General features: G+C 40.0%; 3 protein-coding genes, 1 non-coding gene and 1 pseudogene across 11 annotated transcripts; 3 read left to right on the top strand and 2 right to left on the bottom strand.

Moving 5' to 3' along the window:
* Positions 1–992: 992 nt before the first annotated feature.
* On the bottom strand, positions 993–66,498 carry Impg2 (interphotoreceptor matrix proteoglycan 2). The gene is made up of 19 exons (XM_052157848.1): positions 66,414–66,498; positions 65,724–65,951; positions 56,701–56,867; positions 51,478–51,509; positions 51,361–51,384; positions 45,793–45,842; positions 44,090–44,157; positions 35,389–35,550; positions 30,505–30,563; positions 25,162–25,182; positions 18,551–18,795; positions 16,799–16,884; positions 11,686–12,016; positions 9,898–11,144; positions 8,788–9,007; positions 4,922–5,132; positions 2,752–2,940; positions 1,632–1,839; positions 993–1,076 (listed from the first exon to the last, which is right to left on the bottom strand). Exons 1-19 carry the CDS (start codon positions 66,496–66,498, stop codon positions 993–995), a joined length of 3,717 nt encoding a protein of 1,238 aa, XP_052013808.1.
* A 15,421-nt stretch (positions 66,499–81,919) lies between these two features.
* Positions 81,920–201,838, bottom strand: Senp7 (SUMO specific peptidase 7). Of its 8 annotated transcripts, XM_052157851.1 has the most exons (26): positions 201,770–201,838; positions 201,047–201,146; positions 200,833–200,934; positions 192,012–192,064; positions 180,577–180,675; positions 175,022–175,113; positions 161,905–162,102; positions 149,144–149,335; positions 135,727–135,842; positions 122,830–123,014; positions 120,541–120,871; positions 119,125–119,282; positions 112,639–112,785; positions 109,291–109,324; positions 106,501–106,680; positions 103,244–103,503; positions 101,439–101,572; positions 100,023–100,139; positions 97,464–97,586; positions 92,893–92,985; positions 92,348–92,472; positions 91,241–91,293; positions 87,666–87,709; positions 87,099–87,167; positions 85,714–85,864; positions 81,920–83,688 (listed from the first exon to the last, which is right to left on the bottom strand). In XM_052157851.1, the coding sequence occupies exons 3-26, from the start codon at positions 200,870–200,872 to the stop codon at positions 83,545–83,547; spliced, it is 3,138 nt and encodes a 1,045-aa protein (XP_052013811.1). In that variant the 5' UTR covers positions 200,873–200,934; positions 201,047–201,146; positions 201,770–201,838; the 3' UTR covers positions 81,920–83,544. The 8 variants fall into 8 exon arrangements, with proteins under 8 accessions (XP_052013811.1, XP_052013810.1, XP_052013815.1 ...); XM_052157850.1 differs by lacking the exons at positions 201,047–201,146; positions 201,770–201,838 and having other exon boundaries at positions 200,833–201,014; XM_052157855.1 differs by lacking the exons at positions 161,905–162,102; positions 201,047–201,146; positions 201,770–201,838 and having other exon boundaries at positions 200,833–201,014.
* Positions 175,608–176,272, top strand: LOC127665509 (39S ribosomal protein L45, mitochondrial-like; annotated as a pseudogene).
* A 15,632-nt stretch (positions 201,839–217,470) lies between the features above and the next one.
* On the top strand, positions 217,471–222,077 carry Trmt10c (tRNA methyltransferase 10C, mitochondrial RNase P subunit). Its single transcript, XM_052157859.1, has 2 exons — positions 217,471–217,770; positions 220,514–222,077. The coding sequence occupies exon 2, from the start codon at positions 220,535–220,537 to the stop codon at positions 221,774–221,776; it is 1,242 nt and encodes a 413-aa protein (XP_052013819.1). The 5' UTR covers positions 217,471–217,770; positions 220,514–220,534; the 3' UTR covers positions 221,777–222,077.
* Positions 219,930–220,064, top strand: LOC127666470 (small nucleolar RNA SNORA70). The gene has a single exon (XR_007973661.1). It is a non-coding gene; the product is annotated as a small nucleolar RNA SNORA70 (small nucleolar RNA).
* Positions 222,078–225,024: the final 2,947 nt, after the last annotated feature.

Below are 225,024 nucleotides of genomic sequence, written 5' to 3' on the forward strand. Positions count from 1 at the left end.
GGATGGAAGACTCCATGGAAACCGTCTATGAAGGATACTTTATAGCATCAGACTACTGGTGAGAACGATGGCAGGAAAAGAGCAATAATAACCCAGCCCAAGGCTCTAGGCCAATATCAATGTGTTAGATTTTAGTCTCTGCTGTGCACTGTCAATACCATCTCTTAAGCAAAAATCTTTTCTTCCAGGTTTCCCTTTTTCACACAAGAAACAAGTGTCTTCTTCTGAAAGATCCTGCTATACCACTCCTGGGCATATACCCAGAGGATTTCTTAGCATGTAATAAGGACACATGGCTCCACTATGTTCATAGCAGCCCTATTTATAATAGCCAGAAGCTGGAAAGAACCCAGGTATCCCTCAACAGAAGAGTGGATGCAAAAAATGTGGTATATCTACACAATGGAGTACTATTCAGCCATTAGACACAATGAATTCATGAAATTCTTAGGCAAATGGATGGAGCTGGAGAACATCATACTAAGTGAAGTAACCCAGTCTCAAAAGATGAATCATGGTATGCACTCACTAATAAGTGGATATTAGCTTAGAAAACTGGAATATGCAAAACATAATCCACACTTCAAATGAGGTACAAGAAGAACGGAGGAGTGGCCCCTAGTTCTGGAAAGACTCAGTGTAGCAGTATAAGACAAAACCAGAACAGGGAAGTGGGAAGGGATGGGTGGGAGAACAGAGGGAGGAAAGGGGGCTTATGTGACTTTCGGGGAGTGGGGGACCAGAAAAGGGGAAATCATTTGAAATGTAAATAAAAAATATATTGAATAAAAATTTAAAAAAAAAAGAGAGAGAGAGAAAGAAGCAAGACCTTTGAAGAAGCAAGTGGGAGAACCTCTGCACAAGCATAAACTCTGAAGAGTTTAATTAAGGTTAGTCATTAGCAAGACTCGGCACGTGGGCAGCCTGCTTATGCTGGCAGCATTACCTTTAAGGCAGGCAGCTAAAGCTCAGCATCGGGGGCTGTTTGATACTCACATTTGATGCTCTCTCACAAAAGCTGCAAACTCAGGATCGTTAGCATAGAGTTCTAAAATCCTCATTCTCTCTTGAATTTCCTTAAGCAAAGAAGAAAAGGAGGGCACGTGTTACATGAGAAAAACCTGAGCAGCCTTTTAAAATGAATGTAATTATTATAAGGAATGGTGAGCTTCCGAGCTACCCAACAAAGAGCTGTAAGAAGGAAACCTCCCTTCAGCAGAACAGAAGGCTCGACACGTACTGTTTTTAGGTACCGTATGTATGTTCTAGATACCATATGACACTTAGCATGCACAAGGCCTTGGGTTCAAGTCATAGCACCACCAAAAAGAAAAGACAACTATTTCTGCATAAATAATATGTAAACTGTTCTAACTATAACATATATGTTCCTAAGGGAAAAAAAAGTGAATAATAACAGAATTTTCCAATTGTGGAAAAAGAAGCTCCTGTGTAGGGAATAAGGATCAACTTGAAGTTCAATTTTTAATGCCCTCTGCATATTCTGGGAGATACCACCAGGTACTAACTAACCTAAATATTCTCCATCATCTCTCTAGAAACTCATGCATATGCACACATACATGCTCACATAGACCAAGAATGCAGCAACAGCAATCGAAGTCTCCTACCTCTTTGGAAAGGTCGCTGCTTTCATACATCTGTCTGATTTCTTCTCTGCTCAGACCACCAATCACCTCTTCACTAGCAGAGCTATAGAAGGGGTGTTGGCTATAGGGTTTCTCATACCGTTCACATCCAGTCAACTGGCTCTCATATGCAGGGTTGTACTTCATAGCATTCTCAACAGATGACAGGCTGTCAGGCTGCCTGCTGGAGTCGCAGGAAAGAAATGCATAATTGATTAAGGCTTTCCTCTGGATGCCCAACTATGTGAAACGCTATTTTTCTGGGACAGGGTTTCTGTTGGGGAAAAGGAAGTGGACAACAATGTGGGACCAGGAACTATGGGAAATGTCCAGAATAGTCTCAGGTGTCATCACTGCCCCCTGCTTCATTCGTCATAGTTATCCCCAGCACCTGACACTCAATAAATGCTGTTTGGAAATTATGTCTGCCAGTGAGTAGAATTTCATTAAATAAACACAGCTCCAACATTCCCAGAGTAACACCTGTGAAATAATCATGTGTAACCACATAGGAAATTTGACAGAAATTCGAATACTAGAGAACCAAAAGCCCTAGGCCTCAACTGAATTCAACTCAGGTCCATGATCTGAGCAGTGATTTTATGCCAGGACTTCTCTTAATGCTGATGATGCAAAGAATTTTCCAGCCTCTGCCCTAGATAAGATTGCAGTCTATTGAAAACATGGTGCAAATCTTAAGAATAATGTGTCTTGGTGCTCTCAGAAAGACCCCAGAAGGGATGTCTCCTAAGCCAGGTCAGAAGTGGGAGAGATTCTAACACTTTGCCAAGATAATCACATGGGTCTCCTTGGCTCAGATCATGTTTACTCCCTGTTTACAGAGACCCACCATCCCCTACAAATGGACATTCGTCAATTCGTCACTCCCACTCTATGATAATCACTAAACTTTTAAGACTCCCTGCCCCAGCCAAACCTAGTTCAATATTCATCCAAGCGTCTTAGCTTCCCATTTGTAGACTACTTAGATTTCTTTAATGTAGCATCAGTTTGAAGATGTCTTCATTCAACTTCACAGATTTTTGCTTTCACCCAGCTCTTTGCCACAGGCATTCAGTTCCACTAGGAAGCTCTTACTCACCTGGTGGGCCTCTGCCTTTCTCTCCTAACATTCTGGGCTTGAAGCATCTTCACAAGGAAGAAGACAACGGCAGAAGCGACGAGGAGAAGGCTAACCACAGAGGCTATAGTGATGCCTATGACGAAGGGCTCAGACACAAACTCCTCACAGTGTTGGCCTCGATACCACCAGTTTGAACCAACCCGGCACCTGTAAAAACAGGCACCAAACTCACGATCTGAATCACTTTGCTCAAAATGATAGCAAACAGAATCTTCAGTGGAGTGGGAAAGGTAGACATACAAATTCTGATCATGTAAATATGCATTAAGGACTTGAAGAGAGTACTGGGGCTGTAGGCTAGTAGTAGCATGCTTGCCTAGTACACATAAAACCCTGGGTTCCATTTCCAGCATAGCAGGGAAAGTAAAAAGAACTGTGACATACAAGTTAAATGAACATATAACAAAAGCCTGTGCAATGTTGACCAGTAAATCTTGAATGACTGTTGTTAAAAGGCTGATTAAAGTTCTAAAGGCTTTAAAAAAAATTACATTCAGCCTTTTCATCGACAGATAACAAAAATGCATGTCCAGGAAGGAAGGTAACTGTCACCCAGCCTCAGCTTCTAGAATGCAGATTTGACACCTTTGTCATCTCACAGCCCTAAAGAGAGCCTCAAAGTTCTGAGACCACAGACTTGTACAAAAAAAAAAGTCTTCAATCACCAGAATAGTATGCAAATCATTGCTTTGCAAAGTAATGTGAATTTCTCTGGACATCAAGAAACTATCTGCCATTAGTATTCTAGTTAAACCTTTATATATTAAATATATATTTTATTTATATATTTATAAATATACATTAAGCATATAAATATATGTTAAAGCTTTATTACATAAGAGCAGTTGGATCACCTCCAGCGGGTTTCTGTTTGGGGCATCTACAGCAATGCTTACATTCACATATTAACATCTCATTTACATTCATCCTGTTTATTCCCAGCATTCCCTCCCCTTTCCACCATGTATCTGTGCTGATGTGACTGAAAGACAGTATGTTTGGAGGGTGTTCTGTTTGTTTTTGTTTCTTTGAGTGTAGTGGTCAGAAAAGGGTGGTCAGTCTAACTGGTTCTGTGCATCTGTAGCTACCACAGTAGTTCTGATCTTATAAATAGAGCTTGGACTCACAAGAACATAGACTTGCCATCACTGTAAAAAACTTCATATTTGTGTCACTTTAGTTTGGAATAATATGATACAAGAGGCACAGAGTCATTAAGAGTACAGTCAAGAGGCTAGAAAGATGGCTTTTGAACAGATAAGAACTCTTGGTGCTCTAACAGAGAACCAGGATTTGGTTCCTAGAACATACATGTCAACCATCTGTAATTCCAGTCCCAAGGAATCTAACACCTTATGACCTCTGTGGGCACCAGGCACACACAAGATGTGTATATTTAAATGTGGGCAAACACTCAAACATAAAATAAATGTTAAAAGAATAAAATCTGCCAGGCAGTGGTAACCCACACCTTTAATCCTAGCACTTGGAAGGAAGAGACAGAGGCCGGTGGGTCTCAGTAAGTTCGAGGACAGCCCGATCTACAGCGCAAATTCCAGGATAGCCAGAAATACACAAAGAAATCCTGTCTCAAAAATGTGTGTGTGGTGTGTGTGTGTGTGTGTGTGTGTGTGTGAGAGAGAGAGAGAGAGAGAGAGAGAGAGAGAGAGAGAGAGAGAGAGAGAGAGGAGAGGGAGGGAGGGAGGGAGGGAGGGAGGGAGGGAGGGAGGGAGAGTGAGGGGGGGATGAGAATGATACAAGCCCCTTTCTTTGAACTTTTCCATGTGAAGTGCTGATCTTACAAATAAATCTTACATGAATAGTGATGATCTTACCATCACTGGAAGCAACACACAGAGATCTCCAGCTAATCCAAATGTTCTCAGTAGGACACATTCAGAAAAAAAAAAAAAGTTTGTAGCTTCCTGACAGCATAAAACAGCCCTAATGGCTATGTGATTCAGGCCTATCAAATGACCTAGTCTTCTCCTGAGAACTAGACAGCATCCATCTAATTGCCAAAATATAACAAACATTACTGTGATTGCCTTAAAATTATACAGTCAACCCATTTCTTCAGATGAAGTATATATAACCTTCAACGCCAAAATCCCTAACTGTGACGTACCTACAAATGGCTCCATGCCCAGGCATGATGTCACACTTCCCATCGTTCAAGCAGAAGTCAGACTGTAGATCACAGAGACTCTGACAAGGCCGATCATCCACGCTCAGGTACCCAGGGTAGCATTTGCACTTGGCTTCTCCACTCCATGGATTTACCAAACACTCAGAAAATTCATTACAGGCCTGAAACTTGCAAGGGTTGGCTTCATCACCTAAAGCATCAAACAAACCAAAGAATGATTCAAGGAAAGTCAAAGCCCAGGAACTGAGAGGCACGAAGAAAGCTCCTCCCTCAACGCACCATGGGAAAATCCCCATCCTGAATCCTAAAGACGCACCAACACCTGACTGGTACCACCAAAAGTTTTGACTCCTCATGAATTAGTCTGTATGTGTTAGATTTCTCTAAAACTTGAAGCCAAGTTATAAAACATTATGGCCTAGGCAAGCCTCTACATGTAGAAACTTTAAAGTCATTACCAGGTAACAAGAGATCCAAATTCAACAAAATTTTCAAGAGTTCTTCATTTCTTTGGATTTGGTTTTTCAAGACAGGGTTTCTCTATATAGCCCTGGCTGTCCTGGAGCTCACTCTGTAGACCAGGCTGGCCTCGAACTCAGAAATCTGCCTGCCTCTGCCTCCCAGAGTGCTGGGATTACAGGCGTGCGCCACCACCGCCCGGCTGAGTTCTTCATTTCTAACAAGCCATTCAGCTATAGGTCACCTCTACTCTACACACTGATGTGTTCCTGTCCCATGCTACTAACATGGGATGAGAGCCTAGGAAAAAATGATAATATCCTCTTGGGTGGGGATATCCTAGAGAACTCTTGGGAACAAACTAGATTTGTGGTAACTACTGATAGAAAATCATCCCTGTGCTTCCTGAGGCCACTCTGGACAACACTTTGTCTTCAGTAACCTACTCTTTCACTGACAGGGGAAGAAAAGAAGACAAAAATAATAATAGTTAGGACAATAACCAATCAAAAGTGATGTGAGGTATTAACTATAGTTGGGTTTACCACAGTCCCAGCGGGTGTTCTTCCATGGTGAATGGCCACAGGTGAACAGCAAATGGGAAAATGGTAGCAGAGGTGCTGAAAATTGAGCTTAATGACTGGGAATGATCAGGGACATCTAGATGAGAAAGTATGAGGTTTAGCTAGAAAGGATCAGGAATCAGTGGTCTCTTCATTTCCAGAGAAACTGTTTGTTAAATCAGTAAATAATTTTCATTGTTCTAGAGCTTAAAGACGATATACACAAGATCATGCCCTTGGGGTTCAGGGGACCTGGATCTCTCTCAGCTATGTGTGGGGAGTGACACAACATACTAAGTTACATTGGGTCCCCTCAGTATTTGTTCCCACTCTGAGACGCAGAATGTGACCTTTCATGGAAATAGAGAGTTTATAGATGTAATCATGTCAAGTCATAACTGGGTTGGGCTGGGCCATTCAGGAGTGCTATCCTTCTTAGATGAGGAAGGACTGGACTCAGAGACACAGTCAGGGAAGAAGGCCACATATAGTCAGAGGTAAATGCTGGACTAACAAGCCAAGGAATGCCAGAGATTTTCAGCAAATATAAGAAATACAAAAATGTAAGAAAGCCTCTTTCCTGGAGTTTTCAAAGGAAGCATGTCTCCACCAATGAGAGCAAAATTTTTGGAAACACGAAATGTAAATAAAGTTGGGTAAAATAGAAGCTGTGCTTGCCATAGTCAATGTTGGCATAAAGCAACAGTATTAATTTAAAATATACGTGTAGTAGAGAAACTCGATCTGAAAAAACTTTTCAAACTTTGTGGCTACTCCATGGGAGTGTGGGGAAGAAGATAATAGAATGTCTGTTCTATAGACTAGACACTATGAGGCAAATGTGTTAGCTATTGGAATCCTTTTTGAAAAGGAGTTGACTAGAAACTAAATATACAGCTCAGTGGATGAGCACCCGCCTAACGTGTGTGAGCCCCGGAACTTTGGAAATGGAAGGGACATGTCATGACAACGACAACAGTAAGTCATAACTGCTCACGCTTGTGGAGCTAGTGACAAGCTCCTGCATACATGTTTAGTCCTGAGACTCCACTTTATTAAATACACAGACTGGCTAATAGAATGCCCATGTAATATATGAGTGACTTAGAGATCAAATGGCTTGTCTAAACTCTTGCAAATGATAAATGAGAGAGTAAAGGCAAGAATCCTTGGCTGAACTGCTTCCTCCACACACTGCCTGGCACACTGCTTGACTGATGTGCAAGCAGCCTCAGAGAGCTCATATGACAGGAGAATTGGATATTGGGAGATTAGCTAAATCATTTTCCTCACTTGCAAAGAATGAATGATGATCCTTCAAGGATTTCAAAGGAAAGAATGTTTGCTTCTTCACCCTGCTTAAAAATATAATTGGTCTTATTTCCAAGCCAGTTTGAGAATTAAAGGACTACAGAAATATGACCCTAGACATTCTACCTGACTCCTACTCAAAACCATCATACCCTAATATATGTAAGGGAAAATAATATAAAATTTCAGGATCCTGTCATAGTCCCCTGTAATAGTCATAGTTTGTTCTTCCAAACAAAATCAGTGATACCTTTAGTAAATGCACAATATTCCTAAATACCTTCTCAGGTACTTTAAGTACCGTGCTAAGGTCTGACTAAGTGCTTACTACCACAGACATATTCTCAGTCCTTATGGAAAGTGCAAGTGGGAAATGGTAACTAAGCACTGCTTGGGGTTCAGGCCTTGTGGCTACTGAACCAAGCAACCATTGATATACAGACAGCAGCCAAGTAAAATCATTTAAAAGCTGATTTTCAAAGAGTGATAGGACTGCTGTCTGGAGAACAGGCAGGCGGAGGGGCCGAGCAGTGGGAAAGGCACTCCTTATGGGGCATGGTGCTCATTTGGATACACCAGTAACCATGGCAATAGAGATAAGAGCCAAGATTTGGGATATTTTAGAATTCAGTATTAATATAAGTTTGGTGACTAGTTGAAATTTAGGGTGATGGAAACTATAGAATTAAGACTGGCTTTCCAGATTCTCTAGGTTCCTGTCCTAAGCAGCTGAAGAGATAAATATTCCATTGGTTGAGAAGGAGAAGCATAGACTAAATGGAGAATGGAAAGATGCACAAAATACATTCAACGTATTACACACAGAATACATCAAATGCACTCAAGCAGGGATTGTCAAGCAATTAAATAATACATCTGGTGTTAAGAGAAGCTTCCTTAGTACAGAGAGATATGGAAAGTGAAGCACGCCCTGGTGGTCTGAGACTCAGGTCTGCTATCCCAACTACTTCAAAAGATGAGACAGGGGATTGCAAATGTACGACCTGCTTGTACTGCAGAGGGAGTTCAAAGACAGCCTGGACAACTTCCCGTCTCTACAGTAACAGATGGCTGAGGATATAGCTCAGTGATGGTTTGTCTGGTACGTGGGAGGCCCCGAGTTCAACAATCAGTACCACACGCCAAAAGGTAGAGCGATCTTTGTATAAAACTTTAAAGGGAATTGATTTAGGAATGTAAAGTGTTTGTCTATATATAGCCTCTATTGAAAAAAGAAAGAACACACCCAGGGTCATGACAACATAAAAATAATAATAAAGCAAACACAGATCCCATGGATAAGTAAAAGAGCAGGAAAGAATGTGTTCAAAGGGAAGAGGGGGGTGTCCCTGAAACATTTATTTTGCTAATTTTCAAGATTCAGGACTGTGTACGATACAATACTTTTTCTTCATACAACTGTCTGACTTACTTTGACTCAATGAAAAAGAAAACACACAGAATAGAACATAGATTCTACAAAGAAACCTCAGTAATAGGCACTATGCTTACCTGATTCCACATCCAAGGAGTACTTGTCAATATCCAAGTTCATGGTGTGGTAGGCAGTGGTGCAAAAGTCTTCCAGAATCATATACATGGCATTGTTGACATTAGGAGGGACAGACTCGGCAAACTTCACTCGGCTGTTCACCACGATGCTGCCATTTCTGAAGTTCAGGATTTCCAGGTTCTGGAACCCTGACAGGTTTGACTGGAGATAAGGAACCAGCTGCAAATGACAAAACAGTCACATTTACTGCCAAGTCTTATACATGCTAGAAAGATAATAAAACATACAAAGGCAAGTAAAAAGATGCTCATATGATTTTTTTTTCCTTTTTAGTATGTATTCAACAAAATGCAAAAACCTTCTGACCCTACAGGACAACAGGCAAAAGAAGTGGGGTGAAAGAAATAAAGTATCAATTTTTTTCATATATATAACTACATTTAACACATATATTATTATATACATACATATCATGAATGACTCTACTCCATAATATTTGTATATATAGATAAGACATAAATTTTGGGAAGATGAAATGGACTAGATGATGTGTGATGATAAACAGGAGCTTGGAATGTAGTACTTAACATGAGCAACATACAATGACATGTATGTATCCAGTGCCATTATTAGAACCTTTATTTCATACACCAACTAGAAAAATAAATGCCTAAATTAAGAATATTATGAAATTTTCATAGCGATATTTAGAAACCTTACGGAACTCATAAAGCATTTTAGAGGCTCAGAGTTTATTTCCTCTGTCTCACTGATGGGCTCCCACAGTGGAGATATGAACGTCCACAAAAGACGGGTCTCACAGTGAGTTTGCGATTTCCTTTCACAGTTCATTTCACTCTCAGAATTCCTGGCATACAATCTTTAGCATCTAACTTGTCATATGACCCTGATGTCACCGTTTCTGTCTCCAGTTCTGGAATTCACCTGTCTTACTATTCTCCTATCACCCCAAAGCCATGATGCTACCTAAGGATGATGGGAAATTTGCGCCCATGGGAAACCCCTCCTCTGGGATCAGACATGGTGTGCCGAGGGTGGGAGGGAGTCACATATAATCACTAATGTTCACATTTGTCATTCTTGCTCACCAGTTCTATGAATCTTTGCTCCAGGGCTTTATATTCCAAGGAGTTTTTGTTAAACAGGTCTTCTGAAAACAACATGTTTGTCACTCGGAGGCTGAAGAAAACCACCAATGCTCCTGCCGTCTGGGTGTGACTCAAGACACCTCCTCTTGTGGGCTGAGCCACAAAAGGCATCTCTCTGTAGTGAACATTGGTAGACATTTCCACATGGCTGTCAACCTTGCCATTTTGTTCTTGGGTTAGCTCAGGCTGATAGTAATCTGTGCCTACCTGATCTAGTTCTAATGAAATATCCTGGACGGCCATTATTACCTCATCCTCTAGCTGGATGGCGTGGGTGGTTAGAGGCAGGTCAGTGGGCTGTGTCATGGAAGCTTTCAACCAGGATCTGTCAGTGCTCTCTGGTGTACTTGCCAATGTGTCTCTAGACAATTTCCCTAAGGAAGAAGTTCTTGTCCAAACTATATCTGATTCTGGCAATATGGTCCACACAGGCTGCATATCTGGCCTTGCCACTGAAACCTCACTGTCCAGTCCTTTGTGACTGGATGATTCTGTTTGTACCATATCTTCCTTGAGGAGGGTATTCACCTCATCTGTTTTCTTGGTGGAAGCAGAGGTTGCTATAGTTGCCAGTAAGAAGGGTGCCTTGGTAACTGAGTAAGAATCAATGTCTGGTACCTCTGAAGTGTGCTTTGAAAAAATCAGAGATGTAGGTTGAGTTGCAGATTCTACAAAGATGGGTATAGTAGATCTAATATGGGATTCTTCCTCTGTAAAATGTGTGACCCTATCTCCATATCTATGTTCTGAAGATTCAATAATTTGTTCTGTGGAATCTTCTCTGCCATCTGTATGTAATTTCTCTAGACCCTCAGTTGGTGGTTTCGTGGTCTTCTCAAATGAAGTCTCACTCCATGGCCAATCAATCACATCTACATTTTTCCCAGACCCAGAACCCAAGCCACTTTCAAAAATGAAGTCTTTTTCCACAGAGGTGTCTGGAAACCATGGGCTCACTTCCAACTGTTCTGGGCCTTGGGAAGCCAAGGAGTCCAAGCCAGAAGGTGTTGTTATGTCTTTAGCAAGGTCTTCTATAACAGAAGAGGTCAGATGTGGTGAGGATGTCAAGAGAGTCATGTCAGAGTCTTCCATGGGTGGTACTGTTTCTTTTGGCACAGGTTGAATTAATGAGCTTGAAGGCAATTCATCAATAGAAGCATCTTCTGATTCTTCAGTGTTGGCTAATCCTAAAAAAAATAGTTTTCAATTATTTAATCTACAAATGAAAACCTAGTTCCCCATAAAACTAGCTATCTATTTTCTCCAGTTACCAGGGACAATGGCTGACCTTAATATCTATCTATACTATAGAAAGGTATGATTATAAATTCATAGTATGGAATAAGCATTACTGAATATAATTCCCATCTCTGAAATAAAGCTTTGACAATTGAAATAATCCTCAAGCACTTGACTGTTTTTCCAATGAAAATGAACAGATTGAACTAGAACACTAGAGATTTAGGGAGAATTTTTTTCTGGAAATTGTGTTTCTCTCTCTCTCTCTCTCTCTCTCTCTCTCTCTCTCTCTCTCTCTCTCTCTCTTCTGTAGTTATTATCTATCATTCTTCAGATTTCCCCCATGTTCAAAATTCTAGACCCAATATTTTTATCTTTATTCCCCTTCTCTTTCACACGCTGCCATGTTTTCCTCTTCACTGTGATCTCTTCAAAGCCCTCGCCCTCTGATTCAGTAAAGGATTATGGAAAGTGATTAACATTTCTCACCATCTTCTAATATGGAAGATCCAGAAGTCCTTTCCTCAGGAGCCACAGGCAGGTCAATCTGAAGCACTGCTGGGGTAACAGAATGAAGAGTCAAGCGGCTACCCCCTAAAACCTCTGGGGGAGAACTGAGGCCCACCTTCGAGGGAGAAGCTAACTTGGGTGTAGACACCACATCACCCAAAGTACTTTCTGACTGGAGTTCCCTGCCAGTGGCTGAGGGAGGACTGGAGCTGAAATCAAATGGTGAAATGGTGGTGGTGGTGGTGGTGGTGGTGGTGGTGGTGGTGGTGGATTCATCTGCTGAGAGCCATTCAGCTTGAAGGGTATTATCCTGGGGAGGGAGAGAAAGGCTAAATCATATCATAGAGAAAAGAGAGACGGAAATGTCATATGGTATGGGAGAAACACAAGGTCTCTTGAAGCAAATATTCTGGAATCAAACCCCACTTCAGCTAGTTAGTAGTCTGAAAATCAGCTGAAAACCTGTGTGGCCTCTCAAAGTTCACCTGTAAAAGGCTGGGTGAAATGCCGTATATTTAGAAAACTCTAAACAAAGTGAATCCATGAGAGAGAATACTGGTTCTTTGTCTTTAGATGTTTCATTTTCTTCTATCTTCTTTAGCTTAATTGACTTTTAAAACATAAAAGTTAGCTATATGCGCAACTCTCTGGCAAAGACCTTAGTGTACTACCCACAGTAGGAAGGAATAATTAACAGTTTTACCTATCATTTCAAAAAATTAGGGGCCTTTATTTTAATGAAAAATATCACCATGTCACAATTTGTGTGGTTGTTTCAAATAAGAAGCCTCACCTACGAAATTGTTACATCCCTCAAAATACTTTTCTCTTTGCCCCAACTTTCTATTAATATAGTGATAACCTTACTTCAACAGTTGGTTTCAGAAATCAAGAGTAGAAACACAACCCTTGAACATTCTATTATTAAATCTTATTTTAAAAGATACTATGTAAAGAAAATTAAACAATGATATTAATAGGTAAAAGTCATGGCATTTTGTTGGAGTTTACACATTTTAATCTATGCTGGGCATTTGCCTGAAAAACAATATCCCTCTTTTAAGATTTCTTTATTTTTAGTTTATATGTATGATTATTTTGCCTGCATATATGTAATGAATGCATGCCTGATGCCCACGCAAGCCAGGAGAAAGCACTGGATCTCCGTGGGATGGAATTAGGAACAGTTGTAAGCAGATATGTGGGTGCTGGGAATGGAACCCAGGTCCACTACAAAAGTACCAAGTGCTCTTAATTGTTAAACCATCTCTCCCACTCCGAGAGTCCCATATTCTAGTAAGCTAAGTTTGCTGGAGTAAAACGCACAGTATGAGATAAAATGCATGTGTATGGAGGAGGAAACCAAAGACCATCCTCAGACAGTAAGGTACAACAGCAAAGGAGGTGGAGAGGAAGAGAAAGATAGTGGGGGAACACCACCCTCTTGGGGAATCCCCGGTTAGTGTGAACCTGAAAAGAGTAGGAGTTCACGGATCAGGCCAGTAGACAGGATCTCGTCAGGGAAACAATTTTCAGCACTCATACAGCCAACCTTAGCAGCTTGGGAGCTGAGAACTATTGGAGGCACCGTTGTTAGCCTTAGGTAACTAACTAACTGCTCAGTGTAGGCCGCTTGCCATTGCTGACCCATGTGTAGAGCACCCCTGTGTAACTTAACACATTAATGCACAAAGCTGCCTTGGATTTTGCTTAAAATGTCCAAGTTATTCTGAATGGACTTGATGGAGAGAATAAAAAGTTCATTAACAAATAATAAGACAATAAATTGTAATGCTGTATGTGAAAGAAAAAAAAACACTAACTTGTTAAAGGCTTGGGGAATTTATCAACCCATTCTTCAGGAATGGGAGGAGAGGCAAGTATGTCATTGTAATCAAAGCATCTAATTTGTAACCTCAGAAGACTATAGAGAATCATGTAATCTAATCATGATATGCATATTAAAGGTACAGAAAACATATCTGTAGGAGCAAAACAGCCAAAACAATCCCAACAACAACCATGCCAGGACTCTGGTTTTCTCGATACTAAAGCTGAGATGGGCGGTTTCCCTAATTTTGTATCAATACATGTTTCTAGTAACAAACTCATCTCATGAATTCCTTTTAATTCAATATGTAATGGTATATTGGCCATTTCACTGGTGCTAATTTCCATGTGAAGAACTTTCTAGTTCTAAATAAAGCATAGTGAAAAACAAGTAGTTTTGTGAACTGGGATGCCAGAAACTTCCAAAATCAACATTCCTATCTCTAAAAGAAGTCTAAAATGTTAAATGTGGTTAACAAATGTCACTTCTCTAATAAAGTAAAATGTTACAGAAATGATGTGACTAAGAAATAATGGAGCATTTCAAATCACTCATCAACATTCCAATGTTTAACTCTCTCACATATATAAATAATATATATCATTTATATGAAGATATATATATAGTAAATAATAGAAGCTAAAAATCAACTGGATTTTATAGATGTGGTGAATATAAGAGTGGTACCAGTAAATGGGAACAGTAGGCAAAGCAAGAATAAAAAGACAGAGGTTTTGGTACAAAATTACAATTAGAAGGAAAAGATCAAATATTCTATAGCATAGCAGAGTGACTATAGTTAACAAACTGTGATCTAGTTCAAAATAGCTAAGGTGGACTATTATCAGCATATATAATCGTGGTAAACATTTGGTCATAGATCACCCTTATTTGATCATGTTGTATGCTAGCAAAAACTCACATTGTACTCCACAAATATACATGACTATTCTGTATTAATAAAAAAAAAAATTTACAGGCTCTAGTCTCCTTAAATTGTTGTCAATTTCCTGCAGTTGTCACTTCTCCTAAAGAGATTTTGTGGGGACTGGAGAGACGGCTCAGCAGTTAAGAACACTGGCTGCTCTTCAAGAGGACCCAAGTGCAATTCCCAGCATGCACAGGACAGCTCACAGCTGTCTCTAACTCCAGTTCCAGGAGATCCAACACGCTCATACAGACACACATGCAGGCAAAACACCAATGCATATAAAATAAAAATAAATTATTTTTGAAGGGGAAGATAAAGAGATAGAGAGAGGGAGAGAGGGGGGAAGGAAAGGAAGGATGGAGGAAGGGAGGGAAAATGGAACTTTTGCAATGTAACTGAATAATAATACCCATTAGTCAGTGTTTCCCATCCTTGACTGACAGCCATCAAATACTCTGGCTACTTCCTGACAGAAGATAACAGGAACTTCATGGTGTCAGATATTCCTAATTCTCAAAGGCAGCAAGAAATCTACATTTTCATGTAAAAAAATGAGTATTTAGATACTAACTTTTTAAAAATTGGTTTCAAAATACATGTCCCTTTCTCAATCCAGCTAGATGATCTCTAGTTAGCAACTTCTGGCTGATAAAGAAAATGTTGTCTTTTCATTGTGTGTGTGTGTGTGTGTGTGTGTGTGTGTGTGTGTGTGTGTGTTTGGGGTTGGGGATATGTACATGTGGAGGCCAGAAGCTGATGCTGCGTGTCTTTCTCTACCATTCTGTACCTCAGTTTTTGAGACAGGGTTTCTCACTGAACCCAGAGTTCACCGATTGGCTAGCCTAGCTCATCCGAGAGCTCTTCTGGGTTCCCTTATTGGTAGCCTAGGATCTGTGAGCCCTTCTGGTCTGAGATGAACTGGAGACCCTGTTGCACCCCTGTTCCACCCACTTTTTCCTGTGGATGCCGACAACATGGACAGAGGTCTTCATGTTTGAGTTGCAGGCACTTTGTGGACTGGACTTTATGGTGATCTCCAGATCTTTACATTGTGTTTTTAAAATGCATCACAAATATCTCGTGGTGGGGAAAGCCCCAGGATGGTGTGATAAGGAAAAGCAGAGCTGAGGGCGACCCTGCCTCCTCCTGCCTCTATACCATGGATGGACTTCCAGGAGATGAAGCATTGTAATGGGACAAGATAGTGCGGAGGTTTCTCGATCTTGTGTTCCAGGACCATTTCCAAGTGTAACTAGAATCTCCTCTCCTTGAGGGAGAATCCTATGGAAAACTACCCAACTCTATTTTAAGAATCAAAGGTCAGGATGCTCTAGCCAAAGTATCCTAGACTTTGTTTAAAACTGCGTGTTTGTGTAGAGCCTGCTCCAGCTAACCGTTCATCTTAGTTGCCTGTTTGTGCAGAACGCCATCCCCACTTCCAGCTGGCTAATCTTAGCTTCCATTAAAACAGCTTGCTTCAGATTGCTAACTCTGTAAAGCCCTCAGCAGTTGCCAAACAGGATGCCTGGACAGGGTCTCTGCCTTTAAAATCACCATGTCCTAAACTGTTCTGGACACTCAGGGCCACACCTGGGTCCCTGAATACTCGGGTGTGGTCCCAGCTGACTGAAATAAAGACTTAATTGGCTATACACTGTCTGAGTGGTCATCTCTGGTGAGCTCCCCATAACACTATGTCATCTTATTTGTTTAGAAATCTGTCTACTACCAGTCTGGAAACATCTCATAGAAAGGACCACACCTAATTCATTTTAGTTTCCCTGGTACTTGGCACATGAGAAGCATGAAATAAATATATTTCAATGGAGAGGTAAACAAACGCCCAATTAATGTGCCATCTATCCCAAACCATTCTTTCTCTCAAACGGTTCTCAGTGAAAAAGTCATTGGCAATGATTCCACATCTCAAACTTAAGTTGCTCAGTAAAACAGATGGCTATATAAATCAGTGGTCAAATAAGTTTATTTTCTAAATTTCCATTGTTGTCCTGAAAACGTATACGGACTTAAAAACAACTCAGTGAGCACTCACAGTTTCATTACCCCCAAACAATTACGAGCAACAAACAACTTTGCCCCACTTGTAGAGCTTAGCAATGCAGACTTCATTTAACAACTGTAGAAGGGTTAAGTTTTCGGAATCAATGCTTGGTCCCTGAGCTCAGCACTGTGAGTCATGATCCAGGGACGTGCAAAAAAATACTTGAAATGAGAGTAGTCTGGGAAACTCATAATACCAAAGTAAGCAGGAGGGTTTGCAAAGGAGAGAGGTTTCAGGGCTGGGGCTGGGGTAAGGCACTAAGGCTTACCAGAATAGAGGACGATGTCACCTGAAGACTTGAACTTTGGGTGTTCCAAACTATGTCTTCTGTTTGGGGGAGCAAAACTCCTCTCACTGAGAAAAGACAATGGAAAACATCAATTTTGAGTCACTGCTCTATTTGAGAGCCATGTACACACATACTACACGTACACACACTCAACTGCAGGAAGAGGCAAAGTAAAATGGCGGAAGTGAGCTGCTCAGAAAACTCAGTCCTTCCGACCCCGAGCCACAGCTGGATTGAATTACTGAACAACAAGCAAACAAAACATAGAAATCTGTATCACAGAAGAGACTGTTGGCCAATCAAAAACTGAGCTTCCATGAGACCATGTTCAAAAAAAGGGAGTGGTTCTCAACCTTCCTAATGTTAGAACCCTAAAGGGGTTCTTGTGTTCTGGTGACACCCCCTCCACACCACTATACAATTTTTTGTTGCTAATTCATACTGTAATTTTGTTACTGCTATGAATTGTAATATAAATATCTGTGCTATTTGATCGTCTTTGGTGACCCCAGTGAAAGGGTATTCGACCACTGAAGGGGTCATGACCTATGAGTTGAGAACCACTGAAAGAAGGCAAACGCTAGGCTTTAAATAACCAATCCCTCTCCATGCTTTACTACTGTTTCTTTTTTGTCACTTTCAGTTTTCTATCCACACACATCATCTCACCAGGCCACAGTTCTGGAGTGTGGCAGAACAAGTCTTGGGTCTCAGGGCTGCATAACTCATAAATCATTCTTTGGTCAATTGGAGTGGGACATTTCATTTATCTTATGAATTACTAAGGTCAGCAAGATGGCTTAGTGGGAAAGCCAGACAACCTGAGTTCAAGCCCCCCAGGATCCAGACAGCATAGGAAAGAATAGGCTCCCACGGGTTGTCCTCTGACCTCCACACCTCCACTGTAGACTGAACATGCCCAAAGAAAGAAAAGGAGAGGGGAGCAAGGGGAAGGGAGAAGAGGGGGGATAGAATGAAGGAGAGAGAGAGTAAGAGAAGGGGAGGGAAGGAGACACAGAGAGAGAGAGAGAGAGAGAGAGAGAGAGAGAGAGAGAGAGAGAGAGAGAAGTTTAAAGACATTATGTTTCTCATTTTCTACTTTATCAACTGGTATCTCTCCTATTTACTCACTTCAGTAAAATACATTGTGCAGGATGTTTTCAAGGTTAAAGGTTTAATTCTGTCTCTGACGAATTAAGATAATGCAGTAACTTGACTGTAAGCAAGCTTTGCCCTGGGATGACTGAGCTGAAGACCATTCTATCCACCAAACCCTCAGGGTCCCTCCCTCCTCCTGCGGCAGGACCGCAGCTCCACCTGCTCATGATGGCCCATGATGGGAAGCCCATGGCCACAGCATCCAGCTCTCTCAGCCAGCTTCCATTACTTCTGCTGACTTGTAAGCCTTAACCAAGTGGCCCCTTTCAACAGCTCACACTATGGTAGCCTTGCAGCACCACAGCCTGTTGTGATTCACATTTCCAGACTCCATTTTCCTTCTTCTCACACTTTGTTCCCATCCCTTTAAACTGTTTCTGACTGCCGTGCTGTTCTCCACTTGCCCTGCTCTGTAACCTTCTATGGAGGAAGCCCCTGACTAATCTATCCCAAATGGCTGTAGGGCTGAAGCTCCGTTTATCAGAATGGGTCCTGTCTTTCCTGTGCATCTTCATCACACTATATTGAAAGAAGAAAACCACAGGAGGACATTATAAGTGATTTTCAACTCACCATTGATAAGCTGGAGAGATTTGGGATCTGGATTCAAAGAGGAATTTCCCATCAAAAAGTTCTGGTGCAGTGTCTCGGCGATGTAATCTCTGAAGTTACTAATTGTATAGACAGCAGTGGGTTTATCATCCAGCTCCACAAGGCCGTGGTTCTCCACCTTGTTGGAGTGCAGACTTATGAGGTCCCAGGTGGTATTGCTGATGGCCTCACCATTGAAAGTAACCGCATAATGAACATCTATCCCACTACGAACAGGAAGATAAATTAAGTTCCGCTAAGAAAGCACACAGATAGGCACTCTGGGTGAATAGAGAGCATTAGGCCAATGGAGGCAGTGTGGTAATGGATTCCATCAACATTCTCTGCAGACTCTGAGAAGCCTCTGGCACTTCTCCCCCTCCTCCCCGCCCAGGGCATGGAAGGCCATGACTTTAATAGGACAAGAATTCTAAGGAAGCCAGAGTCAACCCTACCACATTATCAGATTCTTCATGTCCCACATTCTCAAGTTTCCCTCTTTTTCAAAGCTAAATCCTTTCTTTTCACTAATTCCCATCTTCCTTCTTTCCCTGTGTAAATAACTGTTCTTGGGGAAAGGACCTAAGTAGAGAGGCCATTAGGCTAATTAGAACTTTAATAGTGTGGAGAGGCTGGGATGGAACAAGTCCAGAGCCAAATTAATAGCATTTATTGCCCACCTGTGTGTGTGACCAGACCCCCTTTGTTACTATTAGATAAGTCCTTTGGAATGTACAAACAGACCCCCTAGTTCCCACCAACCCCAAAGCTAAGATAACAGAGATTTCCCCACTTAATCCTAACCCACCTACCTAATATGACCATCACTGTATTTAAATATATACATACATGTTGATTTATGACTTTCTTCATTCTGATAACATAAAAATTTCATGAAACTACTGTCACATTGGAACATGGAATTTGCTGTAACCCAAATCTATGTTCCCAGGACGTGCTCACTTATATTTGACTCCGGAATGAGCTATCTCTTATCCTCTTTGAAAGATGTTTCTTGCATCAAGACCTGTTACAGTTTGCACTTCCTGTTTAAAAAGAATACCCTAGTTCACTGAGATGGCTTAGCCAATGAAGGATCTTGCTACTAAGACTGATGACCTGATTTTAATTTCTGGACCCACATAGTGTGAAGGAAAGAACCAACTCCCACAAGTTGACTGTAACCTCTATATACATTCTATGGTATACACACACACACACACCTTCTAACTCCCCCCCCCCCAAAGCACACAGTACATAATGGAGTGTGTGCTTTCTCAGTTACAGTTGTCATGTATGTGTAAAAAGATTTTGTTATTGGAACTGCTTTCTTCTCTTAAGTTTGCACAATACCCAGCTTGGCACTGAGACTTACCCAGTGTCTATTATATAAGCAGAAATATGGACTGACAACAGTCACTCATATTTGACTCCTGAATAAACTCTCTTATCCTCCTAAAGGTGAGAGCTGTACTTTGTGTGAGCTATGTTTTTTGAGGTTTCTTTGAAGGTATCCCCATAGATTAAAGGCAAATATTGCTAACTACCCTGTTTTGATGATAACTGTCATCCAGATCTTCCAACCTCCTCTGAGGTCAAGCTTGCAAAAGAAACTTTTGATTATAACTCCTCATGGACTTTCCTATGGGAAAAGAAAGCATGAGCCAGCCAACAGGAAGATCACATTCGTGGTAGGTGTGGTTTCCAAGTTAAAAAGATCAATCTGAAAGAATTCTCTTTTGTGGTTTAAGAAGGGGACAGTGGCCTTAAGAAGTCCTGCTTTCCCATAAATGCTGGCAATTTGGCTAGTTTGGACCTGTCCTGATCTCCACAATGCAGATGACACTCTATAAGGGATTCTGTAAGCAACCAGACCTCTCTGACCTTTCTTCCCCCGTTAATATAGGTAAGCTCTAATTGATTACATTGAAAAAAAGAAACCCCAGATTATTTCATTATTGTTTTCCTCCCAGATCTGATAAACTGCCACTCTAAAGGGTGATTTATAGTTCTTAAAAGTGATAACAGATGCTCCTGCAAACATACCCGCAGATACATTCCAATCAAGAAAGATATCAAGGTAGAGGGGAGCTCTTTGAATAGAGAAAGGGGAGTAGTGGGAATAAGGTGGGAATAAGGGGGTAAATATGATTGAAAGCCATTATGACGTAGGAAAGTCCTCAATCCTCAAGCAACTAAAGCCTTTTAGGTTTTCACACTAAAATATTAATCTGTGAGTAAGTTTTAATCTTTCTTTCTAAGGAAACAAATTGGTGATGGTTCCAAGGCATAAAACAGCAAGAGAGATGCCTTCTGGTCAGAACTTAACACATCGCATACCCCATTGCTACTTGGGAAGCTCTGGTCTTTTGACATTCTGCCAAAGCACAGGTACCACATACTTTGCATGTTCACTTCCTGACATGCCTATTTCCTCTCAATTCACACATCCCCACGTACTCATGAACACACATGCACACAGCTCCTTCACCTGCCTACTTCTTCTTTGCTTCAGCTTACCTGCCCCCTCCTCGGGGAGTCTCTTTCTCACTGACAGCATGGATCATGTTCTATCTTCCCTGCCATCTGGACAGACAGAATTATTATTCCAAACTTCGGAATAATACACTCTAAGCATTTATAATAATGCCTACCTCATGGTACCTCAACAAATACTTTTGAAAGTAATGACAAGCTGATTAATGTTGTCACTAATATAAATAGATAAGACAACTAGAATCCTTACCATTTAAATGGAATTTAGTCTCTTAATCTGGAGTATTTTCTAACCCTAAATATGAAAGGAACAACTTTTCCCCTGAAGAGTGTCTATTTTCTTCATACGCTTGTATCTTAGTACTCATTTAAGACAGTTTCCAGGCCCTCCACTACTTGATGAAGATGCCATGCTTTCTACAAGCCTGGTGAATCACATCTGCATATCCAAAAGGTGGGCTCCTTCTCACGGTATTTCTATAACCTATTAAACTTTCCTATAGTGTTAGCATGAGTCTAAAGAGAGGAAACAATGGTCACAATAAAAGAGAAGGAGGAAAAGGAAAAAGAAGAGAAGTAGCGGAGAGAAGGGAAAGAAGAGGCTAGGCCAAACAGAACCAAAATGGCCACCTCATTGCACGAAAAGTTGAGCACGGACAGTGGAGCCTTCACTGGAAGCCTAGCCTTTGCCTTGCATGGCTTTTAAATGTTGAAAATAAAAGATCATGAGAAATGTTCCTGGATGAGAAATCTATGCAGGAAGTCTGTGTTTGATTACCAATCCTGTCCTTTGCAGACAAAGTATCATTTTGCTTCCCAGTGTTTGCCTTGGTCATCTAAAGATACTATGTCTTCCATAACATACATATCTAGTAAAGATAAATTCATTAAGAAAAATAGGAAGACTCTGAAAGATGCTATTAATTTATTAACATGTTTTTGTCTTGGATCAAGAACTCAAGGAAATAGTTGTAATACCAAGAAACCATGGATTCTTAAAGCCAAGAGCTTCACTGTGACCCAGGAAAGCTGCGTTCTGGCAAGCAATAAAACACAAAGACTGCTCAGCATGAGGGAAAAATTTTTAGAAATTCAAGAGGCCAAGAAAGTCCATAAAGGGGTAGACAGACATTTCTGATTAAAGAAAGCTGTGCTGGCCCCACAAGTAAAGTGAGTCAACCAATCAATGCCACACCAGTGTGTTTCAGCCTGAATCACCCAGGAATCCATCAGGTAGGTATCAATCATATGGATGGAAGGCTCAACCTTGTTCATTCACCCTAGATGCCCCATTGGCGATTTGGATGTGTCTATTTTTAAAATGGAGACTAGTGGTACTCCACATCATCACACAAACTAAATAAGAATATTTCAGAGGGCTAGAAAAACAGCTCAGGGTTAAGAGCACTGACTGCTCTTCCAGAGGTCCTGAGTTCAATTCCCAGCAACCACATGGTGGCTCACAACCATCTGTAATAGGATCTGATGCCCTCTTCAGGGCATTTGAAGACAACTACAGGTACTTGTATGCATAAAATAAATACATCTTTTTAAATACATTACTTTTTAATACAGTATTTCTCCTGTGATGTTTCTTCTAGGGAGCTGACATTAAGACATGTGTAAGTTAGACTGATATACTATCTGTTCTTTTCAAATTGATTCTACTAAGCTTGCATAATAAGTAAGGATTGCACACAGTAAAAAGCAAGTCAAAAATTTCACATATATCTAAATGCTGGTGGCAAAGGAGACCAGAATATGTATTCTTCATTTCTGTTCCACAGTCATTCATGCACGACTTGGTACATCAGTTTATCAAATTTACAAATATATTCAACCAATTAATTGATACTACCTGATAATACTGAAATTTTTTTGGAAGCTGTGCCTAGGCTTGCATTTTATCCAAAAATAGTGACTTTATATTCAATTGTTTTCTGTGTTATTGTGTGTGTTAACAGAACTGTTAGCTCTCAGCAAATGGTTACTATCTTTTTAGTACTAGGGGTAACCTAGAGATTTAGGGTTGTTTTAATTCTCTAATCTCTGTAAGAGGGGGTAACTTTTGAATGGGTGCAGACCTCAGCACTGTAGCACAGTGCAGAGTGTGTTACAATCACTAAAAGTACAGAAACACAGTGGGTCGAGATACCTGACGCCTTCTAGTGTCATAATTTCTGACAAGACTATGTCTCTCTAAAGCAAGATGTCCTAACTAGACAAGAGGTAAGAAGTACAAGCTCTCACCTCTCTTACCGCTCTTAATCTCTCCTCTCACTCTCAGCTTCTCTCTTGCTCCCTCTTGGACTCTCCTCCCCTCCCCGCTCTCTCCATCTGGTCATGGCTGGCCTCTGTTTCTCTACTCTCTCCTTCTCTCTGCCTTTCTCTGCCTCTACTACCCCCTTAACTCCCTTCCCCATGCCCTGAATAAGCTCTATTCTATACTATAAAAAGCAAAAAGAAATAAAGAAAAAAGAAATACAAATCCTCGTTTTACTACCCTACAAGGTACTAAGATAATAAAGATTTTAAAAACAGAAAGAACTACCACCTTATGCATTTCTAAAAGACCAAACCCAGGACTTACTCATTTCTCTATGCATGGGGTCTGCCCAGTAACAACACATTTCACAAATACTTGTTAAAATAATATGAAGAAGATCAGAATGTCCTTTTTAAGCTGAGATATTCTTGTCAGCCTTAAATGGTTTATGGAGGTTGGTTCCAGTGACCTCCCTCATTTCATTTGTGTTCATTCCATGGTGTCCACAGCCCTTGTTTACAGTGGATTGGTCACTACACACATTCTCCAGCTCACTTTAAATCAGTAGATCTCAACCTTCCTAATGCTGCAACCAACCCTTTAATATAATTCCTCATGTTGTGGTGATCCCCACACACCTTAAAATTATTTTATTGCTACTATGATTTTGCTAGTTATTAATCATAATGTAAATATATAATATGTAGGATTTCTGATAAATGGCTCCCCCCTAAGAGGTCACAACCCACAGATGGAAAATCACTACTTTAAACCATCTCTAGAATGCTACTCATCTAAATACTATATATACATATTTTTATTATCAGATGCATAATGATAATCAAGAAAGCCCATATATATTATATATTTTATTTATTTATATATATTCAGTCTTTATTGTCTTTGGTTTTGTTTTGTTTTGTTTTATAATGTTTTCATTATCAGTTGGCTGAATCCAAAGATATGGAAATCAAAGATGCCAAGCTGACTGTCCAATGAGGAAATGATATCATAATCTCTAAACACTTCTATAGTTAACCTATGAATTTGCTTCATAGACTCCATTTGTATTTACCAGGCTTCTAAGAGAGTCAAATTATAAGTAAAGTGTGAATCCATAGAGAAAACCAATAACTTTCATAAAAGGGGTATTAATTGTGTCTTTACAATGCCCTTCCTAAAAATTCAAGAACAGCTAGTTTTACAAGTGAACTATCATAAATTTCAGTGCTATCGCCTTCATCAAATGCACCTTAAAGAACATCATTATTTAATGGCACAAGAGGCTTAAAAGGATGTTTGCTAGTGGGTTTTACTTCTACTTTAATTTCTCAGTGTTTAAACTACCAGTCAGGTATGGACTACAGCCTAGAAGAGAACTTCAGCCTAATATCTATGGAATTCCTATTTCAATGTTCATAAAATGGGTTTTGTCTTAGCAAATTTCTGTATTTGGTTTGTCTGAACAGAGAACTTCACTACGAAACCTAGGCTGGCTTTGAACTTGAAATCATCCTGCCACCTTGGCCTCAAAAGGACTCAGGCTACAGGTGTCTACCACCATGCCTAGTGAATAAATAAAGCTTCACTGGAGAACAGCTGTGCTCTCTAGTGTACAGTGCAACATCTGTGTCTACTCTTGCCCAGGAGCACAGAGAAGTTTCAATATGGAGGCTGTGGCCTTCAAAGGCTACAGTATTTGTCATAACATTTTGTATGAGGAGGGTCACAATAAGACTGGGACAGACTGGAGAACTGAGCTGTGCTCTTCTGTACCCTAACACTAGATGCTGAAAATAGACAACACAGAGAGTAGTACAAAGAACTTTACCTGCCATTTTCCTCTGGGGACCTGAAAAATAATAAAAGTATCAATTAGAGCTCAATTGTCTTTCTAATTGTCACATAGTTCATCACTGTTCACATCACATTATTCAAAATGCCTTCTTAAGTGAAATATACCAAATCAGGTCTACTATGTGCTGGAAGTCAAAACAAAGAAGAAAGAATGAAACAAAGAATGAAAGAATGAAAGAATGAAAGAAAGAAAGGAAGGAAGGAAGGAAGGAAGGAAGGAAGGAAGGAAGGAAGGGAAAGAGAGAGAAAAGAAAAGAAAATGAGTTTGAGATCAAGCTGTAGTTCCAGGACTACCAAACCTACATAGAAAGACCCTGTCTAAAAATAATAATAAAATTTTAAAAAGATTTTAAAAGTGATAAAGGTTAAAAAAAGAAAAAAGAAAAAGAAAAGAAAGTCATTTAAAGCCAATGATTTTCAGTTATTTTATTTACCCTAAAAATACTTCATAAATATGTTACTTATCTCTTCGTTAAATAAACTTTTTGGTAGATCATTAGAAGACTTTAGTTGTTGGCACTAAAATTAGAAATGTCGGGCTGGAGAGATGGCTTAGTAGATAAGAGCCAGAGGACCTAAGTTCAGGTCTTAGCACCTCTGAGACAGTTCATAACCTAGCTCCTAGGGACCCAATGTCTCTGCCTTCTACAAATATTTCAACTCATGTGTGCAGAGCCAAACACAGATACACATGTAGACATGAATAAAAATAAATCTTTAAAAAAATAACATAACACCAATATTTAAAAAATTAGGACTATCCTTTGGGCAATGCAATGTAGAATCAAAGAAAAACAGATGTATAGATCCACTCAAAAATAAAGCAATGAACCAAATTTAAAAGAGAATGAAAGAAAGAAAGAAAGAAAGAAAGAAAGAAAGAAAGAAAGAAAGAACAAAAGAAAGAAAGATTGACCCTATAGCTCCTTAAGAGGGAAAGACAAATAAAAACAAACTTTTTTCTAGAATAACAAACAAAATATAACAATAATTGAAACATTAAAGGAGATTATTTTCCAATTAGAATCCCACTCCTAGTCAAACTATTATTGGCCCGAGATTGACCTAAGGAGACTGTTTTCAAGCACACTCACAAATGTCAAGGAATTCTCTCCCACATTGTGCTGTGCTCCACAAAACTAAAGAAGCCAATCAAGAAAAGAGCTCACATACAAGGGCTGGTCAGAGTCCCCCCCCACCTCAGCACATATGTAGCAGAGGATTGCCCTGTCTGGCCTCAGTGAGAGAGGATGTGCCTAATCCTATAGAGACTTGATGTCCCAGGGAGGGGAAATGTGGGGGTCACCCTCTCAGATGTAAAGGAGAGGGGAGATAGGGGATGAATGGGCAACCTTTGGAATGTAAATAAATAAATAAATAATAACATAGAGCTCACATCAGCCAAGTGAGAGTGCAACAGTGTCTCAGATTGCCTCATGAGACCCAGAAATAAGGGCAAATTGATTGTTTAACAAACTGGTCTCCCAAGTAAAGCAACTCAAAGAAGGCAGAAACCTAACTGGCTGTCATCAAAGTCCCATGTTCAGAAAGCCACTCAAGGGCTAGAATTCCTTTTGTCTTGGTCACTCATCCAGATTGTCATATTTCTCTGCATGTTCCAAGCTCAAGAGCATATCTGTGGTACAGCTTGTGGGAAAATTCTCAGCAGAAATTCAGAGAAAACAAGAAAGCACTGCTTCCACTCTTGCCCTCAGTGGTCAAACCACCGAGAAGACAAGAGATGAAGCTACACAATCGTGGGGCCAACGTGAATCATCTTACTACAAAGACAGACCCTACGATACCATTTCTGTGTAGAGAGCAGTCAGTTCAGATTGTGTCCTGTTCTGAAAACTTGTGAATGAGAGCATGTCGTTCCTACATCCAAGAGCATTCTTCCTTCAGAAGGATTCATAGGCTTAGTGGACACAGAAATCCACTATGACTTTACATGATGCTAAATGAAATAATATAAAACATATTCCTTACATAAATAGCGATGTGACAGCCTGAGTACTTCTCCCTCAAGCAACATCTTGGCAGGAGCCATGACTTTCACACACTCAATTCCAAAAAAACCTATGTGTATAGTCCCAAACAATAGAATTGTTGCTATATAAAAAACCGTTCGCGTTGGGCTGGAGAGATGGTTCAGCAGTTAAGAAGAGCACTGACTGCTCTTTTAGAGGTCCTGAGTTCAATTCCCAGCATCCATACGGTGGCTCACAACCATATATCATATATATATATATATATATATATATATATATATATATATATATATATGTATATATATATACATATATATATATACATATATACAGTGTACTCAATTATATATATAGATATATAATTAACATCTTTTAAGAAGAAAGTTAATGTTTTCATAGACTATCTTTATAAAAATATAGGAGGCTGCTAACAGGTTGCTTATCAAAAGGAAAACTGGCTATACTTTTTTGTTGCCCACCACTCTGTTTTCCTTTTGATTTGTATGTGTTATGTATTTAAATTCCATTCATGGAAATAATAAAATGCATTCCTAATTTTAAAAAAGTAAGTGCATACAAATCCTACCATCAATTCTGATTCTAGCAATGTATCATTAAGATTTACCACAATGACAAAATGGGGTGGAGCAAGAGGGAGAAAGGGGAAGGGGGGAGCACTGACTGCTCTTCCGAAGGTCATGAGTTCAAATCCCAGCAACCACATGGTAGCTCACTACCATCTATAAGAAGATCCAACACCCTCTCTGGTATGTATGAAGACAGCTACAGTGTACTTAGATTATAATAATAAATAAGTTTAAAAGAAAAAAGAAATCCAAATATTCAATTGTAAGAGAATGATGAGCTTAATCATGAATATATACACCCTATACACATCCTCAAAGAATAATACACAATGGAAACCAAGTAAGGTGGGAGGGAAGGGGGAATCTGTGGAGAATTGGGGGGGGGGGTAAATATGCTCAAAATGCCTGAAATTCTCAAAAAATAAAAATCATAATGCACATATAAAAATGGACCAAAACCAAAAATTCTAATTAGCAATATGTTTAAGTGATTAACTGCAATCTTTGGCTCTTAGTCTCAGAGCTTTGTTTCAAAAGAAAATTAAAATATTTTTTGAGGAAGAAAAAAGTAAATCCAAATGGCATGCATTAAAATTAAGTGACGTGAATGTGAGAAAGAAAAAGAAAGAAAGAAAGAAAGAAAGAAAGAAAGAAAGAAAGAAAGAAAGAAAGAAAGAAAGAAAGAAAGAAAGAAAGAAAGAAAGAAAGAAAGAAAGGAGAAAAAAGAGGGTCTGAAGAAGTGGCTCAGAGGTTAAGAGCACTGGCTGCTCTTCCAAGGCACCCAGGTTCAATTCTTAGCACCCACATGGCAGCTCACAACTGTCTTTAACTCCAGTTCCAGGGAATCCCACACCCTCACTTAGGCATGCGCGCAGGCAAAACACCAATGTACATGTAATAAAAAATAACTATTAAAAAGAAAGCCAAAAAAGATGACTTACATTACATAATGTATAATTTTGTAATTGTAATGACTTACAATTGCAAGTATTGGACATCTGTAAGGGTCAGACCAGCTGGCCTACAGTGCATGGCACAACTTTCGATGTGTGCTTATTTTACATGACAGTAATTGAACAGAACTTCTTAGTCTGGAGAGGGGCTCGGTTAAGAGCAGTGGCTGCTTTTCCAGAGGACCCTGATTGTATCCCCAGCACACACATCTTGGCTTACAACTGTCTGTAACTCTAGTCCCCAGAGATCTGACACCCTCTTCTAGTGTCTGGGGGACTGCACACGCATGGTGCACAGACACATAGGTAAAAGACCCATATATACAAAATAATAAACTTCTGTTAAAAACGGAAGTTCCCCTACTCCCGAAACTGTGCTAAGTATTTCTCGAAATTCATTCACTTACTCCTCACTAAGATTCATTAAGGACTGCCAATATCCACACTGCAAGGAAGGAGACTAAGGAAGAAAGACACTATTGGTTTACCCAAAATATCATGAAAAATAGCATTTTTAATAACTCGGGAGTCACAGGTAAATTTATTTTATACAGAGTAAAAGTTGAGATCTAGTAATCCACTAACAAGCATACAGTGCACAGGCAGTGTCCAGCCAGACAAGCTGGACAGGACAGCCCAACAGTCATGCTGTGCCATGTGCTACCAAATGAGTGAGATCTTCAAAGGCCCTCCTTCTGGTAATCATGGAGGAACCGATGTGAAAATGGTAGAGGGTCAACTGGAAGGGCTTCGGTGGTGTGAGGTCAGATAGATAGTTCAACAGGCAGAGCCTCTCTGTGCTAAGTAGACGTGTACCCTTGGGTCAATGATTTCTATTTTCTCTGTCGCACACAAGCACACATACACACAGTCAAATACATGTGCACACATACATACATACATACCCACATACAAACTCACACACACATACATACATACACATAAACACAGTCACACACTCATACACACACTCATAAACACTCAAACACACACACTCAAACATGCAAACACTCATGCACATGCACCATACATGTACATACATGTGTGTGCACATGTGTGCACACACAATACACACTGTACACACACACATGCTCACACACATGCACCACACACATACACACACACACATGCACACATATGTACACATACATTCACACACACAGGCACACTGTAAGGGCTACATAGACACTCACTATTATTGGTGCCACCTCACGCCCTGCTGAGAACATTCAGCACAGCCCAACCTGTCTCCCTGTATTCAATAACTGGGCAACAGCATAATGGAAGACTCATGCATGGAGGTTAAGACCAAGCACTAAAGTATACACTATTTCATTTCAAAATCTCTCCTCTACGCTCAAGTGAGAACTGCTTGTCCTCAGTAGACTGGGTCATTCCTTTAAACCTGTTCCTTCCTCTGGAAAGGGAGGGTTGGAAGTGAGGACTGACAGTCACCTCACTACAAGGTTGAGAAGCTTCAGAAAAGGCCTGAAGTCATTTTCAGTCAGGGTCCAACGCCAAAGGAGAGCTGTGTAACTTGTAACACAAAGCCTCCATTCCTACTGTGGTCTACCTACAGACGGAGCTACAGCTCCGTGATACATTGCTTCGCCTCTCATTAGCTCAGTTTCATCTGTATCAAACCAGTGTTTGAATACTAATTTACCACAAATGACACTACTAGAGCACTCCAATCACATGGTGCTAGAACCTGTGATGAACGCCAGGATTTTCCATTCAAAAAGCAGCACTGTACGCATGCGTTTTTTACATGATAGCTCTTTACCTGAATTCCAGAACACGGATGCCCTTGTAGCCGGGTAACCCTGTGAAGGCTCTTTCAACCTGTTAAGAAAACAAAAATAAAGATGGTAACTATGCAGAATGTGCAAATATATATTTCAGATGCTTTAAAGAGAAGAATAAAAAGTACACTTTTATCTTACAATTTCCAGAGCTTGCACACATATATAAAAAGTGACTGTGGTTACATTCATGATGGAAAATACTGTTTGCCAAAGACTGTCATAATTACTTTGTCCTTTCGTCTTTTATTATTTTAATGTGCTTTCATTTCATTTTTTAATTTATGAAAAGTCTATTTCTTATTAGTTAAAACAACATTTTCTTCCTTTTATGTGAAGTATTAAATTCATTTCAAAAGATACCATAATATTTGTATAACAGCATTTTTAAATGTCCCTGTCCCAGTTGGGAAGCTGGACTCAGCTAACACCCTGGCAGAGTTGAGTGTCTGTTTTCTGCAAGTGTGAATGTGTCTGAGAGTGTCTGCTTCCTGTCTCCACATCACAAGAGAACTAGGAACACATTCAGCATTCAAAAAAAAAGTCAATGTCTACAAGGCCCAAAGTTACGAAGCAGTGGCCAGATAACTCCACTGGTTAAAATATCAACTTATAAGCATCACATCCATGAGAGCTGGTTTTAATACCAAGCCTTTAAAATGCAACCACATCTTCCCATCATAGCTCAGTAACTGGAGAGAGAGAAAGAACGCCAGACCGGCGATCTAAAAATAATCTAATTATATAAAAATATGTATTTAAACAAAAGTTAATATTTAATCCATAATAATCCCAAGGGTGGCTCACCAGAAAAATGCCCTTGGGGCTGACACAAGAAAATGGAAATATTAGGAGACCATAGAGACGTCTCTTTTAACTGCATCCTCACAAAATCAGGGGAGTAGAACTTTTTAAAATCTTGGTTCACTGCAGATCTTCTTGGTTCAAAAATAAAGAATTCAAAAGGTTGTAAAAATGGCTCAGTCAATAATGCCCCCTACCATGCAAACATGAGTGTCTGAGTTTGAGTCCCAACACCCACATGGAAATTGCTGAAATTCCAGGGCAGGGAGGGAGAAACAGGAGGATCTCTGAAGCCTGCTGGCCATCCTGGATGGACTAGCACCTGGTTCAAAAACACATCCGGTCTCAAAATTTAGGGCGCTTCTAAGCAATTCCTCATAATGTCAAGGAGTAGAATTTGTAAAAGCTTGGTTCACTGAAGATCTTCCCATTTCAAGAATAAAGAATTCAAGGATGGCTGGCTCAGAAGCTACTTTCAAGTCAGTTATCTAACACTGCCCTCCATATTCTGCCCACTGAGCTACATTACCCTTTCCTGTAACTCCTGTGGTTCATTTGAAACTGAAACACTCATTATATTCTCTGAAGGAGTCTCTGAAAGGGACAAAAGAAGGACCACTTTGAAAATCAAATGGACAGCTAGAGAGACGACTTAATGGCTAAAATGTTTGCCATGCAAGTGTGAGGACCTGGATGCAGATCCCCAGAAACTGACATAAAGCCTGTGCTCTCAGGAGCATCTGTAATCCCAGTGGTCCAGGAATGAGGCAGAGACAGGAGAATGCCTGGGAGCTAGCAGGTCAGACAGCCTGAGAGACTCATCAGCGAACAAGAGAGACTGTCTCAACCAAGATATAAAGCAAGACCCAAAACGGAACCTGCCCTCTGACCTCCACATGCAGGTTGAATCACACACATGCCCCATTCACATGCACACACACACACACACACACACACACACAGGGAGAGGGAGAGAAAGGGGAAGGGGAGGAAAAGGAGAGGAGAGGGGGACAGGAGAGGGAGGGGAAGAGAAGGAAGAAAGGGGGAGGGAAGGGGAAAAGGGAGATGGAGAGGGGAGAGAAAGGAGAGGGGGAGGGGAGGGGAAAAGGGAGATGGGGAGGAGAGGGAAAGGAGGGGGAGGGGAAGGAGAGAGGAAGGGGGAAAGGGAGAGGGAGGGGAGGGGAGAGGGAGGGGGAGAAGAGGAGCGGGAGGGGGAGAGGGAGGGGGAGAAGAGAAGGAGAGGGAGGGGGAGAGGGAGGGGGAGAGGAGAAGGAGAGGGAGGGGGAGAGGAGGAGAGGGAGGGGGAGAGGAGAAGGAGAGGGAGGGGAGAGGGAGGGGGAGAAGGAGGGGGAGAGGGAGGGGGAAAGGGAGGGGAAGAGGGAGAGGGAGGGGGAGAGGAGAAGGAGAGGGAGGGGAGGGGAGAGGGAGGGGGAGAGAGAGATCCTTCCACACAAAGAAGTAGTTATTAGGTCACATGTCACTCCAGGTCAGAAGGTGAGGACAAAAGCCAGGAAAGGGGAAGGGGTGACTCATGCCCAGACCACTCCTCACCCTCAGATCCCCTCTTAGCAGCCACCAGTCTCATAAAGTCATTCCTGAGGGGACACCTTTCAGAGTATTTATCAGATTCCCTCTAACTCTCCAGTCATTCTGCAGCTGTTTATTGAAATGCTGATGCGGGTTAAAGGCTCCTTAATCCAGGCAGGAAAGCCAGAAGGCCAGTTCAAGACTGTATCTGATGCCAGGTGGCCACCGCCTGGCTGACATTTCTTCCACATACCATACGGCCCTGCAACTTGGCCACACAGTTAGGAAAACGGATTGTCTGGCCTACACTGCCCCCGTGTCTGATGGCCGTGGTGATGCTATTTGGCTGACAGACGCATATTTTTGTTTCCCATCTGGACACGATGACGGGGAAGGAAATTAAGCCAAGGTAATGGAATTAACAAACTTGGTGAAGGAGAAGTCAATCAAGTAGGAACTGAAAAGAAATAAACAGGAAAAACGGAGTGCCCAGTTATCACACACAAGAGGAGATGGCACTCAGTGCCACACCAGGGAAGAGCAAAGGCTCACAAGAAGGGTGCCAGGTGTGGACGATGTTTAAGGGAAAAATTCTGTGGTCAAACTCAATCCAGAATCCTTCCAGAAGGCAAGTAATGACATGGTTTAACATGTGGTCATTGAGGGAAAAAAATAAATAAAACTCCTTTTTTTATTATTAGATATTTTCTTTATTTACATTTCAAACATTATCCCCTTTTCTCGTTTCCTCTCCTAAAAATCCCTATCTCTTCCTCCTCCCCCTGCTCACCAACCCACCCACTCCCGCTTCCCTGACCTGGCATCGCCCTGTACTGGGGCATGGAGCCTTCTCAGGACCAAGGGCCTCTCCTCTCACTGATGTCTGACAAGGCCATCCTCTGCTACCTATGCGGCTGGAGCCATGGGTCCCTCCATGTGTACTCTTTGCTTGGTGGTTTAGTCCCTGGGAGTTCTGGGGGTACGGTTCACATTGTTGTTCTTCGTATAGGGCTGCAAACCCTTTCAGCTTCTTGGGTCCTTAGAAAAACCTCTTTTTTATAAGATTTATATATTTATTTTATGTATATGAGTACACTGTAGCTGTCCTCAGACACACCAGAAGACACACCATCCCATTACAGATGGTTGTGAGCCACCACGTGGTTGATGAGAATTGAACACAGCACCTCAGTGCTCTTAACCACTGAGCCATCTCTCCAGCCCCTAAAAAAAATTCTTTTTAAAAGCCTCTCACCAGAGGACAGAGACAAAGTGGATTTATTTCCGCATTCCTCTAGTATTCCCTAGCTTTGCATACTCATCACCTGTGAGTGACCTACTTAAAAGTGTCCAAACTAAGAAAATAGAGTTGACCCGGGTAGCAATGGCACATGCCTTTAATCTCAACACTCAGGAGGCAGAGACAGGCAGATCTCTGAGTTCAAAGCCAGCCTCTGTAGTGGAATTTTCCCCTAAGGAGGGGAGATTACATTGCCTGCTTTAGCGTGGGTTGTTTTTTAATAATTACATGCTACAAGCCTCTTCTCGAGAGTGAGTTCCAGGATAGCCATGGCTTCACAGAGAAACTCTGTCTCGAAAAACAAACTACAATCGCAGCCAACCATTGGATTGAGAGCAGGGTCTCTAACGGAGGAGTTGGAGAAGGGACTGAAGGAGCTGAGGGTCTTTGCAGCCCTATGGAGGGAGAAACAGTGTCAACAAGCCAGACCACCCAGAGCTCCCAGGGAGTGGACCACAAACCAAAGAGTACACATGGAGGGACCCAGGGCTTGGGCTGCCTATGTGGCAGAGGATGGCCTTGTTTGGACATCAGTGGGAGGAGAGGCCCTTGCTCCTGTGGGGGTTCAATGCTCCTGTGTACGGAAATGTCAGGCAGGGAAGACAGGAGTGGGTGGGTAGGGGAGCACCCGCATAGAGGCAGGGGGAGGAGGTATGGGATAGGGGATTTCCAGAGGGGAGACCTGGAAAGGGGATAACATTTGAAATGTAAATAAAGAAAATATCCAATAAAAGAAAAAAAGAAAGAAAACAAAAAGTGTTTTGCCAGGAAAAGAAAAGAAAAACAAACCACAGGGGGGGGGGGGGGGAAGAGAAGCGATAAGCAGCCCGTAGCTGTTCAGAGACCTGCATTTCTCCAAACATAGTCAAGCTGAAATTAAAGCATAAAATTCAGTTTTCTTCGGCTGTGGTGAATTACAAAGAACATTTCTTTGTTAGTGGGTAGAAAATATTGTTTCTAAAAGAGGGTTTATGTCTCCGAACTTTTCAGAAAGTTTTCTGATGAAATGACTAAGCTTCAACCGTAAGAAGCTAGTAGTAGATGGTCAGTTTGAATCCTTAACTTACCCATAAGCACTGCTGTCGTTATGAGAGACTTAATCCCCCAAACGACCATGTTATCTAATCAAATGAACCATCCACATGGGTGATTTTTGTTTCCTATAATGCACATGTTAGAAAGAAATTAAAGCTTCGTCTAAAAGCTTTTAAAATAAAAATAAAAAATCGCGCACCTCTGAAATAAACTCTTCCACGAGGAGCCGGTAGAGGGCGCTAGAGGGATCCCGCAGGTCTTCGCTGTATTGCTTGCCCAGAAGTTGGATGCTGAATTCTGCTATCTGCTCAGCAGCTGGTTGTATGGGCTCCTCTGTCACGTTCTCGATTTCATTGCTGATCTGAATTTCGAAAGAATAATGAATACCAGTATTTATTCGTTCAGTCAATAAATATTTCCTGACTCCCCTCAAAGTTTCGCATCTAAGGACGACTTTTTATGTAGGATTCAATTATACTATTAACTGAATAACTGTTAGCTTATAAATGAATGTAATAATCACTGTAGACCTGCATATATTCGTTCAGCACATATTCACAAGGAAGAGCAAAAACCTTTCCATAGAAAACTATCAAAGTGAGAAAAATAGCTGAATATTCTGTAATCAAAACATGGCTTAGAGAGATGGTTCTCAAACATGGACAAGAATCCCTTTAGACTCTTGAAAATAATTCAGCAACTCAAAAAAAGAGTTTTTGAGGTATATTACAACTACAAACATTTACCAACAAAATTTTCAAAAGATTAACTTGAAAAACATATACTAATCCATTTAAAACTAACAGAGTAGTGTGGTGTGGTGATGTATATGACTTTACTTCCAACACTAAAAGGCAGAGACAAGCAGATCTCTGTGAGTTCGAGGACAGCCTGTGTGGTAGTTTAATGAAAATTAGACCCCCCCCCCATAGGCTCATATGTTGGAGTAGACATAGCCTTGTCTGAGGAAATGTGTCACTGTGATTTTAGGCTTTGAGATTTCAGAAGCCCACGCCAGGCTCAGCCTCTCTCTCTCTCTCTCTCTCTCTCTCTCTCTCTCTCTCTCTCTCTCTCTCTCTCTCTCTCTCCTTTTTGTGGATCCATATACAGAACCATTTGCTACTTTTCCAGCACCATGTCTGCCTGCAGCCATCAAGTCTCACTCCATGATGATAATAAACCTCTGACCTCCTAAGACAGCCCCAATTAAATGGTTTCTTTTATAAACGCTGTCATGGTCATGATGTCTCTTCACAGCCAGTGAAAGCCTAACTAAGACAGCCTGGTCTGCATAGTGAGCTCCAGGCTAGCCAAAGCTACGTAGCAATACCCTGTCTCAAAAGCAAGAAGAAAATATAACAGAATAAGCAAATTTCATACAAAAGTCAACGGCAGATGCTGGGAAGCTGAAATAGTGGGAAGAGTAACATTGTTTACATTTTTACAAATTCTTGAACAGACTGTCTGGCTTCCTGCAAGATGGGTGAATTCTCATGTTTATTTCTGTATTCAGTTTATCACAATATGTTGTTTTAACGGACACAACACAAAAAAATCTGCCCACACAAATATGTACTCGGAAAGAAGGAATAAAGTAATACTCTTTTCAGATAACGTGGACTATTCTGTAATGAGCAGCTGCACCAGCTTTAAAAGGGGTCATTTCTTAAACAGTAGCTGCCATTGGTCAAAAGCACAACAAGTTTTTTGTTGTGCTCTATAATATTGAAACCTAAATCCAGGCTGCACTTGACTAGTATGTTCAAGGCCCTGCATTCAATCCTGGAAGCTAGACACACACACAGACACACACACACACTCACATACATACACACACACAAATATACACACTCACACATACACACTCACACCACATACATATACACACACATAAACACACTCACACATACATACACACATCACACACATATACACACACACAAACACACTCACACACACAAATATGCACACTCTCACACACACATACACTCATACTCACACACACACAAATATGCACACTCTCACACACACATACACTCATACTCACACACACACAAACACACACATACAAATATACACACTCTCACACACACACATACACATGCAAACATACAAACACACTCACACAAATATACACACTCTCACACACACATATACACACACACATACCACACACACATCACACACTCACACTCACACACACATACCCCATACACACTGACACACACATATATACACACACCACACACATACACACACAAATACACACACATTCACACACACACAGCTGAAGTTGCTGGAGAATAACCAAAAGTTTAAGAGTTCAGCCTGAGTTACATAGTGAATTAATTCCAAGACTGTAATGATCTATAAAGTGAAAGATCAAGATGCTGTCTAAAAAATTAAAAGAGAAAAAAAAATATTCCAGGTCTTCCAGTGGCCAAATCTGACATAACTTGGACAAGAAAACTAATATTAAGTTATAATCCAAATAACAAAATGTCCATAAATCCACTCATATGAATAAAAGACTGAATAAATGAGAGTATAAAAATAGATTCTTTCAGAAGATTACTTACTAAGTCTAGAAGGAATGAAGGAATTCTACCATTACTGCTAGAACACTACCATAATGGTTTCCGTGTACATCACATGTAAATGAGCACACTTAAGCCAAGTGCTTCCATTGTACATACAGAAACATAGGAAGGATGCACGGACAGCCTGAAGGTGCCGAGACGGCCAACGGCAGAATTGAGAATAGAACAACGGTGCCGTTCCTTCTCACCGTATCAGCTTATGGCTCATATAAGAGAAACCTACCAAGTGTCAGAATAAGAAATAAGCCTGGATACTACCCACCCCCACTCCCTCCTCCCCCACCCCTGTTCCTTCTGGTGCTGGAATTGTCTCTCAGATATCCCTGGCAAAAGGCTGCCACCTCAGCGAAAGAGCTGTCATAAGAAACAGACATGAACATAAAACACACACATATAAACACACATGCACCCAGGCCCCTATGCCTCCAAAAAGCCATCACAGTTGGGAAATCTTATCATAAAATCCAAATTGCCCCCTGTTCCATTTTTGATAAAAGTCATGTGCTCTGGTTCTCAAGAAAACTACAACCATGAGGACTCTTCACAGATCCCAGGAAGCTACAAAGTTTCCTCTGACTTTTGCTGGCTCCTCTCCTCCTGACACTTCTAATGATCTTAATTTTTACCTTAGAGGGTGGTTCCCATATATGAGTTCTAGTTAACGATATGGTAGGACTATTGCCTACGTAAAGTACACTCAGAAAGAACATTATGCCACTCAGTAATAATAATACTTCTACCAACAAAAACTGTAAGTTAAATGGAATTTTATACAAGGCTGCCTTTTTATTTATGACATTTCATCTTGGGGCCTTAGAAATGGATCAGCAGTTAGGAGCATTTGCTACCCTTGCAGAAGAGTGAGGCTGGTCCCCAGCCCCCATGGCGAGCAGCTCATGACCAGTTCTTTCTTTCTTTCTTTCTTTCTTTCTTTCTTTCTTTCTTTCTTTCTTTCTTTCTTTCTTTCTTTCTCTCTTTCTTTCCTTTTCTTTTTTTATGGTTTTTTTTTTTCCAAGACAGGGTTTCTCTGTGTAGCCCTGGCTGTCCTGGAACTCACTCTGTAGACCAGGCTGGCCTCAAACTTGGAAATCTGCCTGCCTCTGCCTCCCAAGTACTGGGATTACAGGCGTGCGCCACCACTGCCTGGCTCTCAACCATTTCTAAGTCCACTCCCAGGGACCACATGCCTTGTCTGGCTCCACAGACATCTTCACATTCATGAACATAAAACACACACATACAAACACACATGCACACATTGCCATTCTTATTGAGTGACTGGGAAGGGAGGGAGGCAAAATGAAATTCTGCTACCTGATTTCACATTAGTTATTAATGAAAGGGTAGAAAATAATACAGCCTAACTCTAATGACCCCAAGAAATCAGGAGTTTAAAATGCTATCTCGTTTTGTTAGAAACTAGGTAAAAGGTCACATTCCAGAGCCCGCCCTTTGTTTAGACCTAGCAGAAAGGCCTTGAATAGGTGATCCTGGCCCCATAGGGTAACTGGAAATGGGCTAAGCTTATCTTCTATAAACTTACGCCATTACCCCTAAGCAGGAGTTCACGCAGCTGTAGACATTATAGGAAACTAATTGGTCCACTGAGCGCGGGCTCCGATAATTTAAACTGATTGGCCTAAAAACTATGGAGTGGTACAAATCAATTGGCTCGCATTTTGCGGGCTCTCCATGCTAAGAAATGATTGGTTTGTGATTCGCGGGCTCAGTCTTAAACTTATAAAAGCTGTCGCAATTTGGCACTCGGGGTCCATAGTCCTCTAACCCTGCATTGGTGCATGGCTATGGAACCCAGAATTCTGGAAATAAAGAAATCCTCATGCTATTGCATCGAGACCGTTTCTCGAGAGTGATTTGGGTGTTGCCTTCCGGAGTGTGGGGTGCTGGGGCACCCTCGGTTTTTTGGGGTCTTACAATTGCCAAGGACAATAACTCAGCTTGGAGTGGAGTTCTGAGAGAAGGGGCGTTTGGGAATGGCAAAACAAATGACTCAAAGTCAAATTTTGGGTCCAAGCTGATGGCCTATGTTCTGCTTGAGACAGCTTTTCAGATCTCTCTCTCTCTCTCTCTCTCTCTCTCTCTCTCTCTTCTCGCTCTCGCTCTCACTTGCTCTTGCTCTCTCACTTTCTCCCCTCCGTGTGTGTGTGTGTGTGTGTGTGTGTGTGTGTGTGTGTGTGTGTGTGTTGTGCTCTAGATAGCGTTCTCTTGACATTCTAAAAACCTTCTGGATAGCTCATCTCTGGTAGAGCAAAGCCCAGTCTTTTATTTACATATTCCCTTTTGATTATCCTAAGAATCAGCATCCCGTGACCCCAGGCCCTTTTTCTTAGAAAGAGACAGCAAGCACAGACAAACAGATTGGGCCCCACCCTGAAATTACCCTCCCCTTCGTGCTTGGCCTAGACCTATACACTCTCTTTCCCAGGCTGACCTTGAACTCTGGAACCTGCCTGTCTTTGTAAGCAAAAACAAACAAACAAACAAGCTTAGCAGGTTGGATCTTCCCAGAGATCAACCCACCTAAATGCTTTTATCTCCTTCCTTAATGTCTTTCTAACAAACTGACTCACAGTGCAGCTACCTCTGTTCCTTTAGATGTTTGAAACTCCTTATACAATTCATATTGCATTCTTATATTTTGCATAGATGATAAATTATGTATATATTTGAACTCATGTTTTCAACACTTTCCCACAGCCTTAAGGGCTGTCCTGAAAGCCTCCGTGTTCTACCATTTTGCTAACGCATAAACACACCCTCGCCTCCCAGACATCTACATAAAATTACACACACACACACACACACACACATACATTGTATTGGCTGGTTTTGTGTGTCAGCCTGACACAGGCTGCAGTTATCACAGAGAAAGGAGCTTCAGTTGGGGAAGTGCCTCCATGAGATCCAGCGGTGGGGCATTTTCTCAATTAGTGATCAAGGGTAGGAAGACCCCTTGTGGGTGGTACCATCTCTAGCTGGTAGTCTTGGGTTCTATAAGAGAGCAGGCTGAGCAAGCCAGGGGAAGCAAGCCAGTAAGGAACATCCCTCCATGGCCTCTGCATTAGCTCCTGCTTGAGTTCCAGTCCTGACCCACTTTGGTGTTGAACAGCAATTTGGAAGTGTAAGCTGAATAAACCCTTTCCTCCCCAACTTGCTTCTTGGTTGTAATGTCTGAGCAGAAATAGAAACCCTGACTAAGACACATACACACACACACACATACACACACACACACACGTATATGTATATATGTGTAGAATAGATATAGATACACACACACACATACACAAACACACACACACACACACCCCTTATTCCCATAGCAACCATCAGTATCCCAGGAGGCCCACACCCTGCTGGCTCTTTTCCAGGCCTGGGCACCATGTTGCAACATCCCTGCCCTGGCTAAGCAGGTCACAGCAAGTTATAATGTCACGCTAAGAAAAGAGAATGCAAAGTGACCAAACCTCCCCTTTCTGAAGAATATCTTCATAGTTTACTTAATAAATCAGTCATGATACAGTGTGTCATTAATTGTTTTTAAGTTCAGAATTTAGAAAAAACTTGGGCACATGTGTAGGCTGTGTGTGTATGTGTGTGTGTGTGTGTGTGTGTGTGTGTGTGTAGGGCTCATATGTATGTGTACAAAGGTTTCTATGTACATGTGTAGGGAGATCAGAGCTTGATGACAAGTGTCTCCCTCGACTGTTTTCCACTTTTCTTACAGAAGCAGGTTTTTGACCACAGCCAGAACTCATGGATTCAGCTATTCTGGCTACCAGCTGTGCTGAGGAGCCAGGTGGGCTGTGAGATACAGGTGGGCTGTGAGATACGGGTGGGCTGCCTAGCTGCCTGTTTTTCTGTAATGGTGGTATGTGGGGGCTACTCTGCCTGCCTGGCATTCTATGGGAGTAATATATGCAGGCTGCAGGCTGCATGGCCATCTTTGTGGTCATAGTGAGAAACCAAGCCAATTCCATCTAGGGTTAGCCTGCACCTAGCACTAGTATCCAGGTCACTCCCTAAGAACCAGCAATCAAGAGGAAAGCAGAGGTTTCAGTTTTACCTAAAGATACTTACTTATGAAAGTTTATGGTTTGGCTCCCAGCACCAGCCAACTGTTTTAAAGGACAACAAATTCCCTAATGGCACCCCCCCCAGTCAGATGTGTGCCAAGCTAGACTCCTCCCCACCACCTACTCGAATGCTTGACTCTATAGACAGTTGCCAATAGCTTACTCTCTAAGATCAAGACAAATGGGACCTCATAAAGTTACAAAGTTTCTGTAAGGCAAAGGACACTGTCAAAAGGACAAAACTGCAACCAACAATTGTGAAAGGATCTTCACCAACCCTAAATCCAACAGAGGGCTAATATCCAATATATACAAAGAACTCAAGAAGTTAGACCCCAGAGAACCAAATAACCCTATTAAAAAATGGGATACAGAGCTAAACAAAGAATTTTCACCTGAAGAACTTCAGATGGCTGAGAAGCACCTTAAGAAATGTTCAACATCATTAATCATTAGGGAAATGCAAATCAAAACAACCCTGAGATTTCACCTCACACCAGTCAGAATGGCTAAGGTTAAAAACTCAGGATACAGTACGTGTTGGCGAGGATGTGGAGAAAGAGGAACACTCCTCCACTGCTGGTGGGATTGCAAGATGGTACAACCACTTTGGAAATCAGTCTGGTGGTTCTTCAAAAAACTGGACATGACACTTCCAGAAGACCCTGCAATACCACTTCTGGGCATATACCCAGAGGATTCCCCGGCATGCAATAAGGACACATGCTCCACTATGTTCATAGCAGCCTTATTTATAATAGCCAGAAGCTGGAAAGAATCCATATATCCCTCAATGGAGGAATGGATACAGAAAATGTGGTATATTTACACAATGGAATACTACTCAGCAATGAAAAACAATAAATTCATGAAACTCTTAGGCAAATGGTTGGAACTGGAAAATATCATCTTAAGTGAGGTAACCCAATCACAAAAGAATACACATGGAATGCAATCACTGATAAGTGGATATTAATTAGCCCAGAAGCTCTGAATTCTCAAGACACAATTAGCACATCAAATGATACCCAAGAAGAGGGAAGGAGAGGGCCCTGGTTCTGAAAAGACTTGATCCAGCGTTGTTGTAGGAGAGTACCAGGACAGAGAAATGGGAGGGGGGTGATTGGGAAATGGGTGGAGGGAAGAGGGCTTATGAGACCTATGGGGAGGAGGGAACCGGAAAAGGGGAAAGCATTTGGAATATAAACAAAGAATATAGAAAATTTAAAAAAAAAAAGAAAAAGAAAAAGAAAAACACTTGCATGAAACTGGGCTCAGGGCTCCACCCTCTTGTCCTGCTGTGTCCATGACAAGGGTATGGCCCAGGCTTGAGCTCGAACAGAGACCCTAGTGTGACTGTGTGGGAATCAGTTCCTTGGTGGTCTTTGGGGTGTTCAAAACAGTCACCACAATGGAGACAGGCTGGCAAACATTAGAGTGAGGGGTTCAGGTGGGATGCCAAGCTTATCTGGCTCTCTATGTGGGGGGGTCTGATTTGGACCCCGTTTCTTGCTTCTGAACCTCTAGTGTTCCCTCTACTGTGCCACCTCCCAGCCCACAATTTAGCATAACTTTTCAGAAAATGCTTCCATCTGCCTTGGCAAAGTACAGTTCTATACTTCCCCTGTCATTTTTTTGTAGTGCACCCTCATCTGTAGAATTTACTGCCATTTATTAGACAAGACCTGGTTAATCATTGTGTGCTTAAAAGATGTGATCGCTTTTTTTTAAATTTTAAACTTCATGGAGCTGGGCAGTGGTGGTGCATGTCTTTAATCCCAGCACTTGGGAAGCAGAGGCAGGCAGATTTCTGAGTTCGAGGCTAGCCTGGTCTACAGAGTAAGTTCCAGGATAGCCAGGGCTACACAGAGAAACCCTGTCTCAAAAACAAACAAAAAAATAAAATAAAAATAAACTTCATGGAATCCATTTCCTTTCTCTGTAAAGAAGTTAAGGCCCAGTATACTGGAGGTTAGAAGGTCACCGGTTCATCAACATGAGAGTTTTGTAGAAATCCTCTATCAATATGCAGGTCTATCAGTCTCTTCCAAAAGATATTAGAGTTTGGAATTACTGGATTTAGAATTCATAGTATTTTAAGAGCAATGCACCATGTGAAGTCCTGTGCAGTCTAGAAATGGAATGTAACCCTGCTAACTCCCATGCTCCGTGTTAGAAAGCAACAAAACAGAGTTGCTCTTACACTTTCCTGAGGTGATACCGTGCTGCTCTCTGAGGCCACCCCTGGATATGAAGCACTGGAGACAGCACCTAAGTAGAATACAAAATGCATGTGACATTAGTCCTCGAGTAAGTCAAAATTCATGTCAGGACCTAAAGACTAACTTCATTCAAAAACCATCCTTACAAGTCCTTTGCTTTTTTATTTTGAACTCATTTTTTTAGTTATAAACTCTAGAGATATTGGTAGAGGTATCCTAGAGTCTCAATAACTGTACAAGAGCTTTCTTTAGAGTGTGCCAGGCTCTAGTATAGATGCTAGGATACAAAAAGGAAGTTTCTATTCCTAAGGCGCTATCAGATAAAGTGAACGGACACTGAAGTGCACAACTATACTAGGCCTGTGCAATAGTAGCTTGGCCATTATTTAACAATCACTGAAATGAGCCCACTTCATGTTATTCTATTTTGTATATGCTCAAAATTTCTAACATAAAGAAAAGAAGTTTATACTTTTATTAAATATATTAAGGACTTGGGTGTCACCCTTGGTGGAGAACATCCCTAACATGGAAGATGCCTTTGGGTTCAATCCTTAGCAAAAGGAAAGAAGAGAGGAATGGAAAAAGAGAGAAGAGAAAGGAAGATAATGAGACTGACTAATTTACATGAAACACAGAACTTTGGACTTGAGAAATGGGCCAACAGTTACGAACACTTCCTGCTCTTCCAGAGGAACCCACTTAGGTTCCTAGCACCCATGACAGACAGCCTGTGACTCCCACCCCTGGGGATCTGACACTGTCTTTGGTATGATGTCCTCTTCTGGCCTCCCCAGGCACACATATATGGAGAGAGAGAAAAAGAGAGACAGACAGACAGACAGACAGACAGAGATAGAGACAGAGATAGAGATAGAGACAGAGATAGAGATAGAGACAGAGACAGAGAAGAGGCAAAATATTAAATTTTTTAAAATTAAAATCTTTTAAACTTAAAAAAAAAAAATCCAGTCAGGTGGTGGTGGTGCACACCTGTAATCCCAGCACTCTGGGAGGCAGAGGCAGGCGGATTTCTGAGTTCGAGGCCAGCCTGGTCTACAGAGTGAGTTCCAGGACAACCAGAACTATACAGAGAAACCCTGTCTCCAAAAAACCAAATCCAAAAAACAAAAAACAAACAAAAAAAAAATCCAGAGCTCAAGGAAACACGTTCTCCACCCCATGACGTGTCAGAGAATCCTTATCCTGGGAAAGTCCAAGTTATGAGGAACATACAGTGACAATGCAAAGGTTCTACCTCAGCTTAAGTGTCTGTCTTAATTCATATTGTCACAGTCCTGTTTTAAGCTATGCTCTGAATTTTAAAGTACACAGCATAATATCATGAATCAAGTGAAAAATAATTGTTGTTTCTTAAACAATATATAAATAGAAAAACTGATATTTTAAAAATATGAGCTGGCTGGGTGGTAGTGGCGCACGGCTTTAATCCCAGCACTTGGGAGGCAGAGGCAGGCAGATTTCTGAGTTCGAGACCAGCCTGGTCTACACAGTGAGTTCCAGGACAGCCAAGGCTACACAGAGAACCCCTGTCTTGAAAAACACACACACACAAAAAAAACAAAAACAAAAACAAAAACAAAAAATATGAGCTGAAAATTTATACTTGCTTGAAAATCTTCAGTGACTAAGAAATAAAAGTGAATAAAGAAAAACAGCTTACCTGCTGATGTTGAGGTCTCACCAACAGGAACTGGAGAGGACAGCTCAAACCTAAAGAAAAAAATGCACATATTAAAAAGTCCAGAAACCTGGGCAAATAAATATTATAAACTTTGGGGAACTTGGGTTCCCAAAGGAACTCTTTAGACCACCAAATAAAGGTTTCCAGGCCAACATGCCAAGTTGTAAAGTCAAAAAAATTTTATCTTCATAATGTACTTATTTTGTATTTATTGATGGCTCATTGGCATATCCGCCCTATATGAAGAACCTTCCTACACAGGGCTCATCGTTGTTTCAAATCATTATGTGAAACTACTTGACCTGCCTACTTTACCTGTCATTCCCTTAATCTTTTGACTTTACTGCCAGTACAGAAGCAGTGAACAGTCCAATATTTAAATGTATTGAAATTAAACAGCTGGGAATTCATTTCCTTATTCCTAGCAGCCATATTCCAGGTATCCCGAGCTCACATGTAGCTAATGGCCATCTCAGACTGGGCAAGATAATTAAGAGCATTTGTAGCATCACAGCAAGGTCTATTTGTTCACCAACAGAATCACATTAAGAATCTAAACTCCAGGCTGAACACATAGTTCACAGCCTATACCTAGCATGTCTACAGGCCCCAACCTTGATACTAATTTCTACACCTTGAGGGGAACATAATAATGGTGAACTCCATGAGATTAATGATTTTCCTGATACATCCCTCTCTATCTTCAATGTCTATGAACTTTAAAAAGACACTTTTGCTGAACTAGGGCTGTAGTTCAATTGGCAGAGGACTTGCCTAGCATGTACGGAGCCCTGAGCTCACTCTCCAGCATGGCATTAACTAGGTAGCGTGGTTCCTGCCTGCATCACGGCACTCAACGTAAGATTTAAAGGACTGTTAGGATTTACAGTGATAAGTGGGACATTTGTGGTTGAAGCTAGGCTAGAAAGGGAAGCAGAGGCATGTTCTCTACACCCCCCCCCCCGCCAGAGCCCACCAGGTGAATAGCTGTGAGTTCGAAGCCAGCCTGGTCTACAGAGTGAATTCAAGGACACCCAAGGCTACACAGAGAAACCCTGTCTCAAAAAACAATTAATCAATCAATCAATCGATCAATAAATGTCTATAACTGAGGTCCCTGGGATGAAATATCCTCTTATGATGTGCAGATATATACATGCAGACCTAAACCCATATACAGAAGTAAATCTTTTTAACAATTTAAAATGAGAGAGGGGGAAGACACAGAGGCAGAGACAAAGACAGAGACAGAGAGCTGAGTAAGGCACTCTGGGTCCACCACATTGTGGGTGTGGAGAAGATAGTTTCTCCAGCTCGCTCATTAGGACCAAAGTTTTACAAAAAGAGAACATTGCTAAAGATTTACACCCAAGAAAAAATGAAAGGTAAAAACATATATTGTGATACAGTATGTTATCAGAAGGATATGCGATAGTGGATAGGAAGCGATCAAAGGTATACTATTCTTGTTTCAAGACCATAGTCATAATGTGAAGTAATTTTTAAAAAGTCTTTCTTTTTTTCTTACATTTTTTTCTTTATTGATTTTTTTTATTTACATTTCAAATGATTTCCCCTTTTCTGGGTCCCCACTCCCCACCAGTCCCATAAGCCCTCTTCCCTCCCCCTATTCCTCCATCTACCCCTTCCCACTTCCCTGTTCTGGTATTCCCCTATACTCTTGCACTGAGTCTTTCCAGAACCAGGGGCCACTCCTCCATTCTTTTTGGACATCATTTAATATGTGGATTATGTCTTGGGTATTCAAAGTTTCTAGGCTAATATCTACTTATCAGTGAGTGCATACCATGATTGATCTTTTGAGACTGGGTTACCTCACTTAGGATGATGTTCTCCAGCTCCATCCATTTGTCTAAGAATTTCATGAATTCATTGTTTCTAATGGCTGAATAGTACTCCATTGTGTGAATATACCACATTTTTTGTATCCATTCCTCTGTTGAAGGACATCTGGGTTCTTTCCAGCTTCTGGCTACTACAAATAGGGCTGCTATGAACATAGTGGAACATGTGTCCTTATTGCATGCTGAAGAATCCTCTGAGTATATGCCCAGGAGTGGTATAACAGGGTCCTCAGGAAGTGACATGCCCAGTTTTCTGAGGAACCACCAGACTGATTTCCAAAGTGGTTGCACTATCTTGCAATCCCACCAGCAGTGGAGGAGTGTTCCTCTTTCTCCACTTCCTTGCCAACACCTGCTGTCTCCTGAGTTTTTGACCTTAGCCATTCTGACTGGTGTGAGGTGAAATCTCAGGGTTGTTTTGATTTGCATTTCCCTAATGATTAATGATGTTGAACATTTCTTAAGGTGTTTCTCAGCCATCCAAAGTTCTTCATGTGAAAATTCTTTGTTTAGCTCCATAGCCCACTTTTTAATGGGGTTATTTGGTTCTCTGGGTTCTACCTTCTTGAGTTCTTTGTATATATTAGATATTAGTCCTCTGTCGAATTTAGGGTTAGCGAAGATCCTTTCCCAATCTGTTGGTTGACATTTTGTCCTTTTGACAGTGTCCTTTGCCTTACAGAAACTTTGTAGTTTTATGAGGTCCCATTTGTCAATTCTTATCTTAGAGCATAAGCTATTGGTGTTCTATTCAGGAACTTTTCCCCTGTGCCCATGTCCTCAAGGGTCTTCCCCAGTTTCTTTTCTATTAGTTTCAGTGTGTCTGGTTTTATGTGGAGGTCCTTGATCCATTTGGAGTTGAGCTTGGTACAAGGAGATAAGAATGGATCGATGTGCATTCTTCTGCATGCTGACCTCCAATTGAACCAGCACCATTTGTTGAAAAGACTTTTTTCCACTGGATGCTTTCAGCTCCTTTGTCGAAGACCAAGTGACTATAAGTGTGTGGGTTCATTTCTGGGTCTTCAATCCTATTCCATTGATCTGCTTGCCTGACATTGTACCAATACCATGCAGTTTTTATCACTATTGCTCTGTAGTAAAGTTTGAGGTCTGGGATACTGAATCCCCCTGAAGTTCTTTTACTGTTGAGAATAGTTTTAGCTATCCTGTGTTTTTTGTTATTCCAGATGAATTTGAGAATTGCTCTTTCTAGCTCTATGAAGAACTGGGTTGGGATTTTTATGAGGATAGCATTGAATCTGTAGATTGCCTTTGGCAAGATGGCCATTTTAACTATATTAATCCTGCCAATCCACGAGCATGGAAGATTTTTCCATTTTCTGAGATCTTCTTCGATTTCCTTCTTCAGAGATCTGAAGTTCTTGTCATATAGGTCTTTCACTTGTTTGGTTAGAGTCACCCCAAGATACTTTATGCTCTTTGCGGCTATTGTGAAGGGTGTCATTTCCCTGAGTATATAAAGTCTACTGATTTGCTTGCATTGATTTTGTAGCCAGCCACTTTGCTGAAGTTGTTTATCAGCTGTAGGAGTTCTCTAGTAGAGTTTTTGGGGTCACTTAAGTATACTATCATATCATCTGCAGATAGTGATACTTTGACTTCTTCCTTTCCAATTTGTATCTCTTTGACCTCCTTATGTTGTCTAATTGCTCTAGCTAGGACTTCAAGAATTTTATTGAAAAGATATGGAGAGAGGGGGCAGCCTTGTCTAGTCCCTGATTTTAGTGGGATTGCTTCAAGTTTCTCTCCATTTAGTTTGATGTTGGCTACCAATTTGCTGTATATTGCTTTTACTATGTTTAGATATGGGCCTTGAATTCCTGTCCTTTCCAAGACTTTTAGCATGAAAGGGTGCTGAATTTTGTCAAATGCTTTTTCAGCATCTAATGAAATGATCATGTGGGTTTTTTCTTGGAGTTTGTTTATATAGTGGATAGCATTTATGGATTTCCTTATATTGAACCACCCCTGCATCCCTGGGATGAAGCCTACTTGAAAAAAATCAACAAGATAGATAAACCCTTAGCCAGACTAACCAACGGGCACAGAGAAAGTATCCAAATTAACAAAATTAGAAATGAAAAGGGAGATATTACAACAGAAACCGAGGAAATTCAAAAAATCATCAGATCCTACTACAAAAACCTGTACTTAACACACTGGAGAATCTGGAGGAAATGGACATTTTCTTAGACAAATACCAATTGCCAAAATTAAACCAGGGTCAAATAGACCATCTAAACAGACCCATAACCCTAAAGAAATAGAAGGGGTCATAGATAGCCTTCTGACCAAAAAAAAACACAGGACCAGATGGTTTCAGTATAGAATTCTATCAGACCTTCAAAGAAGACTTAACACCAATACTCTTCAAACTATTCCACCAAAAATGTCTTTCTATGCACTCAAAATCTCCTGTGTATTCACAGACCAAATGAAGCTCAAGAAGAAGGAAGACCAAAGCGTGGGTGCTTCAGTCCTTCTTAGAAAGGGGAACAAAATACAGGAGCAAATATGGAGACAAGGACAGGCCATCCAGAGACTGCCCCACCTGGGAATCCATCCCATACACAGTCACCAAAGCCAGACACTATTATGGATGCCAAGAAGTGCATGCTGACAGGAGCCTGACATAGCTGTCTCCCGAGAGGCTCTTCCAAAGTTTGACATATACAGAGGAGGATGCTCACAGCCAACCACTGGATTGAGCACAGGGTCCTCAATGGAGGAATTAGAGAAAGGACTGAAGGAGCTGAAGGGGTTCACAACCCCATAGGAAAAACAACAATATCAACCAACCAGAGCTCCAAGGGTCTAAAACACCAACCAAGGAGTACATGTGGCGGGACCCATGGATTCAGCCGCATATGTAGCAGAGGATGGCCTTGTCCAGCATCAATGAGTGGAAAGGCCCTTGGTCCTATGAAGGCTGGATGCCCCAGTGTAGGGGAATGCCAGGAGGTGAGAGTAGGTAGGTGAGCAGGAGGAAGGGAGATAGGATAGGGAGTTTCTGGAAGGGGGATTCAGGAAAGGAGATAACGTTTGAAATGTAAATAAATAAAATATCCAATAAAAAATAAGTTAAAAAAAAACAAGCTCCTGTGTATATTATTCCAGCCATGTCTTCTCTTGGTCATGGAAGTTGGATGTCTGGATACTGGCTTGTTTAGTTCGTTTTTGAATCTACTGGTGATGCCTTACATAATCTTCTACGTCTTATGTATACTACTGATATTCTGAGGGTAGGAAAAATTCAAACTTTAGTTACTATTCCACATGTTTTGCAATCTGCTTTATGTTACTATTGATTAGAAACCAGAAATCATCCTGTGCCTAATGGGTGGCCAAGGTGCTTACTGACAGTTTAATCGAGCTTGTAGTATACTTTTTTCAAGAGCTTTATCATAAATTTAAAAAAGCAATCCAAGCAATCATCCATCATTTAACAAACTGACCTCCTCTAAGACAAACCTCTGCTTATTGTTAGCCTTTGACCTCAGTAACAGTAGATCATTCTCAATAAGGCAGACATCCATTGAATTATCCAGGAGAGGAATGAGCCAGCCTTCTGGTACGGTCAGACAGTGAATAAGTACAATGGCCCTGGTGGTGTTCTGGGGACAGAGATGACCTCAGGGGACCAGCATTTTGGACTTACCCACAGGCCTGATCCTTGCAGGAGCTGAAAGGAATTAGAAAAGGGACACCAGGATAAGTGCTGGAAGTCTGTGTGGCACATCAACTCTGCTAAATTGAATTTGGAGGAAAGGCATACCTGCTCTCAGCTTCCTTTATGTAAGTCAGTTTCTAGGGAGAACAGAGAGATAATAACAGTGGTTACACAGTGAATACACTTACTCCACAGGAGTCACCGCCCCCCCCCCCCCCGCATGGTATAAGTTCTGCCACTATTCTCTAAGGATGAACAATTAATGAAAGCAGATATTAGCAATGCCGAGTTTGTTCTCCAACTATTCAAACACAGAAGCATTCTATGTCTGCCTATGTGCCCTGATGTTTTTCTGCACTCTTATTTCAAAAAACAGAGAGATACACAGAACACTAAGGTGGACTCAGAAGGTCTTGTTTCAAGTCCCCATTTCTCTTCCCTAGTTGTAAACACAAAGCCTACATCCTTTCTGGTCCCAGGGATCAGTTTTCTCATCTGCTGAATGGAAAGAAAATGATCTAAATCACCCTGAGCTATCATTAAATAATTTATTGTTAAATAATTTGCTACTCTTTTAATTCTACAGTCTCTCCAATCCCTATCAAACATTTCTATAACCCAGTCCACCCTCCTTCTCTTCATACCAAAATATTGAACAATTCACATTTCCCATAAGAAGTTTAAAATTCAAAAGTGAATTCACCCTTCTCTGCCCTCCACAAAAGTGCCATCACATCCCCCCCTCCCTTACTCACTTGCTCTCACTCTCACAATAAATAAATAATAAATAAATGGGCCATTTTCATCCCAAGCTTTTAAGCCAGGTCCTTTGTCTTATCCCCTTATAACCCTGAAACACTTCCGTCCTCCACAGAGCCAAAGCCAAGCCTCTTACTACTCTCCCCTTCTCCTGTCTCTCTAGCACACGGACCCAATGATTCACTCCAAACAACTCATCTTGCTCCCTCCGTCTGCCCTGCGCATCCTCTCCTTCTCACCCAAATCACATTTCGCACTTTAGGCTCAAGCCAGACAATGCACACTTATTTCCTAGACTTTCATGTTAAAACTAAAGTCCCACTTGTAAGAAACACATTTAACAGCAGGATTAATATAGTTAAAATGGCCATCTTGCCAAAAGCGATCTACAGATTCAACACAATTCCCATCAAAATCCCAACTCTGTTCTTCACAGAGTTAGAAAAAGCAATTATCAAACTCATCTGGAATAACAAAAAACCCAGGGTAGCTAAAACTATTCTCAACAACAAAAGAAATTCTGGGGGAATCAGTATCCCTGACTTCAAGCAATACTACAGAGCAATAGTGTTAAAAACTGCATGGTATTGGCACAATGACAGACAAGTGGACCAGTGGAATAGAACTGAAGATCCAGAAATGAATCCACACACCTATGGTCACTTGATCTTTGACAAAGGAGCCGAAAACATCCAGTGGAAAAAAGATAGCCTTTTCAACAAATGGTGCTGGTTCAACTGGAGGTCAGCATGCAGAAAAATGCAAATTGATCCATTCTTATCTCCATGTACTAAACTTCACTCCAAGTGGATCAAGGACCTCCATGTAAAACCAGACACACTGAAACTAATAGAAAAGAAACTGGGGAAGACCCTTGAGGACATGGGCACAGGGAAAAAGTTCCTGAACAGATCCAATAGCTTATGCTCTAAGATCAAGAATTGACAAATGGGACCTCATAAAATTACAAAGTTTCTGTAAGGCAAAGGACACTGTTAAAAAGACAAAACGGCAACCATCAAATTGGGAAAGGATATTCACCAACCCTACATCTAATAGAGGGCTAATATCCAATATATACAAAGAACTCAAGAAGTTAGACCCCAGGGAACCAAATAACCCTATTAAAAATGGGGTACAGATCTAAACAAAGAATTTTCACCTGAAGAAATTCAGATGGCTAAGAGGCACTTTAAGAAGTGCTCAACATCATTAGTCATTAGGGAAATGCAAATCAAAACAACCCTGAGATTTCACCTTACACCAGTCAGAATGGCTAAGGTCAAAAACTCAGGAGACAGCAGGTGTTGGCGAGGATGTGGAGAAAGAGGAACACTCCTCCACTGCAGGTGGGGCTCTAAGATGGTACAACCACTTTGGAAATCAGTCTGGCGGTTCCTCAAAAAACTGAACATGACACTTCTGGAAGACCGTGCTATACCTCTCCTGGGCATATACCCAAAGGATTCCCCGGCATGCAGTAAAGACACATGCTCCATTATGTTCATAGCAGCCTTATTCATAATAGCCAGAAGCTGGAAAGAACCCAGATGCCCCTCAAAGGAGGAATGGATACAGAAAATGTGGTATATTTACACAATGGAATACTACTCAGCAATTAGAAACAATGAATTCACAAAACTTTTAGGCAAATGGTTTGCTCTGGATCATCCTAAGTGAGGTAACCCAGTCACAAAAGAATACAAATGGAATGCAATCTCTGATAAGTGGATATTAATTAGCCCAGAAGCCCTGAATACCCAAGGCACAAATCATATAACAAATGACTCCCATGAAGAAGTATGGAGAGGGTCCTGATCCTGGAAAGGGTTGACCTAGCATTGGAGGGGAATATAAGGACAGAGAAAAAGGAGGGAGGTGATCGGAGAATGGATGGAGAGAAGAAGGTTTATGGGACATATGGGGAGGGGGGATCCGGGAAAGGGGAAATCATTTGGAATATAAACAAAGAATACAGAAAATAAAAATATTTTAAAAAAAGAAACACATTTAATGTAACATCACAAGACTGTTAATAACTCCTGTATATATATCTTGCTTTAATAATTGATTCAATATTCTGGACTCAATTTGAAATACACAATGCTAATATAAATGTGCTTACATGATTTTTTTTTTTTTTTTTTTTTTTGGTTTTTCAAGACAGGGTTTCTCTGTGTAGCCCTGGCCGTACTGGATCTCACTCTGTAGACCAGGCTGGCCTCCAACTCAGAAATCTGCCTGCCTCTGCCTCCCAGAGGCAGGGATTAAAGGCTTGAGCCACCACCACCCAGCTTCATGATTCTTTTCTTCATTGAAATTTTTAAAATCAATAATGACTGGAAATGAAAGCCCCAAACACAAGAGGAAAGCATGCTTCAAGAGTTTTGTTTTTGCATGGCTGCTGATCAAGAGATCTTCATGTCGAGCGCCTTGAACATGCTACTTAGCTCGGTACTGCTGGGCAGTACCCACAGTCAAGAATAAATTTTGGAAAAAGAGAACTGGTTATGGATTTTAAGATCCATCACAATTGATTTTAGGATAAGCAATTTATTGTCTTTATTTTCAAAATAGAGAATAAATAAATATCTATTTATTAGATACAAGATATGGTAAGTATAGATGATACAGTGCTTACTATAGTTGCTGAATGGAGCAGGGAAAGGATGACAGAGAAAGGCTGATGCAGTGTCTTGACTTGAACTCAAGTGACTTCAATTGTGACATGCATGATAATGAGGCGAGTTCGTGTTAAACACATAAAAAGTCTGAACATCAATGAGGGCTAATCCTGGCTGTCAACTTGGCTATGTCTGGAACTAACAGTCGTAGTCAGGGTTTCTATTCCTGCACAAACACCATGACCAAGAAGAAAGTTGGGGAGGAGAGGGTTTATTCAGCTTACAGTTCTGCATTGCTGTTCATCACAAAAGGAAGTCAGGACTGGAACTCAAGCAGGTCAGGAAGCAGGAGCTGATGCAGAAGCCATGGAGGGATGTTCCTTACTGGCTTGCTTCCCCTGGCTTGCTCAGCCCGCTCTCTTATAGAACCCAAGAATACCAGCCCAGGGATGGCACCACCCACAAGGGGCCCTCCTCCCTTGATCACTAATTGAAAAAATGCCCCACAGCTGGATCTCATGGAGGCACTTCCCCAACTGAAGCTCCTTTCTCTGTGATAACTCCAGCCTGTGTCAAGTTGACACACAAAACCAGCCAGTACACTAAATAAAACAAAAGCAAGTGAGCACATCTGTCTGTGATTTTTCTTGATTAGAAAACTTCAGGAGGGGCTGGAAAGATAGGTCAGCGGTTAAGAGCACTGTCTGCTCTTCCGGAAGGTCCAGAGTTCAAATCCCAGCAACCACATGGTAGCTCACAGCCACCTATAATGGGATCTGACACACTCTTCTGACGTGTCTGAAGACAGCTACAGTATACTTATATATAATGAATGAATAAATCTTAAAAAAAAAAGACTTGGTGGATACAGGAGTTATTATAACCATCATTAAAAAAGAAAAAGAAAAAGAAAACTTCAGGTGGGAAGATCGACCTTAAATCCAGATCATGTAAGATCAGAAAATGGACCCTAAATCTAGGCCACACCCACTGGTCGCAGCCCATATGGAAGGACAAGGAAGAAAAAGGATCTTGCTTTTTGCCTATTTGCCCTCACTCTTGCTGGCAAATTCATCTATCCTGCTGCTGAAGCATTCTTTCACTGCATTTAGAAACTACTTCTCTGAGATTCCAACGTAGAGACGAGCTGAGACATCCAGCCTCATGGGATGAACAACTGTGACATTCTTAGACTTTCTGATGAGAGACAACCACTGTGGGACCAGCCAGACCACGGTCTCTAAGCCACTCTAATAAATCCTCTTTTAATAGACAGATCCATTCTAGCAGTTCTGTTTCTCTGGCTGATATAGAACGCATGTTTAAAAAGCTGCATACAGTGGCATGCATCTCTAACCCCCACATTCCTAAGGCAGGATGGGAGACAGAAACAGGAGAATCAGCCAGAAGGTCACATGTTTTGTGCAAAAGCAAAGATTAAAAGAGACCTTGCCTCAAAAACAAAGTGAGAGGAAAAAACTGACTCCCAAGAAGTTATACTCTGCCAGCCACATGTATGCTGTGACACACATGTGCATGAGTACACATACACACACATAAATAGAAAAATAAAATCAAATCTTAAATTAAAATCACATTTATACTCCATTAAATGTGCTGAATGAACTATATCCTCTAACTTAGAATGTCTGGGATCCATTCTGAATGAATATATAAATGAATTTGGCAAGAATGTTCATCTCACACAGATCCTCATCTTTACATTTTTGCGTGTACATTTACATGTATAAACAAGGCTGATGCTCTTTTGGACTAGCAGTGTTCATTATCAAAGGCCAGAGCTAGGGATAGAAAACTAAGCTATTCCCCAGAGCAGCTCACTCAGAACCCTAATATCAACTCATCTTTGCCTCCTTTAACCATTACCTGTGCACAATCACACCTACAACAAGGCAACAGTTCCTTCTCTCCCTGTAACACTTACCTTCATGATTAAGTCTCTGTGTTCCACAGACTGACTAAAATGGGTGCCCATTTCAAATACCCCTGTGACTCCATCCTCACATAAACTCATCCAGTAAAGATATTCGTCACGCCCAGGAAGTCGATCCCAAAACGTCCTGAAGGCTTCCCAGATGGCTTCCTGGCACACTGGAAGGTAAAGAGAATGTGTTTAGGCAAAGAGAAGATGCTCTTTACCTGACGTGTTCCCATGATCACGGACGATTACGGAGCCATTCACTCCCACTCTCCTGCTGGAGAACATCATCCTAAGTGAGGTAACCCAGTCTCAAAAGATCAATCATGGTATGCACTCACTGATAAGTGGATATTAGCCTAGAAACTTTGAATACCCAAGACATAATCCACATATTAAATAATGTCCAAAAAGAATGGAGGAGTGGCCCCTGGTTCTGGAAAGACTCAGTGCAAGAGTATAGGGGAATTCCAGAGCAGGGAAGTGGGAAGAGGTAGATGGAGGAACAGGGGGAGGGAAGAGGGCTTATGGGACTGGCGGGGAGTGGGGACCCAGAAAAGGGGAAATCATTTGAAATGTAAATAAAAAATATATCAATAAAAAATTAAAAATAATAAAGACTTTTTCTAAATAAAAAAATAAATAAATAAAACGTCAGACTGTAACAGCATGCAGAAAGCCTGAACGAGCTCGAGGCAGACAAAACCCAGCATGGAGGAGGGAAAATGAGCACAAACTCTCACATCTCAATCCCTGCTGTGAGAGGGCACAGTTTTCTTCAACAGAGTGACATCTGGTGTCTCGGCCATATTCCTGAACAGACCTCCTGAACTTGAGGTGTAGTGAACTTGAGGTTTTTTGTTTTATTTTGTTTTGTTTTTTGATCATTAAGACAGAGAGAATTTGAATTGGGTAAGTAGAAAAAAATGGGGGATGATCTGGGGGTAGTTGAGGAGGAGGAGGAATAATATATATGGTCAACGTACATTTTATGGAGCTTTTAAGAAATAAATAAAAGGCCTTTTTAAAAAAATTAAAAAGAGCCAGGCAGTGGTGGCTCACACTTTTAATCACGGCACTTGGGAGGCAGAGGCAGGTAGATCTCTAAGTTTGTAGTCAGCCTGCTCTACAGAGAGTTTCAAGATAGCCAAAGAAACCCTGTCTCAGAAAATAGAAAAAAGAAAAGAAAAAGAAAGAAAATAAATAAAATGAGAGAATGATATTTTGAAAGAGCCTAGACTGAAATGCAGAAATGATTTACTCTTTGGCAAACTTATTAGACATCGAATTTTCAAAGGAGCATTTGGAACTTCTCAAGGCTTCTAAGTTGAAGGCACTCTGTAAACCAGGGGAGAGAATGTTCAGTTCGGTTGTCACTCTCCATCAACTACAGCTCACGCCTGAAAACAGAAGATAATGTCATTCATTGTTATACAGAAAAAGAAAACAAATTCCGTTCAGCTGTGCTCCGAGGCATCTACACAAACAAAGCAAGCAGTTACAATTATGTAAGAACTTGCACAAAAGTGTTTGAAATGGTTTTATATATACTTGCCAAAGCCTAGAGGTAGTAAAGATGACCTTTAATAAATAAATGGAAAATGAACTCTGGTAATCCACTCATTGGGATATTATCCAATTATTATCTCAAAATGAGCTTTCAAAGCATTATAACCGTGTGCTTGGGTGGAAAGGATGGGGCTGAATAGGTTGTATTGAATGATGCTATAATAGTTGGTAAATGTCATTATACATTCACCAAAGCCCAATGCACAGTGAATATATACCAAGGCAACTCCAATGCAAACTATGATTTTGTTAATAATACACCAATGTTGGCATATCAACTGTAGCAAATGCACTGTATTAATATGATGTTGGTGCCTGGGAGTTTAAGGAGCTTTGTGCTAACCTTATGAACATCCTGCTCAATTTCTCTCTGAACCTAAAACTGCTCTAAAAAATAAATTTTATTGATTTTAAAAACACATTTAAATCTATACATAAAAATTATATTCTGAAAACTAGAGACAGCTCAGCGCTAAGAGCACTAGGTGAACTTGCAGAGAAATGTAATTCAGTTCCCAGCACTCACTTGATACCCACAGTTCCAGGGGACTCAAAGCCTTCTTCTGCTCTCCAGGGGTAGAAGGCACACATGGTCTTTGTGCATAGATGCATAAAAACACTAATATATAGAGAATTAAAAGAAATAAACAAGTGATAAAAAGATCACTTGATACTACTCTTGTAGAAGATCTGAGTATTATTCCCAGAACCCACATCTGGCATCTCACAACTACCTGAAACTCCAGCTCTATAGGATCAAACACCCTCGTCTGGTCACTGCATGGACCCATACTCATAAAACACACACACACACACACACACAAATTTTTAAAACTTTAAATGATATTTGTAAGATTTTGCAGAAAATAAAAACTAAATGTACTTGCCAACCATCACAAGAAAGGTTGCTAAGCATGACATATCTGTTGCTTTTGCGTCCCTGGAAGCAGATTGACACGGGGTCAAGATGTGAGAGAGCTTCATCACATCATAGATGAAAGCATGGTGGTATGAACATAGACACAGAAGTCTTATTAAGCTCAATGCCTGTGCAGATTTATTCAAAATAATTTAAAATAAATTTCATTTTAAAAATGAAAACAATCCAAGTACTCACTGTTATAAAATGAAGGGGGGAAATAGTCATACAGTTAAGTCAAAAGGAGATTTGTTCTTTTAAGTTAATATTTTTATGTCTGTTTAAATCTATTTAATAAATGCAATACCCAGAATTTTGTGTGCAGCACCAGAAACCAAAAACCTACAGAAATTCACTCTTAATTCAAATGGGCTTTAAAAGTCACTTTAAAGACAATTGTTACATCACATCCTCTGGGAATGGTCCTGGAACCACACAACCAATGAAGACACATTTGCTCAAAAAAATCCAATGAAAATTGATGAGAAAGTTGAGTCAGCTGCTGTAGAGAACAAAAAAGGAAAGAGCATCCATCTAAACTGAAAAGAAGCAAAGTTTCTTTCATCTACAAGCAAGAGTTATATACAAAGTCCTACAAAAGCCACTTTAAGACATTCTGAACTGATAAGTAATTACAACTAGGCTTCAGAATACAAGATACATATATGAAATCAGTTGTGTGTCTATGTATTGAACATAGAACAGCTAAAACTACACATAAAACAATCCCATTCACCAAAAAACCAAAAATATAAAGACATAAAATAAATTGGAATGAATCTAACAAAGCAAGTGTCTAGCATGGTCTCTATTGCTGTGGTAAATAAACACCATGACCAAAAGCAAGTTGGAGTGGAGAGGGATTATTTGGCTTCCTGTCCCTATCACAACTCATCACTGAGGGAAGTCAGGGCAGGAACAGAGGCAGGAACCATGAAAGAATGAGGCTTTCTGGCTTCTTTGCTTTCAAGATTTAGCTTGTTTTCTTACACAACCCATGACCACCAAAAATCTCCAGGACTCATGCTTCTTCGTTTCACATGAAAATTGTATTGTTATCTGAGTTTATCACATAGGATGTACACAAGATCTATACACTAAACAAAATATTAGCAACATGCTCCTCTTATTCAGTCATCAATACTGTCATTTTCTTAGGATTGTCAATGGCCCTACAAGTAAACACTTAGTGTTTACTAAGACACTTAACCACGTTTTTTACTAAAATCAATCCCATTTCAATGGTAACACAATGGAAGTTTGCTGTGCTTAATGGCTTATGTCAGTAATCTTAGTACCTGGGAATAGGAAGGCAGGAGGGTTGTCACAAGTTTAAGGCCATCCTGAGGTACATGGTGAATTCAGATCTGCCTGTGATTAAAAAGATATCTAAGCTAATAGAAAAGAAACTGGAGAAGACCCTTGAGGACATCGGTACAGGGAGAAAGTTTCTGAACAGAACACCAATAGCGTATGCTCTAAGAGCAAGAATTGACAAATGGGACCTCATAAGGTTACAGAGTTTCTGTAAGGCAAAGGACACCATCAAGAGGACAAATTGGCAACCAACAAATTGGGAAAAGATCTTCACCAATCCTACATCAGATAGAGGGCTAATATCCAATATATATAAAGAACTCAAGAAGTTAGACTCCAGAAAACCAAACAACCCTATTAAAAAATGGGGTACAGAGTTAAACAAAGAATTCTCACCTGAAGAACTTCGGATGGCGGAGAAGCATCTTAAAAAATGCTCAACTTCATTAGTCATTAGGGAAATGCAAATCAAAACAACCCTAAGATTTCATCTTACACCAGTCAGAATGGCTAAGATTAAAAATTCAGGAGACAGCAGGTGTTGGCGAGAATGTGGAGAAAGAGGAACACTCCTCCACTGCTGGTGGGGTTGCAAATTGGTACAACCACTCTGGAAAGCAGTCTGGCAGTTCCTCCGAAAACTGGGCACCTCACTTCCAGAAGATCCTGCTATACCACTCCTGGGCATATACCCAGAAGACTCCCCACCATGTAATAAGGATACATGCTCTACTATGTTCATAGCAGCCCTATTTATAATTGCCAGATGCTGGAAAGAACCCAGGTATCCCTCAACAGAAGAGTGGATGCAAAAAATGTGGTATATCTACACAATGGAGTACTATTCAGCCATTAGAAACAATGAATTCATGAAATTCTTAGGCAAATGGATGGAGCTAGAGAACATCATACTAAGTGAGGTAACCCAGACTCAAAAGGTGAATCATGGTATGCACTCACTAATAAGTGGTTATTAACCTAGAAAACTGGAATACCCAAAACATAATCCACACATCAAATGAGGTACAAGAAGAAAGGAGGAGTGGCCCCTGGTTCTGGAAAGACTCAGTGAAACAGTATTCGGCAAAACCAGAACGGGGAAGTGGGAAGGGGTGGGTGGGAGGACGGGGGAGAGAAGGGGACTTATGGGACTTTCGGGGAGTGGGGGGGGCTAGAAAAGGGGAAATCATTTGAAATGTAAATAAATTATATCGAATAAAAAAATTTAAAAAAGTATAATTTTCTGGGGGCTGAAGGAATGGGCCAGTGATTAAGGGTATTTACTGACAAAGACCAAGTTTTGGTGTTTAGCACTTATACAGTGGCTCACAACTGTTTACAATTCCAGTGCCAGGATTCTGATGTCTTCCTTTGACCTCCACAGGCATTAGCCACATATGTGGTACATATAATTGCATGGAAGCAAAACACTCCAACCCTTAGTGTGTGTGTGTGTGTGTGTGTGTGTGTGTGTGTGTGTGTGTGTGTGTGCATGCACTTGCAAAAAGGAATGAATAACTTTCCTAGAGACATGGAGCCAGCAACTGTACAGATCAAATATTGTATGGTGCCTACTTAAAAAAAAAAAAATCTGTCGTTTAACTAAAGTTCAAGTTTTAGCTGACTGCCCTACATTTTACTCATTAAATCTGGAAGCCCTATCTATACTTCATGGCAGAGTTATAGATGGCCTCATCCTATCCCACATTACTCCTGAACATCAGCTTTAAACAAATAGAACTACACTCAGCTTTTGAGGTCCCATACCCTCTGGGATCACCAGAAAATGTCACCTTATTTTTCACATAGGCAGGGATGGCTTATCTACATATTTCCTACATATGTAACTCTCTGCTTAGAACCACCTTCACTATATCCCAGTGGTTCTGATAAGTTGTGCTTTCATTTCATTTACTTTACAGAGATATCCCTGCCTCTGCCTCCCAACTGCTGGGATTAAAGACATGTACTACTGAGCCTAGCTGAGTTATTTGAACTCTTGTTTAACGTTCTTTTTATATTTGGGATCTTCATCCTTTGTTATATATGTAAGTAGCAAATTCTTTTTTCTCATTCTGTAGCGTCTGTACTTAATCTCCTTGGCATTCTGAAGTCTCTTATTCTCTGTTTCTTGTCAGCCATGGGTCTCTGTGTTAATCAAATAAGTATGTGTAAATAGAAGCTTGCCGGATGTGGGATGAGAGATACACTAGTCTTTGAATATAGAGGTAAGTCATCAAGAGTTGGTTGAACACTATGCCTACTGACTAGCATAATAGGAGTAGGCTCTCCCTGGGGTCTTATAACCTGTCTGGTCATGGGTTCTTGGCTTGATGATGGTACCAGGTATGGGTTTCATCTTGTGGAGTGGGATTTAAATTCCATGAGAAAGCAGTTGGTTGTTCCCATGATGTCCGTGCCACTGTAGCACTAGTAGGCATGACTTGACAGACCAATATTTGTAGTTTGTAGCATTTACAGCTATGTAGGATTTATCAAAACGCTCCAGTGGCCACTACTGAGGAATTAAAGTCAAATTCGAGATTCAGCAGAACCAGAGGACTGATCTAGAGTGCCTTTCCTAGTACTCTGTGCAGCTTTTGTTCCAGAGGGCTCCAAGTTCAGAGCAGGAACAGAGAAACAGTGAAAACACACAGACTAGTTCTCGTCACCATCACCAGATGTGCTCAGATACAGAAGGTACCATGTCTAAATGGGTGCTATTTGCATGATGCCCTTGAACTTACTAAACTGCATGGATGAGGAGGGAACAGGGAACATCTTGCCTCTGCCTCTGCCTCTGCCTCTGCCTCTGCCTCTGCCTCTGCCTCTGCCTCTTCCTTGGACAGGCAGAGGCATTCCTCCAAGGATGTTGAACAAACAAAGTTCTATGGGTACAGAGTTCACACAGTAGGATAGTGTCATATGGTGGCTACTGAGATTGAAGATTCCTGTTTCTTCTGACAGTGTGCCTAGCACCATCCCACCATTCGGCACTGTAAAATCTGGCCAGTAAGGGATGAGGCTTCCAGGTCAGTAACAGGTATTCCCATCAAGTACTAGAGAATAACCCAGAGCAACAGCAATGCCTGTAATGAGTGCTTAACTTGAAGGAAATGTATGTATTATAATTCCCCAAGGCTTAGGGATCATTATAGAAGAGAGGACAGAAAGCCAGAGGTGGTAAAATGACACAAGGAGACTATCTTTTAGGCACATCAGGGAATCTGCACATACAAACTCACAGTGGTTATAACAACAGGCATAAAACCTGTGCAGGCCCAAACTAGATCAACTCCTAGTATGGATGTCTGTGTACCTCATGTATGCCTGGTGCCTATGAAGACCAGAAAAGGGCATCAGATGTCCTGGGAATGGAGTTACAGATGGTTGTGAGGCACTACATGCGTGCTAGAAATCAAAACATGGACCTTTGGAAGAGCAGTCTGTGCTCTTAACCACCAAGCCATTTCCCCCAAACTTTCCCCATTTTCAAAAGCATATCATTTGAAGTATTATTTTCCATCATGATCATAATAACTACTATATTATAATGGGTGTGTGAACCATTTACTTTTCTGAGGTTCCCATTCTTTCTAATGTTTTTAATTCTTTTATTTTTTGAAATTACAATATAATTACATCATTTCCCCTTCTTCCCTCCAAAACCTGCCACATACCCTTCCTTGCTCTTTCACAGCTTCTTTTTTTATTACACACACAGAGAGACATGTGTGTGTGTGTGTGTGTGTGTGTGTGTATTACCAAATATATAAGTACAGTCTGTTTAGAAAGTACAATGTTACTTGTATGTGTATTTTAAGGCTCCTTTTCAATAACCCACTTGCAGCACCTGTTGTTTTTTAATTATTTCAAAAACATTGGCTTCTTTTTAAGCAGTATCTCTTGAATTTATAAAGAAAAAAGGAAGAAAGCAACACAAAGCAGCAGCAGATTCCTTGCTGGCCGGCCCTTTCCTCTTCGCTGTGGCGTGGATAACTGAAGCAGCTGGACATCTGGAGCAGTTTGAAGTTAAAATCCAAGCAGTGTAAATTGTCTCATTAGATTTCGCTCTATCACTGCCCACTGTTGGTAGACCCTTCATGATCTTGGTCAATTCCCAATTTCACTTCCAACCTAAAGTCCTACGTACAAATTCTAGATCTGTGACTCCCTTTGTCAAGTAAAAGAACCTATTCCTATGTAGCATTTGATACTCCTCAAATATGATCAAGGCTGTAACATCCTTAAAAGAGCTACTCATACACCATGCCATGTTAGAGAGACTTAACACATTACATATAGAGAGTATGTTTTGCCTGATATTAAGTTCTTATTTTAAAACCTTTAGTGTAGAAGACAATGGCAGGGATCAGGGCATTCAGATAATGATGGAGCAGCGGAGAAGGGCAGTCAGACAACCGGGTGCCAGGGAAAAGCCTAAGTGCTCCGTTGAACAAATGGATGAATGTGAAACAGGACAGATCAGTTCATCACCAGTCTCTACACTGAGCTTACTAATATCACATGCATATCACGGCACGTTTTATCGGCTGTTGAACATACAAAAGGACAAAATTGTGAAAAACCTACAAATGTCATATACATATATAATATATATGATATATGATATATGATACATGATACACGATACATGATATATGACATATGATATATAATGTTATATATGTATATGATATATAATCTTATATATATATAATGTTCAATGAAGCAATGTAAGAGACATAGTGTACAATTACATATTGAATTGAACCCAAGGATGAAATTGCTTAATCGAAAATAAGACAAAGGTCATGTAAGGCCACTGAGAGGTCATCATGTGAGGTCATCACTTTTAACATTAAAAATTTTGTCTCCTAATCATACAACCATCTTCATCAATCTGTGGCATGTCCAAAGTACACAATAACAATAGTCATTATGTTTTCATCTATAAAATAAGAGAGAAAGCACATACGTCTGTTTGTAAATATGTCTTGTGAGTATAGGTAAGCAAGTTACCATAAAGAAAAATAAAAAATTATACTTGAATATATCCAGTCACAAAAGTGTTTTCAAGAACTTCAAAAACATCAAATATTTTTCTTTAATGTATACTTTTATCTTAATTTATATTAATATGATTAAGCCCTTTTCTCACTATTATTTGGTTCATTTCTATCTAAATTGTCATAAATGTGATAGTCTGAGTACACCTACTTACCTCGGGCTTTAAAATACTTCACATGGTTTGCCACAGCCTCTGCAACAGTTTCACTGGGGCAAATTTTTACTCCATTTGGGAACAGAATAGATCGCTGCCTTCTAAGCAGCCACCTCCTCCCAGGCTCTGAGGCATCCAAAGGCTGTCTCCTCCCGGTAGGCAGGGAAAGGTCTGTTGACTTCTCAGGTGAGAGGACAGAGACTGCATGCATGGGTTCTTGTATCTCTTCTGCAGAAAAGATGCTCTGTTAGTACAGAAAACAGACTGGGAGCACAGCCAGGGCTTCGGGGGAAATGGAGACCGCACACAAGTGACAAGTGACAGCAAATCCAGAAAAGTACTTGTTTGCACCACAGTGAAAATGTAAAGACAACTCATGCACGTATGCATATCAAAAGAAGTGTTCAATTTTTTTCCCATTTGGCTAGTGATCAAGCCAAATTTAATTTAATTCAAGGTTGTTCTGAAAACCAAACAGACACCAAACTTCAACACAAGAATGTAAAGTTTGAACCAGAAATTATTAATGAGGAAGGGAAACCCAAATTATGGGAAATATTTTAAGACTACTTAATGAAGCAATCATGAAGGTGAATAGTCATATTGTCTAACAGCAACCACACCAAATATTGCTATTTTAAGACTATATTAAGGTCCCTGGAAATCTGAGAAAAATCAGTTTTCAATTACCTGAGTCGGACACAAGGTTTCCTCCTGCCAGGAAAAGTATCAAAATGCCCAGAGAAATCCTCCCCAAAGGAGGAAACATAATCATCTGGGCCAAATCCAAAGGAAGGGGATGACAAAATCCTTAAGGGAACATATGGAGTTTTAAAATTCTCACTGACAAACTTTTCCCAAAAGAAGTCCTTGCAGATAAAAGTTTATGTCTGGGAGTGGGCAGCCACTCGAAAACCATTGTCAATTAGCGTAAACAAAAGGTCATCCTTTCCCAGTAGCTCTGGTTTCTTCTCTGACTTAATAGGGACACTATGGAAGCAGGGAGGTAAGCTAATTAGGTCAGATGGGCAGAGAGGATTCTATGCTAATCTAGACAGCTAAGCTCCTTACTGACCCACACCTCTCTTTAACAAGAGGTTCATTTACAAGTAGTGTGCTTCACGGGTGCCTACAGATGTTCTGACTCAGTGGGTCAAATGTGGTAGATTGACATGCTCTCTTTGTTTTCCTAGAACTAAGAGGCAGAAGCCTAAAAGTGCTCTGTTTCCTGGATAGAAGAAAATCCTTCCTTTTTAATTACTCAGTCTTCCTCCTGTGCTCAGTGAAGGAATAATAAGGCAAGCCCATGGTAGCACTGTTGTGAGAATTAACAACACATCAACTCATTTCATCCACATGGCATGGCTTAAAACAGTACCTGACAAATATTAAGTGTATAATATAAATCATGTTTTATAAAGATAACTGTGGTGCCAAGTTTTCTATATAATTTGGAGATCATGCCGTCTGAGATGATTAGTGACATTCCAGTGAAAGAATTCACCAGGGGACAAATTTGTTTTAGAAGCAGTATGGAAAAGCCACTCAAGATAGTAAAGAGAAAGTATCTACCAAGAAACCTTCTGCAAGCTGTTTTGATGGGGTTCTGTGAACAGCAGGGTAGTGTGTATGTCTTAGTGCCCTGGATTGTAGTCAAGTCCATTACAGTTGACTCCTTCTGTCTGAACAGTTCTTCTCTGACCTTGCTCTGAGCCCTTCCTGCCCTAAAGTAATAGCAGCATATTCTTGAGATAAAATGAATCCCAGAATGGCATTCACAGGGTATTTGTCTATTTGAACATGAGAAACTCTTTATCTAAAAGTGGTGTCCTACACCAAATGTGATCAGATAAAATTCTATACTGGTAAAGGTTTTCATCCACCTAACCAAGTAGAAAGCAACAAAGTTAGCCTCCCCCCCTAAAAAAAAGAAAACAACAACAACACCCAATGGAAACTAGAAAATACTATCAAATAATTTATAATTTTGTTTTATTTATTATGGTGAACTTCTTTTTAATTTCTTAAGATCTACAGCACATATTCCTTAGAATTCTTAACTAATTTTGTCATTGTCAATGATTTTACGTTGTAGAAAGAGCTTATCAGTTATATTTATGACAGCCACAAATAAACATTTACAGCCCTTCTAAAAGCTGTGTGTGCATAGAAGTATCTGTAAAATATTAGTAACATTATAAGAAACTTGAAAGCTTTAACATGAGTCAGAGTAGAAAAAACAAAAAAAAAAGTCTTACATACTTGTTGATGAATGCAAAAACAGAGAGATTTTTTTAAAGATTTATTCATTATTATATGTAAGTACACTGTAGCAGTCTTCAGACACACCAGAAGAGGGCATCTGATATCATTACCGATGGTTGTGAGCCACCATGTGGTTGCTGGGATTTGAACTCAGGACCTTCTAAAGAACAGTCAGTGATCTTAACTGATGAGCCATTTCTCCAGCCCCGTCAGAGAAAATTTTAATTAACAAACACTGGTGGGAACTAAACTTTTTATTGGCCTACACTAAAAAATGAAACGCTTCTGACAATCAAGGCAGTTTGGAAACATTGCTGGGCTTATACCAAGAAAACCTTTGTAATGCAAATATTTCCTCTATTGTATGGCCTTGGAACCCACATATCAAAGCATGTGTATATGAAATAAAAATGTTAAGCTTTTATATAAATTTCTATGAAGGAACAGAAGAATAAATTATTCTGTATGATTATTCTTTGAACAAAGGGTATTTTAGAAAAATGAATAGCAATGTACAGTGTTATCTGGAAATGAATATTCACCAAAATACTAGCGCAAATGTGGAAGACCCCCTAAGATCACCCCTTGATTAAAGAGGGTTAGGAGTTGAGGCTGCTGCAGGAGAGTCCTCTCCTTTGGGGACATGTCCCAATGGATGGCCCCCACATCTGTGCTCATATGGGCAGCACTAGTGATACTAGGGAGTTAGTAATAAACAACAACGTAAAGAGAGGACACAGATGGTTGAAAGGTAGAGATACTGGGGGTGGTAGAGGGAGGTAATTATGGATAGATATGGTCAAATTACCTAAATTTTTTAAAAAAATAAACTAAAAATATTATTTCTTTTTTTTAAAAGATTTTACACACACACACACACACACACACACACACACTGTAGATGTTTGCAGACACATCAGAACAGGGCATTGGATCCCATAGATGGTTGTAAGCCACCATGTGGTTGCTGGGAATTGAACTCAGGTCCTCTGGAAGAGCAGTCAGTGCTCTTAACTGCTGAGCCATCTTTCTAGCCCTAAAACTATTATTTAAAAAAAAAAGAAGAAGAAGAAGCATTTGCTTTTAAAAGAGGAAAGAGTTCCGTTTTGTTTGATTGTTTTTGTTTTGCTTTTGTACTCGTCTAATAAAAGGCTGACTAACAGTTTTACATAAAGTATTACTTATCCAACTGCTTGGAGTTACAAGTGCTGCCATTATAAATTACATCTAATATCAACTTAAAATAAACATAATAGAAAGATTAACCTTTTTAGAAACAAAACCATCTTCAGGCTAAATCCCAGCTATGATATGGATTTAAAGTGGTATTACATGGTCCCATGTATACCTTGTTGAAAGATATTATTACCATAGTTATTCTGAATATATCTTCATCTGAGTTCTTAAGGCTTTGATTTCTCCAGTCCTCACAAAAGTACAGTTTTACAGATGAGATCATTCGGGTAAGCACAAGCCACAGCAGCCGGAGGTCTCACATACAAAGAATGCTCTCTTCCGACACATAATAAGGAAAGTTTACAAATTTCCACAGTAATATGCCTAGTTAACAGAGCAGAAGTAGAGCAGTCTGGATATCTTCTCACATCCTACAGTCTGCCTGCCTCCCAGGAGGTCCACAGTAACCAGGGACTGCTCTAACCAGACAGGCCGCCGGAGGCCTAATTTAACCAAACACAGCTCTACCTGCCTCCAAGGAAGCCAGCTCCAGTCAGAGACACCCAGACCAGTTAACACCAGAGATAACCAGATGACCAGAGGCAAGTGCAAAGTCAGGAGTGACAGAACCCAGTGCAATTCGGCACCATCAGAACCTAGTTCTCCCACCACAGCAAGCCCTGGATACCCTAACATGCCTGAAAAGCAAGATAATGACCTAAAAATCCCATCTCATGAAGATGATTGAGGCCTTTTAGTAGGATATAAATAACTGCCTAAAAGAAATGCAGGAAAACACAGGCATACAGGTAGAAACCCTTAAAGAGGAAACAAATAAATCCTTTAAAATACTGTAAAATACAATCAAGCAGGTGAAGGAATTGAACAAAATGATGCAAGAACTAAAAATGAAAATAGAAACAATAAAGAAAACACAAATGGGGGCAATCTTAGAGATGCACAACTTAGAAAGGAGATCAGGAGCTACAGATGCAAGCATCACCAACAGAATACAAGATATAGAAGAATCTCAGATGTGGAAGACACCATAGAAAACATTGACACAACAGTCAAAGAAAACGCAAAAAGCAAAAAGCTCCTAACCCAAAACATCCAGAAAATCCAGGACACAATGAGAAGACCAAACCTAAGGATTGTAGGTATAGAAGCGAGTAAAGATTCCAAACTTAAAGGGCCAGTAAATATCTTCAACAAAGTTATAGAAGAAAACTTCCCTAACCCAGACAGAGAGAGATGGGTGGCCACAAAGGTGCGAGTAGCCTTCAGAACACCAAACTGGACCAGACCAGAAAAATTCTCTTTCCACATAATAATCAAAACACTAAAAGCACAAAACAAAGAAAGAATATTAAAAGCTGTAAAGGAGAAAAGGCAAAGTAATATGTAAAGGTAGACCATCAGAATTATAACACACTTCTCAACAGAGACTCTAAAAGCCAGAAGATCCTAGACAGATGTCAGCCAGACCTTAAAAAGAACGCAAATACCAGCCCAGGATACCCAGCCAAACGCTCAATAACCATAGATGGAGAAACAAAGATATTCCATAACAAAACCAAATTTAGACACTTTCTTTCTACTAATCCAGCCCTACAGAGGGTACTAAAAGGAAATCTGCAACACAAGGAGGGCAACCACACCAAAGAAAACACAAGAAATTAAACATTTCACAACTCAAAAGAAGAGAATCACACACATGTAATACCACCTCCAGCAACAAAAATAACAGGAACTAGTAATCACTTGTCTTTAATATCTCTCTACATCAATAGACTCAATTCCTCAATAAAAAGACACAGGTTAACAGATGGAATACAAAAACAGGATCCAACATTTTGCTACATACAAGAAGCATACGTCACTGACAAAGATAGTTACTACCTCAGAATAAAAGGCTAGAAAAAAGATTTCCAAGCAAGTGGTCCCAAGAAACAAGCTGAAGTTGCCATTCTAATATTTGATTAAATAGACTTTGAGTCTATTTAATAGTCTATCAAATGGTGCACAGTCCACCAAGAGAGAGTGATCTCTCAGCAGCGTTTTCACTTCTGAGCACAGAGATGAGATCTCTACCTACTCTCTGGAGGGGACCAGCTAGGAGCACACAGGGTCTAAGTTCAGGGGAGCAGCTGTGACGGAAGTCTTCTAAGCACCAGGGAGCCTGGAAACTCCACAGCCTGCTGTGCATTGCACTACAGGAGAGAGAGATCTCCCAGCACTGCTTTTACTTTTGAGCTCAGAGAAGTAAGGACACAGGCTTATTCCCACAGGAGGAACAAACTCCAGCTAGAGACAACAATACCAACTAGCACCAGAGATAACCAGATGGCGAAAGGCAAGTACAAGAACCCTACCAACAGAAACCAAGGCCACATGGCAACATCAGAACCCAGTTCTCCCACCACAGCAAGTCCTAGATACCCCAACACATTGGAAAAGCAAAAACTGAATTTAAAATCGTATCTCATAATGCTGATAGAGGGCTTCAAGAAAGGCTTACATAACACCCTTAAAGAAATACATGAGAACATCGGTCAACAGGTAAAAACCTTTAAAGAGGAAACATAAAAATCCCTTAAAGAAATACAGGAGATCATGGGTCAACAGGCAGAAGCCCTTAAAGAAGAAACATAAAAATCCCTTAAAGAATTACAGGAAAGCACAATCGAGTGAAGGAACTGAACAAAACCATCCAGGATCTAAAAGTGGATGAGAAATTATTTCTTTATTAGAAATAATAAAGAAATCACAAAGCAAGACATCTCTGGAGACAGAAAACCTTGCAAAGAATTCAGGAGTCATAGATCAACAACAGAATACAAGAGATAGAAGAAAGAACCTCAGGTGCTAAAGATACCATAGAAAACATTGACTCAACAGTCAAAGAAAATGGAAAATTTATAAGATTGGAAACCCAAAACATCCAGGACCTCCAGGACACAATGAGAAGACCAAACCTAAGGATTATAGGTATAGACAAGATTTACATCTTAAAGGTCCAGTAAATATCTTCAACAAAATTGTAGAAGAAAACTTCCCTAACCTAGAGAAAGAGATGCCCATGAACATACAAGAAGCCTTCAGAACTCCAAACAGATGGGACCAGAACAGAAAGTCCTCCCAGCACATAATAATCAAAACACCAAATTCACTAAACAAAGAAAGAATATTAAAAGCAGTAAGGGAAAAGGGGCAAGTAACTTATAAAGGCAGACCCATCAGAATCACGCCAGACTTCTCACCAGAGATGATGAAAGCTAGAAGACCTGGGAAGACCTCATATAGACCCTAAGAGAACACAAATGCCAGTCTAGCAAAACTCTCAATCATCATAGATGGAGAAACCAAGATATTCCATAATAAAACGAAATTTACACAATATCTGTCCACAAATCCAGCCCTACAAAGGATAATTGATGGAAAATGCCAACACAAGGAGGGAAACTATACCCTGGAAAAAGCAAGAAAGTAATCTTCTAACAAACCCAAAAGAAGATACCCACACAAACATAAAAATAACATCAAAAATAACAGAAAGCAACAATCACTATTCCTTAATATTTCTTAACAACAATGGACTCAACTCCCCAATAAAAAGACACAGATTAACAAAATATTTCCCATTTAAATCTTCAATTTTATCAGAAAATGTTTGTAATCCCCCTTTTAATTAATTTAGTAATGTTTTTATATCTACCATTTTATCTGCATTATTTTTCGTGATAATCTTCAATTTTAATGTCTTTCTATATACTTCCTCTATTTTATCAGAAATGTTTTCAATGTAAACCTTTGATTTTATCACAAATGTTTCTAATTCCACCTTCAATTAATTTAGAGTTTTTATATCTACCATTTTTTATGTAAAATTTTTCATGAAATAATCAATTTTAATGTATTTGTCTATTTCTTGAATTTTACCAGAAATATTTTCCATGTAAATCTTCAATGTTATCTGAAAATGTTTGTAATTCCACCTTCAATCAACTTACAATTATCTTTATACCTATCATTTTATCTATATAATTTCTCTGATAATCTTTCATTTTAACATGTTTTTCTATATATTTCCACAAATTTTATCAGAAATATTTTCCATGTAAATATTCAAGTTTATCAGAAAATGTTTTTAATTCCACTTTCAATCAACTTTTAAGCCTACCATTATTATATTTATATAAAATTTTCCATGATAATCTTCAACTCTAACATGTTTTTCTTCATTTTCCTACAATTTTGTCAGAAATATTTTCCACGTAAATCTTCATTTCTATCATAAAATGTTTCTATCCCATATTTCAATTAATTTAGCAATGTTTTACATGTCTACCACTTTACTCTTTAATTTTCCGTGAAAATTGTCAATTTTAATGTGTATTTTCCATGTAAATCTTTAATTTTTATCATAAAGCATTTTTACTTCCCTTTAAAAAAAAAAAAAAAAGATTTTGAAAACTACATTTTAGCATGGGCCTTTAAATTCTGTTGAAAGGCCATGTTTAAGATTTAATTTACCAAAATACTGTCTTGCTAATATTCTTTCAATAATGAATTTGGGCAATATAACTAATGTTTTAAAAATGTTTAAAATGTGTAGGTTGAAGCATTTGGGTGTTAAAATGTTCTAGTGAATTACCCCTTTTCCTGAAGTTTGGAGGACCAAAAAATAATAATAATAAGGTATATTGCGTCTTAGCAGAGTTTTTTGTTTTTTTTTTAATCCAGTCTTGTTTCCAAAAAAATATGTCTGCCAGGGTCTTAAAAGCCATCGTTGTAAAGTACCAATAAAGTATAACATATACAAAGATGACAAAATCACTTCCACAGTGAGGATACTCCAACCATATGGATATTATTCAGAGGAACTAGAAGCTTTATGGTACTTTTTTTAAGTTTCTTTAATCTAGGTAGTCTACACTTAAATATCAACCATTTTCCTTTATTTTTTGCTTCTTCCCTTAAAATTTATATGTATCCAATACATTTAATTGAGAAATGTATGTTTTTTATTATGCTATATTTTCTTTTTATTTTTTAATTCTTGTTTATATTTTCAGCAGAATTATAAAAACAAAGTACATTAAAAAAAAAAAAGTTATCAGGCTGGTGAGATGGCTCAGCGGTTAAGAGCACTGACTGCTCTTCCAAAGGTCCCGAGTTCAAATCCCAGCAACCACATGGTGGTTCACAACCATTCTAACAAGATCTGATGTCCAGAAGAGTGTACTTACATATAACAATAAATAAAATAAGTAAATCTTTAAAAAAAAAAAAGTTATCATACAAGATGGGGAAGGACACTTTAAGTTCATCAAAGGAAAAAATCCTCCAAGAGGAAACCTCAATTATGAACATCTAGGCCCCAAATACAAGGACACCCATATTCATAAAAGGAACTTTACTAAAGCTCAAAATGCATATAGAATCTCATTAATTCAGGAGATTCAATTAATTAATAATTAATTAATAGCAGGAGACTTCAACACCCCACTCTCACCAATAGACAGATCATTGAAACAGAAACTAAACAAAGAAACAATGAAACTAACAGAATTTATGAACCAAATGGATATCTACAGAACATTTCACCCCAAAGCCAGAGAAAATACCTTCTTCTCAGCACCTCATGGAAGCTTCTCCAAAACTGACCATATAATTGAACACAAAACAAGCCTCAACCAATACAAGATTAAAATAATTCCATACATTCTATCAGATCACCACGAACTAGGGCTGTTCTTCAGAAACAACAGAAAGCCCACATACTCATGGAAACTGAACAACTCTCTACTCAGTGATAACTTGGTCAGGAAAGAAATAAAGAAAAAATCAAAAATATTATAGAATTCAATGAAAATGATGACACAACATACCCAAACTTATGGGACACAATGAAAGCAGTGCTAAGAGGAAAATTCATAGCACTAAGTGTCTTCATAAAGAAATTGGAGAGATCCCATATAAGCAACTTAACAGCATACTGTAGAACTGAAAAAAGTAAATGCCCCCAGAGGAGTAGACAGCAGGAAATAGTTAAAACCATGGCTAAAACCAACCAGTTAGAAACAAAGAGAATGATACAAAGAATCAACAAAACCAAGAGCTTGTTCTTTGAGAAAATCAACAAGATAGATGAATCCATAGCCAAACTGACTGAAAGACACAGAAACAGTATCCAAATTAACAAAATCAGAAATTAAAAGGGAAATATAGAAATTGAGGAAATTTAAAAAATCATCAGATCCTGCTACAAAGGCTATGTTCACCAAAACTAGAAAAATCTAGATGAATTGGATGATTTTCTAAACAAATACCAGGTACGAAAGTTAAATCAGGATCTGATAAACCATATAAACAGTCCCATAACCCCTAAAAAACAGAAAGAGTAATTAAAAACCTCCCAGCCAAAAAAAAAAAAAAAAAAAAAAAGCCCAGGGCCAGATGATTTTAGTGCAGAATTCTACCAGACCTTCAAAAAAAACCTAATACCAATGTTCTTCAAATTATTCCACAAATTAGAAACAGAAGAAATACTACCTAATTCAGTCTATGAAACCACAGTTACTTTGATAACTAAACCACACAAAGACTTGACAAAGAAAGAGAACTTCAGAACAATTAATGAATATTGATACAAAAATACTCAATAAAATTCTTGCAAACTGAATCCAAGAACACATCAAAACCATCATTCACCATGATCAAGTAGGCTTCATCCCAGGAATACAGGGATGGTTCAATACATGAAAATCCATCAACATAATATAATATATAAACAAGCTCAAGGAAAAAAGTCACATGATTGTCTCATTAGATGCTGAAAAAGACTTACACAAAATACAACACCCCTTCACGTTAAAAGTTTTGGAGAAATCAGGAATTCATGGCACATACCTAATACATACATAATTGACCCGTCCAGCAGGTCCCGAAGGGGCACTACCTGAGGGTCAAAAATGGGGGGGAGAGAAAAGGGAAGCCAAGCACGCTAACAAAATCAGAGTCAGTCTAGGTTGTGTCAAGGCTTCATTTAATGTCGGGGAGGTAAGTGGGTTTAAAGGCTTACAGAGAAGGAATTGACCTTCACACAAGAACAAAGGAGGAAAGGGCAGAGACACCCCTAGCGATGGAAGCAGGAAGCTCTGATCTCAGCAGGCGACCTGCTGAGGCTGGAGCCAGCAAGTTCTCGGACCTCTCCTTGAAGTCTGGGAGGAGGGGTTTCTTCCTAAGCTATACATTGACTAATATTTATTAAGGTTTTAGTCTTGATCAGCACGATGTTGACTTGACTCATTTCTCTTTTCGCCATTTCTCCATCTATCCCTAAGTTTCTCTTCCAGAAACCAGTTTGCATAGCTGCAGCTACAGAATACAACAAAAAGCTGGTGAAAGATACTGTCATTAGGACAAATTGGCAACCTACAGATTGGGGAAAAAAAATCTTCACTAACCCTACATCCAATAGAGGGCTAATATACAAAATATATAAAGAACTCAAGAAGTTAAATTCCAAAACACCAAGTAGTCCAATTTTAAAATGGGATACAACACTAAACAGAAGAATCTTGAATGGCCAAGAAGCACTTGAAGAATTGTTCAAAGTTCTTAGTCATCAGAGAAATGCAAATCAAAACAACCCTGAGACCTTATACCACTCATAATGGCTAACCAACAACTCAAGTGACAGATGTTGGTAAGGATATAGAGAAAGAGGAACATTCCTCCATTGCTAGTATTACAAACTAGCATAACCACTCTATAAATCAATCTGGCAGTTCCTCAGAAAATTGGAAATAGTTCTTCCCAAAGACCCAGCTCTTGGGAATATACCCAAAAGATACCCCACCATGCCACAGGGGCATGAGTTCCACTATGTTCATAACAGCCTTTTTTTTTTTTTTTTTTTTTTTTTTTTGTTATAGCCAGAAGCTGCAAAGAACCCAGATGTCCACAAGGAAGAATGAATACATAAAATGTGATTCATTTGCACAATGGAATACTATTCAGCTATTAAAAATAAGAACTTCATGAATTTTGCAGGCAAATGTATGGAAGTAGAAAATATCATCCTGAGTGAGGTCACCCAGACCCAAAAGAAGATGTATGTACTCACTGAAAAGTGGGTATTAGTCAAAAATTACAGACTACTTAGGATATAACCCACAGACTATAAGAAGTGTAACAAACAGAAAGGCCCAAGTAAAGATGTTATGTCCAGTTCTCAGGAACCCCAGAACACCACCAGGAATTGCAAGCCTAATGTAAAAACAAAGAGTCTATTACACAAGTCACACTCAGATCACAAGCCTTCCCCACTGCGAAAGTTAGGAATGTGATGCTTGTGTTTAGGGGCCTGGAGTATATATGTGCATATGCATTAAGCTGGGATCCTGGAACTTTGGGGTAATGTGACTGGGGAGGTGATAATGAGAGTGCCATCCTTCAACCCTGATAAAGTTTGTTCAGACAACAAGGCAGAACTGTGCAGCTGGAGAGGAACCTTCCTGCCGTAGGAAAGGTAACACATTGCATTATCAGAAGCTAGTGTATTTTTACAAGCTGGTCACAGCTTTCTGGGAACACTTAATTGCCCGTCTCCCACAGTCTAAGAGTGGGCTTTCTATTATTTCAAGGATATTGGTCTCTGCTTCCTTCAAGGGCAGGAGTCATGTGCACCAGGGAAATACTGGTTATCAATCAAAGGGAGTATTGGCCTCTGCAATGCGGAGGCTCTGGTGTGGTGCTTTCTGTCTGTTCCCAAGGCTGCCATCTGCCCTCCCAGGGGAAGGGGAGGTAGTGGTCAGGGGGAAGGAAGCACTACCATGAAAGGGGAAAGGGGGAATTGCAATAGTCTGGTGACAGGCTGGGCCTTCTCCAAAGGCCAGAGGCACCTATGAAGCAGGGAGGAAAGGAATGTTGACCTCTGTAGCACCTCTTGGCAGGGAAGTACAGAGGCAAGGCTCCCTGTGTCTCTTCAAAGATGCTTCAATCACACTTAAAAGGGGGAAGAGAATAATCATGGGAGGCAGAGGGAGGAGGGACCTCGGTGGGAGAGGGGAGGAGGAGGAAAGGGGAACAGGATCAGGTATGGTGGGGGTGTGGGGAACAGGAGAGAAGCCCAAAGGGCCAGAATGATTGGAAATCTGAAGCCAGGGAGCAGGAGGAACCCTCCAGAAAGTCCCAGAGACCTAGGAGGTGCGAGGCTCTCAGGACTCTGTGGGGGTGGCCGTAGCCAAAATGCCCAACAGTTGGCAGAGGGAACTCAGAGTCCACCTCCAATAGATAGACAGGGCCTCAAGTGGAGGAACAGGATTACTAACCCACAGTCAAAATCCATTACCCAGACTGCAGGGACAAAAATGGAGAAAAGACTGAAGGAAAGGCAGTCCAAGAACTGGCTTAACTTGGGATCCATCTACCGGAGAGGCATCAAAACCTGACATTAGTGGTGCGCTTACAGATGGGAGCTTGGCATGGCTGTCCTGAGTGGCCCTACTAGCAACTGACACAAACACCTACATCCCTGAAGCCAGGGACCCCTATGGAAAGAATTAAAGAAGCAGAAGGGGAGGGCAGCCCCAAGGAAGACCAGCAGCCTCAACTAACCTAGACCCCAGGGAGCTCCCAGAGACTGAGTTACCAACCAGGCAGCGTACAGGAGATGGCCCCAGGCCCGAGGCCCCAGACACAGCAGAGGACTGCCTGGTCAGACCTCAGCAGGAGAAGATGTGCTTAATCCGAGGTTCCAGAGAAGGGAGAGGCCTGGTGGGGGAGGGAGAAGCAAGCTCTTGGAGGCAAGGGGTGGAAGGAACTGGGATGAGGAACTGTGGAAGGGGGAACTGGAAAGGGGACCACAATGGCCGGAATAAATAAATAAAATTTTAAAAGAAATATTCTACAAATATGTCGGCTTCCCTATGGTGACATTCAGGAAAATGGAAAAAGGGGAAATGCATCACAAAAATGGACAAAAACATTTTGGAATCATGAATGATTCACTATAATTATAAAATATTTTATGAAAAAGTTCTTTAGACATTTTTAAGTACACAAACCCACAAGTATACCAGTAACCCTACAATCTGCATCCTTTCTCTATGAATTTGCCTAAATGGCCATTTCCTATAAATGGGATCATATATTAGATGGCCTTGTGTGTCTGGTTTCCTTTCCTTAGCACACATTTTCATGGTTTTTCATATTACACTGTGTATAGCTTCATCTCCTTCTACCTAAATAAGTAAGTAGGCACTGCTTTTGGATGCCACCAATTTATCTGTCCACCCATGGATGTCTAATTGTTCCCACTTTCTACCTGTTCGGAAATCCATTGTTCTAAACACTTGTATGCCATGTATGAATTTCCAACCTTACAAAATTATGTGTTTGGAATGTGCAATTGTTGCACGTTGACTCTGTCTCCACAGGCTTCAAGACTGATTTACATTGTGACAAGTGTTACACATTATGACAGTCTCTTAATCACTCACTAAATGCTAATGTTACACAAGCTAATGTTACACTTTTTTTAACTGAAGTGATATCATTAATAAAATCATAAGAATGAAACAATGGAGAGATCAGACTCAGAATCCATACTATGTAGGGAATAGATACAAATCCGAAGTATTTGTTGATGATATCACCCGTCTTGCAGAAACTGGACTGCCATCCTTGCCAGCATCACAGTCCTTATTTGTAACAAAGAAGCAAATATGTTGGTTCCTTGTCATCAAAGTTTAAACCTGATGAAAGGTCACTGTGTCCAACTGCACTGGACATCACACAGAAGGGGCAGGCAAACCGAGCAACACATCCAATGGCTGTCACCACCGAAGCTGTTCTGATTCTCACCTATGAAAGCTATTTGAGGTTTGATTTTGTATATTTTCATCAGTGTCTTTCTTTTGTACGTTCACATTACAAGTATTCACAAATAAAAATAAAACCATCCCCCCCAACATTCAGAAACTAATGTAAAACATTTAACAACAAAAAGCTAAGAAAAACAAGGATTCATTCACTGTGAAACTTAATTATAAAAATAAGAAACACATAGGTTCCTATAGATGCTTGTACTGTGAAGCTTTTTTCATTTCATCTCAGCCAACTGAAAAATTTATAACCCACAAAATAAAATGAATATGTAATTATGTAAAATTTCACTTGTAAGTTAAGATATAATTACATAAAAAAAACTTCATATTTTGTTTTAACAAGAGAGCAGAATGAAAGTGTTAGTAATTCTGTACAGCTAAGGAAGCAGAACGCAAGGATGAGGACAAACAGGATGGAACAAGATAGGATGGCTCTATGACTTCATTTTTTAAAAAGTTTAAAACTTTCATAGGCGCCATCTGATTTAAAAAGTTTAAAGCAAAACAACAACAACAAAAAAAATTGCTTTTTTGCAATAGCAAATGTCTTAAGTTAAAAATCAATGTCTTCTGGGGCTGGAGAGATGGCTCAGCGGTTAAGAGCACTGACTTCTCTTCCAGAGGTCCTGAGTTCATTTCCCAGCAACCACGTGTGGCTCTCACCCATTTGTAATGAGATCCGATGCCTTCTTCTGGTGTGTCTGAAGAGAGTGATAGTGTGCTCACACACATAAAATAAATAAGTAAAACTCTTTTTTAAAAAAAATGTGTCTTCTTGGGCTGGTGGTTCTAAGGTTCAGGTTCTAAGCTTAAGCAAACATTTATATAGGGACAATTTTAATAAAATGAATGTTACAAATACAAAAAAAAAAAAAAAAAAGAGTACTGACTGTTCTTCTGAAGGTCCTGAGTTCAAAACTCAGCAACCACATGGTGGCTCACAACCATCCATAATGAAATCTGAGGCCCTCTTCTGGTGTGTTTGAAGACAGCTACATACAGTGCACTTACATATAATAAATAAATATTTTTTTAAAAAAGTGTCTTCTCTACAAATAATCTCTGGCCACTAGCAAGCTTTCATTGTCTGTTGTCTTTCACTAGGATCCTGTCCTAACAAGCTTAGGTTGATCCACAGGGATCAAGTCAGTAAACAGTGTTCTTCCATAGTTTCCGCTTCAAGTTCCCATCCTGACCTCCTTCAAGGATTTTGACCTGGAAGGATAAGATGAAATAAACTCTTTCATGCAAATTGGTTTGATCATAATGTTTATCACAGCAAAGAAAAGCAGACCAGGACACTAGGCTTGTACCACAAAGGCTCTTGTGATGACCACGGAGTTCATTTTCTTGTGTTGTACTATGAGCTAACAGGAGACTGGAGATGGGTATCACTTCCGTGAAATACCTAGAAGCAGAAGAGTTTTATGTTTTGAATCTTAAAATATTTTGCAAATGCATGAGTATATTTTGGGAAAGGGCCCGAATTTACACGTGGCATTTATTTATGTCTCATATATACTCTTCATACATATTCTGAGGTGATGTTACACAACACTCAGTGTTCTGACTGTCAGCCGGCACATGCGTTCAGGTATGACATTCTCCACTTGTGGTAACACGCTGGCGTGCAGGACCTTCCACACTTAGCAGCATTTTGGGTTATGGATTTGGGGAACTCTTTTCTTATCTAATCAAGCTGCTCAACTTGAAGTAACAATATTTCCCTTTTAACAAAAAGATATGCAAATTAACTGTATACATGTTTAAATGTGAAGAAAAATTAATTTGAACATCCAATTATGTGGTATATGCAAGACACAATACAACTGAAAATACACTGCTAGCAGTCCTTCATATTTAAGGAAAAATTACAATTTAATGAATTGAAAACATGTTTAATACAAAATGCTGATATCCTCAAATCATTTCTACTTGAATTTAGGAAAACAAATTTTAAACAGTCTTCAAAACATGATGAAGGAACATGGTATCTTTGAAAAACACACAAACAAAAATGTTCAGTAATTACAAGATGTCTCACATACTTGCTTTCCAAAATTAGATATACAACACAATTAATAGTCACTTTTAAAAAACTCTCCCCAATACACACAAATTGGGAATTAACTATGCAACTAATAACCATTTTCATGTGAGATCTCCAAAAGCCACATACCTCGGAACAATGAAAAGAGACAAGATCTACAGAGACCGAGGACACAGAGGCTGACTGACAATCCCAAGTCACTTGATTGGAAATGAAACTTTCAGACTTCTTAGTTTTATCTTAAATTACCTTTGCTTCAAGTGCTTTGCACACAGTTATAACTGTGAATCCAAGAGATGTTTAAAATAATATTCTAAAATCCATTATTTGAGAACACAGTATGATTATATCTCCCTCAAAATATTTGATAGCATAAGATTCTAAAATGTCTGTTAGATAATATCATCATCATCATCACATAAATTCAGTAGAATTGTTACCTGAACATTTAATAAAATATTAAGTGCTATATATGTGAGATCCACGGAGGATCGTACAGCTTTAAAAACCATAACTTAAAAATATAAAAGCAATGAGAAATCTGGCTTTGCACATGAGTAGTGGGTAAACGGAACTATAAAATCACATATTTGGTTCTAAATAATAAATAGAAGTTTAAAGGTATTCTCTTTGTTAAAATTATGAGGATACCAATTTTATCTTTTATAGAAACTGTATACACACATTTTGGGGTAATGTAGGAATGAATATTTATATAGCTATACCTTAAATAAACAAAGCTTAGCTACATAGTATTTTAAAACTTATTTGGTATTAAAATTTGTTTCACATTTTACATGACTAAGTGAACTCATTTCTCAGATTCCTATATGACATTGAAATAAGTGGAGGAGGGAATTAGAGCAAAGGAGTTGCATTTAGCAATTGAGAATAAGCTGCACTTTGAAAGGGTAAATTTTTTATGATTATTTTTTCCCCACACTATACAGAAGAGATGCCGTGAATGGCATTTTTCTGAAGCCTTGATACTAAGTTCTTTTTTTAAAAAAAATACACAGTATTCATACTGCATGCTTGAGCTGCAAAGAATAGAATTACAATATGGTGTGACTTGTCAACGAACCTGACAAGCACTGGGCTGGCACCAGGGAGAGCCCACCTCCCATCAACACCCAGTCATGTGGAAGTACAGATCACATGGGTTTATTACTTAGGAAAACATTCCCACATTACATATGCTATTGCATAATCCAAGCATATTTAGTCATAAAAATATCATAGTTTTGACATTTTAATTTCTATCTTATAAGTGTTTTTTTCATCGCCCTCAGCTGTGAGAGCCCAAGGATACCACACATTTCAACAATTACGATGTGCTGTGAGTTATGTTCTTCTCCACGAGCTGACACAAATGCTGGTAAGCGGCTTTCCGGGAAGCTTAGGGAGCGTGTGCCATGTGTGCACAGATTAACTAGCTGCTGCTGCTGCTGCCCTTCTGCTGCTGTAAGTGAAGTTTCAAAATGAGCTCTCGAATATCTTCCCGTTTGGTCTTTATTACATGGCGAGGAAACCATTTCTCCAAGTGGATTGGAAGTTCGAAGTTAACAATGGGATCCTAATAAGAGGAAAGGAAAGCTCAGTGGGACATCAGGATTTCAAATGCTTTAAGTCTCACCTCTATAGGAAACAACACAAATGCTCTTTTAAGAAGCAACAGTTTGCTGCACACCACACCACACCACACCTCTCCACTCACCCAAGAACACAGTAAGTGTTCAGTTTCTCATTCAGGTAACCACAGTTGCCATCTATTTTAGAACATTTTCATTCGATTGCTAACTTGCAAACATTAAAATTAAATAGTCTACCTTGTTATAATACATGTTTGAGCGATTGTGATTGGTAAAAAAAAAAAAATGATTCAGTGAAACTCGGAATTCACATTACTTGGAACACATGTAAATATTGCTAAACTATTATGGAGAAAGCCCTGGTAAGAAAGGAGTCCAGAGTTGGAAGCCTGAGAAGTCCCAGTAAAGGTTGTCCGGTAGGGGTAAACAGCTTCCGCCACGTTTCCATAAGGTTAATTTAATGGCAGAGTTGTGCTACGACTACAACGTCATTTCTCCTTGTTTAACTTGTGTTTAACTATTTTGGTTGCTATAGAAGGCTACCTTAGATTGTGCTGTGTGAAAGGCTAGCACAAGGATAGAAGGACAGGCTGCTGTGGAACATCAGGATGGACTCACTGACGGTGACCCTAGGGGCCAATGCCTGCTGTCTGACTGTCTGCTACTTTTATTAGAATTTGTATTGTGTTCATTATGGAAATCCAGTGGTTCCTCAAGCCTATGTTTTAAGCTGGTCACTGCTACATTAGTACACAAATGCACAAGGTGTGGGTTTAGAACTTTGAGCCTTCTTCTCCTAGGAATTTTATATGGTGATCCTGTACTTAAAGTGTATTCTATTGACTGTGGCTACCTTAAATTGGAATTATATAACAAAGTCAGAATATGTCACTAACAAGGCCCACTGGATACTGTATATTTCAAATCAAAATCTACTAGAAAACAACACAAGAGGGTCGAAACTGTCACAGTTAAAGAAGTTCCAGTGTAGAAGAGAAAGGGGTAATGTAACAATTACACAATGGCTTCTCTAACGTGACTTTTACTATGCAGTGTCACCCCTAGCCCCACACCCACACCCCAATATTAAAGTCCCAAGTGCAGACCAGAATTCTAGACTTCTGGTCAAATACCTGTCTGCATAAGAGACAGTGCTAGTGACAGAACTAAATGGGCTGCTGTGAGAGGCCTTGGCTCCCTGCCATGTAAAGGTCTGTCTTCAATGTTGCTGTGCTCCAATGTCCAGTGTCTGTGGCCTAGAAAATAATGGCCATGCTTCTAACTATGCTTCCTCAGCTATGGTGGTCTGAGCGACTTAAGTAAATTGTTCTTTGTGCAGCTGGATATTTTTTTTTCCATATTTTATCTGCACCACTTGCTCCTTCACTAGGCCTCTAGGACTCCAATTATATCAAAATGAGTCCTCAGTCTCCTTCAAATTCTCTGATTCTGTCTTCTGCTGTATCTAATGTGCTACCAGGTGTGTCTCAGGTGCAGCCCTGAGGTCACGTGAATCCTAGGATATCAATGAATAAGACTGTATCAATGTCAAATGGCTGACCATCCCCACAATCCACCTAAAATTGAAGGTTTTATCCTTTTAAGTGAGAGTTTTTCTGTTTTCTCATCATCTTGTCTCAGCTGCCTAATCACACAGGCATACACATGTATGTATTACTACATTAAAAACTCCAAGTAAGTTCTTCACAGATTTGTGTATGTTTTCACCTTAAAAATGTTCATTTGATATCTTCTGTATTTCATGTTTTCATCCATTTTGTTCATTTATGGATTTCTTGGATTTAACACAATAATCAAATCATTTTAACCTTTCCAATCCCCCTGTCTAGGTCACTGTGGTCTCCATGTCTTTTCTCTAATTCCCCTATCTAGGTCACTGTGACCTGTGTCTTCTCCCGTGTCCTTGCCTACTTACCCTGCTCTCTGCTTGGCAGAAATCTGCAAGCGCACATCAGTAACTGTGACGTAAGCTCTGCGTCAGCACATACCTGGAAGAAGCTTTCCACATACTGCAGGAGGTAGACGCCACAGTCGCTGCTGTTGTCCTGCTTAGGGACTTTAGGACATAGGTCCACCATGTTTGTTTTACTAAATTCACGGTGCGTTTTTCGTTTAACTTCCCACTCTACCTCCAAATACCTGAAATAATCAACAAGGAAAGTGACTTGAGGAGAAACCTTCATCAGTCAGCAACACTTTCTACAAAGGAAGAGAACATCTCCTTTGCAATATCCATTGCTTCAAATTAAACTTCCAAAGACAGATTTTCAACAATACAACTGTAATTTAGGAACCTTCATAAATGCCACTGTGAAGAAAGTGATGTGATTTTCAAATAAAAGGTAGAGTTCTCAACAACTTAATGTTCACAATTCAGAAAACAAAGTTATTTATATTATGAAGTAGGCTAACACATGGCTTTTAATTTTAATTGGTTTTTCCTAGCACCTATATTAAATTACAGAATTCTTCTCTAGTGCCGACTGGCAAAGCACTTCCTATCAAAGGTTCTGGCTGTGACGCCTCAGGATCTGGATTAGGCCCCCAGAACCCACAGAGTGGAAGGAGACAACCAACTGTCAGAAGTTGTTTTCTGTCCTCCACACCAAGGTCCAGACCCAAACATGCCACAGACATCCCCTACACACATACACACAAATAGGAATTTACAAGTTTCTACTTTCTTTTCAGGTTTTACTTTGGATACTCACCAATATCTGTAATACTGATGCATAAAATTATGGTTTTATTCGATTATAAATACAATTTTTGAATTTATCTTTGACAAATCTAAATCTTTCACTATTAATACATAATAAAGGACATTGTTGGCAATCATATATGCAGGTTCATATTACATGTTAAAAATACAATTATTATGCCCAGTAGTGATGGCATACACCTTTAATCCTAGTACTGAGAAGGCAGAAACAAGCATATCTCTGACTTCAAGGCTAGCCTGTTCCACAGACTAAGTTCCAGGACAGTCTGGACAGGCTACAAAGAAATACCATCTTGAAAAACCATATAAATATGTAATACATATATATATGTATGTGTGTGTAAATATGTATATATATATATATATGTATATATATAATCATAATGTTATCATAGCAATCTCTTTTTTATTGTAACCAGGATCTATTATAGTCCAAGGCCCTTCAAAGCTGACCTTGAATTCATAGTCCTCTTGCCTGTCAGGCTGCAACACTGCCTCTGAGTGTTGGATTATAAGATGATTTTGCCACCCACCTCCCATCTCCAGGACTTAGTAATATTAAAGGTATTTAGTGTTGAGTATACAGAAGGTAGTTTCAAAAGTGCTGAGATTTTACATAACAGGCTGAATGTAAAAGGTGTCGTTACTTACTCTCGTAAGTTCTGAACTGTGTTTTGTATAGAAGCAGCTTTCAGGGAGTCTAGTATGAGAATACATGGCCTTTAAAACACAAAGGAAGAAATCAATATAGAGAGACTCATAAAGATGATTACCAAAGTACAAACAAACATAGAAAACATCCAGGATGGTGGGAGAGTTTAGCACTTCGACATTGGGTAGAAGGAAAGAACAGATTCCAAAAAGCTGCCCTAAAACCTTCACATATGTGGCTGTGTCATGGAATTCACAACCCCCCCAACATACACACACACACATTTCTTAAAATGGATGGATGTATAAATAGAAAGATATTGTGGCTTTAGTTCAGAGTACTTGCTCTTGCAGAAGATAGGGGCTTGGTACCCAGCATCCACATTGTAACTCACAATTATCTGTAACTCCAGTTCCAAGGGATCCAGCACCCTCTTCGACTCCTGAAGTGATGCCCAGCACACATGTGGAACACATATGCACATGCAGGCAAAACACTTATACACATAAACAAATTTTTAAAAACCATATAATTTTCAAACGTTGATGATTGGAACATGTACTTACCGCTTACACATTTTCTTTGGTACTGATATATTCATCTCGGTACTCTGAAATAACATGAATTTTTTCTTACAATTTAAGCTAGCTTAAATACATTAATAGCTGCTCATTCTTTAAAGTGTTTCAAATAGTGAAATTAAATTTACAAATGAGAATTCTTTCCTCCACAGATGACTCTGAAATAAATCAGGCTCACTCCATTCCCCAAAGCTCACTGATGAAGCACGTCCACACTGACCTCGGGCACGCTCTCTGCCCTGGTCTAAGCCACAACGTAAAAGTTTCTTTTTATTCATTTATTATCTTAAAGACAAATAAGATAACTTGTGTCTACACACATTCTGTTACTTAACTGTCTTAGTTAGGGTTTCCATTGCTATGAAGAGACATCCTGACCAAGGCAACTCTTTTAAGGACAACATTTAATTAGGGCTAGCTTATAGGTTCAGAGGTTTAGTCCATTATCATCAAGACAGGAAGCATGGCAGCATGCAAGTAAGCATGGCATTGGAGAACGAGCTGAGAGTTCTACATCTTGTTCCAAAGGCAAACAGAAAAAGATTGGCTTCCAGAAAGCTAGGAGAAAGGCCTCTCACATCCCATCCCCACAGTGACACACTTCTTTCAACACGGCCACACTTCCTGCTACTACCTGGGCCAAGCATATTCAAACTACCACATTACACTCCCTGACCTCCATAGGCTGATTCAAACACATGGTCTCAAACACATGAGTCTATGGGGGGAACCATACTTAGTCATAGCATAATGCAAAATACATTTTGTCCATCTTCAAAAATCCCAGAGTCTAATAGTCTCTAAATCGTTAAAAGTCCAAAGTTCAAAGTCTCTTCTGAGATTCATGCAATCTCTATGAAATTTCCATTAAGAAATCAAAAAGCAGATTACATACCTCCAACATCCTAAAGAATATACATTACCTTTCCAAAATGTTATGGTAAGGAAATACTGGACCAAAGCAAGACCAAAAGCCAGCTGGGCAAACTCCAAACTCAGCATCTCCATGTCTGATTTCAAAGCACTCTTCAGATCTCCAACTCCTTTATCTTTGTTGACTGTAACATGCTTCTTTCTCTTGGGCTGGTTCTACTCCCTGTTAGCAGCTTTCCTCAGCAGATAGCCCACAGCTCTGACATCTCTAACATCTTGGGGTATCCAATAATACTTCAACTTCACAGCTTCTTTTTCCAGTGTCTAGGAACCACACACGATCTTCTGGGCTTCTCAAAAGGGCTTGGGTCATTTCTCCAACTGCCCTCTGTAGCACTGTAAGCACTGGTGCTGCTGTTCTTAGAGATCATCACACGGTACTGGCATCTCCAATACTACACTGGGGTCTTCCACTGCAACTAGGCTTCACCAATGGCCTCTCATAGGCTCTCTTCACATTACCAAGCCTCAACTTCTCTGCATGACCCCTTCAGTCCTCGGCCTGCAATTGCAACTGAGGCTGCACCTTCACCATTGGCCTTCCATGACCTCTCACAGTGCCAAGCCCCAGCAGCTCTCCATGACCCCTTCGTGATGTCAAAACCAGTACCACCTGGGCGACTCTTACAAATTAACAAGTCCAGTGTACCATGGCTACCTCTAGAACACAGGTTCTTTGTGCTTTCAGAAAAATACCTCCCAGATGATTTCATCTCAGCGATGCTGGTCTCTTCTTAATTAACACAAATTTCTTAGCTCCAGCTAACAGGAATCAATTAATCCAGTAGTCTCCTCTCCTCTTGACTCAAAAGCCAGAGATAGATGGCCAAAGCTGCTAAGTTCTGCTGCTTGCTGGAGCTGGAACATGGCCCCCTTGTTCTATTTCATTATCACCAGCTTTCTGTTTTCCAACTCCTTCGCTGCCTAAGCTTGGCTGTCCTGACACTTGCTCTGTAGATTGACCTTAAACTCAGAGATCTGCATGCCTATCTCCTGAGTTCAGGGATTAAAGGTGTGCACCACCACATCTGGACCTAAGCTTTTCTCTACTTTGAACTTGTTCTGTCCCAGGCTGGCCTTGAACTCAGAGATCTGCTTGTGTCTGTCTCCTAGAAATAAAGGTATGTGCCACCATGTTTTCATGGCCACCATTCATAAGATCTGGATCAAAAGCCTGTGTCTTCCAACCTCAAGATCTGGATCACAGTTGAGCTCTCCATTTCTGGGCTGTAGTTCATTTCAGATTAAAAATCCCAAATCAAAACAATAACCAAGTCCCTTGTTTAACTGGAAAAGCCTAAATTTAGCTGGGTGGGATCTTGCCCCAAGGCCAGCACTCCATATTCTATTTAGTATCCTTGAACACAGGATTCCACTTCATTACACATCCTGGTGCTCCTTTCCTCTTTCTTCACCCATACATTTTGTAATTTTTTTCTTTCTATGCTTGCTACTTTTCATTAAAATGCTCTACATAAGAGTGAACTTTAGTAACCACACAACAGAATGTATACCAGGCTCTTTTGAGAATTCCTTTTTCAAAGCAATTAATCTTAGTCTCTTCATCTTTTAGTCTCAGGTAGTCTCTTTGGACAAAGGCAAAAAGCAGCCACATTCTTTTATCAAAATACTACAAGAAGAATCTCTAGGTCAAATATTAAATTTTCTCTCCTCTGAAACATTTAGAGCCAGGACCCTACAGTTCAAATCACCCACAGCAACAATATCTTCCATACTCCTTCTAGGATGTCTCCATTAAGTCCCAGTTAAAGCATTTTATTGCTTTCTAATCCACATTCCTCCAAACAAAACATGGTCAGGCCTATCACAGCAAAACCCAAGTCCTTGGCACCAACTTCTGTCTTAGTTAAGGTTTCCACTGCTGTGAAGAGACACCATGACCAAGGCAACTCTTATAAAGGACAACATTTAACTGGGGCTGGCTTACAGGCTCAGAGGTTCAGTCCATTATCATCAAGGTGGGAAGCATGGCAGTATGCTGCCACAAGTATGGTGCTGGAGAATGAGCTGAGAGATCTACATCTTGTTCCAAAGGCAGACAGAAAAATACTACTTTCCAGGCAGCTAGGAAGAAGCTCTCTCAAATCACAGTCCCACAGTGACACACTTCCTCCAACAAGGCCACACCTCCTAGTAGTCCCACTCCCTGGGCCAAGCATATTCAAACCTGATTAAGCCTGTAGAGTCACATTTCTTCCCTTAGAAGCAAAAAAAAAAAAAAAAAAAAAAAATGGAGTTTTGATCTACATTTGATCTGAGCCAAAGGCTAAGAAGGAATCAGTGTATTTACCTAGGGTAAGTGTAAGCAATTGTGGGCTTTGCTGACAATGATTTTGTTTAGAAGTTCCTGAATGATCATCTTAGTGCCATTATTTTTCTAAAGGACAAAATGAATTTCCAAGGAAGGAAGTAGACACAAACTAAACAAATCAATAAGAACTTCATTTTCTTTCCCAAAACTTGTTTAGATAATCAAAAAGGACCATAATTTAATTATGAGCCACTAATACCCATTTCAATCCGTTAGGTAGGACCCCATTTTATAATGAACTTTGTAATTTTTATGAGTGTTTTTCTTTCTTCATATCTGGATAGAACATACTCACTTGAGAATCCTCTGCACTCGTAGACACAGTTGAAGTGGTGTGTGGATCATTATCTAACAATAAATAAGTCACTATGAGTTTTATTGTGTGTTAACACAGATAATATAGATAATCTAAACTTTAAGATGCATCCAGAATATTAATTAGAGAAAAAATATTTTTTATAGTCAGTATTATGGGAAAACTTGGTCAATGAATAAAATTGGTAAGAGCTAGTTGTTATCACATAGAAACCTCAGAGCTGAAACCTAAAATAAAAATTGGCCGGGCCCCTTTCCTCTGAAAAGACTACCTTCAAACACAGCGAACTAATAAAATTGTGTGCTGTGATGTGGAGGGTACCTGACTAGTCATGTTCTTCTACCTTTCAAAGCTCAAAAGGACAAGAAAAAATGGAAAATAAACAGGTGTCCCCACAGTGTTTCTTCCTCCGCTCTACAGGTTATGGATAGTATTAGTAAAAAAAATAATAAAAATAAAAACTGCTACCAATTTTGCTTGCTATTTAGGTTATATCTACAAAACAACACCTGATTTTTTTATTTTTTTCAAAGAAATGAGGTTCATTTGCTTACTTAAAAATTAGATGTCATAAAAAAATGATAGAAGAAACATGGGTGTCTATGTTGTCTCTGAATTATTAGTACATAAGAAGTATAATAAATGAGAGATTTAAGCTATGCCTCAAGAGTCACTCCATGAATTCAGAGTCATGCTAGGAAGCTATTTTCTTAAAATGCTATTTTAGAACTTAGCATCAAGCCGGGCAGTGGTGGCACACGCCTGTAATCCCAGCACTCTGGGAGGCAGAGGCAGGTGAATTTCTGAGTTCGAGGCCAGCCTGGTCTACAGTGAGATTCAGGACAGCCCCGGCTACACAGAGAAACCCTGTCTCGAAAAAACAAATCCAAAAAAGAACTTAGCATCAACAGTATAATTTTAGAATTACATTTTGTATAATACTAGGTATTGTAAAAATTTCCAACATTTTTATTCTTCTAATATGTTTAATAATAAATTGGTAGACTGTTTACTTCATATTATTTCACTTAATCTGCTTATTACTGTGATTATTATTAAAAACAGTGTATTAACACTGAATGTCACCTATCATTTTGTTGCCATGTTGAGACTGCTGATCCTGGAACTGTTGGGACACAGTTTGAGGGAAATCTTCATACACAGCTTCTTCTAGCCATGGGAAACAAATGACTGCAAGATACCAGTGAGACCTGCAGAAAAGAACTGCAATCTTAATGGCAATGTAGAAGAATCTTCTAGAACTACGTCCGCGACAGGAGATATGATAACCTTTTTACTTATTGTGAAAACATCCACTACAGCAACTCCTGTAAGACCCACATGAACAGCCACAAGTACCAGGGCTGTAAGTCAAACTGCAAGCTTTATTACCCACATACATTCAGTATTTTCTTTTCAAAATCTCTATTAGTAAAAGAGACCCATAACATCACTTTTTGCATTAGAATTTAATTCTAATACAATTAACTCAATTTCCTTATTTATTACATTGGAGACATTTGTTATTTTTTTCTACTAAAAACTGAATTTGTATAGCCTTTTTATTGATTATACCTCAAATATCTTTTCTTAACCCTTAACTGGTTTTTCAAATAATCAAAAATACTTACGATTCATTTACAGGTACAAAGATGTAGTCTTTATTAAAAATGTTTATATGACGAGTCCATGTTCTCACTCTTCTGTGTCTCCTCTGAGCCATTCTAGGAAAATGGAAAGACATAGATTTATTTTTAAATTGTAATTTAAGCCATACAACTGAAAGGTAAAAGTCTTACACTTAAGTTATGGAATTAAAAGCTACCTTTTACACTTAAAATGCTAGATTTATTAAGCCACCACCTTTAAAATATGTACTTTAACATATCAGAAATATATTTCATTGTTCTTATATCTGATGACCATAAACAGTGATGGAATGAACAGAGTAAAGGCAACACATTGCTACATGCTTTTCAGACCCCAGAAGGTGCTCAGCAAGGAGCACAAGCACATTCAACCCTAATGCTTTCTGCTGTGCTTCACTTAAACAATGCAGAGAATCACCAGAGCTTTGCAAAAGTATCCACCTGCTCTGTGGTGCATGTTAAAACCTAGTGGAGCCAGGTGGTGGTGGTGGCGCATGCCTGTAATCCAGCTCTCTGAGAGGTAGAGGCAGGCGGATTTCTGAGTTCGAGGCCAGTCTGGTCTACAGAGTAAGTTCCAGGACAGCCAGAGCTACACAGAGAAACCCTGTCTCGAAAAAACCGAAAAAAGAAAAAGAAAAAAAAAGAAAGAAAAAAAACCTAGCGGAGGCGGTGAAATGAGGGTCCTGTCTTTAATTTTAAACATAAGCTTCATCTCCCTTCGATCACACATGAGGAAATGACAGGACGAACTTAAGCGTACGCTGACCCTCATCCACTCTCCTTCCAGTCCTTCGTCAGGTTTCTTATTACTTCCCTAAGAACAAGTAATAAAAAGGACCTGAACTGTCCAAAATGAAGTCATAATTTAAGGAAGGTGAAAGAAAACACACAAAAATGATTAAAGATGTGCACTACCACTGCCCAGTTTTTTATTCAGTTCCTAATTGTAAAATATCTAATGGTTCTAATAATCAATTCCCAATTAAATATCTAGCAGTTCTCCCTATTTGGTAATAGGCATTATTATTATCTTCTGTTTTTATTTCCTACTATTTTCTAGTCACTGTGCAAGGCGCTGGAGAGACAGTGTGGAAACTAGAAAGACTCTGACCTCACAGAAAGCTCGGATGACCAACAAATAGGAAACAACATGACCATGAATCTGACTGTGAAATACAAGTGCTAGAAAAGATTTCAGAAGAAAATATGAAAGGGTTGAACATACTTGAAAACTTCAGACTACAGCAAGATGAGCAAGTGTTGGGAGATGAGAAAAGCCAAGTCTCTGCAGGAATGAGGGTGTAGGTAACCGTATTCTACAGGTTGGATAACACTAGTAATCTGGGCCTGTGTTATGCATTGGTACTAAAGTGGTCCTCTCTCGCTGCACTGCTTCTACATTATGTCTCTTTAAAACTAGTTTGAGGGCATTCTTTGTGAGTACTAATTATTAAGACACAAATATCAAACTAAGCATCAACAGGGGATGTGTGTATTTATGTGCACACACATGTGCATGTACATACATTCACACATGTGAATCTCATCTTTCCTACACTATATTGTTCATGTAACAGGGTTTTTTTTTTTATTTTTCTGTGTAATCAAGTACATATAAGCTAATTTTTTTCAAACCTAGTATCTAAGTTAGGGTTTTTATTGCTGTGAAGAGACACCATGACCAAGGCAACTCTTATTAAGGACAACATTTAATTGGGGCTGGCTTAGGTTCTGAGTCCAGTCCATTATCATTATGGTAGGAAGCATGGCAGTATCCAGGTGGGTACAGTGCTGGAGTTGCTAAGAGTTCTACATCTTGTTCTGAAGGCAAACAGGAGAAGACTATTTTCCAGGCAGCTAGGAAGAAGATCCCACACAGTGGGACCCCCACTTCTACCCCCACAGTGACACACTTCCTCTAACAAGGCCACACCTCCTAATAGTGCCACTCTCTTGGCCAAGCATATTCAAACCACCATACCTATTAATAAGCAGAATCTACCTACTTTTACATCTTCACACGAAGGTATGCCAATTTATCATTTCTACATTGTAATCTTATAAGGTGGGATTACTTGTATGATCTCAATAATGTGGGATTACTTGTATGATAATTTCTGTATACACAAAATAGAACTGTACATCAGAAGTTATAAATAACAAATTAATCAGTAGCATTTTCCTTTAGAATGTCTTCTCCTAAACCTGCTTATCAAAACTATTTTCAAAGTGGATTTTTCCTTTGGCTCTAACAGGCCTTGTCCATAATACAGAAACTAAACCAACAAAGCCACTTCAAGTCGGCCATAATCCCAGTATGTCTAAGACAACCTTAGTATATATTAGTTAATCAGTATAAACTAGTAAAAGAACCTTCTGTTATTCTCACAAATGTCCCAATTTATACCATAAGTTATATGTTACAACACTACAAACACCAGAAAGAAGTGAACTTGGGAACTTGAAAACTACATTCAAAAATTTAAAACTAACTTAATTTCTTTTTGTTTCTATTAATAAAAATAATAATTATAAATAATCATTTATTACATATTATTATAAATTATTATTTCTCCTTCAAAAATACAGCAGTTAAATGAAGCTGTTACCATTTGACTTGAAAGCAGGCAGTCAATGACCATCCATTCTCTATATTCCTATTCTTTTTATCAAAATATACAGCAAATTTAAAAGGTATATTCATTTAACCATCTTATGACGGTTATTACCAATGGTTATAAGGATTACGATTGTCCTTAGTGCTTACTTTTTAAGTTTTTATTACACTTCTTTATGTGTGTGCATTAGCAAGCACACACGTGGTGCGCATGCCGCGGCACCTGTGTGGAAGAGCTGCAGAAGCAGTTCTGTCCTTCCACCATGGGCAGAATCAGGCTTCGCAGTGAGCACCTTTACCTGCAGAGCTATATGCCAAGCCCAGAATCACTATTTTTAAAACAATAAAATCCTTATTAAAAATATGGATTTAGCCAGGTGGTGGTAGTACATGCCTTTAATCCTAGCACTTGGGAGGCAAAGGCAGGCGGATTTCTGAGTTCAAGGCCAGCCTGGTCTACAGAGTGAGTTCCAGGACAGGCAGGGCTACACAGAGAAACCCTGTCTCAAAAAACATAAATAAATAAATAAATAAATAAATAAATAAATAAATAAATAAATAATAAATGAATAAATGAATGAATGGATGAATAAATAAATAAATAAATAAATAAATAAATAAATAAATAAGAATTTAAGTCCAGGCCTACTAATGTCTAGCTATTTGTCCTTTCTAAATATTCAATCCTAATTAATCCATTTTTTTTCATCTAAAGAATTAAAATAGGGTCTAGAGACACGGTTCAGTGGTTAAGAGCACTGATTGCTCTTCCAGAAGACCTGGAATCCCAGCACTGTATGGCAGCTCGCAACTGTCTGTCACAACAGTTCCAAGGATCTGATGCCCTCCTCTGATCTCCATGGATACTGGTATGTACAGACATACATGTAGACAAAGAACTGCGATATATTTTATAGTCCTATGTACCTAAAAGCACTGTAATATGAGGAGAAAAAGAAATAAATATAAAAATCACCCATAAAACTTATAAAGCTGAAGACAGATGTCTAGTGACTTTAAAAAATAAAAGGCCCCAGGATTGAGTTCTAATACAAATTGTTGCCCAAGGAGCAAGGGTTTGTAAACAAGTCTATGCTATAATAACTACCTGAGTTTCTATTATCATAATAAATAATAACCATTACTTCATTCTTCATTTTTGTAGTCCTACCTACTGCTCAATAGCATTAATACTTAATAATGTAAAAAACTAGAGAAATTTAGCAAAACTGTGCAAATAAGAATGCTATTTCAAAAGTTACACAAATTAATGAAATAGTATGTCAGCAAGACATACTAACCAGGGGAAAAACAGCTCTACATTTGTCTAGCAGAAGTAGGCATTTTAAACAGGCCAGTGAGGCCATGGGGAGGAGCACTGCGGAGCTGCTCCAGCCCTGGGGAGGAGAGAGGAGAGCAGCAGCGCCCCCAAGTGGAAGGTAAAGGTCCAGTAGCACGTCCAGTAAGACAGATCCACATGGGAAAGAGGACCTCTGATAAAATCAGTCCAAAGCAAGAAGGGGAGGGAAGGTTGCCTGATTTGTTCACACCTTGTTCTAGGACCCACACTGGTCACGTGACTAGATATGTGGCCTACAAAAACCAACCTCCCTCTTACTGAGCGAACAGCAAAAGGTAAGAACTGGTTCTCACAGCAGGCAAACCTGTGACTGGCAAAATGCTTCCTCTGGGTATTTTAACAATGATGTTATTTCACTAGGAGCATGAAAATAGCAGCCTCGTTATCGTAAAGCCTAAGAGTCAGAGAGCAGGCTCAGCTGGTTAGGGCATCTGCTGCCGAGCCTGGTGAGCTAGTTCAATCCCCTGCACCCACACGGTGGGAGAGTGGACTCCCTCAACTGTCCCATAACCCTCACGTGCAAGCTGTGCCCATACACACACGAGTCTTTTAAAACCTCAAGTTAGACTGACTTACGAAAGATCTGGATTATCTTCTGTTAAATTATTTTCCTTTCTTGTCAAGCATTTATAGAAAAAGCTACTAAAAATGTGACTTCGCTCAACAAGTTCATCTGATGCCTTCTCCAATAGAAGATACCTGTAAAAACATAACAAGCCCACAAGGAAATTGTGTTTAGAATTCACATGGTTTTCTTCAATTACCTTTTATTAACTGTAAATTACTGTTACATCCAGTTAAATTCAAAGAAATTTAGCATTTTCCTACAATTTGGGCTTTTACCTTCTTCTTTAGTTATCTTTTGCCTTTCAAAATAATCGCTTAAAGTAGAAATTGCCCACTTATTTAATAAATATTTATCAAGTTGCTAACATGTTATTAAGTACTACATTTACACTGAAGACTAAAACCCTGGGCTAGGAAGGCAGTATCTAAAACAACTCACAATCTACAGAAGTCAAAATTCAAGGGAATGTTGACCAAATAATCACATGATAACTGTAAGACTGTGGTGTGCATAAATCTAGAAATCACGTAGTAAGTGGAGTATTTCCAGCTTAAATTCTTAATCTACTTCCATATTAAAGTAACTCTTCAGAGCCACTTTATTACTCGCTTAGTGATTATAGGTTTCATAATCAAAAAATTGCTATTATTGATAGTCTACTCAGCTTTAATAGCTTAATAATTTTAGACAGCTAAGTAGCTTTAGTATTCGGATCAGAGTACTGGGAAGGAAAAAGCACAGAGACAGAGAGCCCAGCACAGCTTGCAGCTCCTCAAGCTGTGTGTCTGCATGTGGGGGAGGGGAGGGAAGTATCAAGTTAGAGAAAAATCATCCATTATGATAACAGGGAATGGCAGACAGAATTCACCCAGATCTGAGACAACAGAGACGGTACTTGACAGAGTCCTTCCTTGGTAATAGGAATCAACTTGTTACTCTCATTTTAGCAAAAGGCAAACATAACTGTATCTTTAAAACAAAACTCTTGAAACTACCATACAACTTCCAGATAATGTAATTATGTCTCAGAAAACTGAAACACTTAAAGAAACTAAACAATACTCAATGTTCCTTAAAAAATATCAAACATGCAAAGCACAAAACATGACTGACTCATAAAGAAGAAAAAACAGCACCTAATGCCAACCCATAATTTACACAGACCAGTGTGTGTGTGTGTGTGTGTGTGTGAGAGAGAGAGAGACAGACAGACAGAGAAAGAGAGAGAGAGAGAGAGAGAGAGAGAGAGAGAGAGAGAGAGAGAGAGAGAGAGAGAGATTAGAATTGTATTCCCATGTGGAAGATAAAAAAGACTAAACTGAATTTCCAGAGACTTTAATGTCTACGTCTATAAATTTGTGATAATGTGAGATCCTGAGCCTTTGGGACCAGAATAAAATAAAATAGTGAATAAAAATGGTAGTCTAAATGATAGTAAATTTTATTTGAGAAGAATCTTTAAGACATAGATCTTTCAATCAGGAGCTAGAATTTTTTTAGTCTAGAGATACAGTATAAAATAAAAAATAAAAACAAATTTCCTTTGCATGAAAAGGCTTTAGGAATTATTATTGCTCTTGGTTTTTTGTTTTTTGTTTTGGCTGGTTGGTTAGCTGGCTGGCTGGCTAGATGGCTGGCTGGTTGGTTGGCTGGCTGGCTGGCTGGCTGGCTGGCTGGCTGGCTGGCTGGTTGGTTGGTTGGCTGACTGGCTGGCTGGCTGGCTGGTTGCTTGCTTGGTTGCTTGGCTGGCTGGCTGGTTGCTTGGTTGCTTGGTTGCTTGGTTGGCTGGCTGGCTGGTTGCTTGGTTGCTTGGTTGCTTGGCTGGCTGGCTGGCTGGCTGACTGACTGGCTGGCTGGCTGGCTGGTTGGTTGGTTAGTTGGTTGGTTGCTTGGCTGGCTGGCTGGCTGGTTGGTTGCTTGGTTGCTTGGCTGGCTGGCTGGCTGGCTATTGTTTGGTTGGCTGGTTGGTTGTTGTGTAAGCTGAAACCCATGAGAGTTCCTTTACTCTAACCCTACCTTACCCCTCAGAGTACAGACTGTCCATGGGTCTGAATGAAGCTGAAGCTGCAGGAGACTGCGGCCTGCCTCTTCTACCAGCCCCATGGTCTCAGGTCTCCAGGCTCTTGAGCACTGACAGACAGTGACTAAGTAGCTGTTTCTTTTCCATTCCCAAAGTGTACTGAATTTTTTAAATATCTCCTTCACCATAGTACACAATGTTCAAGAAGTAGAGCAAAAATCCAGCACATAAAATCTAAGTCAAAACAGCAAGTGCTAACTCTTCTGCAGTATGTAGTGTCTGTAGACGGTGAGAGGATACAACTGAATTAGTCAGCTTCCGCAAAGTCTCTCTGAATCTGAACTTTTGCCAGGTTACTTCTGACTAAAATTGAAAATAATTCAGATAAAGACACTTATTTTCAAGAGGGGCTACAGCTAAATGGCAGAGTGGTTTCCTAATATGCACAAGGCTCTAGGTTCAATCCCAAGCACAATTGAAAAAAGATACTTAATCAGTTTCACAGTAAAGCTTATAAAGAAATCAGAGAGATAATCATTACACATACTTAAGGTAGAAGTCGATGATCACATCGTTAAGAAACTCTCCTTCTTCCAAACACTCCAGATCTTCACTGGTTACTCCCAGGCCACCCTTAGTAGGTGGGGGAGGGTAAACGATCAACCTTTAAAAAATAAAAGTAAAGTTAAAATATAAATTATTGTGTTATATATAAACATTTACTTATATAGAATATGCAAAGTTTTATATAACTTATAATAATATATTATTAATTAGATTTCTCATTTGAAACAGCTAGAAGGTGATAATATTCTATAGCTAAACTCTATACAGTAGAGTATCTGCTAAGATGTAACTGACTATAGTTTCCTACGTTTTCATAAATCTCTACAATTCAAAATTTCCTATATTATACAAATCTTTTGTGTAATTTTTAACTTTCAACAAGTGCTATAATAAAGCAGAAATTTCCCAATGCTCCAATATGCAGTTCTATATTTAAATCTAAAGTTAATTCTTTTGCATTCAGAAACGTTCAGTCTTACTGGAGGCCAGGAGATAGACAATAAAAAAGTAACGAGGCAGCTTTCCCCTAAGAACGTGCTTTCAATGTATATGTGACAGAAGGTAGAGAAAACCATCAGACCCACAACCAAAGAGTGGCGGATGACAAATGACAGCTCAGAGGCATTCTCCTGGCACATCCTCTTAAAAGTTAGAGACATGACCATGGGTGGAGTCCAGGCTATAATCTCAGAATCATCAGGGCATCGTTTGAGAGGCAGATACAGTAATTAAATAAAGCTATAACTGTACCAGAAAAATGTCATGAAACCCAGTATCATCCACAATTGATTTCATCTTGGTACCAAAGCACTTAAATGAGAAAACTGAACATTTAAATGTTATTTGATCGTTTCTATGTAACTAGTTACTGCCTTTTCCTATGCTTTCAACTGCTTTAAATAGGGAGAAAAAAGTTACCCAAAGGTTTAAAAGTAAATCTCAATGTACAGAATATTCTGCCTTACCACCAACAGAAAACATATGAAAGATAATCTATCAAGAAGCACCTTTAAAAAGAGAACTTAAATAAACACCAAATACCTAAACTGAGAAATACTTTAATAAGCAAATTTACTTCCTTATTATATATTCACATATAAGATGTATAATTTCTAAAAGCATACATTGCTACTCCAGATTTTCAATAAGCTCTTGAATGTTTCCAAATTGTGCTGAGTCATTTTTTCATACAGACACAAAATTAAATGAAATGACACCTATTATTTTCATGATAATTTGCATGTCCTTCATCAACAATACTATTTCCATCACTAGCCAGGAGCATAATAGTGAAGCTCAAACATTCCAACGGGGAAACTACTTAAAAGCAGCAGCAGCATTAATGAAAGCTACTAACACGAACACTACAACCTACAAGACATGACACAGTTCATACTTCTGAACGGGTCCCGTGTTCCTGACTTCCCGCCACTCTTCGTCTGGATTTGAAGTGATAGAGAGCGAGTAGCAGCCACTGCTCTGTTTATGGAGGAAGGTGTAAGTAGGCCTAATGGTGTCTGAATCCGAGGGCTGGAGAACAAAGATTCTTGTAAGTCCATGAAAACAAATATCAATTCAGAAAAACACATGAGGTAAAATCTAGATTTGTAACAAAAAAAAAAAAAAACTAAAATAAATGTAACAACTACACTTTTAACAACAAATCAAAAAGTAACAACTACACTTTTAAAATTCCTATGCATATATAAGCAAATGAAAAATACTTTTGATCAAAAGATTTCATATATAATAGAATGGCTGAAGTTTAACCTAAAGTCCTACTTCCAGGCATGAGTTCCACAATTAAAGAAAAATCCACTTTGTGTCTCAAAACAATCAAAACAGTTAGGTAATGCTGTGACAAACTAAATTTTAAATTAAGAGACTGAGCTCATATCATAAATTGACATTCCATTATTAAATGGTAACATATAAAGTTGATATGCAATATAGTAATATCTTCCGATTTATCTAGCACTGTGAATAGGCTTCAGAGTAAAGGAGCCTACGGGCACACTTTTGTACATACATATGTACGTGTGCGCCACATCTGTACATACATATATACATACATGCGTGTGCACCACAGCTACTTAGGAAGCACATCCTCCTGGACGTAAATGGCAATTACAGAAGCTATATTATCAATCTATAAAAAGGCAAAGTTTTTTTTTTTGATCTACCATTAACATTGTCCATGGATGGGTGTTTACGGTCCACATGTATGGATATGCATGTGCCACAACCTGTGCATGGAAGTCAGTTCTCTCCTTCCAGCTTTCTGTAGGCCCCAGAAACTTGCACAACAAGCACTTTACCCAAAAATCCCTCTAAAAGTTCCCTAGATATAACATCTCTAATGACTATTCCTTGACATAATGTTAGACTTACAGAATGTTGAAATAAAGAAGATCCTGTCTATATTCTCTTCGTCGTCACAGCGTAAGGCAGTAAACTCTGACTATTAGAATATTAGCTGAGGCCTGCAGCCTGCTCACACTACCTTTCCCACAACACCCTTTGGCTAACCTTTTCTTGTCCTTCAGAACCTTAGGAGTAAGATAATAATGGCCACTTCTTTTAGCCACTAGTCCCCAGTGGGTCTGCCTCCTCCTTCACTGACATCAGAGCTGTACTGCACATTATTGAGTACACATTATAAGACTCCGTGTGGCGGGGTGTGCCTTACTGCAGATGGTGCTACCTGTGCTCACCTGTTTATGGGGCCATCTGCCAGGTCTCTCCACTACAGAGCACTACTGTCATCTTCCACTTTAATGAATGTTTGGGGTAAGGGACTTGAGGTTGTACACATATGCTAGTTCTCCAGAGTTTTCAACCATCAAATCCAGAATGCATTCAAGACTGGCCAGCAACAACCGTAAGTACAATGTTATGATGAGTGGACAGAGTTTTAGTTATGACTTTGTATTTTATTTTTTACAGTTACTGAATTCTACTCTAAGAACTGTCCCCCACTTGTTACTTCATTCAAGCCTTCAGCCCCATCTGCATCAGTACAGACCCGAGACGTGTTATGATGTCCTTTGGTTATAATCTCATCCCCACTACTGATTTTGTTGAAGCAACTTTCCAACTGCTTTATGTTGGTTCCTGTATGTTTGTTTTTACCAAACAGCAGTTTAAACAGCAAAGCAACTTTCCCCTCTCTACCATCAGTTATGTTAACCATATGCTAACCTGAGACACTGGCTTCTTCAAGTCTGCACCAGTAGCAGCAGGGGAAGAGGAGGCTGAAGCAGAGTAATAGTGAAGAAAGGAGATTTCCTGTGGAGAGAGATCCTGAAACAAAGGAATCGCCTGAACCCACGGCAATGGACAAGACAGGTATAATTCTCCATTGGTCGTACTGATTTCCATCATAATATCTTTCAATTTCAATTCTTCTCTTTGTGAAATGGAACTGGTTAACTCAAGGAAAATAAATTCATTGGCTTTTGCTATAAAAGAAAGAAGAAACCAATTTTTATTTTAAAGGCAATTATAACTATTCTAACAGTGAATAATAGCAGTAAGGGTTTTATGTAAAACCCAACCAAGTATTTTCTCTGTGAGGTAGTAATAGACAAGTTTAAACTCCAAAACAGACAGCTAGTAATCAAAACCCCAAATCACAATTTCTAGTCTCCTATTCTACGTCACCGGAATAAAATTTTTAAACAGTACCTATGTCTGTCTGCTGTGCCTGACAAAGTGCTAAAGAGTGTATAAACGAATGATTGATACTTATGCCATTCATTATCTAACTCTACTCTAGCCTCCATGATGGATCCACCTACCAATTAAAAAAGCATTGATTAACCACCCCCTGCCTTTTTAACCAACCATTTCAATAATGGTCACAAAACAAACAAACAAACAAACAAAAAACTATCAACCAACCCATGAGATTGCAAATGGCTCTTTATAATTCCCTAATTTCTTGTTCTCTAATTATGAATGGTCCTATTGTATATAATTAGAACAGGAAATTATTAATTTTAGGGGTATAAAATATAACTCACTACAACATCTAGCATAAATTTAAAAAGTAGATGGTATGATGAGATCAGAGAGGTTAGTACTAATTTTATAAGGATAGTACTAATTATATTTACCTAATCCTAAACAAGATACCAGTGAGAGTTGAAAAATAAACAAAGTTGGATTTTCAAGATACATATATGTAGCCATGTGTGTGTTATTGGACCACACAGAAAAGCACTGAACTCAAGTCTGATTTGTACATAAGCTGAATTTATTTATCAGAAACTAAGAAAACATAGAACATAAAGATATCTATATTTTACTTAACCTGACTATTGTGTCACAGTTTATAATGAAATAACAGGCAGAAAAAAACTCTTTAAAAAAGTAACCCAGGATAACATAACTTTCTCCAAAATCACACACTAGCCCATAAAATAAGATGTAATAAATACAAAAGAAACAAAACAATTTTTACATCAGTTCAGATTATAAAATGAATATAATCTGGAACAAGAGAGAAACTAAAATACTTGAAGACTAAACACTCTTTGGAGGACAACCATTGGGTCATTGAAAAAATCAGGCAGAAATGAAAATCTAAAATTGCTAGAATCCAATGAAATGAAAGCACAACTCATCAGAACCATTGGGACAGAGCAAAGGCTGCTCAAGAGGAGAGTTTATAGCGATGAGTTCTTACATCAAAGCAAAAAAAATCAGAGAACTCTCAAGTAAGATAATGGTGCACTTCAAAGCCTTGGGAAACAAGAATAAGCCAAACCAAAAGAGAGTAGATGAAAAGAAGGAAGATCAGGACAGCCTCGATTAAACACACAGAAAATGTACAATACAAAAAAAAAAAAAATCAAGGAAGGCTTGGTGCTTAGACAGAATAAAGACTGGTACTGGTGGGATGTTAGAGACATTGCTCATCAGTTAAAAGCACTTTCTGTCCTTGTAAAGAACTTGAAATTGATTCCCAATACCAAATTCAGTAGCTGACAACCACCTGGAACTTAAGTCCAGGGGATCTGACACACTCTGCTGGCTTCCTTGCACTTCTGCACAAACAAGGCATATAGACACACAGGTGCTGGCATGCATGCTTGCACACACGGCACTCTCATCAAACGAGCAGCATAAAAACACCAAGATGTGAAAATCAGTAACTTTCCTACATCAACTCTGTACTTGCCATGTAGACATGACATAAAAGCAGAATCTGGTGGGGCAGGGCCCAGAAGGAGAGGAAAGGAAGAATGGGAAATGAGGTGCAAATGAAGACACTGTATTAAAACTGAAAGTGCCATAACAAAACAATTGTTTCACACACTTCTTAGGGATATTTGAACCTGTTTCTGGTTAGGGTGTCAGCCCTTAGCACACAACACACCTTTAATCCCTCTAGCTAGAATTCAGACACACCCTTAGTACACACCTTTAATCCCAAACAATAAATGTAAAGTTAGTTTGTAGAAGGAAGCACCCATGTTTGAAAGAGATGTCTAATTGAGTGACACAAAAAGTGGTGTAGCAGAGAAAGATTTGACAGAACAGGATGTGCCCAACTCTCAGAAAAGGAGGAGGAAAGGGAAGCTACTTAAGGAAGAGACAGGCAGTTCAGGAGGAAGAGAGTGGAGTACAGGAATACAGTAGAGTTCATGGAGAGCCGGACAGTAGAGTTGAGAGGGAGAGTAAATCAGCACAGAGAGAGGGGAGGAGGCAGCTTTACCGGGAGAGTTTTATAGAAGCAGATTGAAAAGAACAAGCTAGACACAGGTAAAGACTGAACAAGGCAGAGAATGAAAAGGAGTCAGATTAGAAAACATTGCAGGGGTTAGTTTGAGGCCACGCAGAGCAATTCAGAGGCTGAGAGAAAAAGCCAGATTGAATAAATCAGCCTGGAGAGGAGTTTGAGCCAGAACAGCTGAGTTGAACCAGCCAGCCAGAGCTCAGAAAGAACTAGAAAGGGATGTGCTTATCCAGTAGTAAGTCTCACAGGCTGAAACATTCTAGGCCTCGATTAGATTGTATAGAGACTGGAAGCTTCCAGGACTAGGCCTAGGTTAGCTGACAGAGACAGTAAGTCCTGGAGATGATAATTAACACAGGAGAATAAAAAATACTTTCCACATTCTAAGTTAAAAAAAAATTGATCAAGAAAAGGAGTATTACCAGACATAACGGACTAAGATATAGTTTTTAAGGGTACATAAATATTTAAGACTTTTAGGGCATTTTTTTCATTTTAGGAGATAATTTTCCATAACTGAATAAATTACCAGGCAAAATCACATGAATATTCAAAATGATTTATCTAATATTACTGGAAAACATTATTTTAATGTAATACAATTAATTTCAATCCAATGAAATAAAGATAGCCTATTAAACTATTTTTGAAAAAAATTACTTCACATCTAGCTTTGGGGATTCTCCTGAAATTTAGGAAGGATCTTTATACTCACACTGCTGGCTTAGCAAAGGGTTTTCTAACTGGGTCTGAATGTCGTGAAGGTAGCTTGAGGAAACCCAGAGGAAAAGGATAGCGTGGCTCCTCTCACTGCAGTTGTCATCCTTGCTTTCCCACAGCCCGAACCTCTTTAAACGGGCGGTGTCCACTGTCAGTGAAATCTCATTCGCAGACACTGAAATAAATAAAGCAAAGATACTTTCTTGATACACTGTATGTCTTAGTAAGGATTTCTGTTGCTGTGATGACCATGTCCAAAGCAGTGTGGGGAGGAACATGTGTGAAATTGTCAAAGAACAAATGTAATTACAATGTCATCTAAGGAATGATGAGAGTGGGAGAAACAGTCTTCCCCAGGGAAGAGCACACCAACTGGCTATCCAATACCAAAGGCTCACATACAAGTAACACTGCAGGGACTAAATAAGTTGTACTGATACATATAAAAGAAAAAGAGACAATGAATTTAAACAGGAGCAAGCGGGGTACATGAGAGGGGCTGAAGGAAGGCAGGGAAGGAGAAATTTCCCATGGTGAAAGGACTTGACATCCTCCTCCAGACACCTGCCCGGCCAGGTTCACTGCTGCTTTATTCAGAACTGCTAGGAAATAAAAACAACCAAAAAATGAATAATGAAAATGTGGTACATATACACTACAGAATAGTATTTAGCTGTTAAAAATAAATAAAATTATAAACTTTGCAGGTAAATGGATAGAATTAAAAAAGATCGTTATTGAGTGAAATAACCCAGACTCAGACTGTCAGAGAGGCAAAGGTTGCACATTGTCTCTTACTGGCGGCTCCAAGCCTCAAACCTTTAGATGTGAGTAGATTAGCCCTGAGTAACTGTAGAAGCAGGAAAGTAAAAAAGGGACCACTGTAGAGGAGCAATCGGGAGGAGGATGAGTAGAAGAGAAACTGGGGTCTCTAATGAGGGAAGGAGAGGGAGATAAATACAGGACGGAAAGGATAAAATAAGAGGACACCTGAAAAAGTCATATTATTAACTACCAACTTAAAAATATCTATAATACATAGTAAGTCTATATATAAATATACATGTATATTTTAATGAAAATTTCTATTCTGAGATTCCCTTCAAAGAACCAAAGACCATCTAGCAAAAACTCCAACACTAGAGATGAGAAACCCTCTTCAGAGCCGCTGGTCAGAGTCATCCAAGGGACTCCTTAAGCACTGCAGACTATTGCCCGTGGCTGCCCAAGAGGTGGACGGTTAAGTCTATACTGCTGAAGACAGCATGTGTTTCACACACTGCACCCAAAGGCCCCTGAGCTGAACTGCCCTGAAGGCCTCTACCCTGAGGACTAGCTTTCATGGTACCAAAAGGCACCATGCAGGCTTCCAGTGGAGGGAAGCACCAGCAGTCCAACCCAGCTATGGTGCATGTGACCTGCAGGAACTAGCAGCATGGCACAACAGTCTGAAGGGTGAAGCAGTGGCAGTATCCTTGGGGATAACCAACAGCTCTCATGGGACTTAAGACCTGCCACCAAGAGGTAAATCATGCTTGGTTCTAGAAACCTAGCCAACTACCCAGAGCCAGGAAAGTCATGGATCTTGGGAGGAGAATCTACAACCACCACATTACTAAACCAGCATAATCCCTAACTACATTTTAAATACTTGTCTTTATACTCACAGATAAGTATATCTCCTACTCCTCATCAAGGAAACTTCTCTTTGCAACAGACAAAAGCCATTACAGAAAACCCACAACTGATCAAAACACAGACATGTGGATCCAAGTCCCAACAGATATATCTACAACACAAAACCTGCCCCTGAGGCTCAGGGACTATTGAAAGAGGGAACAGAAAAATTGAAAGAGCCAGAGATCAGGGGGTTTGCTGTGACATTGTGTCTCCTAAGGATGTCAGAAGCCACATGCAGAAGTCTCACCAATATGTCTACCTGATAGCTGATCAAGGACATAAGCTGTTCAAAGACAATACTACATTAAGGATTAGTTCATAAACACATTAGTGACAAGGTCTACTAAATTATTGTGTCTAGATGGTCTCAGTACTTAAACGGTAACCCAACTGTTCCATTTACTGCCATATCAGGGTTATCAATTCTGCACATGCAGTAGCTGAGGAACTGAAGCTGCTTCGATTGCATATTTCATTGCTGTAATGATGCTTCCTTTACCTGAAGGAAAGGAATATCTGATGTCATGCACACACATTTTTCTTCCTTATTCTTTTTATAATTCACTCTCTAAATTTTTCATCACTAATTATTGTGAAATGTTTTGTTTGAAAAGAATGAGAAACAGTCTGCATCTCTTTAAGCGAGGGGGTACATTTCCATTCTACTATACTGCAGAGAATAAAAACTCTGTCTTTGCAGATATATACTATATTCTTATGTGCTTTTCTCTTTAGTTCTTATCCTAATCATATTCATGTATAGCAAAATATTTGTCTGTCAAACTTTTATTTTTGCTAACCCTAAAAATCATTAAGAGTACTTTATATTTGATTTATAATCATTAAAACAATAATATATTCTTTTGGTACTATAAAACATTTTAAGATTTTTTTGGAACTGCTAAAAATGTTAACATGAAACGTCTCCATTCTGACTGAGGCCCTTGCTCTTTCTCATCCCTCTACATTAAATGGTCTTCACTTTATTTATTTTCTATACTAAAGACTGATGGAAAATTTGTGACATAATTTCAGAACTTTTCTAATCAATTACTTTATCCTCAAAATTACAGTGAAGAAACAGTATTAATAGAAGATGGCTTACCTTGAAATGGGATTTTAATATACTTCTTTGTGAACTAAAGAAAAATATGAAACAAAATATGAGTTACTACTCCAAATGCATTTCTATATTTCTATTCAATTTTCTTAGTATTCAAGTACAGAGTAAAAGTACTAAAAAATAAAAATAAAAAAAGCAAAGACCTATATCAATGCAAAGACTTATTTTTATGGTTAAGAGTCCTTAACAGTGCAAGTAAATTTATCAAAATACTTATTTATAAAAGTTATTAAAACTTCTGGCTGGTGGTAACACACATCTTTAATCACAGTACTCAGAGGAGGCAGAGGCAGGCAGAACTCTGTAAGTTTGAGGCCAGCTTGGTCTACATATTTGAGTTCCAGGACAGCCAAAACTACAGAGAAACCCTATCTTGAAAAGCAAAGACAAAACAACAACAAAGGGTAAAACCTTACTTCTTGCAAGTATGTTCTGAAATTTTAAGGCAAAAGACAACACACAAGGCAACTGCCTCCAAAAACAGATGATTATTCTCTTAAGGATTACCAAAACTCATAAGTGACTACTGATCAAACAAAAGCACTAATTAACTAGTACTTTATAATAAAACATTAACATTGTCATCACCCACTGCGAACCTTCTGCCTTTGGAGACTAGCCAGAACTGAACTCTGAAGATTGTTTTTACTACACACAAACAAAATAAAAACAACAAAACTCAGCTGCTTAATCAAGAATGGCTACAAACGTCTCATCAATCAGTCCTTTGCACCTGCCAAAGGACTCAAGCAGCAGCCCAGCCTCTTTTGTCTTGGTCAGTCACTTCTCAGAAACTCCATTCTGACTGAGGTCCTTGCTCTTTCTGATCCCTCTACATCATTAATCTATTTCCTCTGCTTATCTTCTGTGTGTCTGACCAGACTAAGTGTTACACCTACAACTCTCAAGATAAAATCTCACATGTTTTTTGACAATTGCTTTTCCTTTAGTAACAAACAAATCTGCCTACAGTTGATTGGGTCTCTGACCAGGACATTTATGAAGCTGTTGACTACATCAGAGACAGAACTTGCATACACAAGATAAAATTGAAATAGACAGCAAATGAGTTCTAGGCAAGTAACAGTGTCCAATGTCAACACAGGTTTAACTGTAATTCAGTGGTTTTCTTAATTTAAAAATGACTTCATACCATAATTTTGAAAATACAAAACCTATGTCCCACAGGGTAAGCCAGTCAGTGAAGCCTAATGCGAGGCAATGAGGTAAATCAGGCAGGTGCTGCACTTACTATTCAAATGCTGCTTCTGCTGTCTGTGCCACTGCAGTGGCGGAGGTGACTGTCAGTCACCAAGCCTTTCACAGAGGCACTGAAGAAGGCCCCAATCGAAGGCTGTTATCACAAAAGTCTGTATCTAATTAATCTAATCTCATTTAATGTGATCAAATATACCTTGTTGGTTTTATATAACTATTTAACATATATACATATTATGGTATGCATCTCCCCTTCCCAAATTCTGACATGTTTTACTGAGTACTTAATCTCAAAAAGTGCATCTCAGAAATATGAAGTACTACTTCTAGAAAATGAATATAAAGTTAGTTTCTTTTTCAGAATTTATACAGACATTACTTCAAAATTACAGAGTAATATGTGCAATGATGTCTCTAGTGTCAGCCTGCTTACACTTTTGCATTTTCTCTTCCTTTACACACCATCAAATATTCTAGTTCTACTAAAGCCTTCCTTCTTCTTGGCAAGAATCTGATGCTGACCTACATCTCCGAATGATTACAGCCTACGATCTACTTGCAGCTAAGCCGGGATAAGAAAGCGATACTGAAGGAAACCCAGCTCTCTGATATACCATATCCTTCAGCTGTCAGGACAGCTCTCTGAACATTGTTTGTGCCTTAGAAGTCTTTTCTTACTGCCACAAGTGTTAACGTAATTTTCAAAAAGGAACTGTATTTACTGCTGCACTCAGTAACAAAACAAATGACCAACTGGAGAAAGCTGCTTTAATTTACATAACTTCCTATCATTAGTTTCCTAATCCAGTTGAACTGTTTAACTATCATAATAGTGAGAAATTTACCTTAATCACAATAATATCTAATATAATAGGAACTCTGATGTTCGAAGGACTAAGTTTAATTATCTAATATATTTACCCACCCCAAAAAACAGCTCTTTTATTCATTACAAAGAATCATGAACACTGAAAAAGAATACATACAAAACATCTTTTGAAGACTCAGAAACTTAGGACTTTTACCCTTTTCCCTTCTTATATAATCATAATTTTCAAAACTACTTACATGTTCTTCCATCATAATTCTAAATATTATAGAGTTTCTCTCAGCCATTCTTCATGTACATAAATGATTTATTAAACTTTGATTTATTAAACTGCTTCCCTGAAATCAGGGATAAATTTGTCTGTTTTGAGATGGTTTCAAGCTCTTGGACTCAAGGATGCTCTCTCCTCAGCTCCCAGGGGATACCACAGTGGACACTACTGCAGACAACTTAAACTCGGTGATATTTACAGCAAAACAGGAGGACAACTGAAGTGAAGACCAAATGGAAATCATAAAAGATACCCACCTCGAAATGGAGAGGGAAGTAAATTAGCATAGCCAATTGCAAAATAGTGCATAATACTATTTATGTACATATGTACACCCTCTCTCTCTCTGTGTGTGTGTGTGTGTGTGTGTAAGGATATATGCATGAGGATTATGTAACTGGATATATTCCAAATTAGCAGCAGCTGTGTTGGCATGCAAAATTGTTTGTGATCTTTACATTCTTCCTTTAACTTGTTTGTAGATTTGTTTTGGTTTGGTTGGTTCTAGTTTTTAACTAAAACTATACATGGTTCTTAAGGTGAAAAATAGTAACTAATATTTTTTAAAGTTTTTTCTTTTATATTAAAAGCAAAATATAATTGCATCATTTCCCTCCTTTCTTTCCTCCCTCCAAGGCCTCTGACATATCGATCCCTGCGCTCTTTCAAATTCATAGCCTCTTTGTTCACTGCTCTTTACATGAGTATCTGTATACATGGACACACACATACCTCTAGATATAGCCCGCTCAGTCTGTATAGGTTACTTGTATGTATATTTTCTGGGCTCACCGTTTGGTATTAGGTAACTAAATGGTGGGCTCCTCCCCGGAAGGACTTTTTCTTCCACTCTCAGCTCTGGCTGCCTGTGGTTCTCTGTGAGGGCTGAGCGCTGGGGGCCTTCCCTGCCCACTGTGCCATGTCTATGTTGTCCCTTTTCAGCTCATCTCTGGCAACCATGTGGTGAAATATTACTGAGATTTTTATATAAAATGTTATAGGATTTACTTACCGTGACACAACCTTTTGAAGTTCCTTTTATTTTACCAATATACACACAAGTAAATATGAAATCCAATTTTAGATCCATTTCACTATTAGGTTTAATACAGGAAATGTTTTCTATGTCAGAATTGTATGGAGATAATTCAGATGATACCTAAAAATATAAATTATAAATGCAACATTTTTAAGAATTATAGAAAAGCTGAAAATTATGTTCAAAGATAAAATTCTTCCTTAAATGATGGCTAAAGAATTTTATACTATTCTTAATAAGAAGAAAAATAGTCAATAAAATTTTTTTATAAAATGCAGATTTTAAATTTAATATTCAATTTTTTTTCATTCTTTTTTTTATTCGATATAATTTATTTACATTTCAAATGATTTCCCCTTTTCTAGCCCCCCCCACTCCCCGAAAGTCCCGTAAGCCCCCTTCTCTTCCCCTGTCCTCCCTCCCACCCCTTCCCAGTTCCCCGTTCTGGTTTTGCCAAATACTGTTTCACTGAGTCTTTCCAGAACCAGGGACCACTCCTGCTTTCTTCTTGTATCTCATTTGATGTGTGGATTATGTTTTGGGTATTCCAGTTTTCTAGGTTAATAACCACTTATTAGTGAGTGCATACCATGATTCACCTTTTGAGTCTGGGTTACCTCACTTAGTATGATGTTCTCTAGCTCCATCCATTTGCCTAAGAATTTCATGAATTCATTGTTTCTAATGGCTGAATAGTACTCCATTGTGTAGATATACCACATTTTTTGTATCCACTCTTCTGTTGAGGGATACCTGGGTTCTTTCCAGCATCTGGCAATTATAAATAGGGCTGCTATGAACATAGTAGAGCATGTATCCTTATTACATGGTGGGGAATCCTCTGGGTATATGCCCAGGAGTGGTATAGCAGGATCTTCTGGAAGTGAGGTGCCCAGTTTTCGGAGGAACCGCCAGACTGCTTTCCAGAGTGGTTGTACCAATTTGCAACCCCACCAGCAGTGGAGGAGTGTTCCTCTTTCTCCGCACCCTCTCCAACACCTGCTGTCTCCTGAATTTTTAATCTTAGCCATTCTGACTGGTGTAAGATGAAATCTTAGGGTTGTTTTGATTTGCATTTCCCTAATGACTAATGAAGTTGAGCATTTTTTAAGATGCTTCTCTGCCATCCGAAGTTCTTCAGGTGAGAATTCTTTGTTTAACTCTGTACCCCATTTTTTAATAGGGTTGTTCGTTTTTCTGGAGTCTAACTTCTTGAGTTCTTTATATAATATTCAATTTTGAATCTTAGACATTTCTAGATTTTTGTTCATGCATATGTACAAATAAAACCAAAACTGAGATAAATTTTTATGGGATATTTGGGTGTGTTTAAAGACATGATACCTTAGGGAAATGCAAATCAAAACAACCCTGAGATTTCACCTTACACCAGTCAGAATGGCTACGGTCAAAAACTCAGGAGACAGCAGGTGTTGGCAAGGATGTGGAGAAAGAGGAACACTCCTCCAGTGTTGGTGGGGCTGTAAGATGGTACAACCACTTTGGAAATCAGTCTGGTGGTTCCTCAGAAAACTGGACATGACACTTCCGGAGGACCCTGCTATACCTCTCCTGGGCATATACCCAAAGGATTCCCTGGCATGCAATAAAGACACATGCTCCATTATGTTCATAGCAGCCTTATTTATAATAGCCAGAAGCTGGAAAGAACCCAGATGTCCCTCAATGGAGGAATGGATACAGAAAATGTGGTATATTTATACAATGGAATACTACTCAGCAATTAGAAACAATGAATTCACAAAATTTTTAGGCAAATGGTTTGATCTGGAAAATATCATCCTAAGTGAGGTAACCCAGTCACAAAAGAATACACATGGAGTGCAATCTCTGATAAGTGGATATTAATTAGCCCAGAAGCCCTGAATACCCAAGGTACAAATCGCATAACAAATGACTCCCATGAAGAAGTATGGAGAGGGTCCTGATCCTGGAAAGGATTGATCTAGCATTGGAGGGGAATATAAGGTCAGAGAAAAAGGAGGGAGGTGATTGGAGAATGGATGGAGAGAAGGTTTATGGGACATATGGGGAGGGGGGATCTGGGAAAGGGGAAATCATTTGGAATGTAAACAAAGAATATAGAAAATAAAAATATTAAAAAAAAAAAAGAAATGTCAAGGCTAAATTTTTAGAAAGTGTCATAACAATAATTCCACAAGTATTCCACATTGTACATGGGAATTCTTGCCAAGATGCCTTTTCCAGATGAACATCTCTGTGATTTACCCTCCATAGTTTCATTTATTTTAATCTTAAGGTTTATTTTTCTTTTGCTTATGAATCTGTGTGTGTGTATGTGTGTGTGTGTGTGTGTGGTGTGTGTAGACCAGAAAAGGGTGTTGATCCTCGTGGTGAAACAGCAAACACATTACTGACACCCTCTATATTCTATACTTCAAACTTCTTAATATGACATCCTAGTTCCTTTACTAAAGATCTCTGGTTCCATTTTCTGTCATTTACCTCTATTATTTCTATGATCCCATCTGTAATATTGAACATTATTATCTAACATTTCTACTTATTTTCTATGTACATTTTTTATGCTGTTGTTTTTTTTTAAAAAACACCATTTGCCTCACAACAAATAACTCTTTCAAGTTGCTCATCTACGATATTCTGCTTTCTTTATGGTTTTTGTAGATTTGTTTTACTAATAAAAACTTAGTATCACATTTATAAAAAAAAAAAGACATGGTACCTATTTTGAATGGTATCCTTAATTTCTTACTTTAAGACCACTCTCATACCCGACTATTGGGTTCAGGGAGTGGGGAAGAGAAGAGCCAGTGACTTTGGGTAAAGAAAACCAAAGAAGACTGCTACCAGATGCATGTATGACATATTAACAGGCATTAGATAGAATTATATATTATAATACTACACACTGTTTGAAAATTTCATAAATACACACAATATATTTTGACCATAACTACCCAAACTTCTATCCCTAATTCCTCCCAGATCTAACTCCAAACTCCTTGGTACTGTAGTTTTTTTTTTTTTTTGATTCTTTTTTTTTTAAGGGAAATAAAAACACTTTATGATAAAATTAAAGATCTTCATGGAAAATATTTCCATGCATATAGAAAGACATATAATATAAACATGTTAGAATTGACAATTTTCATGGAAAATTAAAGAGGAAAGTGGTAGACATGTTAAACATTGCTAAATTAATTGAAATATGGGATTAAAACATTTTATAATAGAATTGAATATTTACATGGAAAATATTTTTGATAAAATTGTAGAAAAATGTAGAAAAACATGTTAGAATTGAAGATTATCATGGAAAATTTTATATAGATATAATAATGGTAGGTATCAAAGTATTCCTAAGTTGATTGAAAGTAGAATTATGAGCATTTTCTGATAAACTTGAAGATTTACATGGAAAATATTTCTGGTAAAATTCTAGAAATAGACAAACACATTAAAATTGACTATTTCATGGAAAATTTTACATAAAAAATGGTAAATATAAAACTCTTTCTAAATTAATTGAAGGTGGAATTAGAAACATTTGTGATAAAATCAAAGATTTACATTGAAAACATTTCTGATAAAATAGAGGAAGTATATAGAAAGACATTAAAATTGAAGATTATCACGAAAAATAATGAAGATAAAATAGTAGACATAGGGCTGGAGAGATGGCTCAGCGGTTAAGAGCACTGACTGCTCTTCCAGAGATTCTGAGTTCAAATCCCAGCAATCACATGGTGGCTCACAGCCATCTGTTATGAGATCTGACGCCCTCTTCTGGTGTATCTGATGACAACTACAGTGTACTTACATATAACAATAAATAAATCTTTTTAAAAAAATGGTAGACATAAAAAACATTACTAAATTAACTAAAAGGGGAATTATAAACATTTTCTGATAAAATTGAAGATTTACATGAGGAATATTTCATTAGTCTATGTCTTTTTATTGGGAAGATGAGTCCATTGTTGTTAAAGAGATATTGGGGAATAGTGATTATTGCTTCTGGTTATTTTTGATGTTATTTTTATGTTTGTGTGGGTATCTTCTTTTGGGTTTGTTGGAAGATTACTTTCTTGCTTTATCTAGGGTGTAGTTTCCCTCCTTGTATTGGAATTTTCCATCTATTATCCTTTGTAGGGCTGGATTTGTGGACAGATATTATGTAAATTTGGTTTTATCATGGACTATCTTGGTTTCTCCATCTATGATGATTGAGAGTCTTGCTGGGTATAGTAGCCTGGGCTGGCATTTGTGTTCTCTTAGGGTCTATATGAGGTCTGCCCAGGATTTTCTAGCTTTCATCGTCTCTGGTGAGAAGTCTGCTATGATTCTGATAGGTCTGCCTTTATAAGTTACTTGCCCTTTTTCCCTTACTGCTTTTAATATTCTTTCTTTGTTTAGCGAATTTGGTGTTTTGATTATGTGCCGGGAGGATTTTCTGTTCTGGTCCAGTCTGTTTGGAGTTCTGAAGGCTTCTTATATGTTCATGGGCATCTCTTTCTCTAGGTTAAGGAAGTTTTCTTCTACAATTTTGTTGAAGATATTTTCTGGGCCTTTAAGATGTAAATCCTTAGGTTTGGTCTTTTTATTGTGTCCTGGAGTTCCTGGATATTTTGGGTTACCAGCTTTATGCATTTTGCATTTTCTTTGACTGTTGAGTCAATATTTTCTATGGTATCTTCAGCACCTGAGGTTCTTTCTTCTATCTCTTGTATTCTGTTGTTGATGCTTGCATCTATGACTCCTAAATTCTTACCAAGGTTTTCTACGTCCAGAGATGTCTCACTTTGTGATTTCTTTATTATTTCTATTTCGACTTTTAGATCCTGGATGGTTTTGTTCAGTTCCTTCACTTGATTATTTGCGTTTTCCTATAGTTCTTTAAGGGATTTTTGTGTTTCTTCTTTAAGAGCTTCTGCCTATTGACCCATGATCTCCTTTATTTCTTTAATGGATTTTTGTGTTTCCTCTTTAAGGGCTTTTACTTGTTGACCAATGTTCTCCTGTATTTCTTTAAGGGAGTTATTTAAGTCTTGAAGCTCTCTATCAGCATCATGAGATACGATTTTAAATCCAACTCTTGCTTTCCCAGTGTGTTGGAGTATCTGGGACTTGCTGTGGTGGGAGAACTGGGTTCTGATGTTCCCATGTGGCCTTGGTTTCTGTTGGTAGGGTTCTTGTGCTTGCCTTTCACCATCTAGTTATCTTTGGTGTTAGTTGGTATTGTTGTCTCTGGCTGGAGTTTGTTTTTCCTGTGGGCCTGTAAGCCTGTGTCCTTAGTCCTCTGAGCTCAAAATTGAAAGCACTGCTGGGAGATCTCTCTCTCTCTCTCTCTCCTGGCAGGCTATGCACAGAAGACTGTGGAGTTTCCCAGCTCCCTGGTGCAAATGGCAGCAGGAAGACTTCCGTCCCAGCTGTTCCACTGATCTTAGTCCCTGTGTGCTCCTAGCTGGTCCCCTCCAGAGAAAAAGTGGAGATCTCACCTCTGTGCTCAGAAGTGAAAGTGCTGCTGGGAGATCACTCTCTCCTGGCAGGCTATGCACAGGAGGTTGTGGAATCTCCTGGCTCCCTGGTGCAAATGGCGGCAGGAAGATTTCCATCCCAGCTGTTCCACTGATCACAGAAGGCTGTGGAGTCTCCCTGCTCCCAGGTGCAAATGCGCTACTGAGTTTTTAATTAGCAATTAAGAGCTGTAAGTGGACAGCCAGGCAAGATGACTCAGCAAATGCTTGCCTTCAAACCTGATGACCTAAGTTACATTTGGTCCCTGGAATCTACATTGTGGAAGGAAAGGTCAATTCCCAAAAGTTGTTTTCAGATCTCCACGTAAGTGCCATACACACACAAAATAAATAATTTTTTAGAGAGAGTTGTAAGTGCTTAAAAACTCTGTTACATCAAATCTATATACTTTATTATAAATTGTATATTTGAAAACAGATCATTATGTGAGGACAAGACATAATCCAAAGTAGACATATTACTCCAAGAATAGACAAAGAGCAAAGTTATAGTTCAATGAGAGCAATAGAAAAGAAAATCTTCAAGTCACAGAATATCTAAACTAAAAAAAGATGTCACTAAAACAAATAGCAAAGTTGTTGTGAAACTCATACCCAGGAACTACATAATCTTTTATGATAATATTCTGTTTACTAAATCAATTAAATCTATTAACCAATAAGAACATTTTCCTGGGGACTGGAAACATGGCTCAGCAGGTAAGGGTACCTTCCACCAAGACTAACAAGAGAGCTCAATCTCTGGAACAGGTGGCTTGTCCTCTGCCTCTGCGACAGTGCCACGGCCTTCACATCCCAATGCAATACACACAGATATGTAAATAAATGTGATAATAATTGCTTTACGCTTTGATAATGAGACAAAACAAACGTTTTTAAAATATTTCCCCGTTCCCTATGAAAAGGCAGAGATAATTACCTGTACAGATTCACATGCACCTAGTGTGAGTTCTGACAACTGTGGATCACAAGTACTCTGGTTTTCACTCATAATCTCATAATCTTGATGATGCTGTAATTTTAGAATTACTGAATTCTTGTGTTCAACCGGTCCTTCTTCATCACTGGAAACTACAACTAAAGAGGAATATGTATTTTAAATGTGTCACAATAATGACTTAAAAATAAAACAACTTTCTAACTAATTATCTTTAATAATCGCATTAAATTTACATATGTGTACACACACACACACACACACACACATATTCAACTTAAATCTAGCCTATTTTTCGTGACCTATTTAGTAGCAATTACAGACAGATGCTGTTATTATAGACTAGCTTCCTACGTCTTACCTTCTAAAGAATAAAGGTATGTCACGAGGATGAAGGCTGTGAGGAAGCAGTACACCCGGGATATGGAGTGTCCTCAGAGGCGTGTCTGGGCCTGCAGGTGTGACTGCTGAGAGGGAGTGGAGCTAAACATCCTGAGGTCACCGGTTCAGCTATGAACTGAAATCAATCTAGTATTCTTTCTCCTTTTCCTTTTTCTTTCTTTTGTGCAGGAGATTGAATCCGGGATCTTAAAAATGCCAACCAAGCACTATGCCACTGAGCCATATTCCAGCCCAGTCTTTTTTAAAAAGTAATTATAGCAGTTTAAGTCCTTGATAAAGTGTTAGAACTAACAGAGGGGTTTACAAATTCTAGTTCTAACTAAGTACTGTGACATCACTCTGAATTGTACCCCAAGCCACATGAGTTCCTTGAGGAAAGGGAATAAATGGCTAGAAGATAAAGATACAATCATAGTGTACCCTGTAGACTTCTGGATTTTTGCAGCACATGACTATGATTAGAATTAACTAAATCAAAATTAATGACAATAATCAAACTGCATTAAAATTCCACTTCAACATCACAATAGTAACTGTCTTCTGAGACACATTTTTGTAATTACTGTGTTACTTCATGATAAATACTTTCTAAATCTTACTCTTAGTACTAGAGTGAGAGTTCATTGATTAGAACCATTTGCTATTATTCTTACAAAGGACCTGAGTTCAGTTCCCAGCAATGACTGAGAACCAGGAACTCCAGTTCCAGGAAATCTGATGACTTCATCTGGTGTCTGAGGGCATACATGTGGTAAACATACATGCAGGCAAGCAAAACACCCATATACATAAAAGACCTTACAGTTTCCAGATTCCATCTGTCTGCCCAAATCAGTATTATGAGGTTTAAAGTAAACTATTGAGGATGTTTGCCCTAAAGTTAATATTACATTTACCAGAGGCCCAAGCAGCACACACCCTTAGCAAGATCTGAGAGGAACAGGAGCTCTGAGTAGAGCCTTGACAACAAGAGTCTGGGCAGTTGCTTTTCCTTACTTGGCTCGGCAGAGAGCAACAACTGGTTCTCTTCACTGTTTCCACCTGGAGGACATGCTTCTCTTATAGTCAACCCCTCATCCTTCGCAGACACGGAAGACTTCCCCGCCGCTTCACTAGAAACACAGCTCTCCAGGTTTCTATTGGGTGAAGAGGCCCTTCCAGAGGCAGTACTAAGATCTGGCTCCTGAACTGTGAATGAGCACGGGCTGGTGGCCTCGCTCTCTAAAGAGTCGGGTGTGAGTTCTTCGGGTGGTGCTGGGTCCTGGTGAGAGTCTTCACTCGACTCTTCAAGCTTACTGGAGACTGAAGGGTCATTTTCCTCTTCTTTCTGAACAATTTTTTTTAAAGTAAAGAAATTACATTTTTCCAATAGGTTTTCCTATGGCTTAAACTCATAAGAAATAACACAAAAACGTATTGTTTTTATAAGTACATAGATGGAAGCTACATACTTGGCAGTGCCACCCAAGTATGATACCGAATTTGACCTATTAAATCTAAATAACTTTTAAAGGTCAAGTAAAAAAAATTCCACAGGGAATGGTGGTGCATGCCTTTATCACAACACTTAGGAGGGAGAGGCAAAAGTATCTCTGGAGTTGAAGGCCAGCCAGGACTACACAGGAAAGAAAAAGAAAAGAAAGAAAGAAAGGAAGGAAGGGAGGGAAAGAGGGAGGGAGGGAGGGAGGGAGGGAGGGAGGGAGGGAGGGAGGGAGGGAGGGAGGGAGGGAGAAAAGAAGAAAGAAAGAAACCATATACTACAGTTAAGTAAACTTAGAATGAGGTTTTTTTAATATTTTTATTTCCAAAAATAACAAAAAAATTGCTTTTGGTAAAAAGGAAAAAAACTAAGAATGAACATAAAAAAATTATGAAAAGCATTGCTTTCAACATCATTATTACTTCATTACAACTCTACATAACCCAGAGACACTACAGGATCCTGAATGACTTATGATTCAAAGGAATCAGAGAACTTTCCTGAAAGACTGTAACTTCTTTTTCCTAAAAGACTGTAACACATTTTTTTTGCAAGCATCTACTGAAGAAGCTTCAATTTTCTTCATTTGACAAAAAAAAAAAAAAAAAAAAAAAAAAACCTCATGAACTAGAATATTACTAGGTGGATACTGTAGAAAAAAATCTAAAGTATTGACTACATGAGTTCAGAAAACACAGCTCTACAAATATGTGACAGCTCAGGGATATTCAGTGGATCCTTCCAACAGAAAAGGATGCATATAAGACAGTCATACACAGAAAATAAAAATAAATAAATGATTTATATTTTTTCTTTGATACTCTTTTATAGTTATATGTATAATAAGATTCTATAAGCAGATCTTTAGAAATAGGAGGTATAGCAGGGTGCATGCCTTTAATCCCAGCACTTGGGAGGCAGAGGCAGAGGCAGACTGAGCTCTGTGAATTCAGCCTGGTCTACAGAGCAAGTTCCAGGACAGCCAGGGCCACACAAAGAAACCCTTTCTCAAAGAACTAAAATCAAAGAAGAAAAGCAGAAAGGAAGGAAGGAAGGAAGTGAGGGAGGGAAGAAAGGGAGAGAGAAAGGAAGAAAGAGAAGCATTATACCAAAAATTAATACTTTTAATAAGTTCACTTTAAACATATTATAAATAGTAAATATGTGCTAATGATAAAAAAGTCTGAAAGTAATTTCACAGAGCAAGTGAATTGGGTTCATTTAAAATGGGAAAAAATAGTGTTTGGTAAAAACAGCAGTACTTTTTAAATAATATACAATTCTTTGGATTTGCTCCAATAATTCTGCATTCTGAAAATAAGTTTTAGTATTTTTAAATAAAATTTGATAGGCTGACAAGATGGCTAAGCAGGTATAGGTGAATGCCACCAAGCTTAACAACCTGATCTGGTACACACAGAGTAAAAGAAAGAAACCAAGGCCCAAAGATTGTGCGCGCGCGTGTACACACACACACAGAGAGAAAGAGAGAGAGAGACAGAGAGAGAGAGAGAGAGACAGAGAGACAGAGAGAGACAGAGAGAGACAGAGAGACAGAGACAGAGAGAGACAGAGAAAGAGAGAGACAGAGACAAAGACAAAGAGAGACAGAGACGGAGACAGACACAGAGAATAAATGTAATACATTTAAAATTTTAAAAATAAAAGTTTGCACAGAACTAGAAAAAACAATGAAAGAAATCCAGTAAATCAGAGAGTTCAAAGAACATTTATTTGACTACAGCTAACTCATTTTAATCACAACACAAAATCATTTCCTATGACATTTAAATATGTCTACTTACTATATATTCTGTTGGCTTATCCAAAGAAGACTTAGAATTATGAGAATCATGAAAATTACTTCTACCCCTTTTCTTTCTCTTCCTGGAAACTGGAGTATGGTCCATTTCTGAATAAGAATGTGAAGTATTCTTGTTGCTGGTCCCCTCTTCAAGATAATCACAACCTTTATTTCCACTATTAAAGTCTTTAAAAAATAAAAAAGCACAATTATTACTAAAAAAGTACACAAAATTTCCTTTTACATGAAATTCCTTTTCCTTTATAGTAGTAGTGAAGTTACTATACTTCTCATTAAACAAAACACTATAGTGACACTGAGTGAAAATATAAAAGGTATATCCTATACAAATGAGCTGGCTTTGTTCTTTAGACAACAGATGTGAAAGACATGTTACAAATTTTATGGGAAGAAACTATCTTTTCATTAAGTAATCAAAATAAAACAACTCAATTAGACAACAAAAGGAAGCCAAAGGGATACAAATTGGAAAGGAAGAAGTCAAAGTATCACTATTTGCAGATGATATGATAGTATACTTAAGTGATCCCAAAAATTCCACCAGAGAACTCCTAAACCTGATAAACAACTTCAGCGAAGTGGCTGGATATAAAATTAACTCAAACAAAACAGTAACCTAATTATAATCAAAGGATAAAGAGACTGAGAAGGAAATTAAGGAAACGACACCCTTCACAATAGTCACAAATAATATAAAATACCTTAGTATGACTCTAACCAAGCAAGTGAAAGATCTGTATAACAAGAACTTAAAGGCTCTGAAGAAAGAAATTGAAGAAGCTCTCAGAAGATGGAAAGATCACCCATGCTCATGGATTGACAGGGTTAATATAGTAAAATGGCCATCTTGCCTAAAGCAATCTACAGATTCAATGTAATCCTTATCAAAATTCTAACTCAATTCTTCATAGAGTTAGAAAGAGCAATTTCCAAATTTATCTGCAATAACAAAAAACCCAGGATAGCTAAAATTATTCTCAACAATAAAAGAACTTCTGGCGGAATCACCATCCCTGACCTCAAGCTATACTACAGAGCAACAGTGATGAAAACTGCATGGTATTGTTACAGTGACAGGCAGGTAGATCAATGGAATAGAACTGAAGACCAGGAATGAACCCACACACCTATGGTTCCTTGATCTTTGACAAAGGAGCTAAAACCATCCAGTGAAAAACAGACAGCATTTTCAACAAATGGTGCTGGGTCAATTGGCAGTCAACATGTGCATCCTTCAAAAGAAGGATGCAAATTGATCCATTCTTATCTCCCTGTACCAAGGTCAAGTCCAAGTGGATCAAGGACCTCCACATAAATCCAGATACACTCAATCTAGTAGAAGAAAAAGTGGGGAAGAACCTGGAACACATGGGCACAGGGGGAAATCTCCTGAACAGAACACCAATAGATCAAGAACTGACAAATGGGACCTCATAAAATTGCAAAGGACACTATCAATAAGACAAAACAGCAACCAACACATTGGGAAAAGATCTTTACTAATCCTACATCCAATAGAGGACTAATATCCAAGATACACAAAGAACTCAAGAAGTTCTGAGGAATACTGGATGGCTGAGAAACACCTTAAGAAATATTCAACATCCTTAATCATCAGGGAAATGTAAATCAAAACAACCCTGAGATTCCACCTCACACCAGTCAGAAGGGCTAAGATCAAAAACTCAGATGCTGGAGAGAATTTGGAGAAAGAGGAATAATCCTCCATTGCTGGTTGGACTGCAAGCTGGTAAAACCACTCTGGAAATCAGTCTAGCGGTTCCTCAGAAAATTGGACATAGTACTACTACCTGAGGACCCAGCTATACCACTCCTGGACATATACCCAGAAGATGCCTCAACATGTAATAAAGGACACCATCAAAAGGGCAAATCGGCAACCAACAAATTGGGAAAAGATCTTCACCAACTCTACATCAGATAGAGGGCTAATATCCAATATATATAAAGAACTCAAGAAGTTAGACTCCAGAAAACCAAATAACCCTATTAAAAAATGGAGTACAGAGTTAAACAAAGAATTTTCACCTGAAGAACTTCGGATGGCGGAGAAGCATCTTAAAAAATGCTCAACTTCATTAGCCATTAGGGAAATGCAAATCAAAACAACCCTGAGATTTCACCTTACACCAGTCAGAATGGCTAAGATTAAAAATTCAGGAGACAGCAGATGTTGGCGAGGATGTGGAGAAAAAGGAACACTCATCCACTGCTGGTGGGGTTGCAAATTGGTACAACCACTCTGGAAATCAGTCTGGCGGTTCCTCAGAAAACTGGGTACCTCACTTCCAGAAGATCCTGCTATACCACTCCTGAGCATATACCCAGAGGATTCCCCAGGATGTAATAAGGATACATGTTCCATTATGTTCATAGCAGCCCTATTTATAATTGCCAGAAGCTGGAAAGAACCCAGGTATCCCTCAACAGAAGAGTGGATGCAAAAAATGTTGTATATATACACAATGGAGTACTATTCAGCCATTAGAAACAATGAATTCATGAAATTCTTAGGCAAATGGATGGAGCTAGAGAATATCATACTAAGTGAGGTAACCCAGACTCAAAAGATGAATCATGGTATGCACTCACTGATAAGTGGATATTAACCTAGAAAACTGGAATACCAAAAACATAATCCACACATCAAATGAGGTACAAGAAGAACGGAGGAGTGGCCCCTTGTTCTAGAAAGACTCAGTGAAGCAGTATAGGGCAAAACCAGAACAGGGAAGTGGGAAGGGTTGGGTGGGAGGACAGGGGGAGAGAAGGGGGCTTACAGGACTTTCGGGGAGTGGGGGTCTAGAAAAGGGGAAATCATTTGAAATGTAAATAAAAAATATATCGAATTAAAAAAATTTAAAAAAAAAGTCCATTGAACTTCTGATTCCCCTTTCAGCATCTGGTGCGAGAAATTGCTCAGGACTTCAGAACACATTTCAACAGTTCAACTTTATAACAATTATGAATAAACCTGTTAAAATTTTCTGGACAATGCCAGCATTTGGATTTTTATAAAATAAGTAAATTTCTTATTGATGGCAACTAAATGGCATTTGTAGCATTTTTATCACACAGTAGACTCCATCCACTCACTATACCTTTCTGAGTCGTCCTACATGCAAGCATATGTTTTTAATGTTGTCTGTCTTCTGTGCTGTTTTTTGTAAGTTTGCTATTAAAATATATTAACTAAAAAAAAAAATGTCTGTGTAATTCACCACTATTTTAAAAACTAGTCACAATATATTTAACTTAAAGTAAAGACACTAAAATTTAAGAGTAAAATTATGATTGTTGTTCTTTGAAAAGAAGCCAGACTGTCTTTCCTCACCAACTGTCTCTGGAATGTGATTATTTACAAGAATATAAATATACTGGATAGTTTGTTTCTTCTTTTAATAATCCAAACTTTCACAGTCTAAGTACCCAATAAACCTACCATCCTGCAGTGAAGAACTTCCTTTTTAAGTAAAAACCATCATTTTGGAAGCCTATGACAATCATCACTAAAATGTTTTGTATTTCAGTTTAACAATATTATGTTGCACAAAAATATCTTCCAATATGTTTTAATGAAGAGTTTAGAGTATTTTATTTTCTAAATTATTATCATGAGAACAACTCTAATTTTATATAACCAAATCAGAAAGCAAGCAACATTTAGTCACAACTTATATTCATTTAAAAATTACTGGCTTCAACTTTCCAATTTAAAAAAATAAAAAACTGAAAAATATCCTACTCCTTCTCCCAAGAAAATGAGCCAATTATCAACACAATACTTTTTAAAACATAATAAATTTTATTTGTATTACAAATCATTAAAAAGTCAGGAATAGGAGTATGTGGGCAGTACGACTTGAAGTCAATGCACAGTTTATAAAAATGAAACATGAGGGCTGAAGAAACAGGTCAGGGGTAAAGCCGTATGTTCTGATCCCTGAGTTCAATTCCCAGCAACCACCCAGTGGCTCATGACCATCAACAATGAGATCTGGTGCCCTCTTGTGGCCTGAAGGCATATATGCAGGCAGAACACTGTATACACAATAAGTATATAAATAAAGCTTTTTTTAAAAAATGAGGCATGGACAACAGGGGACATTAGAAGAGGTGAATCTGGGAGAAGCTGGGAGGAGTGGGACTACATGTTCAAAGCACATTGCATGAAGTTCTAAAGCCCTGAGTGCCTCCAAAAAGAAAATGGAGAGAGCATACATTACCAGCTTAATGACACACCTGAAAGCCCTGGAACAAAAAGAAGCTATTTCACCCAGGAGGAGTAGAAGGCAGGAAATCAAACTCAGGGCCGAAATCAATCAAGTAGAAACAAAGAGAACCATACAAAGAATCAACAAAACCAGGAGCTGGTTCTTTGAGAAAATCAACAAGATAGATAAACCCTTAGCCAGACTGACCAAAGGGCACAGAGAAAGTATCCAAATTAACAAACTTAGAAATGAAAAGGGAGATATAACAACGGAAACTGAGGAAATCCAAAAAATCATCAGATCCTACTACAAGAGTCTGTACTCAACACAACTGGAGAATCTGGAGGAAATGGACAATTTCCTTGACAGATACCAAATACCAAAATTAAATCAGGACCAAATAGATCATCTAAACAGTCCCATAATGCCTAAAGAAATAGAAGGAGTCATATACAGCAAACCGGTAGCCAGCATCAAACTAAATGGGAGAGAAACTTGAAGCAATCCCACTAAAATCAGGGACTAGAAAGGGCTGCCCCCTTTCTCCTTATCTTTTCAATATTGTACTCGAGGTACTAGCTCAGGCAATTCGACAACATAAGGAGGTCGAAGGGATACAAATTGGAAAGGAAGAAGTCAAACTATCATTATTTGCAGATGACATGATAGTCTACCTAAGTGACCCAAAAAATTCCACTAGAGAACTCCTACAGCTGATAAACAACTGCAGCAAAGTGGCAGGTTATAAAATCAACTCAAGCAAATCAGTGGCCTTCCTATACTCAAAGGATAAGCAGGCTGAGAAAGAAATTAGGGAAATGACCCCCTTCACAATAGCCACAAACAGTATAAAGTATCTTGGGGTGACTCTTACCAAACATGTGAAAGATCTGTATGACAAGAACTTCAAGACTCTGAAGAAGGAAATGGAAGAAGACCTCAAAAAATGGGAAAACCTCCCATGCTCATGGATCGGTAGAATCAATATAGTTAAAATGGCCATTTTGCCAAAAGCAATATACAGATTCAATGCAATACCCATCAAAATCCCAACTCAATTCTTCACAGAGTTAGAAAGAGCAATTATCAAATTCATCTGGAATAACAAAAAACCCAGGATAGCTAAAACTATTCTCAGCAACAAAAGAAAGTCTGGGGAATCAGTATCCCTGACCTCAAGCAATACTACAGAGCAATAGTGTTAAAAACTGCATGGTATTGGTACAGTGACAGGCAGGAGGAACAGGATTGAAGATCCAGAAATGAACCCACACACCTATGGCCACTTGATCCTTGACAAAGAGGCTGACAACATCCAATGAAAATTATAATTTCTAAAGAAAAGGTTTTATAATAAAAGACTTAGAAGAGCCAGGTGTAAGTGGGCCCAGCTTTGATCCGAGTGCTGGGGCGGGGGGTGGGGGGGGGGGGTTGCGGGCAGGCTGACTGCTGTGAGCTAGCTCAAGGCCAACCTGGGGCCAACTCAAAAACAAACAAGTGAAAAGGGCTAATGAAGGAAACGGGGACTTGAGAAAGCTAAAAACTGTACTTTATAGGATCCTACATTCAAATAATTTACTACTTACACAGGAGTCAAGCAAAAACAGGAATGAACTTATTATATACAGCTGGGCATTGTAAAACTAAGGTTCTACTAATATATTATACACAATTTAAGGTGGAAAATATTCCTAGCAAATAAAATTCAAGAAGTCACAAAACTCTGTGAATTCTTATTTCTCTACAAAAGGAATACTACACTTGTAAAGTATGCCTGTAAGGTATATAGACCTTTAAAATGTCTTTTGTGGAAAAGCTTTGAACAACTGGTATCAGAAAAAATATATATCTTTTTTTTTTCTAAGACAGGGTCTCTCTGTGTAGCCCTAGCTGTCCTGAAACTCAACTCTGTAGACCAGGCTGGCCTCAAACTCAGAAATCCCCTTGCCTCTGCCTCCCAAGTGCTAGAATTAAAGGCTTGCGCCACCAATGCCCAGCTATATCTTTTGCTTTAATTATTCATTATTATTTTGTATTTTTTATTTAGCATATATAGTAATGTGTTTCATAATGAAAGTTTTATTCATATTTTTGTTTCTATTCATCAAGCCTTCTCCATAATTCTTCTCCCCTGTAACCAACCTACTTTCTAGTTTCTAACCTATATTCATAGATACTCCCACATAATTATACACAGTATCAAAATTAGAACCCAGGAGACTTTTACACCTCATTTAAAATAGTATCGACAGCTAACCATTTTCTGGCAAATTTATGATATAATCTTTCTTTACAGCTACCTGGGTATATTTCTGGGTCTTTGATTATGTTTCACTGGTCTATGCGTCTGTTTTGTGGGAGCATCCTGTTGTACCATAGTGTTTATCACTATGAGTCTGTAGTATAATCTGAAATCAGATATTATGTCACCTCCTGGCAGTGTTCTGCCTACTGACATTGGTTTAGCCATCTTTTGAATTTCCATATTAACACTTAAGGTTTTTTTTCCTAATATTGTGAAGGTTACTGGAATTTCAGTGGGATTATACTGAATATGTGTATTACTTTTGGCAATTTGGTCATTTTATAGTATGGTGTTAATTACTCTGATCCAGAATCTGGTGGTCTGAGTAGGTCCATAGATTCATCTGTTTGAATGCTTGGTCCATAGAGAATGGCACTATTTGGAGGTGTGGTCTTATTGGAGGAGGTATGGCCCTGTTAGAAGAAGTTTGTCACTATGGACACAGGGCATTGAAGTCTTAAAACCCAGTGTGAAATCAAGTCCAGTTTCCTCCTGGCTTCCTGAGGATCAAGCTATAGAACTCCTCTAGCACCATGCCTGCCTGGGCACTGCCATGCTTCCCACCTTGATGATAATGGACTAACCTCTGAACCTATAATCCAGCCCCAATTAAATGCCCTTTATAAGAGTTGCCTTGGTCATGGTGTCTCTTTAGAGCAATGAAACTCTAACTAAGACACAACAGAAAATTTAAAGAATCTTAAAATAAAGTAAAAAATGATAGTATAACTAGAGTTTCTGAGATAGAGCCAAGGCAGTCCTAAGATGAAAGTTTATAGTAGAATAAAAGCCAAGTCTGTGTGACGATGAGAGTGAGTGGAAGAAGTTGAAACAAAAAGCAAACAAAAGATAAACAAGAGAAAGCGCTCCAGAAAACAGAAAGATGACTATTCGGAACTGGAGAGAATCCCTAACCACACCAAATTATCACAAAATTTCAAATTTACAAAATGAAACTCAGCCAGTTTCAGTTACAAATATTTTTTTACTAAAGTCAATATGTTTTATTCAGTCTTCAAGCTTCAACAATCAACCTTAAAGCTAAGCATATAAATAATACTATACTGGCTTTTGGAAGGGGAACAGTGAGAGGATAGGATGTAGCCTGGGATGTGTCTCCTGGTTTAGATGGCGAATCTGCTAGGATTCACCACCGGAGGATTTAGACTCAATATGGCTTACAAGATTAGGATTCTAGTAGTTGTGCCCAGCGACTGAGTTACCATTGTTTCTGAACTTAGTTTGTGTGGTTTTCCTTCACACGGCAGCTCGACTGGGTTCCAGAGAGAAAGGTATTGTGGCAAAGGGTAGGTTTGCAAAAGTGCACCCCAAAAGGATGTGGGAGTTTTGAAGCATGGAATGGCATGGTAGTGACCCATCAGTGGGAACTTAGAGAGCTGGGTGTAGAAATTTCTGAGTCAGAGAGTCTCCATGAGATGAGGACAGGTGGCCATTACCCATCAGTGCCTGGCTGGACAACCCGTTGATGCCTTGGTGGCAATAGTGTGGATTCTTTTTTATTATTTCCCACAACAGGTGGCAAACCAATGTGTTGGGCACGAATCCACTAGAAATTTAAGATTATTCTCCTGAGAGTCAGAGTTTTATTTTCTAAGTGAGAAAAGGCAGCGCTGGGATGAGACACAGGGACTCAAGCGTGGGAACCATGAAACAAAGAGGACTCTGAGGTCCCTCCTGTAGGAAGAGACAAGATGGCTGCTCTGAGTCAGAGAGCCAGAGTGTAGAAGCTGCCTACATCTTGGGGCAGATATTGATTTAACTGAGCATTTATAATATTGGGATTATTTGCTTTTAGGATAGATTTATATACAGATTTTGTCTGAATCACGTGGAGAATTTCACCCACAATTTGGAACTAAGATAGAGAAAATTAGTCACTAACTCCAAGTAGAGAGGGCAGTGATTAATTACCTGCTATGAACAGGTATTAATTAATAAATGTCTGGACTCCAGGTAGAGAGCCAACAGATAGCTAGTATAACAGGATGGCTGCTCTAGGCAGAGAGCTTAACAAGTAAAAACCACCTGCTTCCTATAGACAGATGTTAGTGAGAGTTTGAGTTAATCGCTTTAAAGATGGTATCATGATACATTGCTCTAATAAGTCTTACAGGATACTCAAATTCTATCAAACAGGGGCTCCACAGGAATTCTGGGTTTAAATCCTGGTTTGACAAGCTGCCTGCTTATAAGCAGGTATAGATAGAAGTGTGAATTAATTGTTTTAAAGATGGTATAGTAAAGTCTGCAGGAGACTCATTATCTCTTACATGGACTCCTCAGGAATCTTGGGTTTTTATCCTGCATGGCAAAACACAAAAGGCCTAAGAATAGGCACAGACAGTATTCTAGTTTACTTCATTTGTAAATTGTAAATTGTAAATTGTTTTAATTTTCAAAATAGGTATGATTTTGAGTTTTGTGGTTATATTATTCCTCTGGGAGAGAGGTCAAAATAAAGATTTTTCTGGTTAATGGCTCAAGAATATGCTGATTTGGGAGAAAGGTTTTGTCTTTGTGTTTTTAGAGAAGGTGATTAGTGTCTTTACACCTTCCAGAGTAATATGGACAAAGGGAGATATGACAAAGGGAGAACCCCTAAAGAAGTAGATTCTAGAGAATCAAACAAAAGTCAAACAAAAACAGTTATCTTGATGATACTAAAATTTGGTTTTGAGATTTATATATTACAGAATATAAAGCCTTGGTGAGTCTCATCGTCAGACATGCTGAACTGACCTGCTTAAACTCCTGATGTCTTGGACTTTCATCTGGATCCAGTCAAGACACAATTGTTGGTGTGGCGTTCTTAAGGCCAACGAACTCCCCCATCTTCCCTACCCTTCCCCCTTCAACGATATCTCCAGGTCCATATTCAGCTTGAAGACTGATGTTCCAACTTCCCGGCTTACTTAGGTAGGCAGCTGTCTCTGCACTTTGTCTCAGTTCTGGAAGCTGTGTTAGGCTTCCTATATGTCAGATACCATTGGTCGTCACTCTTGGATTTCCGACAGGGTTGAAAGACTACTTATAGTCTCAGAGCCAACCCAGGCTATTTAACGTTGAGAGAACATATTTGAGAAGATAGTTTTCAGATAGTATACAAGCTAAACCAGGGCATAAGTCAAGTGTAGAATTATAAGTCTTTTAAGTTTAAGTTAGATGACAGAATGTTCTATTTAACTGAAAAAAATGATGGACTGGTTCTTAGGTCTATCCATACTTTATAAATTACAAACTGGTAATAGTTGTGCTCAATTTATATCTGAGATAAAAGAGTCTTTTAAGAGGACAGAAAGGGGATGTGCTGTGGATGGCCCTGGTGCTGTTTGTATTTTGATGTTAATTCTGCTTTCTTGGGAGAAGCTGTCTGGTTCTAGGAATGAGTCACCTACTCAGGTGACTTCTTGTGAACCCTCCCCTAATGAATAAAGAGTACGGGGAGTTCTGGATTGGAGAGAGGAAGAGAAGAGGTAGGAGAGAGATAGGGGCTTTGGAAGGGGACAGCCGGAGGACGAGGTGTAGCCACTAGTGTCTCCCAGTTTAGATGGTGAATCTGGCAGATTCACCACCAGAGGATCTAGATTTATTATGGCTTACAAGATTAGGATGCTAGTTGTTGTGCCCAGCGATTAAGTTACCATTGTTTCTGAAAATAAATAAATAAAAATAAATAAATAATACTATACTAATTAGTTCCATATAGATCATAAGAAATAAATGATTCATTATATAATAACAATCTCAGTGATTATGTGGAAACTTGCCTCTATAAAACAGCAGTGCTTTCTCTAGTAAGTGTCCTCAAAAGCATTTCAGCTGGCTTTAGTACACAAAAGTTACATCTAGTTTCCTTTGTTCCTAGGAGGTCTACTAAGGAACTATTTATTACACGGGTTGAAGAGAAAATTAAATGGTCATGACAACTTGCTACCCAGCTATGAGTACATGAGTTCAATCCCAGAACCCACTTAAAGATTAGGAATGGACTTGCATGCTTCCCCAGCTCAGAGGGTAGAGAAAGGAGGCTCGGTAGGGCTTACTGACTGCCAGTGCAGCCACATGCCAGCTCTGTGTTTAGGAGAAAAGCACCTCCCCCCCTGTCAAAGGACTAAGACAGAAAATAATAAATGAGTTGTGTGAATACTCACAGAGAGATAGAGACAGACAGACAATGACAATCTTTTAATAGTTATATTTGAAATGAGATACATACATTTTCACGAAGTATGATTAATGAACATTTTCTTGTGAATAATTTAAAAAATTACTCAGAAAACAAAACACTCAGCCTGCTTTAACCTATCAACAATCCAAGAGACCTCAAAGGTGTTAATTTCACGGGTGCAGAGCCCTCAGGACACAGGAACCAAGCTACAGTCAGGGACAGGATCCTTCTGGATTCCATCTGTGCCCTGGAGCTGACCCTGTGCCACACACTCCATACCCAAAGTCTGCTTGGAGAGAACTGGTCTCCCAGGAGTGCTGACACACAGGCTCACAGGAGGGACAAGCCACAGTCAGAGACAGCAAGACCAGCTAGCACCACAGATAACCAGATGGTGAGAGAGAAGTGCAAGAAGAGAAGCAACAGAAACCATGGCTACTTGGCATCATCAGAACACAGTTCTCCACCACAGCAAATCCTGGTTACCCCATCACACCAGAAAAGCAAGACTCTGATTTAAAATCACATCTTATGATGATGATAGAGGACTTTAAGAAGGACATAAATAACTCCCTTAAAGAAATACAGAAGAGCAAAGATAAACAGCTAGAAGCCCTTAAAGAGGAAACACACCAACTCCTTAAAGAACTACAGGAAAGGGCTGGAAAGATGGCTCAGCGGTTAAGAGAACTGACTGTGCTCTTCCAAAGGTCTTGAGTTCAATTCCCAGCAACTACATGGAGGCTCACACCCATATGTAATGGGATCCCATACCTTCTTCTGGTATGTCTGAATATGTGAATATATGAATACAATGTATTCATATAGATAAAATAAATAGATAATATATAGATAAAATAAATAACTTTAAAAAAATAATTAGAGGAAAAAACAACCAAACATAGAAAGGAATTGAACAAAACCATCGGAATCTAAAAATGGAAATAGAAACAATAAAGAAATCACAAAGGGAGACAACCCTGCAGATAGAAAACCTAGGAGAGATCAGGAGTCATAGGACACTGTTGATAGGACAAAATGGCAACCAACAGATTGGGAAAAGATCTTTACTAATCCTACATCTCACAGAGGACTTAATTTCAATATATACAAAGAACTCAAGAAGTTAGACTCCAGAGAACCAAATAACTCTACTTTAAAAAATGGGGAACAGAGCTAAACATAGAATTCTCAACTGAGGAAACTGGCCAAGAAGCACCTAAAGAAATGTTCAACATCCTTAGTCATCAGGGAAATGCAAATCAAAACAACCCTGAGATTCCACTTTACATCAATCAGAATGGCTAAGATCAAAAACTCAGGGGACAGCAGGTGCTGGAGAAGATTTGGAGAAAGAGTATAACACTCCTCCATTCCTGGTGGGATTGAAAGGTGGTAAAACCACTCTGGAAATCAGTATGGCAGTTCCCCAGAAAATTGAAAATCGTACTACCTGAGGACCCAGCTATACCACTCCTGGGCATATATCCAAAAGATGCTCCAACATGTAATAAGGACACATGCTCCACTATGTTCACAGCAGCCATATTTATAACAGCCAGAATCTGGAACCCAGATGTCCCTCAACAGAGGAACAGATTCAGAAAAGGTGGTACATGTATACAATGGAGTACTACTCAGCTATTAAAAACAGTGAGTTCAAGAAATTCACAGGCAACTGGATAGATCTAGAAATACATCCTGAGTGAGGTAAGTCAGTCACAAAAGAACACACATGGTACACACTCACTGATTAGTGGATATTAGGCAAAGAGCATGGAATACCCAAGACACAGCTCATGGAGCACATGAAGCTCAAGAGGAAGATGCATCAGTCCTACTTAGAAGGGGGAACAAAATAAGGGAAGTGGGGGGGAGGGAGGACGGCCAAACCAACTTAACGTCACGGACTCCTTCACTCTATACACACACAAAAAACACTGCTCAAACTTAACTTTTGGGATCAGCAAATAAAGAAAGAGATACATACTTAGTTATCTAAATAGATATTTATGCAATTTGATTTGTATTAAATAACTCCCATCTACTTTTATATATCCTTTCAATGTTAATATGAAATATTCATAATAGAAATCATTGTAAATACAATCAGGAAGATCTGGACTTCAGTTTCTAGCAATTACAAACCTTTACGCTGAGGAGCAGCCATCTCGGGAGCGCCTCCTCCATCATCACCTTGCTTCTGTTTCCCATATGCAGTCTCCTTTGCAGGAGCGTCACCTGTCCTACTTGGCTTGGGGTCCCTGCAAAACAGAAATGGCATTATATTCATTTCTCTTTTTTCTTTAACTGTCTTTTTTTAAAGATTTATTTACTTACTTATTTATTTGCTTATTTGTTTGTTTGTTTGTTTTATGTATGTGAGTACAGTGTTACTGTCTTCAGACACACACTAGAAGATATCCAATCCCATTACGTTGTGAGCTACTATGTGGTTACTCACAACCATAATGGGATTGGGACTCAGGACCCCTGGAAGAGCAGTTAGTGCTCTTAGCTACTGAGCCATCTCTCCAGCCCTTATATTTATTTCTAATAAGACTCAAATGAATTTAGAGAACACATGGCACATATTAAATTAAAATCCAATAGGCTAAAAAATATATTCTCACATGTAATCCTATATGATATAGGCACTTGAAAAAAAATACTGAACTCTGATTTGAAAAGTAAGCTTCCTTCTCCAAAGAACTTTGGAGGAAAAAGAGAATTTCAACAGTTTCTGCAATATAAGAAAAAGAATAATCTTGCATAAATTAGATAAGTCAAAGCATTAAAGGTAAAATGATAATGAACCAGTGTACAATAAAGCAAGCATAAACCAAAGCTACTTGTTAATATATTTCAAAAATGGCTCAAAAACCAAAGAAAATAAAGACTATGGTGGGTTAACCAATTTATCTATATAAAATAACTTATAATCTAAGGTTCAGGAAAAATAATTAAAATAAAATATTGTGGGAGAAACATTTTTTAGTGTCAGTGTGGCAGTACACTCCTCTGATCCCAGACTCTGGAGGATCTCTGTGAGTTCAAAGCCAGCCTAGTCTACACAATGAGCTCCAGGACTGTGGCCAGCCTAGTCTACACAATGAGCTCCAGGACTGTGGCCAGCCTGGTCTACACAATGAGCTCCAGGACAGTGAGGGCTGTACTGAAAAACCTTCTCCAAAAAAGAAAAGAACAAAAGAGAAAAAATCTCCATGATAATAAAACTTTTAACATTTCTAAAATATAAAATAAAATACATATAAAAGAAAATAAAACTTTGGCCTAGAAGAATTCAAACCTATTTGAGCCATAGATTACTTAAAAGTCAGAGTATAAAAAATACCATCTTGACTTTCCAGACTTCCTTTTAAAACATGAGCAAATCTGATACACACACACACCACTCACACACACACACACAGGGAATATACTAGTTAAATCTCAGTGAGTATAATGTAATACTATTCTCTATACCTGAAGGCATATTTTGAGCAGCTACAATGTTAAAATGCAAGGGATTCACAACTGAGGTGACTCAGATAAGTGACAGTGACACCAAAGATGAGTAACAATAATCTAGAACTAATGATCAGAATATAAGAAATAAATTGTAAACTTAAAAGCTATAGTAACCAAATATTAACAATGTGTCATAGTAAATGGATCAGTCACTGCTATGATTAAATTACTGAGCCCTTTAATTTACTTTAATATAATGTGTCTTCTTAGAAATAAAATCTCAAATACTCAAAATAAGAGACAATTTCACTTACAAAAAACTTTTGAGCCGGGCAGTGGTGGTGCACACCTGTAATCCCAGCACTCTGGGAGGCAGAGGCAGGTGGATTTCTGAGTTCGAGGCCAGCCTGGTCTACAGAGTGAGTTCCAGGAGAGCCAGGTCTACACAGAGAAACCCTGTCTTGGAAAAAAAAAGAAATCCATAAAACCAAAAAAAAAAAAAAAAAAAAAAAAAACAACTTTTGACTAAGTCAGTTTATTCTAGTCAGCTTTCAAGTTTCAGCCATGAATTTTAAGGCTAAAACCATGTAAGAAACACTATATGGTGTTTTGTTGGATTTTTTTTTTTTGTTAAGTTCTCAGCAAAATGCCACTAGACACTATAAACAAAACTTTAAAATTTGAAATGAAATAAAAAAGTAATGAAACAGAAAACAAATATTGCAGCAGAAATTTAAAGCATGAACTTGAGTTTTAAATGCAAATAATCCCTGCTTTCTGTAGCCAATCTGTCCTAAGGCAGTAGATGTGAAAGAGGGGTTGGAGACCCATGGTTGGAGGGTGTGTGGCACAGCAGGAGGACCTGAGTGCAGGCCCCGCACACACAGAACATTAGTGCTACACTTGTCACAAAAGCTGGAATTAGGAACACGCCTGAAACTACAGTAGTGGAATAGTACATGAAGAGAATGTTACGAATAAACAGAATTTTAGTCATCTGTGAAAAATAATAAAAATTCTAACATTGCAGGAAAGTGTTAAGTGATATAAGCCGGACACAGAGAGAGGAAGAGTGCACGCTTTCTCTCAGATGAAGAACCTGGACTCAACTTTAGATGCAGACAGTGGGTGCAGTATGGCGGGGGTATGTGGTGGAATGACAGTGTAAGAAATACATGTGACCCAAGAGCAATAGAGAAATCTGAGGGGGAAAAGGGAGCCGGCAAAAGAGGAGAGACCAGGGTGGGCAGGAGCAAAAATGACCAAAGCATGATTATTTCCATGTATGAAATGTCACAGGAAAGCCAGACAAGTGGCTCAGTGGTTAAAAGAACACACTTGCTCTTGCAGAGGATCCAAGTTCACTTCCTCCAGAGCACCAGAGTGAAGTGGAGTCAGGCAGCTCACAACCACCTACAACTCCAGCACACATCTGGCTTCCATTGGCACCAGCACTCACTTGTACACAGGTACACACACACACACACACACACACACTTTAAATTAATCTTTAAAAACATGTCAAAACAAAGATGGTTATTTTATATGCTAGTAGTTAACAATTTTTAAAACTCACTAAGTAATGACTTAATGTTATGCCTTTATAGTGAAAAGAGAGAATAATTACAACAAAGAGAACTGTAAAGATTTCAACAGACACATAATCTAGGAAAGCAGTGCAAAAGATGAACAAAATTAAAAGTTGGTTATTTGAAAAGGTAATAGACAAGTTTTTAAGTACCCTTAGAAGAACTAAAGACATTGAAAATTAGAAAAATGAAGATATTATAACAGATAACTCTAAAATGAAAAGAATCATGAGAATATTACAAATTATATGCCCCAAACGAGAAAACTCTGGGGAAAAAAATTATAAATTCCTAAACATATACAAACTCCCAAGACTCAGTCGTGAAGAATTAAACTTGTTTAGACTAATAATGAACAATGAAATCTGATTAGTTATAATTTAAAAAAAAAAAAAAAAAACCTTTTCTATCAAAGAAAAGTCTAAAAGGTGATAGTGTCACCATAAAATTCCATCCCCAAGAACACAGGCTGTACAAAGCCAGCTGTGTCAGAACCCATCAGACTCCCAAAACAATATAAGCTATTATCACCTGCCCTTGGTGGCCTTCCAGAACTTGAAGGTACAACCCTACTGCTGAAGATGCCAAACACTTGAGACACACGACTTGGAGAAATCCATCTGGATATGACGTGGAAGCCTCCTCCCTAAAAACCAGTTCTCATAGTATCTGAAGGTGCTATGCAAACTGCCCAAGGAGAAAAGCCATAGTCCTGCCCAGATGTAACACCTGAGAACCACAACAATGACCATCGTGGCATGATTTCCCAAGGGTGCAATCGTGGCACTTATGAGAGTAAATGACAGCCACCTCACTGGACTTAAGACTTATCCAAAAAGAGGGAATTCACACCTACTACTATAAACCTAAAAAATTACCCATGGCCGGGGAGGTCAGAGAATCTGCTGTAACCACTTTCCTAAACCAGAATAAATGTTAACGTCATTCCAAGAATTTATCCTAATACCCACATATAAATGTAGTACTCATTTCTCATCAAAAATCTTTTTGCAGCAGATAAGAGTCCATTACAGAAAGACAAAACTGTTGGAGATAAAAGAGAACAGAGCATGGAGCAATGCATCTACATCACAACCCCTACATCTAAGGCTCAAGGAACATCACCAGAGAACAGAGAAAGGCTGCGTAAGCGGCACCCATGAAATCTCAACAATATGGCTACCTAAACTAGAGCTGAACAGTGGCACCACCAGCACACATGCTAAGGTGGATAGGGGAAGCTCACAAGGTCCTTTCCCAGATGAAGAGCTACAACCAATGGCTGTGGAGAAAAAGAGATTTAGCATTTTCCAGGGATGAGCTCCAATCAGTTAGGCAATCCCACATCACCAGCCCTAAACATATAACATAAAAGAAATACTAATGGACTCAGAAAGTTGCATTTATATATACATGTATATACATATATATTTATACTTATATATGAGTTGCATTTATATATACATGTATACATGTATACACAAGTTGCATTTCCATACATGTATATAAATGAAAATATAATAATTAAAAAGAAAGGTCATGAATTTGAGAGGGAATTGGGAAAAATAGGTGGGAGATGGGCAGAGAATTATGGGAAATACAGTGCTCATATATAAAATTCTCAAAAAATTAAAACAATTAAAAAGGAAAGAACAATGAGCATCTAGAATAGGCCTTAGTTTAAAATTATTTCATGATTAATTTAAATATAATAATTAGGATTTATATGTTAAATAATGAAAATTGCCAAGTTGAATAAGTAAATATTCTACCTGAATTAGGTAATTTAAATCTTCTATCAATTCTTGGTTTTTGATGTAAATGAAACCTTTCTTTTCAAAACAGTTCTATTCTGTACAGCTCTTGGCAGAATAAGGCTAACGCAGAGCTTTTAATCTTCACATAACATTTGCTCAAATGCATCGTCAAGTGCACAAGTGTGAAGTTTGCAGAAGAAACATCAGTTTCTATGGCTACAGCTTGCATTAATCTATCACAGAGTTTTTACTTGGTGTTATATATAATAAGGGTTGGCATATTAGCATATTCTTTAAAATAACAATAACTAACGGACAGCCTGTCTCTGAGAAGTTCTAATAATGTCTACATACCCATTCTGCTTTTGAGAAGAAGTAAGGGTGGTTTCAGCAGCTGTCAATCTAGTCTGTGTTCATCTTATATTTCAGTTATATTGGGACGTATCTACTAAAGTGATGGTATAGCTATGAGGCTACATCTCTCCACTAACTATTCTAAATTCTCCTTTCATAATGACCCGTTTTAAGAAAAGAGAGAATTACAGTTTCATCAGGGGAACTTGGAACTCCTTAAACAAATGGTGAGGCTGATCAAGCTCTGACAAATGCTTTGGCCACAGTGCTGTTGGCAACAGTGGTCTCAGATCACTCTGGCATTTCCAGGACAGAAGCCTTCCAAAGCATCAACTACAGCAATAACTTTTAATAGAATTTGTTTTATTATCAATAAGAAATTAAAATAATGTTACTACTTATTATCAAGCACTGGATTATAGATTTGACTCAAATCTAAATATCAATCCAAATAGACATACATTCTTATCCCTGTTTTAAAGATACAGTGAACTTGCCGGGTAACTCAGTGTGTCACAAACACAGATAAAAGCTGAATTCAAATCTAGCTATGTTTATGCTTATCCCAATGTAAGAACTAAAGACATTTGACAACAAAAGAACTGATTTTTCAGAGGGAACTTCAAAGCTACTCAGAAACTTCAAAGCAACTTTTAAGGAACTTGAAGAGTGAGAGTTTTCACTAAATAGATCCTGGAAACAAACAAATTTCATATTTATCATTCATCTTTGGCATAAGGCCTGAAAAGCACAGATTATAATAGTTTCCTAAGCCTCTCACCAGAACTATTTTTCTTACTATATAAATGTATTCTGACGTAATTTATATTCTATAGAAAAATCATAAATTTTAACAAAAAGTACATAAATTATAACACTTGTTTATGGTACATATTCTTTAATTTATCTATTTATTTAAATGTAGGAGTGCTCTGTCTGCATGTACACCTAGATGCCAGAAGAGGGCATCAGATCCCCTTATAAATGGTTGTGAGCCATCATGTAGTTGTTGGAAACTGAATATAGGAGATTAGCCAGTAATAGATTGATTCCTAGGATCCGCATAGCAGCTCACTACCAACTGTTACTCCAGTTCCAGGGAATCTACCACTCTCCTCATCTCTGTGGGCACCACACATGGGGTACAAACATATATGCAGGCAAAAGTTCCACGTATATAAAGATAAAATGGAAATTTTAAATGATAATACAAAAAGTAATATGTGCAGCCAAAATTAATTCTCCTTTCACAGTTCAGAAAACTTAAACTCAAGGTTCAATGTCATAGATATTAGTCTAGATGTATAAAATTCAGTATAAAGATAAATATGGCACAGCATCTCTCCTTAAGTAAAATGCTTTCAATCTACTAGAGAAAAACAAACACATAAAATAATATAATAAATGTATTTCTTAAATCACTAATTATATATTCAATCTATTGTCTGGATAATAATACTGAAATTCTTTTAATTAATTTTTAGCTATATTTATTTTATCTTATGTGTCTGAACATTCTGCCTGCATGCATGTATGTGTGCCAGTTGAGTGCGTGGTGTTCATAATGGTCAGAAGAGGTTATCTGGTCCCTGGACACTGGAGCTGTGGATCGCTATGAGCCATCACGTGGGAGTTGGGACCCGAACCAAGTCCTCTAGAAGAGCAGCTACTGCTCTAAACACTGAACCTCCTCTCAAGCCCATCACTAGCATTTTTTTGAAGAAGGGAAATTTTTAAAAGACTGTGATAGCTAGCTTTAACTGTCAACCAGATAGAAGCTAGAATCACACAGGAACGCTGTCTCAGTGAAGAACTGTTTACTCTGGGTTAGCCTGTAAGCATACTATGGCTGACGGTCTTAACTGTATCTACTGCTTTAGGCAGTTACACACAGGCAGGAAATCCTGAGCTGGGCATGAATACGCTTCTGTTTGCGAACACAAGAAAGCACACAGGAACACACATGCACAGACTTCTTTCAGGTCTTGGCTGTGGATATGGTGTAACAAGCTGCTCCAAACTCCTGTCATTGTGACTTACCCACCATGATAGACTACAACCTGGAATTATGAACTAAGACATTTTCCCGTAAGCAGCTTTTTGCCAGAATATTGTCACAAAAACAGAAAGGAGTAGAACAGAAACCTAATTACATAAATTACCGTTGAATACTTCATGAATCAGGACATAGATATGAAAATTTCAAAAGTTTGTAAGAAATAAAAAGTTTTAAAAGATACTACATGTTGGAAGTGTTAAGAAATTTGTTACAAACCTTTAAAAGGGGAACTGTCAGTATAAGATTTACAATGAAAATACAAACTTGAAGAAGACAGGGAGCTGTGGACGTTAAAACCAGAACAAATTTTCACTGAAATAAAAGCTCTAAATTCTAGCCGGGTGGTAGTGGTGCACGCCTGTAATCCCAGTACTCTGGGAGGCAGAAGCAGGCAGATTTCTGAGTTCAAGGCCAGTCTGGTCTACAGAGTGAGCTCCAGGACAGCCAGGGCTAAACAGAGAAACTCTGTCTCAAAAAAAACCAAAATCCAAAAAAAAAAAAAAAAAAAAAAAAGCTCTAAATTCTATAGACTGAAAGCAGAAAATACATTTGACTAGTATTTAGCAAATGAATGTTTAAAAATCTAGAAGTCAGCCCACCTGAATCCCACTGGCCTGGGCAGCCCAAAGAGAGCCGCTCAAGTGCCCACCCTGGTCCCTATGGTCTGGCAAAGCTGGAAGAAATTCACCCAAATGACCAGCCTGGAGCAGCCAGAAGAAAGACACCCAAGAGCCTGCTCCAGGTGCCACGTAACTATGGGCAAATACATGATGGGAAACTTGGAAAAGCTGGTATACACAGTGGAGAGATGGGAGAGAATGTGAAGCAGAGAAGTTCATATACTATAGATAAAGGTGGAACTCGAGACTCGATGGTGGTAAGGAACAGGAAGATATGAGGAGGCCATGGTGAGGTCCTGCCCAAGGACCATGTCTCAGTCCATGTTCCTGCTTCATGAGAGGTCTGTGTTGAAACCTGTGGCTGGCATTACCACCAAAGGCCAAACACATGTCTGTGGTCTGGGCTGCCATAGGAGACATGTGGATGTCTGAGGGCCATGCTGAGTGGCCTGCAATGCCACCTGAGGCCAATGGGACAACTGGGTCCATGCTGTTGCCAAGGGCCATGGCTGGGTCCATGGTCCTATCACAGCCAGGGTCTGTGTTGATGTCCCAGGCCCATGTTACCACCAAAGGCCATGCAGAAGAGAGCCACCTCCGAGCAACCTTCTCCTGGCTGCTTTTGGATCAAGATGTAGAATCACGGACTGCTTCTCCAGCACCTTGTGTGCCTGCAGGCTGCCATGCTTCCCGCCATGATGATAATGGACTGGCACTGCAAGCCAGCCCCAATTAAATCTTTGTCTTTATAAGAGTTACCTTGGTCATGCTGTCTCTTCACACCAATTAAACCCTAAGACACCAGACCTGAGGGCATGGAATAGAGAGCTGACCCTGCCCCATGCCAGCTGTAGCACTGGGTGAGCTACCTGGGGCAGTGCTGGAGAGCTCCCCCTGGTGGTGCTGTGCAGGAGAGCTGGCAGGCTCAGCTCCTCCTAAGCCCAGACCCAGGGTGAGTTGGTCCACCTAACATCTACCCCATCCGAGAACTACTGGATACATGAAAGGGCTAGACCTACACATCCAAAACTGCAGGATCTCCATGACACAGGGTAAAAACAAGATGTCCAAGAGTCCTGGTGAGGATCTATCATTGATAGTGTAGCAGAAGCCAGAGGCCTCGGACCAGACAATGACTCATGGCAGTGAACATTTGCAAGGAAAGATGGGTGGACAAATGTGTACTGTGACACACTACAGCTTCTATGATGATATTTTTTGTTTGCTTCTTGGGGGGTTATTGTTTCCTTTTTCTTTTCTTTTGGGGAAGGTTGCTAGGGCAGAGGGTGGATATGCAGGAACAGGGTTAAAGATGGGTTAAACAGGATTGGGGTTCTTGGTGTGGAATTCACAAAGAATCAATAAAAAGTTTTTAAAAATCTGGAAGTCAAACTTGGTGGTAATACACTCAAAAAAAGCACAACACTTGTAAGAAGTCAAAGGATCACAAGTTTAAGACTACACAGCTGGGCTACGGAGCAAAAATGCTCTCAACAAAATTCAGTAGAATTTATTAACTGAGCACCTAGATTTTTTTCACAAATTATTTCTTAGTCCTAGACCCTCCACTTAGTGCCTGAAATCAAATGACTTAAGATCTATTTTTAAATAGTACAGTAAGCTACATTTGTTTACAAACCATTCTTGTCAGCAGTATATCTAGCCATTTGTTCAATAAATATTTACTAAAGTGCTAAATGCCAGGTTCAGTTTTCCTACTATAAACACAATGGGTAAAAATAGATGGATGGTGGATGGATGAATGATGGATGGATGGATGGTGGATGGATGGATGACGGATGGTGGATAGATGATGGATAGATGGCAGGTATGTGAATGGATGGATGGTGGATGGATGATGGATGGATGATAGGTAGGTGGGTGGGTGGGTGGATGATGGATGGATAATGGATGGATGATGGATGGATGGATGGTGGGTGGATAGATGATGGATGGTGGATAGATGATGGATAGATAGTAGCTATGTGAATAGATGGACGGTGGATGGATGATGTATGGATGGTAGGTGGGTAGGTGGGTGGGTAGGTGGGTGGATGATGGATGGATGGTGGATGGATGATGGAAAAGAAAAGGGAGGAATGGAATAATTTCAATTATTCCAAATAAATAGGTATGAATACTAAAACAGGTAACTAAAGTCTCATTCAGTCTTTGTGTGGTCCCCGCATTTCACCCAGTTGCTGGGGTGTGAGAATACCACTTCAGCAGGCAAAATGCAGAGATTCTAGACTCCATTTACCCTATGCTGCGCTGGGTGATGGGCTTGAGGGACGTGTCACACACCACTCAGGGGTGGGAAAATGCAGCCTAAGATGTGGGAGGCCGAAGTTGTACTTCCTGACTCCCAGGCATCCAGTCGCCGCTGGAACTCATGCAGAGGGTTGGGGTCCACGGACCTACAATGAGGAGCCCAGGGCTGGGGGCTCCTAAACTCCTGGACATCCAGATGACGCTGGGTCATGGGGAGTTGGGAACAGAGGCCTGCAGGTTGAGGATGAGGGTGGGGCAGTATGCTGGGGAATTGTCCTTAGCGGTGATTGTCTGAGAGTGTGGACAGGCCTTCTGCAGAAGATTTAGATGGTGAAGCTCTGTAGACGAAGGCTTCCTCCATACTCCTCCATGCAGTTCTTGATGAAAGAGACAGTCCTTGGTTCCAAACTGTTTATTGATTGTCCATTGTGGAAAATAGGTGCATACCACCTCCTCAGGGTGGACCAGAGATTAAAGACCTTTTGCAAGAAGAAATGAATGAAGGCTTATTGGCTAAATCCTCAAGGTTTCTAGATATCTCATCAGCATGAAGAACTCTGATCTGATCTATGTGACCACAGGTCATGTTCCTATGTAGGAAGTATGGTCACGTGACAGGGACCTGGTCAGAAGAAGGTGAAACTCCTGAGTCCTCTCAGAGGTTCTGGGTCTTCCAAACTGCTCAACCTTACCAAGTTTCCTGGCACAGTCCACTGCCTCAAAACTCTTCCTTTTCTTTTTATAAAGGAAAGATATCATTTGAGTGACTGTTATGTTATTTGTAGTGAAAATCTGGGTGGGGTGGGCGCAAGTATAAAAACAAAACACAACATAAGCCAGAAGGGCAGCGAAGGGTGGGGCTATCGAGACAAGGGGTCACTGAACCAACCAGTGTGCAGTGGATTGAAAGTGAGAGTGAGTTTGTACAGAGTCTGTGAGGACATTAACATCAGTTTTTAAAAAAACATTTGATTTAGCTACATAAACATAACATTTCCTTACTATCACGTAAATTTCCCCAAGTTCAGTAGCCTTTTGGCTTTAGCAAGAGAGTTTATCTGTTGCTTTAAGGCCCCAAGGCTGTCAGAGTCTGCTTGTCTTGGAAGTCTTTAGTCAGAGGACAACACGTCTGGACAAAGGCAGCTTTACTGCCCCAGGAAGGTCCTGCAGGTCCGAGGAGGTGGCTGGTCAGTCTCTATGTGGCCCGTGGTGGCTGGCGACTCTTTTTCCCTTTTGCAGAGCTATGCCTGTAAAATAATCACAAGAGGGGCGCAAGCCCCAGCAGGGGGAGGTCTGCACAGGGTCGGTAATGCTATGTATGGTTTGCTTGCAAGCACATCCTAGTCTGCTTTATGGTCCTAGAAAAAAGCAAGGGTATTTGAGGAATTCAGTCCTAGAAGTCACCCTGTACGTGGGGAATTACCTGTGCTGTAGAAAGGAAACCAGTGGGAAGAGTTGAAAATTCATCTCATTTAGATGGCTGAGGAAGAAAATATCATGTTAATTATGTATCTGGGATACGCAGTAACAGCTTGTCTATAAAAGGAAATTGGTTGTTAATTAAGGATTAAATAATGGTTATTAATGTAGTTGGTTTGACCTGTAAGAGTATATTAAATATGATTTTTAAAGTTTAAAAGAAATTGTGGGACAATTTTAGTTTAGAAGGCACGAACATTATTTCAGGTGTTCCTATTATGGAGAAAAATAAAATTTAAATAAAGCAGCATAAACATTTTGGATTAAAAGCCAGTACATTGTTTTAGGTGCTCCTGCTAGGGAAAGAACACACATTTAAACAAAAAAGCAGGAAAAGTTTGGGTTAAGGGTTTTAGGTGTGGTTTTGGTTGGTTGGTTGGTTGGTTTTGGTTTTTTCCAAATTCTCAGCAGGAAGATCTTATCTATTGCCCTTGCTTGGCGGGCTCTGTGCCTGGGGATGTGGGGGGTGGGGCGCCTGCTGTGTCAGGCCGGCTCTAGCAGGCAGGCCCTTCTTCTCCCCATGTGTCTTTCCTTGGCTGGTATTGCTAGAAGGCAGGTGGAGGAGGGGTGTTTCTGTACACCCTAAAAGTAGAGCGGAAAGAACAGAAGCATAGAAATTTAGTGACACCGTATCAGCAGGGTCTGAGGCAGTAGGGGGCAGAGGGGGCCGATGGGAGTTTTTGTTACTGGTCCATTGGACTGTCTGGATTTAGACGGAGGTCAGTGCAGTAGCTATGCCTGAAAACAAAAGTGGGGCGAAGACAGTGTCTGTCTTTAGAGTGGGAAGGCCTGGGTCTTTGCTTAATCTGGAGTTCCGATGTGGGTCTGCATGGGTTACCAGTTGGGATATGCATCAGCTGGGTATGTCCCACACTGTAGGTGCCAGATGTGGTTTTGCATTTCACTGCTGGGCAGACAAATGTAGTGATGCTATCTTGCATTTACCCTATGCCTGCTCTCGGATGCTGGACTTGAGGAAAGCGCCAATTCAAGGCTCAGGAGGTTGGAAAACACAGCTTAAGATGCAGGAGGTCAAAGATGAAGTTCCCTGAATCCCGGGCGTCTAGTCACAACTGGAAATCCCGCAGAGTTGGAACAGAGGGTCAAGGGTCCATGGGCCTGCAAAGAGGCACCTGGGCCTGGGGGCTCCCAAACTCCCGGACACCCAGATGCCACTGGGTTCCGAGCAGTTGAGAGTGACGGGCGCCAAGGGCTGAGGACAAGCCCAGGGGTGGGGGTGGGGTAGATGTGGGGGTGGGGTGGGGGTGGGGGTAGAGGCGAGGAATAGAGAACTCCGGCTTAGCTCAGCAGTGGCAAGTCCGGGAGCTCAGACAGGCCTCTGCAGAAGACTTTAGACATGCAGCTCTGTAGATAAGGCTTCATCCATGCTCCTCCATGCGGTTCTTGATGAAAGAGATAATCCTTGGTTCCAAACTGTTTACTGATTGTTTATTGAGGAAAATGACTGAGTCAGGGTGGACCAGAAATTAAATACCTTTTGTAAGAAGAGATGAATGAAGGCTTATTGGCTAAATTCTCAAGGCCTCTAGATACCTCATCAGCATGGAGAACTCTGATCTGATCTATGTGACCACAGGTCATGTTCCTATGTAGGGAGCGTGGTCATGTGACAGGGGACTGGTCAGGAGCAGGTGAGGCTCCTACCATCCTCTCAGAGGTTCCCTCTCAGAGGTCCTGGGGCTTCCAAAATGCTCAACCTTACCGAGTTTGAGTACAGCCCACTGCCCACATGTTTGCATCAATTTTTCAAAAATAAAGTAGACTTTGATTCTGATTACAAGTCATAAACTGCTGCTTCCAAAAGACATCCTATGGGTGAAAGTCACACTAGCCATTAAAGCACATTTGTTTTATATGTACAATAACACAATAACGTATCTGGAAGGAAAGCTCAGGTACATGAGAATAAATATATATTTTTAGTAAAGTTACCACTAGACATACCTTTCAGATAAAAAGCTCTTGTGATGATTTACATTCTGACAAAACTCTAAGCTGCTGTCAGATGATGAAGAAAGTTGTTCTGATTTCAGGTTGGCTGTATCATTCAAATTGGCCTCAGATACAGATGGGATCTTTAAGTATTTTCTTCCTAATTCTGTTTGCCGGATATCCGTCAATATAACTCTGGGTATCCTGCCACATAAAATAACAAACACTGTACTGTTTTCATGTAGGGGAGGAGAAAAAGAAAAGGAAAAAATGTACCCCATAAAGTTGAATTTTCAAATACTGTCACTTCAGTGCAAGTAAGCTCTATCAGAATTGTAACATTCAGGAAATCAATGCATGAATACTCAAAACTTTGGATAAATACAATCTTGTTACTAAAAGTACTTGTTTGTTACAAATTACATGACAGATTATTAGCATGAGATTATAATATCTTTAACCTTACTAAAGATGCTATAGCAGTACTTAAAATTTAACTAATTTTTCTCAAAAAAATGCCCCTTTCTCTTCCGGTATTAAAAACTGTGATTACATATCACCACAAACAAATCCAAAAATTTATTTTTTTATTCAGGAGAAAGATCCTTGATATGTAACTAAACATTCATTAAATGACAAATGCTTCATCCAAGAAGAAAGACAACATTCAGATTACATCCATGATAATTCTAGAGCCCACAAGTGAAACAGCACATATACTGATGGTAATGCCTCTGTTCATAAAATAATAGCATTGGGTGAGTGAGCCAATAGGTTAAAGGTTTAGAAATTTATAGTGTATTTTTAAATATTTAAACTTTCTAAACTAGTGGACTCTCTATCAGATATACTATTATACGTCATGTATCTTTATAATCAAAAAAATGGTAGCGTAATCTGCTTGGTTACTCATCTTCTATTCTGAACAATGATACACTGCCGCACTACAGAGATATCTTTAAAGCTACTTTTTGTCTTGCATGTCCCGGGTCCAGGGTTTGGCTCCAGCATGGTAGCAGAAGGAGGAATAACATTTGACCCTACTGACTTGTTCAAGCAAACTGTTTTCATTTGCAGGAAGGGGTGAGGGAAGGTGGGGTGTCTTTTTTAAGTTTGGCTACTATATTTTTAAAATATTTATTTAGTAATTTTACTTGTGAATGTGTAGAGAGCTAGAAAAGGGTGTCAGCTGCCCTAAAACTGGAGTTATAAATGGCTGTAAGATACCTGGTACCAGGTACTAACCCTGGTCCTCTGCAAGAGCACTGGGTGTTCTTTCTTGCTAAGCCTTCACTCAAAGCTCAACTACTCCTTTGTTTTGTTTTGTTTTGTTTTGTTTTGTTTTGTTTTGAGACAGGTTCTCACTAGACTGTACAAGCTGGCCCAAAATTTGAGATGAGTCAATTATGCTTTAGCCTGACCAGGTGCTGGGCATAGAGTACAGGCATGTGCTACCAAGCTTGGATAGTTATTGTCATTCTTTAGAGTGTTCTTGTTCCTCCTGTGTTAGATGCCCCGCTGCTGCTTGCCCTTGGTGTTGGAGGTGAGGTGGTGTGGAGTCAATGACACAGACTGCGCGAGCAGGAGAGAAATACTGCAAAGCTCATGTGAGGCTGCAGCGAGCTCCTGTAATACCCTCCACCTGAGCCCCACTGATCGTTTAAGCAGCAGTTCCCAATTGGCTGGCATTGTCTGCGTTAGCAATCCTTGGCCTCTCTGGCAGTCTTCAATTAAGTCCTCCTGAAGGAGATGCCTTTGCAGCTGTGTGGCCCCTGGTGTATATGTAGAGGTGGCCACGTCACTCCTCCTACACCCCACATCCCCTTATCTATTACAGATATGTAGCTAACACACTCTGCTGATATGTTGTGAAAACAAAGGACATATTTAGAAAAGCCTTAAGTAGCAGGGTGGTGGGGGCGCACGCCTGTAATCCCAGCACTGGGAGGCAGAGGCAGGTGGATTTCTGAGTTCAAGGCCAGCCTGGTCTACAGAGTGAGTTCCAGGACAGCCAGGGCTACACAGAGAAACCCTGTCTCGAAAAAGCCAAAAAAAAAAAAAAAAAAAAAAAAAAAAAGCCTTAGCCTTAAGTAGTTCTGCTTAAATAAAATGTCCACTACATTTTAATAAATATGCAGAAGTACTCTTTATTTCCATTTTTAAAGACACTGTGTTATATTCACTAGATCCCACATAAAACGTGGGGCCTCAAAAGAACTTTAGGATTAATGTGATGGCCTGACGACCTGAGGTCAACCCTTAGATCTCACATGAAGGTGGAAGGAGAGGATCAGCTCCCAAAAGTTGCCCTCTGATCTCAGCAGGTACGCTGTATTATGTGCATACTTTCACATAACATACATGCATGCCCATTAATAACAACAAGTAAATTAGCTACAGATGGTAACGCTAAATTAGTTCTCTATTTTCAACACTGAGTATCATTCCAAAGTCTTGAAAGATATGACTGAGTCTTCTAAGTAGCTCCTCCCTGACGGCCTGTCTTTGGACATTCTGCTTCTTTCATTCTAACAATGCATTATGGGTAACTAAGTAGTTCTACAAATAGGTACTTCAAGAAATCCTTGAATATCCATTTCTATTATAACCATCATAAAAACTTCTACAATGATTAAATAGCATCTATGATCTACAAGCAGAGGTGATGGTAAGTAGAGTTCCCTTGGATGACCTCCACCCAGTACACTCCAGTTTGGAGACAGCAGAGATATTTTTCATTAATGTTGCGCCATTTATAACTACTTAATACTGCTTTGTACACTTGATGCCTGAATTATGCTTTGAAGCACAAGGCTGAAAAGAAATGCCTGACGTGAAGTGGTGTGGGCAGTGAAGAACCAAAAAGGATTCTAAAGGTTTCCTCTGTCTAATCTCAGACCATGTACTGCTCTAAAATAAAATTCAACTAAGACTCTAACACTTCATGAAAAATAGTCATCTGGGCATGGTGGCACATGCCTGTAATTCCAACACTTGGGAAGCAAAGAGATCTCTGGGAGTTCTAGAATATACAGTCTACACAGTGAGACCTGTCTGAGGAAAAATAAATAAGAGAAAGAAAAAGTAGGAAGACAGAAATACGCTTAAGTTATCACCAGATTTTTTCCAAGGAAATACGTTACTGCACATAGAATTTTATTTACTTAAAAAAAAAAGAAAAAGAAACTGATAACTCAATTTGAGAATCAGTATTGCCCATTATACAAAAAGTGAATTCAAAAGTTTTAAGATATAGAAAGAAGTTTGGGGACACATAGGAGATATATCAAAGAAAGCAATGCCAATTGTTCCTTAGTTTAAATGGCTGACAACGGCATAATCTACAGGTGACTTCAAGTGTTCAGTTCCTAAAGTAAACACTGTTTCTGAAATAAAGGGGTGTGTACAAAAAATTCCAGTCCTAAAGGATTCTGGAAAGGACAGACTGACCCAAACAATCAGCAAAGAAAGGGTGCATTGCTCAGAATTTTCTTTTGAATCATGCATGCCTGCCCAATTGTCTTGAGCTTGTCCAGAGGCCCCAGCAGGGGAGCACTGCTACTCACACCCTGGGCTGCTCCTGTCACTTCAGCAGTTCACTGCTGGGGGAGAGCAAGCCGGCAGCTTCAGGATGGACCCACACAGTGTGAGGGAGGAAGAGGGCAGCTACCTAGCCAGCCAGACCCACCAGATCCACCCTGGGTCGGATGGGACGCCCGAGGCTGGAGCCAGACAGCCCTCCATTCCATTCCCATGTTAGCATTTACACAGGTAGAGTTTGAAGAAAGAAAAAAAATCAAAAAGGAGAACTGAAAACTTGAGAAGATAAATAAATGTAAGCTGAATACGAAATGTAAGTCAAATAAACTTCTTACCTAAAACAGAAAAAACAAAATTCAAACAAAAATTATTTGCAAAAGATTAGACACCAAGCTATAGCAGAAGCTGCATTCCTCAAGATGGCACAGACCTTGAGGGTCTCCAGCACTGTCAGATGGCTCGAGCATATACCAATGTGTCCCTAATACTTCACTTTTCAACTAGGAAAGTGGGAAATGACACAGAACAAAATAAAGAATAAGCTAATTAATGTATAAAATAACACAGTAAAGTCCAATTCCTATTTTACTGCAGGAGAAAAAAAAAATTAGGGTTCAGGAGGATGAAAAGGTAAAGAGAGGCACACAGCACAGGATTACGAGCACGGGCTTGGACGCTCACTACGAAGAATCTGACTCCACCATCAAATAGCACCTGTTTTAGGAGAGTGAGTTACCAGAATTTCTGAGCACTGATCACCTTAGCTCTACTATGGGAAGAATACCTACCTTCCACAATGAGAATTAAACAACAATAAACAAACAAACAGATTTAAAGCATTAGCACAATTGCTAGCAAGTACTATATCCAAAGTAAACATGAGCTCTTGAATTTTCATATTACAGGAGTCTTGCTCAATGCTAATTTTGGTAACTATTAGACTCTGCAATCTTGCTAAAAATCCAGTCCAAGTGTAACTTCACACCCTGCAATGACTATGGTCTTATACTCAGTCTTCAGAATTCATAGTCATTGTCTAATACCTTCCATCAAGTACAGATAAAAATCCACTGTGGATACCTTGAGAGAAAAGCTTTGTGTGATATCCTTACAGAATACAGATCTATAAGTAAACTAACTCCATAGAGGCTAAATTGTCTTTGGAACGACAAGTCTGTACTTAAAAGTATTAGGAGTATCAGTATTGTGCTGTTATCCAGAGCTACCTTGTATTTTGGGAAGTTCTCAAGTTTTACAATCTATCTCAATCCAGAATCCAGAAATGAAAGTTAACATGTAATATACTATATCCAATTTGTTTTCCTAAATATGTGAATGTTATTGGTAAATAATATGAAATAACTATAAAATCACATTTCAGAATATTAAAAAAAAAAAAAACAAAGCAGAAATGAATCCTGAAAAACAAGACAGCAAGAGTATGTCTTGGAAAAGCTGTGCCTTTTTTTTTTTTTTTTTTTTTTGGTTTTCAAGACAGGGTTTCTCTGTGTAGCCCTGGCTGTCCTGGAACTCACTCCATAGACCAGCCTGGCCTCAAACTCAGAAATCTGCCTGCCTCTGCCTCCCAAGTGCTGGGATTAAAGGCGTGCACCACCAATGCCTGGTAGCTGTGCCTTTTCTGATGACTCCATTGTAGGCTTATCATCTCAGAATATCTGTTACAATTTGGCTTAAGTATGGCAAGGTAAAGGCTGGAGAGATGGCTCAGCAGTTAAGAGCACTGACTTCTCTTTCAGAGGTCCTGAGTTCAATTCCCAGCAACCACATGGTAGCTCACAACCATCTGTAATAGGATCTGATGTCCTCTTCTGGAGTATATGAAGACAGCTACAGTGTACTCATATATATTAAATAAATAAATAAATTTTAGGAAAAATAAATAGGAAAAAAGTACAGCAAGATAAGAATAAGGTACAAATATAGAGAGACATTGAAAAACCAATGACATTAATATGCAAGACATCTCAAGAGCCATTTCTAATAAAGTATATGAAAACTTGTAATTATACCTCTTAATATAGCTGCGATATAGGAAGTTACAATACTAATCCACTTTCATTTTTGTGAAATTCACATTAATTTCATCCTAAAATATAGCATGTTGCACTTTTAACAAGGATATCATAAATCCACTCATCTCCCAGATGACATAATTCAAACTATACCTTGTAAATCAACATCTTAAAACATGAAAGAATTGTTTGTTTTTATTTTTTATTTTCTTTCAAAATATTTATTTATTATTATATACATGTCTGTATATACCAAAGCAGAGGTATGGAGGTCAGATGCCAACCTTCAGAAGTTAGTTCCCGTCTTCCATTGTGAATTACAGGGATTAAACTCAGGATGTCAAGTTTGAACACAAAGTGCTTTTACCCCTTGCCACCTTAACAGCCCATAACTTTAAGAGATCCGCAGATTTCCTTTTTGCTCTTTGTGTGTGTGTGTGTACAGGTATGTATGTGTGTGTGCAGAAATATGTATGTGTTCATTTGTAGATGGATGCATGTCGGGGGAGAATGTGTACACACGTGTGTGTATATGTGTGCATGCGGAGGACAGAGGACAATCATAGTGTTGTCCCTCCAGAGCTGCACATTATTTTTTTTACAAAGAACCCCACTTGGGGCCTAGGGCCTGCCAATTAAGCCAGGCCGGCTAGTCAGTGAGCCCCAGTGTTCCTCCTATTTGCACACCCCAGCACTGGGACTGCTAACCCACCCCACTTCATCCTGCTTTTCACATGGGTGCTGGGATCTCATTACATGGGATTCAAATCAGGTTCTCATGCTCTCCCAGCATTTGCTAACTAAGTCATGTCCCTGGTCCTAAAATTCACAGGTTTCTTTTTCCTTTTATAAAACTAAAACTGAAATGAACAAATTATCACTCAACTAGAATAATACTGGTCTAAAGAAATCATAAAATAAGCACAGTATTTGGAATACATTGTATTTTTTTGTTTCAAATGTATAATTTAAGAAAATAATTTAGGTACGTTCTGAGTATAAATTCATTAGAAGAATATGAATGTATTGTATTCTGTACTTCACTGATCATTACTGCTGCCAATAAAGGAAATCGGAGTAAGTTTATCCTCCATGTGTATCCCATTCAGCTCCTGCTGATCAAGGCTTATAAACGTCTAGAAATTTTCAACCAGGAAACTAAATGTGAACAGCATGTAGAAATAAGCTCTACCATAAAAAGACATGCACTAACATGTCCTTTAGAAAGAATCACACATGCTGGGTGGTGGTGCTGGTGCATGCCTATATTCCCAGCACTAGAGAGGCAGACATAGGGGGATCTATCTCTGTGACTTTTAGGCCAGCCTGGTCAATAGATTGAGTTTCAGGATAGCCAACACTACACAGAGAAACTGTCTCAAAAAAAAAAAAAAAAAAAAAAAAAGGAGGCAGTGGAGAAAAGAGTGAATCAAACAATTAAGGAATCAAATTTAAAACAAACCCCACTTGTTTCGTTTTTTAAATACCTGCTAGTTTGGTATTTCTAAAATTCCAGACTCTTTAATATTATTACATTATATAGTTGATTTGACCCATGTATTTTTTATTTGTCCTGTTAGTCTTATCCAGGAATCAATGGGATAAACTATCCTTGCAAAAAAAGCAAGGTAGTTAGTTCATTGCTCTTAGACACCAGAATGAAAAGTAAAATTTCTAATAAAATGTCATTTTGGTACTCAAATAAGTAATTTTGTTTACTTAAAAAGTAAACTTAAGGACAAAATTTAAAGGCAAAAGTAAATTTGTATCTGCTGGGTAAAAGTGAAAATTAGGCAAAAGGCCTCATGTCAAACTTCAGGAAGACTGAAGGAGACACAAACCGCCTGATGAAAATAGCAAGTCTCGGCACCCATTCATCCAAAGCCATACCCAAACGAATTCTCCCATTTCCTTATTTGATGCTTGGAATCTCTTTTCTAGGATGTCATTGAATTTACAGAGCTGAAAATTCATTCTAATAGAGGAAGATACGGATCAATAAAAGTCTGAAGATGTTCCTCCAGTAGGAACTATTTCTTCCATTCAGCAAATATTTATCATTTAATATATGCCTAATACTGTACTAGGAAAAGGGAATAAAATGTAACACAGTCCATGTTCTCATAAGGTTTACTGCCAAGGACACATACAAAGAAGCTAAAGGTAGCAAAATGTGTGTGATGACGATCCTGTCGAACAGGATGAAGGAAGGGTTCAAGTGAGAGGAGTCAAAGGTGAATGAATGAGCTCAGTATGTAGAACCAGCAGAAATCAGTAAAGGGGGAAGAGGAGATGGCTTACAAGATAAAAGAATGGAGAAACAAAACAGCACATGGCTTTCAGTGAGAGATAAACAGTTTCCCAAGAACAATATAAATATAGAGGGACAAACAGACACAGATGAGACAGTCAGTGGGTCAGTTATTTGGCATTTGTGTGCCAAACTTGAAGGTTACAAGGATCCAGACAGATATAAACTAGTGAGTAACAAGTTTCATGTGACTTTTACATGTAAAGAAGGCTTGATAAGGAAAAGCTCATTCGCAGAAAGCCTGAACAAGTCACATCATCATCACAAAGACACTGTCATCGGGGCTTAGACTGTGGTGCTGGCAATAAAGATGAATCATTATTTCAATACAGATTTAATTTGAAGTCAAAATGATAAAATGTAAGGAATGAAAATAAAAGGAAGTTACAGTCATTCCCAAGTCCTAATTACAGAGCTTAGTGTACGAGTGAGCCCGTTACTCAGCCAGCAAAGGGCACACAAACAAAGAGTGAGCTGAGAATGAAGATCGTTTGTGCTCTGAAACAAGGCTGAGTTTAGTCAACCTAGACCTAGTGCCAGGAACTAGGGAGGGAGGGGGAGAGAGGGAGGGCCGGAGAGAGGACTAGAACATCTTTTAAGACTTATTTGTTTATGTAATTTATACATGTGAGTGCTGTATTTGCATGTGTGCTTACATGACAAAAGACATTAGATCCTGTTCCAGACGGCTGTGGTGCTAGGATTGGCAAGCAGATCTTTGTGAGTTCAAGGTCAGCCTGGAGTCCATGGAGCATTCCAGGTCAAGGGTTACAAAGTGGGTAAATAATAAGGATCTGTCTCAGAAAGCAAGAGAGGGAAAAGGAAGGGAGGGAGGGAGGGAGAGAAGGAGGGAGGGAAGAAGGAGGGAGGAAAGGAGGGAGGGAGGGGAGGGATTCCTAATTATAGGCTGTAATATCAAAGAACTACCATGATAAGGGGAAAGTTATTCTGATTCTAAGCAATTTACCAACCCTAAAAAAAAAAAAAAAAAAAAAAATTAAGAGCTAAAACTATAAATGAAATATATATATATATATATATATATATATAGCATTATTATATTAAAGATTACAAATTCCTACAACTAATTCCTTCTTTTTAGCACCAAACCTCACATTCAGATTTTAAAAATAGGAGGCTGGAGATACAGCTCAGTTGTTAAGAGCCCTTGCTGCTCTTGTAGATGACTAAAATTTTGTTTCCAGCACCCACATGGTAGATCACATTATCTGCAACTCCAATTCTAGGAGAGCCAACACTTTCTTCTGGTGTCTGTGGGCATATGCACATATATGTAAATAAAAACAGAGCCTGGCGGTGGTAGCGCACGCCTATAATCAATCCCAGCACTCTGGGAGGCAGAAGCAGGCAGATTTCTGAGTTCGAGGCCAGTCTGGTCTACAGAGTGAGTTCCAGGACAGCCCGGGCTACACAGAGAAATCCTGTCTCCAAAAACAAAAACAACAACAACAACAAAAAAAAACAAAAACAAAAAAAAGAGCTCTTCCAAAGAACCTGAGTTCAATTTCCAGCCTGGACATGGCACCGTGTCTGTGCCCTTAACAACTGTCTGTAATTCCAGTTCCAGGGGATCTGACACCCTTACATAGACATACATGCACGCAAAACACCAATGCACATAAAAAATTTTAAAAATATTTTAAAAAGGAATCATTTAAAAAAAAAGATTTATTTTTTCTTTAGATTTATTTATTTATTTTATGTATATAAGTACAGTATAGCTGTCTTCAGACACACCAGAAGAGGGCACCGAATCCAATTGCAGATGGGTGTGAGCCACCATGTGGTTGCTGGGAATTGAACTCAGGACCTCTAGTAGAGTAGTCAATGCTCTTAACCGCTGAGCCATCTCTCTAGGACTTGTCTTCTTATTTTTAAAAATTAAAATAAATATTTACTATTTAAAATGTGAAAGCAATATTTTAATAATATTAAAATCAATGTCTATATTGAATCAATATATAAAAACTATGAGAACACTCTCAAAGCCAAAAGCAGTGAGGATCCAGACTCAATTATGTTTAAAATATATGCTAAGATTTAAAAAACAAGAAAGGAAAGAGGGCCCGCAGGGGTGGAGCTCTAGAGACAGGAGTGGTAGAATACAGGTGCTAGGAAAGGGGAAAGGGGAAACACTGGAGACCTTTCTCTGGTGGAGGGGATAGCAATACCGAAGAAAAGGCAGGAGAAAGACACTATGAGTACTTTTAAAAGTCATAGGGAATCACATTGTTTTATGTTTACTCAAAATTATATATATGTAAGTATATGTATATGTGTAGTTACATATCATATAGTTTTATGTTTATGCAAAAAGATATATACATAAGTATACATATATAATTACATATGTGTGTGAATATATACTATATATAATGCATTAATATATAACTACTATATGAAGTGAAAATTTAAGGATTCTTGGAAAGTCAATTGGATGGTGTTTTGCTGGGGCAAGCACATGTTAAAGTGGACACAGGTGTGAAAGGCTAAGGTCAACTCATGAAGGAATATTTTGCTGAAGCAGACACAGGAGAGAGGATTTGTTTTGTTCTACTAAGGCAAGTACGTGAAAGGACATGCAATAAAGGATTCTTTGCTAATGACACACTTGTATTGGTCCACCCTCCATTGCAGAGTTAAGCCTCATTTGTCAGGACTCCATAGAGAAAAACCACACCAAAAACCTCCTGGTGGTGTGCTGTAGCTTCTTGCCGCTTCCAAGGCTGATTGGCTGCATGTGCTGAGGCAAGACCCATGCTGAGGCAAGGCACGTGGACACGTGATGTGTGGAGGGGCTAAATAGGACTCCACGGAGTGACGGAGAGAGAGCTTGGCTTGCTGTGAAGCAAGCTGTGCAACGCATGTCTTCACCGATCTTCACTTCCCTGAGAGAGGCGCAGCAGAGAACTTCTCCTGGTGTTCCCGTTGGACCCTCCTGCTGACTGGAGCAGAGGCTGAGACCCAGCTGTCTCTGCTAGGTCGTGTCACCACTGTTACTAACGGACTCTACTAAATTGGACTGCTGGTGTATCAATGAGGTGTTGGTGAGTGGATCAAGCTGCCGCTGCCTGATAACCTGTGAACTAAACTGCTGATGTCCAGACAACACAGATGGGAGGTGCTTCAAAGAATCGTTCTAAACAGGTCCACTTCCCCCACATCCTTTCTTTTCCACTACCTCTGGTGGATGGTGGGTTTCAAGGAAGTTTAAAGCATTTAAGAACCATCATTAAACATAGGATTTGAAGAAATTAAAGTTACAACTATATATGTAATAATTAAAATTATACTACTTGGGGGAGATAATGTCCCCCCCCAAGAACCATAGACTATCTAACAAAACCTCCAGTACCAGGTATGGGAAACTGCCTTCAAGCTGTTGGTCAGGAGAGTCTAAGAGACTCCCAAAACAATATAAGCTATTATCAACTGCCCTTGGTGGCCTTCCAGAACTTGAAGGTACAACCCTATTGCTGAAGATGCCAAACATTTGAGACACACGACTTGGAGAAATCCATCTGGATATGACGTGGAAGCCTCCTCCCTGAAAACCAGTTCTCATAGTATCTGAAGGTGCTATGCAAACTGCCCAAGGAGAAAAGCCATAGTCCTGCCCAGATGTAACACCTGAGAACCACAACAACGACCATCGTGGCATGATTTCCCAAGGGTGCAATCGTGGCACTTACATCTTGAGAGTAAATGACAGCAACCTCACTGGACTTCAGACTTATCCAAAAAGAGGGAATTCACACCTACTACTATAAACCTAGGCAACCACCTATGGCTGGTTAAGTCATGAACTTACTACTGCCACTTGCCCAAACTATTATAACCTCTGACTGCACCCTTAATACTTGTCTTTATATCCTTACAGGTAAGCGCGGTTTTCATCGCTCATCACAAAAGACAGGAAACCTAAAGTGGTCAAGACACAGAGAACAACTGACCATCAAGTACTCAGCTCCAGCTGATACACAATCCCTACTCCTAAGGCTCAAGGGCCATCACAGAAGAGGAAGCTGAAAAGCTATAAGAGCCAGAGACTCAGAACTTCTGCTATAAGACAGCACCTTCTATATATGACAGGGAAGCCTCAGTGATACAATCTCAGCAACACAGGTTCCTAAGCCTAAGTAATCTGAACAATGACACACATAAGTGACATGCCAACATGGAGGAGAGCTCGCTCCTAGGTAATGAATGACTGCTGAGAGAGGGAGACTCAGACTTCATCAGGACTCTCTAGTTGTCTATCCGATACAAAGTGGTCAGCCCTGAAAACATATCCATGCAAGCACACTAAAAGGACTCACATGTTGTATTTATATATGTATCCATAAATATATACATGTATTCATGTGTATACATGTATATATGCACATATATGTATATATATATGTATATTTGCAGAAATAATGATTAAAGAAAAGAAGCCATGAATTTACGAGGAGAAGGTAGAACCTGAGAGTGTTTGGAGGGAGTAAAAGGAAAGGGGAGAAATGATGTAAACATGGTGCATATGTAAAATTTTTAAAAAATTAAGTAAAAGGTAAAAATAAAAAACAAACATTAATATGCACATATATTCAAATATGCATACATATTATGTTTTGTATCATTAATTTCTAAAATATATACATTAATCAATCATAAAGTGAATAACAAGCATTTCAATCCCTGTCGGAGCCATCATCTAACTGGAAGCCAGATGGAAACTCTAAGGTTTGGCTAGAGTGGAACACACTTGTATGCACTCATCTTTGCTATCGTCTCCAACAATTTCTTTCTAAGAATATTGGATTTATTATTTCATACATAATAAAACCAAAAGTATGGAACAAAATCAATACTAAATAACGTACCTTTCAGATAAATTAAGGCTTTGGTGAAGAGGATCTAATCTCTGACATGTCTCTATGCTGTCAACAGAGGTCGAAGGCAGTGAGTCTGATTGCACCTTGCTGGTATCACATAAATTAGCATCATTTCTAGGCAGGGTCTTTCTCAATTCTCGTCCTAAGTCCGTCCACAGAACATTCGTCAACATAACTCTGAGATGCCTGTTACATATACAAATAATTAATACATATGGTTCTAAATGTTATATAATACATGCATTTTTTAACAAACCTTAACAAGTATCTCCTAAAAGTATGAATTTCACTACTTTCAGAAAATAATTATAAATAGTATAAGTAAAAAACAAATGTCTAGCCATTCTCAATGACACATTAAAAAGCAAAGCCTACTTCACTTACATTGGTATTTTCTTCAAAATTATGTCATCATCAAACCATCCTCAAAAATATGTAGTTGTTGGAATCCTAGCAACTCACACTTTCCCATAGTTAGTCGGAAGTGCGTATACATCTGTAGTTCTCATCACAGAAGCAACTGCTTTCTGTGTTACAGATGTGGTTTTGCTTTAGCATGCAGGAATTTTAAAAATATATTAAAACTAAGAGAAAATGACACTCTTATTTTACCTTATTTCTAATATGGATAAATCAACATTTGTATTTAATGGTAACAACTGTGGGGCACTCTGCAAACACAAGGGCTGGCAGAGGAAGAAAATCATGAACCAAGAGGAAATCTGGTTCAATACAACTTATCAGTGCTAGTTAATACTCCTAGACTCTGGCTCCAAGTAGTTTATTTTAGCCATATTTAAGCCTAGCACAAGCTCGGAAAAAAACATCCTAATGATAATTAATCCACTCCAATGAATACAACAAAACTTAAGGCTTGCTTACAGTGAAACTCTTCCATAAAGCCGGGTTTTGTTGACTCAGAACAATGTTCAAGATAAGGGTCTATGGACAGAGACTACCAAATGTAAGTCTGGAGGATTCAGGTGAAGCCTGGCCCCACAAACAGAAAAAGACCACCAGGTTATAAACTACCATTCCCACTTTCTGGGTGGAAAACAGGTAAACATCTCCTTCCTCTGAAGAGACAAGCCTGTGTGTTTATCCCTAGTACCTAGCTGTGAGTACAAGAACATCATGCCCTCAGCGAACAACAGAAAGCCTAAGAAATTCAAGCAGTTTTGCTTCATCATATCTGTGCATTTATATATATTTTTAAATAAATAAATAAATAATATAAATAAAAATATATAAATAAATAAAAATAATATAAATTAAATGTATTTTTTTCTTTGCTGACATTATCTGAAAACTATTTTCAGTCCTCATGCCACTGAATACAGTTTTTTCAGGGGTATAATGGGTTGCCACACAGACTTTAAACAATGTCAAATAAGAAATAGCTAAAATGTTAATCACAAGTGTTTAATCAGAAGAGTCTATTTTATGACATAGGATACACTTTTAGACATCTTTTCATTATTAAACAAATACAACAATATTAAGAAACAGAAAACAAAATATTCACGTATTTTCAAAATAAAGCAGGAAATTTCTCAATGATTTTTTTAAAAAAAAAATCTCTTTGTAGCAGCTCCTTGATGACAGAATACTAGACAGTCTAAAGGAAAAATGGTACAATTCCTATGGAAACATGTTAAATCGATAAAAAAAAATTTTAAGGTATACAGAATACAGAAATGAGTTAAAACCTCTTTAAGTCAGTAATAGTATGTTCAACAAATATTTGCTGAAAATCTTCTAACAAAACAACTATACTAGTAGGATCTAGAGAAAGGCATATCAGCAAACGGTAAATGATCCTTGCCTTAAAGGAACTTATATTCCAGAAAAGAATTCAAACCATCATTTAAGCTTCTGTGATGAGAGATAACAGGAAGGAGAACAGATATTGTCATTTCCTCTGAAACAAGGAGGGCTTTACTATGATGTATAGCTCTCAGCCACTTTTCCAGCAACAGAACACTATAATACCTTTTTTAAGTCATGAGCCAAAATAAACCCTTCCTTCCTCAAGTTGCTTCCTATCAGGTAATTGGTTATATCAAGAGAATAGTAACAAATATAATCTTAAAATTCACATGAAAAAAAACTGAATAGGCAAAGAAGTCTTAAGTAAAAAGAACAAAACTTAAGATATCACAATGCCTGATTTCAAGATATACAAGCCCAGGCGGTGGTGGCGCACGCCTGTAATCCCAGCACTCTGGGAGGCAGAGGCAAGCGGATTTCTGAGTTCGAGGCCAGCCTGGTCTACAGAGTAAGCTCCAGGACAGCCAGAGTTATACAGAGAAACCCCGTCTCAAAAAAACCAAATCCAAAACAAAAACAAAAACAAAAACAAAAAAAATTCAAGATATAGAAGATGTGCAAAGCCACAGTAACCAAAATAACTCAGATTATTATCTGTATTATCTTAAAAACAGATAAATCAATGGAACAGAATACAGTCTGTAATGAAACACATCCATTTACAGGAAACTGATTTTCAACAAAGGCATTAAAAACTAACATTAGGGAAAGGACATCCTCTTCAATAAATTGTCCTGAGAAAACTGAATATATAGACGTTGAAAATTTCAAGTTGACTACAATATTACTTCCTAATATTAATTACAAATTAGCGCTTAATTAGCACTAATTAGTAACTCATGTTAGTAATCCCCACTTGATTATTCTCATACAACACATCACACAGTACACTATAGATAGATATGTCTATACAGACATGTACATATGTGGTTTACACAACGAATAAAACTTAAAGAGGCTGCAGCAGAGTTCAAAGGCTTGAGAAAGGAACTGAGAGAGGAGACTATATTAACAGAGTAAGGAATCAAAATCAGTACCAAGAAGGGGTTGCTACTGGAGAGCACAGTAACAGAGTCCAGCTATGACATCAAAGGCCACACAGGGATCCAAGTGCAACGAACAGAGGATTCAGACCAGGCAAAATGGTGGGCGGGTGGACAGGCAAACAGACCAAGTCAACTGCAGACACCCCAGGAACAGTCCAGAGTCCTCTACTTGTTAGCCTTTGATAGGCATCAAGACACATCAGATGTCACATTATAGGTCGCTACAGGACCATACTACTCCAGGCTTAGGTATCCATATGTCTTAGTTAGGGTTCATTGCTTTACTTCTTCAGATGAGAAGATGACATGAGAGCCATTCGCAAGCTTTTCTAGCTCCTTCTGAACTCTGCCTGGCTGTTTTAACTCAGCTGTTCTGGCCTAAACTCCTCTCCAAGCTGACTGATTCAAACTCACTTCTCTTGGCTTCTGACTGAATTTTTCTGCCTTGTCTCATACTAATTCTGACAATATGTTTTATAATCCTTTGACTCCTCATTCTATGGTTGTTTTGTCTTCACCTGTGTCTAACTTATTCTCTCTGCAACCTGTCTCTGTAAAACTGGTTCAATAAGAAACTCCTGGTTAAAAACAAAACAAAAATGAAACAAACCTCTCCTTTTCTCTTAAAAGTTGGTCATATGCCTTCTCTGACTCATGCTGGCAAATCTTTCTCTGATTCCTCACTTGGTCTGCCCCTCAATTAGCTGTCACTTTCAAACACGCCTGTTTCCTTCCATAAACTAACCTTACCTTCACTGTTTGGGATTAAAGGTGTGTACTAAGAGCATGTCTGTATTACAGCCACATCATACTGTAATTCAGAGTATGTCTGCACTCCAGCTGGATCACATAGACCTAGAAGGCCTTTGGATGTGACCCTTTGTCAGAGGAGCCATGCTGCTAAACTAAAATTCCCCTATAAAGAGACCCATGACCATGGCTACCCTTATAACAGAAAACATTTAATTGGGCTGTCTTACAGCTCCATTATCATCATGGCAAGAAGCATAGCAGCATGCTGACAGACATGGTGCTTGCTGAATGAACCAAGAGTTTACATCTTGATCCTCAGGCACAAGAAAGAGACTGTGTTCAACCCTGGACAGAGCTTGAGTCTATATGACCTCAAAGCCCTGACTCCACAGTGACACACTTGCTCTAAACAGACCATGCCTCTTCAAATAATGCCATACATCCTATTACTACCACTCCCTCTGGCCAAGTATTCAAACATTTGAATCTATAGGGGCTAGGAATATTATACCCAGAAACCCTGTCTAGAAAAAACCAAAAACTTTTCATATTATGTCTGGGCTGGTAACTATTTCCAGAGTTTGGGCTCATCATCCCCTCCACAACTGGAGACAGCAGCCAATGTCATCAAGAAACAATATGTAATTTTTTGAGAGTTTCAAAATGTGTCTTGATCATAAGGTTCCCAACCCACTCAACTTTATCTCTCTCTCTTTTTTAAATCTTCAATACCAGTTTGTGCTGCCCAAATATTCTTGAATATGTGGTCTTCTAAATACATTCTTAGAGAAACTCAATCTCCCTCTTCCAGCAACTAACAATTGCCAATAAAGCAATGACTGAAACAAGAAAAAACGTATGAGCAATTACAAAATGGAGTCCTGCTGTAACAACAGTGTGCTTTCTTTCATACCTGCTTTAGGAAACAACTATATTTCTTCCTCTCTTTCTCCTCCTTCCCTCTCTCCTCTCTCTGTCCTTCTCTATGTCTGTCTCTGTATCTCTCTCTCCCTCTCCCTCCCTTTCTCTTTCTCCCTCTCCCTCCCTTTCTCTCTCTCTTTCTCTCACTCACTCACTCTCTTCCTTTCTTTGTTTTTTTGAGTTAGGGTCTTACACTGTAGCTCGGGCTGTCCTGGAACTCACTATGTAGACCAGGCTATCTTTGACCTCATAGAGATCTGCCTGCCTCTGCCTCCTGAGTGCTGGAATTAAAGGCATGCACCAGCATACCCAGAAATATAGAAACTATATTTCTTTCAAAAAATATGCTTTGTCAAAAATAAAGGTGTGTGTATGTGTGTGTGTATGTGTGTTTCTTAAAGCAGATATGAAAGAAAGCACAACTGTTGTTACAGCAGGACTAGTTTTATAACTGCTCATCTATTTTTCTTTATTCAATCTTTGTTTCTTGATGTCTTTGGCTAAAATAGAATACTCAGGGCTTCTAGGTGAGATGCCGGTCTAGAAGCACCTTCAATTTAGTCAGTAAAGGAAAGAGTAAGAAATAAAACAACAGACTCCAGCTGGTAAGATGGCTGTTGTTCCTGAGGTCCTGAGTTCAATTCCCAGCAACCACATAATCGCTCACAACCATCTGTAATGGGATCCAATGCCTGCTTGTGACGTGTCTGAAGACAGTAACAGTGTGTTCATATAAAATAAATAAATATTTTTTAGAAGAAGAAAAATAAAGAAGGAAAGAAAGAAGTAACAAACTATATTCCAAACACAGAAAGAGAAGAGCATCAAAAATCCAGAAAAGAAATGAAAGACTATCAGAAAGGTACAGAAAAAAGATGACCACAAATGGATGAGAAGTAAGGTAAACAGGGCGTCATCTGAGAAGCTCCCTAGCAGGGGAGCAGGGAAGCAAAAATCATTTCCAAAAAGTAAGCTATCTGAGATATGGGCAACCCTACTCTAAAGCACATAGTCCTTACAAGGCTCAAACCCAATGACTCATTTTGGTTGAGACTGGGCACATCCCACTTTTCTACTCTACGGCTTGATGACTGCTGCTAGAAGGCATCCTGGGAGAGAGACTAGTGTTACAAACTGTCCTACCGCTGGGCCTAACAAAGGGAACCACCTACCATACAGATGGCCCAGGGGGCAGTTACAGAAGCAGCGGGCCAGGGTTTATCTTATCAACTGGGGTTAATCTTGGAACTTAAAAGTCATGAGGCTGAGGCCAAAAAAGTGTTAAACTCTAGAGCTAACTACTGTTCACTGTTATAGAATCCAAGAACTCTGACTTACAGGGATGTACCTAATACATCTACAACACTTCAACTAGGTAAATAGGAGATTCTCAAAGCAAACTTCTTACTGGTTAATTTTAGAAAAACTTGACTCAAGCTAGAGTCACTGGAAAAGAGGAATACAATTGAGAAATGCTTCCATAAGACTGGGCATAAGCCTGTAGGGCATTTTCTTAGTGACTAATATGGGAAGCCACAGCCCATTGTGGGTGGTGCCACCCCTGGGCAGGCGGTCCTGGGTTCTATGAGAAAGCAGGCTGGGCAAGCCATGCAGAACAAGCTATTAAGCAGCACTCCTCCATGGCCTCTGCATCAGCTCCTGCCTCCAGTTTCCTTCCGTTTGAGTTTCTATCCTGACTTCTTTTGATAGTGAACAACAATATGGAAGCATAAACCAAATAAGCCCTTTCCTCCCCAAGTTGTTTTGGTCGTGGTGTTCCACCATAGCAGCCTCTAATGTAACTTAGTAACCCTAAGACACAATGATTGGTTCTGTACCTATAATGAGCTCAGTGCTGTGATTGCTTCCTATGTTCCTGAAACACTAGGAAGACACCCTCCAACCAATCACTATGAGCTAGAGTATTCCCAGACTGTGAAAAGTCTGCCTAGACCACAGACTGCAAAGCATTAACAAGCGTGCATAAGGGGCTGGAGAGATGGCTCAGCGGGTAAGAGCACCAACTGCTTCTTCTAAAGGTCATGAGTTCAAATCCCAGCATCCACATGGTGGCTCACAACCATCCGTAAGAGATCTGACACCCTATTCTGGTGTCTGAAGACAGCTACAGTGTACTTACATATAATAAATAAATAAATATTTAAAAAAAAAAAAAAAACAAGCGTGCATAATAGAGAACCATGGTAATAAAAGAAGTGAAGATATTTTTGGAAGGCATCACATACTTGTCCAATACAGGTTCAGCAATAGCATAAACTGCAAGAAGGATAAGATTCAGAGTCCAACTGATCCTATCTACCCTATCTGAAGTTTCTAGGACCTAAAAAGCAAGCACTCTAACATCTCACCGTTTTCTTCTTTTTGACCCTTGGGATTCCCCTTCTTTCTTTGTACTATACTTCCCAGCAGTGGTTTTACATTATGTTATGTTTTCCAAAACTTTTTGGTTTTGCTATTCCCATTTACACACACATCTAACTTAAGTTTTCACACTGCACAGTATTTTGTCTTTTCCTAATTTCTTGTCTTTCTTGTCCTCTGTGTTTTCCTCTCAATCCTCCATTCTTAGAACTATTTTAAATTTACATTTTATATACTTTTCTGTTTTATCTTTTATTCTCCTTCTTATATTTATCTCACTGTTTTAACTTTTTCCTTGTGTTTTTTTAAGATGTATTTATTCAATGTATGTGAGTACAGAGTTGCTCTCTTCAGACACACCAGAAGAGGGCATCAGATCCCATTACAGATGGTTGTAAGCCACCATGTGGGAATTGAATTCAGGACCTCTAGAAAAATAGTTAGTTCTCTTAACCACTGAGCCACCACTCCAACCCCCAACTTTTTCCTTGTTAAGAAACCCTTGCCTTTTTATTTTTGCTAATTTTGCTTTTTTTCTTGCCCTCAAATGTTCTTCTCGACTTCTTGTTCCTTTCCTTCACCCTGTTCCTCTGTTTTTCCATCTCTGCCTCCTCTGATCTCACGCAAGTGTTTGCCTGCCTTAAGTAATTCCTAACTTCATAGTATATCTACTATAGCTCTTCCATTTTCAGTTTACAGTTCCTGATGATAGAGCAGACGGCTTTCATGGATTTTAAGTATATTTTCTCTATCTTCTGTAAGGCTTAATGTTGTTGTTGTTAGAACTGTATGTTTTCTCTTCACAGTTATACAGGAAATTGAGATTTCAAAAGTAGACTGCTCAATAAGATCCCCAAATAAAATTGAAAGAGATACCCATATAGAAACAAAAGAAACAAGAAAAGCCAATGGACTCAAAACTTCTTAACAAGCATTCTTTGGGTACACGTGCACCCATATTCTCAGACATCGTCTATCTTTTTCTGAGACAAAGTCCCTCACTAGCTTAGAACTTGACAAGTAAAGTAAACTGGCTATCCAGTGAGCCCCAAAGACGGGTCTGTCTCTATTTAAACAGTGCTAGGATTACAAGTACAACACACTTTACCCATTTCTGGGTTCTGGGATTGATATCAGGTCCCCTTGAAAGTACTCTGCCAACTGAGTTAGTACTGCAGTTCCTAGCAATAGAAATTCTAAGGATCTGAATAAAAGGCTATATCCAGGATACCAGCAATAGATGCCAGGAAAACCTCCCCTTCTCGGTACTTGGCACTCAGTGATCAGCACTCACTACTTGCAATGAGATGCTATTTCACAGAAGACTGCTTGAGTGGTCTCAGTAGTCTAAGGCCATCCACAACACACTCTCAGGACATACAGAACAAGTGTTGCTGACTATAGGCAGAAACCTGGCCAGAAGATTACTGCTAGACTGAGGTGAACAAACCTTGAGTCACAACTGTAGTATTTCAAGAACTGAAAACCTGGTAGGAGCCAAATTCTGAATGAAAAGTTTCCCACAGGTTCTCAGTAGTGTTCTGGACAGTAAAAAGGTTCACACAGGAGCAGCGCCAGCATTTGCAACCAGTCCTGAAGGACCACCCAGAAGTACTAAGCCTCCCCCTGTGCAACTCTGCCCATACATAATCTATCTCAAAGGAAAATTTAAGAGGTGAGAACTGAAGGACTCCTTGGGGTGAGACAGGATTCTGAGAGCCAGGCAAACATTCAGAAACTGCAGTCTGAGTCGAGCTTGTAGTTTTCAGATCATTTCTGTGTACCCACCTTTCTCCTCTCCATGTTTCCTTACTGTTTAAATGACCACAATCAATCTAGCGCCAGGCTGGCCCTGCTCGGTTCTTATTCTACATCACTGGTTTGGTTTTTGTTTGTTTGTTGTTTGTCCTGTTTATACTTTCTGTATCATTTTCCTCTCCCAAAGAACATGGACTGACCTGGGTTTCTGTCTCAGCCTCCTAAAGGTAGGACTACTGTATAATACCTAACTGCACACTTTTTTACCTTTCTCATTTCAGGATACCCTTAGAAGATTGCTCCTGCATCTTCCCTTCCCCATTTTGGGTTCCTACTTCCTAGTATTTCCTATTTGTGATTTCTTCCTACACTTTTACCAACCCAAACCCCTGGTTTTGTTTTTTTCTTTCCTTTCTACTCATACAGTAACTAATACATTTGAAAAAGGAACTATCAGTGTCCCTGTACTTCCTACAATGACTGGCACTAAGGAGTGACTATATTTTTAGTTTACTATTATTGTATTCTCATAGTGGATCTATACCCCCCTGGGTAGTAACTATGGTAACTACTTTTATAGACTATATTCAATTCACTAGGGACTGAGGCTGGTGTTTTCAACAGCAGTCTCCAATTAAGAATAGGAATATTTACCCTGCCCTAATGCATCTTAGAAGTGTGTCACTTGGTTTAACCGGAGTTTGTCTTGACTCTCAGAAGAAACTTTGAATTCAGACTTTTGAACAATGCTGAAGCTTTTACTGCTGTGGGAAATCAAAGAGACAGACATGAGCCATTGGTAGCAGTGCCAGAATGTTATGATTTAAAGAGATGTTGTTAGGCATCAAATTGCCAAGGAATGGACTTGCAATGGTTAATTCCAACTGTCATGTGGATTAGGTTGAAAGGAGCCTAGGATAATTAATAAGGCAAACTTAGGTGTACGTGGGAGGGCTTTCCAGTGACAATCATGAGAACTCTAGCCTAGTGAACAGTTTGTTCACTGATGGATTGGAATTCTAAATAAACTGCTCTGTGGTGGGAGAACTGTAGGAGGAAGCAGGCACTGAGGGTCTGCCCTTGTCTTGGCCCTTACTGCTGCCGCTCTTCTCCGCCACATACTCACATCACTGTGATTGTCTGCCTTACCACGGGTGCAGTCAACGGGCCGGTCTCAGTTAAGGCTTCCATTGCTGAGAAAACATCATGACCAAGGCAACTCTTATAACGGACATTTAATTGGGGCTGGCTTACAGTTCAGAGGTCCAGTCCATTATCACCAGTGAGGCAGGGAGCATGGCAGCGTCCAGGCAGACACAGCGCTGGAGAAGGACCTTGAAGACTGCCAAGAGGTCTACATTTTGATTTGAAGGCAGTCAGGAGAGGACTGGCATCCTCAGGCTGCAGGAAGAAGCCGTCTTTGCCCACCCCTAGTGACACACTTCCTCCAACAAGGCCACACCTCCTTATAGTGCCACCCCTGGCCCAAGCATATTCATAAATCACCACAGGAATCAAGTTGAAATTCTTGAAACTGTGAACCAAAATAAGTAATTCCTCCCTTTAAACTGTTTCTTTTATAAGCATTTGTTCACAGGTATACAAAAGAAACTACAATCAAGCGTTCTATCTACCTTCAGTGTAATGTAAGATTTAGAAAAATGTTAAAAATCAAAAGCTCAAGAATCTTCAGTAAAAGTAAAAGTAAAAAAAGAAAAAAAAAGGAAATCTAGCTTAAAGTACAAACATGGTGATCCTTCCCAGCTCACTCAGATATAGACAACCTATGTCCCCTAAAATGACAAGTAGGTACATTTTATGAAAAGTTTAATTTTGTGAATTTAAAGATGATATAGATATTAAAAAATAAAGTCTACTTCAGGTACAAAATTTGAAGTAATACAAAGTCCTCTAGATTTTAGAATTTGGTCAGCTTATATTATCCCAAAGGTGGCTGGTTGAACAGAATGTAAGCTGCTTATCATTCTGTCTACGTCACCTTACCAATCATATGAACAATTCACTGTTGAAGATCTAATTTAGGCACTAAAAAATATAGTATTTTCATAACTGTGATGTTATCTTGATTTTGATTGGTGTTGAATTTTAATGTACTTTGATCATTTAACACTATTATGAAGAGAGTATAAAGTGACCTTTATAATGCAAATACTGATAACATACCTCAGTATCATTAGTCAGATGTCATAAACTCAAAGCCCAATGTTTTACTCAAGATAATGAGTTAGCAGAAACAAAATGAGAAATATTACAGATGATGGCAAGAAAACAAAATGGGGTATTAAAGTCATAAAGTGTCACAACAGTTCTCACTGATCTCAAAGGACCTTTGCTCACAACATCAGAAGCAACGTTTCAGTGCCAGGAGCCATTCTCACAGAGATCTCAAAACCCCCTCCTCTCAGCCATTTCCAGCCTGTTTTCTCTAGGCTGCCTTTAGAAGGAAATGTACTAGTTTAAAGATTAGCCAAGTAAGCTAGATGGTCAGTACATACAGAGCTCACCCGAGTGGGCTCGAACAAACGAAGCTCACCTGTGGTTAGGTTACCATAGCAACTCCTCTCCACTTCACCTCCTCATGATCGAAATATGATACCAAGTTTCTACTGCATTTGCCAAATCTTCCCTGAGATCCTGAGAGACAATTCTGAGAAACTGTTCCTGAAGAATGATGCTAGCCCCCTGGAGAGTGTATCCCCGAATACAATGATTTTCCCCCTTCACCCCTCCCCACACCTGCTTGCTTGCCTGTGGTTTGGAACATTTCAGGAAGATGACACTTGAACTATGTAACGTTCCTAGTGTCTTGCTACATAAAATGACAAGTCTTATAATGCAAACCTTTCAGTAAGTCTGGATTGTCTTTTTTAACCAAATAAATGATTCCTCAAATATAATTTTCTATGATCTTACTGATCTTTGAGATGCCAAGTCCACAGAGTTTGTGACTGTTCCAAAGATTGGCATCATATTGTGTCTATCAGGCCCTCATCTCCCACCACCCTCTGGTACTAGAAAATGAGCACAGGGCCTCACACGAGCTAGGCTAGTGCTCACCACTGTGCTATGTCACCAATGCATTCTTTACCTTTTGAGGAGAGCATTATTGGGGTGCCGTGCTGCCTAGCAGGAACTTGACATTGGCCAACCAGGACAAGGGCTTCAAGCAGGAATCTGACATTAGGGCATGATAGGGAAGTAGTTAAGGTAGGAATTTTAATCTTAGGGTAGAATGAAAGAAGCAGGCTTCAGGCAAGATTTGGGGCTTGGACAAGGAAGGAGGCTCAGGTATTTTGGTCATTCTGACAAGCCCTTGGAAACATCTGTCACAGGAAGTTACTTATTGCCTCGACAATTTTGTGTTTACTGTCTTGCTTGTTCCTCATTGTACTATTGATCTTAATACCTCCATGTAATCAAATTGGTATAAAAGTGGATTGGAAATTATTAAACCTGCCTTCAGTCTTGAATTGACTGGGGTCAGACTGCAGTTTTGTCTAATTGTCTCTTTCTTTTTAATCCTCACTCCTGCACTGGAGAACCTGTTGAGTGATTGAGTGGGCTTGTGAGACAGAATCTAAGTTGTCCACGCTGGCCTTGAACCCATGCTCTCAACCAGGCAGGCTGCACACTTGCATCCTCGTGCCTCAACCTCCCCAAGCATGGCTGCATGACACAGTCTGGTTTATACTGGCTTTTTTATTTGCAATTTATCTATACTATGGAAGACTATCAACAGGTTCATAAACTGCTATTATGACATACACACACACACACACACACACACATATATATATATATATATATATATATATATATATATATATATATCTCCTACAGCTTCCTACATCAGCTTACAAATTTAGTCTTCTGAGTGTGTATGATCTAATAATTAAAATTTTTACTTCATTGTTACTGTTCTTCATTCATCCTGCTTAAAGAAGAAATACTAAACTCTTTATTAAAATAATAACTTTCTAACCATAGACTGATGTCCAACCCTGGTATATCCTAAATTCCTTCTGAAAATAATTGTTTGAATCTCTAGATACTGAGTTTACTATATCCATAATTTGTGAATACTATGATTATATCGAGTAAGAGTTGCTGAATAATGTACCTTTTAAGGCACTGATGACAAATATGAATCAAGAAGTATTATCTGCCTATAATTCTTACATTGTCTTATCAAGATGTACCAAATGCATAAAAACAATTAGTAAAGACAATCTATAATCACAAAAAGTTAAAGCTTAGAAGGAATCTTAGAGGACACTGAGTTCAAACCCTTCGATTTTAAACATGTTAAGTGAGACCCAACAAGCATCAAATAATCACTCCTGGTCAACACTGCTTAAGCATTATATAAACCCATTCTATGGCACATAGCTTACCTTTTTGGTAATGCCTTAGGAGGACACCCATGAGCAGCTTTTGTGTTTTTGTGGTCTAGACAGATGACTTTATTTCTTAGGCTTCTTGTCCACTAAGGAAAAAAAAAATTGATAATAAATACAACGATATGACTAAAGACACTTGTATTTTTACTTAGATATCCAAGACAACCAGCCAAAGTCTCTTTTCTTTATTAATTTATATCTTACGTGTAGAGTGTTTTGTCTACATATATGCCTGAGAGTCACATGAGTGCCCAGTTACATGGGGGCTGTGTTTTGAAACATTGTTCTTAAACAAGGAAGGAGATTTTGAAACATGCCATAATATGAGCAAGTCTTGGCATTATTCCAAGTGAAATAAAGCAGCAGCAATAAAAAGACAAGTACTGAACAGCTCCATCTGAACCCTGGAGCCACCAATCTTATAGGCAGTGGGGTGAGGCTAGGGTAAGGAAACAATAGGGAAGTATTAGTCAGTGGGTACAATATTTCACTTTTTAGGATGGGAGGTCTTGATAGCTACATAACAACAAAAATGTATGAAATGTCATTAAACTCTTACATTATTAAGGGGTCATGAACAATGGCAGCCCCCATGACTTTGGGGTTATCCTGCTTATCTAGGACTTTAAGATAGTGATCTCGGCAGCCAGTTCTGGTGACTCAGTCCACAGCTGTGGTTCCAACAGGAACCAGAAAATGTTTTACAACATCTACCAAAATACAAAACAGAAAAGCTGTTTTTGGGATGACCGAGCAAAGCAGGATTGGTACTTCCTCAGGAACACATGAACGACACACCTTATACATCTGGCCTACACAGCTGGTACATTTGGTTCCCATGCTCCCTCTAAAGGTATTGCTCAAATGTCATCTCTTTCAAAGAAAAGACTAACACAGAGAACCAAGCAATTAAAGAAGAATATGGCATCAAATTGCCAATCTGAAAATTAAAGAATTTGGTGCCAATTTTAAAACAAAGGGTTTCTCTGAAGAGCCTAAGGATATCTTCACCAAGGCTCTCAACAACTGAGACAATGGCCAGCTCCACACATTGGTAATGGAACACTGTTTTCAGCATGGTCTGGAACTTCAAGTACAAAACTCTCCACTAGAGCTGTGTAGCATGTTCAGGGATATCATGCAGACATTGCCGATTCGGACATGATACCTTCTGTATCTGAGCACATCTGGTGACAGTGATGGGAACTAGTCTGTGTGTTTTCACTGTTTCTCTGTTCCTGCTCTGAACGTTGAGCTTTTTGGAATGACAGCTACAGAGTGCTATTGCATTCTGGACCAGCAGCACCTGGAATGCTAAATCTTGATTTTTTTTTTTTTTCCTGAGACAGGGTTCTCTGTGTAACAGCCCTGGCTGTACTGAAACTCATTTTCTAAATCAGGCTGCCCTCAAACTTTGAGATCCACTTGCCTCTGCATCCTGACTACTGGGATTAAAGGCCCATGCCACCATATCTGGCCTCTGATGAATCTTGAATTGGACTTTAATTCCTTATCAGTGGTCACTGGAGGGTAGCAATAAATCTTACATCGCTATGAACCCTACAAGCTACAATGATTTGGGCTGGCAAGACATGAACCCTGGTGTAATAGTGGCAAGAACATTTTGGGAGCAACCAACCACTTTCTAATGGAATTTAAATCCCACTTCACAAGATGAAATCCATACTTGGTACCATTATCAGGCCAAGAACCTATGACTAGAGAGGTCATAGGTTCCCAAGGAGAACCTACTATTATGCTATTCAATGTGAATAGTATTAAACCAACTCCTAAAGACTTATCATGATACCCAACTGTCAAGCTTCTATTTACAGCATGTGGTGATTACACAGAGGCTCACAACTAACAAGGGACATAGAATAAGAACTTCATAATGCCAAGGAGATTTTTATTCAAGAAAATACTCTCCAAAATGAGAGAAACATCTTTGCTAGCTGTAAATGTAAAACAGGATATTTCAGATCTAAAATACACAAGGAACTCAAAACATTAAACAAGAAACTCAGCTGGGCAGAGTGGTACATGTCTTTAATCCTAGCAGTCAAGAGGGAGAGGCAGGTAGCTCTCCGTAATTTTGAGGCCAACCTGATCCACATATCAAGTTCTAGACCATTCAAGGCTACACAATGAGATCCCATCTTTTAGAGAGGAAAAAAAAAAAAAAAACACCAAAAACCAAAAAAACAAATTGGGCTGGAGAGATGGCTCAGCTGTTAAGAGCACTGACTGGTCTTCCAGAGGTCCTGAGTTCAATTCCCAGCAACCACATGTGGCTCACAACCATATGTAGTAGGATCTGATGCCCTCTTCTGGTATGTTTGAGGACAGCAACTGTGTACTTGGATAAAATAAATCTTTAAAAAAAAAAATCAAATTAACTCCATCAATAAATGAGATGAAGTTAAAATTTTCTCTAAAGATGAAATACAAATGGCCAATAGTCACATGAAAAAAATGTTCAACACTAGTTATTGATTCAAATCAAAACTCATTGAGATTTTAGCCTAATCAGAACGGTAGTAATTAGGCAAAAAGAGCAACAACTGCAACAAAGATGTAAACATAGGAGAACCTCTGGTGGTGCGTAGCAGCCAAAGGACCCAAAGTCAGCATAGCTCAGAAATACTTACACAGCAGCATTTACTGCACCACTATTCCCAACAGCTAAATTATGGAACCAATCTCAGTGGCCAACAACAGAGAAATAGCTAAGGAAAATGTGTGTATATGTGTGAGTGTGTGTGTGTGTGTGTGTGTATACATATACATGTATATGTGTATGTGTGTGTGTGTGTGTATATATATATAATATATATATATACATATAAAACATTTTGCTTAGACATAGTCAGTGACGTTATATCATTTGCAGCAAAATGGATACAACTGGAGATATTCATAAGGAAATTAAGTCAATTTTAGAAAAAAAAATAGTTCATTTTTATCCATATGATTTTACTCCATGATTTTTACATAGATACACAAAATCATGCATGTGAAAGTTTAACTGTGTAGGGGAACAAAAAGACTAAAGGAAGAGTGGGAGGGAGAAAGAAACATAAGGGGAAAATATACTCAATATAAAATATGTCCCTAAATTAAATATGTCCTTGTATAAAATGCTAAATCAATCAAGGAGCTATATAAGCTTACAAGGCAATTTTTTTCCTATACAATTTTGTAATTGTATAGGAAAGGTCTACATTCCATACTATGGAAGACAAAGGTATCAGATTCCCTGGAACTGCAGTGACAGGGGTTGTAATCCACCTGATGTTGGGTGGTAGGAACTGAACTCAGGTCCTGCCAGACCAGTGCACACTTTTAAATGCTGAGCCATCCAGATCTTCCCTATGCCATTTTAATGGCAGAAATGTGACTTTATATAGTTAAACTAAGTGACACACATCTATAATCTAGGTAATTATTCAGGAGTCTGAAGCAAGATGATTACTATGAGTTCCAGGCCAGCATGGGCTACATGGTGAGTTCTAAACTACCCTGAGCTACAATGAGAGGCCTTGTTTTGAAAAATAAAGAAATGACTGAACTGAAGGCGAGCAGGCTCTGTGAATGCAGCACTGGCCACACCCACCTGGCATCCTCCGTTCGATCCCAGAACCCTCACTAAAGTGGAAGAAAAGAACAGGCGCCCACAACGCTGTCCTCTGACCTCTACCCACACACACACTAGGCACTTGCATGCTCCACCACAGAAGGACACACACAGCGGAAAAAGAATCCTTTTATTATTGAGAGTAGGGTTGAGTGATAACTCATCTTGGAAAAGCACACCCATAATCCTTTCTTTCCAAATTGAGCCAAACAAATGGCTCCCACAAAGGAATGGAATGAGAGGGCTTTTCGGCCATGATCGGAGGGTAAACTGAAAATGGCGAGTGGACTTGAGAGAAAGTGGTAGGTAGAGCCTGCTTTGCAAACACTAGGACCCGAGTTCAATCTCAGAACCCACTTTGTAACAGAGAGGGGTGGGGTATATATTTGTAATTCTGGTGCCGGGGATCCCTAGGGGTCCCTAGGCAGCCAGCCTAACCTTGGTGAGCTCCAGACCAGTGAGTGACCCTGTCTTTTAAAAGGAAAAAGGATATGCAGGGAGGAGTCAGAGTCTGAGGTGGATGGTTTGGGGAGCACCCTCTCAGAGGCAAAAGGGAGAGGAGATGGAGTGAGGAACTCTAGGAGGGGACGCGGGGAAGGGGCAACATTCAGAATATAAACAAATAAAATAATTTATTTTAAAAAACGCACACAAAAAAGAAAAAGACAACACCTGAGGAAGAACTAATGAAGCTGTCCATCTGTCCACTGCATACATATGTATCCATATCCATACATACATTAACACAGGGAACATAGACACACACCAAAAAAAGAGTACGATAGCAGTATTTGCAAAACAGGAAGCTTAAGAATTTAAAACCTGCCTGGGCTAGTTTGTGAGGCTGTCTCAAAAATGAAAGAAGTGCTGAGCCAGGTGCAGTAGTACACGCCTGCAGTCCCAGATACTAAGGATGCTAAGAGAGGAGGATTCCCTTTAGCTCAAGACCAGTCTATGCAACATAGCCAGACCTCTCTCAAACAGCAAAAGTAACAAAACGATACTACTGGTAACTCTCGTTAAGGGGAGTTGTCAGAACCCTACACTAAGTATCTAATTGTGATAATACTAAAGTCTAGGTGCATAACCATAATCTTTTTAAAAAGCATTCTCTACGTTTCATATATGAATATATCAAAATATCCATATATAAGTACTTGATATGTGTATATGTGTATATGTATCTGGATACTATATATACACATTCATATATATACATGTATATAGGGTATTTTGTGTGTGCATATAAACATACATATGCATACACATTTATGTATATATATATGGGTATTTTATTTCATGTATGTCTTTATGCCATGTACATGCCTGATGCTTGCAGAGGTAAGAAGAGGGTGTTGGATCCCCTGGAACTGTAGTTAGAAGCAGTTGTAAGCCATCATGTGGGTGCTGGGAACTAACCCCAAGTCCTCTAGAAGAATAACTAGTGCTTTCAGCCACTGAGCCAGTCCCCAGAGTACATTTTGAGCCACCATGTGGTTGCTGGGATTTGAACTCGGTTCCTCTGGAAGAGCAGTCAGTGCTCTTAACCTCTGAGCCATCTCTCCAACCCCACCCCAGAGTACATTTTGAAATGCAGCTATAGTACCAATTAAAAGATAATGATTTCTTTAAAAATAAGGAAAGAATAACTTTACTAAAACTAAAATTTTAGTGACCTTAAAATTATTTATTTTATAACGAGATTTAAATTTCATAAGTCAACCATGTATAAGGTATTTTAAAGACCCAAGATCCTAATCTCCAAGTTTTATTTTAACATGTATTAGAAATAAGTTATTATTTAAATCTTTTAATTCATAGAAAATTTAAAAGGACACATAAGAAAATAAAAATTTACATACTAAAATATTTTAACCAAATCAAATACAATATATTTTAAAAGTTAATTTACCCCCTCCAAAGGAAAATCCCAGCATTCTGAGTCTCTGAGTTTGGACAATGGTGACTGAGCAGGAACATCCTCTGACTTTACAGTTAACAACTTTGTTATCTGAAACCAGGACAAGAAAATAATTAGTTTATCTGAAATATATATATATATAAATGAATCAACTAACAGAGGCATTGTCTACTACTCTACATAAATATTCTAATAGTTTTTAAAGATTTAAATTAAATGCTTAATTTATAAGAAATTAAATACAGCTGTACTATCTTCTGATGATCATAAAATAGGTAAACAAAGAATCACATTAGCTTCCAAAATACTATTCTCTAGCCTGGTCTTTTCACCTTCTAATCTTTCTAATTCAAGCTACAGTTATACAAAACACAAAGCTTTTTATAACTATAATATACAAAATACTATACATGACACTGTCACTTATAAGTAAAACTCCATACATTCAGGGCTGGCTCATATCGCCCACAGATTAAAACTCTGCAACTCAACTTTATGGAATTGATAAACTTTCTTCAGACATGTTGCATTATTTTATATAGATATTTTATATATCATATATATATAATCTAAACATGCTTATATACTATATATGTGTGTATTTATATATAAACTACGAATGTTTACATACTATTTCTTCAACATAGATTTCTCTTCTCTGCATTTATTTTTATGAAATACTCCAGATGTGTCTCAATAATATCTGGCTTATTTGAAGGCATTCCTATCTTGTGTGTTATGCCTAGTATATTTATTTTAAATTATTTATATTACTCAAACCATATCATAGTTATTTGTCTATACAGCTGTCTTCTTCAAACTGCATAGTCCTTCTAAACTGAGGGTCCTGGTCATTTATTTTCTTTCCTTTTTTGTCCTTTTTTCTTTAGAAAAGGTCCTTCTGTGTTGCCCAGCTATCCTAGAACTTACAAAGTATACCAGGCTTGCCTCAAACTTGTGGCAATCCTCCTGTCTCTGCCTCCCATGATTACAGGCTTCTGTCCACTACACCCGGCACTTAATGACTTTTGTATCTCTGATAAATTACCTAAATTTTAAAATGACCTAAATTTTAAAAATGAATTCATGAAATATAACAAGTTAGAAATCATTTAAAACTTAAATAATCCGCTGGGCAGTGGTGGCGCACGCCTGTAATCCCAGCACTCTGCGAGGCAGAGGCAGGCAGATTTCTGAGTTCGAGGCCAGCCTGGTCTACAGAGTGAGTTCCAGGACAGCCAGGGCTATACAGAGAAACCCTGTCTCAAAAAAAAAAAAAAAAAAAAAAAAAAAAAAAAAAAAAACCTAAATAATACAAAACGTACACATAAGTATTAAATAGCATACACTAATCATTTCGAAGGGAGCCTCAGCTCAGTAGCAGAGCACCTGCTTAGCATGAAACATAGCCCCAGCCTCAATGACCAACCAGCTCCTCCTCAAAGGCACTAATATCAACTATAACCTTAATCTACAAGCGTTCTATAAGAAAGCCTGAGTCAGGAGGACAGGATGAATTTGAAGAAAGTATACCTCAACTCTTACATCACTAGCTTCTCTAAGAAGTAGCAAATTTTCCTGAGTACCAGCAACTTCCTATTTATTGCTTTTCTTTATTAAAAAAGTATTTCTTTGTAACTTTTCACTTGAAAGAAAAAAGAATCTTTAAATCATTTACTTCAATTTTTGTATATTGTTGGGGACCCAAACCCAGGGCCTCCTGCATGAGATGCAATTACTCTACTACTAAGCCATATCTCTACTCCTTTTGTTAATTTATTAATTTGAAGGAAGAGCGCTGACTGCTCTTTCAGAGGTCCTGAGTTCTAATTCCAGCAACTACAGAGTGGCTCACAACCACCTGTAATGAGATCTGATGCCCTCTTCCTGGTGTGTCTGAAAACAGTTACAGTGTGTGTGTGTGTGTGTGTGTACATATACAATATATATATACAACAAATAAATAAATCTCTTAAAAAAATTTGGCCAGGCAGTGGTGGTGCACGCCTTTAATCCCAGCACTCTGGGAGGCAGAAGCAGGTGGATTTCTGAGTTTGAGTCCAGCCTGGTCTAGAGTGAGTTCCAGGACAGTCAGGGCTACACAGAATAACCCGTCTCAAAAAAAAACTAAGTAAATAAATAAAAATAAATAAATAAATAAAAATTTGAGCTGGGCGGTGGTGGCACACGCCTGTAATCCCAGCACTCTGGGAGGCAGAGGCAGGCGGATTTCTGAGTTCGAGGCCAGCCTGGTCTACAGAGTGAGTTCCAGGACAGCCAGGGCTATACAGAGAAATCCTGTCCCGAAAAAAAAAAAAAATATTTGAAGGAAGGTCTTACCAAGTGTCTTAGTCAGGGTTTCTATTCCTGCACAAATATCATGACCAAGAAGCAAGTTGGGGAGGAAAGGGCTTATTCAGCTTACACTTCTGCATTGCTATTCATCACAAAAGGAAGTCAGGACTGGAACTCAAGCAGGTCAGGAAGCAGGAGCTGATGCAGAGGCCATGGAGAGATGTTCCTTACTGGCTTGCTTCCCCTGGCTTGCTCAGCCTGCTCTCTTATAGAACCCAAGAATATCCGCCCAGAGATGGGACCACCCACAAGGGGCCCTCCCCTCTTGATCACTAATTGAGAAAATGCCCCACAGCTGGATCTCATGGAGGCACTTCCCCAACTGAAGCTCCTTTCTCTGTGATAACTCCAGCCTGTGTCAAGTTGACACCAAAACCAGCCAGTACACCAAGTTACTTAGGTAGAAACTGAACTCACTCTAGCACAGGCAGGTGTTACATTCTCTCTGTTTCCGCCTCAGCTTCCTGAGGAGCTGGGATTACAGGCTGGCTCTACCAAGCCCAGCACTTCATATTTTCAATTAGGAAATGAGAGAAGTAAGACAAAGGCTTCAGGCTGTGCAATCCATGGACCCTCTAGCACACAGGTTATACATATTGTATTTTTTAAGAATAGGCCTATTTTGAACTCAATATCAACACTGCACACACCACATGGTCACCTTATATTGTGATACCAACAGCCCTAAAACAGCAAAATCATATCCCTTCCCTTTAAATATGGGCAGGCCTACAACTTCATACAATTCTCAAAGATTTAATAAATACTTTAAAAAGAAAATGTAGCATTGCTAGTAGACAAGAATATTAAAAGTGAGAACAAGCCGGGTGGTAGTGGCGCACGCCTGTAATCCCAGCACTCTGGGAGGCAGAGGCAGGCAGATTTCTCAGTTCGAGGCCAGCCTGGTCTACAGAGTGAGTTCCAAGACAGCCAGGGCTACACAGAGAAACCCTGTCTTGAAAAAACCAAATCCAAACAAACAAAAAAAAAAAAAAAAAAAAAAGTGAGAACACTTATTCTAGACCAGCAGTATTGGTTGGACTGGAATCTGAATTCTCGATAGTAGACTTGTTTTTTTTAATATTTGTACAGACAGAAAGATAGGGAGTTTAAGTTCAAGTGTGTATGTATTCTCTAGTTCCTCGGAAGGGAAGCAGCTCTGGGGCACGCCTCTGAAGCACGCAGTTCTGGCCACGGACCACTTCTTTGCCCTCTAGGCACCCTGCTTACCTTGAAGTGAACAACTTTCTCCACCATGCCCTTCCCCTATGTTTCTGCCATGTCATGGCCTAAAACCAATGTCTAAAATCTCGGAGGCAAAATAAAATTTCCTTCCTTTAAACTGTTCCTCTAGTAAGTATTCACAACAACAGGCTAACTAACAAAATTAACATCCTGCAGTGCCAAAAACATATCTTACAATGCTAAAAAAAAAGCACTCAAAAAAAAATAGTACTATATCAAAAGGCTACAGGAAAATAGACTATTTAGTATACTACTACTGTTTTTAAAAGTGCAGAAACCTGAATTCAATCCCAAGAATTCACACTAAACATATATGTATGAGTAAATGTATATGAGTAAATATAAATGAGTGTGTGTGTGTGTGTGTGTGTGTGTGTGAGAGAGAGAGAGAGAGAGACTTAAGGCTGCCCTCCACGTGCATGCCTACACATGCCCTTGGCATGTGTACTCACATACAAATGAATACACATACAAACACATAAACATAGACACACAGGAGCCAGTCTGAAAGATACCCTATTGCCAAAACTGGAAAACTTTAACCAACAAAATCATCAACAGTCGATTATAATAAACAGAATGAAATAAGCATCTGAGAGCAATTTGATACAAATAAATGAAAGAAGGACAGCTCTCCTTCACAGAAAAACTCCCATTCAGAAATGAAGAAGGGGGTTGGGGGGCTGGAGAGATGGCTCAGTGTTTAAGAGCACCGACTGCTCTTCCAAAGGTCCTGAGTTCAAATCCCAGCAACCACATGGTAGCTTACAACCATTCGAAATGAGATCCAGTACCCTCTTCTGGTGTGTCTGAAGACAGCTACAGTGTACTTACATATAATAATAAATAAATAAATCTTTAAAAAAAAAAAAGATGAAGAAGGGGAGAGGAAGAGGGAACAGAGGAAAAGGAGCTGTCTTTTTGGACTGTGGGGACAAGGCAGAAACAACGTAGGTCGGTCGGAGGCTGCTAGTTGGGGTGGCGGATCCGCAAGGACCTGCCACCGGAAGATTTCTAACTTAGAATAGTTGGTGAAATTAGGATGCTAGGTTCTGCACACAAGATTGTGTTATCTGTTGATTCTAAACTAAGATTGTCTGGTGCTTTCCTTCTCAGAGACTCAACCAGGCGCCAGGGAAAGGTGACCATAGCAGAGATGGGTTTCCGAGAAGTGCACTCCCACTACCCGTGGAAATCTGGAAGTGTTGTCCGAGTCTGGGGACAACCAGCCATGGAGAGGGGAGAGCTGTTTGGGGCTCTGAAGAGGCAAAGCCAACTTTGGTGGGAAGGGTTTTGGTAAAAGGGAAAAATGCGGTCTGGGCCCATCTGCCGGGCTGGGAACAGACCAAGACTGCTGGCCAGTGCCTAGCCAGCCATAGTCATGGATTGATGTTTTAATATTTCACGCAACAGGTGACGATCCAACGTGTTATGTAAGAATCCACTAGAAATTTAAGATTCTCAGCCTGTGAGCTAGAGATTTTGGTCTTGGCGAGCAGAGAGATGAGCCACAGGATACCTTAAGCGCTGGGGGGGGGGGGGGGGGGGAGGGAGAAGCTTAAAACAAAGAAAACTCACAGGCTCTGAGGTCCTCTGCTGTGAAGAGAGAGGGATGGCGGCTCTGAGTCAGAGTCAGAGAGGAAGCGCTGCCTGTAAGAGCTTCCTTAGGCAGATATTAACACAAGTGTGATTTGATTTTAAGGTTTGGCCTATTTGCTTTTAGGATAGATTAAAATAGAGATTTTGCCCAAGTCACGTGGGGAATTTTGCCCATGGTTCAGAACTAGTACAGGGGAAAAAATACTCACTGGCTCCAAGCAGAGAGAGCGGTGATAATTGCCTGCTAATAAACAGGGACTGATAAAAGCCTGTAGCTCCAGGCAGAGAGCCTAACAGACAGAGGGTATAATTTAGTCTATAGGATATTCATATTCTCTCTACTGGGCTCCACAGGAACTCTGGGTTAATATCCTGACATTACAAACTAGAAAAGGCCTAAGAACTGGCTCACACAGTATTGATTCATTTGTTTTGATTTTTTTTTAATCGAAATCGGTGTAATTTTGAGTTTTGTGGTTGTTTTATTGTTCCTCTGGGAGAGAGGTCAAGATACAAGGTTTCCTAGTTGCTGGCCGAAGGGCACACTGATTTGGGAGAAAGGCTGTGTCCTTATGATTTTAGAAAGGTGATTACTGTCTATACATCTTCCAGAGTTAAATGGATCAGAATTTTAGAGGCAGACCCCCTGAAGAACTAGATTCAAGAGAATCAAACAAAAAGAGAAAGGCTCTCTGTGCCATCACACCTGCCTCACACGGTACGAATGAAGACTTATGACTGGAGCAGAATTTCATCCTAACTAGTCTGTACACCCTACACAGACTAATACAATCCATACAGACGTCTTGATGATACTTAGATTTTTGTTTTGACATTTCTATATCGCAGAATGTACTGCTTTAGCGAGTTTCCTCGTCAGACATGTTGAACTGACGTGGTTGAACTCCTGATCTCCTGGTCTTTCAGCAGATCCAGTGAGGACACAGACATGAGGGACTATAACAATTGTTGGTGTGGCCTTCTTAAGGCCTAACCAACTCCCACATTTTCCCTACCCACCCCCCACCTTCAAGATATCTCAATGGCCATATTCAGCAGGAAGAAGTTATGAAAAGTCATAGTCCCAGTTCTCTAGGTTTGGAGGCTGGAGATGGTTATTCTAAGGCTGTCTTTCTAGGGGACTTAGAAATGATCAAAATTTAATAGGGAGGATACAGCTAGAAATGATTGTGTAGCCATAATCTCATTTGGTAGAAATCTTTATAGTCGTTAAAAAAGAAAAGAAAATGAAATGAAAAAGGGGGCTGGAGAGATGGCTCAGCAGTTAAGAACACTGACTACTCTTCCAGAGGTCCTGAGTTCAATTCCCAGTATCCACATGGTGGCTCCAAACCATCTGTAATGGGATCTGATGCCCTCTTCTGGTGTGTCTGAAGACAGCTATAGTGTACTCATACATAAAATAAATAAATAAATCTTTTTAAAAAGAAGAAGGAGGAGGAAGAGGAGGAGGAGGGGGAGAAATGAAGAAGTGGCAACGCATGGTGATATGGTGACGTATATCTTTAATCCCAGCACTCAGGAGTCAGAGGCAGGCATATCTCTGTGAGTTTGAGGCCAGCCTAGTCTACAAAGAGTTCCAGGATAGGCAAGAAGAAACCCTGTCTCAAGAAAACAAAAATTGCCGTGCAGTGGTGTCTCACGCCTTTAATCCCAGAACTTGGGAGGCAGAGGCAGGCAGATTTCTGAGTTCAAGGCCAGCCTGGTCTACAGAGTGAGTTCCAGGACAGCCAGGGCTACACAGAGAAACCCTGTCTCAGAAAAAACAAACAAACAAACAAACCACCACTACCAACAAAAGAAAAGAAAAAGGAATATGGAAGATACATACTATACTTGATCTTGCCCAAAAGACAACGAATAAAGGAAATAGAAAATCACCAAAAAATTCAACCATGGTCCACTAATAGATGGTAAAATAGTGGGCAAAAATATAATAATACCATTGCATTAATTTGCAGTCTTTTCCAGAATACCTACTAATGATAAGGAGAAAACGGCGTAACTGTACAAAGGAGTAAGCAGGAGATACTGCCTTAACCAAACAAATGAAAACCCATACACAGCCTTTCAGGTTGAGGAATATTCTACAAAGTATTATCTAGTTCTTTTCCAAAGTGTCATGGCTATAAAAACAACAATACTAAAGAAATGTGATCATGAGACACGGAAATTAAGACAGTGTAACAAATAAAGGAAACAGAGAATCTTGGAATGGATCTATAGGTTAAAGTATCAGATCAAGGCTAATTTCTTATTTTTTGACAATCATACTATCATTATATATTAACATCAGAATAAACTGAACAAATAGTGAACAGGAATTTTGTCCTATTTCTGTAACTTTTCTGAATCATAAGTTATCATTTTATCAAATAAAAATGTCATACTAAAGAGTATGGAAAGGGGTGTGGCTTTAGCAGAGTGCATCCTCAACATTTTCAAAGCTCTTGGGTCAATCCTCAACACTGTGAAAATGGATGAAGGGTAAAGGAGGAAAGGGCAGGAAGAGTCCAAGGAAGAGAATTTGACAGTGATGTATTAATTCAGTATTATGGATCTATTTCCTAGGCTAGCCTCAAGCATCGGGGCACAGGAGACCCTCCTGCACCAAGTGCAGTGTCAAATAACTTTAATTCTCTCACTTGGGAGGCAGAGGCTGTCTCTGTGAATTTAATGTCAGCCTAATCTACACAGAGAATACCAAGCCAGCCAGGACTATACAGTCAGTCTTAGTAAAAAAAATAAAATAATAGTATCAACAATGATAATGAGGAAGATAAAAAAAGACAGAGAGAAAGAGGGAAATTATTACAAAGAACCACTGGAGCTCTCCCCTTATTCTCTCTCAGCTCATCTCCGGCCTGTTAGCTCTGCTACTTCCTGTTAAGAGCTAAAGCTGAACACAGCTCTTAAGAGAAAATGAACAAATGCCAATGGCTCTCCAATACCATGAACAAAATATATATATTTTTTTTTTCTTTTACCCACTGAGCCATCTCACTGACTCAACGCTTCTTGTCTTTACAAATTACCAGTCTCGGGTATCCTAATATAGTAACAGAAAAATGAACTAAGTCACTGGATATTTCAGTTTCTAATCTGGCAATATTAAAAAAAAATTATTCCGCCAGGCAGTGGTGGCGCACGCCTGTAATCCTAGCACTCTGAGGGGCAGAGGCAGGCGGGTTTCTGAGTTGGAGGCCAGCCTGGTCTACAGAGTGAGTTCCAGGACAGCCAGGGCTATACAGAGAAACCCTGTCTCGAAAAAAACCAAATCCAAAAAAAACAAAAAAACAAAAATTATCATTCACCCGACTTAATCTAAATCCATTTTAAATGGAGAAAACACGCCCTACAAATTTTAAGTCAACCAATAAAAACAAATATCTAAAATAATGTTCTCTACATGGTTATCAAAGGCACTATTGATTCCCTCTCATCACCCTCCTCTGCCAAATGCTATAACTGCAAAACACATACACACACACACACACACACACACACACACACACACAAAATGTTCTGGCTAACCTTGTAGCCAGAATAGTATTGAGTGCCTTTAATCCCAGCACATGGGAGGCAGCTGATCTCTGTGGGTTTGAGGCAACCTGCTCAACATAGTGAGTTATAGAACAGTCAGAACTACAAACTAAAACCCTGTCTCAAAAGAGTGCATGAAAGCTGCATCTAATGAGATGATCATATGGTTTTTTTCTTTGAGTTTGTTTATGTAGTGGATAGCATTGATGGATTTCCTTATATTGAACCATCCCTGCATCCCTGGGATGAAGCCTACTTGATCATGGTGTATGATCGTTTTGATGTGTTCTTGGATTCGGTTGGCAAGAATTTTATTAAGTATTTTTGCATCAATATTCATAAGAGAAATTGGCCTGAAGTTCTCTTTCTTTGTTGGATCTTTGTGTGGTTTTGGTATCAGCGTGATTGTGGCTTCATAGAACGAGTTGGGTAGAGTTCCTTCTGTTTCTATTTTGTGGAATAGTTTGAAGAGTATTGGTGTTAGGTCTTCTATGAAGGTCTGATAGAACTCTGCACTGAAGCCATCTGGTCCCGTGCTTTTTTTGGTTGGGAGACTTTCTATGACCCTTTTTATTTCTTCAGGTGTTATGGGACTATTTAGTTGATCTATTTGATCCTGATTTAGTTTTGGTGTCGGATATCTGTCTAGAAAACTGTCCATTTCCTCCAGATTCTCCAGTTGTGAAGCTAGAAAGAACCCAGATGCCCCTCAAAGGAGGAATGGATACAGAAAATGTGGTATATTTACACAATGGAATACTACTCAGCAATTAGAAACAATGAATTCACAAAATTTTTAGGCAAATGGTTTGATCTGGAAAATATCATCCTAAGTGAGGTAACCCAATCACAAAAGAATACACATGGAATGCAATCTCTGGTAAGTGGATATTAATTAGCCCAGAAGCCCTGAATACCCAAGGCACAAATTGCATAACAAATGACTCCCATGAAGAAGTATGGAGAGGGTGATCCTGGAAAGGATTGATCTAGCATGGGAAGGGAATATAAGGACAGAGAAAAAGGAGGGAGGTGATTGGAGAAGAGATGGAGAGAAGAAGGTTTATGGGACATATGGGGAGGGGGGATCCGGGAAAGGGGAAATCATTTGGAATGTAAATAGAGAATATAGAAAATAAAAATATTTAAAAAAAAAAGAGTACACGAAAGCAAAAAAAAAATCTATCTAATGAATAATTAATACTTATTGTGTAAATCAGGTTATTCCTACATTTAAATCACAAAATCCTGGGGGAGGGTCGCTTTTTTTTAAAGGATGACTTTAAAAATGTGTTATATAAGTGGAAATTAGTAATTGTTTTTGCTAGTTTTGGCTTATACAGAATAAGTGAATACTTTTCTTCAATGATACATTCTGATGATATACTGTGATACTTGTAAGGAAGCAGAACAGAAGAACTGTCAGCTTTATAGTGTGCTCACGGCAACCCTGTGCTACATGAGATACTGTTTCAAGAAAATAAAGCACAGGGCTGGAGAGATGGCCAGTGGTTAAGAGCACTACCTGCTCATTCAGAGGACCTGGGATCAATTCCCAGAACCCGGGCGGTGGTGGTGCACGCCTTTAATCCCAGCACTTGGGAGGCAGAAGCAGGTGGATTTCCAAGTTCGAGGCCAGCCTGGTCTACAGAGTGAGTTCCAGGATAGCCAGGGCTACACAGAGAATCCCTGTCTCAAAAAATAAATAAATAAATAAAAAATTCCCAGGACCCATATGGCAGCTCGCACCTGTGTGTAACTCCTATTCCAGAGGACCCAACACCCTGTCACAGACATGCATGCAAGCAAAATACCAATGCACATGAAATAAAAATAAATTTAGAAATTTTTTTTAAAAAAAGAAAGGAAAGGAAGTGCAGGATGTGGAGAACTAGCTCACAGGTTTCGAGCATCAGCTACCCTTCCAGAGGACTCAGGTTCAATTCCCAGCACCCACCCGGTGGGTCAGTCACAACCATCTGTAACTCTAGTCCCAAGAGATCCAACACCATCTTTTAACCTCCATAGGCACCAATCATGTTTATGATGCACAGGCATACATACAGGCAAAATACCCAAACACATAAACATTAATTAATTAGTTAGAAACATAAATCAAGCAGGTGTGCAGTGGTGGCGCACACCTGTAATCCAGCACTTGGGAGGCAGAGGCAGGCAGATTTCTGAGTTCAAGGCCAGCCTGGTCTACAGAGTGAGTTCCAGGACAGTCAGGGCTACACAGAGAAACCCTGTCTCGAAAAAAACAAGTCCAAAAAAAAAAAAAAAAAAAAAAAACCAAGAAACCTAAACCAAACAAAATCAAGGGCATAGCCTAGTATCATTTTCAGCATAAATCATGAATATAACTCTTCTAAATCTAGATTATTAATAAATGAACATGAGACATGCTATTCATTCACCAAAGAAACACTGAGCTATGCTTTATATACAATCTAAAATGAGCACTGGAAGGTACACTGATTACCATGTAATAACTTAAGTCCCAGAAAGAGTTCCGTGCTCACCTCAGTTAAGTAGGACAGAGAATTTTACCTAAAACGCTGATTAAAGTTTTACAGTATATTTTAATTACACTAAAAAGAAAATAGTACAATGGTATCGGTATCAGTAACTTCGAAGATCATAAATATATCAACACATACCTTCTGTAAATCAGCTGGTGATGACTTTTTCCTTTTTCCCTCTGTAACAATCTCTGCAAAAATGAAAGACATAATAAAAAATCATTACTTAATATCTAACTGACAGAATTTAGTGAACAGGATCCGTGTGTGTGTGTGTGTGTGTGTGTGTGTGTGTATGTATCCCTTATTTAATATTGTTTCTTATGCTTATAATACACTGATATGTTCTGTAGACCCTAAAGGGCTATGCCTAAAGACCAAAAAGTCTGTCATGTGTCAGTGTAACAGACTGTCACAAAAGTCTCCAGCATAAGGAAAATTTCGAAGAACTAAACAGAAATTTCCTGATAAAAACTTTATACAGGTGGTAGAGTCAGATGACTGGGCAAATGCTCATGATAGAGAGCAGAGGGGAGATTATCTATAAATTGGCAGTATTCTACAAAAAGATTTCCTTCCAGTTCTCTCTCTCTCTCTCTCTCTCACATACACACACACACACACACACACACACACACCTCTGCACAAACAGAAACACTTTAACTCTTTACTCATCAACATTTTCAGACTTCCTGTGGGTTTTACTTATATGGATTCTCTCATTCAGTCAGCAAATATTTGCTTACTAGCTATCATGCGCCACTCATACCAGGCACAACGAGCTAAGCAATGAGTATAAATAATACTGAGCAAATCAGACACAAGCCGAGATTTCTTAGCAATTATTACCCACAGTCTAGGTCTTTAATCCTAGCGCTCAGGAGGAAGGGGCAGGTGGGCCTGTGATTTCAAGGCCAGTCTGGTGGTCTACATACTAAGTCCCCAGACAGCCAGGACTAGTGGTAAGATCCTGTTTAAAAAAAAGAACTGTAACCTACCAAATTATATAGCAGATTTCATAATAAAAACTGCATAAGCTGGGCGGTGGTGGTGGTGGTGGCGGCGGCGCACGCCTGTAATCCCAGCACTCTGGGAGGCAGAGGCAGGCGGATTTCTGAATTCGAGGCCAGCCTGGTCTTCAGAGTGAGTTCCAGGACAGCCAGGGCTATACAGAGAAACCCTGTCTCGGGGGAACAAACAAACAAACAAACAAAAAAAGCCTAAAAACTGCATACAAATGGATGTGTATACATATAACACCAAGACATCTACTTGTGGCATATTATTATAATTCAGCAAGAAAAGAATTTTGGGGGCTGGTGAGATAGCTCAGTGGGTAAGAGCACTGACTGCTCTCCTGAAGGTCCTGAGTTCAAATCCCAGCAACAACATGGTGGGTCACAACCATCCATAATGAGATCTGACACCCTCTTCTGGTGTGTCTAAAGACAGCTACAGTGTATTTACATATAATAATAAATAAATCTTTGGGCCTGAGCAAGCAGGGCTGACGGGAGCAGAGGTCCTAAATTCAATCCCCAGCAACCACATGAAGGCTCACAGCCATCTGTACAACTACAAGTGCACCCATACACATAAAATAAATAAATATGTATGTATGTAATGGACAAATAGGGTGCATACAGGCGCGTGTGCAAGTTGCACACATCTCTGAGTATGTAGGGAAAACAGAGGATATCAGGGGTCCTGCGTATCATTATTTGAGACAAGGTCTCTCTCATGGGCCCATGACCCTTCAGTCTCTAGGCACCACAGTGCTAGGATTACAGAAGCATACAGCTACACTAGTCTTTTCAGTAGGATGCTGTAGATTTGAACTTAGAGATCCACCTGCCTCTGCCTCCCAGATTCTGGGATTAAAAGTGTGTGCCCCCACACCCAGCTTGACCCAACTTCTAAAATACAAACCTCTCATTCCACATGCTGTCCTTGGCCCCGAAACCTTTCCTTGACACCACGTCCTGTCACATCACTTTACCCAAGTTAATATAAACGTATTTTTCTGTTTCCTCCTACTCCTTAGTATCATTGGATTCACTATCAACTTTAGTAACCCCAACCACTGAAAATTCACATTTTTTTTCTCTTTTCAAGAAAGGGTTTTCCTATATAGTACTAGCTGTCCTGAAATTCACTCTGTAGACCAGTCTGGCCTCAAACTCAGAACCTGCCTGCCTCTGCCTCCCAAGTGCTGGAATTAAAGTGTGCACCACCATGGCTGACTGCAAACTCACATTTTAAAACTCTGAAATTACTTATGTCCTTTATTCAACCCAACATAACCTATTATTGAGCTCATATTTTTTTGTTTTGTTTTGGATTTGGTTGGTTTTTTTGTTTTTTATTTTTTGTTTTTGTTTTTTTTTTGAGACAGGGTTTCTCTGTGTAGCCCTCGCTGTCCTGGAACTCATTCTGTAGACCAGGCTGGCTTTGAACTCAGAAATCGGGCCTGCCTCTGCCTCCCAGAGTGCTGGGATTACAGGCGTGCATCACCACCACCCGGCGAGCTCAGATTTTTAAAACTCCATTGCCGCGGTGGCCCAGTGATGTCTGTAAAAATGATATTTTACAGACAGAGGCGGAAAAAAATGCCTCCTGGGAAAACCGGAACTCTCTGGAAGCTGTGGAAGCTGATAATCTCACCTGGCAATTTACTGTACTCTCTTACTTTCTGGCTATTTAAGATGGGCCCTTAGTTCTCAAGTTGCAGTTTGCCCTGACTTCCTCCTCCTTTTCTCTCTTCACAGGGATTCCTAAAGCCTGGCTGATAATCCGGTCTTTGAAGTCAACTCACTGACCCGCCAAACCCCCTTTTCAGAATTGCAATGCCTTGCTTCATAGTTGCTTACGTAATTACTACCTTCCAACCACATGCAGGTTTTTATGGCTGTGCGTATGTATATGAGGATGGCTCGGGCACTACTGGTACTGAAAGCATTGATTTACTCAGGAAGTTTTGTTTCACAAGATAGAAGGCTAAATGTTAGATAAGGATTTCTCACAAGAACTTGTTAAGACCCAGGTGGTATAAGAAACTTCAAACTCTTTGAAGGTTTGCTGTAAACTATGAGTGACTCTGTATTCTAATCAGGAAGTTTGATGGCATCTGTAAATTGATCTTCTGTATCTGTTACTTGAGAAACTTTGTTCCTGATTGATGTTACATTTCCTTGTACCTTGTACCTGCCTCACTGGCTACATCTTTTGAAATGGTAATACCAACTCATCCTGTATAAAAATCCTTGCCTTAGAGCTCCAAAATACATTCAGTTCAAACCGCCTCTGTGTGTGTGTGGTTTGTTCTGTCTGTCATCTCAGCCAGACCTGTGCCTTCCTGGACCAGAGGACCCTGGTTATCCCACAGCAGACCCACGGTCTGTAACACTCCATTTTCCTAATACCTTGTCTATTTCACATGCCATGACTGCGATATTAACTTCTCACACTGTATCTATATTTGCCTCCATCCCCACTTTCCCCACATCATCAAGCCCTCTTCCAGCCCCTCCTCCTGTATACAGCTTGCCTGATACATCATTAACCACCTTCCCCTCCGCTGACCTTTCCCAGTCCCTTGTCATTCGGACTTCATAGTCTTTTCTTCCCAAGCCTGTTTCCCTACTCCAGCTTGTGTAACTCTCCCTCCTCTCACTTCTCAGCAGTTTCTGTGGCCCACCCCCTCCCATCACTTAGTTCCTTCAGCTTCTTGAAATCTGCCTTCTTCTGTTGCTATTAGACCAGTCACCACGAAAAGTAACCTCTGTTGGCAAATCCCTCACACGACTTTTGAGAGACTAACATTGCCACCCTCGCCTCCTAACCCTATTCCCACTCTACCTACCTAACTGCCAGGCGAAGTCTCTTTTCTCCATTTGCAAATTATCTGACCTTGTTTGTTTTGTTTGGGGTTTGGTTGTTGTTTGGGGGGTTTTGTTTTTGTTTTTGGAGCCAGGGTTTCTCTCTAATACAGGCCTGGCTGGCCTACAACTTGCTATATAGAGCAGGCTGGCTTGGAAGCCACATGGTGCTGGGATTAAGGACATACATCACCATGCCTGGCCTGGTACACTTCCTTTTTTTTTTATTTTTTTTTTTATTTTTTTTTTATTTTTAGTTTTTTGGTTTTTTGGATTTGGTTTTTTCGAGACAGAGTTTCTTTGTATAGCCCTGGCTGTCCTGGGACTCACTCTGTAGACCAGGCTGGCCTCAAACTCAGAAATCCGCCTGCCTCTGCCTCCCAGAGGACTGGGATTACAGGAGTGTGCCACCACCGCCCGGCTCCCGTTACACTTTCTATGGACAATTCCACAAACTTCGACTGCCTTAGGTATTGTCTTGGAAAACAATGCAGACTCACCCCGATTGACTGCAGCTTTTCAATCTGAACTTAATCACAGTCCGTTGCTGTTGAGGAACAGGCCAGTGCAGGACTTTCCCTGAGGTCCTGATGTACAGAAAAGTCACTTAGTCCCTTCCCTAAAACAGGTACATGCTTGCCAAGGCCAGTAAAGGCCAAGGCCTTGGGGGAGCTGCTGTTTTCCAGATCCTGAGAACCCAACTTTTCCCTCCCAAAGCCAGTGAGCACTTAGTGTGATGCACTTGAGAGATCTTATGTTCTCTTTGTGAAAAATTGCTTGATTAGCTTCTTGCAAACTGTCCCATTATATGATAGTTTTCTGTTGGCTCTGCCATTTTCCCCTACAAACTGTATACAAGATTCTGTACTTCTTGATAAATTCTGTACTTGCTTGGCATAAGAAACAGCTTGCTCGAGATCTGATCCCTGATTTCCTATCTTCTCATCCCCAGGTTATCACCCCTAGGACCCTGCCACTAAAGAACAACTTGCTGGTCCAGGTCACAGTATACTTCTAATACTCCAAACATATATCACCTGGACCAATTGATGCATGTTAGAAAAATATATCATGGGACACTGGCCCCTCAAGATGGAACTGAAGAAGAAATCAGGAAGTACTTGGCTACATTTTCATTTATTTATTGGGAGCTGGAGGAATCATACATATTGGAGTGCTTATGTGGAGGTCGGAGGACAATGCTCTGGAGTTGTCTCTCTCTCTCTCACACGAAGTGTCAGTCTCTGCAGGAGGCACCTTGACCCATGGAGCCATCTCACCAGTCCTCACAGCATTACTTTCTTATTTTTTTTAATATTTATTTATTTATTTATTTATTTTGTTTTTTCGAGACAGGGTTTCTCTGTGTAGCCCTGGCTGTCCTGGAACTCATTCTGTAGACCAGGCTGACATCCAACTCAGAAATCCGCCTGCCTCTGCCTCCCAAGTGCTGAGATTAAAGGCATGTGCCACCACTGTCCAGCTTTTTTATGTTTTTAATTAAAAAAGAATTCTATCAGTTTCTCCCCTTCCTCTCCTCCCTTCAGCCCCTGTCTGCTACCCTCACTTGAAAGTCACTTTCTTCATGAGCCACAATGAACCAGAGCACACAAAGACTTTAGAAACCCTGAAGGTAGCTTGCTCTTTGGTTTTAAACCCAAACTAGTTATTTTTTAGCCATAGAACTTCCCCCTCCCCCAAGTACGGATAATTAACATAAAATGGCAGTAAAAGACATTAATGCCATAGATACTGTATTTAGAGACCAGATTTTTAATTCTGGCCCTGTTTCTAACACTAGCTCTTACTAACAGATGCTTATGACTCTTAAATCCCAGCTTCCTCCATAAATCAAAAATAACAAGTCACTTGAAAGGGTTCTTGAAAGAATTAAAATTTGTCAGGCCAAGAGTGCGGAAGGTGCAGTCCACCAATGTCATCTTCAGACACTTGCAAACTAGATCTCAGACTGAGCTGAGCTCTGTAAGTATGTGAATAGGAAGACAGAGTATTGGACCGCTAGTTTTGATGAGAACATGAATCTCAGGTGATACAGAAGAGATTCACTCTAAAACAAAGTCAAAAAAACAAAAGCCGGGCGGTGGTGGCGTTCGCCTTTAATCCCAGTGCTTGGGAGGCAGAGGCAGGCGGATGTCTGAGTTCGAGACCAGCCTGGTCTACAAAGTCAGTTCCAGGACAGCCAGGGCTACACAGAGAAACCCTGTCTCAAAAAAAAAAAAAAAAAAAAAAAAAAAAAAGAAAACAATTGGGTCATGCTAAAAGGAGGCAATATTCCTCTGCTACAGACTGTTCCCAGGGACTGGAGAGAGGGCTCAGTTGTGAAGCCACTCACTGCTCATGCAGAAGACAGAGGCTTGATTCCTCTGCACCAACGTGGCAGCTCACAACTCTAAGTCCAGTTCCAAAGGATCTGATGTCCTCTCCTGTTCACCGCAAGCACCAGGAACATGCATGGTACACATGTGTGCATGCAGAAAAAATACTCATAGACATAAAATAAAATAAATAAACCAAAACTAAAATATTTTATGACGGGAATGGTGGCGCATGGCTAAGAATCAGGAAGGCAAAGGCAGGTAGATCTCTGAGTTTGAGACCAACCTGTTCTACAAGGCAAGAGCCAGGACAACATGTTTCTGTTAACATACACATGAAAAATCTAATATACTATTAAGTAATTTCTTTAATGTTTACATTATACAACTAGAGGCATACTGGGGGGTGGGACTAGGAAACATTAGAATTCTGAATGGTGCGGGGCAGTGGTGGTGCATGCCTGCAATCCCAGCACTTGGGAGGCAGAGGCAGGTGGGTTTCTGAGTTCGAGGCCAGCCTGATCTACAGAGTGAGTTCCAGGACAGCCAGGTCTACACTGAGAAACCCTGTCTCGAAAAAATAAATAAAAAAAAAAAAATGGAATTCTGAATGGTTCTGATAAGACATACACTGTAGAAAGGCCATTTCCAAAGGAGAGTCATGAAAGAAAAATTCTCTAGTAACATGAATACCAAAGGCTTTTATGAATCTGAGGTCTCAAAATTCACTCAAAAAGATTTTTCCTAGAGGTATAGCTAATATAAATAGCAGTGTGTTTTGAGATTAGCCACTTTTTATTCTCTTGTGAGCTGCCACATTGGTGCTGGGAATCAAGCCTCTGTCTTCTGCATGAGCAGTTTTATATTCATTGATGGATATACTGTTTAGTATATCCATCACCTGGTGAATATAACCAGGTGAAAGGGACAGATTTTTTCTCAATGGAAAGAAAAGGCTAATATCTTGATATAACAAACTAACACATGTAAATGTAACAAGCCAAGACGAAACATATTTATTAAGGAGAAACTGTGCATCTTAAACTGCGATTAGGATTACGCCTAAAGTTCTGCATGCAAAAACTCCCAGATGATCGTAGACTGTATTTTTCTAGTATATCAATTTTACTCGGCCCCAGAGAGCAGGAATATTAAAACAAAAACTCATCAATGGATACATGCATGCAAAAACAACTTTATGTCTTACATAAATATAATTTCAAAGGCAAAGAATAGCTAGTATCTTTAAAATACACAGGAAAAATAAGCTAGGCATGGTGGCAACACACCTATAATCCTAGCACCTGGAAAGTCTGAGGCAGGAGACTCCGGAGCGCCAAGGCTGCATGATGACGACCCAAACATCCCTCCAAAAAAATAAGACAAAAATATTGATAAGATTGATTGCCTAGGAAGAGATCTTGGGATTCCAACTCTGTCAAACCAAGTCCTCAGAGATCTGTGCTCAAAGCCTTCAGTTTCAACAATAAGAGCTTTAGACACATTGCCACTGGGCATTCCTAAATAGATCTGAAACTGCTGAGTCTAGCTCTACCAAAATAAACAGTAAAACGATAAAGTTTAAAATGGGTTGAGCTGAGTGGGGCGGTGGTGGTGCAAGCCTCTACCTAACACCCCAGCACACGGGAGGCAAAAGTGGGCATATCTCTGAGTCGGGAGGCCAGCCAGGTCTACAAATTAGTTCCAGGACAGCCAGAGCCACACAGAGAAACTCTGCCTCAAAACAACAGAAAGAGGGGGGAAAGGGGCGGGGGGGGGGAGGGGGGGAGGGAGGGAGAGGCTGGGCAGGCCTGCAACCCCAGCATTCAGAAGAGGTAATCAGGGGGACTGGGAAGATGACCCCATCCGGGGTTACACAGGGAGACCCTTTCTCAAAAACAGGAAAAAAGAAAACAAAACAAAAACTCGATGAATTCATCGCTGCTGTTTTATGTACTAGGCAGTGCATTTCTAAGCACACGGGAGTCGACTCGAGGACTTAAGAGGTGCACTTAACAGAGGAGATGTGTAACAATAACTTGTCGACGGGGGGTGGAGCTCTATCTCAATTTTATGCAAAACTTGATTCTTGAGTTTCGAGTCTTAATTTCAAAAAAAAGGGGGGGGGCTGAGATTTTAAAAAACAACAACAACAACAAAAGCCGGGTTTCAAATCCTTTGGCTTTCGAATCACTTTTGGAAGATGCTGGAGGCTGGAAAAAGAAAAATGCTATTAAAGGAGCCTGTCGGACGAGAGGGACAGCCGGAGTATTTATTTACTCGCGAGCTGCGGGGCGATCGACAAGCCCCGCCTTCCTGCCTTGCAGCTTCCCCGACCGACCTGCCAAAGGAAGGAGGGAAGCCGGCCAGGCGCGGGGTCAAAGGATCCGAGGAGAGTGACATCTTGTGCGGGGACGGTGGGAGCGAAAGTGAACGCGGGTGGAATTACGAGGAAGGCGTGGCAGGACAGCGGCTGGCCAGCAGAGAAGACCCGTGGACCGAAGACAATCAAGGAGAGTCCCGGGAGGAGGGAGCATACCAAAGGGGTGCAGAAGGGGCCCGCGGTGGGGCAGCTCCGACAGCTGCGGGCGCGGCCCCCGAGCTCTCCATTCTGCGCGCCCCCGCCGCTCCCTCCCTCCCTCCCTCCCTCCCTCCCTCTCCCCCTCCCCACCGCGCCTCGGAGCAGGCAGCCGCCTGCCGCGCAGGTAGCACGGTCCGCTCGGTCGTCGCGCAGGCTCTCCTCACCTGAAGAAGCTCGCCGACGCCCAGGCCTGGCCCTGTCCATCTTCTCCTCCGCCGGCTCCTCCAGTCCCACTCCGAGGCGCTGTCACCTCAGGACCCCTCGGGCTGGGGAAGGGAGGGGGAGGGGAAGAGAGAAAGCCAGAAGTGGGATTCGCGCGTGCGCACTAGCAGCCACCTCGCCCCCCCTCCCCGACCGGAAGTCCCCTGCCCCTCCCACCTCTGCCGGAGGTTGAGCTTCCTGGGCCTCGTTTCGCCTGCGGAGCGAGCTGTCGCCTGTTGTTCCGTTAGGCGGAGGGGAATTTTCACCAAAAGTGTCGCTAAGGAAGAAGTTAAACTTGGTTTGAGTTGACAAAGATTAAAAATACCGAGTACCTCCGCTTTCTTTGCCGTTTTAACGAAATTACCCCCAAAGGATAGGAAAGTATTTCTAGCTACTTGTCTTCAAGAAGCCTACTCAAAACTTAGAAACAAGACCAGCAAAATATAGTTGTTCTTGTTGCTTGGTGTAAGAAATCATCAAATAGGAGTCTTCTCTATCAAAACCTACAAAGCGTGTGTTTAGTACCGTTAGGCCTAAGGACGTCCCTAATATCCAAAATAACAGTCTTGGCCCAGCAGTTAGATTTCTGGTAGATAAACGCCAGCACTCATTGCCCTTGCGCGGCAGATGTGACATGTGGCCCTTCGGTGACATACCAGTGGCTGCATACCAAAGCCCCACAGTCCCTATCCACAAAATGCCCTAGCCCTGGCCTCCTGGTCTCTCACCTTCCCGCACTATGCTGAGCCCCAGGCTGTCCCAGAGCTCCACAGAGGGCCAAGGATTTGCCCAGCACCTGCCATCTGTTCCTGCCTCACGACCTCCACTATTCTCTCCCACTGTTCTTCCTGTGCCCCTCTCACCCAAGAGCAAGAAATTCACGGGTTTTTTCTCCCCCACCTTGTATGAAGTTTCGACAGATGTTTTAACCTTCCTACCCAGTTGGTGCCAGGAATGTGATGTGTTCCAAGACCCAGTTTCCCCTTTCCATTTCCTGTGTGCTAATTCTTTTCAGAATAGCCACTAGCATTAAGACTATGCGGTTTGATTATGCTTGGCCCACTATTAGGAGGTGTGGCCTTTTGGAGTAAGTGTTTCACTATGAGTGTGGGCTTTAATACCCTGGTCCTTGTTGTGTTTTATAAAAAGATAAGGGAGAGAGGGAATATGTTTGGTGGGTGTGTAGTCAAGTGTGGGGGGAGGGGGCGCCTCCACCGGCCCTTGCTGAGGCATCCCTTCCCACTGAAGGATTTATTCAGGGCATCGGGAGGAGGGTTGAGAGGGTAGTAGAGGCAGAGAAAGGCAGAGAAGGGGGCGAGGAGGGGTAGGGGGGAGGGGAAAAGAGGCTGGCCATGAGCACGAGGAGAGCGATGGGGGAGGGGAAGGGAGAGAGGCGGAAGGAGCAAGAGGACAGAACAAGACAGCAAGAGGGAGGAGGTGGTAAGCAGCCCCTTTTACAGTCAGTCAGGCATACCGGTTGTTGCCAGGTAACCGTGGGGTGGAGCCTAGACAAAACGCTGCAGTCCTAGCTGCCAGTCTCCTCCTGTTTGCCTTTGGAACTAGATGTAGACTAACTCTCAGCTCTTCCTGTACCATGTCTGCCTGGATATTGCCATGTTCTGAATGGACTGAACCTCTGAACCTGTAAGCCAGCCCCAATTAAATGTCCTTTTAAAGAATTGTCTTGGCCTGGCAGTGGTGGCGCAGGCCTCTAATCCCAGCTCTTGGGAGGCAGAGGCAGGCGGATTTCTGAGTTCGAGGCCAGCCTGGTCTACAGAGCGTGTTCCAGGACAGCCAGGGCTACACAGAGAAACCCTGTCTCTGAAAACCATAAAATTAAATAAATAAATAAATAAATAAGAATTGCCTTGGTCATGGTGTCTGTTCACAGCAGTAAAACCCTAAGATATGCTCAGACCGCGCCCCCCACCACCAATGGGAAAGACACAGAGCACCACCTGAATTACAATATAAATCTAATTCCTTCCTCAATGTGTTTGCTCTTCTGAGCACATCGTCTTCATGAAGTCAAGTTTGCCTTGTCCAGACATTTCAGTTAGAATGGAGGTCTCTGTCTCTACTACCCTAACCCCCCCTTTTTTTGTTGTTTTTTGGGGGTTTGGTTTTTTTGGAGCCACGGTTTCTCTGTATAGCCCTGGCTGTCCTGGAACTCACTCTGTAGACCAGGCTGGCCTCCAACTCAGAAATCCAATCCGCCTGCCTCTGCCTCCCAGAGTGCTGGGATTAAAGGCCTGCGCCACCACTGCCAGGCCAAGACAATTCTTTAAAAGGACATTTAATTGGGGCTGGCTTACAGGTTCAGAGGTTCAGTCCATTCAGAACATGGCAGCATCCAGGCAGACATGGTACAGGAAGAGCTGAGAGTTAGTCTACATCTTGTTCCAAAGGCAAACAGGAGGAGACTGGCAGCTAGGACTGCAGCGTTTTTGTCTAGGCTCCACCCCACGGTTACCTGGCAACAACCGGTATGCCTGACTGACTGTAAAAGGGGCTGCTTACCACCTCCTCCCTCTTGCTGTCTTGTTCTGTCCTCTTGCTCACCCAAACCCATTTCTAACATTTGAAACAAGTCTCCCTGTGCAGCCCTGGATGGCTTAGAACTCATCTGGACTGCTGGGATTAAAGATGCGTGGCACCAGGCCTGGCTGGAAGATTTAAAACAAAAATTGCCTAATAATGAGCATTTGTATTTATGCAGAGAGAGCTCTAGGATGGCTGGTGGCCCTTTTATCTGCAGCACTCTAGGTCTCTGGCCAGAAGAACTGCCTGTCACTAACAGTTATGACCCTGAGCAGTGTGGGAAGAGAAGAAGAGACAGGGAAGAGAGGGGAACCAGGTACTACAGCCAGAGGTCAAAGTACAAAAGGGGGCAGGTAGTTAAAATGTCTAGACTATGTGGGAATGAACCTCTGGGGAAAAGCAGCCCAGTCCCCTGCTGTTCAGGGATGGGGGTGGGGTTATCCAGCGGCCAACAAGTAGGGCTGAGGAATGCTGGAAGGACCTGGAGGCTTTTTGTCTGGGCATACTACTGTGAACTTTACACTAAAGGAGAGGAAGAACTGGGGCAGGAGCAAGAGCGTGCGAAGTGAAGCCATTCTCCTGGCCAAGGTGTGGTCCTGCCACCTTTCTCTGAGCTCGAAGTCACCATAGCTTTACACTGTCTTTGCCTGGGAGGAGCAATCTGGTTCCTACAAGATGACCTGTTCTAGAATATAACCTCTCTAGCATAAATAATTGCTCTCAGTTTGTGGGTGAGATTTCTTGCCAATTGGACTTTCTGTTCTCAGAGTTTAAGGTGACTGCAGATGGAAGACAGTTGTTTGTCTTCATGTCATAGGCACTAAAGGGAAACAACGTCTACCTAGACAATTCTTGGTTCATAAACACGTCTAGATTCAGGGATAATCAAGAGTCCCAACATACAAGAGATAGATCCAAATTACAGACAGAGATGCCAGGCTTCCCTCCTGGTGCCAGTTACCCTGTGGCCCCGGGAAGGACAGATGCTTTCTGGCAGCTTTGATGTGCCTGCCACAGCCCAAGCCAACTTCTGTCTACTCTCTATCTCTACAAATGTGTCTGTTCTAGAGCCGAGCCTTCCTGGACTGGTTTATATCATTTGACATAATGTTATCAAAGTCCATTCATGTCATGTAATTTATTAGAAGATAGGTTGGAGTCAGGCAGTGGTGGCGCACGCCTGTAATCCCAGCACTCTGGGAGGCAGAGGCAGGCAGATTTCTGAGTTCAAGGTCAGCCTGGTCTACAGAGTGAATTCCAGGACAGCCAGGGCTATACAGAGAAACCCTGTCTCGAAATACCAAATCCAAAAAAAAAAAAAAAAAAGAAGATAGGTTGGTTTTATGATTGGATAATACTAGAGCTCCAACTTCGAAATCTTAACAGATTATTTGGGTCATGGAGGACTCATTTCAGAATTTGAAGTTTGACTTTGGGAGACATTTGCAGGTTTGGAGGCCACTGACGACGGATCCCTTCATCATATCTGTCTTTGTCCTCACCTTCCCTCTCTCTGGTAACCACTGGAGCAAAGCATCGCAGTTGTTCCTCATGATTTGAATGTCGCGTGAGTAAGCAAAGGTTGCTTTATTGATGCCTCCACCTTAAAAGAATGGAGTTTGACTTCCAACTCTGTAGCCCTGGGAAGATACGTGACATTCTAATTTTTTTTGTTATTTTTGTTTTTGGTTTTTGTTGGATTTTGGTTTTTTCAAGACAGGGTTTCTCTGTGTAGCCCTGGCTGTCCTGGAACTCACTCTGTAGACCAGGCTGGCCTCGAACTCAGAAATCCACCTGCCTCTGCCTCCCAGAGTGCTGGGATTACAGGCGTGCGCCACCACCGCCCGGCATGACATTCTATTTTTAAAAAAATATTTTAAAAAAAATTTATGTTTTTATTTCGGTTGTTCATCGGAGTGATGGAGGTAATGCCTTTGCGTCCTGATCTTACTCTGACTCCATTTTCTGTCTGCCCAGGCACACCTCCACCTCAGCTCCCCAAATCCCCATAACTGTATCCACATTGGTAGCACACTGAAGGTTTCCATGACCCTGACAATAGCTCAGATATGTAACCTAGATAACTGCTGAACGTATAACCAAAACAACCACTGTGTCCTGCCAAAAGCACGTTACAAGACTCCCCTGACCTATACCCTACAGGAAGCCACTGTGGGTTTTGCCTTTGTAAACACTCCATCTCTGCAGCTCTGGTACCAAGAGTTCTCTGTGGCAACAGCCTACTCTCAGCCGGGAGCTTAACAAATGGGTTCTTCTTTGGCCTCTATGTGTGGTAATCTGTAACCTTCTCGACTGAACTATGGCAAAGTGTATTTCTCCGTGGGCATGCAAGGTGTCTAGGCATCATTTATTTCATTCCAATATGGAGGTGTTGGCATTTAAGCTTGTGCCACCAGGTTTGGTAATCAGTGCCTTGACTCGCTGAGCCACCTGGCTGACCTAAGACATGGCATGCTGCTCTGTCCTAAAGAGTAAAACATCACTTACCATTGTTTCCACTCTTAAGATTTAGACCCCCTTCCACCTTAGACCATGGCCCCGGTTATCCGTAACCCTGAGGAGAAGGCCCAGCTGCTGGTGAAAGTTGTGGCCATTCACTAGAAAGCTCAGCTGGCTGCATTTTGGCATTGCACTGAGGTTGAGCTGGTTGCCCCAACCTCTACTAAGCTCCTTACAGCTATTTAGAGCATGAAAAAACAGATCCAAAGTGCTAAAACTGATAGCTTCATGCAATTTATGGTTAAGGAAGCCGTGCTGAAGCCGGGCGGTGGTGGCACACGTCTGTAATCCCAGCACTCTGGGAGGCAGAGGCAGGCGGATTTCTGAGTTCGAGGCCAGCCTGGTCTACAGAGTGAGTTCCAGGACAGCCAGGGCTATACAGAGAAACCCTGAATCGAGAAAACAAAATCCAAAAAAAAGGGAAGCCGTGCTGAGTGGAGCCCACTGAGGCGTGGATGTGGTTTTATATCAGAAAGATCATAGACGAAGCTGACATCTTTAACTGTGATGTTTGAAGACCAATCTTTCACATCTGATTTTATTTGACTTCTTATTTGAATGCTCTTGACCATTTGAATTGAGAGTGCTATCTGAAAACAATAAGAGCCGTCAAATAAGAATGCAGGAACTGGAGAGAGAGGTCACTGCTTAAAAGTATTCCTGCCCTGGAAGATCTCTGTTTGGTTCCAAACTCCCATAGGACAGCTCGTTACCATGCGCAACCCTGTTGCCAGGAGACCTGACCTCTTCTTCAGACCTCTTTGGGCTCCTGAATCCACGTGGTGGACGTAAACTCACATAGGCTGACACAGTCCACATAAATAAGACGAATCAATCACCACTAACTAACACCACAGGATCTGTCTCAATCATCTGGGCAGGAGACAACCCCTCAGAAGAGCGGATTCAAGGCTGTGGGAGGAGTAAGTAGTCCCTTAGCGAGCGAGCCAATGCCCTAACCCTAAAGGGGCTCCTCCTTCAATGCGGTTGTTTGCAGATCTTCAGAGCTACGCACTCCTACTTTTCTGAGATCTAAGTCATAAAGCATAATTTTCCTTTTCCGTCTATCTGTTTTTACAAATACCATCCAAAAGTCCGAGCTTGCTGTCCTCAGCATTCTGACTTCCTCAGTTTCTGTGAAGACTTCCGGCTGCCCGCCCTCCCTTCCTCTGAGGCTGTTCTCTAGCCCTGACTCTAGGTCACGTGCCTTGCTCTGACTCCCTAACTCCCGGGAGATGCTGGGGTCCTCTGTTTACCCGCCCTGTTCTTCTTCTCTCAACCTCTAATAAAAGCGTTCTTAAACTTCCGGGGGGGGGTGCTTTTACCTTTTTCAAATGAATTTTGTATTACATTGGGGGGGGGGGCGGAGAACGCACAGGTGCCACAGTGCGAATACAGAGATCAGAGAAGAACGGAGGGGATCAATACCCTCCACCACCATGGGGTCCCAGAGATCAAACACAAGTTGTCAGAGTAGCAGCAAGTGCTTTTACTTCTGAGCCATTTTGCTGGCCCCTTTAAAAAAGTATCTTATGGATGAGACCAAACTCAGAAAGGTCCCACACTTAAACCCTGTTAAAAGAAGCCACCAAGCCTGACAAAAAGGAGCTCTATCCCCAGAGCCCAAACAGTACAAGAGGGAACTGACTTCTGAAAGCTTTTCTCTGATTTTCACTGTGTGTGTGTGTGTGTGTCCTTACTGATTATATACGGTTGAAGATATGCATATCACACCATACACACACACACACACACACACACACACACACACACACCAAACAATGTAAAAGATATATTTTTAATCTAGACCCTTAAGTATTTTCCTTCATGTGGTCCACTACTCTCTTGCAACACATCCTGATCTGTGTTTAGGTATTTCTGCTATCTTGAAAACTGTCTAAGCCCCATTTCAGTCCTGTGAATAAGGGGGCCACGAACCTAGACTCACCAGGTCCAGACCCTGGCCAGTAATTGTGCACGTGTCTGTAAATCCATCACTTGGAAAGTGGGACTAGGAAGATGAGAAGGACAAGGTTATACTCATCCGCACAGCAAGTTTGAGGCCAGACCAGGTTTATAAGAACCTATGTTAAACAAACAAACACTTCCCCCAAAGAATGCCTTAAGCCCCACTCTCAAGCAACTATTTTGGTGTATGTTACTTGTGCTTCCACTAGGTGGCGCAATTAGATATCTTTCAATATAGATTCCTAGTAATCTGTCCTGGTTTGGGTTGGTTGATGTTTTAATCGCGCGCGTGCGTGAGTGCGTGCCGCGGGTGAGTATGAGATAAATATATTTTCAAGCATATATAAGCAGCAAGGACTGCTGAGAGACACTCTGGTTGGTGAGACCAACCAAGCCCTCTAGAAATGACATCCTAAGCTGTTGAGCTAAGCTGTGCAGTGAGTTCCAGGTCTCCAGTTCTCCTGAGCTGTCTCAGCTGGGCTGTGGCGACATAGCTACAGCTGTCTTTGAGTCATCTCTTCTCACCAATGTTCCTTTACGTAACACCAACAAAATTCATTCACCAAGTTGGACTTTGGTGGTATCTGAACTTTTGTCTGTTGTGTGTTCCCTATCTGGTGTGAAAGTATGCATGTTCATGTCTCCGCAGACATAGTGTCACATAACAGAGACAAATGTCTGGACATGCCTTTAAGGAATTAGCTTGATTAGGTTAATTGATGTAGGAAGAACCCATCCTTAATGTGTGTGAGAGACATCATTCCCTGAACTTGGTCTGAATATAAAGAAGGCTTGGGCCTACAAGGGCTAACCAGGAAAGGGTACCTGTTGCCAGCTGATGCCCTGAGTTCAATTCCTGGGACCCAGATGGTAAGAACTGAGAACCAACTCCCATGGGTAATCGTCCTTGACTTCTGCACTCACACTGTGTAGCATGCATGTGCCCCGCCCCACGCCCACCAAAACCAGCATACTAAAATTCACAAAAAAATGCCTGGGTCTACAGAGATGGCTCTGCAGTTTAACACACACACAGAGATTCAGAAACAGAAACAGAAAGAGGCATACACATATGCACAAATGGATGTAAATGAAAATCAATTTTTTAGTTAAAAAAGAAGAAAAAGGCGCAGTGGTGGCGCATGCCTGTAATCCCAGCACTCCGGAGGCAGAGGCAGAGGCAGAGGCAGGCGGATTTCTGAGTACGAGGCCAGCCTGGTCTACAGAGTGAGTTCCAGGACAGCCAGAGTTACACAGAGAAACCCTGTCTCGAAAAACAAAAAACAAAAAACAAAAAACTAAAAGGTATTCTACACTTTACTACACCTTTGCAAAAGATTATAAAATTCTAGCAATACTTGATTTAGATACCTATGATACAGCAGCCACTAATTCAAGAAACAGAGAGAACATCAGCAAACGAAACAAAATTCTTATCCCTGTTCCATTGGAAATTCTAATGGAAAAAAGTGTATAAGACATGACATGTCTGTGTCTACTGGTAATTAGTACTAAAACAAGAAGGGGGGGCTGGGTTGGTGGCACATGCCTTTAATCCCAGCACTTGGGAGAGGAGGCAGGCAATCTCTGAGTTCGAGGCCAGCCTTGGCTATATAATAAGCTCCAAAACTACTAGGGCTCCGTAGAGAGATCCTGTATCAACTCACCAAAATAAAAATAAATAAATAGAGCTGGGCGGTGGTGGCATACGCCTGTAATCCTAGCACTTGGGAGGCAGAGGCAGGTGGATTTCTGAGTTCAAGGCCAGCCTGGTCTATAGAGTGAGTTCCAGAACAGCTAGGGCTATACAGAGAAACCCTGTCTTGAAAAAACCCAAATCCAATAAATAAATAAATAAATAAATAAATAAGAAAGGAAAGAAGAGAGGCACAAAGGGCTGCCCACTCCTGTAGAATGCTCAAAGAAACTCACTCTGATCAAGCCACAATAGACGGAAACTTGAAGGAAATGAAGCTCTGTGAATCTGAGGTGAGCCTGTTCTAGTCCTTGGGGGGGCAATGAGGAGAAATGATTTTAATTCGAATCTTGCTACACAGGCTGACAGCAAAGAGGCCAGAAGTTGCTAGAGAGAGGCAAGCATGATAGACATGGCGCCTAGCAGAGGGCCTAGCACCAGGTCCTGGGTGCCTGAGTGAATGAGAGACAGGAGAGTGGGCCATGGACCTGCTAGGCTTGGGTTAGAACTTAGTGCTTATGATAAGGATGGATTCTGAGTACAAAGGGAGGCCACTGAGACCTTGAAGGAGCCTAGGCCTGGAGCCTCTGAGCCTTCTGTAGACTGGTTAGCTTGAGGAGGCTGGAGTTGGGTATTTGCCTTCTCCCACGCCAAGTTCTGATAAAATCCCAACAGGTCAGACTCAGACTAAATAGTTTCTTTGGAAGGCAGGTCTTGCTAAGAAAACCAAAATGTGGAAGGTTTACAATACTTCCTTTACTCCACACCCTGACAGAAACATTGAAAGTAGCCGAGAGTACCGGGCATGGTGGCACACACCTTTAATCCCAGCACTTGGGAGGCAGAGGCAGGTGGATTTCTGAGTTCGAGGCCAGCCTGGTCTACTGAGTGAGTTCCAGGACAGCCAGGGCTACACAGAGAAGAAAGAAAGAAAGAAAGAAAGAAAGAAAGAAAGAAAGAAAGAAAGAAAGAAAGAAAGAAAGAAAGAAAGAAAGAAAGAAAGAAAGAAAGAAAGAAAGAAAGAAAGAAAGAAAGAAAGAAAGAAAGAAAGAAAGAAAGAAAGAAAGAAAGAAAGAAAGAAAGAAAGAAAGAAAGAAAGAAAGAAAGAAAGAAAGAAAGAAAGAAAGAAAGAAAGAAAGAAAGAAAGAAAGAAAGAAAGAAAGAAAAGTACTGGAGAAGCTAGTGCACTCCAGGAGCAGGAGGTGATGGCTCTCCGGAGTCTCAGCCTGCCCACTCTGACCACCCAGGTGTTTATCGGTTGCTATGCAAGTTTTTTTTCCCAGCCACTGGCTCTACCGCAGTATCAGTTCTGAGTTTCTACTCCAGTAAGTACACTGTGGTTTTGTAAGGTAAGGTCTTGCTCTGTATGTAGCTTAGGATATCCTGAAAGCTGAGGTTGCCCCCACCCCCTTCTTTCTCCTATGTGCTGGACTGCACTGAACCAACATGCCTGTCTTAAACTGTTTTTTTTAAAGATTTATTTATTTATTATATGTAAGTACACTGTAGCTGTCTTCAGACACTCCAGAAGAGGGCGTCAAATCTTGTTACGATGGTTGTAAGCCACCATGTGATTGCTGGGATTTGAACTCAGGTCCTTTGGAAGAGCAGTCAGTGCTCTTAACCGTTGAGCCATCTCTCCAGCCCTGTTTTTTTTTTTGTTGGTTGTTTGTTTGTTTGTTTTAAATTAACCTCCTAGGCTAAGCTTTCAGTCTTAAACAATGATTGTCTCACTTTTAGTCTGTCTAAGAAGAAAGGATTTTCAGTTTGTTTGGTGGGTTGTATGGTTGGTTTGGGGAAGTCTTACTGTGTAGCCTGCTACAGCCCGGAATTTGATATGTAGACCATGATGGCCTCAACCTTGCAGTAATCCATTTGCTTCTGTCTCCTGAGTGCTGGAGTTACATACATTCACCACTATGTTCAGGTGATTTTCAGTTTCTTCATCAATTTTTACTTATTAAATAAAACCACAATTGGCAACCATTTTTACATATCATACCAGAAACAGCCAAGAAACATTGGCATTGAGAATTTTGAGTAGGGTTATGATATGACCATTTAAAAGTTCTAGGGGGATCCCTTAAAAAACAGAAAGGAAGGGAGAATATGCTTATACTGGACTCGAGAACATTGTATATATGGAGAGTTGATGACTTGGGCCAAAGTAGGAGTAGAGACAATTAGCGGTTTCAAATGATAGAACCTACAGACTTATTAGCTGATACAGTGTCAAAAGGACAGCACAGACAAATGAGTGCAGTTGCCACTTGCTGTAGTCTTACAGACCATGGGTCTGCTGCGGGATAACCAGGGTCCTCTGGTCCAGGAAGGCACAGGTCCGGCTGAGATGACAGACAGAACAAACCACACACACACAGAGGCGGTTTGAATCTGAATGTATTTTGGAGCTCTAAAGCAAGGATTTTTATACACGAAGAGTTGGTATTACCATTTCAAAAGATGTAGCCAATGAGGCAGGCACAATTATCATAGCCATTTGGTACAAGGAAATGCAAAATAAATCAGGTACAAAGTTTCTCAGGTAACAGATACAGAAGATCAATTTACAGATGCCATCAAACTTCCTGATTAGAATACAGAGTCACTCATAGTTTACAGTAAACCTTCAAAGAGTTTGAAGTTTCTTATACCACCTGGGTCTTAACAACCCAGAAATCTTTATCTAACATTTAGCCTTCTACCTTGTAAAACAAAACTGACTTAATCAATGCTTTCAGTACCAGAGTTACAGAGCCATCCTCATACACATATGCACAGCCATAAAAACCTGCATGTGGTTGGAAGGTTGTAATTATGTAAACAACTATGAGGCAAAGCACTGCAATTCTTTCTTTGGGGGGGGGGGGGTTGTTTTTTTGTTTTTTTTGTTTTTTTTGGATTTGGTTTTTTCGAGACAGGGTTTCTTTGTATAACCCTGGCTGTCCTGGAGCTCACTCTGTAGACCAGGCTGGCCTCGAACTCAGAAATCCACCTGCCTCTGCCTCCCAGAGTGCTGGGATTACAGGCATATGCCGCCACCACCGCCCGGCAAAGCATTGCGATAGGAGGAAGTCAGGGCAAACTGTGGGGTTACAGCAAACTGCTACTTGAGAACTTCAGGCTCATCTTAAATAGCCAGAAAGTAAGAGAGTACAGTAAATTGCCAGGTGAGATTTTCAGCTTCTAAATTTACAGAGAGTTCCATTATTCCCAGAAATAATTTTCTTTTTCACCTCTGTCTGTAAAATAATCATTTTTACAGACTTCACTGGGCCACCACGGCACTGTAGTAAGGGAACGCTAGAGTATATCAAGATGAGAGATCTGTGTAAATCTGAAATGAATGTTTAAAATAAAGTAGCCAGATCAAGTAAGCCAGATCAAGTAATTCTGTTTACTTGACAACTTGTCAAGTAAACAGAATAAAGTTTACAAAGTAGAGTATGCTAGCCAAGTGAAATGTACTGTACAAAGAACTCATGAAGGATTGTCAGGCAGCTGGAGAGATGGCTCAGTGGTTAAGGGTTCTCGCTAGGCAACCAAAAAAGACCTAAGTTCAGATCCCAGAACCCACAAAGCAAACTGGGCATGGTCTCGCACACACCTTCAACTTTACCCCTTTGTGGAAGGATACTCAGAAACAAGAGGATCAAGTGAGATTGTTTAATGCAGCCTAGGTAAAAATATGAGCTCCAGGTTCAAGGAGAGACAGATTCTGCCTCAAATAAATTATGGGGGTGGGGATAGAATGATATATAGGGGGATACCCAATGCTGTCTTCTACCCTCTGTGAGCATTAACACAGGACCTGCAACCCCACACACATGCATACATCCCGTGGATGCAGAAATGTCAAGCAGTGTTTCGAAGGCTCCAGACAAAAGGACTTGTGGAAAGACAGCTGTAGTGAGACAGCTCTGCTTTCTTGTTTCAGGGGTAGGGTCGGTAGGCTCTTAGAGTGAAAGAGCTGATTGGTCATAACACAGCACCTAATTATAATACAGGCTGGAGGCCACTGCTAGACTTGTGCTGAGTCATGCACAGGGTCATCCTTCAGAGAAGCTCAGAGACACTCTCTGAGTAAGGGCAGGCAGAGAAAGGGAAGCCCGGCTGAGAAAGGGAGTCCTCCATTTTGAATTTGGGGCCGAGCTTGAAGAGCTGTCAGGACGTGGTGGACTCGGACCTCAATAGCAGGACTCTCCAACATAAACCAACACACATGTACACACACACACACACACACACACACACACAAGAAAAAAGAATTGTCTAAACCAGGCCTATGCTATGGGACCATCATCTTTGCTACATGGAAAAGCAGAGGCAGGAGAATAGCAAGTTTTAGACCAGCCAGTTGAACTACTGAGACACTGCCTTCTAAAAAGTGTCTCCCTCTTTATTCTGTAAGATAATTTCTTCCTTGCTCCTCCCACTCTGCCCACCTCCTCTATCTGTGCTGTTTCCGTTTTCCAGCCACTGACGTTCGTTCTTTCATAATTGTCTCTTCATCAACTGGATTCACACATACCAAAAAAAAAGAAAGAAAGAAAGAAAGAAAGAAAGAAAGAAAGAAAGAAAGAAAGAAAGAAAGAGAAGAAAAAGAAAAAAGAAAAAAAAGAAAGTAATCTGCAAGAGAATAAATGGATACTGTATAGTGTTTGTTACCAGGAAATATTTTCTTCATGTGTTCTGTAGATAAAATAACTCACTGGTTAACAAGGTCCTTTTCTTTATGTGTCCTGTATCCTTTTTATTTTTAACACAGAAAAAGGTGTGTTTTACAGCACAGCACCTGAATAAACAAAAGAGTGAGACTTGAAAGAGCACTGCATTTTTTTTGTGCAAACCAGCTGTGATGATTAATCTGTCAATTTGAATGGATTTAGAATTACCATGGAAACACACTTCTGAATGCATCTATGAAAGTGCTTTCAGAAGGGCTTAACTGAAGAGGGGCAGCCTTACCGGAATGTGGGTAACACATCTCCAGGCTGGGGCTGACTGAATAGAAGGAGACAGCGAACTGAGTGCTGGAATTCATCCCTTTGCTTTGCTACTGAGGCAACATGACCAGTCAATTCATTCTCCTGTCACTTTGCCTTCCCCACTTGGATGGACTGTACCTACAATTTGAATGCTAGGCCACAGGGAGTAGCACTGTCAGGAGGTGTGGCCTCGGCAGAAGTCTGTTGCTGTGGAGGCAGGCTTTGAAGTCTTAAATGCTCGTGCTCTGAATCAGTTGGCACAGTCTCCTGCTGCTGCCTGCAGACCAAGGTGTAGAACTCCTGGCTCCTTCTCCAGCAACACATCTGTCTGAAGACGACCATGCTTCCTAAATGACAATAATGGACTAAATCTCTGAAACTATAAGCCAGCACTAATTTTTTTTTTTAGTTCTGTTCTTTTTTTTTATTCGATATATTTTTTATTTACATTTCAAATGATTTCCCCTTTTCTAGCCCCCCACTCCCCGAAAGTCCTGTAAGCCCCCTTCTCTCCCCCTGTCCTCCCACCCACCCCTTCCCACTTCCCTGTTCTGGTTTTGCTGAATACTGCTTCATTGAGTCTTTCCAGAACAAGAGGCCACTCTTCCTTTCTTCTTGTACCTCATTTGATGTGTGGATTATGTTTTGGGTATTCCAGTTTTCTAGGTTAATATCCACTTATTAGTGAGTGCATACCATGATTCATCTTTTGAGACTGGCACTACAGTAACAACAGTAACCCTAACTAAGATACTAACTAAATGTCTGCTGGGGAACAACAGCAACAAAAGGAAAAAAAAAGCCCAAACCCCATTTATTCTGAGCATTCTATATCAAGGAGTATCACTGTTTGGGGAGAAATCCAAAGGCAGAAGAGCAGAAACACGTTCCAGTGTGGATAGAGGTTTTCGGCCTGTCTTCTGGGTGAACGTACTAGACATGGAACATCCTAAGGGATTGGGCAGGAGTATATATTTGACCTTTTCTGGATGATCTCAGCTTGTCGACAGGGGAAAAAAGCAGTGAGGCTGAGCTGGTGAGACTGCTCAGTGGTTAGAGCCCATTAGTGGGCACATGTATAATTGTGCTGCTCCTGCTGGGAAATGGACGGTGACCACAAGTGAATCTCCAGGGGCCCACAGGCCATCAGTATGTATAGCAGCAAGCAACAAAGAAACCCTACCTCAAACAATGAGGCAGAAAAGGAGAACACCTGAGGTTATCCTGATTTCCATGTGTGTGCCACCCTCACATACCTACATGAATCACATATACACAGAGATGACTTTTTTAAAGAGTAAAGTTGTCAGGTATTAATCTGACCTGGCCATTTGGCACCAGTTATGACAGAAAGTATTAGTTGGCATCCTGGGCTATCACAGGAGAAAGAAATACGGCTTCTTCATGTCTACTTCATGCCTGGATGATTTTCTGCATGTTTATTGTGTATAAAAGTAGGTAACCTGGGCAGGTTGTAAAAGGTTCTCCTCCAACTCTCAACTGTTGGGATTATAGGCATGAGCCCTTGATGGTCCTGTCAAGTATTCGGTCTATCGCTACTGTACATTACTGACAATATGAAGTCTTTCCCTTAGAGCAGAAAGACAATGCCATGATGATACCCTTAATTTAGCATGATGTATTGCAGAAAGAATTCAACAAGTTGAAAACAATTACTTTTCCTTAGCTCTGGAGAATTTTTCCTTTCAATGGTTTCTGATATCTCAAATGTTACCTAACATTTATTTTATTATTATTATTATTATTATTTTAAAGACAGGGTCTTACTAGATAGCCTTAGCTGGCTTGGAACTGCCTTAGTAGACTATGCTAGCCTCAAACTCATGGAGATCCATTTGTCTCTGAGGACCAATACCCGAGGGTTGTCTTTTGTTCTCCACGAGTGACATCGTATGTGCACACTGTAGCAGGTGAAGGGGGTTTTAAAAAGAGAGAATGGGGGTTAAGGGAGTGTGGCATAGCGGTGTGGGGTAAGGGGGTGTCCAGGCGGGCCCTTGTCCAGGCACCTCTTCCCCCCGAGGGACCACACACACAGACATGGTATAGAATAGAGTTTATGCAGGGTAGAGATTGGAAGTTAGTAGTGGAAGTAGAGAAAGGCAGAGAGAGAGAGAGAGAGAGAGAGAGAGAGAGAGAGAGAGAGAGAGAGAGAGAGAGAGAGAGAGAGAGAGAGAGAGAGAGAGAGAGAGGAGAGAGAGAGAGAGAGAGAGGGAGAGAGAGAGGAGAGAGTAGTGGAGGCCAGCCATGATCACGGGGAGGGGGGGGGAGGGGAGGAGAGCCCAAGGGGCAGAGAGGTGAGAGTAGGATGAGAGAGAGAGGAGAGAGCAAAGAGGAAAGAGGAAGAGGAGGGGCAAGTAGCTCCTTTTTATAGTGGGCCAGGTTTATGGGGTGGGGCATACCTGGCTATTGCCAGGTAAGTGTGGGGTGGAGCTTAGACAGAATACCAACAGCAGGTATTAGCGATAGTACCGATTTAGAATTAAATTTTATTTACTTTTTACTTTCTTGGAACTCGCAGAGATCCGCCGCCTCTGCTTCTCAAACGCTGGAATTAAAGGCTCTGGCCACTAGCCCGCCTACAATTAAATTCTAAAGTAGATCTTTAAGACTTGCATCAGATGGTTTTGTTGTAACATGCGCATAAGTAAAGGAATCAAGCCGAGGGCCTGTTGGGATTCAAGCTCTGACGACAAAGCAATAAAGTGGTGGCAAGGCATCGAAGATGGGCCCCGGTCACAGGGACTCACGGACAGCCAATGAGCGAGACCGCAGACGGACTTCAGGCGTGGTGGAGGTGGGGAAACAAACTGTCCGCCGAGTTAAACGTCAGAGGCAGCGCCCGGAGAGGCGGGACATCCGGTGGCGCCGGACTTCCGGCGTCCGCAGCGGAAACCCCTGGCTTCTCTAGGTCCCGTGCGGTGTGCACGCGGAAACCCCAGGTCGGGGTCCTGCTGGTCCGGCTCGGGCCGCACTCCGGGTACCTGCGGGCTTCTCGCCGGTGCTCCGGTGCTGGGTAGACTCGCCGGCTTTCCAGGATGCAGGTTGTGGAACGTGTCCTCTAAAACCACCGGCGAGGGGAAGCTGTGATGTATACGAGGTTAAGTTCTGCACTACCTGGAGCGGAAGCCGCCTTAACCCGCTTCGTCTCCGGTATCGCGCTTTAACGAGTAAGTTGTCGGGGGCTGCAGAGATGGTCCAGCCTGCCTGTGTCTCTGGCCAGGTGGGCGCCATGCCTTAGGTCTCTCCCCGCGCACATAATTACTCCCTTCACAGACGCACACACAGAATCTTAAAATAAAACCTTTTTTAAAATTCGGGTTGTTAGGATGAGTGTGGAGGGGCAGGACTATATTCTAGGTCTCGGGAGGCAGAGGCAGGAGATCTGTCTGGAATTTGCCAGCCTGCGATAAAGAGTGGAGAACCTATACATTTTATTTATTTACTTATTTATTTTTAGGTTTTAATTTCTATGGTGTTGTAAATTTCCTTTCTACTAGTTAGTTACAAAGGCAAAACTCAACTATATTGTTTATATATATGTATATATATACACATACACATGTATATAATGTATACACACACACATATATTGGTTTTATGGATTTGGTTTTTTTTTTTTTTTTTGAGACAGAGTCTTATGGGATGAAAGGCCTACCAATAATGCCTGGCCCAAAATGATAATTTGTCAAACTTAGGGCCTGAAGATTCAAAGTTAAATAATATTTCTCAAAGTCTGATATCCGTTTTTGTTGTTGTTGTTGTTGTTGTTGTTGTTTTAATTTTTTTGAGACAGGGTTTCTCTGTGTAGCCCTGGCTGTCCTGGAACTCACTCTGTAGGCCTCGAACTCAGAAATCCGCTGCCTCTGCCTCCGGAGTGCTGGGATTACAGGCATGCGCCACCCCTACCCGGCCTTTTTTTTTTTTTTTTTTTAAATCTTTAACGTCTGAATGGTTTTGTTTTTCGAGACGGGTCTTACAGCGTCCCTGGCTGTCGAGGAACTCAATATTTAAACCAGACGAGCCTCTAACTCTATAGGCACAGTCCTTATCCTAATGGAATATAGTCTATAGCTTCTAGTGGAGAAAACAAGTATTATCATAGGCACAGGGTGCTATGAAAAACTAATAGGACCGTTTGCCCTAGAGTGGGGAAAGAAGATGTGCAGGTGAAAAGGCAGGCAAGCAAAGGCTGGTACTGCAAAAGCCGCTGAAACCACATTAGTAAACTTGTTCTGAACAGAACACATAGTTACGGCTGTAGTGGGATGGGAAGGAGTGCATCCGGGCATCTGACCGGAGCAGAGGACAGGTAGGGATATGCAGAGTCAGACAAGATTGGGATTTTTCAGGATTTTTCTTTTTTCCCTCATATTTTACATCGCTTCACAAACTACGCGTTTTCACTGTCTTGTGGAACATCCAATTCTTTTTTTTTTTTTTTTTTTTTTGGATGGGGAAGAGATTTTTTTTTTATTCGATATAATTTATTTACATTTCAAATGATTTCCCCTTTTCTAGCCCCCCCCCTCCCCGAAAGTCCCGTAAGCCCCCTTCTCTTCCCGTCCTCCCTCCCACCCCTTCCCAGTTCCCCGTTCTGGTTTTGCCAAATACTGTTTCACTGAGTCTTTCCAGAACTAGGGGAACATCCAATTCTTCAAGATAAGGCTATCGAGCCTTTTTTATATTTGTCCAGGCTTTGTATATTTTATTTTATAATATTATCTGCTATACAGTCTGAGCTGAGACGTTTATTGTCTATTTTAATCGGCTGCTCGTGTTTCTGTTTTGGAAGCACAAAGGGTTGTGGGAGCCCTTTAGGGTTGTTTGTTTTTACATGAGGTGCCATCTTAATGTAACTTTACTGCTTTTTGACTCAGTAACAATGGAGACAAAGGATCTTTCATAAAGGTTCTGGAGATTGGATGCGTGTTCGAAGGAGATTATAGCGTCTTGTTCTCAGCCCTATAACTGCCATATAATTTTGGTGTGTAATTACATTGATCATTTAAGCCTGTTCCAAAATAAAGCTAAAAAGGGTATTTGAGTCAACCTTTTGTTTAAAGATATGTTGAAATTAATACATAAAATAACATAGAATAGGATGTGGTGATGCCTAGCTATAGTGCCAGTTATTTCAGAGGCTGAGGCAGATCACTCAAATTGATGATGAGTTTAACAACACCTTGGTCAGCATAACAAGACCCTAGTCTCACAAATAAAAAAAAAATTGACCAGTAAGTGATCATAAGTTTGGGAGTTGAATTAGTGGTGTGCAACATCTAGAGTTTCAAAGGTTTCCCTCTGTACTTCAGAAATCAGTTGCCTTCTGCAGCCAATTAAGCCGACCAGGTTCCTCTCCTCATGGGAGTCTGGTGTGCAGTGGTTGCAAACAGCATCCTCCTTGGTAGTGTATGCAGCCTGTTGAATGTGCAGGTTGCCCAAAGGGACCTTGGAGACAGTTTTCAGGTGCAGTCATATGCCATATCAATGCTATTTCCAACTTGGGCTCTACACAAGTATTTGGGGGTTTCTTTGGGACGTCCCAGGGTATGGTGTCCAGTGGCGCATTGATCAGTCTATCCACACCAATCTGCAGAATAAGAACTGTGTGACTGAGGCCAACTTCAGCTTTCCTGACAGCCAGAAGATCTACAGCCTAGAGAAATGGGGCTTCACCAAGCTTAACGCAGATAAATTTAAAGCCATGGTAGCTGAGAAGTGGCTTGTCCCCAATTGTGGTGGCAATTTGTAAGGGCTTCTGCTTCCGCTGTGCTGAGTCCTGTACCTCAACAATTATGTTCACTAATCAATCTCATGTCCAGTCTACTGGGGAGTGGGGGTGGGTAAGGGGGCAGTTGCATAGTTAAGAAGTTTTTAAATCTTCAACTTAATTTTATTTTTCTTTTATAGAGTTCCTCCCATTTCTTCAAAATGAATGTGACTGTCCGTTTCTTCAGACCTTTTGCCAGATGTCTGGTGCCATATACCTGTCATAGGAAGAGAAGTAATGTATATTCAGGAGTTCTGCGGAGATATATGTCTTCCAAAGTACCTTCTCTGTCCTGTCATAATAAGGACAGTGCATCCCCTCCTGAGCAGCTAGAATTGGATGGGTGGAAAGCTACAATGAAGTCTAGTGTTCAAGAAGATGGTGTTTCAGAGGTCTCAGACAAAGATGATTCCCTAGCTGCAACCAGAGAGTTAATTGAGATGTGGAGATTGCTTGGCAAAGAAGTACCAGAACATATTACTGAAGAAGAACTCAAAACCCTTACAGAATGTGCTTCTAAATCAGCCAAAAAGAAATACTTAAGGTATTTGTATGGCAAGGAAAAGGTGAAAAAAGCTAAGCAAATAAAGCGGCAAATGAAAGCAGAGGCCAGGGAGGAGGCAAAGAGGGCCAGGTCGCTAGCGAGCACCATGGGGGAAGAGCAGCAGGACTTCATGTTTCTTCGCCTCTGGGACCGACAGATCAACATTGCACTGGGTTGGAAAGGCGTCCAGGCCATGCAGTTTGGACAACCTTTGGTTTTTGACATGGCCTATGATAATTACATGAAACCAAGCGAACTGCAGAATACTGTTTCTCAACTTTTAGAAAGTGAAGGATGGAACAGAAGAAATGTTGATCCCTTCCACATTTATTTCTGCAATCTTAAATTAGATAGTGCTTATCATAGAGAGTTAGTTAGACGTTATGGAGAAAAATGGGACAAATTGCTTTTAACAGCAACAGAAAAGTCTCCCGTTGATTTATTTCCAAAGGACAGTATTATATATTTAACTGCAGATTCTCCCAAAGTTATGACTACCTTCAAGCATGATAAAATTTATATAATTGGATCATTTGTTGATAAAAACACACAGACAGGAACATCCCTAGCCAAGGCTAAACGACTAAACCTAGCAACAGAATGCCTTCCACTAGATAAATATTTACAGTGGGACGTTGGTAACAAAAATCTCACCTTAGATCAAATGATGCGAATTTTGCTCTGCCTGAAAAACACTGGTAACTGGGAGGAGGCTCTCAAGTTTGTTCCCAGGAGAAAGCATACTGGGTATTTAGAGGTTTCTGAGCATTCTCAGGAACTTTTTAGGAATCTGAAGAAGACAAAGACTTTAAATTCATATCGAAAAGGCTCCTTAAGTGAACGCACGTGGAAAAGGTGACCTGAGAAAGTAATGGTGTAAGAAGTAAAGAGGCTGGAAGTGCAGTTAAAGGATGGAGTTACTCCTAAATGGAGTTACCTCTTAAAGGCAGTCTTTCTAGTCTTAATAGTACAGGTTTGCTTGGTTTTTTGTTGTTTGCTTTTTTGACACAGGATTTCTGTGTAGCCTTGACTGTCCTGCAACAAGGCCAAACTAGGTGTAAGGATCAGCAAAATTTTGAAAGTATGTTGTCTTGTAAAAACAATCAAATTTATAGATTAGAATTGTACACAATAAAAGTTAAGTACCTATTTTTAATTGATTCTTTGAATATCAGGCTTTATTGTCCTTTTCGGTTTGAAGGTTTATGTGGGTTTTTTGTTGAGTTTTTCTTTTGGGGGAGGAAGGCATGTCTCTAGTAGCCTACGCCACCTTCAATCCTAACTTTCTACTTCCACTTCCCAAATGATGAGAATACAGGCATGTTTCCCCATGTCTGGCTCTTTATCCATGTTAGAAACTGTTCTTTCATGACGAAATAGATTAAAGCTTTCTAAATTTGAAGTTGTAATTATGAAATTAAAGCCTGTATATAACACTGGTCATGTTACAGGCACTAAGTTAAGGTATATTGCATCACACAATCGTGGTTGTCCAAAAACTGGCTTTTCCCTGGCATGTTAGGTGATTTCCTAATACTATGAAAATTGAGTTGGGGGGAAAACTAATTTTTTAGGACAAAAATGTGTCTGGACTGCGATGATGTCTCAGTGGTCTCTTGCAGAGAACTTATATTCAGTTCCCAGCACTACTTTGGGTAGCTTGCAACCACCTGTAACAACTGATGGATCTGACATCTGGCCTCTGAGGGTACCTGTATGAAATGTGGCAAATACAACTCACGCAGGCATATACACACATGGATATAAGAGCTGAAATAATACTTGGTTACTACCTAGTACTTACTATATGGATAGCATTTCTAGGAAATATTGTTTCTCCAGCCACATGGTTTTTTAAACATTTCTTAGAAGTTATCTGAATAAAAATGACACACCAGAAGATGGCATCGGATGCTCATTACAGATGGTTGTGAGCCACCATGTGGTTGCTGGGACCTCAGGACCTCTGGAAGAGTAGTCAGTGCTTCAGTGCTCTTAACCACTGAACCATCTCTCCAGCCCTATTTTTATTTACTTTGTGTGTGTGTGTGTGTGTGTGTGTGTGTACCATGAGACCAGGGTCAGGGTTTTGGGGTCTTGCTGGGAATCAAGGCCTCAGCTTAACAGCACATTGGAGACTAGCCACGTTTACATGAGAAAACAGTAATCTAAAGTGATATATAACCCCCCCCCTGCCTGAGACAGGGTCTGTGGTATATCTTTGGCTTTGAGCTCACTGACATCCACTGCTTCTGCTTCCCAAGTGCTGATATTAATGGCACAAGAAATGTGAGAATCTTTAATAACCTGTAAAGCCATATAGGAGAAATGGTGAACCAAATGAATTAAATACTACTATATGATAGTTTCCTGGTCACTTGCATATAATTGTGTGCTAGATATCGAACTGAGAGCTTCAATTTAGGTTACAAAGTCCGTACCAAACTACCATACTACTCTCAAGATAAATACTCCCATCCTCTACTTGAAGTTTGAGTTACTCATTCACAAATACTGAACAACTTTCATGTAGGTAACCTCCAAGGTGCTATGAAAAGTGGCTGCTTTTTAGTTTTATTTGTGTGTGCATATATGCTGATGTGCGTGTCCGTGTGGGTATGCATGCATGTGTAGATGGGCTGTCTTGTTTTAGTTATCTTGAGATGTGTTTCACTATGTAGACCAAGCTGCCTTTGGGATGAATTTGCCTCTGCCTCCTGAGTATGGGATTAAAGGTATGGACTACCATCCCTGATGCCACTTTAATTCTGATACAACCTAGAGTTGGTTGAATGGCTGGGCTGGCTGACCAGCAAACCCCAGGGGTCCTCTTGCCTCAGCCTGTCTGGCACTAGGATTACAGGCATCCCAAGTTTATGTGAATACAGGGATCCAAACTCTGATCTTGAGATAACATGATTCTATATAGCAACTGTTACCATCACCCACTTTGTTCTGTTGTTTTAGTTTGAGGGTAGGCCCTCATGGAGCTCAGGCTGGTATTGAAATGGCTGTGTAGCTAAGGATGATACTTTTATCCCATGATCACCTGTTGAAGAGGTACTAGCATTTATTTGTATACAGGGTCTCATGTCCCCCACTGGAGTTAGACATATGTGCCACCACTTCATCATGCAATGTTGGAGATGAAACCCACCATGGTTTTTGCATGTTAGACAAGCACTTGGCCAATTGAGGTACACCCACAGCCCACTTATATTTTATGGAGAAATAAAAGCAGGTCTGTGGACAGCAACTCTCAATGTTGATTGGAGGACAGAATAAACAATATTCTGTAACACTGTATATTAGAGGCTAGTAATTGACCAAATTTGGGCAGAGGGCTGAGTAAGTATATTGAAAAAGAAGAAAGATGTGGCTGTAACATACTTAATGCATAGATTTTATTGACACTAAATGAATCTACTAAAGGTTTCTAGGAGAGGCAGGACTTAAAAAGGATTTCCAACTTGAAAGAGAAGCGGCCTGCAATGGTTACTGTTAAGTAAAAGACAAATGCTGGTGCTAGCATGTGTTCTGTTTGTTGTGCCCGCATAGGTTGAGAGACAAGACTGGCACTAGCTTTTATGATAAAACTCCAGCAGAATACTTTTACCTTGAAAGAATAGGACGAATTAACCAGTAGACAGTTATAGGAGTAAGGAAAATTATTTGAAAAATACCAAGAAGTGAGTAACTTCTAAGTCAAAGCAATTCTGAACGTTGAAGCTGGGCTGAGGCATATTTTAAACGTTAGATACAAGGCCAACATCTGCAAACTGCAGTAGATCAAACTACCCTTTTCCCTAAGAAGTGTAGACAGCTCCGGCCCCTTTGAGTGTAGCGAGGGTTTTTTGTTTGTTCCCTTTTTATCTATTTTTTTAAACGGGTGTTTGAATATCATCTGCAAGTGAGTGTGAACTCTTAGAAACTTCAAGAGGTTGTAAGATTTCCTGGAACTAGTTAGAAGCAGCTGTAGACCACCCAACTGGGAATTGAACTTCCGTCCTCTGGAAGAGCAGTAAGCGCCCTTGACCGACATGTATACCTATTTCTGCTTTTAATGTTTGCTTGCTTGTTACAACTCTCACGCTGGATTTTTCACGA

This window comes from Apodemus sylvaticus, chromosome 15 (assembly GCF_947179515.1).
Source record: "Apodemus sylvaticus chromosome 15, mApoSyl1.1, whole genome shotgun sequence".
In the NCBI taxonomy this organism is placed as follows: domain Eukaryota; kingdom Metazoa; phylum Chordata; class Mammalia; order Rodentia; family Muridae; genus Apodemus; species Apodemus sylvaticus.

What these genes read in the sequence shown, in the direction of transcription:
- Impg2 (XM_052157848.1), bottom strand. Translation starts at nt 66,498, where the DNA reads ATGATTATGTTTCCTCCTTTGGGGAGGATTTCTCTGGGCATTTTGATA. An exon ending in CGGTATCACCTCAGGAAAGT is followed by an intron (nt 35,551 to 44,089) that starts GTAAGAGCAACT and finishes TTCGAAATTCAG; the next exon opens with ATCAGCAATGAAATCGAGAA. An exon ending in TCCCCAGAGGAAAATGGCAG is followed by an intron (nt 18,796 to 25,161) that starts GTAAAGTTCTTT and finishes TCCTGTTCGTAG; the next exon opens with TGGGATAGATGTTCATTATG.
- Senp7 (XM_052157851.1), bottom strand. Translation starts at nt 200,872, where the DNA reads ATGGACAGGGCCAGGCCTGGGCGTCGGCGAGCTTCTTCAG. An exon ending in AAGAGCTTTTTATCTGAAAG is followed by an intron (nt 135,843 to 149,143) that starts GTATGTCTAGTG and finishes TCTGTTTTGCAG; the next exon opens with GGACCCCAAGCCAAGTAGGA. An exon ending in ATGTGGAAAGCTTCTTCCAG is followed by an intron (nt 83,689 to 85,713) that starts GTATGTGCTGAC and finishes TCCTCTTATTAG; the next exon opens with GATCCCATTGTTAACTTCGA.
- Trmt10c (XM_052157859.1), top strand. Translation starts at nt 220,535, where the DNA reads ATGAATGTGACTGTCCGTTTCTTCAGACCTTTTGCCAGATGTCTGGTG.